At 39.4% G+C, this 270,369-nt stretch overlaps 8 protein-coding genes across 9 annotated transcripts; 6 read left to right on the top strand and 2 right to left on the bottom strand.

The window, feature by feature from the left end:
• Positions 1-31,666: 31,666 nt before the first annotated feature.
• On the bottom strand, positions 31,667-38,602 carry noc4l (nucleolar complex associated 4 homolog). Its single transcript, XM_012871154.3, has 15 exons — positions 38,393-38,602; positions 38,160-38,280; positions 37,257-37,363; positions 36,213-36,320; positions 35,924-36,073; positions 35,720-35,822; positions 35,580-35,614; positions 35,451-35,501; positions 35,248-35,359; positions 34,324-34,384; positions 34,068-34,178; positions 33,790-33,953; positions 33,559-33,641; positions 32,166-32,279; positions 31,667-32,032 (listed from the first exon to the last, which is right to left on the bottom strand). Exons 1-15 carry the CDS (start codon positions 38,531-38,533, stop codon positions 31,913-31,915), a joined length of 1,581 nt encoding a protein of 526 aa, XP_012726608.2. The 5' UTR covers positions 38,534-38,602; the 3' UTR covers positions 31,667-31,912.
• A 1,784-nt stretch (positions 38,603-40,386) lies between these two features.
• Positions 40,387-45,727, bottom strand: pus1 (pseudouridine synthase 1). The gene is made up of 6 exons (XM_012871100.3): positions 45,426-45,727; positions 45,103-45,320; positions 43,836-43,973; positions 43,474-43,576; positions 40,643-41,343; positions 40,387-40,541 (listed from the first exon to the last, which is right to left on the bottom strand). The coding sequence occupies exons 1-6, from the start codon at positions 45,487-45,489 to the stop codon at positions 40,509-40,511; spliced, it is 1,257 nt and encodes a 418-aa protein (XP_012726554.2). The 5' UTR covers positions 45,490-45,727; the 3' UTR covers positions 40,387-40,508.
• Positions 45,728-45,755: 28 nt separating this feature from the next.
• LOC105932108 lies at positions 45,756-50,177 on the top strand. Its single transcript, XM_036139820.1, has 3 exons — positions 45,756-45,858; positions 47,663-47,831; positions 49,571-50,177. The coding sequence occupies exons 2-3, from the start codon at positions 47,663-47,665 to the stop codon at positions 50,074-50,076; spliced, it is 675 nt and encodes a 224-aa protein (XP_035995713.1). The 5' UTR covers positions 45,756-45,858; the 3' UTR covers positions 50,077-50,177.
• Positions 50,178-59,474: 9,297 nt separating this feature from the next.
• On the top strand, positions 59,475-91,361 carry atp2a2b (ATPase sarcoplasmic/endoplasmic reticulum Ca2+ transporting 2b). Of its 2 annotated transcripts, none has more exons than XR_002428649.2 (24): positions 59,475-60,181; positions 60,504-60,521; positions 60,636-60,718; positions 66,439-66,543; positions 67,825-67,963; positions 75,835-75,915; positions 76,561-76,646; positions 78,469-78,624; positions 78,718-78,859; positions 79,046-79,212; positions 81,416-81,504; positions 81,624-81,726; positions 81,809-81,940; positions 82,074-82,193; positions 82,757-82,975; positions 83,088-83,211; positions 83,317-83,528; positions 83,618-83,838; positions 83,924-84,126; positions 84,922-85,007; positions 85,098-85,231; positions 86,649-86,766; positions 86,859-88,823; positions 90,245-91,361. XR_002428649.2 is itself a non-coding variant. In XM_012871099.3 (24 exons), the coding sequence occupies exons 1-24, from the start codon at positions 60,064-60,066 to the stop codon at positions 90,256-90,258; spliced, it is 3,042 nt and encodes a 1,013-aa protein (XP_012726553.2). In that variant the 5' UTR covers positions 59,475-60,063; the 3' UTR covers positions 90,259-91,361. The 2 variants fall into 2 exon arrangements, 1 of the variants encoding a protein (XP_012726553.2); XM_012871099.3 differs by having other exon boundaries at positions 86,859-87,030.
• A 3,994-nt stretch (positions 91,362-95,355) lies between these two features.
• bcr (BCR activator of RhoGEF and GTPase) lies at positions 95,356-212,553 on the top strand. The gene is made up of 23 exons (XM_012871131.3): positions 95,356-96,949; positions 153,227-153,411; positions 163,504-163,608; positions 165,422-165,607; positions 175,027-175,134; positions 176,683-176,740; positions 176,839-176,891; positions 177,009-177,149; positions 194,178-194,299; positions 195,208-195,373; positions 195,478-195,597; positions 197,613-197,688; positions 197,856-197,960; positions 198,197-198,271; positions 198,477-198,574; positions 199,435-199,566; positions 201,447-201,506; positions 201,700-201,809; positions 203,314-203,453; positions 203,722-203,856; positions 204,032-204,137; positions 205,623-205,785; positions 206,954-212,553. Exons 1-23 carry the CDS (start codon positions 95,356-95,358, stop codon positions 207,041-207,043), a joined length of 4,128 nt encoding a protein of 1,375 aa, XP_012726585.2. The 3' UTR covers positions 207,044-212,553.
• A 10,681-nt stretch (positions 212,554-223,234) lies between these two features.
• On the top strand, positions 223,235-229,873 carry LOC118563870 (adenosine receptor A2a-like). Its single transcript, XM_036139819.1, has 4 exons — positions 223,235-223,806; positions 223,963-224,094; positions 225,614-225,717; positions 228,532-229,873. The coding sequence occupies exons 1-4, from the start codon at positions 223,547-223,549 to the stop codon at positions 229,503-229,505; spliced, it is 1,470 nt and encodes a 489-aa protein (XP_035995712.1). The 5' UTR covers positions 223,235-223,546; the 3' UTR covers positions 229,506-229,873.
• Positions 229,874-235,261: 5,388 nt separating this feature from the next.
• On the top strand, positions 235,262-239,592 carry snrpd3l (small nuclear ribonucleoprotein D3 polypeptide, like). Its single transcript, XM_021320768.2, has 4 exons — positions 235,262-235,403; positions 236,743-236,879; positions 239,051-239,243; positions 239,390-239,592. Exons 2-4 carry the CDS (start codon positions 236,754-236,756, stop codon positions 239,452-239,454), a joined length of 384 nt encoding a protein of 127 aa, XP_021176443.1. The 5' UTR covers positions 235,262-235,403; positions 236,743-236,753; the 3' UTR covers positions 239,455-239,592.
• Positions 239,593-240,826: 1,234 nt separating this feature from the next.
• Positions 240,827-268,276, top strand: LOC105932116 (calcium/calmodulin-dependent protein kinase kinase 2). The gene is made up of 17 exons (XM_012871112.3): positions 240,827-241,164; positions 249,760-250,049; positions 250,144-250,485; positions 251,973-252,020; positions 253,388-253,441; positions 255,896-255,947; positions 256,071-256,204; positions 259,081-259,117; positions 259,294-259,315; positions 259,421-259,509; positions 260,457-260,656; positions 260,800-260,853; positions 260,965-261,038; positions 261,168-261,255; positions 263,567-263,695; positions 263,887-263,990; positions 266,466-268,276. Exons 2-17 carry the CDS (start codon positions 249,825-249,827, stop codon positions 266,536-266,538), a joined length of 1,725 nt encoding a protein of 574 aa, XP_012726566.2. The 5' UTR covers positions 240,827-241,164; positions 249,760-249,824; the 3' UTR covers positions 266,539-268,276.
• The last annotated feature ends 2,093 nt before the right edge of the window (positions 268,277-270,369 follow it).

Below are 270,369 nucleotides of genomic sequence, written 5' to 3'. Positions count from 1 at the left end.
AATCCATCGGGGGTGTGGGAGGGGGTCATCTTATCTATTGGCTTTCCCACATGGCAATCATTGTGATGTACTCACATAACGCCAATGTGTGTGCACGTCCCTTGCTAGTTTCCTTTTGCTGCACATGCGCACTTCTAATGTTTGCATCCAGTGAGCTTCGGAGCTTCGGTTCCATTGTAGCTCCGCTGCTCTCACCTTATACTTTGCAAATGGCTGAGAGTCAGAAGAAGCAAACTGTCTTTATGAGGTTATGAGGAAAAGAAGAAGAAGAGGGAGGCCTCAGAAGAACAAAATAATACCAGAGTGTATTTTAGCGATTCTTTCACCCGATGCCCCTGAGGAGCAGAAGAGCAGGTAAGTTATTTAAAAAACAACCTCTTACCTACATTTCCAGTAAAATCGTCCACTCTACCTTTAAGTAAATGCTAAACCAGCATCGCCTTTCTGAGCCTCCGATACAGCAATATGATCGATGTGATCTCAGCCTAAGCTAGGCAACCAAATAAATTAATTTATTCAATGACAAGAATGTTGCAACAATATTTACCAGGTATCGGAGATCCTGCCACAAAATGTCCTTAAATGGCTACAGAACTGTTGTAGCCATGACACAGTAAGAACATTATTGATCTCAAGCTGAGTTACGCAGATTCGACTGCACTAATTAGATCTAATCACTTTGGCATGACAAATAGTTGGAGAGGCTAACATAGCAAGGGTCTCAGACTTGTCTTTTGTGCAATTCCGCTAATGGTTATTTGCCTAACATCTTAAAACCACAGAATGCATTGTGAGTACTCGCATTTCACACTGCTCTATTATACCATACCATCTTTATTATTATTAAAGTGCTTAAAAACAGCCAACAGCTGAAACAAAGTGCTGTACATTGCTACAAGCTAAAACACACCCATTAAAAAAAAATAATAAATAAAAAGATGATGCATGAAAACGCTTAAATGAAACAATAAAGGTCTTGCTAGTGGTAGAAGCCAAAGAATAGAAGTGAGTTTTAAGGCGAGTTTTAAAAGTGGCCAGTGAAGGAGCCTCTCTTTTGTGCAGGGGCAGGTTATTCCACAATTGAGGACCAACAATGGAAAAGGCCCCGCCCCCTCTGAGCCTCCTCTTAGACCTCGGTACCTCCAGGAGATGCAGTTCAGCTGACCTGAGTGGCCGAGAGGGCGAGTAGGAATGAAGAACTCAGTGAGGTACAGCGGGGCAAGTTCATTCAAACGCTTAAAAACGAAGATAAGAATTTTAAAATTAACTCTACAATTTACCTGTTAAAAGACGCGCAGCAGCGTTTTGAACCAGCTGTAGACGCGAAAGCAAAGACCGATTCACTCCAACATAGAGTCCATTACAGTAATTCAGGCGGGATTATGACCAAGTTGTGTGTGGAACTTAAAAAAGAAGAAACAAGTGAGAATAAGTGAGAAATAAATGAGCATACAAAATATTGAAAATGCTCCTTTAATCTGAAACAGGCTGTTTATCACCTGATCAGACGTTGCGAAATTTCAAATTTGCTGATAAACCTGGATTTCATGTTATTTTCTGACAGGGATTCACATTATCATGATCCCTTGAAGGCAAATGCAAAAAGGCTTTCTGTTGCTGAACATGCACGGCTTGTAGAGATGCACAACCACAGCAATATAGTTGTTTGGAAAACATCTTGAAGGGTTGTGGTCAAATAAATCAAGGGGTAGATCTAATATTATTTAACCTGCGCTGAGCTGGAGGATCCAACCAGGTGTTCAAGAAGAGAGTGGTAGATCCTTGACTAAAATTAAAACCCTTATTGATGCTGATCTCAGCCCAAAAACCCATAAGGAGCCATGCAAGAGAAGGCTCGAAAAAAGCAGAAAAGGTCATCTCTCCTTCCGCACAACAAAGGGGCCCTTTTTGACCCCTTTCCAAGGGAGCATCAAACATCGAATGTTAATAAGTGGAAGAAAGCTTTTCGTGCTCACGCGAAAATTGTTTTTTTTATTTGGATGGTCCTGATGGTTGTCAGTGTTATTGGCATGAAAAGTAGATCCCACTGGAGATGTTTTCAGCTCAGCACAGAGCAAGAGACTTCATCCTGGTCTGGGGTGCTTTTTCTTCAATGAACCAATGGAACCTTTGATGGCGTAGGCCCAATCGTAGTTGGCAAGATGGAAATGTTGCAGTCGAGGCCTAAACCCCAAGACACACCGCTTGCATCCGGTCCATCACACCCCGATCCGATTTCTTTTTTCCCAGACATACTGGCTGCGTAGAGGGTCCCTCTATGGACAGCCGGACTCATGAGATCAGGTATTAACGCAAGAGTATGTACTGGAAATTTCACCAGCATAAACAAGCCAGGCAGTAGACTTAACCCTAACCCAAAGAAAATCACTATTTCCCCAAAGCGAATGTGTCTATCTTCCGGTCTGACTCATGACGTTCTGGTCAAATTGCTCCATAGTTCCGGCCAAGACAGACCAGGGCTCTACCTTGGTCGTAACTATGCAGACACAGTTACAGAGGACCACAAGTAGCCACATTGGCTTTAGATCTAATTGCTACAACTACTTGTTGAATTCAAGTAAATAATTGGTTATTCACAATTAATTCACAATATTAAATCAGTGGGATTATTCCTTCAAACAAGGCTAGGTAGGTTTGCCTACCTTTTGTTTCCATTAATACATGAAATCATCATTTGAAAACTCCCTCCTGTATTTATTTCATTTCAGGTTGTGTTTGATACTGATGTCAATCAAATTTGCGCATTCGGTAGGTGGATGTGTTGCAGGTGATCTACAAAGATTACGTTTGCAATGGATAAGACGTACAAAACTAATTCAGTCCGTCCCTTTAATGAATGAGTAAATGGAGTGTGCTACTGGCAGGTTGGGAGTGGGCGTAAAAGAAAGATGAAGTTTCAATTTCTGAATGCAATGCTAGTCAGAAACAGCTGTCATGTAATCTCTCCAGACACCTAGGAAACCATCATGAAACCGTCTTTTTAGAGAATGGAAAAGTTCTGCTATTTAATTTTTTCTTTTAATAAAGACAACATGTGTTGTTATTATTATATACATTTTACATTTTATTATTTTGATATATTATTATATAAAAATCAAGGTAAAAAATGTTGTTTTGTCAGCAGTAGTATTATAGTAATGCTTTACAAGTTGTGACTGAAAAAGTTATAAATTAAAAAAAAATCTAATGGAGTGGAGTATTTTTCATTACTATAAATACAATGGAATTGTGAACTTTAGCATAGGCATGTAATACTGCACAGCAGTATCATACAGATTTCATTGAATGTGACTCTGTAAGGTATCTTGAGATGACGTGTTGTGAACTGGCGCTATATAAATAAAATGTAATTGAATCTTTCCATCTGTACATTCTCATATTTTATCTTATGGCCGCTTCATATGGCAAAAGGTAGAATTTAATTTTAGCTTTTGTTTTCAGTCTAAAATAACATCTTATACCACAAGCTGAATTTGTAGAGCAGAATGGTTGAATCTTTATTCTCCTCTAAGTGTAACTTTCACCATTTCACAGATTTTAGTCATTAACTACAACATGGCACACACTTGCTATCACACTGCCTACACTGCTTTGTCAGAGTGAGTAATTATATCATACTGACATCAGCTTATGTGCGGTGACTCATGCATATTTTTTCACGTGTGCGCGAGTGTGGTTAAATCACAGTTACACCCCCCCCCCCCCCCCCCCCCCCCCCACCCCCAAAATGATTTAATCCGGTTAAAGGGATTTCAAATTAATCCAAGAGGGGCCTACATTTTGACACTGCTATATTTTAGCACATCTGTCTTGTAATACAGTATGTTTTGTTTTAACGGTACAGAAAGCAGCCTCTTTAAAAGATGCATGTGCATGTGCACATTTTGAAACCAAACTGCCGTAAGAATTTTTCCTTGTACTGCCAAAATATGTGCAATTCAGATAATTTTCAGCAATATTTTTTTAATTTTCAATCCTTTTAGCCAAAGAGACGCTAAGCAAGGCATTGTGAAGTTTATTGACTGGTGGTCACATACATAAGAACATAAATCAGGAAGTGAAGCAGTCCTGCGAATGATTATGTAGACTTTAAAAACACATTTCCTCCGTTTACTTATCATGAAAGCACAAGCTTTTATAGCTCAGTCTGTACAGAGATTTTCTTGTTCATTTATTTCTGCCATAAAAGGAGCCAGGTCCTGCTTTTTAACAAGTTCCTAGAGCTCTTTTGAGATCGAAGAAAGTTTCTCCCTCTGAGAATATAACTTAAACTCATTTGATGGTGAAATTTGTTTGTGTGGAAATTTGAGAATCCAGTAATCCTAGTAAAACATATTGTTTTTGTTGGGTAACTTGTATTTTATTTAGCCTTAAAATGAGGAATATCAGATCGAGGATTTAACCGACCTAGTAGAAATAATAATTACTGTTACTAAATATTACATTTGCGTTTGAGCACTGTACAAAAGTATCCAGATCCTTTCAGCATTTTAACTTTTTGACAAAGGGCAAGCTACAAAATCCATTGTGCATTACTGGGATTTGATATGATAGGCCAACAAAAAGTAGCACACAATTGTGAAGAGGGAGAAATATTATATATGATTTTTCAACTTTTTAGAACCAAAAATCTTTACATTGTGATTCGTGAATGCCCCATTTACAGTTATAAAACTAAATAGACTTAGTCATTATAGACCAACTGTGTGTAACTCAATGTTGATATGATTATAGCTGCTCATGAAGGGCTCAGAGGTTTGTTTGAGAACAATACACAGCAAAGCACCTCATGAAGACCAAAGAGGACTCCACAAAGCCCTGGGAGCGCCAGCCACATAAGCTCATGTGGGAGTCAAGGAGCGCATTAACCAGTGAAGTAGCCAAAAGGCCCAGGATAACTCTGGAGGAGCTGTAGAGATCCACAACTCAGGTGAAAAAATGTTTTGACTCTACAGCTTTAGTCAGACACTTGGCCTTTATGGAAGAGAGGCAAAGATGAAGCTTGTGCTGAAAGAAGGCCACATTAACAGACTTCCACAAGCCATGTAGGAGACACCATAGATATGTTGAAGAAGTTGCTCTTGTCAAATAAGAACAAAATTAAAATTTTGGAGGGTTTTCTTGTTGTTTTTTTGCTCTACATGCAAAATACTATATGTGGTGGAAAACAAACACTGCACATGACCTTGAACACGTCGTCCCCATGGTGAAAGATGCTGGTTGCATCATTATGCTTTGGTGATAATTTTGTTAAGCAGTGACACGGAGGCTGGTCAGATTTGATTGGTAGCTGGATAGAGCTCAGCAGCGCGTAACTGATTAAGAAAATCAGTTCTATTCTTCTATTAGAATTGCCCAGTCAAATTTCAAACCTAAATCCAAAAGAGAATTGGTGTCAAAACTTAAAAAAAAATACAATGTGTGGATGCAGTGCCTCCAACTTGACTGAGCTTTAACTACACTGCTAAAAGAATAAAGGGAACACATAAACAACGCAATCTAAGTCCATGTCAATCACACTTCTGCGAAATCAAAGTGTCCACTTAGGAAGCAACACTGATTGACAATCAATTTCAGCTGTTGTTGTGCAGATGGAATAGACAACAGGTGGAAACTAGAGGCAATTAGCAAGACCGCCCCAATAAAGGAGTGGTTCTGCAGGTGGTGACCACAGACCACTTCTCGGTTCCTCTGCTCTCTGGCTGATGTTTTGGTCACCTTTGAATGTTGTGATGATCTATCACATGGCATTCTAATAAAAATTAATCAACGTTGTTGGTGATGAAATAGCCACATTTTGGGAATGTAAGTTAATGAATGCTTTTACTTCACTCTATGAAAACAACCCATTTATGTGCGATCGGAGGTCTAAACAGAATCATATTAATTTTACAACCAAGTCCCTCTCTGATATCCATCATGTCTGTTTTGATTTTTAAAAACATGAGGCTACACAGGCCAGGCCAGTGTCCCCAGTCAACCACTGACAAGGAAAACAGGAAGGTGGCAGACCTCCACTGGATCATAGGCATAATATACGTACATCAAGCTAGTAAAATATAACTGACAATTTCACAGCAGTGGAAACAAGAAGTGTAGATCCAATATTTAACTTCTTTTAATGCATCTGTGTCATGGGTTTTTTAAAAAGGCCTTGCAACTTATTTATCCTTCTCTTTTTTTCTATCTTATTCTTAAGCCAAAAGCTTGTGTGCTCTGGTTTTGCTTTAGCAACAAGACAACAGATGGAGTGGGCAATGGACTGAGGATAATTTAGTTAGAAAAGAACATCTAAAAAAAAACATTATCAGGGATAAATTTAATCATGAAGGGAACACAAAGAAAATTCTAAATTAATTCCTTTTAAAATAGGTGGGAAAAAAACTGGCTAGTTAGTAAAAGCTAACCGAAAATCCTGTAGGTGGTGTTAGGATCCAGCTGAGATCTAAATAGACTTATTAACATTTTTCTGTGCTATTATTAACCCTGGTCTGGTGGCGCCTTTTTGATTAGAAGACCTTAAATGGAGGTTGCCGGGTCAAATAAGACAACACTATTAGGGATTATTTATTGGATGCGGGACTCCTCTTTTCACCGGGACAGCCCATTTCATCATGAGGGTTATCATCTGAGCGAACGAGCCAGCTGCCGGCAGTGCATAATTGTTGCCATAGAAATGGTGTCCAGGGAGACAGCTGTGGCCTTTTAGCAGGAGCCACACAACACACAGAAGGTCATTCCTCACCTGAGGTACGTTGGCTGTCCATTTCACATTGTTCCTGTGCAACCAGTTTAAAGGTTTAAACCACCTATGTACCGTTTAGCTGACAATCAAATGAACTGGGCCACATTAAACAAACACATTTGTGTAATAGTCTTTACTTTCAGAAGAAAGCTTTTTTTTTTTGCCCTGATAGAAAGACATGCAAAGCCACACAGCACTAAAACCCACAAATATATCATTCATCTAAACGTGTGATATTTTAGTCATAAATAAAACTGATGACACACTTCAGATAGTGCTAAATTAATTTCAAAGAAATGACATTGAATGATACGATTGCCTTTGTTGAAAAGTAATTTGGAGACTGTATTTTAAGATGTTAAAACAAGCAAGAACATTTATAGTGGGGTTCCTCAAGGTGTAAAACTGGGACCAATGTTGTTTCAATTATGCATTATCAGTGGCTCAAAGGGAAGAGTAGCTGTCTTGTTTGATTCCAGCCTTCTCCCCTACACCCATGTCCATGGGCTCCTAGGCAAGGCACTTAATCCTAAAGAAACCTGCAGATCTGGGAATATGTTTGGGAATATGTGCCTTTGTGCATACAACTGGGTTTGCATGACCCTTGAATGGTCAATATAATTGGAAATAGTCAGCACAAATTAAGTTCACTTACAAAAATATGTTGCTCTGTAAATATTTTTTTTGTATGATGTGAAAAGATACATTATTTGCAAAATAATATAACCCTGAATTTCCAATAAAGAAATTAAAAGTATATCTTTGATACATGATAGCAGAAAAAAAAATTCTGAAGTTGCCGTTCATGAAGTAATTACAAACTGCAAACTATGTTGGAAGTCAAACCTGAATCTTAAATTCAATTCAAAAATTCACCCTGATTGGTCATTTTTTGGAGTATTCCTAGGAACGGTGTAATGAACAACCAAACATTTTTACTTATCCACATCCTTGAGTTTGGACTACAACATTGCTTAGAGAAGTAAAGATGGTGGATTCACAAGAAAGTAAATTGGAAGTCAATTACTTTGTTGAGTAGTTCTGTAACAAATACTGTGATGTAATAATAAAAACAATGAGAAAACTGAACAGCTTGAAGAATATGATCCAAAAAGAATATAAAGATGTCTACGCAGCACCTGGAAAAACTACATTCACATTTTCTGCACTACTGGAGACTCCAAGTACACATCAAAATGTATTTAAGACAAGTTTATTTATAAAGCACTTTTCAGTAATAGGAGGATTCAAAGTGCTGTATATGAACAAAACAAAAAACAACCAGAGGAAATAGAGCACTGGAGAAACAGAGGGCTAAAAAAATGGCTTTTGCACGACATGTCCCCTTTAAAATGCAAAGCAAGCTTTCTCTGTTTTGATGTGTGGCTTATCTTTTGCTGAGATTCTTTTGTTCTTTTGCTAAAATGCGGTTTGTAGAATGGTTTATGCTGAAACGCTTTACACAGAGAAATAATAATAAAGGGTAAATTAAAGTTAAATATTTCTAATCTGTTTTGCCAGCCTTTGTCATATATATGAAATATGTGTGTGACAAATCTATTGTTTTCACTAACAAATAATTTTGTCATACTATATATTTTCCCTAAAAATTATCGTTTTTAGCTATAGGGCTTTTTGGTGGTGTAGTGGGTAGCAAAGTTGCCTTGCAGTAAGCTGGTCCTGCGTTCAAACCCTCCTGGTCTTGGGTTTTTCTGTGTGTGTGTGTGTGTGTGTGTGTGTGTGTGTGTGTGTGTGTGTGTGTGTGTGTGTGTGTGTGTGTGTGTGTGTGTGTGTGGTTCTGTTTTTCTGAGTTGCTCTTTCGTGACCTGTCCAGGTACAACAGCTGTTGCTCAATGACCGCTGGAGATATGCACCAGCTCCTTTATCACCCTGCAAGCATATGCGAATGTAAACGATGAATGGATGGATGATGGTTAAATAAAAATTTTATAATAATAATAAATAGCTACATATTTGCCCTTTTCTTTTAAGGCATTCTAAAACTCAACCCCCAAAGAACAAATCTTCTTAGGCAAATATGTTAGAATAAACTTGCTCCTACATCTGAGTTTCTCTCAGCCTAACTGATCCATAGCTGAGTTTGGCTTTGCATAAATGAGAATGATGCAGTTTGTGGATAAAGCTGCCCTAAAGACAGAGCAAAACTACAGTGCCTTGAGAAATATTTCATTCCCTCAGAAATTGTTCCTATTTTGTCAGATAACAACCAAAAACTTGAACGCATTTAGGAAGGATTTATGTGATAAACAAATGCATATTTGTGAGGTATGGGGGGAAAAAGACACTATCTTCATTTTTTTTCTTTGCTTTTTTTCTTTTTTAATGTGTGCTGTCTGGCAGTGTAGCGTTACAGTAAGAATTGCTTTCTTAATGCCAAAGAGAGCCCAACAGACTTACTTTCACAAGTGGAGCATTGCTTCTTTTGCTATAGTGCTCCGCTTGATATATATATATATATATATATATATATATATATATATATATATATATATATATATATATATATATATATATATATATATGCAAAAAACTTTATTAGATTTTATTTTGGGATTATTTAAAATCCAATGGACACAGAAACGAAAAGGTAAAATAGAAAGAAAGAAAGAAAAAAAGATGAGACAAATGCTAAAAGGGAGAAAAGATGACAAAAATAGGGTAGAGTACAAGGTAAAATCCTCAGAGTCTGCTTCTACACCTGTAGAGAGATATATAAAAATAACAGCAAAACCAACCAATAAAGTATTACAGGTACAAACACCCAACGCATTGATAACATGACTGAAAAATATGTAGTATTATTTAATACAAGATGTGCAAAGTGACAGCCAAAGCCCCCAGAGCAACACGGGGATAGGTACCTCCCCTATCCCAGGAAATAGCTTTCTAGAACTTTCTGGTCTAAATATAAAACATTATGTAAGCAGGATGTTCTAGGAGAAAACTTGTTAGAAGCTGCAAAAGACTGAGGCGGAGGTCACCTTCCAACGGGACAACAATACCGAATATAAAGCCAATAACCACAATAGAAAAATTTGAATCAAAGCATATTCATGTGTGAGGATGAGTGCCAGTCAAAGTCCAAACCTAAATCCAATTTTGAATCTGGATGAGGAATTGTAAACTGAGATTCACAAACACTATCAGTTTAATCCAAATTAGCTATAACTACTTCCCAAAAGAGAAAAGATTTCAGTCTCGATGTGTGACTCAGATACTAATGCACACAACACTTTTTAGGTTTTTTTATTTGTGAAAAAATATTTTGAAACCATTTGTCATTTTCCTTCACCTTTAAAATGTATGCAGTACTTTGGGTTGGTTGACAACGATATGTCATAATAAAATACTTTAAAGTATTTCTAGGGTGTGGATATTTTGGAAGGTGCTACATATCAGGAACTGGTTTAAAAACGTTGTCTTGAGTAAAAATGGATGTATCTATAAAGTTGTCGATTTGTGATGTCATCTTTAACGTAAGATTGAAATGTTTTAAAACAGAAGAAACATTTAGGTTCTGTCAGTTTGTGTCTGATAATGTGTTCACGCTCCTGTAAACGGGCATGTTGCCAAGACAACGGCTAACACACCTTGCCATTTGGGACCACTTGGGGGACGTATCTGCTAAATACACAAATACATGCGTATTCATGTCATGGAAACGAAAACATACATAGTGCTATAAAAAGAATCTACATTATGAGGCCCTGTTGGTTCTTTATCTATAAACAACACTGTAGTCGCCCACATGTTTGCTTTGGTAGAACAGGCTGAGGGAAACATGTGATTCTGTACCTTGAAGAATAAAACTTTAATCATGGAATATTATCCCAGACATTTTAGCCATTTTAAATAGAAACTAAACATGCGCATAATTAACTTTAACTGACACGACACCCTAATTAACACGAATGGTGTACATATTGGTATTAAAAAGCTGAACTTGAATGGATTTTTTAAAAAAACATACCAGTTTCTTATAATGTTGCTTCTCTTGGCGGAGAGCGACTACTTCATGCTTCAGTGCCCTGTTTTTCTCTTCCAACACTCGAAGGCGGTTCACGTTGTAGACTCCTGCAGCTTGCTGAGATGAGACCTCATTTTTAGTCTGGAAGAACAAAGACAAGCGAGAAAATTACTGAGTTATTTTATAAAGTTGTTGTTGTCGAGCAGAAGAGTAGCAATAGATGACAATAGGACCAGCTCTGATCTCCAGCCGAGACGTTTCCGAGATGCTCTCTACAAATTAAAATACATTTAGCAATGACAGTCAATTGCACATTTTCCCTGTGTTTTTTAAGTATATAAAACACAAGAGAACACATGTAAATATAGTATACTGTATCTGTTTGATAGGACCTTTACATCTTGTGTATTTTTGATCATCTTTGTGAAGGAAACTGAGGTTCTGCTTTCTCCTCACACCACATGCTGCCCACAAGAGCCAGGAATGATCATGGCAAACAGTCAGACACTCTATAGCTGTTTATACAATGGGACTTTCAAAATAAGACTCACAGATACTCTTTCAAAAATGACTAATGAGGCTTTATTGCATAGATAATAGCAAAATTAAGATTCAAAAATGAGGCTGAACCTGTGATGGAAAAAGTATGTATTTAGTTTCAAAATAAAGCTAATATATATACTTCAAAAACTATTTATACAGTCATAGGACTGAATTTCTAACAGGGCTAAACAACTGATCAACAATGACTTTTTAAATAATTTCGACTTAAAATAATTTTGAAAAATAGCTAACAAGGGACTCAGTCTTGCATATGTTCGATTATCATTAGAGTAGACTTTAAATTTCTAATGGGCCTGAAATCAACAGATTTAGTAACTTGAACTCTCAACAATTAAAGTTGGCAGATACTCTTCAAATTGAAAGCTTCAGTTCTTCATAGGCTAGATTATTGTAAAAGTAGATTTGTTTTTTGTTGTGTGTGTGTGTTTTTTTAAGGTTTTCATGGCACCTAGCAGCACTCAAGACAGAAAACGAGCAGAGAGAGAGAAGGAGGAAACCCATGTCCCAGGGTCGGGAATCAAACCCTAGATGGCTGCGTCAGTGACTAACAATAAGTAAATCCATGCATGGGGCTCTACGTCTACACCCCACAAAGCCCCAAGAAAAGCAGGTTCATAAGACTAAAAAGTTAGTGATGGAAAAGGTAATGTGCAGGGTTTCCAAAGTTAGATCCAGAGAAGCTCTTCAAAAATAATAGTCAGGATTTCTGTTGTTATTAAATTATTATTGTTATTATTAAATAATTCGCCTGGTGCATTGCAAAATTAGTGGCTGTTGTGATTTGCTTTTTCACTCTGACAAATCCATTTTCTGCAACCCATTCATTGTGTTTGTGTCATGGAGGGTGCTGGTGCATATTTTATGTGGTCAGCGTGTGAGAAGAGAGGCACCCCAGTTCATCACATTCCTTTAATTTTTGGAAACATTGCTGATCTGTATTATTTAAAGTTTCTATTTAAATGTTTGAATAAACTCGTGTCATTGCCAAGCTGTGATTCTTATCTTAGGAAATTACAGAGAGGCAGTGGCTCAACCAAAGCTGTTTCAAGTTTCTTGTGTGTATTTTATAATGCTTCACTCAGAAAAGTTGATTTTGTTAAATCTTTTGATACTAAATAGTTTTGGAATTTTTCGAGAGTTTATTATTCTATTAACATTTCAGAAATGTGGATTATTGCTATTTTTAACAGCAGTAACAGCAAAAAGCCCAAACAGTGACTAGGTCTGCAAATTAGCCGACAACTAGAAGTCTTACATACAAAGCTAAACTCACTTTGTAACACTGTCATGAATAAACTGAAATAATCTGTGAAATCCAGGAGCAAAGTTCATCTCTTGCTGTCAGGCAACAGTGTTCCCCTCCAACCCCCTACATCAGAATCAGAATCAGCTTTATTGTCCGTGATTGTGCGCGCAATCAAGGAGTTTGACTTCGGTTACAAGCGCTCACGGCATGCAGACGTTAGGTATAAATATGTAAATGTTCCAGGAAGTGAAAGAAAAAAAAAGGGATAAAGGGAGCAGTTTGTTCTTTTTATCCCTAATTTTACTTCCTCGGTCACAGTGGTCTCAAACTCTAATCCTTGAGTGCTGGTGTCCAGCAACTTTTAGATGTGACAGCTAAATCAAATGGCTAAATTGCATTCACTGACGAATAGAGTCAAGCTCAAGAGCGCTCTGCTAATTAGCTAATATTTGAATAAAATGTTTTGAAGCCGAGACACATCTGAGAACTGCAGGACACCGGCCCTCGAGGACTGGAGTTTGAGACGACTGCTCTGACGCCTTTATATACACTATACGACGCTTTTGCATATTTATATCGTTTTATAGCAATGAATCACACAGTTTGATAGATCTGACAGCGTGAACCTTTCTGTGGACAGAATAGTCCCAGTTTCGGTCTAAACGGGTCGACCAACGCACACACCTACACAGATCTGATAAGAGGCAGAGAGGGGCAGGTCTTTGAAAGGGAACCCACTGTCTGATCAAAAATTAAAAAAGTAAAAGTGCTCATTTGTACAATCCAATGATGAACTGTTCAAAAAAAGAAAGAAATCTGAGCATCAGCTGCTACGGAAATAGGCAGTTTAATCCAAACATTTAGGGAAAGGGGCAGTTTTGCTCCTAAAAAAGCAGTTCTATCATTTGGAGCTATTAGCAGGAACAAAATTACCAAACAGAAAAAAAAATCTGCTGTTGCTTCTCAAGTTTTGAACCTCAGTTGGATTTACATGCATCTTTTTTCTGCTTTGAAACTTTATTGAAAGCAAAGATTTTTATTTTAAGCTAAATTTTAACTCACTTGAAACCTGCGTGGACATATAAATCATATCTCTGACAAGCAGGTTGCAAGCTGGAAACTGTGGACGCTCATCTGGCATCTTAAAGAAAAAGAAAAATCTGAACAACTCGGTTGAACGTAGCTCGACATATTTGAAATCAAATTAAGCTGTCAATCTTCTGACTTCCCCAATTTCTCAATCCCTTTGAGGCCAGCAGAACTACTCATGGCAGAGCGATTTGAATAAGGTATGAGCAGGTCCAGCTCAAGATCACTGGTAGAAAACCTATAATAGAGCACTCTGTGTGATTGAGTTTATGAAGAAATAGCCATAACCTTTGTGCTAATCTTAAGTATTGATTTGAAGCTTTGCTGCAGCCAAGTTGCTTTTGCTGGCATTCAGTGGCTTAATAAAGTGTACACGCCACTGTTACAATTCCAGAATGTTGAGGCAAAAAGGAGCAATAAATAATCATTAGATTTCCCCCCCCCCCCCCAATATCAGTACACGCATGCTCAGTATGAGGGATTGCTACACCAGATTGCTGCATTCAATCTTACACTTTGTGTTTGCATTAGCTGTAAGCAGAAAACCATCACAATTAGAAGAAATACTTGAAAACATCAGTCTGTGTGTAATTAACAATGTGTTTGATTTAGTGAATTGAATTACTGAAATAAATGAACTTTTAAATAATATTTTAATTCATTGAATATGGCAGTATGTAACAAACTTTAAATAAATTGTTACGATTGGATTAAATGGACTGAAAATTTCTGAATATACACTGGACTTTTTCGTAGGGTGTCTTGAGATTGCATTTGTTATATAAATAAACCGGATTGAATTAAACTTTTCTGATTTATTACATACTGTTTGCAGAACGGGCCTGATGTATATGTTTGGTTGTGTGTTTGGCCACACAGGGAGGGGCTGCAAGGTGCCATTCATGCAAGAATCTCCTCTGGTTTGGCTTTAAGTTTATGAAGGATTAATGTCACATGAAAGATGAAAAAAAAAACAACAACTCAGAAACAGTTTCTCAAGATGACCATGTTCCCAGACGTCTGTCACATAAGTCTGTCAAGTCCCAGAAGTCATGGGTTTTAAAGGGGACGAGGAAAATCTTTTATTTTAGCCCTTAAATACATGTGGATGTGAACTTAGACTCTCTAGGAGTGCAGAAAATTTGTAATGAAAATTTGAGAAATGTAATCTCTCTAGCTGCAGTGTAGATATCTATATATTCTATTTGGGTCATATTTTCAAGCCGTTCAGTTTTTTCTGTTCTGTGTTACGTTTTGTGAAACAGTATTTGCAGCGGAGGTGCTAAACAAGATCATGGACTTCCAGCTTACCAATTTCCACCACGATTATGTCGTCCAAGCTCAAAGATGCGGAAGCTGATAAGTGAAACTGTTCAGTTGTTGGGTGTATTCACTACACCATCCCCCAGCGTACTACAAACTATGACAACTATCATAGCTAATACATATATATATACACATATATATATATATATATATATATATATATATATATATATATATATATATATATATATATATATTAGGGCTGGGCAAGTTAACGTTTTAATTTTGCGTTAACTCATTAGACTATTAACGGCGATATTTTCTTTAAATCGCATTAACGCATGTTGCTCACATGCTTTTATTTTGTGAAGGTCTGTTGCTACGGTGTAGGGGTTTGAATCAGAACAGTAGGTGGCGATAATGCGCCAATAACCTCGCTGTCAACCAAACTTCGGATTCAAAGAGGAAGAAAGGTGCTGGCCGGAAAAAAACAAAGCCGACATGCGGAAGGCGGTGTTTCCCGCAGGAATTTGCTTAGGCGAGGCGGTGAGTTGGCAAACGGAACAAGTTTTGTGCGGAGCAGAGCGAGGTCTGCATCGACGCCGTTGGTGAAGTCGCTTCGCGTTTCAAAGTATCCATGTGTTTTTGCCTGTTTTTCCCTGCCATTCACTATATGCGCGCGAGAAAGCAACAACAAAAAACCGCGTGTCAACGTCAAATAAACGCAAGCAACGCAAGCATATCGAGTTAGCAAGCATTTCAGTTTAAAGTTCTTCCAGCATCGAATATGACAGAAACAAGTTAGTTGTAACCACTGCCAAGTTAAACTTTGGTATTGAACATAAAATGGTAATGCTGCTCCCTGCTGTTACCTTTTGGTAGATTATTTCCCCATAAAGAGAATTCCCTGTCAGTGGCAATAAGCTTTAATTTATTATTATTGCTATTTTTTGTTTTACATGTTTAAGTTGAGCTTTACACTAAATATGTGTTACTGATAAGTGCTACAAATGTTACAACACTTTTGTTCATATGGCAGCAGAACATTAAAATAAAAGTGCTCTTTACACTACTTTTGAATTCATTCTTGGAGTTTGTAAATACAATGCGATTAATCGCGATTAATCAGGCAAATTATGCGATTAATCGCGATTAAATATTTTAATCGTTGCCCAGCCCTAATATATATATATATATATATATATATATATATATATATATATATATATATATATATATATATATATATCTAGACTGGCGACCAATGCAGGGTGTACCCTGCCTCTCACCCATTGAAATGCTGGAGATAGGCACCAGCACCTCTTGTGACTCCATGAGGGATAAAGCGAGTAAGAAAATGAATCAATGGATGTGTATATATATATATATATATATATATATATATATATATATATATATATATATATATATATATATATAGATAGATAGATAGATAGATAGATAGATAGATAGATAGATAGATATAGGATGAAGACTATCATCTTTCCAATTAATTTTAAATTACCATTTACATTTAGATGACAATCAGGGTAATAGTGAAAATATTAATTTGCTGCTCTTTTTGAATTGCTTTAACTGGCTAGAAATACTGTATATGAAACACCAAGCAACAGAAAGCTCAAACATCACTCTAATGAATCGGTTAACATATTGCCATAATTGCTGGGACACTGCTGAGCTCATAATATCCATTATTGACCATTAGCCAGACCTGCTTCTTTGAAAATCATCATCCAAAAAGGATGTTTTATCCTGACAGCAAGATCCTAGCTCCTGGACGACGGACCTCTGAAGCAGATAGAAAGAAAGCGATGTCCACCTGCTTGTGCTGCAGACTTGCCAAGCAGACAGGCCAACAGATCCTACGCCTTGCAAAATAAAAGGCTCTAATCAAATGGATTTTAGCATCTGGCTGCCTGGACTATGAGGCAAACACATCATCTCTAATCAGTGGCAGCCACTACATCTAAGACAGGCATGATTCAGTGCAATGGCTCAGGGCCTGTGGATGCAGACGGCAGACGCTGTGACAGAAACCACTCCTCTGTGTCGGGGAGGACACAGTTGTGCCATCCTGTTCAGGACGCATCATCTGAGTTGGGAGCAAGCTGAATCACTGACAGGAGTTGCATCACAGAAGAGGACAATGACACAAATGTGGACCATGGCATCATAAAAAAAAAAGCATAAACAGCATTTGTTTCGTCAGAAACGTAAGCCGAAAAGGGGGGATACAAATTATTTGGGTAAGCTCAACAATTCTAAACAGATACGTTTTAGTACAGCTTTTCTCGCCACTGTGTTGTTGTTTTTTACAAATTTGTCCATAAGTTTGTTATATATACATATCTAAAAAAAACACACAGATGATAGCTGGGCCAAGATTTAATTCTCTGTTTTTAAGACATTGTTTAAGAGCTCCAATATCTTAAAGCTTTATATGAAATACATTATTACTGTACTGGGGTTTTGTTTCATCTGCATATCGGCCGGTGTGTTTTCAGGTTTATTTGGGTGGGGGTTTTGCACTACATAACTTGTTTTGTTGACCAAGAGATTCAAATATAATATAAACAATACTGCAACGGCTGCAAGAACGGATCCCTAAAAAGAAACGAAAGGCATTAATCATTTTAAAAAAACATGCTTGTTAACACAAAAAGCAAACCAACCAACCACACTCCAGAAACTCTGTGTGTCTGGGCATCTATACACGTTGAAGGCGCCTCACTGAAGTTAAAGTTGAGTATCTGAATGGGGAGATTTGAGAAGTTTCTAAGCATTCCATAGTCCATCAGAGAATTTCAGAAAATGCTGACCTGCCAGGATTTTCCCACACAACTATCTGTCGGGTCAACAGAGAACTGTCCTACAAAGAAGAAATATTGAGCTAGTGACAGATAACCACCCAGTACCACCAAGTTGTAGAATGCCGTCTCTGAATGATTAATGCGTCCAACCTTGAAGCAGATGGACTGAAGCGTCCGAAGACCAGACTGTGTGCCTCCGCTGTCTGCTAACAGCAGGAAACTGAGATTGTAGGCTAAGAGTTTTGGTGTAAAAAGCATTAAAGCGTGGATCCCTCTTGCGTTTTATCAGTCGTTCACACTGGTGGTGGTTTAGTGTGGGGGATGATTTCCTGGCACGTTTCAGATCCCTAAGTAGCAACTGTGCATCGTTTACAGACCCCAGCTTACCTGAGTATAGACAGTCAGACATTTATGATGTTTTCAGGCGTCGCATCAAACAAATACATGTGAAAACAAGACAAAAAATAGGTCTTATTCTAACAGTAAATCATAGGATTTTTGTATTACACTGTCCATTGTTGCATTTTATTCATTACTTTGTTTCTGAATTTAATCCCACTTAAAATCTTTGTTAATTTTCCTCCTTGATAGGTAAACCAGAGGTAGCTTGTGTTGAAGCATGTGCACCTATGTTGATGCAAAATGAATTCAATGTTTTTTTCAAGATTTTAATTTCTCCTCTTACTTATTGCAACTGTTTTCCAAACATAAATATTGAGAAGCTATATTGGAAATAAAGAGAAACACTGACAAATCCTGTATTATTGGTCATTGCCACTTGGGGGCACCCCACAGCATTTCTGCTCAGGGCCTCCAAAATGCTCCTGGTCTGGCCAGAAAAACCCAGGCTAGCCCTGAAAAAAAAGACTGTTGCTAAAATGATGCAAGCAGGCAATCACAAGTAGATCCTGGCTATACCAAGCTGGTGGAAAAGGGGCTCTTGAGGAAAATTTGAGGTCACTCAGACCAAAAAGAAAGTGGTTAACGCCTGCAGGAATTATTTCACCAAGGAGGCAACAATGTCTATTAGGGATGAGTGTGTCCTGACTTTTTCCTCAGCTAGAAAATGCATTTCTGTTAGTATTTTTGTTTAAACAAGATTATTTTTGTTATTGGAGTACAATTAAATCACCCTTTTCTCCAGAGACTAAAATGTTGGGACATATTTCAAGCGTGTGCATGACACTGAATTCACCTGGGACACATATTTGTGTTCCTTCATCATTGGATAAACCAACAGCGTATGGATAAAGAGGGCAGTTCTACTTCCCTGTGAGTGGACAGAATGGGGCATGCTTTGGAAGAATGAGAAAGGGAATTATGTGTGCAAAAAACATTTTAAAAATTAGGTAATGAATGTAGAAAACTGTTCATATCTCCAAATTTAATTAGTAAAACCTTCTAGAATGATACCAGCACAAGTTTTTTTTTTTTTACTTGGGTTCTTCGTTGTTGTTTTGTATTGTGTCAATCTATGTGAAGTTCATTGTACATAGTAGGATACTATATATTTCAATTATCATGTGTTTCTGACTGGATATTGTTGTTGTTTTTTTTTACCAATTCTAAATGTCAAAGCTGTGCAGAAGAGGCACAAACCTAGAGGAGTTGCAGTGTGTGCACTGCTCTCAGGAAAGTCAGCAGCCAGAACAGCTGATGCTAGGACATGATTACTGCTTTACTTAACTTCAATGGCATTTCAGAGAGCCCTCTAAGGTGCTCATCCTTCCACTGCGGTGGGAGGGAGTGCAAGACCAAGACCAGGCATCATGCCGGGACTCACTTCAAGTCCGTAGGCAGCGCAGCAAACAATGCAAAACAACAGGAACACCAATAATGGCTTCCCCGGGAATACATTATTTATTCAAAACAGATTGAATAATGTGCAAAATGTTGTAAGAAACCTATGTCACAAAATAATATTTTGCAAATTGTTTTTTTTTTTTAAATTACTTTTTTGCCCTCTGGTGTTTCCTAACATTAAAAGGAAATTAAGTTTGATTAGTCATAACGCAGAATTTTTTTTTTTTTTGATTATTCAAAATAACACCTTCAAAAACAGCTTTCCTAGAAGTACATATAGAATATGTGAAATGTTAAGGATTTTACAACTATAAAACCGGGATCAACACAATTTATCTTGTTTTTAACTGTAATATCTCCCTCTGGTGTCTCAGTCATGCAATTGCATGAGGACTGCAGAGTTTACAACTTGGGATGTGCCACTCTGACTCTCTAGTGAAGGTTCAAAGCTGTAGATTATTTGAGATTTCTATCGTGTCGGCTACAGTCTGCTTCCTAAGTTTTCTATAAAGATATAAATGTAATAATATTTCTATTCCCCGGGCATACAGGAGTCACATAATGTGCCCGGTAAAACAAGTTAAAACTGCAAGACAAGAAAAACAGAAATAAAAAAAAATTGTAGATATATCTATTTGCATTTATAATAACAACAACATCCCTACCTCAAAAGCAGTCACCCGTCTGTCCCACAGGACTCATCCCTGTTCTTGTGGCGTGGCCAAAACCAGGCATCAGGGCAGAAGCAACACGTCTGCGTGTGCACTGAGTCTTTCAGCGGTTTTTAATGGTTTGCCTTGGCTGCATTCAGCTAGAGCCGGCTGGATGTGTCAGTCAAACACAAATCCCCCCAAAACTGTTACCTGGCTGATCCTTCCACACACGGCCTCATCTGTGAATGTATTAGCAGTGGAGGCTTCATCCCTCAGCCGTGCTGTAAACCCTGAGTTTTCTCCCTCTATCTCTCTCGGCCGCGTGTGTACTCGCTGTTCAGCTGACCAAAAAAAAAACAGCATCACACATGGCTGCTTTCATTTAAACAGGATGTGTAAATCTGCTGAGCAGCGATGTTTGAATCATTACATCACAGACAGCCTCCCCCCTCTTAATTCACTGCCCAAACACGCAGCGGCTGGCAAACGTATTCCTACCTCTTGTGCTGGTTTTATGTGACAGAGCAACGGAAAAGTAGAGCGTAGCTGTGTAGTGAAGAAAAAAGACGCAAAGGTTTTCGAAAAATTGTTTTTTGTGCGTGTAGAATACATTTGTTTTCAGTCCCCTTGAGTCAAAACCACTCTTTACTGCAATCACTACTGCGCATCATCGGAGTTACGTCTTAAACAGCTTCACGCATTTAGAGACTACATTTTGTCCCAACTCATGAGCAAACAAGCTCATGCTCCGTGCGACTGGACGGAGAGCATCGGTGAACATCACCTTTCAAGTCTGATTTCAGTCTAAAGCATTTCATTGTCACCCTGGCTGTATGTTTAGGGCTACTTTCCTGCTGGAAGGTGAACCTCCGCCACAGTCTCAGGCCTTTTGCAGCCTCTACCAGGTTTTTACTGCAATTTACAAGCTGTATGCAACGAAATTTCGTTCTGTACGCACTCTGTGCAAAACAAAATGACAAATAAAGTTGTCTAAGTCTAAGTTTTGGGGAGAACTGAACAGCGTTTTGGCTCCATCTATCTTCCCAACAACTCTAACCAGTTCCACCATACCTGCTGAAAATATCACCCCCACAGCTGCATTTGTAGTCCGGTACACACAGCTAGGCACCACTTTCTAATTAGGTGGCTCCTGAAGACAGGTTGTCACACTGCATTTTATTTGGGGGTATCAGAATAGGAGGGACTAAATGTATATCAATGCCGTTTCCGATTGTTATTTGTAAAAGATTTTGAAAACAAGGTGTCTTTTTCTTTCCGCTTCACAGTTATACACTATTTTTGAGTTGTTCTATCCAATAAATCCCTAATAACGTACATTAAAGGTTATGGTTGTTAGGTGAAAAAAAGTTTTGCATGGTGCTTTAATTGGGTCTGCCAAAACCGTCCCCCAATGTATTTTGCACTTTTTAAAGAAAGAAAAGCAGAGAAAAATGTTGTATTTTATTGTTGGATGGACATGTTATATAAAATGAAGTTCAAGGCACAGTTAAAGTCAAATTGAAGTTCACATAATCTGCAGCAACCTTCTAATCAGTCGGTAGACAAAAAACAGAAGCTTCTGTACCTAATGTATATAAACGTCTGCCGCCTAATCTCATTCCCTCTTTTAACGTCAGTGCACCGCATAAATACAGTCTCCATGCTCGTGCTCCAGAACGTAGCCCACAAACAAGCTTTACTTTGCTTTCCTCACTTCCTCTAAATCCCTAATAGTGCTCAATTAAAGCCTGAGTGCTGGTTTTAGTGAGGTTACATCAGCAGCAGGCTTTCAGCGTGTCCGTGGCCGCTCCCTGGCCAACACCGGGACAGAGCACAGCACAGCACAGCGCAGGACAGAGGACAGGTCGGAGAGGAAACGACACCATAAGCGCGTGAGGACGGAGAGGAGGCAGAACGTATGCTCCGTTCTACTCTGTTGCCTAGCAACACTTGCTTGCTGTCTGCGCCCATCTTTATGGTGGACACATTACTTGCTGTAAATTGGTTTCCAGGCCTGACATGAGGCCCTGTGAGACAGGGGCTCGGGAGCAGATGGGAACTGGATTGGGCAGAAATAGGCAATGACCCCTTTAAATATGCAAACCGCTGACGGCGACGTGTCGTTTAACGACGTCAACAAACTGCTGCCTTTAGAGCACATCACAGCCTGAGCTTTTTATCCCCTCCTTTCTCTCGGCCTGGATTTTAAATACTAAAGTGAGCTTTTAAGGATGCGCTGCCCTCTTCCTGGCATGTCTGCCCGGCGGTTTGTAATTGGGTCATGTCTGTTTAAAGGAGGGATGGGGTCAGTACAGGGTTAAAAACAACCAAAAGGTGCATGTTTTTGAAGAATCGGACGAGAACACTGCAGTTGTAATCAAACGCTTTAGTGTGACATCAATTTTTTCTGCAAACTTTTTGGTTTCGATGTTTGATGTTCTGCTCACTTGCTGCCGTGTTTGGCATTGCTGTCTTTTAGAAACACAGATTTCAATAGGCCTTTCCTCTTTGGCATGAGGCAACATGACCTATTCGAGAACTGTTGATGTATTCAAACTGATCCATGATCCCTTGTAAGTGATAAAGTGGCCTAGTGCTGAGAAAACATCCCCAAAGCATCATGCCTTATTGCTGTGCTTCGCAGTGTGCTGTGACAAACTGTCTGGACCAGAAACCAACAGGCTTCTTTTTATTAGGTCATAAATTCTTGCACCATTTCTCTTTAGGTCAGGTAATGTGTTCTTTGACAAATTGTAGCCTCCTGAGGGCATATCTTTTTTTTTTCAACACTAGGACTTTGAAGAGACCTTCCTCCCACAGCTCTGTTTCAATTAGGGATCTTCTAATTGCAATGGTACTCACCGGCAACCATTCTTCCCTGATCTACCTGAATCTGATCATTGGCTACGTCTATGCCATTATGGCTATTCTTTAATCCATATTAAAGGTAATTTTATGTTTCCTCGCGTCTTTCTGGATTTGGTTTCTATTTTAAACCCTTTGGGGATGTTTGAAATGACAGTGCATGTCATTTCTGCACTTCTTTGGACGTTTTCCTCTCTTCAATCAGCTTTTTAATCAAATAAGATGGGGTTTTTTCCTACCAATGGCAGAATTTGCCCTTTTTACTATGGTTTTAGAGATTCATGCACTCTAAGTAGCATGTACAAAATGTCTTGCCCTTATACACAGGGGATTGAACTCAGCACTGCTATTAATTTGAACACACCCCGCTTAATTAATGATTCAGTGAAAACGAATAAGCACCAGTCATATCATTACTGTTGGTTTCAGTTGGGTTTTTTTTAACCACGCTCCTACACCTGCTGGTAAATTATTTTACATGTTGAAGCATAATGTCCCGAAAACAATAGCTGATCTGTTTCCTGATGCTAGACTGCATTTATTTTGAACTTTCACTTACATTAATGTTCACCCTTTGCGCCTTTATCTTTGCCGTAATGGCAATGGAGGCTGTAAAGGTATGCAGAGAGCAGCACATTGTTACCTTGCCCTTGATGTGGGGGAGGTGCTGGTGGTGCACGTTTCTGGCCCCGATCATAGCGAGCCGTCTTTGGATCCACTGCAACTCCATCTGAGACTGCCTCAGCAGATCTTCCTTCTTAGTACTGGTTGTCTGACCCCTCATTCTCTCCTGAAAAAAAAAAACATTCTAAAATTCAACATTATTTACACCCTGAACTCTGGCGTGTCAGCAAATAACTTGCCAGGGATTACTTAAATGGCATTAAAAATATTGTGTTTAAAATTTGTTTCAAATCAGTTCTTTTAATTTTCATCAATTCACAATTATACAATACCATACAGTCAAATTCAGCTTGGTATTTAATGCCAATTAGTAAAAAGTAAAAAGATTAGCCAATGGCATCAAGCAATTGACTTTGCGGCTCATTCTGAGCAAGTATATGAAGAGAGTGGAGGGCAACTAATATTTTTTAACAGAAGGAAAACAGCAGAACCAGGCTAAACCAGGGTTGAGCACTCAGAGAAGTATCACAAAAGCAAAAGTCCAGGATTATTTATTATAGGAAAGAAAATTAAGGAGTAGACAGAGTTATTCACATCAACATCCAGGAAAGAAAAAACAGCTAAACACCGAGCTACTGAGCCAGGAGTACTTTCTATTAAAAGGAGAAAAATGAGAGAGAAAAAAGTAAACTGCAACAAAAATTTATACAACAATGCTCATTCCCATGTATGCATAAATAGAAATGAGAAAATAAAAACAGCGAGGAAAGAAGGTCAGTACCTGCAGAGACGATTTTAAATGAGTCTCGCTATAAGCTTTCTCAAAAGGAATTTATATCTTAATTAATCAACACGTGATTTTAAATTCAATGCAATTTTCAATTCAATTTTATTTATATAGCACCAATTCACAACACATGTCATCTCAGGACACTTTATAAAGTCTAATTCAATCAAATCATACAGATAGATTGGTCAAAGTTTCCTATCTAAGGAAACCCAGCAGATTGCATCTAGTCTTGTCAAGCAGCATTCACTCCTCCTGAAAGAGCGTAGAGCCACAGAGTCGTCTGCATTGTTGATGGCTTTGCAGCAATCCCTCATACTGAGCATGCATGAAGCGACAGTGGAGAGGAAAACTCCCCTTTAACAGGAAGGAAAAACCTCCAGCAGAACCAGAACCATGCTCAGTGTGAACGGTCATCTGCCTTGACTGACTGGGGGTTAGAGAAGACAGAGCAGAGACACAAAAAGCACAGAAGCACACATTGATCTAGGAATCCTTTCTATGTTTAGCGAGGGTAATGGCGGATGATCTGCCTCCCTGGATGGTGTCACAGCTAACAGAACGCCAGACCAGAAGTACCTACTATGAAGAAACAAAATGACAAAGAGAACATAAAGTTAAAAGTTGAAATAACAACTAGCTCCAAAAATAAAATAAAATAAAATCTGCATTGAAAAATGCACCACATACCAAACTCACTAAGGGTTTAAAAGCACCTTTTTACAGTAACTGTGCACAATCATCATCTTCCATTACCTTAATCAACCCCTCTTCTATAACTTTTGGATAAACCATGCTTAGATCCAAAAATCAGTCCCGAGAGTAAAATCCTCCATAGACTCAATGCGGAATCACCCCTGCAGTTTAACATTATTCCCCTAAATTCTGAGCTTGTCAGCATGTACTTATATGTGAATTGGGAGTGGAAAGTGTGTGGATGCGATCAGTGAGAAAGAGAGCTCTACTGAGTTATGTAAGGGCGGATTACTCATCACAGCGTGATGACAGGAGAAGCATCAACCTTTGTCAGCAGGCGGTAAATCCCCATCTAACTTGACCTGGATGTACTTTTGTGCCAGCGAACACTCTCTTGCACTCATGAACTCTGGGCCTAAAGCAATTACACAGCTGAACATTGACACATGAAGGGTTGAGAAACCTAAAATGCTAGTAAATTGAATTTAAAATTCAATAATGACATAAACTGTTGCATAATGCGACATTTTAAAGAGTTAAATTTGTTTACAATTGACGAACTATAACATCTCTCTTTTGATAGTAGGATCACCAACACAGAAGCATGTTGTAGATTTGTAAAATAACTCTCTCTCTCTCTCTCTTGCTTAATGCCTCAACCACATGCTTGAACAGATTTTCTAATCTGACTCACCTTGAGGATGGGAGACACAGGAGCAAGGGTACACAACGCTCATGGGTCCTACAGTTTATGCAAAAAATAAAAATATAAAAATAAAAATGTTCTATTTTTTATGTGAATTATTTTTTACAAAGTAAATTGCAACACTCACAGTTTCCAACTAAATATACCCTGCATAAATACTGAACTGGTTGCCCATGGACATCTTTATATCACTATATTTAATATCAGCTGTACTCATTAAGCCAAAAAATATACAAAGAAAAATGTACATTTTTGCCAGTAGTTCTCGCTCATTTTCAGCGTAAACATGGATGCAGAAAGTCACACTTTGTTGAGATTGTTTGAGGTGTCCAACACCTTAAACCAGAGGTGTCCAAACTATACCAAACTTTCGCTATATGGGCCAAAATTCTCAAGTCAAAGGAACTCGAAGGTCAAGAAATAAAAAAAATATGATCATTTTAAATTTAAACAGTAGTCAGATTTTGGGTAGCAAATTAATGTGTAAATTATTGTAGATCCAAAATTTAAAAAAGGATTTTGTTCATTTGTCATATTAAAAATTATTTTGAATAATTTAGTTTGACTCTGACAATAAAAAACTTTGCTCTTTTTGGTTTATACAATAACAGTATTTGGGTCAGATGTTCTTTGAAAACACTTGCAGTAATTAGCCAATTTTGTTAATTGAATTCAAACCAGATTTAATGCACCAAAGTAATGAGTAATCAAATATCATTGGATAGATGTCACTATGAAATGAAAGAGAATGTCAAAGGGGTGTTTTTAAAACGATCAATACTTTGTGTTGTGCTAAACATTTTCAACTGTAGGATTTTGACCTTTCTGTAATAAATTTGCCCCTAATCTATAAAACTAAAAGCTTGCATCTGCATCAGTGCTGGTGGACCAAATCTTTCTTGAAATGCAGTTGGGGGGCCACCCAAAATCAGCGCAGGGGCCACAAATGGCCCCCGGGCCGCACTTTGGACATGTCTGCCTTAAACAATATTGAACATTGGGGCTAAGTTAGCTACTGACGTACTGAAAAGTTAGGCTTTATTTAGATCCGTTGATGCACTACAAACTTTACCAATCTAATTTGTTAAAATCTACCGTGAAATAAAAAGAAAATTGTGCTTTGTTTACATGAGGAAATGTGGGTTTCATTTTAGTCCACAAAAAGGGCAAAGCCTCTTTTTGTTTAACAAATAACATGATGCAAATTTGCCTTTGTTTAGTGGTTGAGTTGTTTCTCAACAGTTAGATGGGTTAAAACCCTTTTTAAATTGTTTCCTTGGGTACTTTATTACCTACCATCCTTTAGCAAGCAAAGTAATTTCTACCATTTGTTTTGTAGCATAAAGAAATTTGCCAAAGATATGATAGAGTACTATTGTGTTGCTTTAAAGAGAAAACTCTGGGAGGACACAGATCTCATTTAGGTCAAACATTGGAGTCAATATGCCTATCTTGTTGCAATTTCATGCAATAAACATTGAAAAAACTATTTGAAACTGGCTAAAAAATAACGTCAAAACAGTACAAATAAAATTAGCAAACAGGGCATAGTAAATGTATATATTGAGAATAAACTAAACATTTCAAAACAGTAGCAGAACATGACAAACTATATAAAGTATATACGTTTGCTGACATAAGTATATAAACAGATAATTAAAGGTGACTGTGCCAACTACGTCTATTCAAACAGAAGAACCACAAAATAGACTTTTTAGAGGTTTTTTTACATTAGGATTGTCCAAATGCAAATTGAGCAAAACACAGTTTGTTGGACTTAAAATAACAGTTTAGCACCATCAAGGTGATTCCCAAAGAGCTGAAAACATACAAGAATTTATAAACTTAAGCATTAATCATCTTTTAAGTGCTGTGTCGGGTGTTTGCTGGATTTTTTTTTTTTCACATAAAAATGTGACCCAGAGATGTGATCTGCTGTAGGAAGTAGCAAGCCTGACTCTTGTTTAATTATCTTTCTGTTCTCGGCTCATCAAAGTGACATGCTACACATCCTGGCAAAATGTAGTTGTGTACATATGAGAATCAGCTTTTTGGTGCAAAGTTGCTCTTTTATTTCAGTCAGACTTTAATTTTGATACTTTTCACACACGCACAGCTAAAACACAGCTGACAAACTGCTGGTAAGAAACTCAAATTGGTTTACAGTAGTTCAGCTTACATGGCTTCCTTTGAGGTGTACAAACACAAAACAGATCCATCTCTTCCTGGAGCTGAACAAACAAAACTTGTTTTAATGATGGTCAGCTAGAAGAACTGGACGATAAATAAGTGGAAAGGGAGGATAAAATCAGAAGTCCTGACAGAAGGTCAAAAATACTATACCTTAAACATTAGAAACACTTACCTGTTCAAAATACAGTCCTCAATTTCTGTTCTTGTCAAGGGGATGTTGCACTTTAACAGTTTCTTGTCTTGGTTCTCAGCTTTGTCTATCCTCCTTCTTGAAAAGAAAAATTGAAATGCCTACATGCACAAGATTCACAACATACTTTGTTGCCTCCCTGACTATAGTTGTGCTACTGTGTGTTAGGCGTGGCTATCTGTGGATTATTTTAGTGTGACTACCTCTTCTGAAGAACAATTGAAGTATGATTCAGGATTTTCCCTTGCTATGTCCTTTTACTCTGGACTGCCCACTGTGTGACCATATGCTCCACTTAGCAAGAGAAGGAAGACTGAAGAGGACTTATAATGACCAGCTCATAAAAGCCAACCTTTTGCCTGTACATTTAAGACAAAGCATCACAAAATGCTCCATCTTTATGCCGTTCTAAATAAACTTAACCTTTTAAGTAAAAGTAGCCTATCCCTGATAATATAACAGGTATTTTACCAATCAGTGAATGGCAACTCTTTTTTATATTTTTGCTGCAACAAAATAAAATCTGAACCTCATAAACTGATAGTACTGAAAAAATACCAATGTACTACTGTGTCCTTAGCATGGCATCAAAACATAATTTTTTCTGTCCAGCACATAAATAAATAATAAATAATTATCTGAATTCAGATTTCTGGACTTAGATTGTGGCAACTACATATTTTTTTTTTTTGTTTATTACAACTTAAATCTGTCACTGGTAAAGATGAAGTACACTTTTTAATACCAGAAAAAATGTATATAGTCCAAAGTGTAACCTATAAGCTATTTATTGCTGAACGACAAGTTTCTGCTGAAAACTGTCAGAGTTATTCAACAAGGCGGGAAGTAGATAGAGACATTATTCCCTCGATCCAGGGGGACAACAAACCATCTGAAGTCCACGGTACATTATAGAGCTATATCTCATTGGAAACAACTGCCAGTAACCATAAGTATAATTCAAAACATTTAAGAAGATATTTTCCTCAGAGCTACTGCAGATGACTTAACGAACTATACCATATTTTATTTTTGATACTACTGTTTTGCACATAGATAGGCACCAGCACCCCTCGTGACCCCACAAGGCATAGACGTGTTAGATAATGGATGGATGTTTTGCATATTTTTACCTTCAAGGCTTTACTGGCTTTACTTTATTGTTCAAAGTGCATTGCACAAGTTTAAAGGTTAAATAGAATTTTTCTTATTCCCATACACGCCCTTACAATTGCCCGAAGTGTAAAATGAGTTTTCCTCTATTTAGTGCAGTTGCCTTCATAGGCTCCATGAGAGAGTGATTCGAGTCGAATTCTCTGGGCGTGGGCGTGACGTGCTGCGCACTCTCGATAACCTGGCCACTTCCGCCACCGTTGATACATTAGCAAGAGAGCCGGCTAATTTCAATATTTATTTTTTAATAAATGAATTAACTTTCTTACCTCAGAAAACATTACACCTCTAAACAAAAGACTTGTGCAGTCACAGCGACAGGTGCTTTTCCTCTCCTCCCATGCACACGCACAACACTGGTGTCATTTCAACTTGTCGCCACAGGGGGAAAACGTGTGCATTACACCTTTAATGTAACTTTAAATGGTTGCATTTGATTTCTGATTTTTATGTGTGGACCGCAGGAAGACTAATATGAACATTTTATTTGTATCCTTTTTATTGCTGTTTCTGTTCTTCTAATGTAGATGACATTTTCTTGTGAAGCACTTTTTATGTTTAAAAGGCATTATATGACCGTTGATCACAAGTGAAAGCAGTTAACAGAAATATAGTTTTATTAGATAAAAGAAGTTTTATCAAATTAAACAAACTAAGCTTGACTGCTTTGTTTTATAACTAGGATCAAAGTTATTTTGAATACTGTTTCTATACGTCTAATTGGATTGAATTGATGATAGAGAATTTACAGAGGTGCATTAATACTAACTAGATACACTGTATGAGTCTGTAACCCAACAGAAATTTTTAAATATGTAAGCTTTTGAGTATATTAAAAAATTAATAAACATGTATGAGTTTATGCAGAGGCAGATGGGTAAATCCCAAAAAGAATGTCATATATATTGATCTTATGACAAAACAATAATCATTAAAATAAGAGCCTATAATTATTTTTCAGCCAACAATTACACCAAAACCAGTTATTTGAGCTGCTATTAATTACTTTTGCCTGGTTTTCAGACTGAACATTAATAGAACAAGAGAAAAGTTTCATTGCTTTTTTTGGTTCCAATAATAACATTAGTCTTACACTTCCAGCTCCTGGTAAAAAATGAAAAAAACAAATTTCTTTTTAAAATCACTAAGTAAACAAAGCATAACTCCCGCTGTAGGAGATAAAGCTTTATTAATGAAAAAGAATAACTGACCACAGATGATTTATTTATTTTTTAGCTTTCTAAGTTCTTTTTACTAATTCTCAGCTTTTTAGAGAAATAAAAATACAGAATGCTTGAATAATAAAAAAAAAAAAAAAGTCATCCTTTTACGTCTGTTCTACAAGAAGGTTGTTTGCTGTGTCTAAAATTTTGGAGCAAGTCCACAAAAAATGGGATTGCTGTCAACTCTGGAAACATATTTATCTCAATGAACATCTGCATGGGTGGAAAACAAGGTTAGAGTGCGATAAAGGCAATGAGCCCAGGACTGAGAAGGCTCAGGTGAATTTATTGGTCAACGATTTATTACCCAACTGCAGATGCAATGTCTGACCTTTTGTTTGGATCAGGTCCAGTGTAACATAAAGACTATGTGAGGAAACCAAATTTACTGAAATACTACTGATATTGAGCAGTTATTCACCAGTTAAATCACCGGAGAAGGTTGTTATAATCCCAATGGGTAAAAATGTATTTTCTATTTTACATTGGAGTAATACTATCATAATAAAATTTATGGTTGAAGGTTTTAAGTTGAAATAAATACATTTCATTTCTCTTTCCTTCAGGCAGCCGTCGTTGGTGGTCAGAATGAGAAACCGTTGGACCATTGAGCTACTGGTTCTCGATGGACTCTTTTGAGAGTGGATGTTTAAACACAACCCTTGAACTTTAGGGATTTGGTAACCCCTAAACCAGCTAAGTGTTTGAAGAAGCGTATTTATTGTTAAAGTGGTGTGCACACCAGCCTATTCTACTCTATCTGCACCTCAGGGGCTTTAAATACAAGCTTAGTTTAAACATCTACAAAACACAAAATGTATGCAAAATTTGCACAAAAAAAGCTTCTTTTTTTTCATTTTTTCAGAGCTTATTTTATGCTTTCATCCCAGATTTTACCTTCAAATTGGGTTGACTTTAGGCATTTCATATGTTAAATCAATATACTCTGCCAATAATTTCACATCATTGTTCCAACAACCAGTCAAACAGGAGAAAACTCTGATGCAGAGGTACTGCAGCTTAATATTTATTGAGCACATAAGCTGTTGATGGGTAGGTAGAAAGGCAGCAATACAAGTCAAGTTCAAAGAAGAACAATAACATTTCTGGTTCTCTAATCATAAAAGGAAAACTAGATTCATATGGCAGTTTTGTACATGACGTTTGCCTATTCTTCAGGCATTCATCAAAGAAACATTAACAGCTTAAAAACAGTTATAAACAGTGGCTGAAGATTATTTTTTATCTTTTAAACTAGACAAAAGTGTTGTCCCAACACTTCTCCTCCTCCTTTTAGTAAATGTGTAGCAGCTTCAAACTCCAGCGGGACACTCTTGCTCTGTGACGGCTTCAGGTCTCGCTCCATCAGCTGAAAACAAGAAGATTGGACATATTGCGGATCATGCTAGAGAGATATCTGTAAAACATGCAGCAGTTTCATTCTGATTTATATGCAAAAAACTATTTAGGCTGTATTGTAGAAACAGAGAATGCTTCTTTACCTCATAAGCAGTCATCTCCAGCACCTCATTGAGGTCATCTTCCTGCTCTGGTAGAGGTTTGTTGATCAGCATAGCAGCTTTGGCCACATCTGGATGATAATGCTTCTGCAGTGTCTGTGAAACAAGAAACAAGAGACTGTAGAAAGTCCTACATGCTGCATAACATAGATGCTATTTTCCAAAAAATGAACTTCCAGAGCTGACCAGTTACTTTCCTGAACTTTCCAGGAACTTTTAAAAAAGATTTAAGGGTCACTGTCCTTAAAATTTACTAGGTACTTTTACAGAGTTGAGAAGTTACTTTAGTAGTTTAGCAACTACTTTCCAGAGATCATTATAAATCTGCCTGGAATTTACTAGATTCTTCACCAGATCAAAAGTTGCTTTTCAGAACTTTCATGCAACTTACAAGTCACTGTCCTGGAACTTAGAGGTTACTTATCTTTGCAAGTACTTTCAGGACCTTATCAAATACTTTCTAGAAACATACTTAGTACTTTCCCTAAATATCCCAAATTAATTCCTGGAACTTACCAACTACCTTTTGAGAACGCCGTGGTATTAACTGGCATGTTCCAGGAACGCACATTGTAAGTTCCATGAACGGCAAAAATAAAGTTCAGCAAAAGCTAAAACTCAAGTTCCAGGAAGGGTAACCTCCGAGCTCCAGGAAGTAATGTTTAAGCTCTGGGATGTACCAAGTTTTTATGTGAGGACTAACTACAAATCTTTTTTTTTATTTCTTTCCCCAACTAAAACATTGTCTAAATAACAGTTTGTTTTTTTTCCCGTTAAAGGGAAGATTTGCTTTCCACTGTCGCTACATGCATGCTCAGTATGAGGGATTGCTGCAACGCCATTGACACAATGCAAAGCAATTCCAGTGCTACCCCTCAGGTAAAGCTGAAAGATTGTTTGACGCGTCATTGTATCGCTTAAAACGTCCATTTGTGAATGTTTGATCCTCTGCAACATTTTCAGCTTCAGTGTCACCAGTCCGATTTATAAATGTAACTTTAAACGACATTTTGCTGTCTCAAGACTACTTGCACCACAGTCAAACGTTTCAGGGTTCACTGAACTATTTCTAAGCAAGGCTGCAAAAAAAAGAAGCAACAAAATCTGTCAACCCAGATTTATAAACACCCCTAGATGCTGTTAAATCCTCATTGAATTTATAAACTGAGTCGCAAACGTTGCTTTTGACAATTAAAGAAACAGTGTGGCCTAAATTTACTAAATGCGATTATTTTGAAAAACAAAAGGATGAGAAAAGCCTATCAGTTTGTGGAGTTATACTGCTAATCCTTTCTTTCAGCTTTAAAGTTCAGTTTTCTACCCTTTTTCTGAGATCTGGTGCTTACAGAAAGAACCGTTTAGCTAAACTGCCTACCTTAATTTCCCACAAGCTGCTTTCTAAGGCACGACAAAGCGCTGGATCTTCTTCTTCCATCAAATATGGGTCTTCAAGGAGCTCTGTGAACAAAAACAACTGTAGTTCATAACTATATCCGTGTTCTGTTTCAGATGCGAGATGAACATAAAAACAAGATTCTTATTTACCACTTTAGACTTAAATGTCAAAGCTGCAACAAACCCAGCCATATAGAGAAATGTGACTCACCGTCTTCTGCGCTAGGCTTGTGAATCAGAACTCTGCAGGACGGATGGCGTCGGATCAGGTTGTAGATGAAGGGCAGCACGATGAGCAGAGCTGTGGGGGGAGCGGTAAGAGCCAGACGAGCCAGGCGTTTGGCGAACGCGGCCACCAGGTAGACCGGCAGGTGACTGGAGACGAGCACCAACAAAGCATACACGTAAGAAAGTGTGTGCGTTAATATGCTGTGTTATGTGGGAGCTAAAACACGCTAGTGCAAACGAACAGAGGAGGAACGGTGTTACCTGGAGCTAAGGAAAAGATTGGCCAGATGGAAGAAGCGAGCTCTGTACTTCACATGGAAAACTGACGGCTCAAGAAGGTTATACAACTTTTTATAGAAATCAGGATATTCTCTGTCAAGAAAAACAACAAACAGGATTTGAGTCAATTTAAATAGTTTACATTGACTGATTTAAAGATGGGACTTAACTTTCATTTATTTGTTATTTTTACTGCTACTAAGTGAAAGTAATTGATGTGATTTTACATGATACTCACAGGTTGTGTTGATGAATGAGCACAAATAGGCCATTTAGGGCCAGCAGACTGATAGCTCCACCTATTAAAACAGAACCATGATATATTTTTCCCATAAACACAGGTATATTCACTTCCATCTCTAACAAAGATGTCACAAAACCTGCATAATAATTTCATCTTTTATTGCATTAGCATAATATGACTTTTTTTAATTCTAACATTAATTTATAGTCTTATAATAGAGCCCAAATAAGCGACTGTACATTCAGAGACTAGCAAAAAAAAAAAAAATGCGACGTTTGGAATTTACAAGCGACTTTATAAAAAAAAAAAACAAGCGGACTTGCCAACAGTGCCAAAAACCATTTCACAAAATGACCTTAGCTATTAGCTGTAGCTAATACATGGAGGACATGTTGACTTTGTCACATTTATGACACTCCACGGCTTCTGTAGGAGTTATTGTGCGCTTACCGGCGAGGTTGATTTTAATTCATTTAGCGCAGCTCTAGATGGTGCACCAGTGTATAAATCATCCACACTGGGCCTTATAATTATGCTAGTATAACAAAAGATTCATTTGTTTTTGTTTTTTTCTTATCTCTACCAAGGAGGCAAGTGTTGATAATGTTAGAAATTTTAAAATGTTCCAAACTTTAAAAAAAAATTTTTTTTAAAGAATCCTGCTGACTTCAAAATTTTAATTTTAGAAGCTCAAAAACCATGAGATGCTTAAAGGTTTTACAGACGTCTACATTCATTATAACAACTGTCTAAAAAAAATGTGGCTTTGCAAAGTTTTAGGCTTTGCAAATAAATTCAGTGAAAATACTTTTAGTATTAAAATCAGAAAAGAAATAAGAAAAGTATCAAAATCAGAAAAAAAAGAAGGAAAACTGCTACAGAACTGACAGCAATCAATTTTTTTGTAAAAATACTTACCAACATCATAGGCAGCTGTCAAAAAGTCAATCATCAGTGTGGGTTTGCTCATGTGTGGCAAGATGGAGTCATGAAGGATCACCAACACCTTTTTATACATGCTGTTAGGCAACTACAACACAAAGGGAGCGGTCAAAAAAAAAACGAGACTAAGGAAGTAAGCAAGGAAGACAAACTGTTAACTGTGTACTCTAAATATTTACCTTATACTTCAAAAATCCAAGCCACATTCTCTCAAAGGCCCGTTTGTGGTCCTGAAGGGGAGACAGAGCGTTACGTGGCTAACTCGGAACAAAGTTAAGACAAGTAAAGAGTTTAAATGTTTCACTTACAAGCAGCTTTGCTGCCTTCCAATCCTCATGCTTGGCTGAAAAGAACATTTCAGGTTAGCGATATTCACTCTGTTTAAAAATGGAGACTATTCAGCAAAAACAAACAGACCTATGCAGTTGTTTTCTGCAAAACCACTTACCTTCCTGTTTGACCATGAAGTTGGTAAGCTCAGAGTCCTGGCTTGGCATATTAATGTTGGACATGAGAGTGAACACATTGGACTGATATACAGGCAAGACAGCCTAAAAATAAAAAAACAAACTCTAAATCAGGTGTCGTTTTCAGATAAAAACACAACAGCAGCAACACTGAAAGGTACAACTGGAAGGCGACGGTTTCCTACCCCTTTGTTTTTGTCCATGACCGTGGCAACGTTTTCACGGATGGCGCTCATCACGTAATAACGTACATCTTCCATCTCAAGGAACTCCTGGAACCTGGAGATCAGCAGGGAGTTGTCCGAGGTCTGAGACAGAAGGGTTTGCACCACTGCCTGTACGCGAAAGGAATCCGAAATGTCAAACGTTTCCTTCAACTGTGAGTTTCAGCTTTGTGGAATAAGATGAGAATTCAAAACAAATAAAGGAGCGTGTGAAATATGGTTGGTAAAAACAAAACTAATAAACTCCTACGTGGATCAGTTCTCGTGGGAAACTGAAGTGTTCACTCCAGTCCAGATCTTCCAGAGGATGCTGTCCTTGTTCTGCAGCAAATTTCATCAGGCAGCACAGGGCGCTCTCCTATATTAGGACATAAGATAGAAGTGTCAAAAATAACCAAATAAATGCAAAATGCAGTTTTATTTCTTTTTTTCACTAGCCACTCCAAGGTCCAAGACAGAAGTAGAAATTATACTAACAGAGCCTGTCGGACAACATCAAGTTGGCCAAAATATCACAAAAAGTAACACTTTATCTAAAGAAATACAAGAAAATATGAGAATCAAAGTCCTTTCTAAGACATGAAGACTCCACCAAGGAGTAAGCTTAACCTTACAGAGTGGGCCTTGCCCACCAAAATTACTTTAAGAGTGCATCAACGACTCATTCGGGGTCCCAGAAGAACAACTTTATCTACCACGGTTAGGATCCGTGTTAGTGACTCAACGAGAAGAAAAGACTCAGACACAAAAGTCATCTATGGGAGAGTCCAAAGGTTAAGATCGACTGAGCTGATCACAAAAACCTGTCTGATAACTGCCAAAAAACATCTTAATGATCTGTGGACTGATGACACAGAGGGCCAGGCTGGTTTAAATAGATCTTCCTTTAATAAATTAAATCAAAATGAAGAAAAAAGCGTTTTGTATTTACTGGGATTATTGCTGTATTACATTTAAATTACTCTTTATTATTTACAATATTCAAGTGTGGAAAAAAAAAAAGCTAACGCCTGTCGGGGGAAATTCTTTTTTTTTTACAGTATGAAGATCTTACAAAGCCATACATACACAAAGTACTTATTAAAATTGCATGGAAAATATTGAGCCTCTTTTTAAACACCACAAGCTGATTAAATTGACTCAGCTAGGGAATAAAACACACAGTTTTACATTTGAGGTAAGATCAGTATATATGCTGCCGCTTCAGCATGCACTAATTTAACCATTCAAAAAGATTTCTGTATTGTAAAAATAAAAATAAAAATAAAATAGCTACATTTCAAAGAGAGCTTACCTTAACTTCATGTATTTCATGGTTGAGATGCTCCAGCATTATCTCCACACAGCTGTTGTAACGGTGTCGCATGAAAATCTTGTACTTCTCCTCAGCGCTGCGTCCACCTGGAGCAAAAATAATAATAAAAATAATCACTTACAGCTTCAGGGCCCATAAACATGAAGACCAATAGTCACAATAGGGTTTGTAGAACGAGACATTGTTACACCCCACAGCCCATTTTTGAAGAATATGACTCAAAATGAAAATGCTGGACAAATACAATCTAAAATGTATTTTGTCACATGTGGTAAAAAAATTATTCTAGCCAGCAAATTACATTTTCTATAATATAATAAAATATCACCATATGTAAAACAATTTTGCTTAATTCTAAACTTTGAGTCTTTATCTTGAAAATGTGCTTGATCTTGATAGCTTGACATTCTTTTTAAATCCCTGTCATAGTCCCACAGAGAGGAAATTTGTATCTTCGTTTAACCCACCCCTTGTCCATGTTTTATTTTGTTTCAGTTTTTCTACATTATATTCCAACTCACTTTTCCTACGTTTCAAGCACTTTGCGTTATCCTTGTGCTGAAATGTATAATTTGCACTACCTTTGCATTAGTCGGTTGAGATTAAGATTGATCTTTTCGGTAATAAACATGCAGGTGGACCTGGCATGAAAAAATTAAATTAAAAAACATGAATATATGTGGTAAAGCAACTCGTGGCCACTAAAGTATGGTGGAGATCTGTTTCATCCAGGAAACTTCCCCAATGATCTTCAGAAGGTCATTATTGCCACATGATCATGATAATTTAAAACATCACATCTGTTGATCTCCCAGGTCAAATGCACTGTAGCTTCCACCAGCTCCACTGGTTAACTTTATAATGTTAGATCAGAAAACGTACCGTTCAACGCCTCGTCCTCCTCGGGGAGCTTTCCAATAAATAAATCCTTTCTCTCCAATAGGGTGCAGAACAGCTTGCAGCAGGCGTTAACAGCGCAGGTAACATTCTTCTCTTTTTCTGACTGCGTGCATTTAGAAGACAAATGTGGATCAGCAGCATGCCGACATTAGCTGAATGACACGAAGTGTAATCGGCTGGTGTTGAAATGTTTTGGGTATTTTACGTTTTCTCACCTGAAGGAACTCGAGAATGTCAAAAACGTCGTTGGCATGTTTTCTGCTTTCAAGTAAACGTTCAACAATGCCTTCCAAGTCGATTTTGCTCCTTTTTGCATTAGGTTGCGAACTCACGTTGCGCTTCTTGGCCGGCGCCATGTTTGTTGACGGTCTGGTGCGTTCGCGTGTTCGCTGGAGAATGGGAAAAAAGGGCTTAGGCGGAAAAACCAGTGGATCGTTGTTTGGGTCGGACATGAGGGTCTTGGCAACATATGTTAGCTATAATTGCTCCAAGAAATATTGCAAGCCACCATAAAGAGAAAAAAAATAGTTATAAAGAATTTTAATGTCATAATTAGGTTTTTATATTATAATGGTGCGACGTTCGCATACTCTCTGTGTATTCCAACTGTTGCCGGGTCAAAACCGGAATGCCTTTGTTTTTAGTTTATTTGAAGGGAGAGGTTTGTCTTGATTATTTTCATATATATATATATATATATATATATATATATATATATATATATATATATATATATACTTAATTACAACTTCTCGTTGAGACAATTACAAACAAGGCAGGGCACTTATGCAAGATAAACAAAAGGTCAGATACAACTAAATAAAACATTGCGAGTACAATAATTGTAATAATTTACAGGTTCAAACTTTTTTTAAGCTTTACATATTTTCTTATAATTTTGAGAGCATTTATACTAAACTTACACCTGAATTCGTAGAGCTGTAAAATCTCACTGTTTGTATTTATAATATTATGTACCAAAAAAAAAAAAAAAGAAAACGCCATGATGGAACCAAAGCTGGTTGAACAATGTCTTTTTGTTGATTAGTTGCTCTATTATTCCACAAGGTGGCACCACAAGGGGTGAAATATCGTCTTTCAGTAACTCAAAACCTGTTTATGGAACTCTGTTATGTTAAAGGCAGTTTCGGTATTTCAAAATCACATTTCAATAGAAAGTTCAATCCACCAAACATTTTGAGGTAATTTTTAATCTGGCTTCAACATTAATTATTTCGACCATTGCTTCAATGTCCACTGTTTTATTGCCTAGAGAAATAACTAAATTGATAGAACTTGTGATTTACAAAAATTTGACAAATAGCCACAACAGTAATCATCAAAATAGTAATAAATACATTGATAGAAATGTATCTAATTGTGTAAACGGAGCAACAATGTATTCAAATACACAATATTTTAAAGTTTAAATAATTCCTTTTTAAAAGAATTGTATATTTAATTTCCCATTTCCTGTTGTAAAGTCTCCCAAGACGCAATTTGTGTTATGGCTCTTCAAATAAACCACAACATCTGATTGGTTAATCAGCACAACCTAAATGCGGATTAACGTTTGTCCATAGAAGAGTTTGACAGGAGTGGCCGAATAAAACTTATAAATGAATATGCTGTGCCTTGGATCTTTGAAATTAAAATTCATTTTATATGCTTTTAAAACCAATTTGTTTTGTATTATCTATACATATAATATATAACTGAACATTATAATTATCAATGAATGTCATAAAATGTATAAATTGATTACTTTTGAACTATTGTAGTTACATATGTAATTATTATTTAAGTTACCTAAAGACAATTGTGTGAGTTATACTTTGCTGAAGTCCAAAAGTTAAGGGAACTTTTGTCCTAAACATCTAAGGCAGTTGATGCCCAGCAGATGTTGGTCTTGTAGCTTTATCAAGTTTTATTTCCATATACAAAAAAATATATCATTTCGGAAATAATTTTACTTTTTTTTTAAATTATTTTTAAAAGTGCAGAAATAAGAAATATTGTAAATAAGGATTTTAATTTTAGGACAAATTTTCTCAACTTGATATCCTATCAGAATAAAAATGTCATGGAATGTTTTACAACAGTAAACCGGCTATTGTTTTGGTTAAAGAAAAAGCCCCATTAACTTAACTAAGCATCTTTCAGTCATTCCAAAGCAAAAGAACCACCAAGAACTGAAAACATGACATCAGAGAACTCAAATTGTTTTATTATGCCAGCTGTTGAAGGCAATTATTTTTAAGATCTAAAACATGAAAAAAAAAAAAAATACCCATAATAAAATAAAAAAAAAGGCATCTCTCCACAGGCGGTCTAATCAGAGTTGTTTCCTTCATCTGCATTCTCCTGTAGGGAAAAATGGGGAAAACAGTTAACTCCAATACAACAATCTTTTTCTCTCTCCAAATACAGCACATCAGCTCATCAAATTAATAATTCAGACGTACCTGTTTTTGGTCCTTACTGTCTTGTGTTTCGCTAACTGTTGCTTCAAAATCATGGATGGGAAGCGTGGCCATCCAGCTGACCATGGAGCCCTCCTCACACTCCGTCTCGATGATGGTGGGATATATGTGGGCCTCTTTGAAGGCCTTGATCGCCTCCTCCTCGCGATCCCACTCCAGCCGCTCGTGAAGCCCGTCCCCTCCGAAGCGCTTGTTGTAGCGGTCGAAGTGGACCCTCTCGAGTACCAGCCCGAGTCCCGGAGCTTTGGGGACGTCCACCTTCTCCTGGCCCCAGCTCCGCTCCATCACCTGCTCCTTGGCGTAGCCCTTAATCACAGCGATCACCAGGCCGATCATCTTGCGAATCTGGTGCAGCATGAAGCTCTGGCCTCGCACGGTGATCACGGCGAACTCGTAGCTGTTGCGGACAAAGGGCTCGCCGCAGGACATCTCTGTGATGTAGCGGCGGGCGCTGGGGTCGGTCGGAGCCTTCTGGGAGGTGAAGTTGTGGAAGTTGTGGGTGCCTTTATAGAGGGCGAAAAGCCGGTTCGCCTTCTGAAGGGTCTCTGGTTCCAAGCGAAACGCTGCCGCCTTCTCCGTGTCATAGTCTTTGGGGGAAAAGGCCACCGTAGGGAGCATGTAGCAGTACGTACGGGCGTCGCAGTTGTTTTTGGAATTGAATCCCTGGGTCACTCGCTTTAGTCCTGTGGGAGCAAAAGATTCACCATGAACACATCCTGGGCTTCAGTTTAAAATATTAGACGCATCCATTTTCAATTTCTGTAAAGGTTTGCCTTGTCGATACAGATTTTAGCATTTCAAATTTTACTTTAAGAACAATAAATAATAGTATTTGCTTTTTTATTCATCTTGGAACGTATTTTAGGGATCAGCAAGGAACTTGGCATTACTAAGGCTACGTTCAGACTGCAGGTCTTAATGCTCAATTCAGATTTTTTTGTGAAATCTGATTTTTTTGCGTGGTCATTCACATTTCCAAATATATGCGACTTGTATGTGATCTCCTGTGTGAACTTAATGCGTTCAACCGAAGTGTCCCGCATGCGCACTCAAGGACCCAATGACGTCACACGTAGCAAGCGTCCTCAGTGTTTGCGGAAGTAAACGTGGATTATAATGCTGGCGCACATTAATTTATTTTCTAACCGGAGCTTTCTCTCCATTGACTGCTCTCCTCATTGTTGTCCACCATGAGTGTCGTCTTTTTTCCGCTTCTGCATAGCAGGACGCAGAATAGTGACGTTTGTCGAGTATCGTGACGTACAGGTCGGATAAATGCGACCCGGCAGTACAGACACAGGTCGCATTTGAAAAGATCAGATACGTATCGGATTCAGGACCACATATCCAAGTGGCCTGGGTCGCATTTGAAAAATCTGATCTGTGTTTTCAAACTGTCATAAAAAGATCAGATACAGGTCGCATATGGGCAAAACAATCGGAATTGGGTCACTTCAGGCTGCAGTGTGAACATAGCCTAAGTGTCAACAACAGTCTCCCTATGTTTTCTCTAGAGAAACTTTAACCCAAGTTTTGAGATTTCCAAAATGGCCGCTAACGTTTCCAAATCCAGAACGGTTCATGACAGTTACCCTACGTGCGCTGATATTGCAGAACCCCTAGGGGCGTGGTTTAGAACATGCAGCCTTCACCTAAGCAATGCGTACGGGCAGAGGCTGCATCCGAAATGTCACAGCTCCTAGCTTCTTTTCCTAGCTCCTGTGTCTTGACCTTTCATGGGGATAACAGTAAGACCTCTATCGTGGGGAGGAAAGGAGCTTCGGACTGCGGTGCCGATTTCGGACAGCCTTTAACTCTGACGTCATTAAGCGACGGAAACGCACATGAATGATTCTAGTCAAATCCAGGCCTACAGCCTTCCGAAAAAGAATTTCTCTCCGGACATTTCCGTTCATTTCTGCGACGTGGGCTGTGCTTATACGCCATGTCGTGCAAAGGATTGTGGGATTCCTTATAGCTCATTAGCGCCGGTACACTGCAAAAACAGAACTAAAAAAAAAATTAAATCAGTTACATTTTCTTGAAATTACTGTATTTGTCCTTGGTTTGAGCAGGATAATAACATGATCTGCCAATGGAATGAGTATATAGACCCCTAAAATAAAAAATAATTACATACACTGCACTTGAAATAAGATAATGGAGATTAATTGTTCTTATTTTAAGTGCAAAAATCTTATTCTATTGACAGATAATCTGATTTACCTGCTCAAATCAAGGATAAATACACTAATTCCAAGAATTTTTTTACCTACTTTAAGTTCCCATTTGCAGTGTAAGGGACATCATGATGTTTCTCTGCTAAAGGAACTATGATAGGAAGCATACAGGCCCCTTTTCCTACCTCCTTCTTTACTAACTGCACTATTCGGACAGCACTTATCATGGCGAACGCTGACGCCCCTCCGCTTCGGCTAAAGAGTCCTTACCAATTAGACATTTTAGGATGCAGCCAGAGTTTAGGCTCCAAGGCTCGTGCCGGCTTTTCAGGGCTTAAGACACCAGCCTCAACACATCGCCTGTTTAAGATTCTACCGAGCAACGTGTTGTTTTTAGCTCAGACGGACGTCTGCTATAAAGTCCTGCTTTTTCATCAGCCGCCGCCTTCACTCATCACCCTCAGTTCATTGTGGTTGCAAGTGTGTGGCTATCTCCCAAGGGAGCCTAATATTGGTGGGGCAACTACAAACCCCCCAATTCCATGTGAGGAGCTTTCAGTTGATTGCAAGGCAAAAACAAAACAGCAAAATGTCCTTTTTAAAGCCAGTATTTACACAAAACAAGAACCTTACCAAGCACCTTGATCTGTGGTGGCAAATGCTCGTTGATTTTCTCTATTATGTCCTCAATCAAACGCAGCTTCAGTGACACCACTTGGCCAGCAGCAGAGACACCCTAGAGAAACATAAAAAAAAGAAAAGAAAAAGGAAGCAAAACAGTTGCTGATTTAAAGAGCCTTTAATCCGGTATTAGTAATAACCTGCAAATTAAACAAACCAGCCAGTTATCATCAAGCAGGAGCAAATATACATAGGATGGTTTCCCATTTATATTGTTATCACTAATAATATAGCAAATGCAAACAGTAAACTTTTTATTTGTATATTTTGCTCCTCAAACTCGCAATACGCTGTTGAGGTGTATGAACACATGCCTTATCCGTCCTGGCACATCTTTGGAAGGACATCTTCTTCATGTCATCGCCGTGGTTTTCAGGAATGCAACCAGACTTAACGAGCGCAGTCACCAGATCGTCTTCAATGGTTCGAAACTGGGAGTTTTTGGGATTCCTCTGACAACAGGTGAGAAGGGGCATAATTAATAAAAGCAGATATCTATTAAAATACAAGAACATAAAATAAGAATCACAAACACACACACACACTGAAAGCAAGGTTTCTCTTGTATCAGAGGATTTTAAGTGTGATTCGACCAGTTCACAAAATGCAGGCTTATTCTTGTACCTGCAAGGTTTTACTAAAAAGTTTGTTGTTAAGATGTAAATGAAAGGTCTTCTATTTCAACCCTTATAAGTGGTTTCATTTTGATTATTTTTTTTTTCTTATACAAGAACTCTAACTTGTTGCAATAAAAGTATGTCAATATCAGCAGGTATGAAGCTGCTTCAGTTGTTAGATTGCTGGTTGCTAAAGTTATTTGCCTTATCTTGAGTTTTTGCCATGACTGAGCTGCAGAAAATTCTTCACCAGCCATGAATAAATATCTATAATACAAAAAAAAAAAAAAAAACGAGATCAATTGTGGGTCCGTTAGCACTATGGCTGAAAGATGCAAGTCATAAGCAAAGTCATGAATTGGTCTTTCCTAGTAGCATCATGTTTACATAAATTAGTATAGGGGCTAAAACTGACCCTTGAATGACTCCATATCTCATTTTGTTATGTTTAGATACCAATGCTTACAAACATTTCTTTGTATAATTGGATTTCTAAAGGCCAGTGCTAGGGATTTTCACTATTGTCAATTTATCAAACGAAATGTTTCAAACATTTTTCACCATGTGCAGACACCTGAAGTAATACTTTGTTTGATTTTTCCCTCCATGAACATTTTCCCTAAATCTTTTCCTGTGTGCACTTCAAAAACTCTCCTCCTCTGCTGTACACTGCCAGACAGATGGCTGAAAGCAGCCTCTCCAACACCTTTGCGTTGCTTACAAGAGGCACAGTTTGGCTGTCGCAAAGGGGAGAAAAAAAATCTAATCAAACGAAAAACGCACATTAATGTTTTAGAAGCCTTCTGGATAATTGTTGCTTTCTGTAACTTCTTAATCATTTGTGCTGACGAGATGATGCAGGTTACACCGGGAAGGTCCTTCATTTCACCGTTTCTGCTAAACCACTCCTTTAGATGCAGGTCAGGGTTTTTGCAACATTGCTGCACTCAGCAAGTAAGCATACCTGCATGCCATAGTATCCCTTCCCAGAGTACGCCAAAAGGAGGACCACTTTCTTCTTAGGGTACTTCTTGTCGTCTTCGGTGTGCTCCCCTTCTGCTTTCACTCTTTTAGCGGCTCTCTCGGCCGACTCCTCATTCTCCTCATTTGGCCTTTTTAACAGCTTGGCTGCCTGTTGATCTGGGGATTCTTCACTCATCATTGTGCACAGGAACTTACAACCTGCAAAATGGAGCATTGCATATTTGTGAAACCAGGACAAGATCCCACACCGGGGATAACTTACACGTTTTTACCTTTTTTATTTATTTATTTATCTTGACCTACCGTTTCTGTCTATCAACTGTCTGTGGTTAACCAAGGCACTTAACAATGGTCGGATTTTAAACATGTCAAGCTAAAAAAACAAAAAAATGAAAGCATCCAGCAGCAGCGTCAACGTTCCAACGTGCTCCATCGGCTGAGGAAAGTATCGCGGGATTCGTTCATTAAACTCCCGTTAATTGTAACTCTACAGAAACTTCGACAAACAGCTTTGTCTGCTGAAAAGGAAAATTAAAACGTCCCGTGGAAGATGCTGTATCTAATCATGAAAGCTGCTTCCCTCAGCCACACATGGTGCTGCCGCTAACTTTGACCTCCGGCAATATCGCGAGAATAGATTGCAGGGTTGCAACGTGAAGAGGAAACACGTGATCTCCACAGAAGGCGGAAATAGGTCTGCTCTACCTCCGTATGCAGACGCGAGCTCCATGACAAAGTAAGTCATTTTTCTTTTGACATTGTGGCTTTATGGTTGTATCATGTTTAGATTGTGTGAAGGATAGCACACAATTTATGTTAATTTTGCTGTGTTTCCGGCTGTTCCCCATATAAATGTCGTTTTGTTTTTGCCATGTTTTATATCAATTAAAAGCGCCACTTTACAAAAGAAACTTTAATTTAATATTTTTGTTTGAAATATCCGGCTAATCCTTTGCATTGAAACAATTTCACTGTAGCCCGTTGCTACGTTTAATCAATGCTCCCCCCAGTGGCGACTGTCCCCCATATTTGTTCATATTTTACTTATTACATTTTATTGTAATAAGTATCAATGCAGGAATCTTGTATTACAGAAATTACACAAAAAAAGCAAAACATAAAATTTGATGTTCTGCTTTTTTGTGTAATTGCTGTAATACAAAGTTCCTGCAAAGTCTTAAAAAGTCATATAAAGTCATACATCTAACAATAGTCTTGGACATAAAAAATTTCCACATTAGTTCTTATTCAATATTCTGTTTTTAATTGGCTTTGTTTTCAGACAGAACTACAAATACCATAATGCGGAGAAGTAATAAACCATGTCCAAAGACATTCATCCCCAGCATTCTCCACATACCTGCAAAAGAAAGGGAAAAAAAATGGCTTCTGGCTTATTTTAGGTTTAAGTAAGATTTACACTTTCTTGTTAACCAGTACTAGCTACTTCATAATGGGAAAATGTATATTTAATCAGATTGGGCTTAAAAACACATATTTCAATAATTGGATAATACCTACCATCAATAGTTGGTGTATATAAGTTGTTTAATCCATCAAATTAATTAAAGGTAAGTTGTTAAATCAAGTTATTCTTTAAATATAATTTACTTAAATCATATTAATCCTGAAAGGGTCTTAGAATGTCTTAAATATAACTTAATGAACCTAGCAGAAGCCCTGAAATAAATGTCATTTAATTCAGAGCCCTTTTTTCAGCATGTCTTTGTGCACATTAGGTACTGTAGAGTATGTTATTTTCACTTTTATAACATTCCTGCTTAAACAGCAAGTGACTAACTTGCTGATGGCCATTTAAGAAAGAATTTCCTTTTTTCTCAAAGCAATTTTTTTTCTCAAACCACAAGCTATATTTTCTTGAAAAGAATCTGCAATCAGTGGAGTATATTCTTGTCCACGTTAGACCACATATTTATGTGTATATGTTTTCCATTTCTAAAAGTCATTGTTTTAAAGAAATACAAACAAATATTCGTGTTTGAAAGAATCACAGTTCAGTGTAAAATTATGCAGTTCAGCATAAGCATTTTAACCTTTGAGCTAAAGATTGTAAAATGTAGTCCAGAAGCCTTAAAATCAGGAAATTAGCCCTTTAGCTTAGCTTAATGGGCCTAATTGCACCATTCTTATCGACTATGCATCAGTAAGAATGTTGTTTTCTGAGCTATTAAATCATGGGAGGATTGGCGGGCGTACTTCATTTTTCACCTGGGCGTTACTACTTTAACTTAGTCTTTGTTAAGTAATGAAAGTCTGAGTTTTTGAACATTATAGGTAAAAAAAATATGTGAATATCATAATAATGATGTTGTCATCTTCTAATTTAGGGCAGCCCTAATGTGAGGTTAGATTGAAACATTTCAACAAAGCATGTCCTTTTTGTTATGTCCTGATATGCAAAACCGTGCTTTCTTTAGAACTTGACTGCATTTGAGTTTAGATCAAAATGAATGTGAGTGAAGCTGTAGCAGTAGTCCCGTTATCTAACTAGTGTTTCTTGGCTTTACTTTCTGTTTCAGATGCATGTCTCAATCTTTAACCTTAACTCAAAGATTGCATTGGAAGAATGCAACACGTGCTGTAATAAACTGTTCCACTGCCCTATTTGCCCCAACTTTGACCCCACTGTGAAGGAAAGGATTGAGAAACACATGAACCACCACATTAGTCACGGTTTGCCCTACAAAGGTAAGTATTCATCCAGCTTGGGCATTTTAACCTTTTGCGATGTCACAACTTTAACAATACTTTGTTGGTATTTCATGTGATTAACCATGAAACACTAACTTTGCTGTGGTGTTTTTTTTTGGGTTTTTTTTTTTTTCGTTTTTCTGTGGGGTTTGTTCGTCACTTTGGTTGTTCTCCACCTTTTTTTGTCAAAGTAATAGGATAGCAATGCGATCAAATCTTGTCTCCAATGATTACTTACCCTAATGGTGTGTTCACTCTGATGAAGATGCAGATTATATCGTTCCTGTCCTTTATCCTCTTGTTTCATATTTGGTCAACATTTGAAAGTTATTTTATTTGGCTTTTAGCATATATGTACTATTTTTTTATATCATAAATCACTTGTCAATAAACAGTATATTACTCAAACTATGAGGTCACCACTACAAATCAATGAATCTCAGTGTTTCGTCCACTTTAATGGCCAGGGATAGCTCGTCCAACTGGGTGACTAAATGGTCCAAAGTGAACTGTTGTATTATTAGAAAAATGTCAAAGTAATGGGGAAATTATACGAGTGAAGTTTCACATATTGTTCTCTGTTACCTGCATTTAAACACAGAAAATGCGGAACAAGTGCTTAGTTAAACAATTATCTAAGCTGGGATGGAACTGTTGACCTTTATTTGATTAAAAACACCTTATTGATTTAATATTGATTTAATCGATTAATTCAGATTTTTAATTTATCAAGATTTAATTTTTGGAAAATCTGGATTTTATTTTGCCAAAGCACTCGCTGGGCTTCCATGAAGCGAATAGCATGCAATGCTGAATAACTATTTAGGAAAATATGCTGTGACAAATATTGTAGAGGAAACATTTTACCATAATGCGAGACGCTTTAATTTATTTACCTATTTTTTTTTTTTAAAGTTGGCTTGAAGTTACACCAGTTAAGTGAAGCCTGTTCTTCGCTCATTGTGTAAAACCACTACCAGTAAACATTTTGTTATATTTTCATTGTCATTCATTGCACTTTGAATTCATGTCAACTCCCAGACAAAATGCTTGAAATAAAAGCAAGTTTTTTAAAAATAATTTCTGTAATTACTTTTTGTAAACAGAAAAGGAGGGGAGAACATCGATTGATCGGATTTGGTATAATAAAATCTGACATTTTATTTTAAAGTTATATCGGCCAGCCCTAGTATGTAGTGATCTTCATGTGATTGGTGCAGCTCCACCTTAGCCTTGCATCGCCATGTGTTATACAAAGTGTCTGTGTAAAGCATGCAGATCAGACGCTTCAGGCTATTGAAAGAAACTGTTCATGCTGCAGTATACAAACACATTTGGGACCATTTCACTCATTGCTCATCACTTCACAAGGCGAGGTCCATAAAGTCCAGAACTCAACCAGATAGGGCACCTTGCCAGTAAATTAAAGCAAAAGCTGAGGTCAAGACAATATCTTCCAACATCAGTGTCAGATATGATAAATTCTCTCACAGAAGAATAGTCAGATATTCTCATAAACACAATTTAAACCATGTGAAAAGCCTTCCCTGCATTAAAGCTGCAATGGTTCAACACCATATTAAAATCTTAGTAAGAACTGGATGTCAGAAAATGTTATATGCGTGTGTGTAACGGCAAGTGACACAATAGCTTTGGCAATTTCTTTTGTGTAAATAATGTCATTGCATATGCGCATGTAATATACATCTTTGTTGTTTTTTTTCCCCCCTCTGCAGACAAAATCTTACTCCGATGCAGCCTTCAGTGTAGGCCACATGGACATTTCCACTGCCCTCTCTGCTCTAGGACAGTCATGCGCCGCTTGGATATGAAGAGGCATTTACTGATATGTCAGGGAGTCATCGAAAACGATCCAAGCCCTGAGACATGTCTGCCACCCCCCTCACCCCCTAAGGACCCACTGATCAGGCTACTTTCTTCACCCTCTGTGAAGCCTCTCCTACAAGTCGCCCCTCCCTCCAAGAAGCCTATCCTGCAAGATGCTCCACCCTCCGTGAAGCCTCTCCTGCCAGACGCTCCACCCTCCCCTCTACCAGACATGGTACCTGGTCCAGTGTCCGATCCGCAGCCCTCCACGTCTTCGGACGAACATTCTTATTCTCAATCATCTGGGTCTGATGTAACCATGGCTTATGGAAACGCAGTGAAATGCCCTCATTGTAACAATAATATTTACTTGCTTATGTTCAACAAACCTCCCACTTTTAACGTGAGCAACTGAAAATTGCTCAATGGAAGTTCAACAGTTCAGTGAAAGTCTCCCCCGGTGCAAAATTCTTTTCAGGCTGAAAACGGACTAAGTAAACACTAACAGGATGAACACTTGCTGTATATTGTTTTATTTGATCATGAATATATGGGGTTTTGTGTTTTCTTTTTATAGTGGAATTACGTGATTCGGCCCCTTTAACTAGGCTTTTTTATTGTATATACAGTTAAAGGCTAAACACTGTTTGTTTGTTTGTTTGTTTGTTTTTTTGACAGATTTCTTAAATTGTTTTCCGGTTTACCTGTGACCCGGATTAAATGCTCAAAGTACAAATAAAATGAAAGGGAAAAATATCAGCATTAATGTTTCTACATGTTTGAAATGAATAAAATAAAAAGGTTTAGAAGGGTTAAAAATCTGAGAATCCGTTATTGCATGAATATATTTGATGTGAAACAAAACAAATGTGGAGTGCAGAGATGTTTTACAGTAACGTGTTGACAGGTCAGGGTCTAATTGGAGAAACTCCACATGAAATCCAGACTTTAGTGCTCAATTTTAGACCCAGAAATGATTGAATTTGTGTCTTTTTAAATGCTAAAAAATAATGAACTTGTCGGAAACATGCTTTCGATGTCATGAGGACAGGCCTTTCGGAGTTGTATCGGGAGTCTTTTTCTTTAACCTGTGTATTTCAAACTGATAAAATAGCAACGTTCCAAAAAAATAAAAACATTACTTTCACCAGCTAGTAGTTTGATGTGACGGTGACGCCACAATATTGGGCAGGGAGACTGATCAGGAGGGTTAAATGATTACATTAGAGTAATGTGAAAAGTCTGCAGTGATTGAACCGGGTACTTGCAACCCCCTCAAAGTGCCAGCACACTTGCTTAAAAACAAAAAAAAACATTTTTTTTAGGAGGGGGGGGGGCTATTGAGGTGAGTCAGATACTTTCATTAATTTAAAAAAAAATAATTCTAGTTAATGTTTTGGAGTTTTAATTGCAAAGTCCTGAACTTGACCCTATATATAAAATCTAGAGGTAGACCTAAAAACGTGTGAGTGAGGAAGGTGACAAATTGCTTAAGGGGCCTTCCAGGAACCTTTTCAGGAACCAGTGTAGTTTTCTGGGATAGTTATTCTACCCCCTGTGTTTCCATAGCAGGAAATGGAGCCAAATCACTCTGAAATCAGTTAGAAATTTACCCTAAGAACAGCCCTGGTAGAGGTTAGGACTATTTGAAACAAAGGGGGAGCTTTATATTAGGTGGATGCCGGACACTTTTTGTCGGATGAAGATCCTAAGCATCTTATTTCAGTAATCTCACATTTCATACTACTATTTAAATAAAGAAAGCACAGACTTAAGCTTTTAGAATCTCACCAGAGATGGAGACAGAAATGGACACACCAAATCAAAAATCTAGTCAGTTTATTTAAATAGCGCCAATTTACAACGTGTCAGATGTCATGGGGCGGACAGTTGCCTGCATTGTCACTGATTTTGCGGCAATCCCTCATACAGAGCATGCATGTAGCGACAGTGGAGAGGAAAACTCTCCTTTAACAAGAAGAAACCTCCAGCAGAACCAGGCTCAGTGTAAATGGTCTAATGTGGCTTCATCTAGGAGAAAGACACAGCCAGTGGAGAGAATCTCCCCCGGCGGACCGGGTCGTACACTCTGCCCCCTTTCTGGTTCCTCAGGGTTAACCGAGAGAAAGGAGGTGAGTCAAATACTTCTACTATTAACAATTTGAGGATAATAATACTATATCTGAGATAAAACTGGTTTTAATTTGGGTTTAAGTAAGTATTATGAAACTTTTTATCATTATTTCTTTTGAAAGCCAGTTGCAATCTCTACAGGAGCTCTGGTTTTCCCTTTTACCTGCAGTCAGGAGTCCATTCATGTAAATCTCTTCGATCTATACATTTTCCTGCAGTTTGGAGTAACCACCCAATGGTCTTAAACCATTACCCCATGTGAAAAATGTTTATATTGATGCTGTGACTGTTTGATTGTACTGTTCTGACTCAACTACGCTAAAAAAACAGCCTGTAAGGTAAAAATGTTAAGTTGTGGAGAAAAAATGTTGAGTAACCTATGGTCCAAACACATCTTAAGTGACACTAGTTCCTCTTGGAGTAATGGGCCAAAATTCCAGCAAACTATTGTAAGAAGCTTGTGGGGGGGTATCCTAAACTGTTTAATCCTGGTCAACAGACAATGCTACCAAATACTTTGGAAATATATGAAAATGTATGAATTTGAAAAAGAACAGAGAAAAAAAAATATCCAAAACATTCTCTCTCCCACTTTGTAGTGGCGTGTAGAAAATGGTAATGATTTTAGTAATGGTCATTTTGATGGCCTATAACAGGAAACATTTAGTCTGAATTAATGTCAGACAGCAAGAAAAAATAGATTGTGTATATTTTATTACAGTGCATGTAAATATCTAGTTTCATGTATCGTACTAAATTGTTTTCTAGTTTGTTTGGACATATTCAAGGCCTTTATAACTTCGTCACATTTTATTTGGGTTTCCTGTGAACAGAGTATTGCCTTATTCTGCAGTTGAAGCTTACTGATGCAATGTTTTTTTCAAAACCTTTTATAGATAAAAGCTTGAAAAGGGTGGTTTGCATTTTTCAGCCATCTTTGTTTGGATACCCCTGATCAAAGTCCAGCTCAACAAATTATCTTCAGAAGTCACCTAATTAGTAAATCAAATCAACCTGTGGGTTGTTGAAACCCAAGGAACACAACAGACAGGGCAGGAAGAAAGCGATTGATGTTTAAAGGTAGCTTGGGTTTGGGAAACAATATCCTGTTCAATCCTTCATCCCAAAATGGAAAGAGTATGGTAAAACTGTATATCAACAGCAAACTGATGCTGTATCCTGAAAATACCATTCCCATTTTAATCTTTTCAGATTATTTGTTAGACATTTTGAAAACTGTCTATCCATTTGTTCTGGAGGGGTTTTTTCTACTCATCACAACAATTTGGTCCTTTATGTTGAGCTGCTGGATACAATTTCAATAACATGGATCAATGTTTGTGGCTTTAACAACAGAAAATGTTCAAAGGAAAAGGATGCTTTAATTGATCGTGAGTTATCCTCATAGCGCTCAGTCACGCAGACTGGTAAACACAGCTCATTCTCCATCACTGCCAGTGCCCATGATCTTCCCTTGGTAATCAGAGTCACTGATCCCTGGTTTAACCAGTTATCTGCAAACGTGCTAAACAACAGAAAACAGCAGCTTGGTTGCACTGGTCCACATAGTCTTTCTGCAGCTAATTATTAAAAAAAATGTTAAATCCTAAATTCTAAAATAGGATTGAAAAAGAAGAAAATAGACCCGCTAGGCAAAACAATTTTCCACATGTGAACTATAAAAGCACAGGCTGTAGTATCATTCTTAACCACTTGAGGGCAGTAAAATCGCTTTTATTTGAACTTTGTTGAACGTCACTGAAGGACTTTTTTTCATGCATATTCAATCGTCCTTGAAAAAGTCATACAACATTATTTTAAGAAAAATTATCTTATTGCAGTAAAAATTGTTCAGCTTACAGACCTCAAGAGATAAGGGAAAAAACAAACATCAAATGCTCGGATACATCTAATTGGGCATGTAATTATGAACTAGAAGATTATACAGCACAAACTAAAACATCATGCATACATACATACATGCATTTATATAGATATATATGCACACACACACTTCATGTAGCTTGTCTTACGCTAGCCCTTCGTTATATTATGCTGTGACTCATGTGACTGTCGCACATTTGGACACCTACTTGAGACAGATTTTGTTGCCAGGAGAATTAAGCACTTCCATTCATTGCTGGGAGCTGTTTATGTCTTTCTCAAGGACACACCAACAAAATCTGTTTCTGAATAGCAAGAAGTCAAAGTATTTTATGTAAACCTTCTCAATCTGGGATGCCCTTTGATAAATTTTATTTTTTCCACCACCTTATAAGGTGATTGTGGATAGTTGTCAGCTGGAATCACAAACAGATTTATTCTAGGGGGAACAGAGGATGTGCTGTGCAAGATCTCCTGAGAAGCGTTTTATGTGATGCCGAGGAGGCTCCTATTAAACAACAAATCTTTCATGCTTGATGATACAGCTATCATGTCTGCTAAGTATCATGGTCTGGTGTTTCTTTTCAATATAGTCTCCTTAACCTTGCAAATACAAAGTTGAACGTTTGGAAGAAACTGAATGTATCTGAGGAGGAGAAACGGTTTACGTAGCTATCATTCCCATGGGGGAGCCAAGGTGGAACCACTATGATCTGACAAACTTTACCAAGATAATTTTTTATTTATTATTAGAAATTTTAGAAGAGTATTTTTTTGCACTAATTATAGTCATGATAAAAATGAAGTACACCCCTGTTTTTTTTTTCATATGATTTAAGAGGGAAAGCATTGGCTAAGTGCAGGAACTTAGAGTATTTGATTAAATGATATTCAGCATGTAAATTTAAAAAAAACAACAACACATAAATAAAAGCAGGCGTTTTGGCTATTTGCTAACCTTCAGCATACGGGTGGTAAGGCACGGAGCAGTGGCGGTTCTGGAATGACTGGTGGCCTGGGCGAGCCCCTCTCCCACCATCTCAGCCCCTACTACTGATCGGTTTCTGAAAATGTGAGGTCTTAAAATCTCCCTGTTGGGTTTAGCTGAAGGTAGTACTCAGATACTCAAGCTAAACATAGTCACAGAATAATTTGCCCCTCACCCCAAAAGAGCTGAATGTGATGGACAGCAAGTGGAATCTGGTCTCTTTTCTCACCACGTAGGTGCCTTCTCAACTACTCCATACACAGGGGTGCCCACTCTTTATTGAAAGAACATAATATTTTATTATTTTGTGCTTTTGTGCCACTCACCTTTACCTTCTTTCTAATGCCCCCCAGGGCAACTGCCCACATGGTCTATACATGTAAAATATCGTCACTAGTCGTCGATGACCATCACCCTTGCAGTGGTTTAAGAGCCATTTTCAAACAGTTTGGAGTCTATCACTTTGCAGTTACAAAGATTATACACAAGTGGAAAACATTTAATACACTCACCAAGCTTCAAAAGAGTGGACATTGAAAAATGTATGACCATAACAGACCATAAGATCCTCAGAGAAATTAAAAAAAAGGAAACTAGACCTGGATCTCAGACTATAAAAGCTTCAGTTAGGATGGTAAATATTAACATTGGTGATAGTACAATAAGAAAAAGACTAACTAACTATGACTTGTTTCAAAAGAAAATGATAAAACCTCTTCTCTCCAGAACATTGGGCCACAACTTGGATCGCAAAATTGCCTCTGAATGAACCCCAAGGAATGTTCTACAGACAGATGAGACCATGGAGGACATGTTCCTTCGTTCATAACCCAAAGCACCATGTCTGTTAAAAACTAACATGGCATATCAGCACAAACACCTAATGCAACCTTTCAAGCATAGTGGTGGAGGGCAGGTTTTGAACCCACATGATCCTGGCATTTCACTTTCTTCAAGTCATTCCCTCTGTTTACCAAAATGTTCGGGGTGACAGTGGCGCAATTGCATGAACGAAGGGATCTGGGTTGCTGGTTCGATCCCCCGCTCCGACAGTCTCAGTTGTTGTGGCAAGACACTTCACCTGAATTGCCCCCTGGTGGTAATGAGGGCCCGATGGTGACGATGTATGGCAGCCTCGCCTCTGTCAGTCTGCTCCAGCTGTGGGTACTAACATAGCTCACCACCGTTAAGGTGTGAATGAATGGGTGAATGACTGACTGCAGTATAGACTAGTTAAGTACAAGTACAAGCCATTTACCATTCTAGAGTCAGATGTGAGTCCCAAATAGAGTCAGTACGACAACGTTCACAAGATCTAGGTTTTGGTTGATTGGTGTTGTTTACTGATCCAATAGAGTGCGGCAGAAACTAGCTGATCCCCAGTCTCCTCCTGACATGTGATCGGTTTGATTTGACTAAAATCAGGTTTGAAAAAACAGGTTGTTCAGTCAACATAGAGAGTCAAGTGAACATTTGCAATGCTAAAGCAAGCAGATCTATCACTTAATTGCAGGGTTGACAATTTTACATTTCATTTTGATAACTCCTTTTCGTCCAGTCTTGTTTTTCACAACACAAGAGCCCTCAGAAATAAAAACAGTTAGGATGAATCAGACTTTAAGAAACATACATGTCACCTCTTCCGAGCTATTTATAAAGTATTGCTATACACTGACCCCTTTATTAGGTACACCTATTCATAATAAATCAAGCTGTCACATGGCAACAGCACAATGTATGTAGTCCTCTGAATCATACCGAGCATCCGGAAAGTGAAGACAGGGGATGCGACACTTTGAAGTATTCACTCCCATCAGGAGAACACAGTTATTAGGCTACAGTTCACACAATTCCCCTAAATATGACAGTAATGGTTTGGAAAGACCCTGCATGGTTGAAGGAGTCTCAACTGAGCTGTGACAGTTAGCAGCTGGTTTCTTAAACATGACGACGGGTTCACTGACTCCTATGCCCTCCAACAGTCACCACATCCAAATCCCACAGATCACCTTTGGGATGTGGAACGGAATATCTGCACCGTGGATGTGCAGCCTAGAAATCAACCACAACTGCATTATGCTGGGCAATATGGACGAAAATCTCTAGGGAAGGTTTGTGATACCTTGAAAAGGAAGGCTAAAACTCAGCAGTAGTAATGTACAAGAGAGGAATCTGTGGTCAGATTCACTTGGAATAACTGGCCACATGAAATTTAAAGGCCTTACATAATTATGGCACAACATTTTTAGAGATTCATGACAGCAAAACGATGATTCAGTCTGTCTTGTGTCTTTCTTTGTACGAGAATGTTTGCTAAACTTTAGTTTAAGTAAAACAACACCAATTTGGACTGATGCACCCAATTTATGTTTATTCATAAAATGTCATCCTGCTGTGGCAAACGTTGGAATGACCAGCACTTTGAAGATTGCAGTGCTATATCATGGACCAGTTCACATTTAAAGCCATCCTATGAAGAACAATCTTTGTTTTTTATTGTTTCTGTGCTTTGGGGGCTTAGAGAAAAGGAACACTGATAATTTGGTTTTATTTCAGTCTTTTTTTATGTGGGATTTATTCTTTACTTAACATATTATTCACTATTATTTTAGATGTATGTTTTTAATCTTCATTGTTTTTGAGGATTTGTTATTCTAGATTGTTTTAAACCTAGTTTATTGCAGAACTGTGAAGCACCTTGAGAAGTTGCAAGATTTTGAAGTGTGCCATTCAAATCAAATGTATTATTATTATTATTATTATTATTATTATTATTATTATTATTATTATTATTATTATCAGGCATAAAAACACAATTTTAGTTCAGTCAAACAGGTATTTTGTGTGTTGGTCGAATAGCGCACAGAAATATAGGCCTTGCTAAATTGTAAAGGTAAATAAGGCATAAGGACTACCAGACAGACTGGATCTTATATCCCACGCTACATTCTATATTTTCCTCAAAGCTGTTTTTCATCCAAACAGTTTATTGATTAATTCTACTGTTTTGTTGTTGTTGTTGTTTTATCTGTAAAACTAAGCTGCGGAGACTTGTTTTTCCTTATCAACATAGACAAGTCTGACTGTGGCAGCGCACATTAATCTAAGTGTCTGAAGATAAACTCGTCTTAACTTGACAACAGATGAAGCAGGCTGCAAGCTTGATACCAACAGAGCTTCTGGGACTCTTTTTGGAAAGTCTGATGGGAACCGATAAAGAAACTGTTCTCTCCCAAGCTTCCCAAGATAGTAGATTTGTTTCATTTCAGAGACAACTCACAGGACTCATTTGATAGATAAAGGCTTTTCGACGCCACGATAAGAAGACAGAGAGTGAATGATAGGGACCACTTTGTCATATCACTAATTTGACTCTCCAGTCCTACAGAGGCTGGGGTTTTTCACAAGCAGATCTGAGAAGAGTGAAAAGTAGATAATAAACTCTGCTATCTTATCCTGCTCTGTGAGGATTGGTGAATTTCATTTTTAGAAGCTCAAGAGCTGCTGTGCGTTACAATCTTGGTTTATGTAGCAAGTGCATTTATTCAAAGGGATTTATTAACTAGCAATAGTTCAGGGGTAATCAGGTCCTTGTCCTTTTTTGAAATGGTGAATTTGAAAATCAAATCAGACACCTTCAAACTGACAAGGGGCATCCTGCCTTGAGAACTACAGCTGATTGTTGGGGCAAGATGTCTGGTTATTTATGAAATTTGTGATCTTGACATAAATTTCCCAAAACCTCCAGAAAGCCACGGTATGTACAGAGCATTGTTATTATTTAAAGATCACCTGTAAAATCGCAAACCTATCAGATTAAAGTACAAAAATAAAAAGAAGAAAAAAACAAAACAAACAAAAGAATCATTTTGGAGTTATTTTATAACAATATTGCAATATTTTCAGAAACATTTGATGAGTACACAAACAGAAGCAAATATGCATTTCTTGATATTGCTGCCCACTGCAATGAGGATGTGTCATTGTCATCAAACTGAACTTGTCTTGGTTTTAAAAAAAAGACAAATGTTAATCATTCAGTGAAAGAATATAGAATATATACTGTGGGCTGAACTTTTTTTTCTTTTTCCAACTCAAAATGTACTAAAGATATGAGTGTGAGCATACATTGTTGTCTGTTCCGGTGTGTTGGCCCTGTGAGGCCCTAGCAAATTGTCCAGGGTGTAATCTGACTCTCGCCTTATAAAAGTGGGTAAAGTCCATGTCCCTCAACAGCAAAAGCTGGCTCAGAAAAGAAAAGGAATCGCATGGAATAATTACCTAATCTAAACCTTATCTAAACATATTGTCTAATATTAAGTCATACACTGATCATTTCACACAAACACTATTGAGTGAATCCATTTTATGCCTGTCTTACATTAAATGGGTGGATATTATTGCTCTAACAGCAAAGCTAATTTACCATACTAAACGGTAGATGCATATTTTTGAAGAACCCCCCATTCATAATTTACCTTTACTAATTTGTGGTGGTAATATTTAAATATTTGATTCTAAGTAATCAATCATACACATTAATAATAAAAATAAATAAATAAACGAATCAGTTATCTAAGATTATATTTCAATGCATTCATTTTCTAATGGATAACGGTAAACTAGTCCCTATTTTAGATATTATTATCATTAACAGTGTTTTGGCCTACAACAACAACAAAAAAACCGATCACGAACGCTGTCTGGACTGTATGTAAGGCTATGACGCAAGATGCGTCCCCCAACGAACAGCGGTCGCGTCGCTGACAGAGAAAGTAGGACGTCCGGTCTGTCCAACCAATGAGCAGATTCCACATGCGGACACCGAACTCCGCATTCGACGAAGAAACGCGATTGGTGTCGATCGCAGCCCTGGTGATTCCGCAGCACGCAGCCGGAGCGGACGAGACGAACCGAGCCGCAAACTAAAACACATGTTTTGACTGATCTATTCGGGAAGACTGGACGAGGATTTGACCGACTTGAAAAAAAACACAGAGCGTGGGCGAGAGCGATGGTCTTCAACTGATCCGGTGTTAATACGAGCTTGTCGCTAAAAGGTCTGACGGGGAGAGAGAGCTAGCGGCACGCAGCCGGCGAATTCAAGCAGAGCCCAACGTAGCGTTAGCCTGTTAGCTTCTGGCTAGCAAGGAGAGGCGCTAATTCGTCCGTTCTCGGCGTACACCTGCGTCCCACGCTGCCCCCGCGTGCAACTACCTGTCAGCTCGCCCGTGGACTTTTCCTCCGGCATCTTTCTCCCGTGGTCATTTTTTATTTTTATTTTATTTGAATAAACGCGTGGGAGAACGACGGGGTGGAGGGAGGAACGGGACTGTGCCCAGGTTTAAAGGTTAGGAGCAGCGGTATCGAGCCGTGTCCTCGAGTGGACCGTTCGCCATGGATAACGCGCACACGAAGACGGTGGAGGAAGTTTTGAGCTTTTTCAACGTGAACGAGAGCACGGGTCTGAGCTTGGAGGAGGTGAAGAAACAGCGGGAGCGGTTCGGACCCAACGGTAAGGAAGGAGCTAGCCGAAGCGCGGTCCGTTAGAAAACAAGACAAACAAAAATGGCTAATTGCCTGGTGCTTGGTTTTGGCCCACGGTGTTAACGGCGACCCAAAGAAAAGGGAAGATGGTTAAACGTCACAGTGTGGTGTGGAAATGTCGTAAAGCGTCTTGTACGCGAATGTATTGTCAATACGTGGATTTCTGAGTATTAATTTGGAGCAGTAGCGAATCACAACTCATTTCCTCCGCAACAAGTAATCACGTTCAACTAAATTGCCTTTTCATCTCTCTCTCTCTCCTTTGCGGCTTTGGATGGGACGTTCTGCAGAATTACCGGCAGAGGAGGGTAAGCAGATCTTCGCTGAAAATGTTAACAAATCCTCATTTAAGCCCCCCCCCCCCCCCTTTTTAATACATATATAAAAATTGAGTCATCATTCACGAATTTCATCCTTTGTAGGCAAATCCCTTTGGGAACTGGTGGTCGAACAATTTGAAGATCTACTTGTGAGGATCCTTTTGCTGGCTGCCTGTATATCTTTTGTAAGTATACCACTATATGATGTCCGGTTATCTTCTGTTGTGTTCTGGGAACTGTAATGGATCAGCTTATCTAATAACAAGCAGTTTATCGGACATTTATTGTATGGAATCTAAGCTCAGGGTCAATTTGCTCTTTTTAAAATTCCTAACCACATTTGTATTTCGTGCACAAACCATTTTGTACTCCCTGTACTTAAACGTATCAATTTATTTCTTTTAGTAGTGAAGTATTTGAATGATTGGGAAAATAGATGATTGCCATATCAGTGTTTTTTTTTTTTTTCTAAAGAGACGTTACATCAGATGTTTTTTTTTTATTGATAGTGATTTTTTTTTTTTTTTTATCATTCAGATCCTGCCTAGTTGTTAACGTTTATGAAATCTGAGAGATTACAACACTGAATGGGATCAAATAACTCTCAGCAACTTCCTGCTTGAAGATTTTTATTGGAGTCACATAAGCTCATTTCCTTACAGCAGCTTTTGACTAGATAATGGTACTTTGAAGTTGCTGGTTGACGAAGCGAATGAAATGTCCCCTTGTTGGATGAAAATTTATAGAAATCTGTATAAGACGTCCTTTCGCAAATGGTGCAGTTTTTTTATTTTTATGTTTTTATTTTTACCCTATTAAATCTGGTATAAAAATGACCCAAACTGTAGGGGTACAAAATGACAGGATGACAATAGGGCATAATATTGCCCACAGTGAACTTATTTACTTGAAAGCAGATACTGAAATAAGAAATTTGGGGAAAAAAGGATAACGTAATTGTTGCTCCTTTTTTGACAAGTGATATCATTTTATATTTATATTAAATCCATGAGATTGAATCTTCCACCCCCCACCCCCCCCAAATTGGCTCATGGGAATTTCACACTAGCTCAGCCCTGGGTTGACTCCTATGATGTATGGCAGATTATGACCCTTCCAATCGAAAATAAACTACGTTTTGCTGGAAGGTAGTGTTTACTGAACTCGTATAAACACATTCTTGCTGTAGACCACAGTAGCTGACTTTGAAGCATTGGTGTTAACGCAGGTACACAATGTCCCCAAGTAAAAATATGAGATTACAAATATCATTGGAAAATATCTTGCATGACGTAACACATTTAGATGTTGATAGAGGTTGCCTCTGTTGCGACAACAGTTAATAACTAGAAAACAGCTAATTGTATTATTATCCACACCTGCTGACTGTTTACATTTGGAACAATAGGATCATTTGAACATTGTGTGCAGCTTTAAAGGTACTGTTTTGGTCAAATTGAGAACAGCAGAAGATTCAGTCATAAATATCTAATGCCCATTAAATGTCCATTTGTACAAAAACAAAAACAAAAAACACAAGTTGCCTCTTAGTCAGGTCTGAAACATGTTTGAGGCTCTATTTTACAAAATTTAAGATTAAATTAGATGGGATGTGCTTTCAGGGTTTCCACCAGAAAATGGGCTAATTCTGGCAGTAGGTGCACACGGAACAGGCCGGGGGGGCTTGAAGGAGTGGCGCAGCATGGATGTGTGCGTCGAAGGAGGGGCGCAGCATGGACGTGTGCGTCAAGCTAATAGCAGCTAGCGCGTTAGCTTATTTAGACCGGGATGTTGTCTCCCAGACGGGAACTTTACTGACCGTTATATGTCGCTCTAAAATATCGAGGCATTTAAAATAGACAATGCTCAGCTGAGGGGGGGCGAGGGGGTGTAAAGTCTGCCGTCCAGGCTTATAATGCGATGGGGGAAACCCTGTCTTTTTTTTTTTGTTGAGCTAGCCCATCCTTCCACATCTTCTTAGCACAGCTTTGCTTTTTATTTTTATTATTCCATGTTGTTACTATACATGTTTGTTTCAAGACATTGCCAACGTTTTAAGTTGCTTTGAAACATCAACCAGAGTTTACTTTTTTTCAACTAAACATAGTTTTTCCCCCATATTAAATGATATATAAAAAATCCACGTGAATATGGTCTGAAACATTAATGAAGATGTGGAAGGGCATCGTAGCTGCCAGAAGTTTCCAGGGGTTTCTTTGCGATTGGGATGTAAGAATTTGGATTAAATACATTTGAGTAAAGTAGTTCCAGTGATTTAAAACCGGATGGTTGTTTAATTTGTTTTGAAATGCAGATGATGGTGAACAATTTGAATTGCACAAGGCAGAGTGTTAAAAGCAACAAGATGGTTGATAAACTATACTTCTTGGAAATAATCCTTTGTGATGGCGTTTGAGAACCCCACCACCACCGTTATAAACACCCAGCTTCCCCTTTTTCCACTGTAGTCTCGTAGTTTCTCAATTTGAAAAAGTAAAGTCTTTGGAGAAGAGGACTTTTAGGCCCCAGCTTCCTGTTTTTTACACTCGTAGTCTAATCCCAGCCACTCCATTCTACTATATTTGGACATTAGCCAACACCGAACTGGGCCGAGGACCAGGGTTTGGCTCAGCTGATTTTCTCTAGCTCTTATCCAGACCTTTGTTTTCTGGACTGTTTCTTATCTTGTCATGGTGTTTGGTTGGATGAATTGGGACGCACAGTGGCTTCTGCTCTGCTTTATTTAATGACTGTGCTCTGAATTTAATGTGTTCTTGTAAGTCCGATAGTTCCCAGTACTTTGGTTATTAATAAGCCACATGTATTAGCTTTATATGGCTACTAGCTACTGCAAATAAATGGTAGTGATAAAACTGAGACGAGCCGGTTTCTAATTGACTACATATTTTTGTCCTTATCACAGTGAACTATGCAGGTCTTGGTTTCAGTACACGAGCTCCAGCCCGCACATCAAAAGCCAAAAAACAGCTTGCTGAGCTGATAACAGATGTAGAGGGGGGGGAAAAAAACCCAGACTCATCATTTTTCTTGGGGAGTTTAACAGCACAAACCTCTCCATTGAACTTGCAAGATACAGACCGCATATTGAGTGTCCCATCAGGGGTGCTTTGGGAGTTTTCAATCACTTTCTGCTTCATCTGATTCCAACCTATAGGCATAAATTAAAAACTAGCCTGTGGTTCAGACTGCTAGGAAGTGGACTGAGCAGTCAACGCAGATCTGACAGGCCTGCTTCGGTTGCGCAGTGTCATCCTTCCTAAAACTCTGACAGAACGGTTTTTGTGGGGACAAGGGTGCAGACCAAGACATTTAGCACATACAACGGTAAACTGTTTTATTTCACATCTGAGGAGGCTGCACAGGACTATAGGATAGGCTTACAGCAGAAGGACCGGGCCCTGTGTGAGGAGCCCCTCCTCCCTTACCTGACTCCGCCAGATAGATTTGCTCCGCATATCCATCTGGAAACCTTCCGTTGAAGTAATTTTGGGAAGGGGCGAAAATACTGGTTAGCTGATTGGCCTATGTTGGTGATAGACGGGCCAAATAAACCAATCAGATTCGTCGTGTCTGTTACGAGCGACGACGAAAACACAACCACAAGCCAAGCTACTCTTGCTGCTGCAGGTAAAGGCTCGTTAGCTCAGCAGAGAAATACTCTGTAATTCTGATAAAACTTGCTCGATAGCCACGCTAACGCTAGTTTCATCGGCTGAAGCCGCCATGTTCTTTAGACTGAACTGCCGCACTTCTCGTTGCGTCGCACCTCAACCCGCCTCAAAGCCAACGCTGATTGGACGTTCGTTTGGTGAACGGCTCCAAATTTTCTTTAACGGAGAGTAGCCAGACTGATCTGCGAGTGAAACCTTGAAAGCTCGCGAGATCAGGATGGTCTCACAAGGCTACCTCCTCCCCACCCTGAACAGAATCTTCAACAGGCTTAATGAATTAATGAAATCCTCGGGGCCACCGGTGATAAAGCATCGGCAAAAACTCCATTATATTTTTAATGTGAATACATTTTTTTTCAAACCTTGATATACCTCAGTACTGGTACCCGGCCCAAGCCTGTTTTCAGGGTTAGTTGAATTTAATACAACACGACAGCATTAACAAATGCAATGGATAGTGTTTGTTTTTTGTTTTTTTGTCTGCGTAACTTACAGATCCCTGTGTGTCGCACGTATAACAAAGTGGTAGATTAATTTCCCTTTGGCCATTACGCTACTCTACGACTGGCTGTTGGCCCGTTGGCTCAAAACCTCATCACTCATTAAAGCGTAGAACAAGCTTTGATTTGAAAGCCTCTAAGTGATGAAGTGTATTATATTGTGATTGCTGTCCCTGCCGTCACATCTGCAGAGTGAAAGGTATTTAAACATGACTGCTTGTAACAATAGTTACAAGGAAAACATGTTTAAACTTTTAAAATTTAAATGTCAAGTCAAGTAACTGGCAAAACAAATTGAATAAAACAATAGAAAATGAAATCTGTCTTTGATCAGGAATGCTTAACTGGGTTTTTAGTAGGAAAAGAGTCGGGAACTTGGCGTCTCATTTGAAACATTCTGCTCCTGGCACCGATTCTAAAAGAGGAGATAGTGGTTCCTGCTCCCTTTCTCACTCACTTGGCCCAGTTTGTAATATTGGCAAGAGAAGAAGCTCAATCTTCGTTTACACGTCCCTCTCCCCTAATATCTTGCAGATATAAAATGGAAGTTGAAAGACAAGGTTCGGCTTGTGTTGCGGAGAGAGATGATCAAAGTCCACGCTAAAGGCTCCACTGGGGGGGGGGGGGGACGCAGTGGCTTGAATCTCCCTGCTTCTGGTCCTCTAACATTTGGCCTCAACTTTCCCCTAAATTATGCTTATCATTATTGATAAAAAATTATCTAGAGTCAATGAGATGTGTCATTTTGTCAGCGTAGGGTTCTGGTCCGACAAATAAAATATGTATGCATTTATTAGCGGTGAAAGAAACCTGATTGATATTTTTGATAATTTCTGACAGCCATACGCAGACATTTTGGGGGGTTCTAGTTCCGAGTGGTACCTCCTTGCTACTTGTATGTTTTTCAGTTGAAAAAGTTAGACTTAGACTTTCTTTATTGTCATTTTGTATGCACAGAGTGCATACAGAACAAAATTTCGTTTCTATACAGCTCAGAAAAATTGCAGTAACTCTACAGGATACCTTGTAGTGAATTACAGTACAGGATAAAAATGCAGAAATAAATTGCAGTCAGTTACAGGATAAGTTTCAATTGACTTCCGGATATAGTGCAGCAGTGAACAGGAGGCAGTTGAAATGTAAACAAATGTAAACAACGTAAACATTACAACAGATTTGTAACTATTGTAATTTTTTTTCTTTTTTGTTTTTCTTTGTTTTGTTTTTTTCCGTCTTTAAATTAGCCGAAAGCAAAATTTAGTTTCATGTTTAACGTGGAGCCATAGTTTGTTCTCCAACAATGTAACCATTCATTTATGTTCGAAGCAATTTGTTTTGTTCTTACACAAAGTTTTCAATTAGTAATAGTTTGGGTAGGAAACAAAAAGCTCTTGAACGCACCACAAGGTAAACTTCCAGCTGCTGACCCAGTGACCATCTCTGCTGGATTATGACACTGCTGTGTTGGACAAGGTCTATACATTCTTCAGTGATGTCAGATGGTGAACGACGCCATATTTCTAGAAGCCTTGGTCATTATTATTCAGTGGTACATCTTAATGTGCAGCTTGTCTTTGTTGTTGGAGTAATTGTACAAATTGTACTTATTTTGTCTCAGGCCACAGTCTTCAGGGCCCCCGGCCTCTGGCGTTTAAACACTGTTTTAACCGTGCGTTTCATTTTTTTGATCGATCCTTTCTGTTTTCCACGCAGGTGCTGGCCTGGTTTGAGGAGGGAGAAGAAACCGTCACAGCCTTTGTGGAGCCTTTTGTCATCTTGCTTATTCTCATAGCAAACGCCATCGTAGGAGTGTGGCAGGTAAACAGGCGTCGCGTTTTTAATCCTCCCTCTCAGATCTGTAATTTTCCTTTTGCATTTATTACATTTGGTTATGAATAGTCAAACGGTTGGCTTCAAAACGGATGAGTCATTTTGAAGTGGTCACCATTGGAAAAGCGGTTGTGAGCTTTGATCTGGATGGGCTGCATCCCTGTCATAAATTGACAAACATTTATAATCGCTGTAGATTTTATATCGTTTAGTAATGTTTTATTAGAAGAAACAAAAAAGTAGAAGACGGCGATAGAAATAAAATACTGACAATGGTTATTTTCTAGTACAGTACATAGGAATATAAGACAATGTTTAAGACAACAGTTATTTATATGAATACCTAAAGATTAAATATTTATAATAACACAACCCACGCTTTTAAGCGTATGCTATACATATTTTTTGCTAACAAGATAACTAGTTAAAGATCAGCCTTTGTGTCTCTGCTGCTTTAATAAAGACCCCTATGAGGGAAAAAAAAAAATCAAAGAGTGAGCAGAATAGTCCAAACGATCACAGATAAAACCATGAACTGGATCAAAGAGGCTTGGCATAACGGTGGATATCTCCTGCATCGTCTTGTCAAGTTAATTCTTATTAACATTAGCAGAGCAGTTAGGTGGCAGTTTGTATTTGCGTATATGAAAATCCTACAGTGACTAATGTAGAGGAAGTAAGCTGTATTTACCTATTTAAAATACCATGATGTGAATCCTTAAAAAAAAAAAAAAAATAATGTTTTCCTGAGACTTTCTAATCCAACATTATTTGCAAAGCGCCCTAAACAACCAGACCAGGACCAAAATCCTGTGCACTTAATTAAGCTAAAAATAAAAACGCATTAAAAAATAAGCTTCACAAGTAAACAGCCCTATATTAAAACAATCTAAAACTGCGTATGCTCAGGTTTGTATCGTCCCCTAACTGAACTGCCCCCCTGTTACGCAACCTGAGACCTGCCACTGAAACTATATGCCTTTAAGCTGGCAGCCAGTGACATTGATACTAGAAAGGTTAAACAAGTAGCACTTTGATACGGCTATGTGATAAACCATAATGACAACAATAATAGCCTGCCCTTAAAATGTCACCATTGAACCCCTGACATTGTTCCATAAAAACATATCGTCTGTGTTCCACCTTAGTTTACAGCTTTTCTGATGCGAATGTTTGAACAGTGCCATGCTGAATAATTACATTAGCATGTCATTTCTCTCTAATGTTCAGGCTTGTGTGACGTCTTTCTACCTTTTTTTTTTTTTTTAGGAGCGAAATGCTGAAAATGCCATTGAAGCTCTGAAGGAATATGAGCCAGAGATGGGGAAGGTGTATCGGCAGGACAGGAAAACCGTCCAGAGAATCAAAGCCAGGGACATTGTCCCCGGTGACATCGTAGAAGTGGCAGGTAAGGTTTAAACGTCAGCTACAGCATAGATTAGTTAGTAAAGCAACTTTAGCCGTTTGAAAACCCCTACAAGTTTTCACCACATTGTTCATGTGGTTTTAAGTGTTTTTTAGCGAGAGTTCAGAAATGTCAGTGACTGGATTTTTTTTTTTTTTTTTTTGTTGCCGTTGTATAAAGCATAAAGTCACAAAATGTTGCCCCTCCCCCGCTTATCGTTCTCCACTGCTGGTCAGCTGGCTGAAATAAGGGTACTAAGGTGTTCTCCGGCTTAAAAGAAAAACAAATTTGGCTGTTTGGAAATATGTCCTGTCATGAATAATCATAGTGTGGAAACTAAAGAAGTGCCTCCCACCACTCTTAGCTAACCACAGTTGGCATATCTGCTTTGTACACAACTGTAGGCTTGTTGTCTTAGCAGATAGCTCGACTAATGGATAGTGGCCTAGTGGTTAGAGCAGGGTGCTTGCATCCTAGAAAGGCTGCGAGTGCCCAACAGACTGCCCCTGTGGATCCCGAGCAACACCCTTAGCACCAGAGTGCGCTTCCCTGAAAGGGATGGGTTAAGTGTAGGGGAGAAATTTAATTCAAATGTACAGAAGTTGCGGTGATTAATGTCAGATTGTTAAACTTGTTAGCAGCTGAGGAGCAAAAATTATCTTCTGCATAATTTCTATGTGAAAAGTCTTTATTATATGTTTAGGTCTATGGATCACAATTAACATAAAAACTGTGTTTGTTGTACTCATCATTCATTTGGTTTTCATTTTTAGAATTTACAACTTTCCAAAAAGAGGAAACATGATGAAACGGATTCAATAAACCAATCATTTACCAAATAAGGAATAGGCTGAAGCCAAGGCTTACATTGGCCTGCCTGTTCTGTACCATCACAGTCTCATTGTGGCTCATAATAACAATGGAGGCTGTAATTCAGCACACTGATACAGACGGTGGTCTTACTGCATCACGGTTCTCTCCAACGTTTTAGCTTAGACACACAGCTGTTGGCTCGTCTTACTCAATCCCCTTGATGCCTTTAAGATAATGATTGTTCAGTACATGTAAAGAGCTGAAGAAATACAAGAGCAAAAAGCTCAGCCTGTTCCTGAACATTTCTTGGCTAACCTCGGCTTGGACGGGGGTCACTGATGTTTACGCCTTTTGCGTCTCTGCTTCGGTTTTCTCTGGTTCTCTCCTTGTTGTTTAGGTTTTCTTTTACCAGGAAGCTTTTTATCCTCCTTTTTGGTATATTTTTTTTAATTATCTTAATTGTTTTTCTTTCCATTAAAAATAGATGTTTCCTCACTTGAAAGCAAAGTTTAATTGGCTTTGCTTATAAAAATGTTTGCTGTTGACCTGACGTTGAACGGGTTGGGCTCGTTCGTTAGGACCGTCTAAACAACAGATGATTTTCTAGGACCCTTCCCCAGATTTGTGACTTGAGACAATCTCGTCTCAGGGGTCTGAAGACTATTCCTTTGACCTCATCCTTCGTTTGTTCTCTGATGTGCACGGTAAACCTTATAGAGACGAGCGCGCCTTTCCACACCTCGTCCAATCAACTCTTAACAATACCTTAAAAACATTTCAAAGACGATGGTGGAAGCAGGATGCACCATTTAAACTTTGGAGGAAAGGCTGAGAATAAGTATATACGAGTTAGTTCTTTATTTGTATATACATTTGCAGGAGCATTGTTTTTAAATTGTCATTATGAGGTGGTGTGTGTAGATTTTTGAGGATGTTTAGTGAATGTTTTCCGGCTGTGTTTAGAAACGCCACTGCAAAATGGTGGTTGACATTTGTGAGTCTCTCTCTGTGTGGTGTGTGGTCATAAATTTAGCACAAAGTTTTAGATTTCTGCAGCATTTAAAGAGGCTGTAATGTTCTTCAATATTGCCTTGTTTGGAAGAGAACCAGAGAGGAACTGGTGTGTTTTACTGGGTGATGCCTGTTCATAGATTTATTTATTTATTTCTGGTTTGTTTTTTTCTCTAAGGCCTAAAGTTCACAGAGATTACTTTGTGTAAATGTGGGTTTAAGTTAAAGATTGAAATAGTTGCCATTAAATAACTCTAAGCTGCTTGTCCTTTCAATAGAGGTAGCAGAAAATGAAGGGTTTTCTACGGGATTTTTTTATAACAAGTTCAGTAAATATCATCCTTTATATATATATGATCTGTTTAAAGACAAAAACAGTTTTTTTTTTCTTAGTTTGGTGGCGCTCGTAGCGACAAAGGTCACCAGTGTTCTGGTCATAACCAGAAGATTTAAACAAATGTTCCAGGTGTTTAGAAAGGTGTTTGAAAATGGTGCATTTCCCATTATTTGAAATGTGGTAATGCCTAATCAACAAAAAATAAAATAAAAACACAAAATTTACACAGATTTTAATGACTTACTGGATGCTTTGCACTGAAACAGGCACTGCTGACTGTTTGACAGTCGGTTTGCGCTGTAACGTCACAGTTCAATTTTATTTATATAGCGCCAATTCATGAAACATGTCATCTCGAGGCACTTTACAAAGTTAAATCAATCATATTACACAGATTGGTCAAACCGGTGACAAACAGTAATTTGTCTTTGAAAATATACATTGCCTATCACTTTGTACATTGACAGACTTTAAGGCATGGTTATCGGCAGATTTATTAGATATAATCATGTACGCTGTAGTCGTGTTACATTGTAATTTTCTAGTTTGCAGTTGGCGTACACAAGGTGTAAATGTATCGGCGGCGTAACAAATTAACGAGGCCACCAAACGTGAGGCGTCACAGCCAAAGACTTTGTCTGAAGAGCATCTCCCTAGATGCCTCCTAGCTTATTACTTTCCCACCAGCGGTTGTTTACTTTGTATCCTCGAGGAAATAGTTGTTTGCACAGTCACAGTCCAAACAAGGGAGAGAGGACAACTTGGAATTAAAGCTGAATTTCCCGGATTAACAAGATCAGCACCCAAGTTTCCAGCCTTTTCTCCGACGCCCATCTTTTTCTGGCTCGGCTCTTATCTGCACAATCGCAACAATTTCCTCATTTCTCTGTCTATCTGACACGATATCTCTACATGATCTGCAGCCTTTAATATGCTCGGAGGCACTTTAAACTTGGTTTCCCATTTTGTGATCAAAGTTGAATCACTGTTATTCCACTCAGCCGAATATTTTATTGCAGCAGAAATATAAAATGAAATGAAATTTATCCAGCTGTCAAAAACTTAATTGCACAATTTAGGGGAAGAATCAGTCGGTCCACAGAACCTTTCAGTTCCACTGTGTAGACGGCACCAATCATCCACAATACATGCCCCGAATTTTGTTGCTGCAGCTACTCAACTTGTGCTTTGCTTACTGGGGTGCTTCCTGTTTAGCTTTTTAATTTGTCTGAGGGGTTAGCTATGTCTTTCGTTTAATTTGCAATCTAGATGGTCTGTAAGCAAGGTTTTTAAATTAATAGAACCATAAGGTCTCTGAATGGATATAGCAATAACTAAAGAGAGGGAAATGCTCTAATTGTGGAGTATTTTAAGCAACCTGGACTTTAGCATGTTAGTTTTTTTTTGTTTTTTGAAGAGTAGATGAGTAAAGAAAACTGTCTGAAAGCCATGTTTTTATTATTTACATCCATCCATGATGTGAGTGTTAAACAAGAAGGTCTAATACAAAAATGGCAGAAGAAGACAGATGAAGTCAACAGTAGTAATGATGCTGATTACTGGCCTACACTAATTAACCTCCTCTAATGGTGAAAAGTGAAGCATGGCCAAGTTTGACTAATGGACCTGGTGAAATGTAAATTAATTCCTCTGTTCATACATTAAAATGTATTTGCCTAAGATAATTGTAAATCCTTGACAGAGATAACGTTATGGTTTACTGAATTCTGCCACAGTGAAATACTAAGAGACTTCGCAAACGGCAACCCGTTCAATCTCGTACAAATGGGACTGATTGCCTCTGGTCTTTCTTTTTATAGCCTTAACCACACTTTTGTGCACAAGACAGGATGTAATGTGTAGGACGGACGCAGGCAGAGTGTTCTTTTAGGTTTTTTTTTTTTTTGTTTTGTTTTTTTTACAGATTGGGCTCCATAAGGCAGATTTCACCTCATTTTGAAAATATAGTCCAGGTTTCTTCTCTGCCTGTTTTGCTGTTGCATGTTATCTGTTATATAAAAAAAGGTTAACAATTAATAAAAATTTAGTTTTACTTGGCTTTTGCGAATGGTCCAGAGAATTACATCATTAAGGGCTGTTGCTGTAGCGCATGGTAGGTTTGTAGTCTAGAAAATATAAGGTGCAATTTTCACAGCTGAACTGTATTTAAACTGAAATAGGAAAAAAACGTCTAGTTTTAAGGTGATGACCACATTTCTTTGTACACTTTTTATAAAGAGGGAATTTAAGGATTTTCCAGATGTGGATAAGTAATATAAGAAATTAGTAAAATAATGGTATTTTCAGGCTTTCCTGTTTTCTAAAAGTTGTGTCCATTTGTTCCTCCACCTTTTCCTGTGACTCTTCCAAAAAAAAAGTAAAAAACAAAGCAACTGGACTTGTTTTCCATAGTTGAATTCAGTTGAATTTCAACTACGGAAAACAAGTCCAGTTGCTTTATTTTTTACTTTTTTTTTGATTGACCATGACCTGGATGACTGAGAATCTTCACCAGCATCCTGTGACTCTGTTTTTGTTCGTCTATATGTTCACTATTTCTCCATCTGTGCGTCCTTCTATCATCCCTCCATTTATCTCTTTTTGCATAAATGTAGCAATCTCTCTGTCCAATTTCTGCATCCATGTTACCCTTTGTGCTTCTTTCCATCCTGTGTCCATCCACTCCTTTGTGCTTCCTTTGTCTGTCTGTCCCTTTTGACATTTTTCTTTTTTAAGCTGGCATTAAAGGACGGATTACTGAGCTGAACAGTGGGCCAGTTGGTAGCACAAAGGTCCTGGGTTCAAAACCCGGCCTGGGGTCTTTCTCTATGGAGTTTGCTTGTTCTCTCTGTGCATGCGTGGGTTCACTGACCTTAAGCTAAAAATAGATTTAAGCTAAAAACATACGCCTAGAGCAATGGCTTAAGTCTGGGCAGACCTGTCGTCTGTCCTGCGCGGATAAGTACTCGGCAAATACGAGTCGCGAAAATAATTTATTTTGTGACCCCAAAAAAATGCGTAGGAGCTGTGAGCATCAGGCCTGGAAGCCACGTCAGCCATTTGTGATCTGCTTTTTCTTTGACCACCCTGAGTGGTACATGACGGCTGCTTCAGTGTTTACAAGCCAGTGAAAGGGTTTTTTTTTTTTCTTTAAGTGCAAGTAGCCTGACATTTATCCCTCACTCAGGGGAGCAGATATCGCTGATAAAATCCTTTGTTCACCAGGGAGAAGGAAAGGTCCGTGCTCTAGAGGTCATTCACACTCGTCTATAAAAAAAAACAAGAGCTAAAAAGAGCACGTCTTCAAGACTAAGGGCAAAACATCTCCCATGTGGAGTTGAAAATTAGGTCACTGCAGAACATTTCTGTGCACGATTGCAAAAATGATTTCATTAACATTAACCTACTAGGCGAAGCATATTTTTCTCTTCTCTTTTAGCTTATTTTTACATGAAAAGTTAAATCTGTGATCTATTTGAGCGATGTTTATTTTGCCTTTGCTATCACGTCTGGCTTCGGGACCATCCTGATTGCCGGTGTAAGTGGGTTACTCCACTTACTATGACCCTATTCCCAGTATACCCCAGTGCATGGAAAATTAGCAGGGTGTCCTTTATTTCTCTACTGGTGAGAGGATTTCTAATTAGTGACTTTTTTGTGAGAAGCCTCCCACGGGCTTTGAGTGTTTAATTTTTCCAGCCGTCGCGGTGCCTTCGTTTCATCTCCCCTCGCCGTCCAGTCTTTGTCGTGGGACGGAACCACGATGGAGAGGTTTTGACAGTACGTAGTAAACCACTGTTGCCAAATAAGGTAATTGTTACAGAGGCAACACATATTACACTAATGCCAGGTAAAAATTAGTTTGTTCGCTTTAGTTTGCTGCTTATCAAGCGTTTTTCCTGCTTAGATCCGTGTCTTTGTGGGGAAAATGGGCTCCAACTCTTCTGAGGATGGTGCGATTTTAACGAACTGACTGAACATGGTCACACGTCACGGTTTCTATTTCAGCTCATCACACGGAGTGGGATATCCTTGCTTAAAACAGATGTTCCTAGCATCCCCTCCTCCCCTAATTCCAGCTGCATGTCTTCAGATGATCAAAATAGTTTTCCCATTTTTGGGCGTCCAGTTTGAGGGACTCATCTAAACCCCTTTTTCCCTCCTGCAGCCCGTTCTCTCTTCCTCGCCTGTCAGATGGGCACAGCAGAGGCCTACGGCTTGGTTTACATGTCTGTCATCTGTACTGTCCGCCGAGTGATCTCTAAAGAGCCTCTGAGTCATCGCTTTTATCTTCACCCTTTCAAGCCGTGTGAAGTCTAACTGAATGGAAAATATCTCTGGTGAAACAGAGACGGTTTCCGTTCTGGTTTCCTGTGAAATTGGCTAAAAATATAAGCCATTAGTGATCAAATGATGGCCTCTGGCTGTATATTTTTCTTGAACTTTATTCATTGTAATTTTTTTTTAAGGGAAAACACTTTTTTTTTTTAATATATAACTAGTGTGATTTATTTTGAACTCCACTTGTCAGCGTTTGTGTTTATACTAACCTGCAAGTGAAGTTGCAAAACGGCTTAATCTTTATAGGTCTGATAAAAGTCTGCTGCTTTATTGGATATTTGTTTTAGATTTAAACAGACAGGCCTCATTTGAAATATGTTATTTACCTTTCACGTTTGTTTTATTGGGACTCGCTGGAGCCTTTTGTTCAGGAAACCAAAAAAAAAAAAAAGAACATCCTGAAGTCTGTTAGTGTCTTGTGGGGGAGATTAGTGGATCATTATTAATGCTGAAAGCGTAACTTTCCCCCGGTCACGCCAACAAATAACTGTCGACTATTTTATTTAAAACAAGGTTGTCCAAAGTGTGTCCTTCGACTGCAGTTCAAGAAGGATTTGGTTTGGATTAATGCAGATGGAGATTTATTTTTATTTTTGATCAGGGCAACATTATTGCACACATTAAAATCTTTTCTGCAACACTTTTTACATTCTGCTCAATTTCTTAGTAAGTAGGATCTGTTCTATCCTCTGACCTTTATTCAGCTACAGACATTGGTGAATTAAAATCTACTTTTAATTCATTGATTTAACGTAAATTGTTTCTATACAGTTAGTCTTTTCAAAGTCTGATCCAAATCCTGTTTATATAGCACTTTTCTAGCCAGGCTGACCTTTTAAAGCTCCAGGACCACATTCACCCAACACTTTACCCGCTGGGCAACAGGTTCAAAATTGGACGAAGCCCTGAAAGTTTTGGATCTACACTGATTTACATCCAGTTCCCACAGAAACTCTGACTAAATTATTAAATTAAAATATTGCACGCTCACAGGAAAAAAAGTAATTATTCATATTCCATCCATCCACCAGTCGGCACATCTATAAATCTGTTTTCCCATTACCTATCTGTCCATCCTTCCATCTTCACATTTCTTCCCTCCTTCCATTCTTACTATCTCTGGACTTGGCAGGATTTACGCTTAGTGTGATCGCAGTGAAAGCCACGGTGAACTTTTTGTCTTTTAAGCCCATTTAGCCCAAGCATAATGATCAGAGAACTCTGGGACATAAAGCCAGGAAAAAAAATATGCAATTGTGTCACTAAAGTGTGTAGGAACTCTGTTTTACATTGTATATTTCTTTGCTTTTTTTTACTTATGCATATAGATAACAAAAGTTAATGAAACCTGACGTGCCTTTTCTGTCCGCAGTTGGTGACAAAGTGCCTGCAGACATCAGGCTGACTTCTATAAAATCCACCACACTGAGGGTAGACCAGTCAATTCTTACAGGTAAAGTTGCTGATGTCATTAATAAAATGTCTTTGTCTAGTGTGAGCATGTAGGTGAACCAATAAATGTGATTGTCCTTGCCCACGGTAGTCAATTCTTCTGAGTCTATGTAAAGAAAAGTAGAAAGATTGTACTTTAAACAAATGAAGTACTGAATCTGTGAGAGCGTAATTAGCCAAATGAAGAGGATTGGGAGGCTAATAGTGAAGGACGGCTGATGTTCGAGAGAAGAAGGGAATCAACTCCTTAAATCTCTCGTCTTGCTCTGCTGCCTTAATTGGTAGCAAATTCCAAGGGATATTTTAGTGTTTGAGCTATTTTTCGCCTCTCTATCCTTCCCCATTCATGGCCATGCCGCCTTTCAAACGCTCCCCGTCTTGTTCTTTTGGAGCTTTACAATTCACGCACAGTTGATTATGTCCAAACGCGCGCACACACAGGCAGTGTGTAAGCAGATAAGGCCTTTGAAAAGCAGCACCGGGGCAGTATCTGATACTTGTCAGGTTCACTCAGTCAGCTGCTAAGTCTTTTTCCACACATCTGCCTAAAATGTCAGCCAGCCGCCACTATTTTACCTCTTCATGCTCTGCCGCGTAGAAACTCACCGTTTCCTCTTCTCATGTCTCCTGTTTCGCCCTCGCGCAGGAGAGTCTGTGTCTGTGATCAAGCACACAGATCCGGTGCCAGACCCACGAGCCGTCAACCAGGACAAAAAGAACATGCTCTTTTCTGTGAGTCACTCACAAAATTGCCTTGTTTTTTTTTTTTTTTTTTTTAATATATTTCTATATTTAGTTCTTCTATGGCTTTAAATCAGTTTTCTTTTGGTTCTGTTGAGCCTTATTCCCATCAGTTTTTATTTTACGTTGTTTTCCTGTTCTGTGATCCTGAAGAGACAAACAGGGAAGTGAGACAGGATTCCCAATGATTGAGCTCTTCCAGATGTTGTCACACCTAACTGCATGTTTTATTGAGGTTTTATGTAAATTGTGGCATAAAAGTTGCATGTGGGCTAAAACTATACCTCAAATGATTGGAGGACCTGGATTCATACAATTCCTCAAAGCAAATTATCTGCCTCGAGGCTTTGTTGTGCCATTTCGCATGTTTTTAAGTTGTTTAATGTTTAAAATATAACTCTGGGCTGATATTCACCGGACAACACCTAACAGACAATCAGCTGATATCAGGACAATAGTTGAAAGGGATGATTCGAGCACTGGCTCAATCTCTGCACACATATGGAATAAATGAGTGATAACTTCTCTTCAAGTTCAAGAATTTATTATCAGAAACAAATTAACATCCAGAGAGCATATTATAGAATGCTGTTTATCTGAATTAACACTATATTTCAATCCAAATCCTCCAAAACCTCTACTAGGCTAGTGAAACTTAACTAAATTACTAAGCAAAAAAGTAAAGAATCCTAAAAAGAACTATGTACAAACAAAAGCACAAATAAAATAGTTGAAAACTTCAGAATGGTTCAGTGAATCCTGTTTCACTACAGATCCATGTTGGAGCTAACACGCTAGCTGTTATTAGCTTGACGCATTGTATGAATCAGAATCAGACATACTTTAATAATCCCAGAGGGAAATTGTCCACATGGCGCAACGCCCCCTCCACCCTCATACCGCTGTACCGCTGCACACTACCACACCTAACACCAGGATTAGCCCATTTTCCCTGTACCCCCGTGACCAAAAACCAGCCCACAGTGTGATGCTGCCACCATCGTGTTTCTCACTGAGGATGGTCTGTTCAGGGTGATTTGCAGTGTTGGTGTTCTACAAAATTTTTCAGACAGTCTTGAAAACCTCATCTTTTCTACGGCTGGATGATATAGGGAAAAAAAGCATATCGATAAAATAGAAATAACAATGATCAATATCGATAATTATCAACAAATCCAAAACATATATTTTAAGTGCAGCCCTGGCCATTTTATGCTGTTGCTTAGCAACCTGTTTTTATATTCAGAACTCACAAACACTGAATTCAAACTCAAATCCTTTATTCAACCAACTTTTTACCAAAACTGCAAGTTTTTAAAAAAGTAAAAAGAAAGCGTGCTCTCTGAACTCTTTGAAGTGGGCGGAGCTTGGTTCATGGGTCTGCGTTTGTGATTAGTTGGATGTAATAACTGTAATATTAATCTACAAGGCTAGAATGCAAAAGGAATGAAAACTGTTATTCCATTGAAGTTTTTATTTACCTTTTTTTTTTCTTTTTTCCTATTGTCGATATGTCTATCAATCGATATATATTATTGAATTATTGTCCAGCCCTGATCTTTCCACTAAACAACTATGCAAATGTCAAAAAGTCCCAATAGAATGAATACCTTGAAGTTGGTGGCTTTAATGTGATAAAAGGTGAGAATATTTGCAAGGCATTGTATGTAAATACTTTATATTTTTTTTTTTAAGCTCAAGTTTTAGTCGTGTGACATGTTTTTAACTATTTCTAGAAGTTGTTTCCTTAGTAGTTGAGTTAATGAAACGTTTCGGTCTGCTAAGCCATGTGTTCCCTGCTCAACCCCAACAGGGTACAAACATCGCAGCCGGCAAAGCCGTAGGCGTGGTGGTGGCCACAGGCGTCAACACGGAGATCGGCAAAATCCGCGACGAGATGGCGTCCACGGAGCAGGAGCGCACGCCCTTACAGCAGAAGCTGGACGAGTTCGGCCAGCAGCTGTCCAAGGTTAACAGGCGTCTGTTTTCTGTCAGGAATTCTACTTTAAATCCACTTCCAGCAGAAACCTGTCTTTAAACGTGAACTGCTGTGTCATCACAGGTCATCACACTGATCTGCATCGCCGTTTGGCTCATCAATATTGGACATTTTAACGACCCCGTCCACGGAGGGTCCTGGATCCGAGGCGCGGTCTATTACTTCAAGATCGCTGTGGCTCTGGCAGTCGCTGCGATTCCTGAGGGTACGATTGAATATGCCTGTAATTCTTTTTGTTCTTTAGGTATTAAACCGGAATGTTGTTGTTTATTGCATGTTAGGATATTGGAAAATAAAGGGACACTATCTTTTCATGACTAGAGGGAGAGGTTTTATCACTTTAAGCTAAAGCTGGCGCTTTCCTTCTGTGGATGTGATGTAACCTCTCTAGGTCTGCCTGCTGTCATTACCACCTGCCTGGCTTTGGGGACACGCCGCATGGCCAAGAAGAATGCCATTGTCCGCAGTTTGCCCTCAGTGGAGACCCTCGGCTGTACTTCTGTCATCTGCTCTGACAAAACCGGCACGCTGACCACCAATCAGATGTCTGTCTGCCGGGTAAGAGAGCCAGAGGGAAGGTGACACAAAACTTGGACAGATACTGGACCGTGTCAGTGGGTCCGGTCGTTAAAACGGGTTCCCGTTATGGGTGGGAATTTTTAGTCAGTTCCTGATTCCACGATGATGCAGAAGCCAATAACACCGTAGTAATTATTGACCTTAAGCCAATTTGGAAGCGCTGTGAAGTTAATGTTCCTCACCTATGAAATATTTACCCCGTTTCAGAACATCAACACACAAAAATTTCACCTGTTATTTGTAACAGTTCATGCCTGCAGGGCTTGACGATTAATTGCATTTGCAATATAATCCTAATTTAAAAAAAAAAAACGCAATTTCCAGCTGGCAGAGGTCATAATTTTTAGCTATGTAACAATTAATGGATAAGACAAGCCATTTAGGTGTCTGTAACGTGTTTAAAGTGGGTTTGCCTCAAAAGAGATTTGCAGCAGTGAGATAATCAAATTTTAATTGTTTTGAAGTTTATATAATCAGACTGTTTTTACCAGAAACTTTCAGGAATCTCACCATAGCATTAAGTATCGGTCAAATTGTTTAATATAGACTTGTTTGTTGGTGATTATTCAAGCTATTCTCTTGAATAATATTCTGACTAATAAAAACCGTTACCTTTCTTGTTATTAAATTATTCTCATCTACAAACATCTTTATCTACGGGACATTTTGCTGCTTGTGGTTAATGCAGAGAAAAGCCAAAGTTAATTTGCAATCATAGTCATGTTTGAAATTTATCGCAATTTTGATTTTTGGCAAAATCGTACAGCCCTACTTACCTGTACAATGTTTAGAGAGAAAAGTGGGTTCATTTCTCTGCTCGTTAAAGCTGGAGTTGAAATCTCATCTGCCCCCAGCCCTTGAGCAAGAACGACAAAACCGGGCCGCAAAAGATTTAGGTTTGATAAACGAAATGTGAGCGTTTAGTTGAAAACGTTTAAGGTGAAAGGGGAGGTGTTATAGCTTAAAGAGGAGCGGGATTTATTGTTAACGTGTCTCCACAGAGACAGGTGTGCGTACAAACCTGAACCGTTTGTAAAAAGTGACAAACTTCTTACCTGTGTGAAGAAACGCTGCAGCTGTTTTCTGCACCAAGTAACTACATTTTGTCGTAAAAATAATCAGTTTACAGCTTTTGTTTGATTAGCTGCACTCAGCTGAAGTTCGTCCCGTGAAAGAATAACGTTGCAAAGTCCTTGAACGTCAGGCGGCTCACGGAGACACTTGTGCGCTGCAGCGACGTGTTGCAGGAGGTCTTTACGCCTGTAAGCATCCTCCTGGGATCAGCAGCACAGCAGGAAGGGCGCGTTGCTCAGGGTGGATGGTTCACGCATTAAAGGGTTTGAGTGGAACCGTGTAGGAAATGTTGCCGCCGTCCTGTGGTATCAGCATAAATATCATGTTTTTGTTTTATCTCGTCGGCAGTGTACTGCTCTCCTCTTCCATCCCTCCGTGTTTCTGGATGCGTATTTTCTGCCGCCACCCCTCCACTCAAGCTGAATCCTGATCAGTATGCAGTAGTTAGTCAGCAGCAAAAACCAGTGGAGTTGCATAACTGACCTTGTGTCTCTTTTTGCTTTGCTTCCATATCTACATCTTTTTCAACTCTGAGTGCTCGTCCTTTTAAATCAACATTTTGGTTTTCGTCTTTTTTTCCATTTTTTTTGCGAGTAGGGAAATCACGGTGTGTTGCCTTGGCTGTAGGAACGTGGACTCTGACCTACCATCATTTTCACTAAAGTTATTAAAAATCATTAATTAAGATGCTGCAGCTGGAAGGCAGCACACACAAATGGCTGCGGAAGCTGCTAAGGTGATAAAACTGGTGAAAAACGATGATCAGTAATGTAAGGGTTCTGTAAAAAGGCTCTCTACACTCAGCTGTAGTTTGTCTGGATCCGAACATGACCTCCGTAAGGACCGAATTGAATTGTTTCCTACTAGGGGATTATACTCTGTTCCTGTGGTTAAACTCACTAGAGAAGATTGTGCCTATGTTGCTTTAGGATGACATTTATAGGCCTGACCCACCACTGGGTTCTGGGTATGCTTTGGATCAGGATTTTACTGTCGCACACCGTTCAGTGTTGGAACAGGCTGCCACCTGCTGGACTAAGCTTAGAATATTTTTTATTTTATTTTTTAAACCAAAGCGGTTTTTAAAGGGTTTCTTTCTTGTTTCCAGATGTTTATTATCGATAAAGCGGAGCGGGATCACTGCTCATTGAAGGAGTTCACCGTTACCGGCTCCACATACGCCCCAGATGGAGACGTGTGAGTATCAGTGCTTTTAAACGTCTCCAGATAATGTATTAAGTGGATAAATGCTGACTTTTTTATGTTTATAGCACCATAGGGAGAATTTTTGCTTATTCTTGCCACTTTTATTTTAGCTTTCATAATGGCAAGCCGGTCAGATGCTCCCAGTACGATGGCTTGGTTGAGCTGGCCTCCATCTGTGCTCTCTGTAATGACTCGTCTCTGGACTATAATGAGGTTTGTAGCGTTAAGTGATCCCCTTGGAGGTTTTTCTGCTCATTTTCTGTCCAACTCATCCGTTTTGTTTTCGTCTGTTTAGTCAAAAGGTGTCTATGAGAAGGTGGGAGAGGCCACAGAGACGGCTCTGACATGCCTGGTGGAGAAGATGAACGTGTTTGATACAGACATTAAAAGCTTGTCCAAGGTTGAGCGAGCGAATGCCTGCAACTCCGTATGTAACATTTTTAACCCTTTAAGGCGAACAGTTTGTAAAATGAAGCCTGCATCTTTTTTTTTTTTTTTTTTTCTGTTATGGTTTCAAATTACCGGCAGAACTTCTCATGTTTCTGTTGTTTTCATTTCAGGTGATCAAGCAGCTCATGAAGAAAGAGTTTACGCTGGAGTTCTCCAGAGACAGGAAATCTATGTCTGTGTACTGCACTCCAAATAAAGCACGCTCCTCCGTTGGCAAGATGTTTGTAAAGGTAAAAACGCCTTGAAAGGCTGTAGACTTCATATGTTTTTTTTTTTTTTTATTCTGGAAATAGTTGGAGTTTAAAGTATTTTCCAAGGCTGGATTTGTATGAGAAAATAAAACGCTGTGTAAAAGAGTTTTCTATTCAAAATGAATTCCCCTGGCATAAAAGATGCATCAACGCATCCATTGATTTGTCTCTCCCTCTGTCCATCCGTCCATCTATATGCTTTCTCATGATCTTTCATCCATGCATTTCTGTTATGTCCATCTGAGCATCCATCCACCAGGCGTCCAAAATCCATCCTTCAATCTGTCCTTCAGTTTTCCACACACCCATTTAAATGTGAGAAGTATTAAAAAGCATGATATGTTCCCTTTAAACTGAATAAACTTCTTTTTTTTTTTATTTATACTCGAAGCTTTTTAAACGGGGCTCATTCCTGGAAATATGAGTCCTGAAATGTACAGAATAATTAGAACAGGCGCAGAAACATGGATGCAGTCATTTTTTACCGTATTGGTATCTCCTGTTAATTTCATTATGTTTTTCCCCCCCATCTTTGCTCATAGGGTGCCCCAGAGGGAGTCATTGACAGGTGCACACACATCCGTGTTGGCAGCAACAAGGTGCCCATGACTCCTGGTATAAAGGAGAAGATCATGTCTGTGATCCGGGAGTACGGGACCGGCAGAGACACGCTGCGCTGTCTGGCTCTGGCAACGCGAGATAACCCTGGAAGCAAAGACAGCCTTGTGCTGCAGGACTCCGCTCGCTTTGTGGAGTATGAGGTGAGAGCCCGCTGGAGAGGTTTGACTGTGGGGTTTTGTTGTTGCTCAATTAGTTTTTTTTTGTTTTTTTTTTGGTAAATAATCCGTATTTTTCGTTCCTCTTTGTCCTCAGACTGACCTGACGTTTGTTGGCTGTGTTGGCATGCTGGATCCTCCCAGGGCGGAGGTGGCGGCTTCCATTAGGCTTTGTCGCCTCGCAGGCATCAGAGTAATTATGATCACTGGAGACAACAAGGGTGCGTTCCTCGAATCGCAAAAAAAAAAAAAAAAAAAAAAAAGTACTAAAATGTTAGAATTTTGGTAGGTCTGGGGGAGTAACGTTGTGCCCGTGAATGTTTCAGGTACGGCAGTGGCCATCTGCAGACGCATCGGTATCTTTGGAGAAGACGACGACGTCTCCAGCATGGCGTTCACCGGCAGAGAGTTCGACGACCTCTCGCCCGTTGCTCAAAGAGAAGCCGTGATCAAGGCGCGCTGCTTTGCTCGCGTGGAGCCGGCTCACAAGTCTAAGATTGTTGAGTATCTGCAGTCCTACGATGAGATTACAGCTATGGTAAGAAAAGGGGCTGCTCCCCATAGTCACCGCAGTAGAGATAAAGAATTATTTTATTATCGGCGTGACTGGTTTTCTCCTGGGCTCAGACCGGCGACGGCGTAAACGACGCTCCCGCTCTGAAGAAGGCCGAGATCGGCATCGCCATGGGCTCAGGGACAGCCGTGGCCAAAACTGCCTCCGAGATGGTGCTGGCCGACGACAACTTTTCCACCATCGTAGCTGCGGTGGAGGAAGGCCGAGCCATTTACAACAACATGAAGCAGTTCATCAGATACCTCATCTCCTCAAATGTTGGCGAGGTCGTCTGGTAAGAGGACCGCTTAATGCTCTCCACCAAACATTCCCAGTTCTCCTCATGAGAAACTCATCTGTTCTTCTCCGTGTGGTTGCAGTATCTTCCTGACCGCAGCTCTGGGTTTCCCCGAGGCTCTCATCCCCGTTCAGCTGCTCTGGGTCAACCTGGTTACTGACGGGTTGCCTGCCACCGCTTTAGGGTTCAACCCGCCCGACTTGGACATCATGACCAAACCTCCACGAAATGCTCGGGAGCCCCTCATCTCAGGATGGCTGTTCTTCAGATACCTCGCAATCGGCTGTAAGTGGGACCGGGCGATACGGACCGGAAACAATGATGCTCGATGTTAACAGGCCGATGCTCGATGTTTCTCCTGATCTGTTTTTCTTTTCATAAAGTAATTCTAAAACGGATAAGCTTTATCCCAAATGTCTCACAGGCACATTGGTAGGTAAATGTGAGAAACGGCTGAAAAAATAACCTTAGACTTAGACAAACCTTATTGTCATTTTGTATGCACAGAGTGCGTACAGAACAAAATTTCATTTGCATACAGCTTGAGAATTTCAGTGAATTGCAGTGGAATTCAGAATAAAGTAACTTTGCTGGACAATAAAGTAACTTTGCTGGACAATAAAGTAACTTTGCTGGACAATAAAGTAACTTTGCTGGACAATGAAGTAACTTTGCAGTATAATGAAGTACCTTTGCAGTATAATGAAGTACCTTTGCAGGGTAATGAAGAAACTTTGCAGGGTAATGAAGTAACTTTGCAGGGTAATGAAGTAACTTTGCAGGATAATGAAGTAACTTTACAGGATAAATGACCTACTGGAATACCTAAAAGTAGAAAATATAAGGCAACATAGACCATCTGGATATAAACGATAGTGTATTTAAAAAAAAAAAAAAAAAAAAAAAAAAACTAATTTTAAAATCTCCATATATTGCCCAGTCCTAGCTGTAAACTGGAGCCGTGTGGAAAGTCGTGCCTTGTGATCCACTTCCTGCTCTGTGTTTTATTAAAACTCCTGGATGTTTTTGCGGTTTGCGTTTCAGTTTGTTTTAAGAGCTCTTTTTGTGTCCTGTGAACAGGTTACGTTGGAGCTGGTACCGTCGGTGCCGCTGCGTGGTGGTTCGTTGCTGCTGAGGACGGACCGAGGATCACCTTTTACCAGCTGGTCGGTGTTGACCACCAGCATTCCTGTTCGTCTCACATTTAGCTGCGAGCGCTAAACTCTGATCAATTTGTCATCTGTCGCCTCTTCCAGAGCCATTTCCTGCAATGTGGCCCAGAAAACCCAGACTACCAGGGTCTGGACTGCAAGGTGTTTGAGTCCCCTTACCCCATGACTATGGCCCTGTCAGTGCTGGTCACCATTGAGATGTGCAATGCCCTCAACAGGTGGGTTTGAGGATTTCATCGTGACGTGATTGTATTGTTTGAAGCTTTCTGAACATTTTTGTCTTGTTTAGCGTAGATGAGTCAAATTCCGAAATCAAAGTGTCCTCAAGAAGTATTCACTTCCTTAAACCTTTCCTAATTGTTGCTTTAAAACGACTGACATTAGCGCGTCGTTATGTGGGTAACCAAAACAAAGCCGCACATAATTGTGAAGTGGAAGTACAAGGGCTAAAGATTTTCGGCTCTCTTTACAAAATTGTGATCTGAAATGTAGCATTTCCATTTGTTTGCTAGTAGAAGCACATTTCCATGCAGTTACAGCTGATGGTCTCCTGGGATGCGTCTCAACCAGCTTTTGATATCCAGAGAATCTTTGCCAATGCTTTGCATCCAGGCTCAAACTCTAGTTGGATCGAAAATTTCTGGACATCAATTTCCAAGTCTTATAATAAGGCTTGGTCCGTTGTAGCTAGTCTCCGGCTTTATTTTTTTTTCAATTTCTTTGCGGCTTTTAAAACCTCTTGGGTCCCCAGATAGTAACTTCTCAGCAATTTCAAATGCAAATTTGATTCATCATTATATTAGTAATATTTTTCAAACAGCTTGACATTTCTGTGGATTCCATACATTTAAGTGTTTGGATGGAGCTTGTAGTTTCCGAATTAAACGTAAAACGTAAATTTGTGTTATTTTGAGCACAAATGCAGAAAAATGCCCTGAGCTCCAGCCCCCCAGTACCGAGGGTGGAGCAGGTTTTCTTTTAAGGATTGCCTTTTTTGAAGCTTACATCTTCACATGAACTCTGATCACCTTCTCTTATCAGTTAAAGATAAGCATCCCCACAGCATGATGCTGCCACCACCATGTCTGAGCATGGGATGGTTTGCCCATTGTGACGTAAAGGAGAGTTTTCAGCCACACGCTGCTTTGGATTTTGGTCAAAAAGTTACATTTTGGTCTCATCTGACGAGTAAATGTTCTCTAACAAGTTAGAATAGATTAAATGCAGGTGGACACTATTTACAAACTCTGTGTTATCTAGATGCATTGATTTCTTGCACTAGATTTTATTTAGGTGTATCAAAGTAAAGTGGGAGAAAACTGTGCACCTCACATTTAGATGTTTATTTGTAATAGGTTATTTTTTGTAAACCTTTAACTATCTTCCTTCCAGTTTACTATTATGCACTACTTTGTGTTCACCGTATATCATCTTAATAGGTACGTTGATGTTTGCTGTTGTGAGGTGGTAAAATGTAGAAAAGCTAAAGGGAATAAATGCTTTAGCAAGCCAAGGTTTTGCTGCACAAGAGCAGAACATCTTCTAAGGCGAATGAAGCCTTTATTACCCGCAGGCCTGTTCAGCACATTAAAGTGACCGTTGCATGAAGACCTCCTTTTTGTTGTTCTCTCCCAGTGTGTCAGAGAACCAGTCGCTGCTCCGGATGCCTCCCTGGGAGAACGTGTGGCTGCTGGGGGCCATCTGCCTCTCCATGTCCCTTCACTTCCTCATCCTTTATGTGGAGCCGCTTCCAGTAGGACATGGTTTATTACTCAGTTGGTAGCGTTGCTGTTTTTTTTTAAACCCTGGCAATAAGACCTGAAATTCTTCTTTCCCGCATCGCAGATCATCTTCCAGATCACCCCGCTCAACTTGACCCAGTGGCTCATGGTGCTGAAGATCTCCCTGCCCGTCATCCTGCTCGACGAGCTGCTCAAGTTCGCTTCCAGGAACTACCTGGAGCGGACCAGAGAGCTGGAGAAGCCCGCCAGCTCCAAAGGCTGCTCCCTGTTTGCATGTATGGAGGGCATCTCCTGGCCCTTCGTGGCCATTTCCCTCCCTCTGGTCCTCTGGATCTACAGCTCTGACACTAACCTGGCTGACATGTTCATGTCTTGACTGACTTAGCACAACCTCAACAGTTTCCATCCCTCTCTCCTCTCCCCTCCCCCCACCCCTCACCCACTGCCATCACCACCTCCTCTCCTTCTCTCTTTGCCTTCCTAATTGTTCATAACTAGCGTGCGCGCGCCGGTGTGTGTGTACGTTTGTAGAGTTAGGGTTGTGTATGAGAGCGTGTGCGTGCGTGAAGCTGTGTGCACGAGGAGGACCGACTGTAACCCATGAAACGCAACAAATAATATAACTAGTTAACATTTAAGTCGCCTGTTTGAGTTGGGTCAGTACTTGTGAACGGCTGAGGCTTTGAAGTGACTCCTGCAGCTTTGGACTTTGTTGCTGGTTTAAAAAGCAAGTAGTGTTGCCAGTTTTTTTTTTTTATTATTAATATTATTTTGGTTATTGTCAATATTGCCTTTAAGGTATGTTTTTAAATGTTAGGATTATCTGCATTCTGTCCTACGTCACTACTGTTATAGAGAATTTTGTTTAGGTTCCCGTTCTCCTGAACACAAAATTTGAAGATATCAAATTATTTGATCTGTACAGAGATTGAACACTATTTTATGCAAAAAAAAAAACACAACTTTTTTTTTTTTAATGGCTTTGTAAATTGTTTAACCAGTGTGGCTTAGAAGGTACCCGCCTTGATTTATTTTCTGTTTACCATTGTGTCTTCAGTATAAATTCAAAACTCTCTGAGAGGACAAGCTCCATTTGGCAGACGAGAAACGGGGGAAAGGTTTGGGATGCTCGGCTTAAACAAAAAGGCGAAAAAAGAAAAGAATCCAGAGAAACAAACAAACATAAAAAAAGCTGCATGTCCTGTGACCAAGCATGAACTGTATGTGGTTTCTCATGTCTAATTTAAATGTGTACGCCCCCTCGTTAAAGCGTAAAGAGCTTTGTGGATTTTTTTTTTTATGATATTGATTAAAAAAAAAATTTTTTTTTTCTGCACTGGGCAGAGCACAGCTACCTCAATATGATGAAAAATGCTCTTTTTTTTTTTTTTTAATTGTTTTGCTCATCTCGAGATGCTTTCCCTCAACACGTCTTGCTAAAAAGATAACATCTGAGGTGTGCCCCCCCTTTTTGCTTGTGCAGAAAATGAAGAACATCTTTCTTCCCCTTTAACATTTTTTTTTTAAGGATTTGTCTTGTTTGTATTGATTGTGACATTCTTTAACTTAATTTGCTGTGGAGACGGAGCTGGCTGGGGATGCTGTTTGTTGTGACCATCTCCATAGCCTTTGATTCAAAGGACAGTAAAAAAAAAAAATCCTCAAATACTAATATAAGTGCTCCAAATGAACATTAATTGCAGATTAAAACCATGTTTTTTTTCTTTTTACAAAAAAATACACTCGTAATGAACCCTTTGAATCAAGTGTTTTTTGTCTTTATTTATGTTTGGTTTTCATTACAATTCCTAATCGGTGTTTTTGTATTTGCTTATTACTATAATAATTTAAGCGACATGAATGCTTTAGCTTTCGTGACTCAAGAGTGCAGATGTTTGGATCGGATCCTTTAAATAATCTGGATTTGTGGCTATCTTCCATGTGTGAAAAAACCCAACTAAAGCATGCTTTTAGGTAGAAACCTGGTTGTTCTCACTGCCTGTGTTTGTCTTAACAAACGTGTGCTTTTTCTCCTAAAATGCCTTCCATTGGCTCCCCTATCATTAGAGTGAGTATCCATTTCTTACATCGACTACACATCCAGCCTTGGAAAAGTACTCACACCATTTGACCTCTTCCACGTTTGGCCTGTTAGGACTACAAACTTCACCGTAGCTTATTAGGATTTTATGTGAAACAGCAACACAAGGTGCATAAATGTCGGGTTGAAGAAACTCTTGAGTTCAGGGACATTGATTCAATATCTTATACAACCATCTTTTGTTATAATTTGAGTAAATCTTCTGCAAAGTTCCTCTTTGAAAAACAGTTTAAAAGCAGTTTCCATAGACTGTGTTGCTAAATATCAGTTTTCCACTCTTAAATGGTTCTCTTGTAGCTTTTATGTAGACGGTTGTTGTCCTGCATAGAGGATAATCTATCAACCCTGATTTAAAGTTTGTTTTCAGCCACAAATGGCAAAATGCTTGACTAAAAACATTCGTTTTTGGTCTCGTCTGACCAGATCACCTTCTCGTGTTCGCTGTGGTGCCGTACATTGTAGCAGAGCCCTAAATGGAGCTTTTCAATTGAGCTTCCCTCTTTTTGACATAAAAGCTGGATTTGTGGAGTGCATTGCTAAAACTTGTTTAGTCAACAGATTCTCCCACCTGAGTGAGCTGTGGATCCCTGCTTTCCATCTAAAGCAGCCCTGGGCCTATTGGATGCCTTTGGTTGCATTTGTACCAAATACAAGTATTTTTCACTTGTAGATGATGGTCTTCCTTGAGATATCCAACCCTCCACGATGGCATCCCTCACCGGTCAGGGGATCGCCTTGGTCTTTAGGATACTGTCAGATAACATGAGGGATCAGACCCCCTGAAGTTCCTTTTTTTTTTTTTTTTTTTTTTTTTTTTTTTTTATTTGGTCTTGTCTGGTCGGACACATGTTGCGCAAGATCTGTGGCCTACACAGAACGACTATTTCTTAGCTTGAATCGCTGGGAGTTGGAGTTTATTTGATATTTGAAGGGTATCAGTTGCACTGGATGATAATTAGAAGCATCAGAATAAGGAGCGCTGGGTTCCCTTCCACTTTTTGTAGTTGTATCACATAAAATCCCAATAAAAGTACATTGTAGTTTGATTGGAACGTGATAAAACGTGTGAAGAGTTAAAGCTGTGTATGAACTTCCAAGGCCCTGTACATCATTACAGAGACATTGCTCTACTTGATGATTTTCTCTCATTTAGCTGTAATAATTAATTAGGCAGACATATCTTCATATGTAAGCGTGCATATGCAAGGAAGTGATCATGTCATTCCACCACATTTCACTTTTTGAGAACGTCACCGTGTGCTGTAACTTTTCCACCTCTGACACCGGCTTATGTACCACAGTGTGCCTACAAGGGAAAGTTAAATATGCATCTGTGTTGTTGGGCTTCACTCTCTAACCGTGTTTCTCTTCTTTGTTTTCTTTTCTAGGTTGGTTTTCATGAAAGCTTTTGGCAATCAGAGCAGAACCAGTAGTTGGGAATCATCTTACCACCAAGTGTGTGTGTGAGCTCACGCATGATATCACTCACTGCAGACAGCGTGACGACCAGAAGCACACACGCACACGTGGGTAAAATTAAAAAAAAAAAGAAAAAGGAAAAAAAAAAATCATGTTTTCAGAGTGTGTAAAATTATCCTGCTAGTTGTCCCTTCCCCCCCTGCTTCACCTCATGACACAAAACAATCACATTCCCGCAGTGAGCCACACATGCCTCTGCGTGCTAACGCTAAATTAGGACATTAATCCAGCTTTATGTGCAGGGGTGTCCTGAAATATCCTCTCCTGAACCCTCCTTGCATGAAGAACTTCTTCCATCGGTAGCTCGTCAGTCGCATAGATCATTTTGCAGAAGAAAATGTGGGTTGAAAGGTCTTTGCTTTGTACATCAGTGTACAAAAAAAAAAAAAAAAAATACATTCATGCATGCGTTTCAGCTGTATGTAGGCTTTACAAATTTGTATTTATAGATTCTAATGTATAATACTCTAATTACTTTTAAAGAGGGGTTTTAAGAAAGCTGAACAAGAAAAGCTGTAAAATCACTTTCTATTGTAACGGCTTGGGTCATTTGCACAATGTTGGACATGGATAAAAGATTCATGCTAAACTTGACTGTGCTTAACTTTAGCTTTTTGTTGTTGTTTTTTGATAGTATTTTGGGTTGTTTTTTTTGTTGTTTTTTTTACTTATTTTCATCCCATCACTTAATGTGAGAATATCTATCACTCTGCCAGTTAATTTCATGAATTAGCCAGTAGCGTTTAGGTTAACAGACTGTCGCTCATTTCCCAATGAACCTGCAATACAGCTTGTTTGATTTTTCTTATTGCCTTGACATTCCTATAATTATTATGTATCTTTATCAACTGCTGTAAAACTGTGATTTAGTGTGAGGGATCCGGTATGGTCTCCTCCTGACACCCGGTTGAAGAACAATATTAACCATATTATGTAAACGTCAATCATTACTGAAGGCTGATGATTGTACAGTACATACATTACTGAGGTTGTGGTTTCAGGTAAATAAAATAATCTAGTATTTGATTTGTCTCTGTTATTTATTTTAATGCAGCAAAAAGTCATATTTTAACGGGAATACATACTTGTGGCTGTGCCAAGAGCTTAAAATCTGCTTTTATTGCAGTAGCATAATTCATTTATATATATATATATATATATATATATATATATATATATATATAAAAAAAACTTTTTAATTTGCTTACATTTGTGATTTAGTCAGGAATAAATGTTATGAGGTTGACATTTGGTTGCTATTTTCTGTCCTACCATCACAAACACATTCTAAGGGAGTCGGACTTTAACTTGGATTTACTTTTGGTCGGTTAAGACTTGAGTGAAATAGTTTTTTTTTTTTTTTTCTCCACTACTTAGATGTGGTGTGAATGTGTGGAAAATAACCATGCCCATTGCTACGTACGGAGTTGTTATGCTGTGGGTTTGATTTTTGCACAAAGTCTCCGTCTCCATTAATCCAGCAAGGGTGCCTGGCATGGACTCGGGGGGGGGGGGGGGGAAACAATGCTTTGAAAAAGATTTCTTCTAAACATCAAGCTGCATTTGACAGAGTTGAAAACCAGTAATCATTTGGCTGTTGAGCACAAAAAGCATCCAAATATGGCTAAAGTAGCACAAATGATTCATTAGACAACATTCTTTCATGGTGATTTTAGTCTTAAACAGAAAATATGTGGGTTAAGTGACCCTGAAAAAGATGATATATATATATATATATATATATATATATATATATATATATATATATATATATATATATATATATATATATATATATATATATATATATATATATATATATATATATATATATTAGAGAGAGAGATTTTTAAAAGTAAAGTGTTTAAAGAGCTGTTTCTTTGTGCTGCAACCCTTTAATCATAGGTGGACGTTGTCCCACCTGCAATTATCAATGTGGGGATTTTCTCCACAACTGAATAAATATAAACAAGTAAATGGATTTCTCTTATTTGTGGAGTGTCTGATGGTCCTACTGCGATAAAAGACTAAGTCATTTATTTATTTATTTCCCCTTTTAAACACTATTACCAAGGGGGTAAGTTAATGTGGCCGGGGCTGTCTCATTGGGCTGTAATGGTTTGACTGAATTAGGTCCTTTACTCCCACATTGGTGAAACTTGTACGGGACAAAAACAAAGTCCTTTAAAACGCAAGACGTATTGTGCAAAAGGACTTAAAACCAAACATGACAAAAACATTAGCGCAAAATTCCAGTGTGCCCTGCTGTTGAAGTCTGGAAAAGTCTCATCAAGCTGTTGAAAGTGGAACTGCTATTAAGATTATACATTTTTTTTTTAGTGCTCCACCTACTGCTTTGTTTTTATATATTCAGTTATCAGTATGTAATACATCCCATAAACATACCGTTTAGTTTACATTGAAATTACAATAAATTAATTTTATTTAATTAGATCTTTATCATTGAACCAAACTAGAAAAATGTAGGTGTTTCATGATTTTTTTTTAAACATACAGATGACAAAACCCAACTGGTAAATGTTTCGTAATAAGTCGAGGATTTTCATAAAAGGTGTTTAAAAATGTTCAACTTACAAGACTAAAAAAGTGTAATTCTGAATAATTGAATATGTTGACCAAAATGCAGAAGCCCCTTTCTTCCACATAATAAAATTAAATGTTTTAAAAACCCAACTGATTAAGAAATCAGTTTGGTTTTTAAAACTTAAAATTGAATTAAATATGAATTCAAGTTACCATAAAATCAGTAGTAAAATGCATTGATATATATAATATCAGTATATTGCACGTAGTTTTATCTACTGGGTGAGTAAAGGGATCTAACTTCAGGGGCATCCTAGTAAATTAAACAAACTGCCATTTGCTAGTTCAAATCTTTAATACAAAGCCATTTCTGCTAATAAAGTATTAAAATCATAATTATTAGTATAAATGCAATTTAAAGTTATCATTTGGTTTGCTGTCATATTTTCAACCTAGGTTATAAGTATGAGGTCTAAAATAATTTTCATTTTCAAGATTATATGTCCGAGATCCAAAGTCATAACTTTGATTTACCAAGTCATAATGTCAGATGAAGGGAGTCTGAAATGGCTTTTCTTAATGGAGTAGTATAACAATGAATATTTGCATATATATCAAATTAGAACCAGGGGTCTTGATTTGTGTCTGTATGTTATGTGTGAATTCTGACCCGGTGTCTCACCAAAATTTCATTATGGTTTCATAATGACAAAAAGTCTGGAATTGCTCTGGTCACAATGGCATGATCTATAGGTTTTAAAGTCAGAAATCATTCCGAGATCATATATATATATCCATATCTATCATATACATACTGTATATATCTATATATCTATCTATATATAGATATATATAAAGCATAATTCTAAGATTGAAAGTCAATTTTAACTTTTAGTCATAATTTAGAATTTCAATTTTATTTTTTACAACCATATGTTTAGAAAATGCTGTCAAAAATGTGACTTCTTTTTTTTATTAACATTGACAATTTCAGAATTATATATCCTAATCTAATAATTATGATTTTGAAAGTGAAGCTAATCGGTTTTAAACTCTTAATCCGAACATACTAAGTGCCTATTTTGTTTCTCACAACAGAAAAAAATGTTGAGATAAATATTCCACCCACCACCACCAGGGGGCACTGTTGCGCTATCTTTCCAGCAGCGTCGCTGCAGTTAATCGAGTTCACTTACTCAGCAGGTATAAACTACAGTCCTTAAAACCAAACAAGAGCTAGTAAAGTAAAACGTATCACTGCAAATTATTCAAAAGCAACCTAAAAATAGAGATTAAAAGTAGCCACGTCTTTAATAGCAGATTTACAGATTGATGACTGGAGTGTCATTGAGAAAAGAAAAAAAAAAAAGCATCCTACTGGTATAATCTCAGACTTCTTCTGAGTTCTGTCTCGGATATTACGGCACACATTTTAGCAGTCAGTTGATGGGAGCCAGCTTCCCTGCTCTGTCTCTTTAAGCAGTACACTCATGGTCCTCCTGGTCCCTCCCATTCAGCAAGCCCCTCTGTTTTACTGGTCGGAGACGGGAGCGCACACAGCAGCAGCACCACCACCATCACGTCGGAAGACACACACGGGATGAATCTAAGGAAGGGGGCATGAAAACCAACAATACCAAGCAGGTGCGCTGGGAAAGCGATGGAATATGGAGATCAAGTTTTTTTTTTTTTTTTTTAGTGACGCCGTATCCAGTCGCTTGAATCCGTAATTAAGCCTCTGGTGTTGTGGCCTCTCGTCTTTTTTTTTTTTTGCGCTTTTTCCTGTCCAATCTCCCCCTACACTGCTGGCACAAAGGCGCTTATTCTAAGAAGAAGCTGCACCTGGGATTACAGTCAGTGCGCAAGAGTGAAAGGATCGGTTACATCTAAAACGATGGATTAAGAAACAGTGGCAGTAAGTGAAAGGAGGAGGATTAAACCACTTTCTAATTCTTCTTTTTTTTTTCACCCCACTGCATATCTTTTTCCGATACCCCCCATCCGTCACCCTGCGAAGACATGCTGTCATTGTCTGGAAGCGAAATCTGTTAAATCTTATTTTGAAACGTTTTTTTTTTTTTTTGCCGGAATAGAAATGCACGAGAAAAACTATTCTGCAGATGCGTATCCCCTTTTTATACACTGCGCATTCCCAGTTTTTGATTTGAACGAGCAGCCGGTTTCTCTTGTTCATGATGCGACTGCGCAACCTTCACCAAGTACCAGCAATTAGGCTGTGTGTTTGTGCACGGGTATCCTAAAAGCCCACAACATTTGTGCGTTTTTTATTTTATTTATTTATTTTTTTCATTATTATTGGACGTGGCCATTGTCTGTATAAAGAAGGGGGAGAAAAAAAAAAGCAACTGTGGCGTACTGGACCTCAGAGGGGTCAAACGGGGCGCCCTTGGCATCACACCAACCCCCTCTTGTGTCTGAACCGGGGGTCGGTCACAGAAAATAATTTAAGCACAATATGGTGGAGCCCGTTGGATTCATAGAGGCTTGGAAGGCGCAGTTCCCCGATTCAGAACCCCCCAAGATGGAGCTGCGGTCCATCGGAGGTATTGAGCAGGAGCTGGAGAAGTGCAAAGCGTCCATCAGACGCCTGGAGCAGGAGGTAAACAAGGAGCGCTTCCGAATGATTTACCTGCAAACCCTCCTGGCCAAAGAGAGGAAGAGCTACGACAAACAGCGGTGGGGGTTTAGGAAGACGCCGCTGAACGAGGGGGTCGACCCCGCGGCCACTCAGGGTGCAGAGTCACCGTCTCAGCAGCCCCACATGCAGGAGACTGGTGGAGTCGGGGGTGCTGGAGGATACGCTGTAGTGGATCGGAGTCGTTTTCAGCCTCTCGGAGATGGTACGGGCAGGACCAAACCTAGGCCCCCGCCAGCCAGGAAGTCGGCTTCCCACGGAGACGGCTTGGAGACGGCATTCGACTCACCCCAGCAAGCCGAGTCCACGTCCTGCGACAACCTCGATGGCCTCTCCCCGTCGAAGCAGAGGGGCGGCATGGCCCTGTCCCCGCGCAGGCCCACTCTTCCTCCCCCGGACAAGGAGCTGCCTTCTGACCCCAAAGACAAGCTGGGGATGGGACTCGGCGTGGCGGCTCTCAGGTCCAACTTTGAGCGGATCAAACGGGCCAACTCCCACTCGGCTGGGGATGTAAGTAAGGGTCAGGAAAAACAGCTGCCGCCGCCTCCGCCGCCGTTCTACACCAACATGGAATTCCATCACGAGAGGGGTCTGGTCCGGGTCAACGACCGGGACGTGTCGGATAAAATCAGCTCCCTGGGTACTCAGGCCATGCAGATAGAGCGAAAGAGGTCTCTCCACTCCCTCCCAGGCAATCTGGCAACGGTAGCAGGTGAGCTCCGTGCCAGGCCGGTGTACAGAGGACGGTCTACAGAGAGCACGTGTGGCTACGACGCAGAATATGAAGACGGAGAGCCCAACCAGCGGCATTCAGGGAGGGCCAACGGGGGCAAACCCCCACCTCCTCCTTGGCAGCCGTCTGAGTTCCAAGCCTACTCCAGCGTCTATGTCGGTGGGGTAATGATGGGTGAAGGTGGCAGCGGAGATGGACGTGGGGGCGGCGGCGGTGGTGTCACAATGAGAGACCACGGCGGAGCCGACGATCACCTCCTGACCTGGCCGCGCCGCTCCTACTCCCCGGGAAGCTTCGAGGACGCCGGGGGAGGTGGCGGCTACACGCCGGACTGCAGCTCCAACGAGAACCTGACGTCCAGCGAGGAGGACTTCTCCTCGGGCCAGTCCAGCCACGTCTCGCCGAGCCCCACCACAGCCTTCCGTCGGCCCTTCAGAGAGAAGAGCCGCTCGCCCTCCCAGAATTCCCAGAACTCCCAGCACTCCTACGACAGCAGCAGCCCTCCTACGCCGCAGTCTCAGAAGCGTCACCACAGGCAGCAGGGAGGCCATGTGGTCATGTCTGAGGCAACCATTGTGAGCGTTCGCAAGACGGGTCAAATCTGGCCGCCCGCTGCCCACCATGACCTCATGTCCCACGGTCGAACGTCCCATGACAACAGTTTTCATGGAGACCACCTAGGTGAGTGAAGACGGCTGTCTCTAATCTTTATACTGAAGTTCGTCATGCTTGAGCAATCATGGTATCTGTTGTTCTTCGTTTTTAAAACCACGTGTTAGATGAATGCCTGTGTGATTGATAACATAAGTTGGACTGATGGTCTGAGCAGTCAAATATGCCAAAATGTCTGTCCTTTTGGAAGGCCTTGCGTGGGAGCCAGAGGAAAGATCCACCTCTGCTCATTCTCGGAATGTCAGTCGGGTGGGTGAACAATGAAGGCGGACAGCCTAGGCCGAAACAAAAAAGTCAAGCCTTTGCCGGGCAGCTCCTCTGGCTCTTGTACATAATTGAAATCACAGGTGTCTGCCGGCACACCTGACTTTTCCCTCCTTTTCTTTTTTTTTTTGTCTTTCAAATAAAGAGGTGACAATGTCCTGAACCACAAAATGAATGTCTTCAGCCACATTTACAGTTGAAACCAATGTTTGAGTACACCATAAAAAGAGACGTTTTTCACCTTTTTTTTCACTGCCTGGCATTTTATCAGGCTTAAATTGGCTCTAGATGTTAAATGACAGAAAATTTTGAGAATTTTTTATTTATTTATTTATTTTTATTTTTTTTGACGTTCAGAAGTTTACATGCACCAAGATGTCCACTCCTGTGGATGTATTCTAAGCCACCTCACACACATCCGGCTTCCTTGCAGGATATCATGGGTACGTCAAAAGAGATCAGCCACATTATCAGGAGAACTGCAACTTCCACAAGTCAGGGTTGTTTTTGGGGAAACAGCATGGGACTGTCCAACCTTCTTGTGGTCCAGGAAGGACATGGGTTCTGTGTGCCAGTTGGTGTGAACTGAGCGTATCAACCCCAGATCAAAAGCAAACGTCCTTGTGATGATGCCAGCTGAAGCTGGTAAAAGTGTCAATGGTTGTGCACCGTGAAACACGTCCTGTCGCGACATGAGACAGAAGACTAATCAGAGAGGAAGAAGCCATTATTGAAAAGAAATGCAATATCCCAGATTGCAGTTTGCAGATGCGCTGATATTTAGAGACATGTCCAGTCGTCTGATGAAACTAACCTTAGGCATACAGCCACATTAGTTATGAATAGGACTAAGGTTAAGACCAACAAACTTGACTTAAAATTTTCAGCAAACTATTGAGAAAACTTGTAAAAAGACACTAAAAATGTTTGACCTAAGTCATACAGCTTAAAAGGCAATTCCACCAAATACTAAGGAAACACATGTAAACTTCAGAATTTTATAGAAAGTAATGATGAAAACATTGAGAAAGGTCTCACTCTCTATTCAGGTGTTTCGCGAAAAATTAATTGTAAAAATCCAATCTGGCCTAAAACAGCAAATGTTTATTATGATTTAAATTCAGATAGTGAGAGGATAAAAAGGCTCAGTGTCTTTTCATCCAGCGCATGTAGATATCTGTTTATTTCTCCAAATAATAGTCGACCTGCACAGTTACTAATCCACGGCTTTTTGAACAGCACAGCTAGAAGGATGTGCCGCCTGGGGACAAAGTCCCGGGCCATTGGGGTAACTGGGCTACCAGGACTTAGCTTACGGTAAATTTTGCTGAGAAAGTTTCCATCGTACGAGCTGTGCCAGGTCATAAGAGCTGAAAGCAAACACTGCTCGGGTGGCTCAAATATTTGGTATAATTTTAAAACGTGGAATGTTGTTTACTAAGGTGCGGTTAGTGGAAGCCTCGCACATTTTGGTGAGCTGCCTGTCAGTGGGATTCGACTGTGGAAGCGAGTAGTATTTTGAGTGGCTGACGTATTGTAGGAGTATTGGACTGGTGCCCTGTTTGACCAGACAGGCATCGCACGCCCGCAACCGGGGTGAGCTGCAAAAAAAAAACAAAAAAAAAGGAAAGCATTGAAAGTGGAGATTTTGCGAAACTGCTGTTTCACAAAATTATTGCAAGCACCAAGCGCGCCTTTTAGGCTGTTGCAACCCAGGAAACATGTTGCTGTCACCCTTAATGGCATTAGCGTCTGCAGGCCGCTTTCGCTCACACGTCTCACCGCATCTATAATTCACTTATCTGAAAAGAATCAGGAACCCTGGTGGAATTAGCTAAAATGCCTTTCCAAACAGGATGCGATGATCAAAGTGCCGCCGTTGCGTTGAAAGCGAAAAAAAAAACCATCTTGCATCATGTCAATTAAAAGGCAAATCGCATCAATATTTCAGCGCGATCGCAAAAGGCATTACGCTCTAAACAGCAAGGTATCTGCAAAACCCAGAAGGTCCCGTCTCCCAGCAAATGGCTGGCTAATTCTCCAGCTGCTGTGTTTTAGGATTATCACAGCGCCGTCGGCCCTCTTTGTTTTAACATATTTTCCACGTCGACGAGCCCGGTGGGACGTTTGACGAGCTGGAAGGCAAAGGATGGAGATGAAGGCTGGGAGGGAGGAGGGGACGCGTCGCAGACCGGACAGTGATGAATTTTGTGGGACAATCCGGAATTTGAGCTCAAGAAGTGAAAAGTATTTAGACACCCTGCAGGGATGTTGTGTGTTCTGCTCGCCTTAAGCTGACACGAGACAGAGCAAAGTGGAGGAGCACAGCGAGCGCTGCCTCATTTGACGCCATGGCGATGTGTATATTTATATCCTCTGATCGTTGACAGCGCAGGAAGACGGGGCGAGGAGGGTGTATGTTTTGTGGGGCGGCAGATGATGCTGAGGAAGAGTTGGGCCAGTTCTGGAAGGAAAGACTGAGGGAGGCAGAGTGAAAGGCAAAGCTGTCGTTTCCTCGCTTCAGCGGTCCAGGATGCTGCAGAGAGAGGCGCAGATGGGTAGCACCCTCCCGTTGTGTAACAGATACACACAGACTCGGGCTGATGCGCGCACAAAGTTAAACATCCTTAATTTTTACTGTCACACCGTGCCTCTCAGACTACTACTCCGCTGGTGCATGAGATCACTTTTGGACTGTCCGTCTTCTGGTTTCCTAATCACAGCAGCAATTTTGTTTCATGCAGGGTTTTGTTTTATCACAAACATAAAATGCGCTTTTAGGGACGAAGAGACAAACTTTCTGAGTAGATCAGTTGCATTGAAACAAAGATGTTTTGAAAAGAATTCCAACAGAGCTGCTGTAAGGTCACTTGGAGGTAAAAAAAAAAAAAAAAAAAGATTTGTTACGTTCCTGTTTTAAGATTTAAGTCGAAATAAGGACAATACTCCAAATGATTAGGAAAAGAATAGATGAAGTGGAAAAGGTATATCAGTAATAAAGTTTAAATGACACTGGCACAAAGACTTGATGACAATATTTCCTTTTGTAAATGAGCTAGTGCATTAGAATGGGACTTAATACTTTTTTATTTACTTTGACCATATATATACATGTAGTTGCTTCCACTGTATTCCCAATATTTTGACATTATTCACAAAACAAATTTTCAATTTTCTTCTAAAAATTTCCATATTATTCTTGAAATATAAGTTCACATCCAAACAAACTACACCATTTTTCTTTCTCCAAGGGATGCTAATACTACTTTGTAAACACAATTGTTTTACAGTTAAGTGTTTGGGGGGCATGGCATTTTAATTTTCAACTTAATTCAGAACCCATGAGCTCAGCAGTCCCTAGCCATAATGCATTAGTGTTTCTGGTCAGTTTTTAGATTAAGTTTAGAGTAGAAAATGAACCTTAAAATGGCACAAGATGAAAATCTTAAAACAGGATCACTCCACAAATAAAGCCTCATCAGTTAAAGGTTTAGCCAGTTTTCCTACTATGTATCACTCAGCGTTGCTAAGGGCACTAAAATGTTGGACGGGCATAACAGGTGCAACTCTGGATAAATAGTTTTTTTAATGAAACTCAACATCTTCTTTGTTTACTCAGTATGGAGTTCCACAAGGTTCTGTTTTTGGCCCCATTGCATCGTGTGTGTGTGTATATGTATGTATGTATATATATATATATATATATATATATATATATATATATATATATATATATATATATATATATATATCTTGATCGATAAACGTATATCGATGATAGAACAATCACAACGCAGACCCAGGAACCAAGCTCCGCCCCCTTCAGAGTTCAAAGAGCACGCTTTGTTTTTTTTCTTTTTTTAAAAACTTGCAGCGTTGGTAAAAAAGTTGGTTGAATAAAGTTTAAATTCAGTGTTTGTGTGTTCTGTGTCTAAAAATCAACTGCTAAGCAACAGCGTAAAATGGTCAGGGCTGCACTTAAAATATACGTTTTAGACAGAGGCTGGCACATCCTAAGGACAAAACCCCCAAATGTAAGATGAGTGGAGTTGTGTATACAGGTCAGTGCAGTGAGGAATGTTCTGATCTTTATATCGGAGAAACCAAAACAACCTCTTCACAGACACAGGGCTCAACACAGGAGAGCTACCCACTCAGGACAAGACACAGAAATCAGTTTGATTCCTCCCAATTCTCACCCCATCCTCACCTCCATGCAGGTGATCACAACATCTCCCCTGTAAGCCAGGCCAATAGCGACCCTAACGACTCCCCATTGCTAAGGGCTGGACCAGTTCAGTTTAATTTATATGTTATCTAAGCCATAACAAGGCCTTTGTTGGGCAATGATATAAAGCTTGGAACTCCACACTACTCCAGACATTTGAATTGAGAAAGCTTTCTGGATGGGAAGCGAAACGTCTTCAAACTTGGGAAAAAAGTCCAGTTGTTTTGTTTTTTAACTTTATTTGGAATGATCATGACCTGGATGACTGAGAATCTTCACCAGCATATTGCTGTTTTCATATTGTTAGATATAAAATATATGTCCCAAATTATATGACATTATATACTGTAAAAATGCATGAGAAATTATATGAGACAGCATGCCTCAATGTTCAGGACAAAAATTTTTTTATTTATATGGGAATATATGACAAAAAATTATTATTTGTTGCTGTTAATAATCTAATTTATAATGCTGTCATTTAAATTTTACAAAATATGAATCAATACATAGCCACCCATTTAAAGTAGAATAAATGTCATGCAAAATGTTATTTGGAGCTTAACTCATACAAATATTTAGTTGTTATGCAACAATGTAATCCAGCTTTGGTTGCACATTAATGTATTTTAAGATATAAAGAATCAATACTATACATTTGCAAATATGACATAAATTCTCATATATTCAAATATATTTCCAACAATATTGCAACATACATTTTAGTATATTGTGATATATTCTGAAAATGGCCAAAGACGCAGCAGTCTGTAGGATATTTATGCCCACTAGTGTAGGACCAAAACACATATAAAAGAACCAGTACTAAATTTAGTAATGGATCCAAAGATAACGTCTTTATTGAGGTGAATATTGTGTCTGTTCTGCTACCTGCCTCTTGGTAAAGTAACGTCGATCCTTACAAAGTTATGTTTGCTGATTAATTAGCAATTTTATCTTCAGTTGGCTGTTGTTTGCTGATTCACGATATAACTCTGGTTACCAAGCAATAGGAGTAGCTGCTTTTATGAGGCTGCATTTGGTTAGCCGACAGATGTTCAAACACCCACTTTCATCTTTTTTCCCCAAGCAGTAAAGTTTAAGACCTTTTTCTCTTTATCTTTCCTATACAGCTGACAGACTACTTACCCCTTCAAGACGGTGGGCTATCTGCACCCCGGTATCTGTACCACTTCATGAAAGTTAACTTTAAATCCCAGATTTGTGTGACTGGATGCAGTGTTGAAGTATGAGCTGAAGAAAAGGCCTTGGTTATTTGCAAGGGCCCCTGATGCAGATTAAATCTGAAACACCATCAGTGTCATGCACTCCAAATTAGATTTTACGTATTTTAAAGACACTATCAATTTGTGAGGTAAATTTATTTATTTATTGATTTTTTTTTATCAGATAACTGACCTACGGAAGATGATTAGGGCCACTAAAAAAAAAAAGGAAAAAAAGTCTACTTAATTCTGACTTTTTTTCTCAGAATTCTGAGACTTTTTTTCTCAGAATTCTGAGACTTTTTTTCTCAGAATTCTGAGACTTTTTTCTCAGAAATCTGACTTTGTTCTCAGAATTCTGAGATTAAAGTCAGAATTCTGACTTTTTTCTCAGAATTCTGACTTTGTTCTCAGAATTCTGAGATTAAAGTCAGAATTCTGACTTTGTTCTCAGAATTCTGACTTTGTTCTCAGAATTCTGAGATTAAAGTCAGAATTCTGACTTTTTCCTCAGAATTCGGACTTTTTTTCTCAGAATTCGGACTTTTTTCTCAGAATTCTCAGTAGATTTTGTTTTTTTTGAGTGGCCCTAATCCTCTTCTGTACTGACCGGTCTATGTATTAAAAAAAATGTTCTCCACTAAATGCAATTCAACATTTTCATCTGTGTCAGAGCTCTTGGACGAGGCAAAAGAGGAAAAGGAGAGGTTTACAGTCAGTCTGGCGTGGCACAATGACCCCTTTTCACACGGCTGGGGGAGTGACCGCAGCTCTTAAAAAGACTCGTTCAGCGCTGGCAGTTGAGCGAGCTTGACAGTAGGAGTAGACACACAGCTTGTCAGTTCAAAGTTAGGCTCGGAGAAGGAAGGGTAGGATGGGAAGACACGATTAGATGGAGTTAGAGGCCGAACTTTCTTTGCCAGGTGCTGTTGAGTTCAGCCTACTGGGGCTGGTGCAACTTGCTCTGACAGACTGTCAGTTCTTCCAAATTCAAATAGTTCTTTTCACGTTATACCAGGAGGCACGTGAGGAAAAAGTGGAACTACTGATGAGCTTTGGGCTCGCATGAAAACGCATTTCATTTTAAATTGACCCACATTGACCGTGTTAGAGTGCTGCTCTCCGTGGTCTGAAGTCTGTCTTCGATAGTATTTAAATTTTAAGATGTTCAATTTTGACATCTTTCATGTCTTGAAACACAAAACAATCATAAAGAAAATATACATAGAGCCAAACTTTACTTCATTTCAATATATAAAAGATAAAAAAGTGAAATTCTGATTAATTTCTATGTAAAATCTCATTTTTCAGTTTCGCCTCACCCCACCTTGATATTTTACGTAATGAGTTACTAACAGAACCCACTGATAAATGCGCACTCATTAAAAACATGCTTTCAAATGTTATTTCCATCTCATAATGGCGAGTAGTGTGGTTGGCTCGATTACAAAAACAGCGACCTTTGTGTGTGTTCTGTACAGAATGTAGACTTTTACTGTACCGTCCTGTAGATTTCCAAACCCCTGACAAAATTTGAAAGCTCAAAGGAAACAGAGCGACAACGCTAACCACTATTCAGCATTCCTGTTGTCTGCTTCAGGTCTTTCTCGCTCTCACTCTCTTCGATAAATGAACCATATTCAAGCTGCATTGATGAATACAGTTTCATTGTATGAAGCGTCTTTGGATTTCTGATTTCATCATTTTTAAACCCCTCAGTGACACGAATAATGGTCAACTTTAAATGTTGTTTTTTTTGTTTTTTGTTTTTTTACTCTGTAACAACTTCCACATTGAAGAATGTTGGCCAGGGCCGATCAGGTTGAAAATCATCGGATTCCTGTCAACAGCTGATTTCTTTGTACATCTCTAGTATTCAGCTTGGGATAATCCATCTAGTTGAAATTCATCAGGTCTTTTTCTTTTTTATGATTTTTGTAGTGTGCCTGGCCTTTTTTCACAGTGGGCGGAGAAAGAAACTGGGAGGGACATGAAGCAAACATATGAAAAAAAAACAGCCTTTCTGGAAATTAGACCCATGAGGACTGCGTCATGTACAGCATAATGTTGTTTCCTGATTTGGGAAAAATATGGATAATAAATAAGAACTAGGGGAATGATTGGATAATATAACTGGGATCTTATCAAAACTTCCAGCTAATTGAATAGATTAACCTATTCAGTTGCACATTTCTTTGAATGTGAGTGTGTTATTTTTAATAACTGTGCAGTATATTTTTTCATAAGATGTAAATGTCCCCTTATTGTACAGTTTCTATTTTAATAGTTTGACCTTAGTGCGAAGCTGCTTGATTTAACTTGCCAGTCACTTTGCTGCCGGTACACCTGAATTTCCCCACTCAGGGACAAAAAAAGGATATTTCTGTTCTTTTCTAATTAGATTAATTATGACAGTAGCTTACTAGACATTATTTTATTGCGAACACGCTTAAAAATGCTAAACAAAGGCACGTGGGTGTCTACAGTAAGAAACCGCTGTTCTACATAGCAATAAAAATCTCAAAATATATTTACTGGAAGCTTAAATCTCTCCATGTCAAGTTGACCCATCAATAAAATAAATTCAGTAAATTTAGAATAAAATTTCCCGGGTTGGGTTAGAAAACACTTGAGCTCCTTTGGATACAGACAAACCACATAAAGGAAGAACACTGCAAGATTTTTGCTTTTGTTTTTTGTTTTTTTTCTGTTTGTTTCTACAATGTAGCCTGAAGTCTGTCTGTCAGCGCTGGTTCCAAGTTTTAGCAGCAGAAGCTCAGCCTGGCACCACGTTTGGTGTGGAGTTGCCCGGCTTGGCGCTGGAAAGCTCCGCTGAGCGACTCTCCAGTGGGTGTCAAACTTCCTGGCTTGGTTTTTTTAAGTCTGGAGCAATTTTAAACTGGCTCTTTACCGCTAATTCCTGTTTAAATAAATGTCATATAGGGATTTGGGGATACTTTTTGAGTGATAAGAAGCTGATCTGATGATAATAGGGTGATCCTAGACACACACACACACAACCTCCAAACGGTAATCAATCCTCTCTTGTCGTGTTCATTTCTTCTTCCTTTTATGTGTGTTTGTACATTTCCTTTGCCAAGCAGCCAGCCACAATCTTTCCTCTGTAACCAATGAGGCTTGTAAAAAGAGGGTATGGGGAGGGGGGGGGGGGGGGGGGACCCTTGGAAAATCCCTAACATAAATTCTAGTGACTCCTTTCTCCCTTTTTTGTAATGACCGCTGCTCTTTAACAGTGGCCATCTTGGCCCTTTAACGTGCCTTGTGTTGTTTCTTTCACCTTGTTTGGCCGCACAACTGGGGAATTTGTGCTATTTGGCGCGTTGCGCTCGCAGCACACTGAAGGCTTTCAGTCTTGTTTGGCCGGTTTTGTGTTTTCTGGATTTAAAACGGATCTACGTTGTTGACACCAATCGGTTGTACCATCGACAAGTTTACTGTTCAGGCTGACAACCACAAACCCAAAAGCAGTTGTTGGGTGTCTTTTGGCTTAAGACCCATTCTGCTTCTAAACATATTTATATGCCAGTCTTAAATGAATCATCACAATCAGGGCTTTGTTGCATTTCTGCACTTCTGAAAGAAGATTGGGTCTAAAGGATTCAAATATTTTAGGCCTGGGCTGCTTTCTAGTTCCGAGGTATACCCGTTTTGAAAATAGTCATATTTAATAATATAGAATATGTGATTTAATAAGGCTCATTTAGTCAGATTAGAAGTACTTTTAAAAATAACAGCCTTTAAACAAATATTAAACATATTTTTCATCAATCATAATCTTTATTATTTGTCTAAAGGTCTTGCTTAGAGAACCTTACCTGGCAGTCTCTTGGATTCAAACCCTGGAATTTATTGAATGGGTGTAAAAGGTGGTTTCAAAAAACGTTCATTTTAATATCATAATATTAAATTTTAAATTTTTATTTTTCTGAAATGCCAGAGAACATCAATTAGTGACCTGAGATTTATCTTGCTGTATAAAACAGATTAATGCAGGATCCCTCTCTAATCTTGTGCTGCATGCTGCTGATGTGGTGCTTTTACCAGGCTTGCAACAAAAACATGTCCTGCATTTTGGAAATATTTCTAGTCACCTCTGATGGGCATTAATGCCATTTAACGATAGTTAGTAAGCAGGTGACTGCAGCCTAGTTATCTGAGCAAATAGCCTGGTCGATATTTCCAACCAGTATAAAGAGCAGACGACAAAGATCATCAGACTTCAGCTGTACACTAGATAGTTTCATTAGAAGCCTTCAAAATAAAACATTGCCATATATAATTAATGATCTGGCAGTGGTTGGATGTCAGTGTGGGTTCATTTATTTAAATTAGAGAGAGAGGTTTTTTAGCGTAATTTAAGCTGTATTTTAGCCAACTTTGTAAAAGGCAAAAAAGGAGAGGTTTACTGGGTGATGTTTTGGCATTGTTCATCCAGCAATCACCGAATGTTTGGAAAACAATTATTTAAAGTAGTTATCTAAAATTAATTCATATTGTACTGTTTACGGAAATCTGGTTGTTCGATTCTGATAGATATTACCAGCAGTATGTTGCTTAGTTATTTTAATTTCACCAGAGGTTATATTGTCTTACATTTTATAAGTCAATTGGCCAACCCAGGATCAGAATCACAATAAATGGCAATGGAGTGTAATACAAAGTCTCCACAAGTTAAATAATTAAAATCTCAACTACTAGAAAAATAAACTGATATGCATTTAGCAAGGCATGTTTTTAGTGGGTACAAAAAGTATGAAAGAAAGGACGAATGGGTCATCGAAGATAAGAAACAGTGTGGGGGTTTATTGTCCCCTACGCCGGGGTTTGGACCTCATTAAATCAGGCACACGTGTGTTGTCTGCAACCGTTTGTCTGTAAAAGCGTTGCTGCAGTGCTGGAATGCATTAAATGCAACATAATGCATTTTCACGGCGTGCTGCTAATAATAGGTCTCATGATCACCGAGCACAACAGAAGCAATTCGTACTGGTTTTCTGACCTAAAACTGGAACGCGGTTTATCTTGGAGTGACGCCTCTCCTGGATCTGAGCTCTGATTTTCGGGTGCAAACTGTCACAGCATTATTATCCCCCTTCGTTGGACGTTCATTAAGGCCGTCTTCTTACGCTGACAGCTATATGATCACTGAGTACCTTCTAACAGTCTTTATTACAGCATCCGTCACTGTCAACTGTAGATAGTCTGTGTATCCAAGAGAAGAAAAAAATAATCCCCTAAATGCTGTGCTTCAGTAATGAATATCTGGTACAGACACAGATGCACTGTGTGAACATGTATTTTAAACATCGCCTACCCCTGGTAAGCTCTTAGTCTGGTCATGTGCACATTAACTGATGCTCTTTCCTGGATTATGGGCCAAAAGGAACTAATTAATAATCAGATTATGTCAATTTCCCCATCCCATGTAGCTCAGACCAGACCCTTAGCTCCACTAATGCATCATGTCCTATTTACAGTGTTATAGTACAGATTATCAACACTCATAAACCAGCTCTAGGAAGTGTTAAAGTTTGATCCGCTATAAGGTTTTATGCTTATGATGGTCACGCCTATGCTATGTTCCTAGATGTTAAAGTCAGAGAGTTGTTTGCACGACCAATCCATACTAAAGCAAATCAATGCCAGCAGCCAGCATCTTTCCCGTAGAGCTGTCCCGTCTATTCCCGTGTTCCTGCTCAGCTGATTCTATTAGGATTGCAGTCTTTGTTTACTGTCTGTTCCTTAAACTATTTATAGCATGTCTTCTTTCTGTTAGTCAGACACTTCTGGCATATACGCCTTCAATGTGCAGCTGCTGCACCAACAGACTGTCAATTCATAAAAGAAGAGTAATTAACTCTGTGTTCAGTGGAGTTACCCACAGCTTACTGCTGGGAATACACAGGGTTGAAGGTCAGGGTGTTGGTGTAGAAATCCCCAACTTTAACTTTGCTTATTCCACAAATCAGGAGAAATATGTTCCTTTATCTTTTATTTTCATCGACAGATTGATCGCAAGACACCTGTTGGAGGTCACAAGATTAATTGATGCTGATTTGCTGAAAATATTTAGTATTTCCTGCACTTTTTTTGCAAGAGTTCTTATAAAAATATGATGTTATTTTCATAATTTTCCAACTCTGTTCTCACAATTTCCCAAAAAAAAAGGGCCCCAGTATCTGTCGGGGTGACATTGGGGTTAACAGGCTGGAAACTTTGGGAACCCCTGGCCTGGATTACTCCTGAGCCTTATCTTCTAGTCACAACTTACTGTAGAAGTATTAAATGGGAGAGGAGAAAAGTAAAGGATGTACAAAATATCAACATTTACATCTGTGACGGCCAATTTTGGTTATTTTCTAACATATTGGCATCGGCCTGATAAGTAAAACTGGGCCGATGTTAACGATGGAAATGTATTTACATCTCGTTATTTGTTTATGTGTTTCAGGAGGGGGAGGGGGAGTGGTACTTGTTGGGGTGTGTGATGGGGACAGAGATGACGTGGCAGTTATAACAGCAATATTGATATTGTATATAATATATATATATATATATATATATATATATATATATATATATATATATATATTTTAGAACGGTGTGGCCCTTGAAAAAAGTAAAAAGCCCGATGTTTTTAAGCATCTTTTGTTTTAATTCAGCCTTCAGTCTTCTTTGTACACGTTTATTCATTTTCATCAAAGGGTCGAACCAATCTCGAGGTTAAAAAATCGGCAAAAGGGTACGAAAAAAAAAAAAAAAACAACCACAACCTACCCATCTCTATCAGTTTTTATGCTGAGAAGTGACAAACTGCAGGACAGCCTCAACACTGGTCCACCACCGGTTCAATGCTAGTCTTTTACCATGTTCACCCTCTGCTTTGATATTGCTATTCGATAGTAGAGCTTAGAATGCATATCCCTGCGGCTCTAGTTAGGTATGTGCAAATAAAACATAAAGAAAATTTGTTTGGTTGCTTCAGAGACATAGCATTTCTTTAAAAAAAAAAAAATAGTCGTTTGAGATGCTTGCACTTATTGTGTAAATCTTTTACCACTGACATGTTGCATAGACCATTGTTTGTCTTCAAAATGCATAAAAGACATTTCCAGCCATGTTATTGCTCACATTAAGCAATAAACACCTTAGTTTAAGCAGACATTGCACTCACTAGTGATTGGTACCGAAACCCGGAATCAAAACGGCCCTGGGGGGCCACGTCGGACGGTCCTCGCAGACCGTCAAGCTTCAGCCTTGTCGTACGTCTTAACAGTGTTTTTAAGATCACACTCATTTTTTCAGGGAGACTCCAACCCAAATAACATTGTTTTGCCGATCATCTCCTCCTTAAGAAACACACACGGCGAGGGGACGGATGGAAGGGGCTAAAGTTCTGCTCTCACATGTTTGCCTCGCTTACTTTCAATACCGTTTCAACTATTTAGCAACTTTTCAGACCACTCTAGTGACTTTTTTTCTGTTCAAAAGAGACAAACAATTGATCTAGCAATTTTTTTCTCTTGTTTGAGACTTTGGCAACTAGTAAAAGCACCGATCGCTCTGAGTTTACTCTCTCTTTAGCCCCACCCACTTCGAAAGCTCTTACAGGCGGTCAGTCAGTCAGTCAGCCTCGCCTGAAGTCAGAGAGACGAGGCCGACTCGTCTGTTTCCCATTGAAAACGAATCACGCATAAGCAAAGCTTCCACTAGATTACAAAGCGGGATGTAAATATATTATAAATCTTTAACGGGTAATGGTGTTTTTTCCCCCCTCATGATACTGCTGCACTTGAATAGATTATTCCTAGTAACTGATTCACATGCAGCCTCATCCACTATGGGTGCCTCTGCTATCTTTTGGTTAAAATTGATAATATAGAAAGATGTAAAAATGTAGTTTGGATTCCAGTAAAATATTATATATTACTTAAAATTGTTTTATGGCATTCTTTTTTGTTTTGAACATATTTAGTGTTTTTTTTTTTTTTGTAGATATTTCATTCTCCTACAATACACTTTTCATATATATATATATATATATATATATATATAGTGTTTTAGCCTTTTGTTTATACATAGCCATTTCTATGATGTTTTTATAGCTCTATTCCTATAAAAAATATTTTGTACTTTTAGTGATCATTTTTTTGTTGTTTTTTTATCCTTGTTTGAATAAACAAGTATATTCAGTATTGATAATGGTACCACAACAAAATCAGATTGATAAGGAGTATTGTTAAGAGTAGTCATGTCAATAAATCCTTAACGATACCCATCCTTAGCACTCACATAGTATTTTTACCTGCATCGCTTCTAGCATTATTGAACCGGTCGACTCACAAAATCATCATTTCTTTCTGCATGTGTTTATTTTTCAGTTCCCTCTGGCTCTGTTGGACATTGCTTGTATTGAGAAGCTGGGTGGGTTTTCTCAATAAATGGCCTTTGTTGAGGAAATCCCAGGCCATTAGAGATGGCTTTAGGAGGAGGAGGAGGAGGAGGAGGAGGAGGAGGAGGAGGAGGAGGAGGAGGAGGAGGAGGAGGAGGAGGAGGAGGAGGAGGAGGAGGAGGAGGAGGAGGAGGAGGAGGAGGAGGAGGAGGAGGAGGAGGAGGAGGAGGAGGAGGAGGAGGAGGAGGAGGAGGAGGAGGAGGAGGAGGAGGAGGAGAGAGAGAGAGAGAGAGAGAGAGAGAGAGAGAGAGAGAGAGAGAGAGAGAGACTTGTTTAAAACAACTCAAAAGTCAATTCCTTTCCCATAAGGTATGGTAAAATAAATAAATGGGGAAAATTGTCATGTTTGTGTTTATCATAAGCACACAATAAGACTCTCAGTATGCTCATAAATTAGGAAAAATCTAAGACTTGTTCTGTGTTGCTTTTCAGTTTTCTTCGAGATCTGACCTGCCGATTATCGGAATTTGGTCAAGTTTGATTTTCTCTCTAAGGATTATAAATTGTTAAAATTATTTTTTCCTACACTTTGTTTATGTTCCATGGTTAAACATAACAAACATTGACCATAAAAAGGCCTTTTTTGGATCCATGATCGTGATAGATGAAGTCTCTTTGAATCCCCACAAAAGGAATTGCAACATCATTTTAATTTATACACTGAAGAATGTCACTAAACTTTACCTAATACTTACTGAATTCTAAATCAAGTGCATCAAAAATATTCTGTTTATTGAATTCAGTGACAAGTTAGGTTTTGATGGATTTAACTAAAATAATATTTTACAGTGTTTGTTTTGCTGATGAAGGGTCGGAGCAAATGGAGGCAAGATTTGTTGATGCTGGCTGATGGACAGATTGGTGCACCATTTGATTTTAGTTCTTACATAAAATTACATGCAGTCAAATTTGGCTACAACATATAAGAGCTTTATTAAGATAGGATATGTGATATGTCCACAAAAAATTATCTCTTTGTATAGGTGGGATTTCTTACAGTAGGTTTATAGATGGAGGACACACACACAGGAAGGGAATCTCCTAAACAGATTTATGAAGCACAGAATCAATTCTAGTGCGAGCACACACTTACTAAATGCCTAACAACGTTATCAGACAGGAAAGAAAAATATTTTACCAGACTGTAGAAGTAGTTAAATTTCCATTATGCTCTCTCAGACTTTAACTCCCTTTTGTTGTGTGTTATTTGCTGAGCTGCAGAGGGAATGGATTACTCCAGCCTCCGAACCGGGAGGAAGGGGGGGGGGGTCAGATTTCATGTTGCAATCTCCACCCCGCCCGTTCCACCATCTCCTTTGCGAATGCCCTTTGGTAACATCTCTTCTTCTGTGGAATCTCTTTTATGTCATTTAATATCGCTTTTGTATCCCCCTGACCATTTCTCCCTCCCTGCCCACCTCCCTGACTCTGTGTTATCCAACCTGGAGCATGCTAAACACAATAAAGGCTGATTTTAAGGCCAATTTCTGAACACAGAAGTGTTCAGAAATTGCCCTTGCCTCACCTTGCCTCACCTGTTGCTGCACACTGCTGATCAGCTGACTGAAACTCTTCTTCAAAAAAAGACAAATTCAGCTGTAAAGCATGATAAGTATATATGGTTGTAACAAACGTGGCGTGGTAATGTTAAGTAGCTGCAGTCTTGCTACCTGAGCAGATAATTTGTTTACATTTTTTGCTTTTTCTGTTTTAAATAATGGCAATTTGACCAGAATTATACATTTTTGTCACGGTTTGTGGTGAAGGACCAAAGCGGCAGCAAGACACATAATGTTGACAATAATATTTAAATGGAACCAACACTGAATCACACCAAACTTAGAAACCGGGATGTTAAACAGCCGACGTGACCAGCAATGAACCAAAACCCGTAACTTAAATACAGGGAATAAACAGAAATTGCCTACAACACAGGTGAGTGGAATTTACTGATTAATGTCGGCTCTGGCTGAAGGCGAATAATTAAAGATGGCAGGATCCTGGAACATAAAATTAACACAAACACCCAAGGATCATGGCAATTTGTGGTTGCATTTTTCTGTGTAAATACTGCAGAAATGTATAATATCACAACAACACGTTTTCCTTATTGAACACGTAGATTTGGACTAATTTCTTCATCTGTAAGTTTAAAACTCAAGCATTTAAACTCATCTACTAAACTACTAAAAATGTCCCTCTGATGCATAACTGCAGTGAAATGACTGAGTCTGCGTTGAGTTGTGAAACTTATTGAGACAGTTTTGGTGCAATTCAACGACATAAAGTTATCCTTAAATCAGTTGGGGATTTACCTATGGAAATGTATCATCTGCACACATTTGGTGCAGAAAACCTTCACACATTTTTTTATTATAAGCAGAAGAGCAGTTGTCCTAAGTCGTAACCTTGTGGTGCACCAAATTTTACGACTTTAGAAGATTGATCTTCTACTGCTAGCTATATTAGCCCTGTGTGTGTAAATCTAATTCGTGATGTTTTCCATCCAAGTTAGAGTTGCGGTTGTGGTTAATTCGTGTGTCTTTGAATGTCACTTCTATGCCACAGATTAGTTTATGCAAAAGCAGATTTTCCTGTTTAAAGTCACTTCTTATCGGGTCGACTGAGTTAGACAAAAAGGGCTTGTTCACTCCAATGCCCTGCACGACTCTTCCTCTCCATCCTGTTTTCAGTCATGCATTATTGATACTGGAGCCCACTTGTTGCAAAACTGTCATGACACATGGTGTCGCGTTACCCACCTCACTCCCGATACCTTGACTGCTACGTCTTTGTCTACAGTAATCCAAAAGTCCTCAGAAACGCATGTTATGTACAGTGCTTACACCCAGTCTAATCTAATATTGACACGTGAGGACATGGTAGAAAAGCTGGCTTCCTGCAGTACTGCTCAGAGCTGCACAGCATGATTACACAGTAGGTCTCCAAATACACTGCCTGAGCAAATAAAAGTTTCCACCTGGATTTAAATAAGCAAATAGAGAGGAGGCTCCCTTTGGAAAAGAACTGTGGTGACAGATGTGTGCGTTTTTAGCAGGCCAAAGATATTTAACCCTGACTGATTCTGAAAGTTGCATTTCATTTGTTTAACAACTGCATAATTCTGTGGTTGTTGGCAACGTTTCAGATAGACTCAAATAATTTGCTTTCATCATGCAAATAATACCTCTGAGGTAGCGGCTTTGCGGATAAAGCGCTGGACTGCCTAGCAAAAGTATTCCCACCCCCTCCAATCATAAAGCGAGAGGCAGGGTACACCCTGGACAGGTCACCAGCCCTTCACAAAGCAACTATAGAGACATACAGAACAAACAATCGTGCACATACACACACACTCACACCTAAGGGCAATTTAGAGAGACCCGTTAAACAAAAACTTGCGTTTTTGGTCCGTGGAAGAAACCAGAGTACCTGATGAACGCCATGCAGAAAGACCCCTGGGTCTTCTTGCTGCAAGGCAACAGTGCTGCCGACTGCGCCCCTGTGCAAACCCCATCAGCTTTAAGAAAGCTTTAAGAAAAAACAAAGCATATAATCTTTTAATGTACGTCATGTCGCTGCATAACAGTGACATTAAGTCCATTAAGTTTTCATTTTAATAGTATGTTGTATTACCCTTGATTCCACACATTATCCTCCTGAGAAGAGTGGCAAAATCTTTCAGAAACTAAACAAAAGAGCTTCAGTGTCACTGATAAAGGTGGGCTGTGAATATGACCCCGGGTTGATAATAGTTCTGCTGGTTCAGTAAAAGGTGCATCCATGTAATGTCTTTGTAGATGGTGAAAAGATTGCATTGCATGTGCACCCTCCTTGAAGGTCTTTGTTGAGGTTGCAACTAATGACCAGTTTGACCAGTATGAAGGATGTCTGACAGCCTGAAGCTTATCTAAGAGCACATCTCCAGTTCAACCAGTTAAAGCAAATAACCCTCCACACATACAGACTATCCCCGCTTACAGCCAGCAAGACCAGCTAGCAAAATCTGAAGCATACTTTAGCTGAAATGTATACATTTAGGTTTAAATTTACTGTACTTTAATAGTATTTTCAGTTTTTGGGTGCTTTGTTGATAAATCCTCTCACTGAACAAATTACATATATTAAATTGATATCTGTTTAAAATTTAAAATTCAGTTTTTCATAAATATTCTAAAACGTGCATCATTTTCTTCTTGGATTTCGCATACACAAATGAGAAATAGTATATTTTTTAAACTGCGGAGGCTCACTGAATTTAGTTTGGTCCCTTTTCACATTTTAGCCTAAAAGTAAAAAAAAAAAAAAATCTGCGCAGAAATTTGTGAAAATAAAATAACAATGATGCATTTATCAACCATTTTTGTCCACACACAGCGGAGGAACGATTTCGTGCTGGACTCTATTTCAGTAACTCGCAACGGATGACGAGCAGTCCCACTGACATGCTGTTATCTCCGCCCCCTCCTCAGAAGGGCTGGACAATAGCCAGAGGACAAAACGTGCGGAGACATTCCTGCGTCGCTAAAGATGCCTTGAATAAACCCGGCTCCATTTGCTCTAGACACACACTGCCTTATGCTTTCAGGCTTTGTGTGAGATGTTTACAAAAGACAGAACTACTCCTGCGACTGAGATTGCAAGTATACTTTTGGCTCTTATCTCTGACTCTGAGTGGGTTGATTCACATGTTGTTGGCCTCGCATGAATGTGTCTCAGTCCATTTTAGCGTGTGGGTAGGACTATGTTGAATTTAATGTGTGCATGTGGAGCTTAAATTTCAAATAACTAGGGGTGTAAGAATAGTTCGATCCACATCACTATATTGATTAAATGATTAACGATCCAACTGATGCAAAAATGAAAATATCGATCCATATTGTCATTTTAAAGATGCACCTTTATTTTGAAATTCACAAGCCATGAGACTAAGTGAAAAGGTAACCTATTATTTATTTATTTATTTATTTAGAAGGATGTTGTTTTTGATTTAAATAACAGACTTTGTTATATCGGCAAATATCATCATCATATCATGATTCAAACAAATCGATATACCATCGTATAGTGGTAAAGCTGGCCAATTACACCCCTACAAATAACCATGTAATAAATACATAAACTGAGCTATACTCTCACCATTAAGTTTATATTGCACACCTCACTCGTAATTGTCTTGTCTTAATTTTTGATCGTTTACATTCAGCAAGATGTCGGATATATTCCTCAGAAAATTTTAATCCGTAATAACAAGGGTAAATCGCGCAGTTGCTACAAATGTGGCAACTGCAGATTCTGAATTTGCAATTATTGTACAGCTTAGTCATCTTTTTACCAACATTTCACTCTCAGGGTAGGTTTATGATGACAAATGGATAGGGCTGTTTATTTCTAACATACAACACATACAAACTTGGCATTGTAGCTTAGCTTTTCTGCTGAAAGATGGCTTTGAGAACACAAAACCCCACTGCTCAATGAGTAGAAAATGCCCTTTACTATGATAGTATTAGCTGGAATTGATTTAATTAGACTGCCAGGTTAGCAATTGATTTTGGAAAATAATGCAAAACTGCCAGACGGATATTTACCTCTAGCATCAGTAAAATACCACCGCTGTGGTATTTTTTTCGCAGTGGTGAAGTGTTACTCCTGTAGAAAACGTGTTTATTGAAGAAAACATCATGCCTTATGTGTCTCCTGTGCACGTGGGTGTGTTTGAAAAAGCGCTATTCCCCCTGCTGTGGACGCGCGGCTGAATCCATAAATGTCACTCCCTGTCTTTTTCAATCTGTGAAAGCAGGAGACTTCAGAGGGATCGCGTTACCTTGGTTACGTAGTGTAAAATACAGGAACACTGTTCTCCAGCTGACTTTGTCGACCTTAAAGCCATAGTGGAGCAGCTGTTTGTAACTCTTCTGATATTTCCTTTTCTCTTAAATGCACCACCAGAATGAATTCCAAAGATTTAGATTTAAGTTTAAGGGATTTCTTTCTGTAAATGTTCCTGTTCGCTTTGATTTAGTTGGCCGATATTGTCGGCTATCCTGTCACTTCTTTGACAGAAGGGACTGAAATGTTGGTGAAAGGCTCAGTTCTTGACAGACAAGTAAGAAAGGAAAAAAAAAAACTAACTGTAAAAGCTTGAAAAAGCTGCTCATGAAAGGAGGAAGTGTTTTTCAACTTGACTCAAGAATGAAATTATAGAGCTTCCATAAATACAGCATGAAAATTACATCCCTTTTTATACTCGGGTGTTACTAACTCTCCACCAGTGTGTGAGTGCCTCAGCACCAAGGAAATTATTTGTGGTAAAATCTTCACAGGACTTAGAAAAGATCCGACACAAAGCACGGTGTGCCGTATATATTTTAGGAATAATTGCAGCGCACAACGGGTGAATAATTATGCAAAGTCCTGTGAAAAGCAAACAGTGGTCATTCTTTGTGCTTTTTTCGCCGTCCACCTTGATGCTTCCTTTGAGTTTATTCCCTGTGCATCAGTTGTGATCGTGATGCAGCCGAATTAGCTGGCAGTGTGGCCTTTCATTTTTTTATGTGCTGTGGTCAGAAACAAGCTGGATTTGGTTGCTTTAGAGGTGGAAGGAGAATACATTTTAGAATGTCCTGTTTATCATTCTTCTTACGAAGGTTGATTTCTAAGAAACCAGACTAGTTGCAAGGAATTTTGCTGACAAACATTTGGAAATGTGGTGTTTGGAATTGCTAATTCGCAAAGGATTAAAACATAGATTTGGTGTTGTACGTTTTTGAAAGGTGAAACCTGAGGCCTCCTCCGCAGCGATAGGCTTGATTCCTGAACGAAGTCCAGTTATTTTATTTTTTTTAACCTATTTTTTTGTTTGGGATTCACCAGTTAATACTTTTTATTATCGCTTTTGTTCTTCCTCGTCGTCCATGTTTATTTGATCTTGAGAAGTTTTGTAAGATTTACCGTCTGACATTTGAACGATCCTGAGTGAGATTTGTTCATGTGTTGTGTCGTGCTTGCCGTCTGACCGGACATCACACACTGGATGAGCAAACTTGTTATATCTATGATTTTTTTTTTTTATCGTTGCGTGTGGCGTCTCTCAGGCTTTGAAAATCAGTTGACTATTTTAAAATCTCGCCGCGTGAACCGCCCTTCATGAGTAGCTGTTTTTGGCCTTTTTCACAGCTTGGTGGGCATCTGTAGTTCCTGCGGCTTTTAGCGTCAGCAGAGTAGTTGAAGAGCCCGTCACCTCAACCACCTCACTCTCAACTTATCACGCAACTTGAGAGCTCTGCATATTTCGAATTTCAAAGAATGTGGCACCGCTAGTGGCGCGGGCATGGGTTTTTTCCCCATTTTTAAGTTTCTACTGCTGCCTTGTAAATAAACATGTTAACTAACCTGGCCAGCCAGATTGATAAAGTGTAGCACTCTACTTTCTACTTTCTAAAGCCGGAGCGGTACAAGACGGATTCTCGTGTGTTTGTGAACTCACAAAATACCGCTAGAATTTATCTTGCAGACAAGTTTACATGCTTAAAGAAACTGAACAAAAGTCTTGTTTTCAGCGGATCATTGTCAGGTAAAGTGGGCCTCAGTAATGACTATTGGTGTTCCTGAAATCTTGTATTTATCTGTTGGAGCTAATTCAGTGAGATAGGATTTTGTTTTCCTTTGGACTTCAAGGATTTTAGTCAAATTTTACTATCTAATATATTTGTCTTCCTCAAAGCTCTAAGCCAGGGGTGTCAAACTCATTTTGGTTGAGGGGCCGCATACAGCTTAATCTGATCTCAAGAGGGCCACACAAGATTAAATAGAACTAATAAATGTGGACTTGTTGTTGATTTTTATATAAAGTTAATTTCACTTTTACACAATATATTATGAATAACCTCAGCGTTTTTAAGAAAAGTATGTGCAATTTCAACAATACTTTTACTCAGTTAAACATTTACTTGTGCATTATGCATAAGAACTGATCACAGTGAATAAACAATGTTGAAAAACATTTATTCACATTTTTTGGAACTTAAAAACACTGTTCTGCATGACAAAATACATCAAACAGATAAAAATTAAGAAATGATTTGAATTTTTCCACACCTGAAGCTTAATCTGCTAATTAAAACACAGCGCCCCTTGTGGACAATATAGGAACTGCATATTTTCAATTAAACGGAGTACATGTTTTCTTCAATAATTGTTTTATCATTCTCTTCCTTTTATCTTGTCCACTTGTGAAATTGCTGTGGCTTTCCAGGGTAAAAGTTTATTGAAATTATGTTAATATCTCTAATAATTTGTCTTCTGTGTGTTCTGCTCTAAGCAGTTGTTCCCTTTTGAGGAAATTGTGAATCTTTAAATAACCCAAAGTAATAAAACAAGCTACAATTGTGTTTCACTAAATAAAATAAGAAAAAAACTATTTAACATTTAAGGCATTTGAAAAACAATCTTGTATGTCACGACTATCTCCTAATGCTTTTGAAATAAACACTGAGGCTGATTCAGGATTCTTAAACGAGAACAGTAGACTCCGGGGACAGACTGGGCGGGACTTTGCGTTTCTGTGTTTACAGACATGTCTTCATCTTTCCTGGTTTGACAGAATAAATCTATTTTCAGAATGGCATCATTTTGAGGCGGGGAACATCAGCTAGCAAAGAGACGGGGAACAAAAAGGGCAAAAACGGCATTTAAAATAAACTCATGTGATGAGTAATAAAGAGAGGGCCATAAAAAGCCTGCAGCCATGAGGATATTTTCAGTGCGGGACACAACAAAACCGCAATTAATTTAGCTCTGGAGGCGAAGCCTTTTAAAACATATTTTAGACGTGGCATTTGGTGACTCAAACAGAACAATTTGCTTCTGCGTCCCATATGGTTGTTCCGGACACAGTGTGGATAATGCAGGTGCTTATTTAGAGGTCACATCTGTTAAAGTGCACTGGTGGGACATTATTGTTTTGAACCAATTATAACCAAGCCTTTTTATATTTCAGTGTAAGTGTTGCAAGTTTCGGTTTGCTATGGATTTAGAAGATGTTGATTAAATAAATATCCTGGGCGTGAATAAGGCATAACACGATCTGGTTGCTTTTATTTAAAACAGAAAAGCAACAAATACATGCTAAAATAACACATTGGTTATTACAGGTGTTATACCATGACATTTACTTTTATATTGCTTTAATAAATCATTCTAAACAAAGACAGAAGCAACACCATTGAGCATTACCTCGATAACTGAGTGGTGATCCTTTAGCTTCCACACCTATTTGCCTGTGTTTTATGCTGCCATAATTTATTTTTTTAGCTGCCGTGTTTGTTTTTCTTGTAAACTGGACCTTGCATGGACCATGTAAACAAAAAATAATACCCACAAAAATAAACCTATCATTGCTTTTCGAAAATATTGTCCTGCTTCTGCTGACAACAGCTGACAGGGTCCTTCAAGGTTATCAGACATCTGACACAGTTGTGCTCTCTGGAGGCGTCTGAGTGTGTGTGTGTGTGTGTGTGTGTGTGTGTGTGTGTGTGTGTGTGTGTGTGTGTGTGTGTGTGTGTGTGTGTGTGTGTGTGTGTGTGTGTGTGTGTGTGAGTGTGTATATTCACACATGGCCAGCCTCAGTCTCCACGATATGGCTGACAGACCTGTGTGGTAGGTTATTGATGGCTTCAATTAGAGCCCACAGCTCCTTCCTTTAAGAGGACACCCTCACCTTGCATTACCTGTTTGTTTATTTACCTAAAGCCACTTTTTTTTTTTTTTTGTACTGTGGTTGCTGTGGCTTTCTTATGTCCCACTAAAAACACGAGGCGTTGCTGAGATGGCAGAAAGCCAAGCAACATTTTGGCGACGGCAGTGTGAACGCTGATGCGATAGTCGCAGCGCTATGTTTCTGTAAACTAACCTGCAGTGATCAGAGAGATAAAAATAAAGTTGCAGCCGATTAGATGCACTCGCTGTTTTTCCCACGCCTCCTTTTTCCCCGCTCAAACACACCTTCCAGCCTCCCACTGTTATGGATTACGTGCTGATTGTTTTGGAGTATTGCTGCTCTACTAATAGTACAAAGTGGGTCACCAGAGGCTACACTCTCGTCTTCTAGCCTATTATTTATTCTCACTCAAGTGTGGCAAAAAAAAAAAACCTCTGCCTTTTGTGTCTTTTCATCAATAGATAGAGGTTTCACTCTTTGTCTTTGCGTCCTTTCCTTCTTCCTACCAGTTGACTCAGGCTCAGGCCTGAGGCTCGCTGCCAAGAGCACACGACTCCTCGTAGTTAAAGGCTGTTTACTTTAGCTAGTTCAGCTTATTCAGACCTTCAGCTTAAGAGGGTGTTAGATCATTTTGAGTGCTCTGACAGAATAGCTTCGATTGATGTGTGTCTCTTGTCTTCGTTTTCCAATTTTGCTATTGTAAAAGGTAATGGGAACAATCAACCTGACAAAAAATATTTTGCTACCAGATATGTTTTCCTTCATTTTTCTCCAGTAAACCTATTGGATGGATTCCCATGTAAATGGAAATGTAGCTCCAATGAAGAACCTTGAGTTAATACCAGCTAAAAGTGTAAGTCACGGTCTCAGAAAATTTACGTCACAGCCACTGAAAGCAATGTTGACTTCGAAATTCAGTGCAAAATAATGACCAGCATATGTAGACTACTATAAGAACACAATGATAACAGTTTATTGGAGAAAAAAAGTTGATTTGGGGGTGAGTTACTCTTTAACATATGGCACTGTTTTATGCAGCTATAGTAGCAGCATCTGATGCACTGGGTTAGTCTACGCTCCATGCAGCGGAAGAAAAATTATATTCAGCCGCTCTCTGGGGATTCCCTTTAAAAGCTTAAAACTGTGGGAAAGTTATAAGAGAAAAGTATCAGTGATTTTGAAACCTAAATTTGTAAAACCTTTATATAGAGAGATATTGCACTAATAAGAAGAATCTGACGGATTTCCTAATCTCTGTTTGTAAACCTTGGACTTGCCTGTATACAATGTAGGGGAATACAGTTGTTCTGTACGAAATAAATTATGCAAAGATATAAGAACAATAAAATAGCTCAATTATTATAAATGTTCTTAAAAAAATAAGGATATTTTAATCTAGCTTTAGCATCATATATTAACAAATTTCATTGTTGGTATGGTTAATATTAGAACAAAAGCGGTCTCTTTGTGTTCAAGAGATCTAATATTTTCAAGTGTTGAAATATTCAGATTTAAAATTTTGCATGGTAGACAGATCATAAAAGCTGAAAGTAATAAAAAAGAGCAACTTTACTGGATTTTACACGCTGTCTGCTGAAAGTGATGCTCTCTCTCGCTCGTTAGACCAAAGAACTGCAGACATGTATTAAAATGTTTAATTTTCCTATTAAAAATCTTATTCCGACTGAATATTTAAATACCCCACATTAACAAAGTTAGTTAACTCTGAGTCTTCTTTGCTCAGTAACATTATCTACTTCAAAGAGTGTCGTCACACTTTTTAAAAGGTTTTGAAGGTAGGCTAAATATTAAAATTCAGGACCTACATGAATCAAGCGGTAATAACTTGTATGTTACTGATTTAATAACTTAGTTCAGTCAGACAATTCACATGTAATGGTTAAATGCTTGTTAATTAGCCAGTTGTTTGCATCTGCCTTCCAGGCTGCCACCTCCTCACTCCACGGTCATACTGCTCAACATGTCGTGGAGTGATGAGCAGATTCCCACCCCCTGAACATGTCTTCCACATGTCACAAAGTGAGAAGTGGGTCTCTGATCTTGGAGCCCAAGGTTGGGTGCAGGGGTGGTGGAAGGGCGGAAGAGAACCAAGCAGAAACTGGCAGCAGCTGCCAGGGAGGCACGTGAAATGCAGAGCGCTTGGTGTTTTCCAGCTTAAACAGACGTCCCAGATTGTTGGTGGATGCTTGATAGATTCTGCTGAGTGTGCTGACGGCATGCAGTTTACTGCCTCAACTGGCTTCTAGCAGGTGTCGCCTCATTTGAAAAAGTTGTATTTTACTAACTAAACAGATTACTTTTTTTCTCTGCTTTGGAAGGTGATTTATTTATTTTTTACACATCCAGGTTATTTCAACACACATTACACTAGTTACAGACGCATGCTGTTTTCACTGAACTGCAGAGAGGGTATGAGTATTTATTTTTTCCAGGGAAGATGAATTACCTAAATTCTGAGATTTACAAAAGACTGCCAACCAATCCAAATCTAACATGTTGCATAACAGAGGTTGAAGGGTAAATTAAACAAACTTAAAAAAACCTTTGCTGCTTCTTGTTCAGCCTTCCTGCTCTCTGCTGAAACTCTTGCCCTCTCCTGCTCTCTCACAGCTTGAATTAACTGCAGATACATCGTAGACATATCTCTTCCTTTAAATGTGCTTTTACCATCTCTGCTTCCACTGATTTGATTTAAATTGTGCAGCTGACATTAAAATATAACTTTTACTGAGTAAAAGCCTCCAATTTATAACCTGGCTCTCGCCAGATGGATGTAGTTCCGCTGTGCTCCACATGGCTCCACACAACCATCTGAGATTGCTCCACTGGAGATGTATTTCAGAAAGAGGTCCATTATTAAAAATCCTTGCATATGATTGGATAAACCATTTGTCTTTACTGACGTGCTACTTCAGTCACTCATATCGAAACCAACCCGTGACACTGATGAGAGCAGGGAAAACCAAAACAGAACAGCCGCTATTTTGGATATAGCGCGATGTCGGTAAATGATGGTGTTCTTTTAAAGAATTACCCGTATTTTCGGAGCATAAGGTGCACTGTATTATAAGACACACTCTTAATGAATGTGTCTATGTTCACACAGAAGGCGCACCGGATTATAAGACACATTAAATATTCTTTCTAAGTGTGTAATATCACTCAGCCCCGCCACATACACACATACTACTCTGTCAGGAGGACAGAGTAGTTGGACTGTTTCTAACATTAGACCAAAATAAACTTATCTGGTATATTGAATTAACTAACTTATTGTTCCTAGCTCGTACTCCAGGAGCGGGATGCACTTCTAGTTTAGACATTACAGTCAGGCAGTCTTGTAGACTGCTCAGGGGTCCAGTTACAGGGCCGATCAGGTAGTGACACAGCGTACCGTAATGCTCCGAATATCCATTGAGCAGAGCAGCTTTGTTGCTTACCAAAGTCGTGCTTACACATTTTAACAATTTTTGAGCGCATTCTACTACTTAAAATCGGTCGGTAAGCACAATTACGGTAATCATACATAAAGCGCACCGAATTATAAGTGGCACTGTCAATCTTTGAAAAATTGACGAATTTTAAGTGCGCCTTATATTCAGGAAAATAAGGTAAAAATACGCATCGGTTCTCTGATACGTCACATCTACGAAAAATCCCACCCGGCAATTCTGATTGGCTCGTCCATTTTATGTGATGTTGAAATCCCTCCCAATGGCAGCAGTTCCAGATGGATGTGCGGAGCCGTGTGGGGCTCGGTGAAACTACATCCATCTGGCGAGAGTCAGGTTATTCACTTTACAGACAGCAACCTAAATGTGCCTGATGTGTTGCATTTTTTTAAATTGAAAAGATCATATTTTTGAGTTTCCAGCCTGTCATCCACCGATTTATCCTTGACTTTTACTTTGAATACTTTGATATCAGAAAGCGACCAATGTCAATTTAACATACATAATTACTTTTGTATGAATACATGTATTGTCAACCTTGTTGGTTTAGTGTTGGAATAAAGGCATAGTTTGATTTGATTGAGACTAAAAGCCCCCAGTGACCAGCAAATAACATTTTCTTTTTTAAGCTTTCAGGTGTCAGTGATACCTTATACTAGTCTGGCCTAGTCTGCTTCAGTGAAATGAAGCCTGTCATGGTGGTGTAATTTGGTATATTTTGAGTGTTTCTCTCCCAATGTTGACTGCGGAAGATGTGTTGAAGCTACCCTGTGCCGTAAAATTGAACAAGTCCCCATCAGTGCTCGGCCCAGCATGTGCCTGCGTTTGTGTCACTAATTTGGGTTGATTGCTTCCATACCCACAGCTGAACCACTGCTTCTCCATGTGTTTTCTCGCAGAGCCTGTCTGACACGTCTAATGACACACACGCCCACAACTCCCATTCAACACCCCCCCCCCCAAGTCAGAAGCTCTTTGCTCAGAATTTGGGTCAAACACCTCCATTCTTACGACGTCTCTTGTATATCCGCGTGTGCGGGCCTGTCAGTCAAAAGGGTCCTGGCCTCTGGATCCACCAGATATGCTGACATTAGGTTGGTGTTATCAGTCTCTGCTTACTGTCACAGAAACAGGCCTCTTTTGGGGCTGAAGAAATGTGGCTTCTGATGGCACACAGAGGATAGCGAAAAATGTGAAGGTTAAGCCAGCAGATTTTTCCCACAGAAAATGTACGACATCCTCAATGCCTCTTATTACTCATAATAAAGATAAAGATGATAAAGAAAAGTATTCAAATATTTGATCTTTTATTGCAATAGTGTAACCTCAAGCTAGGACATGCAGACAAATGTAACCTTAAATTTGAGCACATTTATTAAAGGAGATAGCTACAAGTTTAACTCCTCCTGGCCAGTAGATGGCACACTCGTGTTCGCCTGCTCTTGTTTCCTACCAGTTGCCAGGTTTGTTAGGTTAGCAAACATTACACTTACCTGTCCAGAAGGAAAGCTGCAACCTCGGTGTGGCTTCTGAACCCCCTTGCTTACTTAAGTTGGCACCTATGCCCAAAAGCTTGACCGATGTTCACCCTCGTTTTGCTTCTTTTTTGGTCCACTTGATTCTGAGAAAGACCAGAGAAGAAGCCATTTCTCAGCACTATCACAGAGCTACTACAATCTGGCAACGCCTGAGCTCCGTCTCTTGTGACTTCAACCTACTGTTCCAATTGGTGCAGAATCCTTTGTCGATGTTGACATCATAGCCAGAAGTAAATATCTATATATTTTAGACCCGTCAAAATTTTTGAAGTTTTATTTATATACCATATAATAATTTTTCAGTATCTTTACTATTTACAAAAATTTGTAATTTTGATGAAAAAGTTGTTGCTATGACCTCTAAGTGGTGAATTAAGAAATACCTTTTCACAAAATTAGCAGTTAAATTGGGACCAATCCCCAATTATTAATGTAAAATACATGCAGCTGAAGTGGTTCTAATTCATATTTTTAAATTTTAGGTACATAAAAAGTGTCATGTAACTTTTAAATAATAATCCATGGCTTGTGTATTAATATCACAACACAGAGTCCCATTTTACTTTGCCTCTAGTCAATAGGCTTGAGGGGAACCCCAGTTTGTCATGCCTCCTTGTGCAGTGAGGAGGATTGTTAAGGTGGTCAAAGCTCACTGCTGCAAAAAGTCACATCTTGTGGCCGCCAAGTCTCCGTACCAAGCGTTAGACACGTCTAACTTGCCAAAGAGTTGATTTGTTGGCATGCAAGGTAAAGGTAAACACATGGTGATTCCTAAACACTGCTGAGACCATGAATCAAGTGAGATTTGGTTCGATTTTTGAGCAATAAATACTCCAGTCGTGACTAATCACTGTGGAGAAATTTTGGCAACTCTATTGTTTTATCTCTGTCACTTGGAGGGTTTTTAGCATCATACAGTTGGAAGCACTGTTGCCTTGTAGCTATCGCGGCCTGGGGTCTTACCGCACGGGGTTTGCACGTTCTCTTGGCCACGCGTTGTTCTCTCTGAGTTCTCTGGCTTCCTCTTACAGTCCAAAATCCTAACTGTAAGGTCTAGTGGTGTCTGTAAACTGCCTTTGGGCTTGAGTATGTGGGTGGATGGTAATTCTTTCTCTGTGTCTTTGCGCTGCCCTCTGATGGCTACCTGTAACCCCGCTTCTCGCCCAATGACTGCTGTAGGTATCAGGTCTCACCCGCGACCCCACAAGCAAGGACAACCAGGTATTGACAGTGATTGGATAGAAGATAGCCTGTTTAAGGTCATGCCAAATGATCTCCATCAGATTTAAGTCTCAACTTGGACAAGGCCACTCCATCTCTGTTGTTCTTTCTGCCTTTCAGAGCCACACTTGCTGGTGAGCTTCAGATCATTGTCCCTGCTAATCGACATATGCTTCCCTTTAGAGGACACGAAGAGATGCTCAGACATTCTCCTTTCAGGCTTTTCTGGTAAAGAGCAGAAGTCATTGTTGTCTGAGTCACATCTAAACCACCACACTACCACCTCCACGCTCGGCTGTCGGTATAATGTTCTTTTTCTGCAACACTGTGTCAGATTTACTAGGAGCGGTACAACATGGATTGTCTCAAAGATTTAGTAGGACGCACCTTCAAAAAAAAGTTCCGCCTTTGTCTCGTCAATCCCCAGAATGTTGTTGTTGTTGTTGTTCGCAATCATTTGTAGGGACACAACAAATCTAACAATAAATCTACTCTTGATGCTCAACTCAGATTTTACTGCCGAAGTTGTAGAGTTGCGATTATTTTCTGCCTTGTGTGTGTGTGTGTGTGTGTGTGTGTGTGTGTGTGTGTGTGTGGGGGGGGGGGGGGGGTCCTATTTACTCAGAGAGCGTACATCAGATGACTCACCATATCTGTCTGTCTGGTGGTTTAGCCTTTTTTTTTTTTTTTTTTAGAAGATCGTGCTCATGACTTGTACGTACAGGATGAATTCTCCCTTTTAAACCACACAAACACACATATATATTATTGTCATGCATATTTGATGTGATATAAATTGGAATGGTGGTTCTTCTGAAAAGCAGACATGACGATAAATGTTAGATCTCATATTTGCTCGAAAGAAATCTTAATCCAAGACAACTGTCATTACAGAGGAATGTAGAAATTGCAGCATCTCTGATGAATTATTCGGAGCCTTTGCGATGACTGTACTGAGAGTGTGCTGCTCTGCCCATCACCCACTGAGCCTCATCTGTGTTCTCCCGTGTGCTCGTGCTGACTCTGTCTGTTTGAGCAGTGTGACGTGAACTCCCGCTAGAACAGCGAAACCAACTTGGGTTCATCTCATCCGAGCTGCGCATTCACACGAACAGAAAACAACCAAATGCTCCAGCTCAACAGACATGCACGGCTACACGTGCGCAGCGCGCCGACACAAGTTGCTCACAAACACGCGTGCACTCCTGCCATGCGTCCCCTTCTCATTTCGTCTTTGTCTTCGCTCTATCGTCCAGACGGGCAGATTAGTGGAGCGCACAGCGACCACAGGGGAATGGATGCATTTGCGGCTCTTTAGCACAGAGCTTGGAAACCTTGGGGAGTTTCATATTTATTTGGTTTTTTTTTACTGGTGAGTTGGGGTGCACTGTTTTAAGTCAATGTCCAGCCTATTTGAATTTTCTCCATACTCTGTTTATAATTCGTTAGGATTATTACCCAGTTTGATTACTAAATGTGGATGTTGTGTTGCAGTCAGACGAGGTGTGATTTTGCTGAAAGGTTGTGCTTGTTTTTACATAGAAATAACCAGGTAACTAATAACAGCAAATACATGCAAGCAGCAGTTTTTATGGCTAAACAGTCCTCCTGGTTTTCAAGCACTTTTCTTCAAGATTTGCTATATTTGGCTCCAACCATATTTCAGTGAAATCTAATTGGCTTCCCCGTCCGTGTCCCATATCATGATGCTACCACCACCATGTTTCCCCACAGGCATGGTGTTGTCAGGATGATTTGCAGCTTTTGTCTTCTGCCACATAAAGTGCTTTTCATGGCAGCCAAAAGGTTCCATTTTGCTCTCATCTCTCAACAAAGGCTTATTCTTACCACTCTGCATCAAGGTCAAATGTGTGGATTTCATGGCTAGCAGTTGCCCTGAGCTGCAGATCCCTGCAGTGCCTCTCGATTAGGACAGTCAGTCATGTTTTAGCAGGTTTGCAGTTGTATTTCCACTTTCAGGTGATGGGTGGTTATGTTAGTTTACTGATGTTCTCAGACAAACATCTGAGGCCATAAGAGAAGAGTAATTCTCGTCTTAAATTAGACACAAGCTGGGTTTTTCTTCTGAGGGCATTTCTAGTTACTCAAGGAGTTCTGAAGGCAGTTCATTGTATTTAAGGGTATCACAAATATAAAATTCCACCCTTACATTTCAGATTTTAATTTATGAAATATTGAAAAAAAGCTTCTTTTTTTTTTTGGTCCAATCTTATGAACTACTACATTATTGTCTATCACAGGGGTCGCCAACCTTTGATGTTCTCTTCTACCAAATACAATTTATTTAAAGCCAAACAAACTCCATTTGACCCTTAGAAAAAAATATATCTCATTTGGTTTCATTATTATACTGCATATATAAAATATTTGCTGTCTTTTTAGCTCCCAGCACAACGACGAAATGTCAATGCTGACCGTAAAAGATGTTTTTGGAGAGAACGAGGTCAATATTACTGAATGCCAAAAATATTATTCACCTTAAAGATATAAAGCACATAGTTGGTTGTGTAATTACATGAATTGATGGCACAAAGAAATATATTTCCCACGCACCTCCAGTGTCCTTCTGTGGTGGAACGTGATGCAGAAATTGCATTAAAAAAATTAAGGAATTGCCAAAACCAGCATATGCCGTTGTTTTTGAAGTTTAAAGACATTGCAGAGTGTGTGTTTGTGTGTGTGTACTTTAGCAAGGCCCTGGATGTTAAATGCATGATTGACTTTTTTCAATTTGAGAAGATTGGATTTAAGAAGCACTTAAAGTTTGTTTTTGAAGTGCATGCAGCCACACTTATTAGCATGTTGAAACATATTGTCTTTGCCCGACTGCCACGAGACGCCTTAGAATTCCTCTGGTTTTGTCAGAAAGGTCAAGATTACAAAGTTGAGCTGAAGTCCGAAAAGTGAACAGTGTAATTCTGTTGTTAAAATGTGGGGGTCTGGTTTGAAGAATCAAAGATGCTTCAGGCGAAATGCATCAGGGAGGAATCTCAGACAAAACTGGTGAATGCACCAAACGAGTCCTCATGCTGCATTCGGCGCTGCTTTTCTCTGTGGAACTTGTTTGTTTACCCCTTGCTATCGGCCTGCAGCAACGCGCGACTGTTTGCTTCTGTTTTGTGCTAAAGTTTATCATGGGAGCTTGTTACACATTAAATGCTTTGAAATTCAGCATCTGGGGGACTGTAGAAATAATTCATTGTTGAATATACATGAAGATTGCTTACAAACTATGACAAATGGCATGAGGCAATGCAGTCGAAGGAAATTCATTTACCTCCTGCGTTTAGCCGTGTAATTTCCATTTGGAATAAGATACAAATGGAAATTATGAGAGAGGTAAACAAACATTTAGGAACCAATTTTGTTCCTTTTGTACATCTTAGTAGAGTAGCCTAATGGAGTAAATACACCTTAATGCAATGCAAAATCTTGCATGATCTAAAAAGACCTAGTAATGTCTGTTGTTTTTCATTTGGACTCCTTTATGTTTGAAGGTAAACTTGTCAGCCTGAAGGACAACAGCATTGTTTTAGTTTCTGGAGAGCCTGCCATTCTTCACAGACCGCTTGTTTGTGCTTCTCCTGGCTGGAGGGGATGTGTTGCTCTCCCTCTGTCTTAAAAATACCTGAAAGCTGCTCTGGTGGATTCGTGTCGGGTAAGATACTGGGTCAGGTCATCACCTCCCTGTTTTAGGAAATCTTTTTCTATGATTTGGGAGTTTGGTTCTTCTGGCCTCTCTAGTTTTAAAATTCCAATGACCGGAGTTGTGTGTGTGTGTGTGTATATATATATATATATATATATATATATATATATATATATATATATATATATATATATATATATATATATATATATATATATATATATATATATAGCCCTGACTCATTTTATTCAATTCTATTTCTGGCCTTATCTATCATCTTCAAAATGTTGAGGCATTGGGGTAAGACAACCAGAATGTTTTTAGTTTAAAGTAAAAATTGCAAAATGCTAGATTGTCATATACACGTAGTGAAAATACATTTTCTCAATTTGTTGAATATAAAATCTTCTGTATGTTTTGTAGGAAAGCACATAATAACAGTGTTAATAGTTAGGTTTTGTACCAATTTTAAAACTCTATTTTGACAGCCTTGAATAAAAATACCGGTTTCATGCCATTATGGTACGGACATGAGCATTCAAAATCTAAATGTAGAAATAACACGGTCTAATTTATCTGATTTAAAAACAGAAAAGCTACAAATAGCCCTACAGCTGCTAAATTAATTTGAAACCGATTTTTACAGTTGTAATAATAGTGTTTACTACATTTATTTGTTATTCTGATTTTGATACATGGGCTGATGCTCAATTAAAGCTTAAGTAGTAGGTGTAAAGTACCTATCGCTCTAAAATGTTATTTGTTTTTCCTTTATGCTCTTTATATTTGTACAAGTGTAAAAAAATCATATTAAGTTGTCAGTCAGTCTGCTTAGTTTCAATCCCCATCTTTCTAGTAAGTTGTAAAACTTTAAATTTAACACAGCCCAAGCTTAATAAGACCAGCTTTAGTTTTCTCACCACTTTTAAAAATATACATTATTTACAGCTACAAAAAGGTGAAGCTGTTTTTCGTGTAACCAAGAAAGAAGTGATTGTTTTTTTCCTTTCAGTTGGTTGAACAACAGTGTGCAGCAACATGTGGGGGAGGGGGAACAGGGTATTACTCTATACACCCCAAGAAAACTTTTAATTTTGCCACATTCTCTGCCGTCTCATCGAAAGGACTTAAAACTCTAGGAACACTGAAGGAAGATTTTATCCATTTTAAAAACCTTAACATTTTGAGTGTACTCTTAATTTATCTTGATATGGTTAACACAAATTTTATGTGAATGATGCCAGATTCGTGACAGACAAAATGTATTTTGTGAAAGATTGGAGAGAACTTAAGGTTTAGTTCCTGTTTATTAATGTGCATGTTTACAATTGCATCCATATACTGATTGATCTTGTAAATAATTTAAATATAAAGGAAGGAACACATTTTTTGCAATTAGTTTAATGTATGATTAGTGGAAAATACCCGCCAACCTTACCTCACCTAGCTGGTTTCTTACCTTGTTTGTTCTGTATTTAGCACAAGAAAACATTTTAACTGCTTCTAAATGAAAAATACTTTTATCTTATCTGCTATAAGGGTGAAATAAAAAAATAAACATTAAATAGCTACAATATACAACCTTAATTTTGCCAGATCTACTTGCGGCACTAATAATTGGTTCGGTTGTTTATCCCTCCACATGGTCGGTGGTCTTTTGCTTCCAACATTCCTCCCTGCTTTAGTCGCAGCGGCTGTTTTTCTTTTTATCCAACTCCAGAAATTCTCGTATTAATTCTGGCAAACATTTTTGCCTGATCAACTGTCCGACTGCAGGTGTTTATTCAGCCCCAATTTCATACGTTTTACATCAGTTTGTAACAGGATTGATTAACCAAACTGAAAGTTGTTGTTTTTATTTTAGCTTGGCTAATAAACAACACGCCCGAGACATTCTCAGCCTGCTCGGTGGTATCGACCTGGGTCAGGGTTCAGCAACCTTTACAATCCAAAGAACAATTTTTGTCCCTATTCTTAGTAAATAAAAATATTTGATTTACTTGAGCCATAAAACCTACCGGATCACGACAAAGATTCCTGGATAGGTGTCAAAACGTTTTCAGAAAGAACCAAGCCATAGTCCTGTTGTCCGATTTAAGCCTGTTTGCTGTTACAATGACCCAGGTAACTGAGAATTTTCACACGCATGTCTACAGGATCATATTTTTGTGTTTATTTTTCACAAACAGTATAAATTATTTGTTTTTATAGTTAAATAAAAAAAAAAGCTAAAAATGCGGATCTAATTTTATGGTTTAAAACAGTAAAATATAACTTTTACAAGATAATAAAAAAACATCTGTTTTATAAAGAAATGTTCGATTTATTGAAAATTAAGAAAGAACATGTCATTTGTAGCCTCATCACAAAATTAAAGAAAACAAAAACCTTGTATCGTAAGTACCATTCTATTGTGGGAATTGTATGGATGATAAAACAGAGAAAATGCTAGAACTACTCTATTTTTTTTTACCTTTAATATTATTTCTCAGGTCTGTAACACCTCTTGCCAAAGTCATGGAGAGCCATTATGGATGGCCTAATGAACCATTTATATGTCCGGAGCCCAATCTTGGCCAAAATCAGAGAGAATAAATGGCTTTAAATGAGTAATTAAATAATCTAAGCACATACCTGCTTTACACATCTGCATACCTGAAATGCCCCCCCCCCCCCTCCCCCAACAGTCTCCGACACTGCATTCTGGTCCTAAATAAACCCGGAGCACATGGCTACACATGACACACTCAACAGGATGAAACAAGCTTGATTCATTTTAAAAATGATATCATCAGAACAGCTTACTGTTCATCCATCACAAATGTCCATTTTCCCATTTTAAAGCCTCGGTTCATGGGAAGTTTAATGTTACCGCTGCCTTTACGCTGGAGTGCCAGTAAGGATAAAACTGGCTGCGTGAACACCGGGTCTGTGTGTGTGTGTGTGTGTTGGGTACAGCTGCACATAAACGCACCTATCCGGCATTCACGTGTCCTTGTGGTTCATTCTGCTATATATGATGTCATGGCAACTCTTTCGTGTGTGTGTTTAGGTGTGCATGTGACTCCCTTGACTTGCCCTTGGTATGTAATAAGCGTGTGGGACTGCGGCACATCTGTCTGGTGGTCAGGAAACCGTGGCAATGCTGCTGTGCACCATTTTCAGCCGCCGCAGCCCCACCCCCCCCACCTGCTGTGCTCCACCAGTCGTTTTGTACATACGCATGCTCCAGCAGACACACCAAAGGACGCGGTTCCCACAGAGGCTGAGGAGAGCACGCGTCGTGTGGGGAAGGCTGCCTTTGTTTCAGCGCAAGAACCTGCTGGGCTTCCCAGTCGCTGCGATACACCCGCATCCCAAGGGGGCGGGAGGAGTTAGAGATTTGTTCATTGAAAGGAACGCAGCTCTGAACCTCACACATTTTTATTTGTTTATTAGTATCATGAAACAGAGAAAAAGGCATAAATCAAATGTTCAAGGTGGTTGGTGGGTGAGTTGTATAGTATATACAACTCAATATATATACAGTACAGTATATACTGTATATATACTATACAACTCATATATATATATATATATATATATATATATATATATATATATATATATATATATATATATATATATATATTATCTTGTCATTCCAGAGTAATCTGATACGTCGCAGTATCTCCTGAAAATGTGTAATGTTGTCGTATTTTGGGTTTTCTTGGTAGTTATCATACCGTCAGCTTATTAAAGAACCCTGTGATGTAATAATGGGGGTTTATTGCAGCTTCCGTTTTAGCCAAAATTGAAAATCAAAAATACTTTATTTGTCCCAAGGGGAAATGAAATGTTGATGCAACTCATTTTGTCAAGGAGTTGTTATAGATGGTGATGGCTGTGGGCAGGAAAGATCTCCTGTAGCGGTCCGTTTTACAACCAATCTCAAAAAGCCTTTGACTAAGGAGACTCTGTTTTCCAAGACAATGTCATGAAGTGGTTGTTCAGGATTGTCCATCATTTTCTTGATTTTTATGCTAAATCCTTCTCTGCATCGTCATCTCCAGAGGTTCTGCAGCCGTCCCCAGAAACAGAACCAGCCTTCCTTATCAGGTTGTTGAGCCTTTTCACGTCCCTGGCTCTGATGCTGCTGCTCCAGCAGACGTGGAAACCCCCTTTTTTTTAATCACGGATGAGCTAACTCCTCCTGCAAACTTCTTCTGATATGGGAAATGTAGTTGTATAAAATCTTCATGTGCTTCATGTTTGTCTGTGTATGAGTCACCGGTCTGAAATAGGTTATGCGCTCCTGCTACCTCACAATGTGCTGAAGGTAAATGACACCTGTGGGCGTACAACCATGCATACACATGAGGCTGTTTAACCTGCAGGGGCACAACCCCCCCTCCCCTCCCCCCCCTCACCCACCCACCCACTCACCCACCCAATTGTAGTGTCCTATTACATAAGCAGGCTAATGTTACCCAGGCAGCCCATGTAACTGGTACCTCACTATCTATCACTGCTCCAGAGGAGAGGAAGAAGAGGACAAAGTGGTTCTAGAAAGCGTATGATGGGATAGACGGTTGAGAAACAGAGAGATGTCCCTGGAACGCTAAGCAAATACATTTAATTAGTTACATTGGGAAAGTTTTAGCAGCTGTTGGGCATGTTTTTAGGTTGTCTGAGACGTGGCTCAGTCAAAGCGAAACTCTCAGTTCTCTCCTTAAGTCCTACATAGCACACATTGCCCTGTTTTCGTTTTTCATGGCTGTCTAAAAATAAAAAAATCATGTTATTTTACCTTATTTCCATCACTTATTTTTGACTAAACTAAACTAGGTTGCATTTCCAACCCCAGTTACTAACCAATAAGTACATGCTTCATCCCCAGTAAGACATTCCCATGTGTAACTCTGAAAATGTTCTTTGGGCTATTTTGGAGGTCTGTTGTGTCATTTAGAAACTCGATTGTGGCTGGAAAGATAATCTCCTGAGTTTGTAGTATGTGGAGTCAGAGTAATTTTATCTCTGTTAGAAATCCTAATGAAAGGTGGAATGTAGTGGATTGGGGGAAAGCTTTTGGTTTAGTCTTGTTTTTTTTAGTGTCTAAACAGGTTTTCTCCTGTTAAGCTAGGGCCCTTTTTCATCCAATGAGTTACATCCCCATGGCCGTTGGGCCCTTTGCCAGTTTGTCACCCCTGTTTGTTCCCAGGTTTCGGTGCGAAGGGCAGGGATTGGTCAGTTTCTACTGGCCTGCAGCTCCCACAGAGATTTTTTAAACCTCCTTTTTGTGAATACATGATGTATTAACTACTTTACGGGATGGAAGGACCGTTTTACCCAGTATAACAAAAAGTGTTTCTGAACAGGATTACCAACTGTAGCTTTGCTATGAAACCAGGTTGTTGCTTGTAGAAATGTCTTTGTCTTACAATTGAATTGTACATTATTAATGACACAATACATGCAGAAACATTTTTGCAATGATTTATAATGATATTGTTTTTTTTTTTTTTACATCAATAAACCCTGGTATTTTAACAGGGTTGTGTGGAATTTGAGGAGGCAATCTAGATGTTTATTCCTGGTTTTCTGAATACAAGAGGTGTGGTAGCCTGTAGCCGTCTCCAAAGACTGACTTGTAAGTTTGAAACTAAAAACCTGAAAAGTTGCTCGCTGTACTTTAACTTTCATTTGGGGTTTGGACTTAATCACGTCCTCATGGTTTCTGAAAACGGTGTTTTGTAGATGTCCCAATTTTCTAAAACGGAACCGAATCACCATTTTTTTCCATTAAAGCCATATTTGAAATTAGGGCTGAACGATAAAGAAAACCTATTTTTAGATACAGAACACACAATTACTGAATTCCAACTCCAACCTTTATTCAACCAACTTTTTACCAAAACTGCAAATGTTTTAAAAAGAAAAAAAGAACACGGGCTCTCTGAACTCTTTGGAGGGGGCGGAGCTTGGTGACGGAGCGTCCCTGGGTCTGCATTTCTGATTGGTTGGGAGGATGTAATGACTGTAAATTACCCTACATGGCTAGAATGCAAAAGGAAGGAAAACTGTTATTCTATTGAACTTTTTATTGACCCTTCTTTTCTATCATCGATGTACAATATCGATATTTCTTTTTGTTCGAATTATTGTCCAGCCCTATTTGAGATACATTCTTAGTTACGTAATTTACAGCAGGACCTCTGTTTGAATGCATTAGCTGATAGGTGCAGAGTTGCTGAAAGAACCCAGACTTCCCTGTTTTGTTCTTAACTTGCACAGATGAGTCGGCGTTAACTCCTGAAATGACATTGAGTTGTTATGAGAAGAATCTGCCTGCTTTCATCACCAGAGGGAGGCAGAAAAAAGAGCAGGTGATGTTTTTGCCGTGTTTTCTCTGCCCGGTCTTGCTTTCAGCCTCGGGTTGAGCCAGTAAACACCTTTAATGAGGATCAGTCGGTTGCTTTAGTCAAACTTTCACTGATGCTTGGCTTGGCCCCCCCTGCCGTTGGTCATCCTAACAGCTCAAGTATTTGTTGGAATCCCTCCAAAATGTTTGAGTTGGGTTTTTTTTAAGTTTAAGGAAGTGGTAATAATCATCTTGCCTGGTTGACCTATCTGTGGCGAGCTGAGCCCGTAGCCCTCAGAGACGGCAGCTCCCAGACTGCCAATGGAGCCGAGATAATTGAAATGACTGTCTGTGTAAACTCTGCCTTTCATCTCCCTAATTATTCACTGTCCTCATTTGGCCAAAAAAAAATATGCCTGTGCATTCACATTAACGTTTAAAGTCTGAGGCGCTGCTGTACGTTCCTGATTAGCACGTGTGTGTGTGTGTGTGTGTGTGTGTGTGTGTGTGTGTGTGTGTGTGTGTGTGTGTGTGTGTGCGTGCTCTTCAGTTTCTTTACTGTTCGCCAGGGGGACAACATGTATGTCAATTGATTGTGCAGATTTTAGGTTTAGATTGTGCAGAACGGGTGGGACACGCTCTGAAAGGATGTTGACTGCTAACTGTATTCAGCTCATATTATCCTATTGTCTTTCGTAAAGGCAGCCTTTCAGACGCAGGCTCTGCTGACATCAGCCAGGAAACTGCGATGTCATAAAGAGGTGTTTACCGTTTACAGATTTCTTCTGTTTCTGCTTCTTTTCTTTTTTTTTTTTTTTTACAGTTAGAGGTTTTAAATCATAAAACAATAATTGATCAAAGATAACTTGAAAATACAAAAATATCAGTTTCTCCATGTTGATTTCCTGTTTGTAAAGGGAAAAGCTTTCCAAAGCAACCTGACCCCATGTGGAAAAGTTATTGCTCCCAAACCCTAATCACTTGTTCTGTCTTCCTTGGTGTCATTCGCTGCCATCAGTTATGGTCATGAATCACTGTGGAGGAACTTTGCCCTGCTCCTCTTTGCAGAATTGTTTCAATTCAGCCACATATGAGGGATGCTGAGCATAAACGGCCTGTTTAAAGTTGTTCTACTCCATTTGTGGATGAAGGCTCTCGCTTTGGTTTTCTGGCTGTTTAATAACTAGACTGCTAGTGACCTTGTTTCTCACATGTTCTTCCAGGTTTTTTTAGGTTAAGGCATGATATATTGATATATATTATATATTGATATAGAGTCTGGCAGTATTCAGGAACGCACGTAATTAATAACTGTTTATTCATAATTTAACAGTTAGAACAATACTTTTTTTTCACAAAGGGCCAGGTTCAGTTTTTTCCCCCCTAATGAATAAAATCATTAGAATATATATTTTTGTATTTACCCAGGTTATCTATATCTGATGAGATTTATTTATAAAAAACAAAAGCAAAAACAGAAGAAATGTATGTGTTTTTTTTTTCTTCTTCTTTTTTTTCACAGTACTGAATGAAACCTATTAAGGTAGGCGGAAGAAATCCATGTTTGATAGGTTTTAACCTCAAATGCATTGGGGAAATATTTTCAAGTCGCATCACTAAAGGCCTCCTCAGCATCCCTACAGGTAACCTAACCACTAACGAAATTCCCTTCCTGTTAGCCAAGGTAACCCTGGCAACAGTTCCCCTGGAGACAGGCTTTTGGTGCATTTCTATGGTCCATTTAGCAAAGTCCTAATGCGTGTCCCCCTGAACAGCTACGGCTTGGGCATAAAGCAGCAGTTTACTGCCGTAAGCAGCATTGACGCTGCGGTTTGTGTTTGACCAGAGATTAGGCAGACCGAAGCCTTTATGCTCGTTCTGCTGCTCAACGATGATAAGCGCCGCTGCAGGCCATTGTGTCTGAGCCAGCAGCCCAGGGACATGAGAGTGCAAAGTTAAACTGACAGAAAGCATGTTTGTTTTTGTGCTGTTGTGTTTTTATTTTATTTTTTACAATTATTCATTAAGGTTGTACACACAAGGATGACATAAACATGAAGTGTACATCTCTGCTCAGGGCTTTTGTTTTTTTGTTTTTGTTCAAAGAAACCCTACAAAGTCTGAAATTACATCGGAAATGCTGTAAAAATTTTTGCTTTTATTGCATTATGAGATTTTTTTTTTATCTGTGTAAACAAAAGACGCTGGATCTTGTATTCCTGCTGCAGAACGCTGCATGTAGGAACAGCATGGTATAAGATTTCAGATTGGATTGTCGAGTTACTAAGCTAGAGTTTTGGTGATAGACCAACTTTATGTGATGTGTAATAAAGAAGTGGAATAAAAATGTGTATAAATCTGTCATCATCATTATTATTCCCCGTAAAAGCAATTGGCTGCACTGGATTTTATTCAAGGGGTATCAGATTGGGGCTAAATACATTTGCAAACCACATTGCTCAGATGTTTATTAATAAACCGAAAAGCATGCATAATTTTCCCTCCATTTAACAGATGCTACATATCCTAATTTGGTCTATCACATCAACACATAAAAACAATAACATTTGTAGTTGTCGAAAACTTAAACATTTCAAGGAGAATCAGGATTTATGTCATTGATTTTCATTTTCCAATAAAAAGAGAGAGAAAAAAAGAATCCACAGAACTAACAGTAAAGCATTTGCATGTAAGCATTAGTGAAAACAATAACTAGCCAGGACAAAAAGGTCATGACAAAAGCAGGATAGATGTGAGTAAAAAAGCGAGAAAAAAGAAAAATAACAGTAATAATTGAAGAAAAACCCAAAGCAATCCCTCCTAAATCACTGCCATAAACCATGAAAAACTGATTCTTAAAGATAAAACAAAAGCAAAAAGAACTGCGTTAATTCAGGTAGATTGTGTTGTCAAAGAAATTGGAATAGTTTCAAGAAAGGTCCCCCAAATCCTACTAAATTGACCCTCTTTCTGTTGAAGTGAAAATCTGATCTTCTCCAGTTTTAGACGGCACACGATGTCAGCCTGCCACTGGGTGTGAGTAGGTGGAGAGGCCTCCCTCCAACCTGAGCAGAACAGCTCGTCTGGCCAGGAGGGAGGTGAAAGACAGAATATGCTGTTGGTTTTTATTTAAATTTACCACTTCCTCTAAAACACCAAGCAGAGAAATCAGGGTCAGGACTCAGACATACGTGACAGTCTGAAAACATTCTCTCTAATATTGGTTCAGACATGAGCAGAACCAGAACATGTGGATAAGGGACGCCTCAGCATATTTGCACCTCACACAGTACGGGCTGAGATGATGATACATAGAACTTAGAGATGTGAGCTCTATGTACCACTTTGAATTGGATTAGACAATGTCTAGTGCATAAAGAAGTAGAAATTTACACGTCTAAGTATGGAGGTCCAGCAATCTTCTGAAATAGAGGAGCCCAAGTCCTCTTTCCAAGCAGATAGATTAGTCTGCTATAGATAAACCATATAAGATGTTTTTCTTAAGATTCAAAGAGAGAAATGGCATCAATAATATTGATGTCTGTTAAAACAGAAGAACTAGAGAAATGAGTGGTGACAAAATGGCGTGTTTGAAGATACCTAAAAATGTTACACTGCAAAAAGGGAACTAAAAGTAAGTAAAATCTTCTTAAAATTTGTATATTTTTCCTTGATTTGAGCAGCTAAATAAGACTATTTGCCAATGGAATGAGAAATAAGATGATGGAGATGAATTGTTCTTATTTTAAGCACAAAAATCTTATTCCATTGGCAAATAGACTGATTTACCAGCTCAAATCAATGAAAAATACATTTATTTTAAGATGATTTTACCTACTTTCAGTTCCCTTTTTTGCAGTGTAGTGTTTGAAAATTTTTCACTGCGTTGCTGAAATGAAGCTAACAGAGTGGACCCTTTCCCACCTCCACCCAGTCCAGGCAGTCTGATTTGTTGAAATAAAATGAAAAGAATGCTAGACAACGCAAGTTTGCTGCCCAAAAATAAAAAATGTGGAAGGGCAAGGCCGCTTTCTTTATACTTAGACATAAATTGAAAGAAAACTACAGTCATTTCAAATCTTCCAGTCAAAAATGCACCTGGGGTGCTGTGAAGCTCAGTGGTACGGAGGCAAAGGACGGCACTTTGAATCGTCTTGTTACTGAAAAGTGCTTTATAAATAAACTTGCCTTGTCTATAGATGTAGCTGTTCTGCTTTCAGTTGCTGTCCCAGAGCTTTCTTCTTGCAAGCTACTAATGAATAAAGACTACTAGTGCAAAAACAATATTTAAAAGCAACAACAGCATAACTCAGAAATATCTCTCGCCACTAATGAACACGTTTTTATTTTTCTGTTTATTAATGCACAACACTGCTCATAGTGTAGCGGGGAGAATCTGCAAGCTTCGATTTTTTTATATTCTTTTAAAATAAACGTTACTTTCTATTAAAAAAGTGGCAACATTTCCACTATGAAGTCATACGTGTGGCAGAAGTGCAGTTGTTTGTCATTCGATTTGCTCCTTGGAGACAATCTGAGCAGCACTACCAGCAGCAGGGTAATATTATCTGCGGGACTCTGGGGGTCGTAGCCAGGGTGATGTGATCGGAGATAACATCATGCCTGGAGCATACACTCGCTGATTGTTGACCATTATACTGTACAGAATAAATGATCACACTGAAATTGGGCCTTGCGTCTAGGGCACAATTTCATCCATCCTGCCATTTTGCCTGTGACTTTATAGCCGACTGATTCATGTTTTGGTCGAGCTACTTGGCTCCCAGTGGAAAAATCCGCCTGCATTATGCCGATGTTGTAGTTTTCTCACTATGCATTTATCTGAAAAGTTTCTGTGTTTTACCTTTTACCTTTATATAATCAGCCAGTTTCCCACAGACAGTTTTCACAGCCGACTGCTGTCTGAAAATATTCCCATCACACGAGAGTGTCTCTTTCACCTCTCTTGTCTCATAAACAGTACGTGCCATAATCACATCCTAATTAAAACCTCAGCAGGTTCCCAGTATGGAAAACTCTTATCGAAGCGTTATGGTGTTGTCTGTTTATGAGTTGTTTGTTTAAGCACAGGTAATGGACTACGACATCAAATCCAATTTCCTTTACCGCTCTTTAAATGTGTTTGTGTTACAGTTCATTTCTTATTTACGATTAGTTTTAGCTGAAACCAACAGGTGTCAGATTAGAGTAGACAGTTTAAAAGAAAATGCTAAATTTTCCCTCAAATTATTTTCATGGTGGCTAGTATTAAACATGACACTTTTTACCTGTTTTGGTTTTTTTTTTGCTAATAAAAGTTGATGGTAGAGCTTACAGTTAATCAATTTTAATTTGTAATCCAATATGAAACTACATCAGAGCGATGGCCATCGAATTTAAAGACACAAACCTATGAAGTGTGATTTGTAAGTAAGCCTGACCGCAGTATGATAACCTGTATCTGAAAGTTGAACACCTACTAAATTCAGTGAGCATTTCATGTGCTGATTGCACACAGTGTTATATTGCTTGTGTCCCTTTACAGAACAAATATTTTTAAAGGGTCAAGTTTATGAGACTGCTTTCAGCCAGCTGATCGGAAGTGTGAAGCAACAGGCGGGGGGAAGGAGAGTGTTGGGTTACTCTGCTCCATTAACATCACTTTGGCATTTTTATCTGACATCTCATAAGATGTGGAAGTAACGTGACGCAAAATCTATGCATTTTTTCTAGTTTTAAAACTAACTTTTAAAAGTGTCGTTGCCGGAGACCGGCTTATCCCTAGATTGGACGTACAAAAACCGTTTAAAACTAATTAGCAATCTACCCCTTTCGGTCGACCTAAAGTAAACTGGATTAGCTCCTCAGCCTCATGGCGACGTGATTTGTCTGCATTTCAGGGCTCCATCATGTCTCTCAGTGAAAGGCCCTTATTCAGTGCTTCATATAGAATGTTCTTTTTATTTACTGTAGCATGTATTAAATCAAATTATGTGCTGCAGTGGCATGTTCACGCTTGATTTTATTGACTGAAGGCGTAAAAAGCGTCATAAATTACAGGATGTGCTTTTCCCCCTCCCCTTCCCTAAGCAATGGGACACTGCGCACACTGATTTCTCCTCAACTCTTTAACCTTTGCTCACTTTGAAGTGCTGAATGCCTCCGTACAGCGGCAGACACATTAACGTGATCAAACGGCTGCCATTGTTGGATAACATTCCACAAAACTGAATGCTTCGCCTGTTAGCTGGTGAAGCTAGTAAGCAGCTTCTGTACATCTTTCAGAGCGACTTAGGATTACTTTGATGCTAGTTAGCAGGTAAGGAGGTTAATAATTATAGACATCCACTGAGTGGAATTATCCAGCATTAAAACTTTTTGTTTGATTGTGGAAGTCTCCACAATGAGTTTATGTTTGTCTGTTTGGCCCTTCTGATGGTACTCAAAGCTAGTTACTGTCAAACCTATAGCTACTTGTGTGCTGTTGTCATAGGCTTGGGTATATAACACTGGATTGTTGTTGTTTTTTATTCAACACTTGATTGTTTTACACAATTATGTTTAGTTCCTCATGTTTTGTATATTTTTCCCTCCTGTGAGGCAGATAGCTTTGCAATCTTTTAACAAGTGATAATTCTTTAGGATTTCTTAGGGCTTAAAGTTTTTATCTCCATTTAGCCATTTTTGATCCAGTACTTGGTTATTTTCAGCGGACGTGTGGTTTTAGGTTGTGTTGTTGTTATTTTTAGCTCCTTAATTCGAAACATATGATTCATTTGACCCTTTCAAAGTTTTGTACTTTTGTAGTTTTGGTCTTTTGTACGTACCTCAGTTTTACTGATTTAAGAAAAGAAGCTATGGGATGTTTCATACCAACTTTCGGTCAGTGTGTACCCGCCTATGATAAACAATGATTTAATTTTTTTTTTGATACAGTAATGCAGTACTGAATCGATATTGACCCAAAGCCAAATCATTTTAGCTAAAAATGTTAATAGTGTAAGGAGTGTTGTGTCTTACTGTAGCACAAGGTACGTTTTAAATTGGATCTTCAGCCACTTTTTTTTAGCATGTCAAAATGAAAACCTTGTACCAATACCAAAGAGGTCACCATGTTGATGGTAAAAAAAAAGAAGACATATTTTAGTTACAACAAGGTGATTCCTAAAAAGATACTAACTGAAAACTTGGTATTTCTCAGGCTCTGTTAGGTCTGGATTTTCCCTCATTTTTTTTAAAGACAAAATCTGTTGATACCATTTATCTGCTATAGATAAACGTCCAAGTATCATGGCCAATCACAAGGACTTGGACAAAAATGTGTCATAAAATGGCTATGTTTAAAGATAAGACTAAATGTTTTCATATTTTAAATTTAAATTTACTGATGTCTTTCATCCAAAGTTTATTTATTTTTATTTGTCTGGTGACTTCATCCATTAAAAACCTACATATTAGTGATGACGAGCTACCGAGTGTTTTCCAGAAAGCCATGGAGATTTCAGTGGCAGCTTCGTCGTAGATAAATTAATGAGTATGTTCTCCGCCCACACTGAAACACAGGCGATCATCACGGTGCTCATAGGGCATTACTTAGTGTGTCAGAGGACTGAGGTCAGCCCTCAAGATTTATTGCTGTGGTGAGATTGCAGATTGGCTCTGGCTCCTGCTCAGGCAAATGAAAGGGAAATGGAGAGATCAAGAGAAATCGAGAAGAAACGGGATAAAACGGAAAAAAAATAAAATAACTTTTTTTTTTTTAAGAATGAATAGTTATTACCATCAGAAAGTATCTCCTTGTAGAATTCCCTTTAGTCTACTTCTAAGGCATTTCAATATTTCATTATCTTTGCTTGTAAAAACTGCTTGCTAATGAGCGGCATCCATATTCGTGAGTGAGGCTGATGATTTAGCATGCTGTATTATTCATCAGAATGTCTGTATGATTTTTCAGCAATTTGAACACTTATTTCCCAGATAGTGCTTCAGGGGCTGGGATAATGAGTCTCTTCCCTAATGACTGTAGCACCTGATGGGGAAGAAGCGCCAGATGCTTACAGAATCAAAGGTTTGTCTGGTAGGATAAGAGCAGTGGGTGCAGCTACCGAGCATCTGCCTGAGCTGAGAAGAAAGGAAGGCTCTCCACTCAGAAACTGTCGTCTGTGATGAAAGAAACGCAGAGCGGAGGGATACTGACGAGACGAGCTTTAGGAAACTTACAGGCAGTTTGATTGGTTGTGTAACTGTAACACTTATTAGGCGCCTACAGTAACCTGAATAAACTGGAGACGTTCTGGACCAGTGCTAGGTTCGGCTGCAGGAGCAGAAATGACCGTGAGGGGTATTTTATTTTATCAATACCTTTTCATCTTTAAATCCATGCTTAGACAGATAAAGGATTTTTGTTTTTCAAACTAGGTTTGTTTTCTATTTTCTTTCTGTTTTTTTTTTTATCACTGTTAGGTTTAACTCATTGCTGTTTTGAATAACTGTTTTAACTTTAACTCCTAACTTGAGTCCTATTTTATCTGTTTAAGTTCCATTGTGAGTTTTTATTTGAATCTTTCCTAAATCAAATTTTCTGTTGTTTTTTTTTTTTAATTCACAGTTGTTTCAAGAGTTGGGTTTCTCAAAATTTCAACCATCTCTCTTTCTGGTAGATCCAGTAAAATATCCCACGTTTCTAACGACACATTAATATTGAATGCAGTTACAAGATAAAAACAATCTGTGAAAATACAAAACACAAAATAATTCAGCAAAAGACTGAATAAACTCTTTTCAAATTAAATATTTATAGCCGCAATTCTCACAGTATCATGGCCTTGAGTGGAATTACCACTATTTCACAACAGTCTACAACATGATCTACTTTGCTTTATTTAAAACAGAAAAGCAACAGATATGCCGGCTAGTATATTGATATTACTTGTAATATCATCTGCAACATCTTTTTTTGCACACATTGGCTTAAGCACAACTATATATATATATATATATATATATATATATATATATATATATATATATATATATATATATATATATATATATATATATATATATATATAAAACCAGCTAGATTTTGTAGTTTTTAATTGCCTATTGTGCAGATTCAATACCTTTGTTTGCCACTGTTCCTTTAATTAACAATCTACATTGACAGGTTTTACAATTTGAGGTAAACCTTGCTGCAAGCTGCTTTACAGACATGCTAGCTATAGTTTAGAAACGGTGTTACTTTAACAAGAGTGATTCACTCTCTTCCTTTAGTTTCCAAGCATTGACTGTCGATGTTCTTTAATTCAGGAAACATTTTCAGGCAGCTAAATTTGAGATTCTTTTAAAGGAAAGAACAAAGGAACATCATAGTTGCCTTCGTTTAGCTAGCTGAAAATCAATGCGTAGCAACAGGTACTGGAGGGGCCACATTGATATTGTTGATGTTTCTTACGTCTGGAGATCGGTATATATTTCTATATTTATGTGCTTTAGATTATTTAGTTTTTTATGACAGATTATCTCACTTGTGACTTTAATACATGTTTTGGTGAACAAAGGAAGTGATGGCGACTCTAAAGGATCCAGGTCCTACAGAGGCAAAACCAGCCTGATTTATTGCCCTCCCACCACCATGCTTGACAGTTTGTGCAGATATGCTGTGTGGTTTTCATCAAAGCCGATGACACTGCAGTCACAGTTACCACACACAAAATGATTACCTTTGCAAAAGACAGAATATGTCTGTGGTACGAGTTCAAAACTATTAGAATGTAGTTTAAATAGGGGAATCGTTCAGTTTTCTCATCTTTCCTCCCTCTATTTGAATGAATGCTCACTGTATTCCGGGGGGTACTTTCAAAGGAGCGCCATCTTTATAAAATTAGCTTATATATAAATCTACCTTTATACCTAAAATCAGCAGGTTTTGCTTCTAGGTCGTTTTAGCAAAGATTTTCAGATCTCATCCAAATAGATTGCCCATAATCGTTTCGCATCCCCAGTATGCTAATAAAACTTGCATGGAAACCTCAAACATCAAGTGCTTATCCAGTTAGTTGAAAAAGAGCATTGGTAAAGTAACTTACTTTGATGGGGGGAAAAAAAAGACACAAGGATTTAAGGGTCTTCATGCATGGATGTGTGGTATCCTGCTGAAGGACAAACTGGTGTATAAATATTTACAAGGTACTCTTCCACACTCTGTCCCCACAGAGATGGATCCGTGCAAACAAAAAGACACTTTGCATTTTTATATCTTACAATAAACCTTGAAATCTGCATGTCATGGGAGACATTTGGCCTGGGAGTCAATCCCTTCCACACATTCAGATTTTTTCTCTCCAGAGGCCACCTATTTGTCAATGTAGGTGTAGTGCAGTTTATGACTTTTTTTGTCTGCCGTTTGTTGACAGCATCGCGACATTTATCAAATTAACTGCTGTCACATTGCACTGCAATCACAGGAGGTTTACAGGAGGAATAAAAAAAAAATGGAAGTTCGCTTGGGCGGTAGATCCGTTCCCTCCAGCAAAGCTGAAGCTGTTCTTTCATTTCGCCAGCTTTCTTCTCTCCTTTGTGTCCCAACCCCCTTTCTTTTGTGCTAAATTATCTCTAAATTGGAAATTTAAAGGATAAGGGGGGGGGAACACATGGGAACACAACCTGCTCCATAACCTCCTCCAAACGCTGATTTTAAAAGAACACATTTATACAAAATGTATAAGCAGTAATGAGAATTACAGTTTGTTTAGTCAGCAGGGATCCATGTTATTTATCTCCAGCATCCAGACTAGTCCACTGTACCCTTTAAGCATGATGAATGTGAATCAGATTTTTGGGTGGGGGTTGTTAAAACACGTCTCGTGATTATGTTCTCCTCCCTCATCAAAGGGCTGGATTAGGAAAGAGGGGCTCTGAGTGTTGTAGAGTAAAACCAGCTTCTTATGGGGCTGCGTGGAGCTCTGAGGTAAGTGTGCGTACGTATTTGTGTGTTTGAGGAAGAGCTTATAATGGTAATGTTAGGATGACGGGCCTCTTCTGCAGGTTCAATAAAGGCGTTGGCAGCAGGAGCAGATTTATGACTGGCACGCTGATGGGGGGGGGGGGATGGAAAAGGAGCTCGCTATCGAGGATATCTTATCCCTCCTGTGAGAATCACCTCCCCTCTCTCTTTAATATCGAGGCTCTGCATTGTCTCTCGGCTCTCTTCTGATCATTTTTCCTTTACACATTCAACTTTTTTTTTTTTCTCTCCCATCAACGTAATGCATTCGGTTTGGCTGCTGGTCACGGACGTTCTTAAACTCAGGCAAAGCTTTTAAAATCTTTGTATATGTGAAAATGGATAATGCAAATCAATGCTTGCTTCCTCTGCCACTGTAGCAGTAAGTCGATATGCAGCAAATGTGGCTGAGACAAAAAAAAAAACAGGTTGCAGAGTAAAAGCTGAGAGTAAAGCAGGTTGTGATCTGAGGAGGGCGATGCATAAAGATAATAAAATAACAAGAAAAACAAGCAAAGTGGCTTCTCAGAACCATTTGTTTTTACTACTGCTCACTTATTGTTTTTTTTTCCATAGGCCTTTCTTAGAGAACCATAGGAAATAAACTTATATTTGATATCGTTGTTTGGCTATAAATTGCTTTTTCCATTTTAAAATCTATCCTTGTTATGCCTACTAATGACCAAATACTTACAGTTTACACCTTTTCCCCATTCACGGCCTAATTTCGTCTTTAGTTCAAGGTAAGTACATACATCTGCAACGAGACTGTAGCTAAGGGAACGCCTAATGTAAGTCAGGAAGACTTAACCCAAATCAGTGGTTCTCAATCCTGGCCCTTCAAGCATCTCTGGATCAGCCCGCCTGATTCAGATGATTATGCTGCTATACCAGCAATGAGCTGTGGCAACAGGGTAACACCTCAAATATTCAGAACAGTGGGCCCTGAGGATTGAGAACCGCTGACCTACATAAAGCGAAACAAGTGTCTGAATGAGAATATCACCACGGGTGCATTTCCCCCCCTGGGTATACCTTTCTTTCAAAGTCTGATTTGATGACTATGCCTCCATCAGTGTATCTTTTGGTTACATTTTAAATAATTACCTAGCTTGTTATTCATACTAAAATAGTGAAAACTCTGTGTTTTTGAGACTGATCCCAAATTTCCCCTTTTTGGGACAATAAAGTTATTTCTTATCTTTTCTACATACCAGTTTACATATTTTATGATGATGATTCTGGGGACCAGAACTAGGACCCTGACCATTAGATTATAGTCATGTATGATTATTCAAAATGATACTATGTATGTAAAAAGACTCAATATTTGAGTTAATAAAACCTTTATATCCAAATTTCTATTGACGTAGTATGTCTTATGTTTATATTGGCAACCCCAACACAAATGGTATTTCCATTAAGACTTAAGGTCTTGACTGCAACTTGTTTTAAAGTTCATTTAGCTGCTCAAGTAAAATATCAGAATGCCAGGTTTTCAGAGGTCTGGTGCTCAGGAATGAAAATATAATAAGAGGATATGAAAGCAAAACCTTGAGTGATTTTATGAGTTGATAAAAAAAAATATCTGAGGATGAGACTGGAACAAGTGTAGCAGGATGGGAATCACAGGAGAATGATCCCAATTCAGAGCCAGGTAGCAAGCAATGCAGCTAATGTTAATCAGTGCAACTTGACACAAAGTGACCAGATCTCTGAAAAGAAAAACGGGGACACCTCCTGCCAGTGTTGTCGTGTGTGTGTGTGTGTGTGTGTGTATGTGTGTGTGAGTGTTTTTGTGTGTTTGGGGAGATGGAGGGTCTCTTTTCTATTTACTTATAGGTGGATTTGTTGAAACATTTGTTGTAATTCTTCCCTACCAAATTGTAAAGCACCATGTAAATAAATACACCTGGAAAATGTTGCAATTTTTGTATGTCATAAAATGCAGTCTACAAATGTAACATATTTTGTACTGAATTAGGAAAAATTATGACAAGCGAGCCTTTTTACTAATTGTCGGACTGACGTGAAATAGAAAGGTTTCGGTGTAAATACAAAGTAAACGGGAAAGTTAAGTAAATGACGGTAAAAAGAGTACAATGTATTTTTTTAATACAGGAACATTAAATTACAGTGAAAACTTTTACAAAACGAAATGATTCAACAGCTTTGGCAAAGCTGTCAGATGACCTGATTGTCAGTGTGACCGTAGTTCTCCACCTACTGCACCAAAGTCTCCTTCCTGTTCCCCTCCCAAACACTGTTTCCATGCAAGCGTTTTACAGGAAAGTGTGTGTGTGTGTGTGTGTGTGTGTGTGTGTGTGTGTGTGTGTGTGTGTGTAGGGACACTTTTGTTTTCAGTTGCTCTCTGCAGAAATCAATAAGTTACCTGCTTTCATCTGTATCCGGTTCCCCTGCGTCCAAGAAGCAGGTGTTTAGTCATATTTTGTGTTTAATTTCTTCTTAGGTGACATATAATTCGTAGAACATGAGAGGAGGAGAGAGGGTTACTTAGAGATCACCCAAAGAAAGAGGTCAATAAAAGAGGCATTCAAAAAAGTGGCAAAAGTGATCATTTATCAAGTCTTTAAGGCCAGTCTTGACCTAAACACAGTCTGAACATAGTAATGGATAAACTATTTCCATCTTGTTTGTTCACTTTTGTGTAGGATAAATGCACCCATTTTAACTTGTGGGTACTTGTGGGCTGTCTTCTTCAACATTTAAGGCCTTAGTGCTTTATATGAACGTTATAATACACTTAAAAGGCATACTCTATTTCCAGACATGGCATTTTCCCCCAATCAAGGTATGATTTAAACAGCAAAACGTCCTAAATATGTTCAGCGTTCTGAAGAAACAGCTGGAAGAGTGATTTCTCGTTGGGCTCCAGTTTTTTTATGCCCCCTGCTATTAATGCGCCGAGGCAGAGCTAGAAAAGCCCCGAAAGAAAAACATGGCAGGGAGGGCACTCACTCATTCCCAACTGGGTATTTTTAAAAAAAACCACACCCGGCATTTTTACACCACCAATGAATCTGCAAGCGTCACACTGGTAACTCTGGTTTGCTGAAAGGTTCGGCGTTGTGGGAAGTGGCTGCGAGCCCCACACGGAGCTTCTGTGTTGGTCCTCCCCTCTGGCAGTAAGTCTCCGGTCAAAGAAGGAGCAGCGATCAACAAACAGCGGGGTGTGAGCTGTGTGCAGATCGTGGGTGGGCGTAACGTCCCGGCACGGGAGACACAAAACGCCATCCTTATGTGTTGTTTACTTCAGTTCTTTAATTGTAAACCGCTAAGAGAGTGTCGTTGCGACAAAAGAAAAATTGTTGAAATTATTTAGTGTGACAACAGATGTTATTTCATTACGTTACCCAGAAGCGTTATGCCCTGAAACTTATTTACCCTAAAACCCTCTTTATCTCTTGTGAGCTTTTTTATTGGTTTGGTTTCAGCTTCTGGTGCTGTTTTTTTTATAAATTGTCCTCTGACACGGACTTTAGCTCAACTCGCCGCTCTAATAAAATGGCCTTTAGTTTGGCAGGAGTGCAATGGAGGGTGTGTAAGAGAAAAGGAAAATAGGGTCCCCTTGCAAAAATAACAAGCCATGACCATTTTGGCAATAAAACTATAACCAATGATTCTTTCACTGTTGCTTTACTCTTTAGGTTTATAAAAAGTTAGTCCAAACTCCATGCAAAATGGCGCTTGTACCTCCACAGAGACTGTGACAGAGGACTTCTGAAAGGGCGGTCTAATCAGGATCGTAACGCCAGACTTCAGCAGCCATAGCCTCTACATCTTTTACAGCGGTTACACTCTGAAATAAAAATAAAATCCTTTCAAACTCAGGGGAAACAGTAGTAATTTAAAATGCTAAGCACGGCCCTGTCATGAAGCCCCACACTGGGCATTATTAAAAGTGCTACCCTCCAAATCAGGGCTGTTTTCCTGTGTGTTGCTGTTTAATCTGTTCTTACACTGGAAAGATCAGTGAAACTTAACTGCTGTCAACTGCTGACTGTACTTTCTTGTCCTGGAAAAACAGTTTTTAGAAACCACAACTTTAGCCTCATCAAAACTCTTAGCTTCATTAAACCTAACACCAGGTTTTTATTTTATTCTAGCTCACTGATCTTTTGCTTCTTGCTCTGTCTCTCCAATCGCTCCATGTAATCGTTTATTGTTATAGATATTAATGACGACCATCATTAAGGTTAAAGATACAGTACATTTGCCGATTCGTAACTCTTTAAATGCTGCGCCCGGTATTCTAATTATTTAACCCTTAAAGTGTTTTTTTCTTTCTTAGGTGTTTCTTTTCAGAGGTTCAGGGTGTATGAACAAAGATGCAGAAGAAATTAATTTTATGTGCCCCAGTTTCCTGAGCTGCTCTAATTAGAGTTGGAAATTAACTCTACCAGATTTGGCAACCTTCTGAGAGCATGAAGCCAATCAGTAAATGTATTGCTCGACTCCCCGTCTTTGTCTCAACGCACCGCCACGCAGAAAACCTCCTATGATGAGCATACATTTTGATTAGTAGGTCAAGGATGTTTTGATGTCTGGAATAAAAGTGAGGGATTTTTACTCGTTTTGGTGCTGCGTTGCCTTTTTGTTAACGGCGTTGAAGTGACTGTTCTTAAGTCTTAGTAAGCAATTTTTTTCTTGGTTCCATTGGGAAAGTCTGCAATTTGAATTTAGTTCCCTTCCGTTTGTTTATCCGACTATAAATCCATCCACTAATCCATTCATCTGTTTGCTTACAGGGTTTCTAATTTGAAGTCCAGTTACTGTGGAAATATCTACTCTAGATTGAAGTGAACTTAAGTATTTATACTTGAAGAATGAGCTTAAAATGAACCGAGAACTCTGGAAGTTTGAATCAGGGAAGATAACACATTTTGAAATTAAAGATAGGAATCCTGTCTAGCTGAAAACCACATGGCTATGCAAGCAACAGCTCAGCAACTATAACATACGAGTATCTTTTGAACTGCAGACAAACCACGCCTGACTTGTTTAAGAGCTCCATATGTCTGCGTTTGCATTTCAAAAGTAGTAATGCATTAATTTCAAAAACCTTTAACAGATCCTAAATTGCTGGTTGGCTTTCGTCCTTCACAGATGGTCATTTCACCGGAACTCCTCCAACATATGGTTACGATGCAGACCGAGCAGAAGAGCAGCGGCGGCACCATGACATCCTGCCGTACATCGACGACTCGCCGTCATCCTCGCCGCATCTCAGCTCCAAGAGCCGCAGCAGCCGGGACACGCTCTCCTCAGGATCGCTGGAGTCCTCCAAGTCGGTCAGTGCGCCATCTTGTCTTCTCATCGGTTACAGCTGCCGCCACCACTCATTCGACTTTCCTGGTGAAAGCAAACCAAAGCTTTGAGATAAGAATACACAAATATGGCTGGAAAGGGCTACTCTTCTCCTACGACAATCTTCCAATCTTTTCATTAACTGGAGCTTTTCTAAGATTACCCGTTTTTAAATTAAAATGTATTCATAACGCACATTTTCCCCACCCTATAACCCCAGACGCTGGGACCCACGGAAGAAACAAATTAACCTTTAGAGATTGGCTGCTTCTGGAGAGTGTTTGGCAGAATTATCCCTCATTCCCATCACTTTATAACTATCGTCCGTCTCCCATCTCTCTTTTTTCTGCCTTTCTACATCCGTGGAAATAAATCCATTGATGTAAAACATCTGGCACGCTGTACAGATTACAGTTAAGAGGATACACTTGTTCAAAAACACCAAACAACTGCCTTTCCTAGTATGATAAAACCCCAAGCTGAAGCACAACATTTTCTGTGTGCAATACTCTGTAAATACACATATTGGATCGTTTCAAATGGAAGGATGCTCCCGTTATAACTAATAGACTAAAATGGTTTCTATGCACAATTCTATGCACCATGCCCTTAGAAGAAATACATGAAGCTGTATTAGTTCAATGACCTTTCAGTTTTTACTGGGAAGCGTGCATCTTTCCCTGTGATATATGGCTACATCTGGCAATAAATGGTGTGCCCATAGACTTATTACAATGTCTGACCTGCAAACTTAGGAGTCGGACTAATTTAAAGGGGACATATCATGCTTTTCAGTTACACCATTTCACATTTTAATTCTGCAGTTGTGGTCTATATTAAGTGGAACTGCAATGCTTTGGTCTGAATTCCTCGTTTATTTACCCCTGTTCTGAGGTGCGACTGAGAGCAGCTCGTTTTGTCAATGAGCTGGAGGTCGCATCCAGGTTCTACTTCTGAGCATGCTCAACATTTCCTTAAAGGTATAGTGGACAATGTTTTTTTCCCCCCAGCTTTGACTTCCAGGTGGATCATCTTATCTACTGGTTGTCCCATTGTGACGCGTTCACGTAACGCCAATGTGCGTGCAAGTTTCTTGCTAGTTTGCTCCTGTTAGAGTTTGTGTATCCAGTTAGCTTTGGTGTTAGCTGATCATTGTAGCTCCACTGCTCTCACCGTATACTTTGAAAGTGGCTGACAGTGGCAAGACGCAAACTGTTTTACACATTTATGAGGTGAAGAGGAAGGCCTCAGAAGAAAGGAATAAGACCAGAGTGTAATTGGGAGGTTTCTCTACCCCCGAGAAGGGGAAGAGCAGGTAAGATGGTCTTGTGCATGTGCAGTTTTTCAAAAAGTGACTTGGCCGTTTCTTACCTACATTTTCGGAAGAATTGTCCCCTCTACCTAAAAATGTTGTGATGGTTAATTTTTGCAGTAGCTGAATATCAGGGTCCAAGATGATAGCAATAGCTGGTGCTTATCCATGACTTTTAGCACGAACCCACCTGCATGAATTTGTAATCTGTCAATTTAAAGCAGAACTGGTCCTGCTGGCCCTGTGCAAAAGCTACAACCACAGGAATCCCAAGTAATATAGTCTAAACCAGGGGTCACCAACTTGGTGCCTAGGGGCACCCAGTGGCCCCTGAGGACTCTGACTCTTTGAGTTCAAAGGTCAGTACTGGTAGCCCTTTGTATGACACAAAAATGGTTGGGGACCCCTGGTCTAAAACTACTGAAAGTTAGGCTGCTATGCACATCCCTTCTGCCATTGCTTTGGCCACAGCCTATCTCACTAAGCAGCTGCATCAGCAATAGATACAGATATACAGCTAAGCTCTGTATGTCTGTATGCCCTTGGCTCCCTGTGAAATACACATCTCCAAACTGCACATATACAATGGGTTCTGAGAAGGAAAGTGAAGTTGTGTTTTTTTTTTTTTTTTTACTGGTATTCAAAGGACAAATGTATTTGTCTCACCATCAAAGAAAAGCCCTGAGATTCTATTTAGTGAGGAAGAGGACAGGGGAGCTTTTTAGGGTTATAACGTATTTTTACAATAGTTGCAGTGTGACTCATAAAATCAACTTCAGACTTCCAAGCCTTGGTGTAAACAGCTCAGTGATCCGTAAACGATGGCTATAAATTTTGTGATTTTAATTTTGTATGATTGTTGCAGAGGTGTGTACACAGAGAGCTTCATAAAGGTAAAACTATTGCACCACATGGCATGTTTCTAGGTGTGCTGTTCCCTTCACGGAAAACTCCTTCACCTTCACCTTCTCATATAATAAAAAAAACACTGACGTCGTTTCCTCCTCCACAGTTATACTGAAACTGAGTTAGGAGATACAGAAAACTCCCATTTTTACAGGGAATATCTACAGACTGTGAAGTCAAGAAAACATCCTAGTTTAGATGTGATACCCGGGGCAGTAGCATTGTGCTACGATAGCAGCTGAAAACAAAACAGTTGGCAAATACTGTGACAGCAATGGCATACTAATTACCTTTACACTAAAATTAGGTTTTTAAAATTTTTTGAAGGTTCTGGAGACCCTAGGATCATCTTAATCTATTGTAGAGGACGCCTTACAGAAGTAATACTATTTCTAATAATACATTGCTGCTGCACAAGGAGTTTGTCTTTGGTAAAAGCCTTTCATTTAATGGATTTCTGTCTTATCTAATCTCATATATTATTTGCCGGTGATTCAGGGCAATGTTTCCCTGTTTCTTTCACAGCAGTTTTAGAGCTGTAGCAGTTACTCTGAAAGTCAGTTAAATATATGATGTAACACTAAAACAACTCTCCCATAACAAATTCCCAGCACAGTCAAACAGACTTTCATTAGCTGCCAGAGTATCTATCGTCCTTTATTTGCCCTTTGAAAACTCCTCCACAGACATCATCCCTGTCTCTTCCTGTAATTTATGTATCAGAGCCCAGACAGGCTGCGGTTGGCTCAGCGTGAGTCGGTGGATTTATGATGTCACTGCGATGAGTCACCATCAGGAATGATTGGATTTTCATCAATGGCTCCTTTTTCAGTCCTACTGTGACTCTTTTCCCACATTAAAAAGTACAAGGAAAAGGAGAATAGTGGATAACTGTTCCTGAGGACAGCTAAATTGCTACTATTGCTGCAGAAGTGTAAATCAAAGATGGCTGTCTTCCTCAACCTATAAAGCTGACTTTTCCTTTAGCTTTTAGGTTTGACTATCAGAGCTGCAACACCATAAAGCACCTGAAACTTCACTGTTGTTGCTACTCATATAATAATATTGGTGAGGTCATTCTCATTTTTGCTTAGCTGACATGAAATCCACCCTTTCTACAGAATCTGGAAGTGCAATACTGAGTTACTGGGACACAGCCAAGCCGAGCTGAAGATTGGAGGGATATCACGTTGGGAATTTTGGAAGATTAAGGATGACAGAAATTGTTTTTAAACAAATTCTAAAATTAAAGAATTAGTGAGATTGCCATTTGCTGTTTTCTTCTTAAGCAGTTTTTTTTATTATTATTATTACGGGCAGAATTCAGCAGAAAGCCTCCTGCAAAGAATGACAAATCAGTGAAATTTCAGCAAACTTGATGTTCAGATGCTTTTATTTTATTTTTTTGTCTATCCAAATTTTTCCTCTGCCACCCTCAATCATCCGGAAACAAGCAAGAATCGAATATAGATATTATCAAGGAGCCTTGTTTAGGTGTGTTGCTTCAATCACACAGCCAGGTCCCTTTAAGGTGTACCCAAAGATGGGCACATTAGTTGTCAAGGAAAAAAAATAAGGCGTTGAATATCTGGGCACCTTCTCAAGAAATCTTCAGTGGTCTGAAAGGATGAATAAATGCTTAACTTCTCCTTTTTTCAGGCACTGAAGCTGTGTAACCCTGTTCTCCATGTTTAATATGGACCCTAATGTTACTTTACAAGCAAGGAGGCTTGTCACAGCTACTTATTTTTTTCTTTTCTTAGGGCATAGCTGGTAGTGTAATAATAAGTGTAGAGTGATTTTGTGTTGTTGTTAAAACACTTAAAATAAAACTCAGAGAACTCAGAATATAATCACTATTTTTTCTTGATTTACATGAGCAATGGAAACACAGCTCAGAACTATAACCAGTGTTATACATAATGCAGTACACATCACAACCCTTCCCCAGGCTGCCATCATAAACAGAGAAAAGAAGGTATAACAGAAACATAGAAATAAATAAGACAGAAAGAGATCACACTGTACCCTTGAAGCATGAACTTTTAAAGATGAGGCGCTGTTACGTAAAGAGGACGAGACTGTGGATATGTGGATAAGACTGCAGTGTGTGCTATATATAGCTTCATTGCAATTTAATACAAGCTTATTGTTAGAAGAACAATATTAATCTTTTGATTTTTGAATAAATATTTGAATCAGTTATTAGCTTCTTAAAAATACATTCCTTTTGTATATTCTGAAGACATTGTGATATGTTAATGTTTTTCCAAATTTATGATTGTTGTTGAGGAAATTATGATTATTAATGAACAGAGTCAGTAATGAGCTGCAGCCATGTTAAGATTTCTGTTAAAACATCTTCTTGACGATATACCTGGCCTAGTGGTTCGAAGAGCAAGGCACTTGTGTCCTGGGAAGGGTACAAGTTCCCCGGTTTAAATCCCAAAGACTGCTACTCTGGTACCTTGACCAAGACCTTGACCAAGAACATTACTAGGATTAAAGGACTAATGTCTCAGCAGGATCTGGAAAAACTAATCCATGCGTTTATATTTAGTCGAATTGACATCAAACACTGCAACGGTGTTTTTACAGGTCTGCCTAAAAAGTGGATCAGACAGCTGCAGCTGATCCATAACGCTGCTTCCCGCGTCCTCACTAAGACTAAGAAAGTAGAGCACATCACCCCAGTTCTAAAGTCCTTACACTGGCTCCCTGTATCTCAGAGAATAGACTTTAACATCCTTCTGTTAGTCTATAAATCCCTGAATGGCTTTGCACCTAAATACATCACAGACTTGTTATCGGTGTATCAACCATCCAGACCATTAAGGTCTTCTGGCTCCAGCCTGCTCTGCATACCTAGAACCAGAACTAAACAAGGAGAAGCAGCATTTAGTTCCTATGTTCCACTTATCTGGAACAAACTTCCAGAAAATTGTAAAGGTGCGGAATGCCTGAGTTCCTTTAAATCAAGATTAAAAACACATTTGTTTAAGATTGCCTTCAACTGTTCTAGTTAACTGAATCACCACTTTTTTGTTCTTTTTTTCTATCTACATTTTATTCCTACTTGCTTTTATTCTGTTTTATTTTGCTATATTTTAATCATGTAAAGCACTTTGCATTGTCTTTGTACTGAATTGTGCTATATACATAAATTTGCCTTGCCTTGCCTTGCCTTGCCTTGAATGTTTCCAGAGCACCGCACTGTGGCAGCCCACTGCTCCCTAAGGTCTGGGTTAAATGCAGAGGACAAATTTCATTCAAATGTACAAAAGTTGCAATGACAAAGATGGCAATTAACAACAGAAACTACTTCCTGTAATTATTTCCCAAAGACCGCAAAGCAAAAGGAAGGAGGCATTTCTAACAGCTTTCAGACCAAAAACAGCATGAGCTGTCCCATGGGTTACACTGTTGAAAAGAGCAAAACAGAGGCAATCTCTTCAAAATAAATATGTGTAAGTGGAAAGTCATACACTTGTGTCTCAACCAGGCAACATTGCTGGTCTCAGTGTACATCTTCTACACCTTTGTTTTCAGTTTCACTGGAACTCTTCTCCACCCTTTCCAACCTGCCTGGAGATGTTTCTTCACCTCTTTTCCTCACTCGACATTGCTCTGGATTGCTGATCCTATGTACTTAAAATCCTCCAACTTCTTTATTTCTGCTCCATGTGACCTCGTGGCTCTGCTTGAGTCCCTCTCATTCACACACATGTATTCTGTCTTGCTACAGTTAACCTTTATTCCCGTCCTTTCCAGGGGAAACCTCCATCTCTCGAGGTTTTTCTCCATCTTCTCCCTGCTCTCAGATCACAGTGTCATCTGCAAACATCATAGTCCATGGAGATTCCTGTCACATATCATTCACATATCCAATCCTTGATGCATTCCCACTTCCATTTTGAACTCCCACAGCACACTTACAGTGTTATGAACTACTGTCCCCTGTCGGTGGTTGGACACCTCTGTATTTTGTTCAGTCCTTTTACACAATGGATACTTCTTTTGTAGGAAATGACTCTTGAAACAGAAACTATACCTTAACGCTTTTAATCTATACAAGCCAGAGAAAGGGTTTACAGATATTCAACTGAGGCTCTTATAATATTGACAGGGGAAAAGGGAATGTGATAGAGCCCCAAATGATGGTTACATCAGCTTCTTATAGATCACCAGGGACTCGCCGCTGCAAGAGTGGCACACCCCTTGCATGTCGGTAGGAAATGTGTCACCACTGGGAATTATCTGTCAGACTGTGGAATAGCATGCAGTCAGGGTTATCCAATTTTATGGGCTGCCCAGATAACTGATTGTTTGTTTATCCGTCCATTGTCCATATGTATCTACAATGCTTATGAATTATCTGTTATTTTCCCAATAACTGCTTTCAATAGCACCAGCAACCTGTAGCTTCATCTAATATCTAACAACACTTCACCACTGTCTTACAGCTCTCCTACATGTCCTGTACCACTTTAACGTACTTCTCCGCTACTTCAGACTTCCTCATACAGCTCTTCTCTCAACACCTTGTCATATGCTTTCTCTGGATCTACAAAAAACACAATGCAGCTAACCTCTGACCTTCTCTGTATTTCTCTTTCAACATCCTCTAAGCAAATAGTGGCTCTGTAGTACTTTTTCTTGGCATAAAACCATTCTGCTGCCCACAGATGCCCACTTCTGACCTCAGCCTAGCTTCCACTACTGTTTCCCGTAACTTCATCGTGTGACTCATCACATTTATTCCTCTGTGGTTGCCACAACTCAGCACATCCCCGTTGTTCTTGAAAACTGATACCGGTAAATATCTCCTCCATTCCTCACAAATCGTCTCACTCTCTAAGATCCTACTGAGCAGCCTAGTCAAACTCTGCTGCTGTCTCTCCTAGACACTTCCACGCCCCAATAGGTATGTCTCATCAGACTGCATTTCCACTGTTGATCCTTTTCAAACCCTTCCTTGTTATCTTTATGCTACATGCTGACCGACAACGGACACTTCTTCTACACTTCGCTCTCTCATTCTACTCATTCATCTGCCCTTCAAAGCACTCCTTCTATCTTCCTGTCACACCTATTGCATCTGTCATTACATTTACATCTCCATCCTTAATTACCCTGACCTGCTGAACATCCTTCCCAGCTCTGTCTCTCTATGTTGCCAACCTGAATAAATCTTTCTCTCCCATCTTACTGTCCAACCTATTGTCCAAGTCACTATATTCCCTTTGCTTAGTTTTTAGATCAGACATAGTGGAAGATCTTATTGTTGATGTAATTTGCAATTAGGAAAAATCTGCTGATAGCTGATGAGAAGAAAAGAAAATTTGATTATTGGCCAATTGATCAGTGCATCTGTAGCATGACAAGCCAAGTTAAAATTGATGTTACCCTGCTGGTGAAACAGAGGTGGCCATCATTGTGTGGAAAAGTGCTATGTAAATCCAGAGAAGAATATGACGGTTGTGACAGAGCTCTGTTTCTATATGGACCGAACTCAATGTTCATTGAATATATGTTTTCTTTAAATGTTTTTCTAACTTGCCGAAATGCAATACAACCAGAACAACTTTGTATTCAGCAACACCTAAATAGATGTAATTTAAAACCCTTCACTGGAAAATAAAGGAATGTATAGCCAAATAAACAATTGCGTTTCTTAACTAATTTAAAAATTTTTTTTTTTATTTTTCTACAAGATGGAAGTATACATAGTGTGTTATCAGGCCTGGCAATTCAACAAAGGGAAAGTAAAAGTAAAATAAGTTTCCGAGTTAGTCCAATGGAGTAACAAATTTACTAGCTGATACCACAAACCTCCTAAAACTATTGAGTCTCTACTGATCTCTCTGCCGCACATAACACAGCTGTTGTTGCTGGAGAGGCAACCACTCAAAGTCAAATCTCATGTAATACATTGACCCGAGAAGGTTAGAAACCCACCTGTATTATCCAAAATCAGTTATTATAGAGATGCATCTTCAGACATTTTGCAGTCAAAAAGTATATTCAGCCTTGCATTTTCACTGCTGGTTAACACACACCTATGCAATGCAGTCTATTATAACCCTGGGGGGTTTTGTAATTTTCTGGGCCCCATCCGTTCTCTGAAATCTGCATCAGCATCTACTTATGCAGTGGCCATGGAAACTGGTTTGAAACCCATTTGCCCCATCGTTGTAATAAATGCATATACGCCCACAGACATTGACACTCTCCCGGTATGTGTGCGCAAAAGCAGTGTAGCAAACATGATGCAACATATTGTTACCCTTCTTTGTAAAACAATAATGACTAGTGCTATTGTATGATATTCCAATTGAAAGTAATAGACAGATTAACTTATTTTTTAAGTTATTACTGCTATAAGGATGAGAAATGCTGTCATCCCTCGTTTGGCCCCTGCCTCCAGCAGCCTGAAAATGCTTTATAGCATTAGAGCTTTATAGAATGGGTTTATGTGGTCGAGCAGCTGCATTTTGGCCCTAATATCACCAGGAGCAATGCAAAGCATTGGATGCAATAGTGTAAAGCACATCATCACTTGACTCAAGCAGTTGTTCTCAGTCTTGCTATCTAATATATATATATATATATATATATTTTAGGTAGATTGACTCAACCTGTTAATTTCTGTTAAAGCACCTCTCAACGCTTTAGCATAAAAAGACATTTAAAAATAAAAAGGCTTGTGCTTCCAACTGTTTGAGAACAGTTTGGGGGGATCCATTCCAATATGAAGGTGCACCCATGCACGAAACAAGGGCCATAAAGACGTAAATGAATGTGTTTTATGTGGAAGAACTTGAATGACCTGCACACAGCCCGATTGTAACCCGACTGAAAACCTTTGGGGTCAATTAGACTGGAGGCGCCTTCTCATCCAACATCGATGTCTGACCTTGCAAATGTGCTTCTGGAATAATGGTCATAAATACCCCCAAATATATTCTTACACCCTTTGGAAACTCTTCCCAGACAGAAGATTTGAAGCTATTTATAGCCTCAAAGAGTGGGCTGACTCTAAACTTTATGAATTAAGAATGGGATGTCGCTCAAGATCAGATACAATATATGCAAAGACAAATGTGCAAATACATTTGATAATATGCATTTGGCAGTTTTGATATGTACTTGGTTAAATGCATAAACTAATTTCATCTTTGTCATGCTGGATAAATTCCTTCTGCTCCTTGTTTAGATGCATGGTTTGGTTTGTCTTTTTAAAGTTTTGTTATCACTACTTTTGTTATTTTCTGCCAACTGTTTTTATTGTTTCCCCAATTTTCTAATTTCTGCTTTTCTTCATAGCTTCCAGAGATAAAATCCGTGGACCTCCAGACTGGAGCCAGTGTTTGTGTTTCTCCTGCATGCACATATTTAAACCACAACCTTTTTTTTTTCCTGCCATGGGAGACCCTGTCTGTTTGAGTTATTTCAGAGTTTGTGGTTAAACAAGACAGCCCGAGGAGTTTCTCTGTTGTTCTGTTTTCTCTCATGTCTGTGTTCCTCGGTGAGCTTTGACTCAGCTGAGGGGAATGGTGAAGCAGCCAGGGATGTTTCTTTTTTTTTTTTTTTTTTTTTAGCAGGATGTCTTTGTTTCATTGAGCATTCCTGCAACTCTTTTATGGTCAGCCTGTAACTATAAACCCTTAATGTCTTATTCACCATCTTTTAATCATCTTATAGGAATAAACAAGATTTTGTCAGGCGAAATTAATTTGCCTGTTCTTCTTAGAAAAAAGTACAAAAGAACGCAAACATTGACACAATTGTTTATTTTGCATGACATAGAGTTGTTAGACAATTTTTTAAACTTCAGATATGTTTGTGTTCTTCACAGACGGAGTGTGACCTTGAAAAGGGTTTGGAGATGAGGAAGTGGGTCCTGTCCGGGATCTTGGCCACAGAAGAAGCATACCTCAGCCACCTAGAGGCACTGCTCCTGGTGAGACAAGCAGCATTGCGCAATACCGTCCTGTCATTAAGTAAACGTCAGGTAACGCTGTCTGAAACCAGAGATGGAAGTCAGTTTTCGCTTTCCTTTTGTTAGCACCTTTTAACTCGACGGTTTCAGTTTCAGCGCTTTGTCTTCCAACATTTCTGCTTTGACCCACTCATCAGCATCCATTGTAGGAGGAAGAGAGAGCAGGTTTCTGCAAACTACGGATAGGACGTCTTTACTCATGAGTTTTGGCCAGCTGATGTGGCTGAAGAGATACTTTTTTCAAGGTTTTATAAATAAAACGAAATGGCGCTATGAGAAGAAAATTTATTTTATTATTTGGACCTTTTAAATATCTTTTCTCCTTACAATCACAAACTTTAATGTGATTCATTGGGAGTATAAGTGAACGACCAGCACAAAGCAGCGTGTAATTCTGAAGTGGAAGGAAATGATACAGGCTTTATTTGTTTCAACCTGTTTGTCCGTTAGTCTGGCAAAATAGCTCAATCGATGAGATCTGAACTTTAATTAGGTCTTTCTAATACATGGATATGCTTTGATCTAAAGTAGTCTTCTGGCTTTATGTCTTGCCTCGTTGTCTTGCTCTACCTAAAACCTCTGCCTCAGTCTCAAGTCTTTTGCAACAGGTTTTCATCCAAAATTATACTGGTTTTAGCTTCCATTTAACTGAAGAAAAGCCTCCACACAGCAGGATGTTTTCTGCCACACAAAATGTTCTACATGTTGTTACATAAAGTTAATTTATGTTCATCACCATAGATTGGCTAGCAGCAAACTGCAAATTGACCTTTTTATGTCTTTCTTTCAACAAGAGTGGTCTTCAAGCCAGTCTTCTATAAAGGTCAGATTTGTGAAGTGCACAACTAATAGTTTTCATGTCATCAAGTACTCCCACTAGAGTTGTGGAACTCTGCAGCTCCTCCAGAGGTACCACGGGCCTCTTGGCTGCTTCTCTGATAAATAGAACTAAATAGTTATCGTTCTAGATTTGAAGTTTTGTTATGCTCTTTCCATTTTGAATTGATGGATTGAGCAGTGGTTTGTGTATTTTGAGCTCTTCAAAGCATGGGAGATTGTTTTCTAACCTGTCCTGATCTCTGACCTGTCTGCTATGTTCCATGATCTTGATTATATTTGCTCACTAATGTTCTCTAACCAACCTCAGCACTTAACACTTGCATTTATCCTGAGCTTAGATTACATGGGAGCACTGGTATTTTCTAACTGGGTGACTTCTGAAGTTGGTTTTGTGCTCTGAATTTTTTTTTAGGGTTATGAGAGGGAATGGAGCTTAACAAAAATGCACACGACACTTTCCTCATTGTTATTAACAAATAAAATAATAAATTAAAACAATGTGTTTTTTTTCTTTCTAGTTTCCACCTATCCACAACTTTGTGTAGATCTATTGGAAAAAAATAAATCAAACAAACAAAAACAATTAAATCTGTTGAGGTTTGGGACTACAACATGGAAAAAAAAGTTCATACTCAAAAGGTATGAACTTCTGTCAGGCATGTGCATATTTACCTCACATGTACTGTAAGAGTTTTAATAATTCTGCAGTGCAGAAACTAAATATGTTTAATTGAGAAAGGTGCTCTTCACTGAGGGTCCCCCTCCCCCCCCCAGTATGTTTCTGAAACCTGCTGACTATTGTGTGTTTAAGGGGAATATTTTGCAGCCGTCCAGGGACAGCAGATAGAAAATGGCCTTTTGACTTAACTGGTTTATTAATCTGTGCTTTCCTTTCTTAAACCAGCTAAACTAAAAATCCGTTTGTTCCTCTCAGCCAATGAAACCATTAAAGGCTGCTGCCACAACGTCGCAGCCCGTTCTCACAGTGGCCCAGATAGAAACCATCTTCTTCAAAGTGCCTGAGCTCTACGAGATCCACAAGGAGTTCTACGATGGACTTTTGCCCCGCGTCCAGCAGTGGAGCCACCACCAGAGAGTTGGGGACCTCTTCCAGAAACTAGTGAGTTTTTTTTTTCTTTTCTTGGCTCAGTACAGTCTAACCTCCTATCAAAGGAAAAAATCAAAGGCTTGGTCTGTTTGTGGTTGTAGTCTGTGTGCAGCCATGACAGCAGCTGGGTCCCTGGGTTTAGCTGCGTGACGTTACCCCTAATCAAAGTGACAACATTGGGCAGCCCGAAAGGTTGACAGCAGTGGAAAAGGACATTTGGGGTTCTGCAGTGACATTTATGTTCTCTGGAGGCCCTCCAAAAACAAACCAGTAGAGCCGCAATATTCCTTATAACGGATTATCAAACAGAAGCAGAACCTGTCAGTTAGATTTCATGAACCGACAACAATGGCAGATTGGATTTTTCTAGCGATCTGCCACGTTTTCATCACGAATTTGCACAAATTGAATCTGGACGGCCTTTCCTTCCCCTTATTCCACCCAAAACAGCTGCTCGCTCTCTTTCTGTCCCACAGCAGTTTCTTCCAAAGATGTCGCGGGCCAAATGTACAGTACACTGGTTCTACTTAATCATTTTCACAGCGGGTCAATTAACTCACAATGAATCATTTGTTAATACTCTGAGAAATACAGCTCCTCTCCCACTGATCTCTCCCTCATGCGCCTTGTCTGTCTCTCCCCCTTTTCGACCGGTTTATGGTCTGACGTGCACATGCACACAGAGGGGAGCGCAGGCCTGCCTCACAATGCCCCCTTTCTGCCTCAGGCAGCTGAGGCCATCACAACGCTGTGTGCTTTGTGTCTTCAAGAAGCTGCTATAAATAGGAGCTGCGTTTACCACACACACACACACACACACACACACACAAACACACACGAACGCACACTCTCTTGCTCACAATCTTATTAATGTGTCTCTGAAGGCTGCCTTTGGGCTTTAGATCAGAAAGTAGAATTGAATTTGTATTGTTATCTGATAAAGATGCATGAAAAAAAACAATAAAAATGATCAAATAAATACATTTTATTTTGCATATTTATTTGGTCTTTTTGGTTATGTGGATGAATGTAACTTCTATTTCTAACCTGTAAGCAACAAATGTCGGCAGAAATAAATGTAATAATAAAAATTTGAATAATTTTCAAACATGAAATAAAACCTTCATTTGTAGTTTGAAAGGGAGACAGAAAAAGCCAGCGCTTTTTAATGTGTTTCAGTCTAGAATATGTAAATCTAAATTTATTTTTAATATAGGCGCATATTGATTCTTATGTTGATTGTAAAGAATTACGCTATCAGCACAGTTGCTGTTGGCTGTGAGAAATGGTTGGGAATGGTGCACATTTTATCTGTGAACAGTCTAAGAAACACAGGGAACATGGAGTCAGTTCTCCATGAGTAATGGTCCAATAAGATAAGTTAATACCAGTCTTTGGGGCAGTATGATATTATGTTATAATAAAGGGTGCCTAGTTTCAAAAGGTTAAAAGTTTACATTCATCATTCAGGTTTTAGTAAGTATGGAAAATGGAAAACTGATAATGGAAAAATGTTTCTGTTTCCAGACTCTCCTATTTTCTAAAGTGTAACATTTTAAATTCCTCAAAACACTGTGTTTTAGAGCAGTAGATACTTTAATGAGATCAAACACTTAAATTTGCCACCTCATAAATAAAGGTTAACATTTTATCCATCGATGTTTTGGTTTTTCCAGATGCGTATTGAGAACCCAGAGCTAAATACACACCCAAGAATAAAAAATAAATGGTAATTTCACTTCCTATATGGGTTCCAGAAACTTAGTTTTGAATCTATAGGTCTGGTTTAGATGCAGTACACTGAAACCACTGTTTTTTTTTTTCATTTTTTTTTTTTTTTTTTTCATTTTTGGAAGCCAAAAAAAGAGTAATGATCACAGATTTAATTGGGGCCTGCCATAGCATAGGAATGACTGGAGCTTCACAAAGCAGTTCACTCCCCCGTGCAATGCATTGGAGGCAGCTATTATTCTCCACCTCTAAACTGGACTCTTTATAATTATCCTGTCGACATTAATGCAACCCAAACCATAGGGTGCACCCATACAATGTGTAGAGTATATCAAAATGGCATCAACTCGAGATGTGTGCTATTGCTTCAATTGGCGTTTTGAACTGACATGGCATCGTAATTAGCCAAAGACCACGTCCAAAAGGCCCATAGGAGAAATCAATCATCAAAATGCACAATTTTTGAGACGTTTCTATGGAAGGAACTTTCTGAAACTGTTTTTGTAACTTTTTTTTTCATTTTCACTGTCATGGCCACAAATTTCCCACTGTAGTTATCATTGTATGATTTATGTCTGCCTTTACAAAATGCCTGGTGTGATGTTTTTCTTTCACAATCACACAGAAGTCAAAGAATATCGAATCTCTGATTGTTTTTGTGGCACAGGGGCAGAGCACACGATCAGGAATAACTCTCCAAACTCCCTGCAGAAAGACTCTAGGTCGAACTCAAGGTTTGAACAAAAGCCATCATATTTCAAATAGCAGATCCTTGCACCATCGGGCTATACTGTGCTTTCAAAATAAGACCTAAACATACAAAAGCTTTATATTTCCCACTGTACAAAATTACAGCATTGGGCTTAACACAAATGCTTGGATCAGTGTTGGAAATGGAACTATGTTGGCCTTTTGAATAAGACTTACCGAAATTTTCAAAATGAAAACTAACTTGTTAGCTGATGAAATAGTACACAGTGTTTTTGGAGGAAAAAAAGGCTCCACATGGTTTATGGACCTAATGAATATTGAAAAGACAAATATGTAGAACTTTCAAACTAAGACATAAACATACTCTTCAAAATAAAAGCCTTCATATTCAACAAAGCAATTTATTGCAGAATTAGGAGATACAGTAATGCTAGAAATCAACCAGTGATGGAAGTGGGTCTACATAATCCTTTCAAAATAAAAGGATCAACATTCTGTAGTTACTATTTGCATTTTAAACCAACAGTGGAAAATTAAATAATTTTGGCATAGTCATTACAGTTAAATCAATGATTTTTTTTTGTTAAACAAATTGTTCTTCCTACCACCCAAGGCAGCCCTCTCTTTAGGGTTCCCCAGAAAAACAGCAGTTGTCAGGAATCCAGAGGGATGGTGGCTTTCCATTGACATCTGTCTATTATTTATAAACAGCTGATCAGATTAGCACAGACATTCATATAGAGATGACCTTTGACCCACACAAGATGTCACGAAAGACAGAAGGGCTTCCATCAATAGCCTGCCTGACACAATAGTACCTATTTGTTCATTTTCATCAACTGACACAGAGAAACACAAAATCTGTTCTCTGTGTTATTTTAAGCTTTTCAAACATTTAAGGTCAAACCTTGTGCACGTCGTGACTCACTCAGCCACAGTACCACTGGCTCTAGTCTGAGAAGCATGCATCAAGCAGCAGGGCTAATTGAAATATCTTCAAGAAAGTTCTAGTTTAAGTTAGTCGAGATGCTGCAATAAAACAGTACATTTGTCCTTTACCACACTGCCAAATTAGAAGCCATCTTCAGCTTTGTGCTGGTCCTTGACTTGTGATTTTTGGCATCCAGATAAGAAAATCTGACAGGCGTGAAAAGAAAACATCAAGGTAAATATTTTCTACTGAAATGTCCCTGATGTTTGGAAAACTGCCAGGAAATGTATGTAGTTTTGAAATGGAATATGTTTCAAAAGTCGGGTGATCCATGAGCAAAAATGGAACAGTGTTTAAACAAACATGAATACCATGATCTAACTGCTTTCATTTAAAAACAATGAAGCATCAATGATACTTATAACATAATGGCCATAATAGGTATAAATGTGTATCAAGATAATCTTTTTTTTGACAATCAACAATTCCATAATTGCTCTTCTCTACTGAAAAGAAATCAAGTAAATAAGTATATAAAACAGTAAATAGTAACAGTGTAACAGTAGTTGGAGCTCTGCTGCTCTGAGGACAAGGGAAAAGAAATTAAAAGGGAGTAAAGGAGGTGATGCATGAATTTTAGTGGGGGGTAGCGACATCTGTGAAAGGATGGAAGCTGACAAGCCAAGTAGATTTTTAGGCGGCTGGAACTCTGATAGAGCTGTCTCACCATGACTCTGAAATCTGCAAAGGCTTAGTAAAGCCTTTGCAGATTGTCATGAGACATCAGAACGAGGAAGATGAGAGAGGGAGTGAAAAGAGAAAAAGGAAAAGCATCGCTGACAGGCTACGAGAGCGAAGTGTCAGAGAGAAGCATTTGAAGACTGAAAATGGGGCAAATTCACAGTTGTGATCCTGATCCTCCTAAACACAAGCCTCAGAAATAGGAACTAACTTTGAATTTGTTTCTTTAAAGATGGCTGAAAGAACATGAAAATTTGCTTTTTTCAACTGGGGCTGTGACTAGCTTTCAGTGTCAAATTAGTTGGTTATTAGCTTGACAGTATCATGAAGTTGATCAATACCGGTAATTCCAAAATTTCTAATGCACAGCTCTTGCCATGAACATTAAGACATGTCTCAGAAGTCAAAACTGAAACTAATCATTGTTTAGTTCTGCTAACTTTTTCAAAAAGGCCTAGAGACAATGAAGAAATTGCTTAATGTGAGATAACATCCCCAAATGTTGGATTTTGGTTTCAGAAATACCCGTTGATCTCTGGATCTCTGTCTCAGCTGTTACTAAACTGGCACTAGTCACTTTACTAAATAACCAATCCGTAACTTTTGAATTTTGCTTGTTTAATACCATAAGAAACAAAGCTGTCTGCCCTGAGACGTTTAGTGCCAAGCATCAGTTTACATGGGGATTCCCTGCATAAACTGGGGAATCATGGTTTGGCACTGAGAATAAGAGGTAAGCATTATTGTAAGAACAATGAGTCAGAGAATAATGAATCCTTACTCTTAATAGAGTTGAGGAAAGTCTAGGAAGAGGTGGGCATATCCACAGTTTGTTAGGTTGTGGTGGGCGGAGGGTGTGGCAATGTTATCTCTTTGTTTAATTTTTTTTAGGAATTGAATTGAGTGATAGGGGATGGACAGGTAGGTGAGCATAAGGTAGGTACCGAGGAATCCAGTCAGCTGATATCAGGAAGATGGCCAGAGGAGCAATGAGGTCATTTTGCAAGGGATCTTGAGATAATTTGTCCTGAATCCAAAAGAACTACGAAGCAGAGTCCAGGAACACAGGAACCAAAACATGCGGCTAGTTCCGGCAAAAAGGAGGACAAACTCAGATTAGTGAAGGATCGATGAGAACAAGAGCAAAGTAATGGTAGGTTGACCTGATGACCTACCTGGGTGCAAAAACAATCTGTCATCTGCCTCGGGAGATCTGCTCCTCATTAAGCTCCTCCTGATTGGTCCTGATCTGCTGCCGCTGCAGAGCCGCGCCTGCCAGTCACACCCTGCAAGGAAGAGGTTGAAGAGATGCACACACCTACCTAATTACAGCATACAGCAACATCAAGTTCACCAGAGAGGATGCTAAGAACAACAAGTTGCCCTTTCTGGACTCTGCTGTGCTCATTGAAGAGGAAGGGAGTCTCAACACCGAGGTTTACCAGAAACCTACACACAGATCAATAGCTGGATTTTGATTCATATAACCCAGTGGAATTTAAAGTGTCTGCTTTCAAAACCTTGAGTTGTCGGGTGGACAATATTCCAACCAGTGGCGGCTGGTGAAAAAAAATCTTGGTGGGGCTGGCCAATAGATTTCCCTGCCTAACCCAGTACATGCATTTAAATTAAAAGTCGGAAAATTACTACGATTCCACAATAAGCATTTAATTAATAAAAAAAAACATTGTTTACAAAGGATTATTTTGGTGTTTTTGTCTTATTAATCCTTTTCACAGACTCATGCCAGAGGGTTTGCATACATTGTACATGTACGTATATTATTACAAAACAAACGTTTACGTCTTGACTTTAATATGTATCCTAATTTTTTATTTATATAATGATTTAAGTAGAACAATGACTAGTGCAAAATTAAGTTGTATTTACCGGAGATGAAGTGTAGACTGCAAATTCTGTCTTAGTATGATGGCTCCCACAGTCGATTGGCATCCTGCATCCTTTTCATCGAAATGATCCATTTCTTTCTTATTTCTTTGTCCTTCGGTAAACGAAACAAACGTACATCCGACGATTTGGAATGCTTCTGTGTGCAACCGGGAGCACAACAAGTCGTAGGCATTGTTTAGATTCCAAAAATAAACTAAAAGTACGCTCTAATTCACCCGTTTTGTCACGCTGGTAAGCGAAAACAGTGCTGTGTTTGCCGACCAACGTTACCCGGATGTAGCGCGGATGTAGCTCGTGATGTCACGCGTGAAGTGCACCTATCACTGTGCAGCTAGGGCTACTACTCCAGGAGCCCCAAAGCCATTCATTTTGGCGATGCTGATTGGCCAAATATTTATAAATCTTCCCTAGCAACAGTATACGATTGGTTATTTCGCTACACTTGTAGGGCTACTTCAGTCACAGCCCCAAAAGTGTAGAAGAAGAGAAATGATACGTTCTGTTGGTGGAAATGCACTGTTAAATGATAGAGTAAATCAGTAGAAGTGTTTTAATAATTCTTATTACATGTAGCCACGTACTATTAAGTAAAAACTGACATTAATAATACTTTTAAAATCTATATATATTTTGACTTCTCCCCTCCACATCTAGCGAGGGCAGCGCCCGAGCGCCCCCTATGGGCCAGCCGCCACTGATTCCAACCAAGGCAGAGGACAAGCAGAAAGAACACAAGCACATCAGGAAATCCCTTCAATCATGTGGTTATCCAAACTGGGCCTTTGTAGAGTAGATAAACAAAAGTGGCAGAGAAAACGGCACAGCTACAAACACAGGGGAGAAGATGTAGAGACAGGAACAGTGTCATTCCAAATGTGTCAGGAGTTTCTGAGACACTCAGGAGAATCGTATCAAAATAGACTATACCAGTGATTTTCAAACCTAACAAAACTCTCAGACAAAGACTGGTTCATCCCAAGGACAGAACACCCGAACCAAAGCTGAGCGGCATGGTATCTTCGGTCCAGTACAACAAGGATTACTCTACCTTCCACATAAGAGAAACCAAACAACTGCATAAACGCATAGCCAAGCACAGGACAGGAGAGCCAGCCACTCTGGGCCTGATCCAAAGAGCAAATGATATCCTTTCGGTGACAGATTTGATGTTCAGATTTTAAACAGCGAAGGCAGATGGTTTGAAAGAGGGGTGAAGGAAGCCATCTTTGTCAAAAGAAAGAATCCCATACTGAGTCGAGGGGGATGGGTTGCAATTTCAGCTTTTCAGCATCCACAACCCTGCATTTCAATTCAATTCAATTCAATTTTATTTATATAGCGCCAAATCATGAAACATGTCATCTCAAGGAACTTTACATCTAAACTCACTTCATAGAAATTACAGTTTTCAATGTAAAGAATGGTGGAAAAGCTAAATAATTTAATATCTCACATTGCTTTAGTGTCAGAGTTGCAGGCATTTAACCACTGCAGTTGTTAAATTGAATGTAATTGTCTTTATTCCACTGAGAAACGGAGAACAGCTTTATTTCAACTTTGGCCCACAGCTACATCTATTAGCGTAAGATACATCCTCTAACACCAGGCAGTGGTAAACGGAACATATTTGTCTGTAGCTTGTCATTTGCCAGTTTGTTTTATGTTGTCTGCTGTGGATTACACACATACTCTAACAAATTGTAAATCCTGGTCTGAGAAATCCAAACACCTAAACCTTTTTTCCCCATCTCTCAAAACCATTTTCTGCCCCCAACGCTATATGGCTGCATTCCATAACGCTTCACGCTGTCAAATGGCGATGTGGTTGCGGGATTTTTCGGGCTCCCCGTTCGCTCTGCAGCCTAACTGTCACGCTCTGAATTGCCCCTGCTGCAGAGCATATTGTGTTGCCTGGGGAAGGATTAGGAAAGCAGCACCTTCCTGCTTCTTGCTGCTTTATGGTATGGCAACATTTTCGCTGAACGGCGTTTTAAATGTTTTGGGAATGATTAATTTAACTTGGGTATGAAATACAGCTTCCAGTTTTGTTTTCTCTGTGTGGCCTATAGCCTGAAAGTTGTACAGTCGCAGTTCAAGTTTACATGTACTCCTTATGGGCATGAATTTTGGGCCATTGTTTATTTATTTCAACTGTTGTTGTTGTTTTTTTACATGATTAATAATATTAGGATTTTAAAAACAACAATTTGGTGCATAACTTTACATTTATTCTTAGTAATTGCATGTGAACGTTTAACTTGAACTGTGCACAGCCTTTGCTTAGAGATCACAAACTATTTCTATACAGTAAAAATGCTTGTGCACTCAGAGTAACTGAACTCAGTGTTTTACAAACTTTTAGAAGCCGTTTTCATTCAGTAGCTGGACATAAAGATTATTTTAGATAGAAGAAAGTAATTACAGCTTTTAAATCTGGTCTCTTTAAGACAAAAGCATGGATTAGCATCACTTCCTCACAATGCAATACATTTAGTTGACAATGGGAAATGCTAGCTCATACTGTGAGGCATTTTTAGATTCTCTGTCTTTTATTCTCTGTCTATTTTAGTAAACCTACTTTTGGATTTATGTTTTGACAAAAGCTTGTGAAAAATACTTCTTGCTGCAATCTGTTTAAGAACCTGAGCTCCTATTTCATTATAATTAGGCAAAACATGAATAAGGCTTTAAATGACATTCCCAGAAAGAGCCTTTAAGGTCACAAATGTTTCCACATGAGAGGAGTTTAACATTTAAAAATACCTGTTTAGCATACTCACATAAGAGATACGTATGTAATAGCATTTTAAAGGTGGTGGTGGTGGTGGTGGGGGGGGGGGGGGGGGGGGGGGTCGCACACTGGGCCCACCTCAGCTCCGCTATACATTCTCCTCTCTCAGCCTTTGTTCAGATAAAGTGATCTGCCTTTTTTTTTTCTCCGCTGAGATGAATCTCGGCACTGGCGGGCAGCGTTTGCCAGAATTTAATTCCATCATCCAGCTTCCTAAATGTGCTATCATAGCCTCTGTTACAGCAGTCATTAATTATTCCACTCAGCACAGAACAGGTCTCGCTAGTTGCTATAGCAGCCAGCGTCAAGGACCACCATAGTTAAATGGGGTTGTTTTGATCCGTCTGTCTTCTTTGCTGGTTGTTTTGTTCGATTATCTTCCCCCCCCCCCCCCCCCCCCCCATGTCTTGAATAGTCTTTTAGACTCTACTGACTTGACTAAACCGTGCATCTCAGACATGAAATTACACTGATTATGTCTGTTGCTATTGCAGTTTGGCCCTCTAGGACTGAAATATGTTTTTAAAATGTACCATACCTTTTCTTTCCTGTTTTTTTTCCTCCTTTATTTTTAAAATGTTCTTTGAAAATGCAAACATTTTGTCTCTTCTTCAGGCCAGCCAGCTGGGAGTGTATCGGGCATTCTTGGACAACTATGAGCTTGCTGTAGAGACAGCGGAAAAGTGCTGCCAGGCCAACTCACAGTTTGCTGAAATCTCTGAGGTATGACTGTGAGGGAAGAGCCTCGTTGTCTCCATACGACCAGATAAGAAAGGAAGAGTTTAGTTAAGGAGTCATCCAAGGTGTAACAGAAATGATTCTTTTTTTTTGTCTCTTGAAAACAACTTCTCTGAGGCTTTCCTTGATGAACTGTGCGTTTAAAACTCACTGCCATCATTCAATCATTCACTTATGCAGCTTTAGGAAATTCCACCCATTTAAATTGTCGTGTTATTATGGTGGGTGTTTTTAATCGAATACAATCAGAAGCTCTTTAGCATGTGTTTCAATATACATCCTATTGTTTGTCAATATTAGGGCTTTTCATTTTAGACCCTGACACCACTACCAGTTGTTTAGGGTTAGATATTTATTGGGGAATCCCAAACGGATGCCATGTTAATATTTATAAAACGAATGCTGGAAAACTCATTAGGTTTCAAGTGCCGTAAATCAGTATTGCATGGTTTATATCTGTCTTATTAATATGTCCAACTTAACTTACTTAGCAATGACGTCATGGACACCCCTGTGTTTCCTATCTGATATATTTCCCCCCAACTAAAGTTTCTCAGGTCAGCCTTATTATGCTGGTCCACCAACAGCCTACCTAACTTAAGAAAGCTAAAGTAATACTCTGACAATACATCATCTAAAATGTCCATAGATCTATAGTTGTTATAATGGTTGGTAGCATCATCAAAACATAATTTCATTGAGGGACCACAATCATTTTGATAATATTAATCTACCCCCAGCGTGTAAATTGTATTTTTTTCCCACTTTAACTGTATGCACGTATGGATTTCTTGTAAGGCTAGTTTAAAGTTCAGCTTGAGCCAGTCCTCCAGAGGTTGAATTCCTTAAAACGTCACAGCTTGAGGAACCCTACTAAATTTAAACTTCCCTACCATGTAAGCATGACACATTGCTGTCATTGGCATGGCTTCAGATTCATTCTTATTAATTTGTGGCCTGATATTTAAGAATATGACCAAATAGTAAATATTTTTTAATCCAATCTTGGAGGCTTCTATGACATGATATGAGCTAGAAATCATATACCAACATGGAAACATGGGGTGAACTATAGACCATATATGTATATATATATATATATATATATATATATATATATATATATATATATATATATATATATATATGAGCAGTCTGGTGACCTATCTTTGGTGCTCTTGATTCATTACTTTCCCTTTTTTTTCAACCCATCTGGATCTTTCCAATATGTAAGTCTTCATCTATGTTTTATGAGGCCCTGCCAGTCATCTCTGAAACGGGCATCTATATACTGGACAGGAAATTCATCATGGATGAGTTGTTAATGGTCTAAGTAATGATGCATAACTCTGAGCCATTTGAGGATCATGGTGGGGTAAAAAAGCTGCTGAGGATGGCATAATTAATCAGGAAGTGAATGACCTTCAGTGCTCGAGGCATTCTAACTGTATGATATAACCTCACCATAATTTTACTGCTCAGTGTTTTTTAGTGCCAACTTCATTTTGGATTGGTGCTTTTCTCTCCAAACAGAACCTGAAGGTGAGGAGCCCTAAAGACTGTAAGGATACAGCCAAGAACTCACTGGAGGGTCAGTCGTGTTGTGTTTTATTAATGTTACCTAAATTATAAATCCGTCTCTTTATATAGACTTTATATAGTCTGGCTTCTGTTTCACTTTGCTTGCAGCTTTGCTGTATAAACCAGTGGACCGAGTGACGCGCAGCACATTGGTGTTACATGTAAGTAAAAGGCCCTGAAACGTGCCTCGATGAAGTCACAGCTCTCTGTGCATTTAAATAATTTTCTCTGATATATTTTTGGTTTTCTGATGCAACACCTACTTCGTTTACTGCAAGGACTTGCTCAAACACACACCCACCAGCCACCCGGACCACCCGCTCCTGCAGGACGCCCTGCGGATCTCCCAGAACTTTCTGTCCAGCATCAACGAGGAGACGACGCCGAGGCGCCAGTCTCTAGCTGGGAAGAAGGGAGAGGTGAGTGCTCAGAATTTAAAGCAGTAAACTAGTACTGCTTTTTAAAAAAAATAAAAATAAATCCAAAGCAACAAGCCTGGAGGGCATTATGACGCTGACCGTCTTGCCAAGGGACACTTTGTGTCATGTTCTGAGGAAGTTGGGGCACAAATCAAGACCCTGCCGATTAAACCGAGGCTGCTCTACCTTCTTTGCTGCTCCAAATTCTCCGAATACTTTTGGTAGATGAGGAGTCAGGACTACAGGACTCTTACTCATCCTCTTTGACTTCACATGTACAATTTGTGGCTATTGAAGGACCTTTTCCCTCAAAGTCTGTGTATATTGTTTAAGATTTATGGTGCCTCCGCAAAGAACTAAACCGCTTTGATGTTTTCTGCTCGTCCTCAGTAGAAATTAGTCACACTAACAGTTGTTTCCCCTTGTACTGCAGAGGTTTCACTTGAACTTATGGAGGGGGGGGGGGGGATTCAGACGTTTTTCTGGGCCGACACAGGATTGTGTCTGTTTCAGTCTGGTAGTGCCTGCAGACATGATGCTCCCAGCCACTCAGGATAGGATGTACAGATTTCTGGGCCTTCTCTAAATCGATTCATATGTCTTACTGTAATATATGAAATCTCCAAATTCATTAACCTTTAGCCTTCATAATTCTGCGATGCTATTTGCTGCTTTGTCAATTAGCTCAATTGTTACATTCTGCAGGTACTCTTGATAGGTTTGTATGAGATTTACAGTGATTTATATTCCCTGTAAGCAATTGTGTCTTAAAAAAAAACACATTACGTTGAATATTTTTAAGCCTCTCCTTACAAAAGTCATCATACCCCTTAAAGGTATTTTTTTAACATTTTGTCGTGTTACAACCACAAACTTCAGTGTGTTTCATTAGGATTGTTTTGTGACAGAAAGTAGCACGTCGTTGTAAAGTGGAAGAAAAAGATACATGTGTTTTTGAAATTTTCTGCAAATGAAAATCTGAAAACAGGTGGCGAGCATTCTTCTTCACCAAGCTTTTACCTCTGACACCCCTAAATGAAACTGAGAGGTGATCCTGAGATAAAAACCTGTTAGAAGCTGCAAAAGACTTTGCACTGGGGTGAATATTCATCTTCCAGCAGGACAAAAACCCCAAACGTACATGCAGAGCTAAAATGGAATAGTTTAAAGTATTTTCATGTCTTAGAATGGCCCAGTCAAACTCCAGACCTAAACCCAACTGGGAATCTTAGGTAAGACTTGAACATTGATTTCACAAATGCTCTTCATCCAGTTTGAATGAACAGGAGCCACTTTGCAAAGAAGAAGGAAAAAAAAAAGAAGAAAAAAAAGCTGGACGTACTACGGAAGATTGCTCCAAAATTGGTGTTGAGCAAAGTATTAACTCAAGGGAAGCAAACATAAATGCGCGTCTCACTACTCAGATTTTTATTTATGAAGAAATCTGAAAATCCTGTATATTGTTCACGTAAGTTATGCACTTCCTTAAATTTTAGACTGCCTTATGTCTGTTACATAAAAAGCATTAAACTTTGTGGTTGTAACGCAAAAAAGTTTTTTTTTTTTTTTTTTGTAAAAACACTGTTGATATGGCAACATATAACCACTTAATACAATTTTCCCCGACATATATATATATATATATATATATATATATATATATATATATATATATATATATATATATATATATATATATATATATATATATTCCTTTGCACTTTTACCTGGAGATTTTCTTTCTTCGATTTAAGTAATAATTTTTTTGCCTCTATCCTATTGGTGAAAGATTTCTTGATATTTTCTTCCACATCCCATTATTTCCCCCACCCCCCAAAAAAAAAAAAAAAAAAAAAAAAAAAAAGCCTACGTCAGCTTAACTCGCACCTGCCTATCTTGGGAAGGGTGACGTCACAAACTCAGCCTCCAAATGACTTTGAAGTCACTGCCAGATGAAGCGCACAGGAGCCACCAATCTGCAGCCTAAAGCAGAGCCCATGTCCTTATATGGTCATGGCAGGGTTGCCTCCAAGAGACTGATTCTGTCTGTTTGCTCTGGATCCATCACGCCTCCCTCCCCGACCCCCCCTTTCGGACCAGCGCACACAGACCCCTGCAACCACCCACTCCCCCCACCAGTTTCTCCCATCCCTGGAGATGAGTTGATGCACATGAATGGATGCCCTTGATTGATAGCCTTTGCCATACACAGCGCCTTATAATATGCCACCAGTCCGCTCTGACTGGCAGATTTCTGATTAATTATTTATTAATGGTGTATGGGAGGAGGTGAGACGAGGGGGCTCCTCCCACCGCTCGCAGGGGGGTCATTACTGCACCGTTTCCATTCACACACACACACACACACTTCCCTTCTCTCTGTTCCATATGTTATAGGAGCACACATGCACACATTTCTTTTATTATCCCTGCAGGCCTCAGTTTCCATATCAGTCAGTTCGAGCCCCAACAGCAGTCATCAAAAATTTATCATGGCTACATGAAAGGAGCTCTCTGAAATCAATGGGGTTCATTATATTAAACCTCACAATTGACAAAGTAAACAGTAAGCTGGAGTTGTTGCCTTTTTTTTCCCTCATTAATTTACTAAGTAGAAGCTACTGGTCATGCAAAAAAACAAAAACAAAAAAAACTGTTGATTTGAAATTAGACCTAGATTTTGTTTTTGAATAATTACTCAATATATTAATTTCCATTTAATTTAGGGCTTAGGTTTAGTTTACAGTTCTGTTGTGAGATCGAGCCTTTATTTATAGCAGTTTCAAGACGAATTTGTCTGATTTGTTGCCGGTAAACGAGCCAGACAGCAAGGCAGAAAGCGCAGAGCTTTATTCGTAATGTGGGCTGAAATCCAAACAATTGGAGGAGCACTAAAGGGTCATTGTTGCCCTCCGATGCGCAGACACTGAGTCATTTCCAGTCGGGTCAGTGAAGGTATGCTGGATCCGATCGGTACAGGTGGGCCCCAGAGGCCCTGGCCCTTCGCCATGGATAGGGGGGGGTTTGTGGTAACAAACAGGAAGCACTTAATTAGAATGCAAATGACGCCACTCATGTCCTCGCTCTGCTTTGTTTGCCTTTCAGATGAAAAAAAAAACAAAAAAAAAAACGTTTGAGTGTTGAACTAGAAATGCACACTCTCATTTACACAATTCCACGGCTTTCTCCCAAAGAACATGTCCCCAATCTGGCACGCACACATTCACACAAGTGTAAAAGTGTCCTTTAAAGCACATGTTCTAAAAATAAACCGTCCCTTTACTTGAGCATCATGCTCTTGGTGAGGCTCCTCCAAGGGTTGGTCAATATTTAATCTGCGCCTGAGTGTTATTTTTTTTTTTTCATGTGATGGTCAGATGCTGGTAAAAGACAGGTGAGGATGTATTTCCCTGGGTGTTTAATCTTAGAGATTCTTTTTCTCTGTAGCTGAGGAAAGCAGCCACAGTACCTTGCTTAAAGTCTTCGTGCACCTTAAAGCTTTTGCTGTTTAGTCATGTCACAACCACAGCATTCAGATTATTTGATTGAGATGTTAAAGATCAACAGAAAGTCGCACGTGACTGCGAAGCGGAAAGAAAATAATGCACGGCCTTCAATTCTTTTGCACATTAAAATCTGAAAGGTTAAGATGTATCCTGGCCCTTTTTACTGTGATGACCCAGAGTAAAGCTCAAGACAGGATTTTTCTGTTTTAGCCATAACCGCCATATGTGTAGAGTCGGTGACTAGTTAATTCTTTCCTTGCTTGGCCTGTCAGTCTATCGCAAAAAAATCTGCCCCAAAAATGCATTAAAGCAGGGGTGTCAAACTCATTTTGGTTTTCATACAGCTTAATCTGATCTCAAGAAGGGCCACGCGAAACTCATCGCAAGATTAAATAGAACTAATAAAAGTGGACTTGTTGTTGATTTTTATATTAAATTAATTTTACTTTTACACAATATATTATGAATAACCTCAGCGTTTTTAAGAAAAGTATATGCAATTTCAACAGTACTTTTACTCCATTCTACATTTACTTAAGTGCATTGTGCATAAGAACTGATCACAGTGATTGTACAATGTTGAAAAACATTTATTCACATTTTTTGGAACTTTAAAACACTGCCCTGCATGACAAAATACATCAAACAGATAAAAATTAAGAAATGATTTAAAATTAATTTTCCACATCTGAAGCTCAGTGCTACCATCTGCTGATTAAAACACAGCGCCCCTCGTGGACAATATAGGAACTGCAGATTTTCAATTAAACAAAGTACATGTTTTTTTCAATAATTTTTTTATCATTCTCTTTCTTTTATCTCCTCTTTCTTTCACCTTTTCTTTTTTCGTCTTGTTCTTCCTTTCCTCTCCTACTTTACCATTGTAGTGTCCATATAATTTGAGATATTCCCCGCATGAATCATAATAAAACTATTCACATTCATAAATCAAGCGGAGCACTATGGCAAAAGCAGTACTGCTCCACTTGTGAAAGTCAGATATGATGAGCTCTTTTTGGCATTAAGAAAACAATTCTTATTGCCACATTGCCAGACAGGACACTGGGGAAAAAAAAATCATTGTTGAATAATGATAATGCATTTAGCCACCGGGCCGGACTAAATTGTTCGGCGGGCCGGAAGCGGCCCGCGGGCCGTATGTTTGACACCCCTGCATTAAAGTATTTGTTTGTGACGTGACAAAATGTGGAAATGTTTACAGGGTGTGAAAACTTTTAAATGACACTGCGTTTAAAGAAAGCTGCTACATTCAGGGGTCCTAACTCTAATTTATACTCATCCAAATGCTTCTTTTATCATTTATAAACCCAACATTTTTTAGTATTGCAGGCTTCAGAGCCAGTGCAGTTTTTCCACTTTTATTTTTCCCATCACTGCTCACAGTAATGATAGTTGTTGTGTCCTAGCGACTATTTATAGTTCGACTGCCAACCTGTTCTCTGGATATGATTCCAGCCTGATGCTTTGCTGTAATTTCAGTTGTTTAAGAATTAGCTCCTGGCTCGTCATAACCACACACTAATCTATGTAACATGGCTCATATCACTTGTGAAGGGACTGATGTCAAAGCCCTTAGATGCTGACACAAACCTTTTTTATCTTTCATCTTTTTTATCTTTTGCACGCTCTAATGTGGGGGAAAAAAAGCTGTACGCGTTTATTGTCTGTTGTTTGTTGTGTGTACTCTCAGCCATAGTGTGTCGTGAAAGGAATTTCACCACAGTAACACGCGGTGACCATAAAAAATCTTGAACTGGAATAAGTCAATATGCCAATGCCTTTTACTCCAGGAGTTTAAGCTTTCCAAATATTTTTTTCATTGTAGTTTTTTTTTTTTTTTTTAAACAGTCAGGGTTTCAATGTAGTCTGGAAAAGTTTGGAGCTTAATTTCAATGTTTTCCAGGTCTGGACAAGTATGGAAAAAGCTTTTGTTGTCAGACTTTGTTCTCTATTCTTATATGATCACTACCTAATCCTGTCCTTCCTTCGTTTCTTCCCAGAGTTTTTTCATTCTTTGTGTCCTTCCTTCTATCATCCATCCTTCGTTGTGTCATTCATTCCATCTTTTCTCCTTTCTGTATTAATAACTCATATCTTTTTACTTGTTTCATTTATTTCATGCATCCTGTTTCTGGAATTATTTGTCTAATTATTTACTCCATCCGCCCATCCCTCTCTTCATCTTTCATGCTCTTACTCTCAATCCATTTTTGTGTCCTATCTACATTGTTTCCGGCCTTCCTTTTGTCTTTTTCTTTTCTTTCCTTTCTTGTGTCCTTTCTTCCTCCTTTTCTTCTCATCATTGTGTCCCTCTGTCCCTATTTCATTCCTGCCTTCCTTCCTCGCCTCCTCCCTCTCGCTGGGGTTCTGACTTTCAGTAAGAGGGCTTTAAGTTACAATTTTAAATCATTTATTGTTATACCGAAAACCGCAGCCTTGAGTTGAAACAACAAACAGTCTAAATATATTTGGTACATTTACATTTTAGTTTTTAATGAAAGCACCATGCTGTAGATTCATAAGTAAACAAACAATATAGCGATGGTGCAGTAATGACGACTTTGCATATTGGAAGACCTAGTGGTGACTAAGTTTCAGTTTACTGGCAGAAGTCGTCCACAGTCTGGCAGAGTAAGGAATTTGATCTCAAGAGTTTTCCCGGACTGAATAATAATCTTTAAGAATAAGTAAGATTATGGGAAAATATTATTACTTTCAAATTTTATTTTAAACCCTATGTCTAAATATTCTTTCTTATTTTTTTCTTCATTTCTTGTGCCCTTAATTTTTTCCTTGATTTTTTTTTTTTATTCTTTTTGTCCTCCCATTCTTCTTCGTCCTTTATTTCTTTCCATAAGTCATTCCTTCTTTTCTTTCTTTACTTCCTTCTCCCCTTCATTGTATCCTTCTTCCTTCCGTTCCTTCCGTTCCTTCCGTTCCTTCCTTCCTTCCTTCCTTCCTTCCTTCCTTCCTTCCTTCCTTCCTTCCTTCCTTCCTTCCTTCCTTCCTTCCTTCCTTCCTTCCTTTATTGTGTTGTGCCTCCCTTTCATGCTTGTGCCGTCCTTCCTCGAGTCCATTCTTTCCTTCCTTCGTTGTAAAATTTTTCAAGTGTTTTTCAGGCTTTCCTTTGTGACGTACCCTCCTTACTCTCCTTACTGCTTTTTGTCGTTCCTTCACTGCTTATGTCTTTCTCTAGTCCTTTCTTTCCTTCCTTATGGCTTTTCTTACTTCACTGTATACTCCTTCCTTACATACTTCCCTCCTTCCTTATGTCCATTCTTCTTTGTTTTGTACTGTCCTTCCTTCCTTGTGCCCTGCCTTTCTTTCCTTCCTTGTTTCCTTCATTCTTTCCCTCCTTGTGTCATTTTTCCTTCCTTGTGTCGCCCCTTTCATTCTCAGTACTTTGTGGTCTTTCCTACCTGCATTGTGTCCTTCTCCTTCCCTTCTAGCTCTCCTTTATGGTGTCCATCCTTCTCTTCTTTCATTTTTCCTTTGTTTTCTCCTCCTTTATTGCCATCCTTAAGCCTCCCTCCTTGCCATATGTTTTCATTGATTTCATATTTAAAGTGTGCCCACTGTAGTAATGTTTACCATAAACACATAGAGAACTATAGTGTTTTGTATCTTATAGTGAACACAAAGTCCTGGAAGTGCTGGAAAAGTATGGAACTTCTACTTGAAATATGTGTAGGAACTCTTATTTTTAGTACAAATCTCAAGGTGCGTCGATTAGTTTGTGATGCTGTGCTCTCTAATAACATCCCCTTGGTAGTAAAAATGTTGGCTGCAACTAGACACAGTATGAAGGCAGGTAATGCATCACATTTTATTGCTGTCTTTAATATATAACTGTGTCTTGTGGCGTCCAAGAGGTGGAATTAGATTCCCTAGTTTGTGGTCAAGATTGCGATAAGTTCTGTGGAGATGGAGAAGTGTCGCTGCCATGTTACATGGGATATTATTTAAGTACAGTAGGAAGCATCTGTGATATTTGTTCCTCTGGGGTCTCCTCTGCTGCCTCCTCCTCCTCCCTGTTCTTTCTGACATCGTTACAGGGCCTCTCTGAGTCATAACTTCTCTTTGTGCTCCAAATATGTTGCTCCCTATCTTCTTCCTCAGCCCCCTCCTTCTAGATCATTCACAAGCTCCTCAGATCTGACTCACAACTGAATGAACCCTCGAACGCGCAATCCGAACGCCTTTTGCAAGCACGTAAACTTTCTCTTTCTTTCATTAGCCTCAGCCATACTCCAGTGTTCTCTGTCGGTGAGTGATACGGCGGAGGTGGGAGGAGGGACAAAGAAAAACAAAGGGAAAAAGAGAGGGGAGGTCACAAACACGATGACAAGGATGTGGTTGGTTCTGAACTAACATGATGTCATGCTTCATGGCTTTGCTGCGGGGGAAGTTTGCTACGGGTCTGATGCGAGCGGGAACAGGTTAAGCAGTAATTAAATAAAATAAAAAAGCTTGAGCTATTCAAACTAGTATCCACATTTTTTGGTTAAATGTTTTCTGCTTTTCTTGGAACCTAAAAGTTTTTAAAGTTTCCTTCTGTCTCAGAAAATCCACCACCATGGCTCCTGTCTTGCTTTTTGCTAAAAAGGAAATCCATTTGCTGTGTTCATGTCATTTTTTATTTTTATTTTCTTTCATATCTTAGAAAAAGCACAAAGTATTTTCTTATTAATAAAGAGCCACCGGCAAGATAAGTTCTCAGATTCAAATGAGAGAAACGTGAAGCCCCTAAAAGGACTGAAGTCCTGCAGGGAAGAGAACAAACCGTCTCCACTAACTGTTTTTACTCTCCATCCCACAAGTACAACTGAGGTTAAGAACAAATAAAATTGAGCCATTTAGAACCAAACTGCGGTTTTATATTTGCCTGCCTTCCTTGTCTTTTTTTGTTTTATTTCTTAGAAAATGACTTTACTGCCCCCCTTTGGTAAACGGCACTATTGCACTTCTCATTATGTAGTCTGACGTCAGTGACAAATATCAGTCTTTCTCTTTGTAAGAAACTTCTCAGCATTTCCCGCCGGTCTGAGAATAGATGCTTGAGATGAGGAATTCACCAGATCAAGATTGTTTTTATGAACACGTTCATGCAAATTCATCCTAAATCCTTTCCAGGTGAAAGGCTCTAGTTTATAGCTGAGACCTTCCTCAGTTGTTTCCTCTCCTCTCTGTAACTGTTCTTGTTTCTCTGTCCCTGCTGGTTTGATCGGAGAGTGTTTTTTTTATTTATTTCCACATTGTGTCACATTCCGACCAAACGTCAGTGGTTTGTACTGGGATCTTAGGTGACGGAAGAACATACAGCAGAAATGACAAAGCAGAAGATATTATACATATTTTTTTATCAAGAAATCTGAAATGTGTGGCGTGTCCCCTTTCTGTGCATATCCTTAAAAGATCCAGTATAATCGACTGCCTTCAGAAGCCACTTAACTAGTAAATACCAGTGCACTTGTGTGTAGATCACAAAAGGCGTTGTAACATTAATATAGGGTGACCATATTTTCATTTGGGAAAAGCAGGACACCTTTGAGCGGGGGGGGGTTGGGAATCTGTGTTCCCATGCATAGAGATGTATGTGGCATAGGGCTGGGCGATATAGAAAAAAAGCTTATCGATCAAAAAAGAAAAGGCATATTGATCGATATCAATAATTATTGAAAATATTTAAAAACCATATTTTATGTGCAGCTCTGCCTGGACATTTTATGATATTGCTAAATGATTTGATTTAAAGAACACAAACACAGAATTCCAATTAAATCTTTATTCAACCACCTTTTTTAACCATAACAGATTTTTTTTTTTTAGAAAAATAACTTAACTTTATATCGCGGATCAAGAGTGGCAGGTTATTGAAGCCAGGTTTTTCAGCTGCAGAGAACAGCAGACATATCCATCACTATGAAGCAGGTTACTGCATGCGTTATGTCCTTATGCCGCTTGGACGCTTTGTCATTTTATCACAAAGAAGGGAGCCCAGTTTAGCTGCTATACCTGCTTTGTTTTGGAAGAAGTTAAGCGACGACGACGAGGCGCACAGCTCGCGGGGCCGCGCAGCTCGCGCTGCTGCGGGTGTGAGCGGCTGAGCGGCTTACGTGATGAATACTGGTGGGTTGCGTTACCAGACTCTGCTTTTACCGGTTCCTTGCTGTCAGGATGCAGTTTATTGGCTGCATGCTGAGCCTCTCTCCCTCTCTCTTGTTCCTGCGCAGCCTGATCAGTTTCACCTGGCAGGCTGCAATTAACCCACAACTGCTTCCACCTGTTCCCACCTCTTTATCAGACTCACCTCTTTCTGTTCCCGTCGCCGGTCCATAGCGTTCACTCCCGCTCAGTCCCTGCCAGTTTTTCTTGTCAGCTCCGTTCGTACCCGTCAGCCTGAAGACTCCGTTCACCTGGTCATGTTACAGTCAGCCCATAGACTTTCCGACAGTTTTGTTTCCTCCAGTATTCAGCTCAGACGTTCAGACCTCCACCGCTCGGCTCAGACGTTCAGACCTCCACCGCTCGGCTCGGACGTTCAGCCCTCCACTGCACGGCTCGGACGTCCTGTGCTCCACTACTCGGCTCTGAGGTTCTGCTCGCCTCTGCTCAGCTCTGATGCTCTGCTCGCCACTGCTCGGCTCTGACGTTCTGCTCGCCTCTACTCGGCTCTGATGATCTGCTCGGCTCTGCTCGGCTCTGATGCTCTGCTCAGGCTCCGATGCTCTGCTCGCCTCTGCTCGGCTCTGATGATCTGCTCGCCACTGCTCGACTCTGACGTTCTGCTCGCCACTGCTCTGCTCGGCTCTGATGCTCTGCGCTCCACGGCTCTGCTCAAATGTCCTGCTCTCCAGTGCTCGGCTCCAGAGTTCCTCCCGGTCAGTCTCTCCACACTCCTCGTGCCAGCCAGCTTCTACACCCTTCACCTCCGTCCGTTGAAAGACTCTGGTCTCATCCTCCATCTTCCAAACTATTCAATAAAACTCACTCATAAGAACTGACTCTGTGTGTGCGTGCTGTGTCCGGGTTCATCCCAGAAAAATATATCATAACATTATGGACCGGCCAAGGGATGAACCCGAGCACGCACAGAGCCTGGTGTAGAAGCTGGTAGGATCTGCCTCGCCTCCGGTTCGTCTCGCCTGGGTCGCAAAGTTGCGACGCCACGCTTCCGTCTCGCCTCGCCTGGGTCGCCGTGCGGCGACGCCTTGCCTCTGTTTCGCCATGGTCGCTGGATTGCGACGTTACGCTTCTGGTTCGTCTGCCGAGGTCGCATCCGCGACGCCCCGCTTCTGACTCTGTTTCCTGGTTCGTTTTTTGCAAGTTCCGCCTCCTACGCTGCGCAGCCGTTAAAGACGGCGCTCCTCGTCGTCGCTGCCCAGCGTTAACTTTTGCTGCTGCCCAGCAGATTCAGACTTTGCTGCCCAGCGCCTTCTGGTTTTTGTTTGGAGTTATTTTTTGGTGTTGTGTTCTAGATCTGCTTTAGTTTCTAGTCTTTTTGTATATTTTTTATTGTTTTAGAAGATTTATTTCCGCCTTCTGTTCTTTGTTTTGGCTCAACCTTAGTTTTTGCTTTACTTAGGATTTTTTGAGATTTATGTTGCTTTTGAGTATTGTGTTTTATTTTGTTGGTTTTGTCCGGGTTTTTGTGTCCCAGGTTTACTCTAGTCGTTCGGGTTTTTTTTAGTAGTCTAGTTTTTGGTTTTCTTAGTCAGCTAGTTCGGGTTTTGTTCTCCGTCTTCTTGTTTTAGCCATAGCCCTGATTTAGTGTTCTAGGTTCGCCTTAGTCTTCTGAGTTTTGTTTTTGAGTTCCAGTTTTTTATTTTAGACTTCTTGCTTGCTTCTGTACAGATTTCTAGCTTTAGTTATCTAGTTTTTCATTAATTTAGTCGTACTTGCCCTCATCTCCCTGTTCTGTTTCGTTTCATAGTTTTGCTTTAGCTTTTGGTTCCTTTCCTAGTTTACCAGTCTTGTTTTGATTTTTCAGTTTGAGACCCTGTAGTTTCGTCAGCCCTGTAGTTTCGTTAGCTCTGTAGTCCCTGTCTTGACCCTGTAGTCCCTGTCTAGCCCCCGTAATTCCAGTCTAGCCTCTGTAGTTTCTGTCCTAGCCCTGTAGTTCTAGTCTTGTTCTGTATTTGTTTTTTGTTTTTTTGTTTTTTTCTTATTTTTAGTTTTGTTTTGTCCTTATTTTTCCCCCCTTTAGTATTTAGGTGTCAGGGTTCCTGCGCCATCTGGGTTCCTGCGCTGTATGGGTTCCTGCGTTGGATGGAGTCCAGCGCTCTTAAAGGTCCCTGCGTTCTCTAGGTCCCTGCGCTTTCTAGGTCCCTACACCCTTCTCCTGTTTTCGTTGTATGTTTTGCCCTGTTTAGGTTAGTTTAGTTCCCTTCCGTAGTTGTTTTGTTCTGTCTTGCCCTAGTGTATCTGTGTTGTTCCCCTGTTTAGGCGCGTGCAGGTCGCTGCCAGAGCCCTCGGGCGCACCCATGTCGCCGGCTGAGCCCTCTGGTGGGCCAGACTGTCGCTGCCCTGCGCATGCAGGTTGCCGCCAGAGCCCTCCGGCGCTCCGATGTCGCCGGCTGAGCCCTCTGGTGCGCCAGCCTGTCGCTACACAGTGCACGCAGGTCGCCGCCAGAGCCCTCCGGTGCTTAAGTCGCTGTCTGTGCCCTCTGGCGCGCCTGGCCTGTTACTGCCTAGCTCACCCTCTTGTTGTTGTTCCCTTGTTTAGGCGCTGCCAGAGCCCTCCGGCGCCCCTATGTCGCCGGCTGAGCCCTCTGGTGCGCCAACCTGTCGCTGCCCAGCGCACGCAGGTCGCTGCCAGAGCCCTCCGGTGCTTAAGTCGCTGTCTGTGCCCTCTGGCGCGCTTGGCCTGTTGCTGCCTAGCTCACCCTCTAGTTCCCTGGTGTTTAGGTCCTGTTTTCCTGGCGTTTAGATTTAGTGTTCCCCGGCGTGTTAGGACGCCTTCTGATTCTCGGTTCCCCAGCGTGCTAGGACGCCCTCTGATTCTCGGTTTCCCGGCGTGTTAGGACGCCCTCTAATTCGTGGTTCCCCGGCGTGTTAGGACGCCCTCTTTTCTCGGTTCCTCGGCGTGTTAGTACGCCCTCCGTTCTTGTTCCCTGGTGTTTTAGATATTCCTGTTTCCCTTGTGCCCCGGCGTTCCCTTTGCGCCCCGGCATTCTTCTTCCTCGCGCCCCGGCGTTCTCCCCACGCCCCGGCGTTCTCTTCCCCAAGCCCCGGTGTTTCCCTCACGCCCCGGCGGGTTTTCCCCTGGCGTTTCTGTACACCAGTCGTGTTCCAGCAGGAGTTGTTGAGCCTTGGTGTTTTCGTACGCCTGTTCTTCCCTCTGGCGTTGTCGTACGCTTGTTCTTCCCTCTGGCGTTGTCGTACGCTTGCTCTTCCCTCTGGCGTTGTCGTACGCCTGTTCTTCCCTCTGGCGTTGTCGTACGCCTGTTCTTCCCTTAGGCGTTAAGTACGCCCGTTCTTCCCTCTGGCGTTGTCGTACGCTTGCTCTTCCCTCTGGCGTTGTCGTACGCCTGTTCTTCCCTCTGGCGTTGTCGTACGCCTGTTCTTCCCTCTGGCGTTGTCGTACGCCTGTTCTTCCCTCTGGCGTTGTCGTACGCCTGTTCTTCCCTCTGGCGATGTCGTACGCTTGTTCTTCCCTCTGGCGATGTCGTACGCTTGTTCTTCCCTCTGGCGTTGTCGTACGCTTATTCTTCCCTCTGGCGTTGTCGTACGCCTATCCTTCCCTTTGGCGTTAAGTACGCCTATCCTTCCCTTTGGCGTTAAGTACGCCTGTTCCTTCCCTTTGGCGTTAAGTACGCCCGTTCCTTCCCTTTGGCGTTAAGTACGCCCGTTCCTTCCCCTTGGCGTTAAGTACGCCCGTTCCTTCCCTTTGGCGTTAAGTACGCCCGTTCCTTCCCTTTGGCGTTGAGTACGCCCGTTCCTTCCCTTTGGCGTTAAGTACGCCCGTTCCTTCCCTTTGGCGTTAAGTACGCCCGTTCCTTCCCTTAGGCGTTAAGTACGCCCGTTCCTTCCCTTAGGCGTTAAGTACGCCCGTTCCTTCCCTTTGGCGTTAAGTACGCCCGTTCCTTCCCTTTGGCGTTAAGTACGCCCGTTCCTTCCCTTTGGCGTTAAGTACGCCCGTTCCTTCCCTTTGGCGTTAAGTACGCCCGTTCCTTTCCTTTGGCGTTAAGTACGCCCGTTCCTTCCCTTTGGCGTTAAGTACGCCCGTTCCTTCCCTTTGGCGTTAAGTACGCCCGTTCCTTCCCTTTGGCGTTAAGTACGCCCGTTCCTTCCCTTTGGCGTTAAGTACGCCCGTTCTTTCCCCTTGGCGTTCTGTACGCCCGTTCTTTTCCTTTGGCGTTAAGTACGTCCGTTCTTCCCTCTTGGCGTTTTCGTACGCCTATATTTTCCCCTTGACGCTGTCATGCGTCCGTTTCGCCTCGGCGTTTCCCTCACGCCCCGGCGATCTCGCTCCTTGGGCCCCAGCGCTCCTCTCACGCTTCGGCGTTGTTTCTCCTTGGCGTTTCCACACGCCCGTTCCTTGCCCTTGGCGTTTCCATACGCCCGTTCCTTCCCTTTTGGCGTTTCCATACGCCCGATCCTTCCCTTTTTGGCGTTTCCATACGCCCGATCCTTCCCTTTTTGGCGTTTCCATACGCCCGATCCTTTCCTTTTGGCGTTGTGTACGCCCGTTCTTTCCCTTTTGGCGCTGTGTTGCGCCCGTTCCTTCCCTTTGGCGCTGTGTTGCGCCCGTTCCTTCCCTTTGGCGCTGTGTTGCGCTCGCTCTTTCCCCAGCGCTGCCAAGCACTCGCTTTTTCCCCCGGCGCAGTCAAGCGTTCGTGCCTTTCCCTGATGTGCCGCCCCCTGATTGTGCTTTGGCACATCAGTGTTCTCTTGCTCCTTGGTTCCCCGTGTTCTCTGGCCCCTTTGGTTCCCCGTATTCTCTGGCCCCTTTTGTGTTTGCAGGCTCTTTGGTCCCTCAGAGTTCGGTTTCGACTCTTGCCCGCCTTCCTGGGCCCCCTCCACCCGCCCGGCGTGGGGATTCTGGGCCGTCCGGTGTCCGGCCTTGGGGGGGGGTACTGTCAGGATGCAGCTTATTGGCTGCATGCTGAGCCTCTCTCCCTCTCTCTTGTTCCTGCGCAGCCTGATCAGTTTCACCTGGCAGGCTGCAATTAACCCACAACTGCTTCCACCTGTTCCCACCGCTTTATCAGACTCACCTCTTTCTGTTCCCGTCGCCGGTCCATAGCGTTCACTCCCGCTCAGTCCCTGCCAGTTTTTCTTGTCAGCTCCGTTCGTACCCGTCAGCCTGAAGACTCCGTTCACCTGGTCATGTTACAGTCAGCCCATAGACTTTCCGACAGTTTTGTTTCCTCCAGTATTCAGCTCAGACGTTCAGACCTCCACCGCTCGGCTCAGACGTTCAGACCTCCACCGCTCGGCTCGGACGTTCAGCCCTCCACTGCACGGCTCGGACGTCCTGTGCTCCACTACTCGGCTCTGAGGTTCTGCTCGCCTCTGCTCAGCTCTGATGCTCTGCTCGCCACTGCTCGGCTCTGACGTTCTGCTCGCCTCTACTCGGCTCTGATGATCTGCTCGGCTCTGCTCGGCTCTGATGCTCTGCTCAGGCTCCGATGCTCTGCTCGCCTCTGCTCGGCTCTGATGATCTGCTCGCCACTGCTCGACTCTGACGTTCTGCTCGCCACTGCTCTGCTCGGCTCTGATGCTCTGCGCTCCACGGCTCTGCTCAAATGTCCTGCTCTCCAGTGCTCGGCTCCAGAGTTCCTCCCGGTCAGTCTCTCCACACTCCTCGTGCCAGCCAGCTTCTACACCCTTCACCTCCGTCCGTTGAAAGACTCTGGTCTCATCCTCCATCTTCCAAACTATTCAATAAAACTCACTCATAAGAACTGACTCTGTGTGTGCGTGCTGTGTCCGGGTTCATCCCAGAAAAATATATCATAACACTTGCAAGTTTTACAAATCACTGTTGTTTATTTCTATCAGGCTGGCGAACTAGTAAAACCCCGTTTTGGGACCGTTTCCTCCGCCGCTACTTGCTGCTACATATTCACGTGCTCTGTGTTGTGCTTTGAGAGGGCGGCGCTCAGTGACGGCGTGCCGACTGTAGCAAGGAAGTAAAACTGTCTATCGAACTTTTTATCAACCCTATTTTTTCCTATCACGCCCCACGTCTATCGATCGATAGATATTGTTATCCACACTATCTATCTTCTGATTAAGAACAGGGCTGCCCGCACTGGGATTACGTCACACGCAGCGCTGTGCGCAGTGCCCTAGTGCCTGTCAATTCAATGGTCCAATGAAGGTAATTTAAAAAGCAGGACATTTCCTCACTTTCTAAAAAAAACCCCGGGACGCCCGGGACAGGACGTGAAATACGGACATGTCCCGGGAAATACGGACGTTTGGTCACCCTAATTAATATTCAAAAGTAAAAAGAATATGGCGCAGCTGGAAACGGGACAAAACAAAGCATTAACCAAAGATGCAGCCAAGTGGTCCAGATGTGAGAATCTGTCTCACGGTTAGTCTTCAACTCCACAAATTAAGTCTCAATGAAAAAAAAAAAAAGAGATTGAATCTATTGTTGAGAGAAACTCTGAGTCCTGATTGCAGTTTTGCCTGAAGCCATATTGGGAACACAGCTAGCACATGGCAGAAGGTGCTCTGCTCAGATGAGACCAAACCTTTTTGGCCTCCATGAAAAAGAATGTTTGGCAGAAAACTAACACAGCAGATCACCCCGAGCACAACGTACCCATGTTGAAAGAAAAAAAAGATGCTGGAATGCGTTTCTTCAACAGAGACATACAAGCTGGTCAAAGTTAATATAAAGATGGAAGGAACTAAATATTGTACACGGCAGTCAAAAGGAAACGCTGTTGGTGGCTACAAAAAGACTTAAAACCTGGGAGGAGGACCACAGTCCAGCGGGACAACAACCCCAAACATGCAGACAGATCCACAATGGTTTATTCATGTCTTAGAGTTGCCGAGTCAAAGTTCAGACCTAAATCCAATTGCGAGTCAGTGACAAGACTTGAAAATTGAGGTTTAGAGACACTCTCCATCCGATTTGACTGAGCTTAACTATTGTGCAAAGACAAAATATCCAGTCTTTAGATTTGCAAACCAGGCCAAGAAGCGCTTTCAGCGGCAATGACAACAAAAGAGTATTCTACAAACTATTAACTTGAAGGGATGAATATAAATGCTTATTTTTATTTGTAATAAAATGTATAACCATGTTTTATGTGACTCTGATGGCTTATCACTTAAAAGCCCAATAATACACATTGACGTTTTTTGGTTAGGACTTAAAACATTTAGAGGTGTATAAATACTTTTTTGAGGCTCTACTTGACTTTTTTCCCCCATAAATCCCTTAGAAAATGTCTCGGTCTCCTTTGCCGCCATAGTAGTGGATAGTGTTGTTTCCCTGCTGACCTAAACGCTGCTCTCTCTCTCGTTGCCGTAGAACCGGCAGCTGCTGAAGGACAGTTTCATGGTGGAGCTGGTGGAGGGAACCAGGAAGCTGCGGCACGTCTTCCTCTTTACTGACCTGCTGCTCTGCGCCAAGCTGAAGAAACAGATTGGAGGGTAAAAAAAAAAAAAAAAAAGTATTTTTCTTTGCAAAGATTAGAAAGATTTTACAACTATACGCCATCATATTGACACAGATGATATAGAATAACTGCTGGAGTTGGAAAGCTGACTCAGGAGGGGTTTTTTATGGACCGATACAGGTTACTCTTTCACATTTAAACATTTCAAGAGTCTGGATTTGAAGCATAGTATTTGCATTTGGAAGTTGCTGCTGGGAAACCATCTCAAATTAGCTTTCGTTGCAGCTGAAAAAAGGATCAGAAAGGATGAGTCTAGCGCAACAGTTTAGTATATTTACAGAAGAGAAAGAGCAAAGTGGCAGATGACAGCAATGCCTGCTCGCTGGATTCTCTCTGTTACAAGATGCAGCTAAGTAGAAAACACTCAGCTGGATGTTTGTCACTGTCAAAGGCTACAAAAGGGGGGAAAAACACATAAAAACTTGTCACAAGTCAGAGGAAAGTCTGTTTACAAGCAAGGGCTATCTCATGGGGTTCAGAGATAGAAAGAACTATTTAAACTGCCAAAAAAAAAACATACTTTCCAAAATTAAAAAATGTTTTAAGACTCAAACATCAAGCAGGGTAATGAGAAGAAAACAGTGCAAACTAATGAGTAAAAGCAGCATATTCCGTAGAGAATGTATAGGATACGTTAAACAGGCATTAGCATCCAATGGCAGTTATTTTGTAGACGATGTTGCAAAAAATCCATCTGCAGCACATGAAGACGGAGCCAAGTGGGGATTCATATACAGATGGCCAATAAGTGCAATTTGGACTCCAAAACACAACCAAAGCATTTCCCTAGTAGTTATCTGAATTAATGATCCTGCTTTATTTGTCCCTTTTGTCTGTGTTTACTGGCACTATCTCATCTTTCCCTCTCTGTTCCCAATGCAGTAAAAACCAGCAGTACGACTGCAAGTGGTACATCCCCCTGACGGAGCTGACCTTCCAAGGCCCAGAAGAGACGGAGCCCCTCACCATTCCCCAAGTCCCAGATGAAGAACTGGACGCCGTCAAGGTCAAGATCTCACACCTCCGCAGTGAGATTCAGAGGGAGAAGGTACGACGGATGGCAACATTCCCAGATGATAGAAAGTTGTTTTTTTTCCCACTAAAACCTGATTTTCTATTAAGGAATTTTTCTCTCTCTTTTTACCTTTTTAGAGAGCCAACAAGGGTTCCAAAGTCATCGACCGACTTCGGAAGAAACTGTCTGAACAGGAGTCTTTGCTGCTGCTAACGTCTCCCAGCATGCCCCTCAGATTATTCAACAAGAACGGAAAGGTGATAAAATTATAATAATATTTAGTTTTTTTCTTTCTCTCCTACATTGTTCTCTGCATGCTTCATCTCTCAATATTTCTTATTTAACCGTTTTCTGCCTGAGTCACTCAGGCCATTCACTAATTTAAACTATTGTCAATAGTTTGACTGTTTTTTTTTAATAAAGAACAAAGCTATACAATATTTGAAGGAATAATGATTTCTGAACCTCATAGCTAGTTGTAACAAACACCCTTGGTCATGCCACAGGATCTCAATTGGATCTTAGTCTGGACTCTGACTAGGCCACTCAAAAACCTTCATTTTGTTGAGCCATTCAGAGGTGGACTTACTGCTTTGCTTTGAATCGTTGCCCTGCCACATATCCCAAGTGTGCTTGAGCTTTAGGTCTCAAACTGAGTCTCGGAGATTCTCCTTCCAAGATTTCCTGGTAGAGAGAGAATTTTTGGTTCCCTTAATTGTGGCCACTTCAATAATAGCACATCTAACTGGCAGCGTTATGAGCCTTTTCTTAAATGTTACTAGTTTTACATCAGATGAAAGGGAGAATTCTTAAAAGTTTTCAGTTTTTTTTTTTTGTTTGTTTTGTCAGGACTGTTTTTTTCCTGAGAAGTCTCCCTTGGGGGCCATTTTTGCCTTGCCTCTTTTTCATGGTTGAATCGTGAACACTGACGTTAACTGAGGCGAGCGAGGTCTGCAGTTCTTTAGATGGGTTTCTGTTATTCTTTTATGACCTCCTGGATGAGTCGAGCCCATGTGCTCTGGTAGTTCAGCCTGTACTGAAAAGGTTCTCCACTGGTGTTTTCTACATTTGTAGATACTGGCCTGTAGATGTCTGTGTTTTTTAAAGTCTTCGGGCCGAGGCTTGACATATTCATTTTTGAGATCTTTGAACCTACTTCATGTTGTCAGACAGGTCCTAATATAGCGATTTCATGGCTCTACAGTTATAAAACCTGGGTGTGGCAAATGACGTTTTATTCAGCTGTAGATAATCAGTTAAGACAGTCCCGCAGAGCAAGGTTGGTTTGAATAGGATTTTTTTTAAATTTAATGAATGTGGCCATTATGTTAATTTTGTAGGGCTAGGTACAATAAACACAGCTCATTATTAAAAAAAATAATCTGATACCTGTGTAGTCTTGCTTATAGCCATTGTTAATTTGCAACACCTGACCCTTAAATGGCTTTTAAAGCAGTTAAAGCTAGGGTCGGCGATTTTTCCGGAAGTTTCTACAATTGCTACAAAAGTTGCTACAATAAACGGCTAATGCCGAAGCTAGCCGCTAAATGGCTAACAACAAAGCTAGCCGCTAACCGGATACCTAAACACCAGAAATGTGCATGCGCAGCCAGTAAGCGGAAACTAACAAGGAATGTGCACTGCCGTTAAGTGAGCGCGTCACAATGATTAGCATCTGGGACAACCGATAGATAAAGTGATACCCCGTAACTTGAGGGACAGAGGAGGGTGAGAGCAGGAACAAAACTTTGACCAAGGGCAGTGATCGGTCAGAGTTTGTACAGCCCTGCAGCTCCCACAGTGATTGATTTCTTTATGTTTTTTTAACCTCCACTTTCTGAATACATAATGTATGGACTACTTTCAGGATGGAAGGACGATTTTACCCAGTATAATAAAAAGATTTTCTGAACTGAATTACCAACTATAGCTTTAAATGAAAATTACAATAAATGCAATCAGAAATGTACAGAAACCACTCAGCACTAATAAAAGCATTGTAATAAAACAAACGCATCCACTCAAGATCTTACAAATGCATGCCTCACATACACATGCACTGTTATGCATTCATATGACATGGCCACATGTGAAAACTGCTTCTTTACTACAGCTATTCTTTGTTGCTGTTAGCGTTTTATTTGATCTGAACCATTTAAGTGAGACAAAAGGGGCAAAAAAAGTCGGCGCACGCTTTTTTCCAGCCCTCTTTGTCGTCTTTTGTATTCCGACACTGTAAACATTAAGCATTTATCGGTGTGTTTGTTTTCAGAGCTACAGCTTCCTGATTTCCTCTGACTACGAACGTTCAGAGTGGAGGGAGATAATCAGGGAGCAGCAGCAGAAATGTGAGTGTTGGAGAGATGTCCTTCCAGGCATCTCCTGTCTGATCCAATTAAAAGAAAGCATTCCTGCTTCCCACACCACAATGAGCAATGAACGTTTGATTAAACGCTTTTAGTGAATGCTGACTTTTCAGCCAAGGCCGGCTAAAAATGTGCTCTGGTTCCTCAAGGTGTTAAAACGCCCTCCCTGACGTCCATGGAGCTGCAAATTTTGACCAGCTCCTGTCTCAAACTCCAAACCGTCCACAACATTCCACTTAGTCTGAATAAAGAAGGTAGGCAAATCTCCCGTTTGTACCTGAAAGTTGTCGTTTATGCATCAAGGATGAAAGTATTACAAAGACAGCTTTAAACGTCATGTTCTCCACAATCCAGTGTTGCATTTTCCCCTTCACTTCCGCCTGAATCAGCTCCAGAACAAACAGAGACGTTAATGCTTTTCTAATCTGCCCCCGCTGATGTCCTTTTTCATTCTCTCTGCCGTTTTTTTGTTGTTTTTTTTTTCCGCCAGAGGACGACTCCTCCGGTCTCTACGGGTTTCTGAATGTAATCGTCCACTCTGCCTCTGGCCTCAAACAGAGTTTAAGTGAGTCACTCAACCTTACGCAGTTAACAGGATATAAGACAACACTAATGACTCAGAAATCACAGCTTTAATGTCACCATACAAAAGATAACAAATAGTCCAATTATTTTTGCTGTATTTTGTGGTCGCAACAAAGTCACCTTGTTTACCGAACTTGCAGAGTTCCCCTGTTGTCGTTTTCATATGCAATTTCTTTCTCTGTCAGATCTCTATTGCACATTGGAGGTGGACTCATTCGGCTTCTTTCTAAATAAAGCAAAGACGAGAGTCTACCGGTACACCACCGAACCCAAATGGAACGAGGTAAAAGACTCCAGCACAAATGAGCCCCACAAAATAGCCGTACTATTCTCATTTTTCTACAGTAGAATTTAATGGAAAAAAAAATAACCAACACTGAAATACCATCTGTTTTTCTTTTATGCAGCAATATCCACTTAAAATGTATTTTTTCCCCTTCCTTGAGTGATTTATACTGCTTGCCAAATGTGTGACATCTGCTTTTTTAATCAGTTAGCTGTCTGTTTCTGAGTAGTTAAAATGTGTCCATTGAAACCTAAAGAGAGGGAGCATCTGCAGTCCTCAAACACATAATAAAATACACAAAGGCAAATTAATCAGTGTTTTGTATCTATTCGAGTGCAGTTATTCAATGAGTGAAAAAAAAATCCCACAATATAAATGTTATCAAAATCACTCCTCTCTCTATTATTTTTACAGTAGCAGTTACTTTTTAATGTTAATCAAAATGTCCCCATTTTAATTAGCGATGAATACGTTCCTGAATTGATTAAAACAGGACCTTGGAGTGAGAGATTGTGCAGAGCATGTGTGTGCACCGTAATGAGTGCACTCATAATGCCGCAGTTGAATGAGGGAAGAAAGTGTGTAGAGAAAAAAAAAACATACTCTCAGAGAATTCAGCTGAACAAAGTGGAAATAATACGAACTAATGAGGATCTGCAGCACGCAATGACTAACATCTGTCCAAAAGCGAAATGAACCGACAAAGTGTGTATCTCACAGCAACGTGTGTGTGTAGAGCGTTCCCTTACATAACGGCAATGAATGTAGATCAGCCGTGTGAAGCCGTAGAATCATCTTTGTAAATGTCGTCTCATTGTCTCCGCTATCTATTTTTGTTCCGTCCTTTGGCCCCAAAGGAGTTTGAGATCGAGCTGGAGGGCTCTCAGACCCTGAGGTTGCTCTGCTACGAGAAGAGCTACAACAGGACCAAGCTGAACAAAGAAGACGGAGACGGCACAGACCGCATCATTGGGAAAGGACAGATCCTGGTATGACATGACATCACCCCCCCCCTTTACTATCAGCAGACGCACCATGACTCAGTATCGATTGCCAGTTATGTCATCTCTACTGTCGCGAAGCATGAAATGCACATTGATTTGACAGCATTGCATGAAGAAATATGATTATTAGTTGTTTTTTTAGTGCGATTGGTAGCCCAACCTGAATAGCAAACAATAGATTTCTGTCAGTTCAGCAAACGTTTGCTCTTGGGTGAATCTCTTTTTGACAGACGGACGTTTTCTACCTCTTATCTACTGTTGTGCTGGCAGGTTTAGTTGTCAGAAATCCTGACGGCTGACGTTATCCTGAACATTGAAGACAGATTTGAAGTGTCTGTGTTGAGGTTGCAAAAAACAAACACCAGCCTGGAGCCATCACTGTAAATTAGCAAATGGAAAGAAAAAAAAATACAAATATTATTCTCTTTTCGTGCTGCCAGCAAATTGAATAAATAATCAACGGCTCACCCAGAGCAGAGCAGGGTTGTTTCTGTTCGTTAGGAAACAGGCAGTTTCAATCTGAGCTGTCTGAATCCTGTTTGATTTGGTCAAACTGCAGCAGAAAAGTCTGCTTCCTTGTCGACTTACAAGCTTGGTCAAATGCTCCCCCTAGTGGTGTCTTTCAGCAATTCCCAGACCTGATCCCCTCTTGATGGGATGATGTCATTGAAAACCAGCAGCCGGAGAGATGGAAAGGATGCTTAGCAGGATTTTAACAAATCCGACAAAGGAGTCAATGATGTGCCTTTCATTTGACCGAAACAGATTGAGCTTTGTTTGTCGCTGTCATCTTTTTTGTGGTTCAAATTGTTTACCTGTTAAAACTGCAGTTATTTGATTGCATAGCATGCCCAGTTTTCTTTGTCTGCCACTAAAAAAAATCTGAAAAAAAATTAAAACCCGTCACTTTGTTCACTACAGTGCAAATAAATATGCAACACGTTGTTTCTATCCATCTGTTCATTATCCATCCATCCCAGCCATACGCTATTATGTGTCTTTCTTTACAGTTTATAGGTTATAAATTTAAAGATTTCTTGTTTTGCAAGCCAAAAATGTGTGGGGAAATTGTAGTCATTAAAAAGCACAGGCCTGCTTAAATGCTACAGAACAAAATGTTGTGCATTTTGACTGGATGAAATGGAAACCCAAACCTTTTCGAACAGAAAACGCAGCACTCTTTTAATATGAAATGTAATTCTTTGTAATTAAATTGCTCAACCAAAAGACACTCTCAGCCATACCAGATTCATTTATGAGAAACATGATGCGACTTTGCGTGCTACCAGAAGGGGTTTAGGCTACATCAACAAGCGGTATTCTGTGTCTCTCTTCGTCCGCTTTCATCCTGTCTGTTGCACCAGTTTGTGCTGTCCCCAGATGGCTGCTCAGATCTGTTTGTATCTGGTTGCGAGTTTAGTCCCTGCAAATAAATCTTATTTGGCAATCTTTTTTTTTTCCTGGATAATACGATAAAAGGAGCATATTAGCGTCAGCTTTGAAACTAGTCTTCTGGAGAGGGTAGATTTTTGTAATTGATGTGCAACCATTGCCTTATGCACTGATGGTTTCCTCACTGTTCTGGACAGAAGAACAAGAGTGTGTGAACCTATAGAAATTATTAGTACTGTTCTTATATAAAGACAATAAGGATATAAGCATAGTATTTGGATTATTCTTACCAATCGAGGGCACAATTTAAGTGGAATTTTATAATAAATGATCTTAAAAGGATCAACTGCATTTTGACTTTTAATATTTGTCCCATACCAAACGTATTCTAGTGTATATGTTATGTATTTATTACAAAAGAAAGATAACTGTTAATGTTATTAAATGTTGCCTGTTTTAATTATTCCTCTCAGCTCGACCCTCAGACTCTTCAGGGCAAAGACTGGCAGAGAACAGTTATTCCTATGAACGGGGTGAGTGTGTCCGGTTGTTTACTTTGATTTACTTTAATTTGATTATGTTTGGGCTTTTCTTTTAAATCTAACTTATTCAAACTGTGCCATACTTTCTTGAGATCCTGGAAATTTCTCACAAATAAATTTTTTTACGACCTTCATGGCAGCCTCTCACTTGTTTGAACTCTTTACCTTTTTTCCCTCATGTCAGATTGAAGTTAAGCTGTCTATGAAGTTCACCAGCAGAGAGTTCAGCCTGAAGAGGATGCCCTCGGAGAAACCCATGGGCGTGTTTGGCGTTAAAATCTCCACAGTAACCAAGTGAGTTTACATTAGAAAACAAGAATAAAGAAAAATGCAGTTAAGACATTGAGCTGTTATTGTTCTGTGAAGCGACAAGAATTTGTACTACACTATAGCATTCTTCCTGGTATACCACAGGGCTGTGTTTTTGGCCTCCTCTTTTTCTGTGCAAGCCAATTGCTAGTGTTGTTTTTAACTATCAATTTCTCACTGTGTAACCCTACTGGTTAACCGTTTCTCCTTTTATTTGACTGCACACTGATTGGGTTACGGTTTTCTGGCTAACACCTTCGTTTGGACTGTTATTTCTCCACAAATTGATGCCAGTTTGTCCTTGTATAGGACACTATATGTCAACCACTAACACGTAGTAAAAAAGCCACATTAAATCTAGCATAACTGAATTAGTGTCAGTTATATTTTTATTTCAACAGTGTTCAGCAAGAAATCTACATTTTAAAGATATTAAAAAGTAAAAGGTGGTGTATTAGTATATCACAAATGGCGCTCTCTAGGTGAATTCAAAAGGAAGGTAAAATGCTTAACATTGTAGAATGTATTCAGGGAATAACAGATGCCTGTTTTTGAATATTGCAAGTTAATATCCATATTCAGTCAGTTGACTGATGCATATAACAAAATAAATGAGAGATTGTCCAATGTCACTTCACAGTCTGGAAAAGTATGAAAATCTTTTTTTTTTTCCACTCTTATATACTTGTTCAGTAGGAGGAATAGCTTCAAAGTTAAGGACACCATGCAATTGACGATCCACTGTATATGCTAGATTGGACGGAATGATTGCTGCAAAGTCAGTCACAATGGCTGTAATTGGCTGGATTTCCCGAAATAGAAAACATTTTACCAATTGGAATAATAAACGGAGTTTGACAGCATTGTTTTATAACTACGGTCAAATTAGAATTAAGTGTGGATAAATGTTATTATTTCTGGACTTTATTTCCTATCCTATTCCATAGTCTTTCATCTGTCAATTCAACGATCTATCCAGTAATCCATTGTCCATCCAAACATCCATCACAAATATTGATAGTAAACATTTCTATACATTAAAACACTCTATAAATAGAGATATTTGGATCGGGAAAAAGTACAGCATTTTGAAATTAAAAATATATGTATAGAAGCCTTAACCTTATTTAATACAAACTAAATATATGGTTCAAGCATAAAGAGTTACTGTATAGTATTATAAAAACAATACCAAGCCAGTAAACTAGTACACATATTTTTCTTAATCAAGAATGTTTATTTTTTTATCACAATACTAGTTATCTATATATTATACTCATAGGACAAATCTATCAGTAAAATTCTGTTTATAATAGTATCCATCTCTACATTTATTCAGTAATAACCCATGTCCTGTACTTATGGAACCATTTTTTATCCTGCACTTGCTGCTATTGCACTTCTGGTTAGACCTAAATGGCATTTCGTTGCCTTGTACCTGTGTAATGACAATAAAGTTGAATCTAATCTAATTTTTGTCCTGATCCAGACGGGAACGCTCCAAGGTGCCCTACATTGTCCGTCAGTGCCTAGAAGAGATAGAGAGGAGAGGCATGGAGGAGGTGGGAATATACCGCGTATCAGGCGTGGCCACAGATATTCAGGCCCTGAAGACCGCCTTCGACACCAGTAAGTCCTGCATTAATCCATGTTTTATGTAGATTAGCAAAAGTTTAAATGCCCTTGCATTTTTCTACTATAGTATTGGCCTTAGCACGAATGGGTGCCATTAGTTTGCTTTAAATCTGTACTCAAAACCTATACAATATGATAAAGCTAAAGCTAAATCAAATATTGTATTCACATTTACTTGTCACCGTTTTAGTCCTGAGTTATATTCTAGGCTGGGTACTGAAATGCCTTTCCTCCAGCCTATACTCATTTCTTCCTCTTGCAGATAACAAAGATGTGTCGGTGATGATGAGCGAGATGGACGTAAATGCCATCGCTGGAACCCTGAAGCTGTATTTCAGAGAGCTGCCCGAGCCTCTCTTCACTGATGAGCTCTACCCTAATTTCGCAGGCGGCATCAGTAAGCCACATAACAAAGCTTCTCAATCATTTCATGATCGCTATCTAAAGCGGAGCTGTTGTTTCAAGGCAGTTGCCACACACTGCTCGTCTTAAAATTGCGCTTCGGAAGACTTTGCGCAATATGTGAAACAATCGAATGAGTTGTTGTACTGTCTGGCTTTGCTTCTGTGCAGCCCTCACTGATAGTGTTGCCAAAGAGAGCTGTATGCTGAACCTGCTGCTGTCACTGCCAGAACCCAACCTGGTCACGTTCCTTTTCCTTTTGGATCACCTCAAGAGGTATAAAAGACATAAAACGGCACATAACTTGATCATATTTCGACGTTAAACTGCATAGAGAAAAATAAAACTAATAAAAATCAAGTTATGTCCATAGATTTCTAATAGTATTAAATTATTTTCTGCTGTGATTATGTTTAAAACCTTATTTTGTATTAACTTTAAGGAGGCTTTTTCGGCATTTTAGATGGATGTGTTTCAGTAAAACACAATATTGCATTTGAAAACACTGGTTTATTAGTCTCAGTTCACTTCATAAGAGTGAAACAATTGATTTTGTTTTAATTTACTGATATTTAAAGTGGATATATCATGCAAAGTTCACTTTTTTAGCCCTTAAATGCATTTTGCTGTGTACTTGTGTCTAGGAGTGCAGAAAAACCTAATGCAGTCTGTCCAGGAGCTACTTTATATTCATTTTTGGTTATATTTTTCAAGCTGTTTAGTTTTCTCTGTTTTCTATAAAGTTTTTTTCAACAATTATGTCACTGTTTTTGCTGTGGACTGCTACACAAAGTCATGGACTTCCAGCTTACCAGTCTCGCTAATCTGCCAATTTTATTTCTCTGAGCAATTTTGCAGTTCTGTAGCTGAAGGATGCCAAAGCTAATTGAACGTTAAAGCACTGAGTTGGCAACCAAAAAGGAAAAGAATACTTTACAAAAAAATATTCCATACACTATTAGTGTAATAAACTGGTAAGGCTAGGACTTTTTTATTACCTTTAAACGTTTAAAGATTGCTCCGTTCTGCATAATTGTTGGCCAAAGTTATTATGAGCCACAGTGGAGGGTCTAAAGAGGCACTTGCATTTCCAGTGCTGCAGGTAGCAGACCCCTTTACAAGACTAAAGTTGTAAACTCAGTTTTGAGGGCCACATTTGTCACGCTGTGTTATTATATTGGGCCCAGAAGATAATCACAAATGTCTCCTAGAGCTAGTTCACCAGGAGATTCTGCATGTACGGCTAATACTAAAAATCCAAAAATCCCCTTCTTGTGCCCCAGATGTCTTTTATTTGACAAGTGATTTCGCGTATGTGTATAGTGTTAAGCTTAGCTTGTTCCAGATTTAATGTTTAATTAAGCAAAACGTAAGTTTATTTCCAATAACTGTAAAGAAGAAAACTTTTTTTTTTCAATTAGTATTAAGGCTTGCCAACAAACTTGTGCAAGTTTTTGTTTTAATTTTGACAGTCTGTGTATTTTAGTTTGACACCCCTACAATTGACCTGGTTTAAAGATTTCTGCTTCAGTTAAAACCTTGAGTTCTCAAAACTATGCTGGTGTTCTCCTTTGAGTAATTTCTGTTTGAAGCAAACATCAATGTACTTGAACAAGTCTTCTTTTTGGCAATCGCAGTTTTGTGTTTACCTTGTAAAGGGTGGGCACAACACATTCATTTCTGAGTACCACCATAGGCAAGAATGTATTGCGGTTTCAGATGCTTGGCACCAATGGCACTTGTTTGTTGTCTTCTCCACAGGGTGGCAGATAAGGAAAGTGTCAACAAGATGTCTCTGCACAATCTAGCGACCGTGTTTGGCCCTACTCTGCTCAGGCCGGCGGAGAAGGACAGCAAGATCCCCGCCAACCCCACTCAGCCCATCAGCATGGGGGACAGCTGGTCTCTGGAAGTTATGGCACAAGTGAGCTAAACCCAGCAACCACTCTGTCTGCTCTCTCTGCCTATTTGAATTTATTTTAGAAACAAGCAGCCATTGCCGAGTTTGAACAACAGGGCTGTGAAAAATAATTTGCCCCTCTACAGATTTCTGCCGTTTTTTTTTACGTTTCTTGTGCCATGCTGACAGATTTCAGTTCTGAAGCAAATAAAATATCAGACACAGATAACTTGAGAAAATATAAAGGGCAGCTTTTTTTATTATGATTTTGTAAAAAATAGTTAACCAACCAGCTAGGTCCTGTGGGGGAAAATATAAAAGTCTCCCTTGTTAAATGATGAATTTTGTTCAGCTTCCCTAGCCACACCTAGGCCTGATTACTGCCAGGTTGTTAGAATAAACAATTGCCTACGTAGAATCTGTGGAACAAACATGAAGTAGGCTAAACGATCTCAAACAGCAGCAAATCGTGTCCCGATCTGAACATCTTGATGATCACCAAGTAAAAGCATTCTGTGGACTGACGAGACAATAGCGAAACTTTTTGAAAGGTGTGCTTCCCATTACATCTGCTGTTAAACTAACAATTCAATATAGGAAAAAAAGACAGCCAAACTCTACCGCCATGGAAGAGTGATCATCCAGGACTGCTTCTTTCCTCGGGGCTTAGACTACTTGCTGTAAATACTTCCCTCTACCAGAAAATCTTGAGGGAGAATGTCAGTGTCCTTAAGCTCAGATCTGCTTTAGTTTTGCAGCATGATACTAATCCTAAACACACCAGTATGTCTACTGCTGAGTGGTTTAAAAAAACAAAAAACTTTGTTATGGCTGAAATAAAACCATTCTGCAAACGAGAGGTGGCCAAAATTCCCCCACAGTGACTGAATGCCAGTTATCATGAATGCACGATGGCCGTTCTTGTCGCCAAAGGATGGAACAGCCAGTTATTACGTCTAGAGGGCGATTAATTTTTTTTTTTACAAGTTGCTTTGGATCGTTTTTTTTCCCCCCTCATAAATGAATACATTTCTTTTTTTTTTGAATGCTTCTTGTTTTTGCTCAGGTTTTCTTTGATACATCTTGTTTGGTGATCATAATCTTTGGTGGGAAAAAAAAAAAAAGCAAAGGCAGGAGAAAACTGGAAGGGGCAATACTTTTTCACAATCCTAATTATCTGCTGTGCTTTCAGGTCCAGGTTTTGCTGTATTTCCTGCAGCTGGAAACCATCCCCACCCCGGACAGTAAACGACAGAGCATCCTCTTCTCCACCGAAGTGTAGAGCGTACACTGACTTGCTCTGCTCCGTACTCTGAACAGGCAGAGGTGTATAAAAAAAAAGAAAAAAAAAAAAAAAGGGGGATGAACACTGGCTCAAAGTGAGCCCATTGTAGTGTGTTTTTAAATTGACTCGGAAGGATTGTCTCTACGGTACACAAGAGGGCGCCACTAAGCTCAAATGCTCAGAGGACTTATACCCATCATTCCCCAGTAGTTAGTATGATTCTTCGTACCTGTAGTCATTCACCAAGCGATCTACTTTTGTCACACTTTTCTTTTTTTTTTTTTCTTGTCTCATGAATGAAGACGTGCTAAAATGAAGTATGTCTTTCTGGACTTTCATGCACCCTTTACATTGTACTCAAGTTTGCATTTATTTTCGACAATCATTAGGTCTTGCAAAACACATTCTTCTACCCAACATGTTTTCCCACATCCAGTCTACAACCATGTTCTACATATTTTCTGTGCATTATTTCAGGACAGATTTATTTTTTTGGCCTTTTTATCACTTTTTTTTTTTTTTTTTAAAGGCAGAGGAAGTCAGCACCTGATCGCGCTTACAACATATATAGTCCCAGCTGGAGTTGAAAGCTATGACTTGAAAATGTCTTATTTTTAAAAGGTATTTAGTTACCCAATGTTTTTCTTGTTTTTTTTTTTTGTAGCTGAAAAAAAAAACAAATTTATTTGGCTCATTTGTTTCTTGAGGTGGTTTGAATCCAGATTAAATGCACAGGACGCAATATATTTTCTAATGTAGGAATTGTCGAAATGTTTGTTTTGTTGTAACATAGCACATCTTGCCAAACGGTTTTGGTTGTTTTTAGGGGAGACAATGTGGCATGTAGATGTTTGTAATCTTAAAGTTGTACTTTTGTTTTCAACTTGTCACTATAATTTATTTCTGGGTGGCCTGGGGCGGGGGGGAAATAGTCTCTTTTTTTTAATGAAAGTGGTAGGTTTTAGCAGTGACTTCAAAACCTTGCTGTAAAGGAGCAGGATTTAAGCCTTGTTTCTAACAATACTCGCCAGTGAACTCTCCATTTAAATATCATTGTTGTTATTATGAAGGTAATGCAAGCATCGTAGTCCAATCCTTCATGCTGCTGTAGAAAAGGCACAAGCGTCTTCAACCGCAGGGTGTCCCCTCGGCAGACTCGTCTCGCCTCTGGAGATGTCTGTCCCCCATCTAGCGTATGCAACAGTCAGAATTCAGAAAACTCATGCGAATCATGTTGGACATTGTGTCTTTTTGTACCATTTTAATCTGTGGCGACAGAAGTGCACTCATTCAATATTAAAACTACTGTATAAGAATTTAAGTGGCCTGAAAATTCTGTGTTTATGTCCAGTGAAGAGCACATCTGTTTTTTTAATACTACTCCTTTTAGCCTTCTTGTTGATTTCTGCCAAAAAAAAAAATTCCCAATTGCTGGCAAAGCTTTTGACATTCTTTATTACAGATTTAACATGCAGGCATGTTTTATTGTTGTTGTTTTTTTTTGTTTTTTTTTATTTCAGTTCTTGTTATGGACGACTTTGTTTTCAGACTTGATCTGGGATGTTGTCAGTTGTTGTTTTTCTACTAAAACATATCTTTGTCTAGCCAAAGGAAATATAAAACATAGGATCAGATTTCTGTAAATGTCAGTCAGCCACAATATTTAAACCATAAACTAATTACTGCCCCTATTTTAGGCTAATATTAGACATTGGGAAAATGTTTGCCATTAATGGCTTTTTCCTAAGGCTTTAATAGACCTGTGCTGGGCCATAATGGCCTCCTAAGGGAAGTCATTTGTATGTGCTGTGAGTGACATGGTTCTAGCAGTGCCGAAGTTTTACGGGGTCTGGAAAAGCATTGCAAAAAGAAAACAGGAATCTGAAAATGCATCTGTGTTTCCACACTCTTCTTTCGATACAATCTTCTCAAAAGAAAAGTGTTATTTTTAATTCTGGAAAAAGCTAAAATAACTGGTTTTATCTGTTAAATTTCCACAAATAATATAGATAGTATTAAGTCCCATTGGTGTAATCTTTTTGGTGATCAGTCTCCTGGTTTCTAAAATGCTAAAAACCATGCAAGGGCTGGTGACTGGTATCCAGTTTTTAAAGTTGCAAATTCAAAGCTGCTAGAAAAAAATTGTAGGCTGTGTTGTACCCTTAATGAAAATACCAGATAAATAGCTGCAGTTTCAAGAGTTTTATTCAACTGTATGAAGCCTTTAGCATTGCAGCACTACACCTCTATTTGTCTCCTTTTCACTTCAGCTTGCTGAAAGGAGCTTACTACACCTCACTCTTGCTTGGAAGAGTGAAGTATTCTTGCCCATCATTGTTTTTAGAGTAATGCAGTTTTAAAAGTACAGTTCGCCAAGCTGTACAAAATTTTTTAAATCTTTCAAAACAAAAGTATGTTGTAGATAACATATTAGCATGAGTGTACTAATTGAAAATGTTACACTATTTTAACAGCAGTTGGACCACTTGTTTCCTTTGTGTTTTGAATAAAATAAATAAGATCAGACTACAGATTTTGGTTTTACGTTTTTTGTATGAAAACCAGGATACTGTATAATTGTAGTATGTTTTACTCAAGGTTATCATACCAGCTCCTCCCTGCTGAGATCCCACAAAAACAAGCATTTTACAAATGCAGTAGCTTGGGCAATATTGCCTCAGGTTTGTTACGGCAGCACTCAAATAAAGCACAAATTAGCTTAAAACGGGACAAAAAGAAATGTGAGAAAATGTCATTTTACAATGGGAAAGCTTGAAGAGCCCTGCAATTAATTATTAAGATTGAAATCTAAAAGTCCACCCAAATTTGTCACAGAGCTCCATAATCTCCCATCAGAATCTATTTCAGGAAAAAGATATACGATTTGTAAATCTAAGGTGTAGTTTTCATGTTGTGGTTGACTGATGTTAAGGACACTTGATGCTAAAAGAGTTTAATTAAAGGGTTTGTTTCATCCATGATAATCCATAGCTACAGTATATGAGCAACTACATGAAATGAAAGCAAGAAATCGACTCATTTGAATACGTAAAACCACTGTTGTTTTGCTTATTTTTTTTCTGTCTGTTTTTCTTGCAGTTTTATTTTAGTTTTTGTTTCTAAGTTTCACTCTCTGTAGCATGCTCTTTGGATCATTTAGGACGTGATCAGTCAGTCATGTTTCTCCTTCATACAGAGTCCCAGCTGCCTGTACCTATCCAACCTTTTTGTGCCTCAACTCTTGCTTTTGTTTACCACCAAAATTTACTTTAACTCTACAACCTAAGCTAAAACGCTGGTTGTAAAAAAAAAAGTTTCATCCTCCTGTTGCCTTTGCTGAGGACAGCCCACATCTTTCATCTTCTACTTATAGGCTAAGACAGGACCTTAAAATACAAGCACGGTCTTAGCTCATTCGTTACATGAGCATCCCTTCATCCAACCACTGATGCTATCAGAGAATGAAACTCTGTGCTAAAGTTGGTCTCCTAAGGGTGACAGTTTTATCTCTTATAATGCCTTCTGTGCTTATTTATTTATGATTCCTTCTAGTTTGATATAAGATGGTCTGCTTGAGCCATTGATTTATGGTAAAATGTCAAATTAATGTTAGAGAAATGTCTTAAAATACTGTGGGTTCTCCATGAAATCAATCTGCATCTTCTGCTGCGTTTAAAGCATTTTGTTTGTTTTTTCTCGCTGCAACAACCGCTAAGTAGCCCCGTAGACACCATTTCTGACAAAAGTAGTCAAACCCCTTAAATATTTTAATTTTACCATGTCTTAATCACAAAATTAAACGTATTTTATTGCGATTTGATGTGGTTCGCCAACACAAAGTAGTGCATATTTATGAAGAAGGAGGATGAGGAATCGTGGTTTTCAAAAAACTTTAATAAAATGTACAAATGGAATTCTGAAAAAAGTGATGTGCATTTGTATTTACAGTATTTACAGGACGAAATGTTTATATGGTATGTCTACCAGAGCTGTACATCAAGAGACTAAAATCATTGTGCATTGTTAGTGGAATAGCTTAAGCTCAGACAGCAACTCCAGTCCTCGAGTGCAAATGTCACTAACCATTCATTTTATTCAGGTTTGTTGGAGCAGGGATGCATCCAGAAGTTGCAGGACAGTGGCACTTGAGGAATGGAGTTGCAGACCAAGCGCAATTTCCAAGTCTTGCCACAGATTCACAATTGGATTTAGGTTTAGACTTTGACTGGGACAGTCTAGCACATGGATGTTGATTTAAGCTGTTCCATTGTGCTGTATTTAGAGTTGTTGTTCTGATCGAGCCCCCACCCCATTCTCAAGTATTTAACAGCGTCTCACATGTTTTTCCAGTATTTCCCTTTTACCAAGTCCCTGGTCCCTGCTAAAAAAAAAAGTATGACATGATAAAAATTCTTGGTCTCATCTGAGAACAACACATTCTTCCACTTGTTTGCAGTGTTTGAAGAACAGCCATGTCTTGGTTGGTTTCAAGCTGTGCTCTTGCGATTTTGATGATAAATTTAAGATTATTGGATTATAGGAGTCTAAGCACAAATACACGCTTTCCACAGATTTTTATACATAAATAAATAAAAACCATGTATCATTTTCCTTCTGTTTGACAAGTAAGCGTTTCTCTGTGTTGGTCTGTCACATAGAATCCCAGTAACATACATTTAGGTATGTCGTTGTGAAAAGGGTACAAATATTTTTCCAAGGTATTGCATATTTTAATAACTCTCGGTTCCCGTACTGTCAGCTAAGTGTATTTATTTGTTTTAAACAGCAGACTGGACACTGTGATTGTTTAGCTATCAGATGTGGACAACCGAATAGAAAGTGCAGGTTTGGGTAACTCAGACTCCTCCTTTTTTCATGGACAGTATAATATGCATTATACTGGAGAACACATAATTTAGTTTCCCTTTTATTTATTCCTCTGTTCACAGGATCATTAAGGATCAAGTTGCTACACCTTAAACCTCTTTGCATATCCAACCTGTCAGTTTGTGGTAGAGTCTTATAATACTCTAAATCTGTATTGTTTTGGTCCGTTTGTCACTGTAACTGCATGTTTTCACCACAGTCTAAGTCCCAGTCAGAAATGTCAAGTTTGTCTGTGGGCTTACCTGAAGTTGGTGCATATTGCTTAAATTGTGCATTATTGGTACATGACCCTGGTATTTATTGCCATATTATAGGTGATTTACACGACCTTCTGCTGCCACTTTTCAGAAGTCATGCCACCAACAAATTTGCCTACTTTAAGCAATGTTCTAGATTTTTTTTTTTTTTTAATTGAGGACATAATGTTAAACTCTAGGATGAGACTTGTTGACCAATTATGTCACTTTCTACTTTTGAGTCTTTTTTTTCCTGTTAACTATTCATTGTTCTGCTTGTAGAACTGTAAAAAAAACTGTATTCTGAGGGTAAAAACATGTTTGAGAGGCATTTGCAGCCTATGTTTGTACACAAAAATAGTAAATAAAATCTCCTGTATCTAAGTAGAGCCTGTTGGGACTCGTCTTGTGACTCACATTCAAGTTGAATGAGCAGATTAAAGCTAAATGTATCTGCTTATCGTTATTTAACTACAAATTGTACTTCCAGCCCATGTGTAAATGCTTTTGGATAGAAGGAGGGTAAGGGAACGTTTTTTAAAAAGTTACATAAAAAATACATTCATTTAAAAATCTAAATGGTGAGTAACAGGGTCATTGCAATTGTGATTACTTTGTGGATATATTGCAACATTTTACCACATATGATATTCCCGTTTCAAACAAAAAGTTAAAAGAAAGATGATTCAGGGAAAAACGAAAAAGATGACAATTGACAAAGTCTCTAGATAGAGGTCAACAAACAAGACTTGTGCATCAATGTCGTTTAAAGAAATCAGGACCACTTTGAAGAGGTTTTGGCTAAAACCGAGCGTAATCTCTAAAAAAAAAATTCCAAACCAACTCCAGAGCATGGTAGTGGAGGGCTGGTGTAATGTCATAAACTCAAATCTCCAGATATCTAATGTTTAATTGAACATATGAAAGAATCATACAAAAGGGTGATTATTCCCAACACAGGAGCACATCCACAATAAAATTACTGGCAAAAAAATTAATCAAGATGAAGCAATATCCCGGTCATAGTTCAGACCTTGACCCAAACGAAAGGCTGGGATGGAAGCATAAGCCAATACTTGGAAAGTTTCACACATAAAATATTATGATTCTGGTCCACCTGTCTTTCTGCTCCCTCACTTTCCTCCTGCACCTTGAAATTAATGTGATCTGCTGCACCTGTGATCCATCCTCCTGCAGCAGCGGCAGTCAAGCAGCTTCCATTCACCTAGTTACCTGCCTTTATGTACTGGGCATCCACAGCCTTAGGGTGCCAGATTATTGAATACCTTTGAGTGAGTAGATGTCCAGCATTCTTTGCCTGTCCTGGCTCGTTTTTGACCAAGTTCTGGATTTTTTGGATTCCCTTGTCTCACCTTGCCCTCCTTTGGACACCATTGGTTTCTTCTTTCCTGGACACTGACCTGGACTGTTATAATGACCACAATCCTTGTCAGGCCCTTTGGATCTATCAGCAAGCACCCCATAGATCCTGCCCAGAGTTGCCAGTGAGTGCTTACCCAGAATTGTTTGTGTCTGTCTGCACCAGGACATCATTGGTTATTGTTAATAAACCTTTTAAGCGAAACACCCTGTGTGGCTCAAGTATGTTTTTTTTACCTATCTATCTCTACGCGTTACATAAAGTATTCCTCGATGTTATTTCATTTCATAAGTTGGTATCTAAGATGCAAGGCCAATAATGGATCCTGTGGTTTTTGTTATATAGAACGCCAACAAGGTGTACATATATGTGCATTGTTTAGTTTTACAACCTTTTAGTTTAGTTAAAGGTTAAGACTTCAGTTGATTTGCTCATCAGTGTGTTACACTGAATTAAAGGAAGTATCAATGGCTTTGAGAAATACATGGCTTAAAATTTCTTGATGCATATTTTAAAGTCTGTAGGATGGGAGGGATCCAGGATCAAAAGAGACCCCTGTTAAATGATCCTTAATGCTGCAGATAGTCATTGACCAGACTGGAGTTTTGAAGAACACCTCCATGTTAGAAATGTTTAGAAGTTGCTTCTGAGGGGGCTGTATTGGAGATTACTTGAGTGCCTGACACAGAGAGTTTAACAATGAGGCCAGCTTGAGAAGTGTGTAAGTCACATGCTTTAAGTTGGGAATTGTCAAACCACCTGGGTGGCAGGATGGAGTCAAGAGCCTCTTTTCCATTAAAAGCCCCAGGATTCAAAGCCCCAGTCTTGATTTCCTGGGGTATTCGTGGGGTATCCCATTTGCTGGGGACCATTGCTCTAAAACAGCCCCAATGACGTATGGGACGTTGTGAGGAAAACTGCAGTACCTCTCTCTGGTCTATGGGGGGCGGCAAGAAGGCCATCTCCTTAGGCCTCTTTAAGACTAGCTCTAACCCTACTTCTCACCGCCAGGCTCCACTCTATTCTACTCCTGTTGGTATAAATAAATAAAAATAAAGCACAGCTTCTTTCTGCCTGCCCAGCGCAGGGACCACAGTTGTGTGGGGTGTGAGACAGAAGTGGAGCATAGACGAGACTGATCTTTAGAGTTTTATGAGTATAATTTTAATGTAGCCACGGCGAGAACGACGAGGACGTTTTTTAGGTACAGAATTGTGAACTTTTGATCACAGCAAAATTATTTTTATGTAGGTTAAAGGCTATATGTGGCGAGAAGGTCTCCTCCTGTTTCTCTGCTGTGGAAAGAGACCCTGCTCCACGTGTGCGCACACACACACACAGGCAGAGTGGCGAAACAGTTCATATTTAACGCCAAAAACATCCAGCCAAGATTTTCACATTTGATATCTGTTATGTGCAGATGTCCCCCACTAACTTACGCTGTATAGGAACTTTTCAATCGCAATGAACAGATCCATTCTGGGGGAAATCACAGACGGTCTGGCCAACTACATGCAGCTGCAGTGGGGCTGATCGCTACAGCGAGGCCAACCTGTCAGCGGGTCTCTGCCATTCCTGTCAAGTCTGAGCAAAATTAAAATTGGCTCCTAATCCTGATTAACAGACTGTACAGAAGTTTGATGGTATACTCTTTTACCACAAAAAATAACTTTTTGTGATAAATTAAAATTATAAAATCAATGTTTGTGAACTCCTCGTCTCCTTACCGTTCCTTACTCCCCCCTTGTGGCGGAACATACCCACTACTATCGGTGGATCATCTGCCATTACCCTTTCTAACATAGAAAGTATTCCTGGATCAGTTCTTCTGTGTTCTTTTGTGTCTCTGCTCTCTCTTCCCAAACTCCCAGTCATTTGTGGCAGACGGCAGTTCACACTGAGCCTGCTTATGCTGGAGGTTTCTTCCTGTTAAAGTGGGGTTTTCCTCTCCACTGTCGCTTCATGCATGCTCAGTATCAGGGATTGCTGCAAAGCAAACGACAATGCAGACGACTGCCCACAGTGGCTCTACGCTCTTTCAGGAGGAGTAAATGCTGCTGGTCATACCCTCTATGCAATCTACTGGAATTCCTTGGAAACTTTTTGGTCAATCGGTCTGTAAGATTTGATTGAATTGAATTTGTAAAGTGCCTTGTGAATTGGCGCTATATAAATAAAATTGAACTGAATTTAGTTAAAAAAAAGCAACATTTAAGGGTTCAGATTGTGTGTTTTTACTGTATCTGTTAAAACTCACTTTCAAGAACTGTTCTGTTTCACATCCATTCTATGTCGGGTGCTGACGTCCAACCATGGCTACCTAATCCCACTTCAGCAGTTGCCAGACTAAAATCACTGGAACTCAGTAATTAAAGATCCAAATTTTGGCATCTTAACGTGGGGAGTAAACAGAGGAAGAGAAAAAAACAGTAAAGACATGTATAACTAAAACATGATCTTGCACAAATTTTCAAAGATTGACCAAAAATAGCCTACTACTTCTACTGCATCTACTGCAAGGAAGGAACCTTTGCTCTTGAAGATAAACACAAAGGCCAGACTAAAACAGAGACAACATTGGCACAGACTGCTGAAATTATTTTCTTCGGACAGACTGGCCTAAACTGAATTGTTTGGAAGGGTTAGAAATGCGGACGTTTTTGGTCCAAGCCAAATACAGCTTTCCAGGAAAATACCCTCACACCAACTGCCAAGCATGGAGGTGGAGGTGTCATGGTTTGGAGAAGCTTTGCTACTGGGGGGGCCTGACCAGCTCAGAATTGTTATATCCATCATTAATTCTATCATGCATCAGAGAACGATTCAAAGAAATTGTGAGACCATCTGTGAAACACTAAAGCTGAGGCAGAACTGGACCTTGTGACATGACATGCAAGAAGAAGTAACTCCACTAGTGACTTTCACTAGTGGAGCCACAGTGTATGGCTGTATAAAGCATCTCAGCCAACGGGAAAGCTCCAGCTAAAGTGGGGTAGGGTGTCCTAGCTTTTTTCCCCCTGCTAGAAAACACATTTATTTTTGATACCCTTCATTTCATTATTAAAGCAAGATTTTTGTTGTGATTAGCTGTAATTAAGCCTGATGAAAATTTAGATCAGACATTCTTATATGAAAACATTTCTAAAAGAACTGAACATTAATGGAGGGATTTTTTTCCTTCCCCTCACATGACTGAATGCTTGCTTTACATTTACTTTTCTTGTGAGAAAAAAAATCATAGCTTCACCCTCTTTCTGTTTCACCGTTCTCACCTTCCGCTGTGGTTTGCGGAGCCCTTTGGTCTCAGTGTGTCGCACTCAGACACCACCACCGCGGGTTTTCCATCACTTTGGAGGACTCTGTGCCGAAGTTACATCTTCTGCTTCTGCGCGTCGCCTTTTTTCTGACTGAAACAAACCAAAGGCAACTCAAAGCATTTGCTTGCGTATTTAACGCGTTATGTGCCGTCTGGGGTGGGCGGGTCTCCACGCTGCAGCTGCAACTTTGCGACCTCACCGTAGCAGCGATTTCGGGGAAAACACACACGCACGCACGCACACGCGCACACGGCCGCTCTTCGTTTTCCTGTTGGGTCGCGTCGGTGCGCAGCATCACGGCCAGCGCCTTCGATGTGATCTCAACAGGTTTTATCATCTCTCCGCTCCTCCTGGATTTCGGTTTTCAGCTCCTTGTTTGATGTTTCAGGTGAATGTGAAAGCCAGCCAACAGAGAGATCAACCCGGCCCTTGAGGTAAGGAAGGGGGGAAACTCAAAACGCGTCGGATAATAGGTCGTATGAGATCCTTAATTGTATAAAACACAAATATTGCACTGTAAAACCAGAACTATACGTGAACTGGATACCTAGTCTACAATGGAAGCGAGATGTTTTCTGGAATGGGTTAAAGATAAATGCTTTATGTCAAATAACGCTGTGATCATAACACGAAACTTTTGGGGTAAAACTAACGTATCAGTGTGCTGAGCTGGTAATGTCTAAGAAGCTTGAAAAAAAAAAGAAAAACAAAGGAGCACTGTAGCCTGATTTATGTTGTTTTCCTTCTCAAAACAGCTTTTGAAATTAATCAAATCAATAAAAAATATATAATTAGTTGTTGAAAATTAGCATTTTGTTTCTAACTCTTGCTTTCCTTGGACTTTGTTGGAGCTCATGCATTGATTGGCAGGGCAGTGACAGATCCTTTCCAGCAGGATGTGCATTTTCTTATCACCCCTTCCTCTATGCAGCATCAAACTGATTAGCCGTGGTTCTTTCTTTCTTTCTTTCTTTCTTTCTTTCTTTCTTTCTTTCTTTCTTTCTTTCTTTCTTTCTTTCTCTTTTTTATTTAAGTAAAACAACTGGAAAATCATATTTTGTTGTACTGGGGGGAAAACCCCCCACTGTAACTCAAACGTGTTTGCTTTCCGCCGTGCTTTAGAGGATTTGCACGCTGCTAATCTGTTGCAATCTTATGAGGTCTTTTACTGCAACTGGATAAATCCCAGTGTCTGGATTCCTCAACAGCCAAAGCAACAGAGGAAAAGTTGGACTTTGCTTGACTAGAACAGAGTGCGTATCAGGATTACTGTTGGTAGAGCTGCATGGTTGCATGTGGCTCAGAGGGGTATGTTTAATGAAGTGTGAACTAAATGTTTAAAAATATCCGAATGAGAACACTTTAAAATGAAAGTCATCTGTGCAGACTTCTGTTTTCAGTGGGTTTTTTTTTTTTTTTTTTTTTTTTTGCACGCCCACATTCTTGTTTTACTTCCTGGTGTTAGATCATTCACCAGTGAGCAAAAACATCAGGAGCTCTCATTTGATGAAAGAAAACATAAAAAAATAAATATTATGTAGTTTATGGGTGGGCTCTTGTTTTCCGCTGTTTGAGGATTAGGCAGGATTCCCCCAGATCCCAAAGATTGGTAACCTGGGTTTGGGAAATTGGATGATCACACCGGTCTCTTCTTTTTAAGTTCTTTCTGATTGATTTTAACAAGGCTTACTTACATACTTACACTGCAGGATTTAGTCCTAGTACCCCTTGAAACATTTCACATTCCAACCATAAATTTGGGGTTTTATGCAATAGACTAAGAAATAACGATATATATGTAATTGTGAAGTGGAGCTAGATTATTTATGGGGTTCTTTCTTCTTCTTTCTTTTTTTTCTTTCTTTCTTTCTTTCTTTTATTTATTTATTTTTTTTTTTTTACAAATGTCAATCTGAATAGCATTGCACATATCCAGCCCTCTTTACTCTGATACCACTTCATAAAATCCAGGGCAACCAGCTGCCTTCAGAAGCCCCCCAAATAGTAAAGAAACCCCAATAGAGCATTATGGTTACTCTGGAGGACTTGCAAAGATCCTCAGCTCAGGTGGAACATTCAGTTAATAGGACAACTATAAGCCATACACTTCTCAAAACTGGCCTTTCTGGAAGAGTAACAAAAACATAAAGTTTTTTTTAAAGAAAACCAAAAATGTATGGCTAAGTTTGCCACAATCCTTATGGGGGGACAGCAAATACGATATTCCACACTACTGTTCTTTTCAGCCAAATTAATATTTAAAGTTGCTCTCCTTAACTCCTTAACAGACTTTTTTGTAGTATCCAACGGTAAGGTCTGCGAAAACCACTTGCAGGTGAATTCTGATAAGACTGAACCCATAATTATTGCCCCCGAGAAACAAATAATTGAAATCAAGCTATATCTTGGTGTGTAGGCCATCTGTCAGACTAAACCTCACAAACCTTGGCATTATTTTTAATTCTGCCATGACATTGAAGTGCCATTTCTCAGGAATAATCCAAAATATTTTTTTTCACTAAGAAGTGTTTCTAAGTTTTATACTCTGATGAGAAATGCTGAAATAGGGATGATTATTAATGCTTTTATATTAATCAATCTTGATCAGCAACAGGTGGGGGTTGAATAGGAAACATCCTGACCAAAATGCTGCTGCAAGGGTTTTGACCAACGCAAAAAAAAAAAAAAAACTTCCTGATTTTCCTGTTGGATTCTCATACATTTTGGAATTAATTTAAAAATGTTAGTATTTACTTTTAGAGCCCTGTGTGGTCAAGCCCCAGGCTGCATCTCTGACCCTCTAGAGCCGAACGCATCTCGCAGTCTGAGAACTTCCAGTCAAAGGCTATTAACGGTTCCACGAACACATGTTAAAACAAGAAGGGATAAATCCTTTAGCGCGGTGGCCCCCTGATTGTTAAATGGGTTGCCTCCATATTTGCACTGACTTGATTCTGTTGAGTCTTTTAAGAGACAGTTAAAAACTCATTTATTCAGACGGGCTTTTAACTACAGTTGATTTATGCTGTGTGATGTTGCATGCATGCTGTTTTTTATATTTTCTGTTATGTCTTTATATTACTGTCGCTTTTTTAACTGCTTTTTTATACAAATCAAATTTACTGCTTTCTTCAGTTCAATTATATTTTTATTTATATTCACAACACATGTCATCTCATGGCACTTTACAAAGTCAAATTCAATCACATCATCCAGACAGATTGGTTGAAAAGTTTCCTATCTAAGGAAACCCAGCGGATTGCGTCGAGTCTTGACAAGCAGCATTCACTCCCCCTGCATTGCTGATGCCTTTGCAGCAATCCCTCATACTGAGCATGCACACTTGGCTTCCCCCATTAAGAAATGCTGTGGAAACAGCACAAATCTAATCATAAAATCCTATTACATCTACTATTTTAAGGGTATATTTGAAGAAGAATGTCTAGAATCAGTCCCTGATAACTCTGTGGTTTTGGTATCACTCACCAGAGATTCCGCACAGCTACATCTAACTGAACTGAAACCTGACTTACATCTTTTAGCTCAAACAGTACATTTATTTGTGTGATTGAATGACTGGTGTTTTCAGTCTACCTTAACACTGCGTATAACTCAATCACCAAAGATGTCATTATAAGTATAACTTTCCCCGGTGCAGCACACATTCACATTTAGTTGTTTGCTCCAAAGAATAGGTGGAACGTTTGAGTGGACTTTTAAACAGACTGGTTTAACACCACAGCAGAAAGACAGAAGTTTCAAACTCAAAATGCCATCATCTTTTAAATGTTTAGATAGATAGATAGATAGATAGATAGATAGATAGATAGATAGATAGATAGATAGATAGATAGATAGATAGATAGATAGATAGATATTATTCCGAACTCATGGTCCAATAAATACATACATAAATGTATTTAATACACTAAAGCATGTTTAGTGCTCATTATTAAATAAGTGAATGAAAACAGGGATATGATACATTAGATAATTTAAAGACTCCCCTCAATATCAAACTGTCAGATGCCACTGAAGGATTAGTTTCTCCTGTTGATGCTGGTGTAGGTCTTCCATGTTTTTCCATGTCTTCCTGCAGCTCTGCTGAGGACAGGGGAACAACTCGGCAAGCTACGAATATTTGTCTGTGGAAAAGTGGAAAAGTCTTTTGCTATAAGTCAAGCACTGTTGTGGAAGTGTGAGAATGCACAATTTGCAGCTTTACACCCTCCGTGCATTTACTCTGTTGCTTGAGCTGCTCAGAAACTATTAATAAACCCCCGTTGTCTTCGGTTCATTGACACCACAATGCAACTAACACCGTGTTAAACAAGGTTTCATTTTGTGAGTTTCCTTTGTTCTGTTTGTTAGCTGTCTTCCCCAGAGCTGCTGTTTGTTTTTTCGGTTTTGAATGTTTTCCAAATGTGAACTTGCAATGTCTTCTTTCTGCTGTGTTAGGAGTTTTCATCTTTTGTTGGGGAATATTCTGATTAAGGGTTAGTTTATTAATTGTTGATATGTGTTTTTCTCCTTGTTTCTTGCCTAATATTTAATGCAAAATTTCTTCTCTATGCAAATAGATGTGAAACTTAGAAAAAAAAAGGGCAATGCAAACACAATTTGTCGAAAGTGAACAAATGACCCACAGATGTACCTGTGACCCTCTGAGCAATCAGGGACCTGTAGAAGTAATGCTTTGTTTTTCCAGATTTTAACCTTTGTTGCATAGGTCACCCCTTTGCTGATCAGAATAACAAAACTTCCCAATCTATCCCGCGACTCCTGATCAATGGCACATTCGCCTGTGCTTCTGTCAATGTTTAAAAGAAATAGAAACTCAATGGCCCAAGAAAAGTGACAAAAGAAAGAAAAACTACTCCAAGCCTTAAACTGGAATTTTGATCTTGTGTGCCTTGATAACTGACATGCTTAAGAATTTCTTTAGTTAATTTTTAAAGATCTTACAGGATGTTTTTTTTTTTTTTGAGTAAAGTGAGTCCTCATTAAATTCAACCCTCTGATCCATGCTGCTAGTCTCCTTACCAGCTCTATGTTGAAATGAGGAAAATTAATTGTTACACCTTGGAATGAACAGAAATTTTAGCCAAACCCTTTAGCTACTCATGGCGGTATTTATTTTTTTACTGCAACAACCACCTTTAGTCTCTAGAATTTTGTTGCCTATAACAGATTGGGTCAGCTCTGGAAAAAAATCCCCGTCCCTGCCTCAAAATAAGCATCCCCACAAGATGGTTTGGCCACCGCCCAGTTTGGCATGCCGTGTTTTGGTGGACGCACAGTGTTAGTTTTCCTGCACATTTATCATGTAGGCCAATAGCCTCTTGATGACATTCTTCCACGTGTTTGCTGTGGCTCCTACATGACCTTTGGCCAGTTTAAAGCTGAACTAAATGCCCTAACGTTCCTTCAACAATGGCTTTATTCTTGCCTCTCTTCCCGATGTAAAGTGCAGAACTAAGCAATTGGGCCGTCAGCAGACTCTTTCACCTGAGCTGTGGAGCTCGGCAGCCCCTCCAGAGAACCATGGGCCTCTTCTCTGATTTATGTCCTTCTCGCCTTTCAGTTCACGTTGGCGACCTTGTCTTGATACGGGTGACATTGTGCCATTTTTAGACGATGGATTGAACAGTCCTCTGTGTTCAAAGGCAAATTTTTTAGAACCTAATCCGGGTTTAAATTTCCTCACAGCTATAGCCCTGATCTGTCTGCTTGCTTTCCTGGTCTTCATGACGATGTTTGAGCCTTTTCACAAAACAGTTGCTACGTTATAGTGAAATTAAGTTATACACAGGGGGACTCTAGGTGACTTCTGAATGTAGTTGGAGTTTGCGAAGGGGTATTAGAGGAAAGGGGGCTCAATGGAAAGGCAAGCCATACTCTTTTGTTTTCTTCACTTCTGCCGTTTAACTGTGTAACTTGCCCCATTTAGCGCAGTTGTCTGGGGTCCATTGTTACAAATGTTTTCCCGACGTCGTTACAGGACTAATCAGCTTGCAGTATGCAGGGATTCCTATATAAAAAAAAAAGAATAGCTCCACAGAGTTTTCATTTGACTATACAGTTCAATTAGTGTTTGAGCTATTTTTGTCATTATCTGGGGGTTTTGGTGGAAAGTATGTCAGTATCTCAAACGATAAGATAAAAGGATTTTGGGAAACCGTTCCCAAATAAAAAGCCCCTTGTTGCCCCGTCTGATTTGACCCTGTTCCCTTGTCGTGCAGTGATGGATGGCCTTTTTGATGCGCGTGCGCATGTACAATGCATGTCCATTTAGAACTGTGCAATCAGTTCATCCAAGCCAAAAACACTGACACTATGTTCTCTCTCTTTTTCCCCCCTCTCCAGACTGCTGCTGTACGTCGGCAGCCCCCTCAGATGCTTCGTCCTCATCGTTTTGCGTCCTTTTCTAAAAGTGTTCAGTGACGACAACTTGAAAAAAGAGGAACACTGACAGCCCCAGGGCCGCCGCCGCCGCCGTGACGGTAAAAGGTGCGAGCGAAATCCGGCGTCGCATGTGCCTTGATGCAAGCCCGTGCTGGGAACTTCCCTCTTTGCCTCACTCTCGATGTGACACAATTCCTTTTGTCCCAAGCCAAACCATGCGGTTCGGCGAGCAAATATTGTGTCTGAAAACAAGACGAGGAGCTGACTGAATGGGATGAAAGTACAAAGGAAGCAAAAAAAAAAGAAAAAAAAAAAAGAGGAAACAAAAACAACCATGCTGAAACACTACCAGGTGGTTTATATTGGCTTGGAGCTGCTGATTGCTATCCTGGCTGTGGCTGGGAACATCCTGGTCTGCTGGTCCGTCTGCCTGAACTCCAACCTGCAGAGCATCACCAACTTCTTTGTTGTCTCTCTAGCGGTTGCTGATATCGCTGTGGGGCTGCTGGCAATTCCCTTCGCTATTACGATTAGGTATCATTTCCTTGTTGTTATCTAATTTTGGGCTAGGGTTAATGTTGTACCACTGAAATATTACATTACAGGATGAGACACAACCCACTGATGATTTCTGCTAATTGTTGTCACAGCTGCCTTTTTTTGTAACGGTTCCCTTTCGTCTGTGTCTAGTGTGGGTTTCTGTGCCGAATTTTACGGCTGCCTGTTCATCGCCTGCTTTCTCCTCGTGCTCACACAGAGCTCAATCTTCAGTCTGCTGGCCATCGCTGTGGACCGCTACATTGCGATCAAGAACCCTCTCAGGTGTGCTTCCAACACATGCCGTTCAAGTGAGGCAATAAACCAGCGCCTAACTGCACAGATGTCTTAAAGAAAAAAAAAAAAAAAAAGCCACATCTGTACAGATCAGCATTTATTCATCCATGCAAGACAAAGTAAATTTGTCTGCTTTGAGGGCATGTTAGGTTGCTGAAAAGTCTCACCTTTAGCACACTTATGGATCAATAGAGATTAAACGATACAAGTTTCCTTGTTTCTAAGACGAGTGTTGCTACAGAACATTGAGTTAGTAGTTGGTTAGTAACCGCCGCTCTTTCCTGTTAAGGAAGTCTCGCCGTGTAAGCCACAACAGGTGATCCATTTGCATAAGCAGTTGCATAATGGTTTCACTGTGTTCTTAGTGCTAATGCTGGTGCCACAAGCCTGCCAACCTACCCACACTGAATCTCCGTCAAAAACCCTGTCACAATTACGAGTATCTGAACTAAGGCCTCAAAGAGTACTGGCTATTCGTGTTTATTTCATTATTCTAGCTACGTTTGCTCATATTTAATATACGTAGTTCCAAGAAAAGGTTTGAAGTTTTAGCAAAAATGTAGTGATTTCCTGAGGAACAAAACTTACCCCCAGAATTTATTGTAAAAGAAAGACTAAAGGGTATAAACATTTTAATTTTCAAAACCCAGCTTGAAATCAAGTGTCTGTGTGGGTATATCTGTTTTTTGATATATGGGTAATATGACTCACCTCCTGATTTGCATTCTCTCTGGGGGCAACAAGATCATCAGCGGGGGATAAAAAGGTCTGTGTCAGTTATGCCTCAAATAACTTTTCTATTAATAATTTTGTTTTCTAAATTTCCAGGCAACAAAACATGGCCGTCCTATCCAGAAGATTCCTACTCTGAGCAATGTTTTTGTGGAGTGTGGATTTAATCATTTATAGATAAAAAAGAAATAAAAAATACTGAAGAGGTCAAAACGGAAATTGATGATTCTACACTAAACAGAAATTCTTTAAAGATTGAGATTCATGAAAGCTTTTTTTTAGTAGACATGCAAATAAGGGCATTTCAAGTAGTTTTTGGCATCGGAACAACCTCAGATTGAGAAAGGCACAAAAACAGCAATAATAGACTTCTAAAACCTTCACTGATTTATGCAACATTTTAATATTTAGGATGTATTACGGTATTCTTATAAAAGGCAGAATATGAAAAGGTAAGTAAGTCATTTGTTCTAAAGAAAATGAAAAACAAACTGGATTTCAACAAAGTTTCATGGCTTATGATTGTGATGTGTTTAATCAGCCAACCCATAAGTAGGAAAGGCAGGCCATAAAAGTAAATGTGTACTGATTACTTTGAGGCTCTTTTAAGAAACCTTCAATTTGTCTTAATAAATAAATGATGTGGTTAGATTTAAGTGCACAGCTAGTAAATATTAGCAAATATTGACTTTTCTTCGGACTGATGTAATCACAAAGAGCTTAAACAAAGCTTCCTGCTCTATAATGTATCTTTGTGCTCTGTTCAACCTTTCAGGTACAACAGTCTGGTAACAGGGCAGAGGGCAAAGTGCATTATAGCCCTATGCTGGACTCTGTCAGCCGGGATCGGCCTGACACCCATGATTGGCTGGAACACGGGTGAGAGATGAAATTTAGCCAATATTTGTGATGTAACTCATATGTTTAAAGCCAAACTCCAGTCTCTTCTGTTATTAAAATAATTTTTTTGAAATGTATGTCATAACGAATACTGAATCCCCCCTTTCCCTTGGGTGGCAACGCATTCAGCATGGCTTCCACCAATACTAACTGGGTATAAAGTCTAAAAAATGTATTTAATCTTATATTGACTTCGGTTACTGGTCCTGACATGGATCCCTGCGACTTTCCAATGAGCATTTGGACAGTGGGTCTTAAAATGTAAAACTCCAAACAGCACCAGGATATGAGAAAGTCAGAGGCCATGGGCGGGACAAGGCCGACACAAAAATGTATATTATAAGTCAGCTTATTATCCGTTTCTCAGAAAATATATGCACATTTATTTCTGAGGTTTACCAGTCAACATCTAAGCTTCATCCAGAATGCAGACAAGATATGTCAGTGGAAATACAAAAGACATTTAGTAGATGGTATTTCAAGTCTACAGTTGCCAAAATTTTGCAAAATAGCCTGTTTTATCCCCACAAGAAAATAACAAAACAGGAAACAGAAACGATGTAACATTAGTTTGAATTTGAATAAAGTGTTTTTTTGTTTTTTAATTCAATGTCAGGAGAGTTTTCTTTAAAAAAGACAAGAACCAAACAAACCCAGTTAATAATTCAATAACTGCTCAAAAAAGAAATAAAAATAAAGGGAACATTTAAACAACACAATGTAACTCCAATGTCCACTCAAGAAGAAACATTGATTGACAATCAGTTTCACCTGCTGTTGTGCAATTGGAATAGACACCAGGCTGAAACTAGAGGCAATTAGCAAGACACCCCCCCCCCCCCCTCCCATAAAGGATAGGTTCTACAGGTGGTGACCACAGACCACTTCTCACTTCCTCTGCTTTCTGGCTGATATTTTGGTCACTTATGAATGCTGGCGGTGCTTTCACTCTAGTGGCAGCATGAGACGGAGTCTACAACCCACACAAGAGGCTCAGGTAGTGCAGCTCATCCAGGATGGCACATCAATGCGAGCTGTGGCAAGAAGGTTAGCTGAGTCTGTCAGTGTCGTGTCCAGAGCATGGAGGCGCTACCAGGAGAAAGAACAGTACATCAGGACACGTAAAGGAGGCTGTAGGAGGGCAACAACCCTGCAGCAGGACTGGTACATCTGCCTTTTTGCGAGGAGGAACAGGAGGAGCACTGCCAGAGCCCTGCAGAATGACCTCCAGCAGGCCACAAATGTGCATATGTCTGCTCAAATGATCAGAAACAGACTCCATGAGGGTGGGATGAGGGTCCAACGTCCACAGGTGGGGGTAATGCTTACAGCCCAACACCGTGCAGGATGTTTGGCAGAGAACACCAAATTCGCCACTGGCGCCCTGTGCTCTTCACAGATGAAAGCAGGTTCACACTGAGCACATGTGACTGACGTGATGTGACATGGAGAACGTTCTGCTGCCTGAAACATCCTCCAGTTTGACCGGTTCTGCAGTGGGTCAGTCATGGTGTGGGGTGGCATTTCTTTGGGGGCCACACAGCCCTCCATGTGCTCGCCAGAGGTAGTCGAACTGCCATTAGGTACAGAGATGAGACCCTCAGACCCATTCTGAGACCATATGCTGGTGCGGCTGGCTCTGGGTTCCTCCTAATGCAAGACAATGCTAGACCTCATGTGGCTGGAGTGTGTCAGCAGTTCCTGCAAGACTGAGGCGTTTATGCAATGGACCGGCCCGCCCGTTCCCCAGACCTAAATCCCACTGAGCACATCTGGCACATCATGTCTCACCACAGACTGTCCAGGAGTTGGAGGATGCGTTAGTCCAGGTCTGGGAGGAGATCCTTCAGGAGACCATTCGCCACCTCATCAGGAGCACGCCCAGGCGTTGTAGGGAGGTCATACAGGCCCTTGCAGGCCACACACGCTACTGAGCCTCATTTTGACTAGTTTTAAGGACATTACATCAAAGTTGGATCCACCTGCAGTGTGTTTTTCCACTTTCATTTTGACTGTGGCTCCAAATCCAGACCTCCAGGGTTGATAAATTTGATTTCATTGATCATTTTGTATGATGTTGTTGTCAGCACATTCAACTATGTAAATAACAAAGTATTTAATAAGAATATTTCATTCATTCAGATCTAGGATGTGTTATTTTAGTGTTCCCTTTATTTTTTGAGCAGTATATTAAAATAACACCAAATCCAATCAATTAAAAACTTTACAAACAAAGCAAAAAAAAAAAAAAAAAAAAAAAAACATTTGAGAATTACTGCTCTTCCTCCAGATTTTGTATTTTCTTTACTTTTGAGACACTGCTTGGCTAATTTTGTGTTTTATGAGCAAAAAGGCTGAATACTGAAATAAAATGTGGGTTAATAGGAACTTGTGGTTTACAGTTATTTCCAGTGACTAAATACTTCAGCAAATTCTTAATTTATTCCTTTATAATAACGTTAACAAGAAGGATAATTTTACTCTGATTTATATTGTTTGTTGGAGTATCGAGGAAAAACTAGATCAAATCAGGAAAAATTGGGGAAGTTAAAAGTATTCATCCTAGTTTTTTTTTTCCTTCAGTTTTTATCTTTTTCAGTTTTGTTGCTAAGTGGTTCAGACAGTTACAGGGGAAATCTGATTCATACTGAAATCCGAACGATGCATTTTTCTTTTCTCCACGTGTTGTTACCTGACACCTGATTTATTTATTTTTTCCTGTTTGAAGAAGTTGTATCTGGTAGATGTGAATGAAAAAAATCATATTAAATCTGTTTTGCCTCTTGTGCACAGGGTGGAACTCCACAATTCACAGCACAAAAAATAACAGCTGCCCTGAAGGCATGACCCAATGCCTTTTTGAGAGCGTAGTTCCCCTGGACTACATGATCTATTTTAACTTCTTCGGCTTCGTGCTGACCCCTCTCTTGGTCATGCTGGTCATCTATATCAACATCTTCATGGTGGCTCGGCGGCAGCTCCGCCGGATGAGCGTCAAGGTCGCGCACGCACCTCTTCCCGGACAAAGAGCGCCGTCTTCGAACTCTTCCCGTTCTTTTCTGCAGAAGGAAGTGCACGCTGCCAAATCCCTGGCCATTATCGTGGGCTTGTTTGCTCTCTGCTGGCTTCCCGTTCACATCATCAACTGCTTCAACCACCTGTGCACGAACTGCGAGCGCCCAACTATCTGGGTGTTGAACATCGCCATCATCCTCTCCCATGCCAACTCTGTGGTCAATCCCTTTATCTACGCCTACCGCATCAGGGAGTTCAGGCAGACTTTCCGCAGGATTTTTCACAAGCACATCCTGAGGCAGAAAGACGGTGATGCTATCGGGGCCGGGAGTGCTGACAGCAGAGACGTCCGCTGCAACAGCATTCGACGGACGTCGGAAACGAGTAAAGAGGGTTCGACGTGTGACACGGTGGTGAATAACTACATCCTGGATCCTGATGCTGATCAATCAAGGTGCAACGCCATGCACCAAGCCTCAAGCCACTGGACTTCAAATTTAGATGCCCTACCAAGCAGCTTCATAACCAATGGACACAAAATGCAAAGTGGCACCGTCTCAGTGATGCCGGAGAAGCCATGCATGGCATGTTGTGCACAGGATGCAGTAGAATCAGTCATATACGGAGAGGAAGCAACAGATGTTTTTGAGCTCAAAGATAGAGGAGGCTGCACTGCCTTTGTAAACGTGCAAGCTCTCTCCATAAAAAAGACAGATGGTTGCTGCTCTACAGATATAGCAGAGGTGTCATGACACATATGTTCAGATATGAAGAAAAAAAAATTCACCACCGCGACACACTTAATCCTGTGCAAACACGACAGTTTGAAGACAATTTCAGCGAAGAACAGAACATGTATTTCTCTGACATAGCAGCTGATTCTAAAGGGGGGAAATCCTTATTTGCTGTTCCTCCGTATATGACCCAAGTGTTAGTTGACGATCAGGCAACATGAAAATAAAGAAGTTGGAAGAAGACTGATGTTTAATATGAGCTGATGCTTGTATTATATCTGCTTGTTGTGCAGTGACCTCTATGGATATGTGTTTGTTTTTTGTCAATCAATGTTTACATTAAGAAAAAAACATTAAACCTCAATAATGATACGTTTAGTTTTTAAGACCCTGTCAAGAATGATTAATTTTCTGTATGTTTTATTTATATATATATATATATATATATATATATATATATATATATATATATATATATATATATATATATATATCCATCCCCATTTCTCAAACCCCCTTTCCTGTCAGCCTACTTTGTAAGAAACCCAGAAAAAGAATATATATATATATATATATATATATATATATATATATATATATATATATATATCTATATCATGCCGCAGGTTATATATATATATATATATATATATATATATATATATATATATATATATATATATATATATATATATATATATATATTCTTTTTCTGGGTTTCTTACAAAGTAGGCTGACAGGAAAGGGGGTTTGAGAAATGGGGATGGACCTCAGGCCAGAATTGAACCTGGGTCAGCCTCATCGAGGACTAAGACCTCCGTATATGGGTTAAGCTCACTGCCTCTGTGCCATCGAACCATGCCTTGTTTGTTTAGAAAATTTCCGCAAGACTGATCAAGAAAGACAAGCCGAAGTTACATTAAATGAGGATAAAGGGATATGGATTTTGCTAAGTGGGTGTGAGTTCAGAAAGTGCTTTTTGAATGGGACCCATGTGGGTGTACTATATGAAAAACTGTATCACTTCTTCTCAAATGGGTCCCGAAGCAATCAGGTTAAATTGTAGATCACATCCAGAACCCATATGGGTCCCACTTTTTGCCCAGAGTTGTCCTGCATCGAACCCATGGGACCCGTGAACAATCTCATAAGTGATCCATTATTCAACCCATTTCCTACTTTTATAGGCCCCATGTGTGATTTTTGGCTGGGAACCTTGCCAAATGTTACAGAAGAAGAGTAGGTTCTTTCGTACGGGCAAAAAAAAGAAATATACAAAGTAATAACAGCAAAGACACCGGGAGGTTTCTGTATGGACGGTATCGACAAAAACATGTCTTTACATGAACAATGGTAAGCATGTTAAAGATTGGATTTCTTTTTACATTTTCTGAAGCAAAATTTAGTTACTTCAGAGTTAATATATTTATGTTTTCACATATTTTATCACAGTTGCTGATGATTGAGGGATGCTTGTACAAATCTACAGTTTTCCACAAACTATATAATGCATTGTATTTAAACTTTCAAAAACTTTAATGGCATTTCTAACAAATCTGCAGTAGGTCATGTATTAACCATCCTCTTTATTTGCCATTGCAAATGGCATGGCATTTGTCCTCAGCATTTAACCCATCATTTAAGGAACAGTGGGCTGCTACTTTGTGTCACCCAGTGGGAAATCTGGGGCTAAGAGTCTTGCTGAAGGACCCAGAGTAGCACTTTGTTGGATTCAAACTGGGGAACTTGCAGCCCTCCCAGGATAAAAGCTCTCTGCTCGAACCACTAGGATATCATGCCGCCTTTTATTGTCAATCTCTTTATATAACCATGATTTCTCTCTGCTGAAAACATGAATCAAACAATTATTGTGTGTTTTGTTGTTAAACACACAAATAATGCCATGGATAAAATGTTTATAGGATGCCTATGTTTCCACATAAATCCTTTTACTCTGTGTTATAATCAACGGTCTTTGTCCCTGTGGCTTGAATAAGACATAAATACATAAATATACTCATTTCCTAAGTAAACCTCCCCCTCAGAGTAATTTCTGAACTGTCTGGATGCTGCTGGCTTGATCAGGGATTAGATAACTGCCAGGCAACAGCCACCCGTCGCCTGTTCAGCATCTAAGTGACATGATTCACAGACAAGCCAGCTACCTTTCACCCAAAGAAGCAGCAGATTTATTAGACCTTTGTGAACTCTTCCTAGACGTGTAAGTCCACTACTTTCTAAATCAGGCTTGCACACATAAAGAGCAGTAGAAACACACACATCAACGCACATATAAACTGCACGCACATTGCCACAGACTACAATCCAAGAGGTGTTTACAGAGTATCCTGGCTGCTGACGCCAGTCAATGAGCCAAATGCAATGAAAATCAAATGAAGCTTCATTTGATGATGTCTTTTATTATCCCATTATGCTTTCTCTTTCCCCATTAAAAACCCCGTCCTCTGTGGCAAAAACCCACATTAGGTAACTTTTATGTGCCTCACAGCAATCCCAGACACACATCTCCCAAAATAAACATCACCGGGGTTGTATAGAACACGTGCTATAGGTGTGCATTCAAATCCTATGCATATCAGTTGTTTGGCAAACCTTGCAGTCATGCACATGAGATATTGAAACACTCTAATTATTAATTATTTGTTTTTATAGGTGAGGGCTAAAAGGTTAATGGAAATTAGGTGGTCATGTCCGATTCAAATGTGAGTCATTCTCGAAGGGAAAAAAGGTCCACGAGGCGCCCTGATGGGATCTCATTCAGCCTTTTTATTTTATGGAATCTCATAAAGTTGTAAACGTCAGTCTGGAGCCATGATGGCAGCAGCTTGAAAAATTGCTTTATGTCCTTTCAGAAAGAAGATGCAAATCAGTGTTACTATATCAGATGGTTGTTTTTTCACGTGTATATTTTGTTTACATTCATACTCAGGGTGAAGTTTTTCTTAGACCCATCCATAATAAATGACTGACTTTGACAAAACTCATTTTGGTGCTGGAAAAAAATATAGTCAATCGCTAATACGCATAAAAAAAGAGAACTTTTTAGCTAATGTCAGTGTATCTCGTTGGTTTCCAGAGAGGGCAAGACAGAAGACTTTAGAAAAACACATACTATATATATATATATATATATATATATATATATATATATATATATATATATATATATATATCTCTATATATATACACTCGTACATATCTATCTATCTATCTATCTATCTATCTATCTATCGATCTATCTCTCTCTCTCTCTCTCTCTCTCTCTCTCTATATATATATATATATATATATATATATATATATATATATATATATGTGTGTGTGTGTAACATGTAAAGAAAATAGAACAGAACTACAAACAATATTTGGGCTAAAAGACATAAGAAAATTTGGCAAACGCTGCAGCTTTTCACATAATATCTTTAGACTTGTCTAAGGTAGAGCTCTCAAAGATTTACTGAGTTCTGGAGTTCACTCCATGCAGAGGGATCTACGTACTGGAATGCTGATTTCCCTAGTTCGTTACAAACTTCAGGAACAGGCCGCAAAGAGACAGATGATAGCTTCTAGTAAGTTTTTGTGTAATGTAGGTCTATATGGTTGAAGAAGACAGAGAATTGCCTTTTATATGAAGGTTTATGGGCGGTGAAAAACTACCTCAGCATATTTTATAAGAAGCAATGGCTGAGTAAGAAACCTTAAAGTTCGACTTAAGTCTCAGTGCTCCACAACAGAGAGTGTCCAAAGTACGTAGGCATTTGGCAGAGGAATGCATTACAGGAGATTGAAATCAAGTACAGACCTGTAGCTTTCAGCAAACTCTTTTGGGCCTCCAAAAAAAATTAAAACTGGATTTCATAATGAAAAAACTCAGGTTCAGTTTAAACCTTTCCATCAGTTGCTCCATGTCAAATTTAAAACGAAGGCGAATACAACGCCAAAGTATTTATAATGAGCAGCAAACAATTCAGCTGGGAAAGGAGGTGGAGCAGGTAGAGATTTTTTAGGTTCTCCTTCAAGCAGGTGAGGAAGTCTTTGCAAAGGCTTTTCTTCCTCAGGATGTTAGCTCCAGCTGCTGAACAAAAACTGCTGTTTCACAACACAGGCCCAGAGGGCAGTCTGTGTACTGTATTATGCAGTGGAGTTCAAGACAAGCTCAATGGCTGCAAGATCATCTTGTCCCATGGTAGTCCACATCATCTCCCTGCATCACCATGCTTGACAGTTGTTATGAAGTATGCCTTTTGATACGGTATATCAGCTGAAATCTGCACTTTGGCCTCGTCGGTCTAAAGGACCCTATTCTGGATGTCTTGTTCATTCAGATGCAACTTTACAGATCTGGCTGTGAAGCACACTTTTTTTTTTTAGTTTTTTTATTGGATAAGAGACTCTTTGCAACTCTTTAAACCATACCTGCTGAGTTGTTTACTAATTGCACCGTCCACATATTGTACAATTGTACTGTAACATGCTAACCGGGGCATCTTAGATGTAGCTCTTGAAATGTTTTACATTTCTTTCATTATTGTCTGATTTTAGGAATAATTTGCTCGGCGTGTCCACTCCTGGGAAGATGCGGTAGCTATCTAATTCTTTTTTTGGTTGTGAATATCTACTTTTAGAATTATGCACTACAAATTGTGGTAGCAGCTAGTTGTGTCCTAGTTCTTTCCATTACTAAATTAGGAATTTTCTAGTTCTCCTTGACTGTAACTGGTAACATAATCTCGATATTTATTGTTTTATTATTTAACAAGAACTGAAAGTTTGTTATTCAAATTATTCATTTAAAAAAATAAAAGAATTTACACAAATGTTCCGCTCTACGTTGTTCCTAACACAGACATATATACGTAGACGCGTCATAGGGCGCAGGTTCGCACGTCAACGTCACCGCCATATTGTATGTGGCAGAAAAAAGTTGAGTTCTGTTATTGTGAACGTGGATCAGAGAAGATGCCTCATTCCTGTGCTGCAATAAATACACACACACACACACACACACACACACATATATATATATATATATATATATATATATATATATATATATATATATATATATATATATATATATATATATATATATATAATATATATATATATATATATATATATATTGTGTGTGTATGTGTTATGAATATAAGGATCAATTTGGTAAATCCAAACATTGTGGTCTTCATTATTTCATAAAAACCGTGTCACATGTGAACCTTTAGGAACAGACTTTTTGGGTGAGTATTAAAGAGGTAAAATTAATAATATTAGGAAAAAAAGTCCTAGGTCAATAAAGTAAAAATAAGCAAACAAACACAAAAGTGATAATGTTATGATAAAAACATCATATTATGAGAATTAAGGGGGAACATTTCCAGAATAATCACAGTTTGCAGAATTATTTCACTCCTGGAGTAATAGGGCCAAGTTAGATTATTTTAAATATTTTTATTCTTTAGGAGAATAAATTCAGGAGAATGAAGCTAAAGGGATACGAAAATAAACTTGTAATATTAAAAACAAAATACTACGAATACAAAGTATATTCAGAGATTAAAGTCCCTCTGATACTGTTTAAGTGACTGAGTAACTTCAGATTTGCCACATTTAAGATGGCGGACGCTCTGACGCATCGCAGCATAGGCAGAACCCGCCCAATGACGCGTCTACTCTTATATTATGTCTATGGTTCCTAACGTACAGAATCAGAAACTAACTCTATATCCCACAGTGCACTGCGTTCAGCGCTACCGGAAACAATCCCTCTGACCCCTCGTTGCTTTGTGGGTAGCAGGAAAAAGGCTCAAAAAGCGGTCTGATAGCGACAAGCGCACGTTGCAGTTGCTTTAGCAGAAACAGCAAGAAAAATAACTTCTTTCCAAGACAACAATCGAGGTAATTGCAAAACTGAATCTTTGTTGTTGGCAGTAAAATAACTTCTCGTCGGCTTGCGTGTAAATACCGGCTGATGATTAGCTGTAATTTTGAAGCTAATCGCTTCAATTGTTATCGCGGCTCCGTTGGGGTTTTCATGAATAGAAAGTCAACATTTAAAGTAGAACATGTAAAACTATTGAATACTTGGTTGTAGTTTATTTATTATCGACTTTAAAGGCACATTTTCTCGGAAGGTTTTCTTTTAATGAGTAGATATATTGTACCGTGGCGTTGTTAGCTATTGGAGCTAACGACGTTAGCATTCGACTTTTCTCTGCAAAATCACCAAGAAATGTTTCTATGGTAGTTGTAATTACTACATGCGGAGGGACAATGTCTACAGAGCAGCAATGATTATTTTGTATGTCTGGTAGTGTTCAAGTTGATCAACAAAATTGTTATCTACTTACTATGAGTTTAAATATTGCTATTACCGCATTTATTTCTAATAAACAGTGATTTATAATATACTACAGGTGTCTGGACTTCTGGTGTGCCAATTAAAACAAAAAAATAATGCTTGAAAATATTCCACATATGACTTGTTGTTATTTTGCCTGTTAATTTTTTCTTCTTTTTCGACAGGCAGTTTGGGGCGTGCTGCTTTTTAAATTACCAAAGTGCTAGATTTCTATGTATCCACCTGCAATCATCCAAGATGGTAGAATCAGTAGCTTGCAATGGCACTTAGTTTAGCTAGAGCAGCATTTAATAGTCCCGCTTAGCTGATCCAACCGATTCCACGAGAGGCTCGAGCTGCTTCTGTTTTTAAAGTTGGAAAATTAAACAGTAAATCCTATCCTCCATGTGCCAAGGATAATCTCTACTTGGTGACATTGGTGGGCTTTTTATACATGCTTGTGGCGTTCGTGCATGTTTAAGAACTTCATGTATGAAACATGCAACTATTAACTGTAGGGAAAAAAAATCATTTAATATAACTTGGCTAAAGAGAGAATTTCTGCGACTGTAATTCATCTTGAACCAAGTTGGTTCTGTTTTTACGAGCCAATGCGCATTAAACCCGTTTCATACCTCTTCCCGCCTTTTTAAATATCAATGTTACAAATCTGATTTTTTTTTTTTTTGTGACATTAAGTGCTAGACAAACATGTGACTTATTTTTCCTGTATTTACTGTACCAGCAATCCTCTCTCACGCCTAAGCTTCCTTCAGAAGTTGGTAAACCTATATTTATTTGATGAACGTCAACTATGATTTGGAGAAGCAAGGTTTGTAGAGTTTATGCTGTGGCTGATGTAGTAAAGTGTTTGCTTTTGTTTTTTGTCCGTGAAAGGCTGTTGAAAGATGTCCATCGGCGTGCCAATCAAGGTCCTGCATGAGGCAGAGGGACACATCGTGACCTGTGAGACCAACACAGGCGAGGTGTACAGAGGCAAGCTGATTGAAGCTGAGGACAACATGAATTGTCAGGTTGGTTCGCCTGTTTTTACGGCTGGCCGTCATATGTTGGAGCAACAAACAACTGATGTCAGGCCACTGAAGGTTTTGAGTTTTGTCCCATTGCCAGTTCAGGCCCCCGTTTTGTACCTGGACGTAGATGTTCTGTCTTTCCCTGCTTCCATTTGGTGCTGCAGTACACAAACCATGCCAAATCGGCTTCTTTTTCTCTGCAGTTTTCATGAATGAGGGGAAATTGGCCCATGTCGTAGATGTCATATGCTATTGGAATACTTTGTCTCACACCCATATCTGTTTATTCTGCTTCTTATTAGGGCTGCACAACATATTTTTAATATATTGCCTTTGTGATATTCATATGGCTGAGGACTGTTTGGAGCGCAGTAATTGTTGGCTAATGTTCCAAGGGTTATGAACTTGGATTTTACACGCTAATGTAAGTTGAACGGTTTCACTGCAGCAGATGCTCACACTGGACACACACGGGGGCGGAGAGCAGAGTACTCGGTCACCAAATGTGACATTTAAGAATTACATTTTCCCCATTTTATTTTGCTGTGGGCTGCCAACATCGGCTTAAAAGCATTTTTATGTGCCAGATTAGTGAACCATTACAAGGATGGCAAACAACAAGGTCTGATCTAACCATGCTGATCAGGGCTGCACAATAGTTTTTTTTTTTTTTTTGCTATCATATCTTTGTGCAATACTAATATTGCAAAAGACTGTTTGGGATGCGATATTAGCAAATATATTTATTCACTCTCTGCAGTGTCTGTTGGAGGCTTGGTGCATTACACTTCCACATTTGCCACAGATGACAATTCTCAAAATGCTAAGGGTCACAGAGCTTTGGATGCATGGATATGAAAGAAAAGCGTTTGGAAATTAATCATAGAAAATACTGGCCAAAGTTAAAAATGGCAAAACTTTACAGACCAGTGGAAAACCTTCATTCCACTGAATTTGCTAAACTCTACTTTGTAATCGGCAAGATCAGTTTAGATTTCAAGTTGTTCGTGTCTGTTAGGAAATTTAAACGGGATTGACAAATGGAGTAATATTTTCATGCTTCAAATAACACAATATAACATTTTTTTTTTTTTACTTTTAATAAGACTTTAAATTAGGGATGGGTATCGTTAATGATTTAATGATACTGCTTCTTTTAGCGATACTCCTTATTGGTCTGGTGTTTTATCAATGCCTTTTTTTTTTCAATCAAACAAAAGGGTAAAAAACAACAAGTGATCACTGACTGGTTTATTTTTTTTAAACATTTGGAACAAAAGTACAAAATAAAAAAAAATAAACAAAAGGCTAAGACACTATTTTGAATAAAATGTAATATTGTAGGAGAGAGGGATATCAACATTGACAAGACAGAAAATGATTAAACCACTAAAGTCGTTCAAAATTTACTCTATGAAAAAAATTAACTCTATGAAATTGTTTCATGTATTAAAATATTTTACCTGAATCCAAACTAATTGTTGTTTTTTTTTTTTTTTTTTTTTTTAACCAAGAGATAGCAGAGGCACCCACAGTGGAAGAGATGAATAAACGACAGGCTGTGTATGAATCATTTACAGGGACGATCTAAGTGCAACAGTTTCAGATAAATTACCATTAACTGTTAAAGATTACATTTATAATATATTTACGCCCTGCTTTGTTAATCTAGTGGAAGCTTTGCTCATACGAGACTCGTTTTCAGTGGGAATCAGACGGGTCGTGCCGTCTGTCTGACTTCAGGCAGTTTACGGCTAGACTGACCGCCTTTCAGACCTTTCAAAGTAGGTGGGGCTCACAGCTGCACTTGCTGTTTCCTGAAGAGACTGTAAACTCTAACTTATTGCCAAAAGTTCAAACAGACAAAATTCACTAGATTTGTTGCTTATCGCTTTTGAATATAGTCGCTAGAGGGGTCTGAAAAGCTGCTTAATAGTTGGGAACAGTGTTGATGAAGGTAAGCGAGCCGAACGCCTTAATCCCATGGCTGTGTGCTTTATGGGACCGGAGACGTTTTCAAACCGCAGAATTAGCTTTTTGTTGTGGAAGGAAAAGCTAGAATCCAGCTGACCAGGAAGCTATGAGGGATTTTAGTTGTGATCCTTGCATAATGTTATACCCACTGATGCTGGTCTTACAGTTTTTTTTTTTTTTTTTGTTTTCCCACCCAGATGTCTAACATCACCGTGACCTATCGCGATGGTCGGGTTGCGCAGTTGGAACAGGTCTACATCCGAGGAAGCAAGATCCGCTTTCTGATCTTACCTGATATGTTAAAGAATGCTCCCATGTTAAAGAGTATGAAGAACAAGAACCAGGGTTCTGGAGCGGGAAGAGGAAAGGCGGCTATTCTAAAAGCGCAAGGTGAGTGTGGCAGCTGTTCTTCCAGACACCGATACTTGGAGATCTACAATAGTAAATATAAACACAAGACATGCGTTTCTAAACACACGTCTTTGGAGTCATTTTTATTTTTTTGTTTAAAACTGCTTGTGTTTTTTACTTTATAGTGGCTGCAAGAGGGCGAGGTCGTGGTGGAATTGGAAGGGGCAACATCTTCCAGAAGAGGCGATAATTTTCTTTAATTTTTCTTGCTTCGTTTCTTCTCTGGATTTGAAATAATTTGGTGTTCTTTGGTATTTTGTGCTTTTGCCATTTATCACTTTGGTTTTATTTTGTATGGAAATAAACATCTTAAAGTTTATAAATGATATTCTGTTTCTTGATGTTTTGGTGAGCTGCTTTGATTTTTGTTCTGCACTGAAAGGCCAAAGATAGCATTGACACACAATGCCAATACATTGAGATTTTTAGTTGTAAAGAACATATTGTGGATTACAGACCTCTTGCCAAGTCTAGTGTATATACATTGTCTTTCAAAAGAATTTACAACCCTTCATATTTTTGTATGTTTTAGCACATTACTACTTCAAGAAGCAACAGGGACATGATGCAAGGTTTGCAACTTTTTACAAATGCAAATCTGAAAGTTTTTTTTTTTTTTTTTTTTTTTTTTTTTTTTTTTTTTTTTTTTTTTTTTTTTTTTTTTTTGTCTGCTTCTGTGCAGACCACTCGCACCCAATTTGGACTACTTGCACTGTGTGATTTTGTTTATTTTAACCTAAGCTTGCATTATGCTCTTTTGTGACTTCCCACACATTTCTAGGTTCCTTGGTCTTTAGTGGGCCGTTTTCTTAATATTCTCCAACAAGCCTCTGAAGTCTTCACAGAACTGCTATGTTTAAACCAAAATAAGATCACATAGGGGTTTAATGACTTCTGAAGACCACTGTATTTTATTTAAGGTCATCAAAGTAGGGGCATGCCTGGTGGTGCAGTGGTTAGCGAGCATGACCCATGTATGGAGTCCGTAGTCCTCGATGTGGCCGACCCAGGTTCAAATCCAACCTGTGGTCCTCTGCCGCATGTTTCTCTCCTCTACTCCCTTTCCTGTCAGCCCCTTGTACAAAAAATGAGCCACTAGTGCTGTAAAAAAAACAACCAAAAAAAAGTAATCAAAGTAAAGGAGGCAGAATAAAAATGTAAGTCAGATTATTTGTTAAAAACAAAAGACTGTGCTTTTCTTCCACTGCACAATTATATGCTACTTTGTTAATGACATAAAATCCCAATAATATGAAGTTTGTGATTGCAATAGGACAAAATTTGTAAAGTGCAAAACTATCTGGCAAGGTTGAATATTTCATCTTATGGACACTTTTAAAGTGTTAATTCAGGCAAATTAAATATGAGAAAAACGGCTCTGAAACATTATTTAGGTGATCAAAATTATTAAATTCAAGTAAAAAAATGGCTTATTGGGACAAATCAAAAAAGATGGATTTTTAATTTTTTAAGTTGAGATGGCTGTGTGTTTTGGTTAGAGACTTTCCTCCGACGCGCGTAATTTCCCGGTTCATCACCAGGTGTCGCTGTTGGCCGTGGAGTGCAGCTCAGAAACGAACCATGAAGCGTCTCGCTGTCAAGTGGCGAGGAAAAATGAAAATAACGAGAGGCAGCGCAGACTGCCTCCGCTGCTGTAGCCTCTTTGAGCGTGTTTCTCAGCGTTACGTAGAGCAGAGCGTGCTGCCGGCGGGGGTTTCTTCTTCCGTGTGAAGCACTGGTCCTGCGCTGTCGACGGCTCCATCACAGCGTCGGCTGTCGGTCTGCTCCGTTCTCCCGTCTCTCGGAGCTAGCTAGCTGGCAGGCAGCAGCTCCAGCGACACCTCAGCTGGAACAAGGACCCTGACGTCTCTGGTGTTTACGCCCCCATTAACGCATCGAGGTAAGACTTGATTAATATCAGAATGTGTCCCTTTTTTTACGGCTTCAGTGTCCGTGTCGACGACTATTTATTATATATTTTTTTAGCTTTAGAGTCGTTAGTGTCATCTTTGACGCCCGTTAACTGCAACATCTGTACGCTGGCAGCTGCTAACGTTAGCCGAGCTGCTTGACTCAAGAGAGGAGTTAGCTCGCTGGCACCGCAAACAACGGTGATATTCACTTCAATTTGGGCGAGAAAGATGCCCTTTTTTAGTATTTTGATGGTTAAAATCAATTTAACAAGTCTTTAAAATCGCAAGTTGGCGATTATACTGCCAAAATAAGCCAAGTGTTGCGCTGACAGCGGCTTATAGTTGGTATGTGGTTCCTTTTTTATGTTTACAGTTTGGGGTTTTAATAGTCGCACGTTTTCAATCTAATGTCTTTGAGTTGTTTGGTGCAAATGCGCGAATCTAAACCGAATGTGTGCTATATTATTATGTAACGATAGTTCAAAAGAGGAATGTAAATTTGCATAACATTCTTCCCCAGAAAAACTGTCATCAGCCTACATTCAGCGTTTAGGTTTAATTGGAGTGTTTCTAGATATTAATCTTAGGAGTTCTTTATGGTTTTGACGCTGCAACTTTTTAAGGACTTTTGTACATTTTAGTACCAGTAACTGACTGGTATCATTTAACAAAGTGCCTAAGTTACATGGTTGTGCTTTATTTTATTTCTTACCCTGGACTCCCTGTAGGTCAACAACCAAGTGACAGAAGACTAAAATGCTCTTTTTTTTATGGTCAGATGAGGCAGATGCCACAATCTGAAAAAGCACCTTTTTTGTGTGTGCAATTATAGGATAATGAGAATTCAATTCGAAACCAGTATATTGACTAAATTCAGCAAATGGGTTTTGTCCATGCTCACTTTTTGTATACACGTTTTTCAGACCAGGGAAATGCGAAACATTATCCAAACTTCATGGGAACCTTGATAACTTTTCCCTTGCTCGCAAGAACGCCATATTTGACTATACAGCCAATTTAGCACTTTGCATTGTCTTTGTACTGAAATGTGCTATATAAATTTGCCTTGTCTTGCCATTGGGGAAACAGTCTGCTAGTTGTATCGGCATACATTACTTTTACTGAGGTAAGTTTTATGTAGGATGTCTGGTGAAGAAGCTGACATTGTTTATTTTTCTTGTTTTTTTTTCTTCAATATTCTTTGTGTTAAAAAATGTATATCACATCTAATAAGTGTATTCATGCCATAGATTATTACTTTACTGTTTTAGATTAAAACAATTGTTACATGTTTAATTTCTTTTAGATATTTTTTTGTATAAAAAATGTGAAGCTGCAGTTTATGTACCATGATTACGAGATTTAATCTACCACCCCGCTGTAGGTTTATAAAACTATATGAAACTAAACCACAAGGGATCTACACCAGAACGTGATTATGTAATAACTTTGAAGATGGCTTAAGTTTTCAAACCTGAGGGTGGAGGCTCAGTATAGGCAAATTTGAGAATCTCATGGTATTTATTACCCCAAGTAAAAAAATAAATAAATAAAGATTTGATTGCTTTCATTGGACATAAAAAGCAAGCAAATTCCTACTGTTGATTTAATAATCTAACATTAATTATTACAGTTAAAACTATATTTTTACTTCCTGGTTTTGAGACAATTCTGCTTCTCGCCCATTGACAGCTGGAGAAAGGCACCGGCACCCCTCGTGACCCGAAAGGGGATAGACGTGTTAAAAGATGGATGGATGGATGGATGGATGGGTTTTGAGACAGATTTAAAATAAACTATAAAGTCAGCTAATTTAGTTCAAGTGCTTTTTTTATCACTACCCTTTTATAGAGTAACTCAACTATAAGAAGTTGATGTTAGCTGGCAAATGGGTGGAGCTATTCGATCCGTAGCCAACCTGCAGCTTGTCATCTGTAGCTAGAAGAGAATTAGCTTAATAAAGTTGATGGGACTATGACTTACACTGTGTTTCAGGGCCAGAAGTATTTCTAACAGAAGAAATTGACTTTGCTGTAGGCAAGAAAGAAGTGTAGGAGTCTTCTATCAGCCAGCGGACTGACAAGTGTGAAGTAACACGTGGGGTAGGGGCATCACCGTGCTATTTTATGCCCCAGATAGATGTATAGATAGCCACAGAACTTTCCCCTTGCAGTACTCCATTTAGTTTGGCATCTCATTATTAGTTGTCTTGCTAAAAAAAGCAAATTTAGTTGTTTCACACCAGCACCAGCAGCATGTTTGGCCTCAAACAAAATAGACACTGAGAAGCGTTCCATAACCATCTCTACCTCAGAGGGAACAGCTTCATATTCTGACTGCATAAGCGAATGAAACTCAAAATTGTGAGTAAATTTCACTACATTCTTATTTTTTTCTTTTATTGCACTTAGTCTCACACTGAGACCAGCCTGCCAGCTCTTTTGCAGAGTACTTTAAATCGTCTTTTTTTTTTTTTTTAGGTCATATCTTTGTCAGATGTGTGGCTCTTGTTTTGAGAGCCCCCATATGAAATGTACTGGTAGGTAACCTTGGGAGTCACTCTACCAAGGAAAAGTGAGCGGCTCCTAGTCCGAGCAGAGCTTTTGTCACTCTGAAGTAATTGCTGCTCACGCCATACTTTAGCACAGAGATATTGGGTAGAACTCATAATCCAAATGACTCTCATTCCCCTTAATAGTTGAACCCCAAACTCAACAAGATGGTAAAACCTTCATAACTTAAAATGTAAACTCTCTAGCAGATGAACATCTGAATATCTTGTCATCTCGTAACAGGAAACAAGAAAATCTAACACTGACACATGTGCAATCCACCAGATGATTTCCTGCTGTGTGCCAAGTTTTTAGTTATTAAGTCCTTTTAGCAGTCAACGTGATGCATGATACTAAAATGTGGTTCAAGTCTACAGGAAAGCCTTGAGAGCCTAGACAACTCTTGGGGACAAGAATCTTGTAACAAACTGGCTGCTTAAAAGGAAATAAGAAATGAATGCTGGTGTTTTGGACGAGAAACCATTTACAGCACACTGTAGAGAGCATTTATGGCATCACGGCTAATTCATGTAGAGAAGTTGTCAGGAAAATGTTAGCCTGACCGTAAAACACAAAGAGCTTTTTCCAATTTACTATAAACGGCGATAAAGCTTAAATACGAGTAATTTGTAGCCTGTTACTCAGAGACCATCAGTAGGGAAATGGGTATGAAGTGCTTTTGTTTTTTATACAGATTTTTTTGTAATGAGATAAAATAAAATGATTCCAAATTTGTTGGAGGCTTTTCGGTCCGAGTTGTTTCTTTCAGCACGTTGGGCAGCATTAACCTGCAGAGAGGACCTAGTCCACTGAGTGAGATGCAGGTGTTACCTGGAGACCAGATTGATTCTCACACCCAGTTTTAACCAGTATTTCTCTCCCACTCTCCTTAACAGGAATGCTTTTATACCTTTTTGCTACATAGGAAAACACCAGGAAAAGAATTTAGTTGGAAGCGTTTCTTTTAGTGAAATTTAAAAGGGCGGCATAGAAAAGAGCAAATTTGGACATAGAAGGGGAAAATTAGGGTATATCAAATTTAATTGAAAATGTATTTAAAAAAAAAACTCTCAATTTCACAAGAACAATTAGAATGAATTTTGATCTGTTTGCTTTAAAGTGGACTTCTATTTTTTTTTTACTTCCTGTGGGGAAAAAGCATCCTGTTTCGGAAACAGTATTTCCACACACAAGGATATAGTCAGTCGTTTGCACAATGGTTTCAAAGTCCTGATACTAATACTAGTTTGATGCTTATGTGCTAAAATGAGTTAGAATTTCCTTATTTGTGAAACTGATACCAAAGTATAACTTTACAAGATGCTCAACATTCCTCATTCTAACATGGTGGGGAAGACTTCGCTTTTTTGTAAGCATTCTCATAAAATTACTACTTTATTACTTTATTTCCAAACCCACCAAAAAAAGGCCCAAGCCAAATGGGGGTCGGCAATCACTGGCACTGTTATTTTGGGGGTTGCAGGTTGAAAAATGTGGGGACCCCTGCGCTAGATGAGTATTATTATTGTGTGATCGAATGATTTTGATATTGACAGAAGTATTTAGACATTTGCCACAATTGAGTCGCCTCCAATCAGAAATCAAGAATCCTTCTTGTCATGATGTTACCATGATGACATTTCTGATGAGACGGGGGAAATATGGCAGGAAACGTTGTGTCAAAGCATGTGGAAATAATAGCCGAGATAAACGTCATCTAGTTCCCCATGTTACATTTATTCAGTAACTTACTTTTAAAAAAGGGGATCTTTATTATTTTGTAGGTAAATATATATAAAAACCTGAACTTTGTTCAATGTTACATTCAGAGGTTCTTCAGTATTTTTCCTGTTTTATACAAGATATTACAGATCAAAAGGCCCCTTTTATGTTTTCCATTTAAACATGAGTGCATATAAAAGTCCAACCTTTGGTCCCATTCAGGATATCTATAAGCCACCTGAGGCCTACAGTATAAAGGGTGGCAGTTAAATTGTTCCTAACCCTTTTTCCTACCCTTGTCTGATAACCTAATGATTAATATTCAGATAGTTGAAAGATAAAAATAAAGAAGTAAAAACTCACTCATAAATGCCTTTAAGATACTTTAACATACTTATTTATACTCCTATTATTAATGCTGTGGCTGCCTAGCATATTCCACATTAAACGAAGGTCAGATACTGTTGCTCTGCATAGTTTCCATTTAAGAAAACAAGGCTCTTATTTTTGCTGGAGCCTTGGCCCCCCTTTTGTGTTCCTGCGGCCCGATTTGGAGATAAATGACTGGCTGGCTTCTCGGCCGTGCGATAACAACTGCACTTAAGTTAATCTAGGAGATCCTTTCCAGCATTTACAGCAGCTTATCTCCGGCACGGCCCCACTCACCGCTGACACCGATGCCCCTGGGTGGCGCTTACTTGAAGCCCGGGATGCTCCTCTCTGCTCCAGATGGCCCCGTCTTGTACCGGCGTGTCTACAGGACGTCGTCTCAGTCATAATTAATGCTGTACATAGCCCTGAGTCGGACCCCCACCACCACCACAGGCTGCCATAAGACCTGCTTTCCTCTCCCCTCGTGGCCAGATTGTCCAGGTCAAGTCATGTGACGTCGTGTGTAGGAGACATCTGGAGCTTGACAGCATCTGTTAGTGTTTTACAGGACTTCACTCTGACCTCAGACCTAATGCCACCTGAAAGTGGCATTAGGTCCTCCTCGCCTCATTCTTCAGATAATGAGCGCACGAGAAGCCGACTGGACTTGGAGATGGAAATTCTGGTCTTAACTTATGCACAAACCCCCCCCCCCCCCCGAAGTCCTCATTAAATGCTGTAGAGATAATAATTAATCGTGTTGTGTAACTGACATCAAAAGCTTACTCAAACGTTTGCTCCTTCAGATGCATCACTCTGCATCTGCTTACCAGAGCCGAAACCGGCGCAACTAGACGTGTTCGGATGAATTAATTAGCGCATTAGAGGGCGTGTGTGAAGAAGTCAAGACTCCATTGAGGGTCCAAATGAAAACCGCAATGTCTGCTTATGTTTAATTAGGTGTAAAGCATTATTTTATTTTTTTGAGATTTAAAAGCTTCGGTTTGCGATACTCCAGCTCCGTAGGTGGTCAGGCCTTTGCGATACATGTTATTAGAGACATGCAGGTTTATGAAAGGATATTTTTTAGCGTGTGTAAACCATACTGTCGTCTAATTTACTTGATGCCTCTTACTTTTGAGTTCATATTCCACTTTGCAGCTGCTTTGTCTGGATGGCCACACCTCAAGAAACGAGGAGCTCACAAAAGACGGTGAAAGGAAAGGAATCTGTTACTTCCCACAAGGGCTGCAAAGTTTTAGGAAAACATGCAAAAAATTTGGGGGAATTTTTTGCCATAACGATATGACTTGTGATAAACAAACATGTAATTAAACAGTGTTAATGGCTTTCTGCTTTCAAAAAGCAAACATGGCCCCCAATAATAAGTCCGTCCAGCTACGGCTAGAAAAAAGATTAAAATGTAATATTTGCAACTCAAAAATGTTTTATAGAAAAGGTTGTTTCTGGCTGGCATCTGTTTTGGCATTGAAACAACTTAGTTGTAGTTTCTTAATGTCTTTACCACAATAAAATCAATTTACCTCCTAAAACGTTAAACTCCAAGTGTGAATGGATCCATGGTAACTAAATAATTAACAAACACTTATTGCAGTCTAGGCCAGTTGTTCTCAATTCTGGTCCTCTAACCCTGACTTTATATAATACTTTATATAATAATAGGAAATAAAGGGCCGATTAACAGCTTTCTGCAGCTCTTCAGTGGTATGCTGAGGAAGGTGTTGCAATCGTTTATACTTTAGAATATTTAGCAATGTTTTAATGAGCCTAACCAAAACCGTTATGCCAGTCTGCATCAAACTAAAAGTAATATGTTGAATGCAGCACCTGGGGGGCTGAAAATCCTAATGCACTATAACTTTGCTTAGGATGCAAATCATTATATAACTATGAACTTTATCCATGTTAACAGAAAAAAAAGGACCATTACAAAACTCACAAAACGTGATTAATTCCCACAAATACAACGCCTCCATACTTTCTGACAGCCCAGAGTGTAAAACGCAGAATAAAGATTTTATTGCAGTAACATAGTTCCACACTAGAAAATATGATCCGGCTGTTTTTTGGAGATTTTCTACCGCCCTTTTAAAATATGATCCAACTAATAATAAAATAAACATGGCGGAACATGACATTCATGGACTGGTTGAAGCACAGTTTTTAACCAGCCACTTTGAACCTTTCGCAAGCGGCTATTTGTAGGAAGAAGAATGCCGGCGTTGAGGGAAAGCTGAAATTTTGATAAGAAAGCGAACCTGACCTTTGCTCCAAAATGAGAAAGCGGTGTCTTGTCAGCGTTTGCAGGCAAAAAGCAACCCATAGCTGCTTAAAATTACAAGGCAACTGGCAGCAAGTCAGTGAAGCATGAATTAGCAGCGTGAGTGTAGATTAAATTGTTAATAAGATGGCATAAAGTGGCCTTTTAGAGGAGAGGAGGCAGTTACAGCTTCTCGGCACAGCCTGGATTTTATACAACATCTACCACTATAATTCATTTGTTTTGATTTGCCCTTATTTATAACCATACGCCAGAAAACAAATGGTTCCCCCAACAGTGCTGTGAAAAATGGCCATGTCGCAGAGAACATTTTATTATCAAAGAAAATGTAAATCGAGTAAACACAAAAGGCAGCTTTTAAGATGATTTTGTTTATTAAGGCACAAAGATCTGTCAGGTCTACTTGGTTCTTTTCACCCTGACACATGTTGGTGTACCACCGTGTAAGGGTGGAAAAAGTATTTGCACCCTAAAGCTAACAAGCAGCTGTGCCACTCCCAGCAGGAGCTGTCGACTTTCCTGAAAGGTCCCGTTTGTCTCGTCAGTCCACACAATATCCCCCCCCCCCCCCCTCCCAGTCTTCTGGATCATCTAAATGTTGTTTATGGACGAATGTAAACCGGGCCTTTATGTCCTTTTTAACCAGCCGTGGATCCCAGTTTTGTCCAGTCTCTCTCTTCCTGTTCTGGTCTGCATTAGATGTTATTCTGAGTTCTTGTGCGACCTCCCGGATGTGTAGCGGTATGCTGATGGTGCTTGTTAGAAAATACAGTTTAAGGGGGATGCAGTTTTGACAGATTTAGTTTCATAACAAATACAGTTCATGAAGGGGGAATGCCATGTCGAATTTGACATGTTTAATCTCCGTCAGTTTGTGGGGGAAAGTGCTAAACTTTAATAACTCCATCCAACACTAGAGTGGAGATTGGTTTTCACAGGAGATTAAACGATTTTATGGCTCCTCTAGCTAAAACAGTTATAGAAAGCTTCAGTTTACATTTCTTACAAGGCATGCCATATGTGCAGTATAATACACATGAACAACTCGTAGTTGGAGCTGTGCTGAAAGGATGACTGGAATTTAGTGGATGCGCAATAACCCAGGTGGGTTTTGGTGGGTTTGGTGAACCGTCAGAGCGCTGGCTTGTTGTGGGAAGGTCTTCCGCTGTTCCATCGTTTCTCCATGTGTGCTTAATGTCTCTCACTGCAGTTCGCTGGAGTCCCAAAGCCTTAACAATGGTTTTGTACACTTTTTTTTTATGTTTTATGGGAATGAATCAGTTTCTCAATAATCAGGTCTGGGTGCTGCTAGTAAAGTAGGATCAGGTTGATTTGGAGAGGTTTTTTTCTCTCAATGTGTTCTAATCATCCTTTTGAAAAGTGAGGTTTGTTGTTTTCTAAGATTATCTTTGATTTTAAAAGTCATTTGATTTGGAATATTTAAGCCATTCCTTGTCAGTGTCCTGTCTAGCAATGTGGCAATAAGAATTGATGTCTTAATGCCAAATAGAGCTCGACAGATTTTGCTTTCAGAAATAAATTAATGTGTAATGGAGGAAGGGATCTGTGTAAGTGAAAGTCTAGCTTGTTTTTGATGCGTCCTTTCCTGTTCTGGAAATTCTTTTTTTTCTCAGGCACAATTGGCCTTGAGGCTGCAGTCTGATGGAGGAGCGGTTGTCTAGGTCTGTGAAGAGGCGCCATGTTTCCTTGTCATGTAACTCCCTGGCACTCTGCTGAGTCCTCGGCGGCCTGCGCCAGTCATGCACCGTCAGTGCAACAACCTCTCCCTGATCTGCTGTGCAGCTGTCCCGCTCCACCTTTGAACGCCCACTCCGACACGCCGCCCCCAGACCCCATGGAGTCCCTCATTGTGATCACGGAGTACGAACCCAGTCATCCACCTGGAGAGGCCGGCGAGGAAGAGGTGAGGTGAAGCATCCGGATTTACGTCGGTTAAAAATGATAAAATGTGTAAATATTCCTTTAAAAATAGGAAATGAAAATCAATGTGTCGTCAGGTTGAAGAAATGGACAGCTCTGAGACGCCCGAACCCGCGTCCTCGGCAGCGGCACCTTTCCGGACTCCGTCCTGCGACCTGCTGTCCCACACAGTTGGCCGTTCTGAGGTTCTGCTGCCTGTAAGCCAAGAGCAAAGGGGTAGATTAAGTTTGTCGGACCGGAAGCTCTCTCTCCAGGAGCGTTCGCACAATGCCACCTCGCCCTGCAGCTCCCCTGGACTTAACGGGCGCTACATTTACCCGTCGTTACCTTACTCTCCCATCACGTCGCCCCACTCCTCTCCACGCCTGCCCCGCCGGCCCACCGTGGAGTCCCACAGTGTCTCCATCACAGACCTCCAGGTATGATACCGCCATTAGACTGAAGCCAATTCAAAACAATTTCAGAGTCAAAAAAACAATCTTTATTATCGGCTTGTTATTATGGATTTTTTAATTCACATTGCTTTTGAGCTATAGGGTGCCTAAACATTCGTTAGCATTAAATACCAGTAATATGAAAGAAAAGACTTTGCAAAAACGGGGTGGATGGATGGATTGATGGTTAAATGGTCGGTTGATGGATCCATATCAAGGCTGTTAATGATATCCGATATTAAGAAGTTCATATTTCCAGAATCGCATTTTACTCTGCTGAATAACGTAGGTAATATTTACCCAGGTAAATATCCTCATACTGTTCAATAGTTCCTCTTTAATTATATGGGGAAGAATGAATGGAAAAGCAGTAAATTTGAGATCATAACACCACAATAGTAAATTTTTATATATAATCTGTAGTTTTTCTGCACCCCGACTTACTGTATTCTCTGAGGCATGAGTAAAGCATCCGACATGAATGGGCAAACGGCTGCTGACACAGAGTAATTCTCTGAGGTGCTCTTCTTTAACATCTGCTAGTGTACCACAGTGTTTACCTGAACTCTCGCTGCGTATCTTTAGAATTACTTGTGCATTTCTTCTTAAAGCAGCAGCACCGGTTAAGATCAAGCTTTGGACGCGCAGGTAAGGTTTTTATACCCAGTGAATGTAGCTGTTAGACATAGACGTGGGCAGTACTTTGTTTAGTGCTACGTCCCGCAAAGGTTCTTTCATATTAGAATCAGATTTGGGTTTGAAAGTGTTACGTAGTACAAAGTTATTTTTTTTTTTTATTAAGTAAATACTCAAGTAGACTGCATAGGGGTCTGTTTTACCTTCACTGACCTGTGAAGGTAAAACAAGTGTTTGGTTGCATCTGCTTAGATTTGTAGCTGTGCTATGACCCATACATAAAGCTTATACTCCTCCTATGTCATATCCACCTCGATTTTAATCTCACATTTTTAATTATTTCTCATGCTAAAGGTTAATATTTATGGATATGGACTAAACACATAAACATACGGCACTATCCGAGGTGCTGATATGTCCATATATGGATAATATACAGAACAATCTGATCCAATATGCGGATTTTCCCATATGCTGTCTGTATACGGGACGCACACAGACTTATCACTGCCTCGGATTGTACCGTATCCTTATGCTTTGAGTCCACCTTATTTCCATTTAAATAAGATTTCTTTGAAATCAAATAAAAATTCATGGCTACGGCGTGCTGTCTGAGCGGCTTAAGTTGTCTTGACGGAAATAAAAAGGGAAAATAATACCTCCTTTGTGGCCATCGAACGTACTTGACTTTGTTTGACATTCTGAAGAGAATCAGATTTAGTGCAAATATCCAAGAAGCCCTCTACCTAGAATATATAACCACTGATGTTTCTTCTGAAAAAGGGGGGAAAAAAAACGTCCTTTTCTTGTTCTCTCTCTCTCTCTCTCTCCTTTAGGACTGCGTTCAGCTCAACCAGTACAAACTGAAGGATGAGATCGGAAAGGTAACATCCGAGACCACTCACTGATTGCTCCCTTTTCACCGAACTCTTCCACTTCCCTCTCTCCTCGCCGCCTACTGCGTGTCTGTCAAGTAAACGCACATCAGCGAGGACGTGCAGCAACAGCCTCTGATATGCTCTCTCCCGGCTGTCCTCGTTTCCCAAACTCTGTAAACCACCCGTCCATGAGAGAGTTGGAAGATGGATGAGAGGCTGGTATAAATAGTGCTCTCTAAGGATTGTGCAAGGCTTAGTGGATGATGGAGGAAGGGGAGGGGGGGGGGGGGGTAGATGTGTGCATGGTTTAGATTGTTAGTATTGTTGAGCAGGACGATACTGTGCTGTAGATTTCATCACATGGACTGGATGTCTGTAGTCTACCTCTACTGCTGCATTTAGTTGATGCTCTGGACACTGCAAAAACGGAACTAGAAATAAGTAAAATGTTCTTAAAATTTGTGTATTTGTCCTTGATTTGAGCTGGTAAATAAGATGATTTGCCAATGGAATAAGAATGTTGCACTTAAAATAAGAACAATTCATCTCAATTATCTTATTTCAAGTGAAGGATGTCTAATTATCTTATTTTAAGGGGTCAAAATACTCATTCCATTGGCAGATAATCTTATTTACCTGCTCAAATCAAGGATAAATACACTAACTTTAAGAACATTTTACTTATTTTTAGATCAGTTTTTGCATTGGACTCTTGTTTGAACTTTTCTATTGTCTTATTCTCTATTTTTTTTAAATTTGCACTTCATTTTAGCGGCTGTTTTCTTTGGTTTTCTGGAAAACGCTCCGTGGTGGGGGTTTTTTTCCAGCGAAAGGCGATTAACAAATAAGCTTTACTTACTAAATTGAAGCCATTTAGGATCCTTGGAGAGACTCCTGCAATGGAAGCGTCTGTGGGATGAGCTCTGTGCTACCCCTCCATGCTACAATCTGCTCCCCCAGCAGGAACTGAGTCTGCTCTCTCTCTCTCTCTCTCGCTCTCTCGCTGTTTGTTTTGTTGTGTATGAATTTGTCTGCTCAGACCTCTAATTGGGCCCACTTTCTGCACAGAGTTTCCTGTGTGGGGGCGGTGGGGTTGGAGGCCTGCGCGGGAGGGAGGGGTGGGCGTGATGGCACAAACCAGATCCAGTTTCCTTAATTAGCCTGGAATCAAAAATGAAAGAGCGATGGAGAGATGATTTGAATTTCTCTGTTCTCACGCTGAAGCAGCTGGTGCTTGTTCAGCGCGGGCTCACTCACCGCAGCTTGTGTGTCGATGCGCATGCGTTTGCTCTTGTGAGGTTTTCTACATATTAATAATGTTTTATTTTGTGTGAAAAGTGCTTTTTAGTTCATGTTTCTTTTCTCGTACGCAGGGCTCTTATGGTGTTGTCAAGCTTGCGTACAACGAGGATGACAACACGTACTACGTGAGTATTGTGAATCCCACTCCCACAGCCGAACTTTACAATAACGATCCGCCTGTTGTCTGTATGCGTGATCTACTTCTGTGGCAAAGTTCAGAATGTCGTTTGCTCTTCATAATTATTACTTATTAAGCTGCATGACAGTGACTGAAAATGGTATGGGGATTGTTTTAGTGATTTCACCCATGTGACAAAGCTCACATGCCACAATTGGTGATTATATCGCTGTTATAATAGCTGAGCGGATTGGCAGATGAATTGTCTCTAAGTACAGTGCCTTGCAAAAGTATTCATACCCCTTGAGTTTTTTTTGGGGGGGGGGGGGGCTCTAACATGTTACATCAGGACTGGTTTAGTATTTTATATGTGGATTTTATGTGAGAGATCAACACAAGTCTATAATTGTGAAGCGCAAACTAAAGGAAACATGGTATTCAGTGAGGCAAACTAAAGCCACCCTTTGATCTCTTTGTCAGATCGGATAGATAGTGTCAAGGAATATCAAGTTTTCAAGTCCTGCCACAGATTCTCTGGATTTAGGCATCGATGTCACAAATGAAAAGGCATTGATCATAACGATCCCGTCGTTATGATCAATGCAAGTCTTATGGATACAGATTTTATTGTGTTAAATGCTAAAAAGAAAGAGAAGTCAAAGGGAAAAATTGTGTTACAAAATATGTAAATCTCATGTTTTCCTAATATTATTCAGCCCTAAATTTGGAGTTCTAGTACTGCTGGAAGTGTCCTGTAGCTTTAACCAGGTATTCTCTGAGGATACCCTGCTCCTGATAAGAAAAATCGTCACCACAGCACAGTAGCCACGTTTTCATTGACAAAAGTAATTGGAATAAACGGACGATCGGAATAAAAACGCGTCATGTAAACAAGCCAATCGGAATATTATGATCGGATTAAGCTCAACCAGAACGAAATTGTAATCCAAATGAGAGTGGTGGTGTATGCCGGTTAATAATCCGATCAATCTGCATGTAAACGCTTGTCAGGATCAAATTATTCCAAATGTGGCAAACTGACCTGAGTGCGCAGGTGTGGCCATCGTAAACGTGACGTGTTTCTGCGTTGGTGAGGCTCCTGATAAAACCTCTGTTTGTAAAAAAAAAAAAAAAAAAAAACATTTGGCATTTAGACAACAATTCTTATTGCGACATTGCAAGACAGGACACTGTAAAAATAAAATAAAAATCTAAAAGATAAGAGCTTAAAATTGTTGCTTACTGAGTAACGTTTCAAACATAATTAGAACGTTGTGCTAAACCTGGGCGCTCGGAAGACAAACGAACTTGTATAATACTGCTTTGTTTGCTATTTTTTGTTGTTTAGCAAAGATGGAAGTACTACTTCTGTTTTTTTTTTTTTTTTTTTAGAGGAATTTGATATGTTTGCATGCCAGAGTGGTTCTGTTCTGAATAAAGCCAGGTGCAGATACACGCACATTCTGATCAGATTAATTAATTGTGTGTCCATATAAACAATCTGATTATTTAATCTGAATACATTTTAATCCGATCTTGAATTGTTTGCATGTAAACATGGCTCAATCTGCGACCACCTTGTTTTTACCACGGTGTTGTGTTCATAGTTAATCATGCCCCACACATTGGATTTTTTATCCATCCATCACATGTACCTGCCTGTACCTGCAGAGCCATGGGCTGGATGTTTCCTGTCCAGCAGTCATTAGGAGGTCCACCCTGGACAGGTTGCCAGTCCATCGCAGGGCAACACAGAGACGCACAGGACAGACAATGATGCATGCACACACTAATGCCTAAAGGCCACTTAGACAGAAATATGATCCTAACAGTTTGTAGACTGTGGGATTAACCCAGAGTACCTGGACAGAATCCCTTCTTGCACACAAAGAGCATGCAAACTCTCGCAGAAAGACTTTTAACCTTGGACCTTCTTGCTGCAAGGCAACAGTGCGCTACAAGTCCACCTTGCAGCCCAAGTGGTCAGAAGGTGTCTCAGCTGACAAAACTGCTGTCTTCCATATTGTTGCATGTCTATCGCATAAAACCTACAGACAACCTATAGTTTATTTTATTATGAGAACAAATTTGAAAAATTCAGTGGGTTTGAATACTTGTCCAAAGCTCCCCTTTAGCACACTCTGCTTGCTAAGGACCCCCTTTGAGTCTAGCTTGTGTAGTCATTTGTTCTGGTAGCTACTGAGAAACATTAGTTGCCACAACCACACAAACCATTTTCAAGGTAGGGAAGATTTATTTTATTTCCTGTAGATTCTGCGACTGTCATCTGTACAGTAGGTGTATGAGTGGGCAGCAGCATCTGACTGTGCAGTATCTAACTCTCTTTTTTTTCTGCCTCTTTGTTCATCTTTTCTCTGGATCTCCTGCCCACTGGGTTCTCCCACCCCCTGCCCTCCTTCTTATTCTCCGCTAAATTTAAACCTATTTCCCTCTGGTATAGGCCATGAAGCTGTTGTCCAAGAGGAGGCTGTTGAGGCAGGCAGGCTTCCCACGTAAGTCCGGAGCAGTGTCTTTAACTCTAAAGTGGTAGATAAATGATAAAGCTCACTTGTCTTTTTGTGTCTTTTTTTTCTAATGTCTTGCTGTTCACTGATTACCGCTTTCTCCTACATCAGGGAGACCACCTCCTCGTGGAACTAGAGCAGCCCCTGAGGGTCCCGCTCAGCATAAAGGGCCACTGGAACGAGTTTATCAAGAGATAGCCATTCTCAAAAAACTAGACCATCCCAATGTAGTTAAACTAGTAGAGGTTTGTAATCTTATAACATATAATTGATCTGTTTAAATTATTTTTTTTTTTTTTTGCAGAGTTAAATCTTGTAGATCTAACAAATGTTAATATCAGACATGAATAATATGAGTAAATACAGAAAAATAATGAATAAAAGCCAATTTAATTTAAAAGACAAAAGCAGTCCAAACCAACATGACCCTGTGTGAAAATACAATTGCACCCCTTGTAAAATCATTATTTTACTATGAATAACCACATTTTATTGACAGCAAGACCCGAATACTGCCTGACCTCTGGGTTCAAGAAATCGCTTATACAGGCTACAATTACACAAACAGCAACAAATTATGAATGTCAAGGACTAAACTGAAATAAACTTACTGACATCTGTAGACTGGCTTAATGTACATCTGGAAAAGACTACAAAGCCATCTCTAAGGCTTTGGGACTCCAGTAAATAGTGCTATTTTAATGATTTTTATTTTACAGTTATGTTTATTGGTGAATTGTGGCAATTTCCTTTGAATCTATTTGTGACAAAAATCTCATTTTTAATATTTATAGATTTCCCCCCTCTATATTTGGGCTTGACATTTTGATAATTTCCCACTTAGTAACAAATCAATCTGTTTTTTTTGTATCGTATTCTATTCCTGTTTATTGAACATATCCCAAAGCATAAATGCTGGTTACATTGTAAACTGAGCCGTTCTAAGTTGCAGTCAAATTAGGCTGAAAAGGGGCCTGAATAATTACCAAAACCTGTTATACAGGTCTAGTGGAATACAAATCTAGTTTAAGGGAGGGAGACAGACAGCAAAACAGTTGGATGAAGCTTAAATGCGTTAAATGAATCTTAAATCAAGAAGCTTAAATGCGTTAAATGAAGCTTAAATCAAGAAGCTTAAATGCGTTAAAAGGACCTGTCCATAAAATTAGAATAAACTGTTTTATTGCAGTAGCAAAATCACATGTTTTGACTAATCAAACTCCACATTTAGGTACCGTACGTTTATCATTTGATAAAAAATGATGAATGAAATCACTCGTCCTTATAAAACACTTTTCATCTAGAGTTTCTGAATTTCAGAGTTTAGATGAACTTATTAGCGGTCCCTGGTTAGAAATACGGATAGGAGAAATACCGGTTTCAAAACCTCTTCCTGTTACACTTTTCTCATACATACAACACAGACAAGTTTGGCTGGTTGGAAATACTCCTGGTCACAAAGAATACGGCCAGGGATGGTGCAGAGACTTAAGGAGATTCCCCCATTATTCTTACTTAGGTAATACTGATTTAAAACTACATTTGACAAGCTCCAACTTGTTTGCAAGCTATGTTAATTAAAAGTAATTCGATCAAGCTAAATGTTTTTCTTTCAAAAATTTAATACCTTGATACCAAGAAACACTGATATTTAACACTAGCTTAGCATACTGTGAGTGTGTCATACCGTCTAATGTCTAACACACAGTGACAAGAATTATAAAAGGTAAAAGATCATCTCCAAAGTTAACTGTGGGAGAACCGTGTTTGGGAGTGACACGAGACAAAAAGCACTTTTTGTCCTCATATCACAAACATTAATATGCGGAGCCTGCTGAAATCTATTACAGCTTTAATTGTAGCCTTGCGTTTTGGTCAAATTAGACTAAAATTGAGCTTTTAAGCAACAATCCCTGCAGGTGGGCTTGGCACAAAAAGAATCAATCTAACATAATGACAATCTTTTATTGTCACTATGTTACCATAATGAAAATTTGATGAGACACCAGCTCAGGATTCACACATAGCACACAAATTCAAACAAGACATAATGTTCAAAATAGCTGAATGCACTGACGACACTTCCTGAGAAGCTATCTGATGCGGTTTAAATAGTCGCGTCAAAAAAAGACAGTTGGCAGTCATTTTGCAGAACGGTGTAAATTACTGTGCAACCGCTTGAATGTATCGGACAAACATTCCCGGAGAAGTTAAACGTATGCAAATAGTCCTTAGCATCTGATAAGATTCAAATGTTTGAGTTATTTAAATATCATCAGATGCTACAGATAAGTATGCGGAAAAGCACCTCATGTCCACTGTTAAGTATGGTGGAGGATCTCTGACGCTGTGGGCTTATTTCTCTTCCTAAGACCCAGGTATCATGCCAGAGTACAGGTCACCATGACCTCCTCCAAATAACAGGACATTTTAAACCTACTTGTGGTCTGTTTTATTAGAAAACTAAAATCACGGGGCCTTTTAATAGAATATTGATCCTGGCAAAAATCAACACAGAAATAGTTCGCCAGACAAAAAAGATCAACCATACTCCCTTGAAGTCTCAGTCTTCACACCTAAATAGAAATCCTGTAAGGTGAGTTGAAAGGAAGAAAAAGTAAGAGGGTTTCTGGCTCTAGATGATTTAGAGAGATTATGCAAACAGGAAGTCCAAGGATACTTCTATTTGTGTGCGCCAGTTTTAGGAAATGTAATTGAAAACCACTTGGGGCTGAAGTGTTGGCCAAAAGGGGGCTGTACTTTACAGCTGGAGTGGCAATAAGTGTGGCACCACTGACTTAAAAAAATGTATAAGATTTTGGTTTAAATTTGAATTAAAAGTAAGATTATATAATATTTTCAAGTTTGACCTAATGATGCTACTGCAATAAAAGTATTTTTGCACATCTTTACCAATAACTGTTGAGATCGTAATGTCGCACCTTTAAACAGAAGTGTTTCGTCAACACTGCTGTTCAGTTTTAACTTCCCAGGCAGCACTTTACGTGAAATTGCTCGAGATTCCAGTGCATGTAACTGAAAAAAAGATGAGGCTTTGTGTGCTTGATGTGTGTGTTTGCATTTAACACTCATTTCCTGTTCCCCCACGCTGTGGTGCCAGGTTTTGGATGACCCCAGCGAGGACCATCTGTACATGGGTATGTTCTGGCCAATCCGTCAGTGTTCAGACTACAAGCAGACATAACAGTTGGTTTTTACTAAAATAAAGCATATTCAAGCATCATTATTTATTTTTTTTAATCAACGTTTGCAGTATGATAGCCTTTTAGGTGTTTGTTTACTTAACAATTTTCATCTCTTTTATTTGCCACAGTGTTTGAGCTGGTGAAGCAAGGGTAAGATAAGCCTCTTTTATGGCAATGATTGTATGACTGGAATGGACTCAATCTCATTAGTTCTGACTGCTAATAGTGTGTGTGTGCCTGTTATTGTGTGTTCAGGGCTGTGATGGAGGTGCCAACTGATAAACCCTTCAGTGAGGACCAGGCCCGTTTTTACTTCAGGGATCTGCTGAGAGGAATCGAGTACTGTGAGTCCCTCAGACCTCTCATAAATCATTTTTTTCACACTGCAAAAAGGGTTCAAAAAGTAAGTAAAATTTTCTTGAAATTAGTGTATATGTCCTTGATTTGAGCAGGTAAATCAAAGGATCTGCCAATGGAGTGAGTATTTCTACCCTTAAAATAACATAATTAGATGATGGAGATGATTTGTACCTAGTGCCAAAAATCTTATTCCATTTGCAGATAATCTTATTCACCTGCTCAAATCAAGGGCAAATACATTAATTTCAAGACATCTTTACTTACATTTAGTTCCTTTTTAAAGTGCATGTAATGCAGACAATCATGAATCCCCTTTCTGTCAAAATGAATCTGTCACAGGGATGTATTATCCTTCTTTACATATGTCTTCTTATTTGTAGGTAAAATAAAAGGTGTGAAGACTTGTCCATGTCTCGGTTTAGACTATTGCTCTTACTGTATCATTTGGATGTTTTTACTTCCTATGCTACCCTGGCTTTACAAAGTTCTTCACAGGAGCTGTTCTTGACTCCAGCCACCCACGAAGCTCATTTCACATGATTTTTCTGGCTACTAATGCATTCCAGCTCAAGAGAAGAGCTTTTACACACGTGTTGTCTAGGAGACTGTTACCGGGAAGAAAGGAGAGGGAGGGCATTACGTCTAGAATAAAAAAAAAAAAGAAAAAGAAAAAACTCTGGACTTATCAGAACAATCATACCCAAAGGAAAAAAAATGTTTTCCAGTATATATTTTGCTGAAATTTAAACATATGACAACAAATATCATTATTTTTTTTCACACAATGAGCAGGAACAATGGCTGTTAGTCTTTCAGACGACGATGATGATAATTATCCAGAGATTCTTCAGGGTCTCCAGATCTCTTTTCTCGTGACTCGCAACTACTATCCTATGCCGCTAATAGTCTTACCGTCTTGTGGTTTCAACAGTGCATTACCAGAGGATCATCCACAGAGACATCAAACCCTCTAACCTGTTGGTGGGAGAAGATGGACACATCAAGATTGCAGACTTTGGTGTTAGTAACCAGTTTGAAGGGGCTGACGCCCTGCTAACCAGCACGGTGGGAACACCTGCCTTCCTGGCTCCTGAAACACTTTCTGAGACCAGAAAAAATTTCTCTGGGAAGGTGAGGCAGTCTTAGTGGGTAGCTAGTGCCATCTGGAGGCAGAGTTCAATAACGCAATACAATAGTGTTGATTTTTCATAGATTTTTTTTTCTATTCACTGGTTGACCTGGCTTTAAAGCATTTGTTATTTTTCTTTTCAAAGGCGTTGGATGTCTGGGCTATGGGAGTGACGCTTTACTGCTTCGTCTTTGGCGTGGTGAGTGTGTGTACTGAAAAAAAAAACATGGAGACTCCTTTTCCCTTTAATAGTTAGTCGAGAATGCAAGACTGACAGTTCAATTAATTTGCATATTAATTGTCTCCACAGTGTCCTTTTATGGATGAGCGCATCCTTAGTCTACATCAAAAGATCAAAACCCAACCTGTGGTTATACCAGAACGGTACGTTTCAGTGGCGGTTTATGTACCTCAGAACATTTCCTCCTGAACTTAGGCTGTTATGTTATTCACTCAACCACCGCTGTTTATTCTGAAGCTCTGTGTTGCTGTTTTTCCTCCTTGTGCCAACAGTGCCGAGATATCAGATGACCTCAAAGATTTGCTGTTGAAAATGCTGGACAAGAATCCAGAGACCAGGATATCAGTGACACAGATAAAGGTGAAGACTTTCTAAAGTCACCAAACCTGAGAAGACCTCCTTTAGTTATGATTCCCAAATCATTTAGTTATGATTCCCAAGTTTGTTGTTTTGTTCAGTATTTGTTTTTAATTTTTGTTATAGTTGTATATTAAAATGTATGTTTTCTCTTTTGCAAATTCTCTAAATATGTTTTTGGAAACACAGAAATGTTCAAAGTTTTTATATGTAACAAGCATTTTCAGAAATATGTTGTTTTGTGATGGAGGGTATTTTAATTTGTCAGGATTGAGGGACGCTACACTTTTAATGCTATGCTTTTAATAAAGTTTTCATCTTCTGACCAGACAACATGACTTGTTATAAAGGCAGGACATTTGGCCTAAGTCTTTAGTCACATCCTTCCTCTCTGCTCATGGCTAAAACTCCATAAGCAAAAATATTTCTTGTCAAAAATCTGTTTTTCTGTTCAACATGAAGCAGATCCTTTTAGTAAGGGATGTCTCATTTGTCTTGTATGTTATATGATACTTTTCCTTTTAATATGGATGATCTTCCCTGTAACTTTTCACCGTCTTACTGCGTCGCCATTATCTGAAGTAGAAAGAGTTACCATATTGCCTAAATTACTCATTTAAATAATTGACTTCATCTGTTTTAATCACGTTCACGTCCACAGATGTGTAACATCAAACAGCTTTGAGACCTAGTCTCAAAGATTTACAACCTCTCTGCGGGGGAGCCCAGTCTTCAGCACAGCGGCAAATAACCACTTGTGGAAATGAAAGCAAATAAAATATAAATGCACTCGCCGTGCATTAGCACCCACATTTTTACCAACAACTGTGCTACATACTTTATAGTGAGCCATGCATTGGTTGTCTTAAGCATAGCCGCAGTGAATGGAAGCAGCTGAAAGTCTAAGTTTTCTACACGTAATGTTTTTAAGATTTGACTGCAGTACAAGTGTCAAAACGTTCTGAGGGCAACATCTGTCTCTTACCTCAAACTCAATAAGTCTGTCCACATGTTTTTTTTTTTAATCTAAAGTCTTTGTAAACTGATGTACAATCACATGTCAGTTTGTTTAAAGTTTAACTCACCCCATTGTAAAGGCATAACCCCACCTCCAGACACATTTTGCAAAAATGCCACCAAAGTGGGCGGTTCCAAGACACGGATGAGCGGGGGAAGGTTTAAGCGGAGCTTGTTGCTGCAGTGGTCAGGATGAGGGAAAGTGACCTGTTGAAACATGGAGTGACTACGGCAACATCCGGTGGTTTAGCCACAGAACTGTCTTTTAAGGTGGAGGATTTTTCACTCCCAAACCGTTTGAACCAATAGGAAAATTCAACAGTAATAGCCACCGTTCAACCCTAAGAGTGCAGGACAAAGGTGGTTTTAAAATAAATGTTGCAGAACTAAAGAAGTTCACATTAAAATGTACATAAAAATGCACAGTAACATTGAAGTAACACCCTTAGGCCTGGGTTATACAGTTTGCAAAATCAATTTTTTATTTGGGTTGAGTTATCGTGGGCAAAACCATGCTGTTGGAAAGTTTGGGGAAGGCAGTTATTGATTTCATATATAGATCTGCAGACATCAGCAGAGGAGGTCTAAAAAGCGTGTTACTTTTATCGCTCATAGCCATAGCATGAACAGTGTTGTGTTCTTGTTCCTTAGCCTTGTGTTTGTTCTCTTGAAGCCAGGAATCTGCTCAAGACTGACGTCTAAAGCAGAAATAATTATTTAATAATACTGGCAAGAGGTGTTGCATACAGAGCTATTGTTTTATTGTTTTTGGGTGGTTGAGGAGATCCCTCTTCTCCTATTAATCAAATCGCAACCAATTTTCCTGAAATGATGGATCTTTAAGAAAAAGACAGCTTCCTCCTTACCAGTTTTGTTTAGCTAAGAAGCCACTATACAACCACCTCCGCTGGAAGGCGTTTGTCGTGCTTTTCCATTTCAGACTACATATCGTTAGCCTCGTAGCATAATTGACTAAGTCAATTAAGTCAATTATGCTATGAGGCTAAAAATATGACTTCATATATGGAAGTGCAGTTCCTGTTTTATGAAGGCCGGCATGTTTATACAGGCTCTCAGAGAGTCATAAAAGTGTAAATTAAAAAATACTTAAGCGCTTTGAGCAACAGCACAAACGGCAGTTGTGCAATATTTACACAGTCCAAATTTGTAGCTTGTTTCGGTACTAAAAACAGTTTCCTCTAAAAATATTCTTACATGTTCAAAGTGTTTACTTATATCTTTGTTCTTGTACGATACATTAACTTAGGTCTAACACTAGTCCCTTTGTTGTGTCCAGGCACATCCGTGGGTGACGAAGCACGGTGCTGAGCCTCTTCCTCCTGAGGATGACAGCTGTTCACTGATTGAGGTCACGGAGGAGGAAGTGGAGAACTCTGTTAAACACATCCCAAGCCTGACAACAGTGGTGAGCTTCTCTGTTCATTATCATTAGCAAAAGGCAATAGCCCCTAGCATATATAACTGGCGGTTTTTAAAGAATCAGGTAAAAATTATGTTGATTTATGTAAAAAACATTGTTAAAGCTGTTTAATATTAATCTCACCTTTCGCATAATCTCTGGACTTCTGCATTGTTTATTTTTACTACTTTTTACAGATCCTGGTCAGAACCATGTTGAGGAAGCGCTCCTTTGGGAATCCCTTTGACTTGAGCCGGAAGGAGGATCGCAGCAGTTTGTGCGCTTCAGCGCAGACGTTTACGTGAGTATTACGTGAGGTGGGGAGTGGTGGCCTAGTGGTTAGAGCATAGAGCTTTGGTCCCAGAGGTTCTGAGTTCAACTCCCCCAATTGCTCCCCAGGCGCCGCACAGTGGCAGCCCACTGCTCCCCAAGGGGATGGGTTAAGATGCAGAAGTGAATTTCTCAATTGTGAGATCAATAAAGTTCAATTAGTAGTAGTAGTAGTATTTAAAGTGTAACTCATCCCCGTACCTGAATCTTACTCTGCCCAATCTTATACTTGGAAAAATGTGGCAGCATCCAGTGAACCAGGAAACGTGCAGGGGGGCTGGGCATGGTCTGGGCTTCCAGTAAAAGTTTATTTAGCTAACAGAATGCTAAGCTAATAAATCTGAAAAATCGATTGAGAAACCGCAAAACTCAACATTCAAACTCCAACTTGCTACAGAGGCACAAGATGAAGCAGATTTTAAACCCCACAGCGGCAGAGCTGCTGATACGTCAATTTCTCCAAATGACGCCACAAAAACTTTTGAACCAATAGCAGTAATGATTCAAAATTCAATGCAAGGCCATCGTTTAACCCTGGGAGAGCGCCACTCTGACGGTTTTAAACAAAAAAGCAGGATTTAAACAAATATGCAGTAAATTGTCAAAATAATCACCAGGATATGTAGACAGTGCAATAGAACAACAATGTTAACAGTTTATTAGCAAAATAAAGTTGATTTGGGGGTAAGATGCCCTTGAAAGGCCACCCTAAAGATACTATGACAACATCTGGGCTTGTTGTGCAATTTGGTTTTACCATAACATTCTTTCAAAATGCTGCTGTTCTGTTCTATCTCATAGTATCAGTAGTTAATTTCAGGAATCGTTGGTCGGCCGTCATTGTTATCCTCAAGCGAGTTCAGATAATTCTGTTTTTCATTGGAGGCAGAAGATGTCAGGAGTTTTAGGATGAATCTTACAGGGTTACTGTAATGTACTGTCTCTAGATCGATGGGTAGCTTTTTCCAGTGTTGCTGTGATGACTACAAAATATTTCAGGATAGTTTCTAAAACCATCATTGGGAATCATCTGCTTCACCTCTTTTCCCATAGTAGGCAAAAAGGTAGTGCGTTTCATGTTTTAGGCAGATTTTGATTTGTTCAACTTTGTCCTTAAATTGAATAAGAAATTAATAAGTAACATTTAAGTTAATCTTCTTGTATGAAAATGAAAACAAAATGAACTAGTTCTTGGTGTAATTTACTTTATTGTGTTATACAGAGTAGACAACCACACCTTAATGTAATCCAGTATTACTGAAGCCTGTTTTGCTGCAATACTTAATTTTGGTGTAAATGTGTAAACTGTTACCATGTGATTTAAATAAACAAGGCACTTTTCATCAAAGTAAACAGAGTTTTTGTAAATGTATATTTTTCTCCATTATATAGTTCTTTTTTTTTTGTCCTGTTTTTTTTTTTCCTTATTCACAAGCTTCATTTTTTTTGCTTGAGCTTTAATAAAAAGAGGCAGAGTAGCACTGAAAAAGCATCAGCTCCCTGTCTCTCTCCCAAAGTTTATTTCAACCAGAGTTCAAGCAGGTCACAGCGTCACCTAGAGCTGCCAACATTTTTTACTAAATCCTTGAAGCATCATTTCTGACTCGGCTCTTAGGCACTGTCAGTCTTTTAATGTTGTCAGATAGTGGTGTTATAAGCACTGTGCTTAACTCCTGGGTTTTGCCACTGCTGGTACTGATCCGTTACACTGAGGCATTTGGGCAGGAGCACTTTCTATGAAGAAAACAAAACAAGGAGAGCAGCGTTTAAACACTGCAGCATATAACCAGGAGTCTTAAAACTTGCACCTGTGAGCAGCTAAACCCTCTGATGGAGAAATTCAACCAGAACAAAAGTAATACATATTCTATATACAGTTTGTTGAAAGGGCGAAAACTTGATCTGTAGTTAGTTTCAACCCTTTCTTCTCTGGAAACTAAATTTGCACTGCGGTTTCCCCCGTGTGCTTTAGTCACAATCAAGTCTGTATTTAGTTTAATGTTGATGGCTTTGCAGCAATCCCTCATACTGAGCATGCTTGAAGCGACAGTGGAGAGGAAAACTCCCCTTTAACAGGAAGGAAAACCTCCAGCAGAACCAGGCTCAGTGTGAACGGTCATCTGCCTCGACTGACTGGGGGTTAGAGAAGACAGAGACACAAAAGCAGAGAAGCACACATTGATGCAGGAATCCTTTCTATATTACATGGTAATAGCAGATGACCTGCCCTCTTGGATGATGTCACAGCTAACAGAACGCCTGAACAGTAGAAGAATTCAGCAGAGTGAGAAAAATAGACCCTGATGTCCTCCAGCAGCTTATAGCAGCATAACTACAGCGTTAGCTCAGGATTGCATTAAGTAGCCTTAAATTTCCTGAACAGGGCTTTAAAATCATTTCCTTTCTTACTTGGTTGAGTTGCTGATTCTCTGTTGTTGTCACTCAGGAAACAAGAGGGCACTGATGGTGTGAGAAGCATGGACCTGCCCTACGTGGGAGAAGATGAGACTCTTTCCTGATACGAACAGCGTTTTATGCACACCGATCTCTTCCTGCCTGTAACTGCACAACACGACACCCCTTTACTCTTTTAAACCGACCGTCAACTCTTATGGACGTCACCTTTTACGTTGGATGTGAAGAACTTTAAAAAGAAGGGACTAACTCATGAACTGAAGCACTTTGGTGGCGATCTCGTGACGATGATCATCTCTTCTTGTACAGCATACTTTTGGGGTTTGTGACGGTCCTCTGTGAACCTTCCAGGGGATTAACCCCCGTAAAACATTGAAATGACTCCTTTATTCCCCCCCACTCAACCTACACTTCCCGCCCTCCTGTCCCGCATGCATTTATAGTCTCAGCATGCCTCGTCTCAGGCTTCAATGGTCCAGTTTCAGGTTTTCAATGTAGTTTCATCTCTAGTTTCCCCTCCTTGTTTTTACTTGACAAAGCGTTCAGGTCTACTGAGCTGAGGAAAAAAAAAAATGGGAAGGTTATCTTCACCATCACAGCTGACCTTCTCTTTGGCAGGAGTACACCTCCTGTTTGCGTGGCAGTGTCCAGTTTTGTTACATATATTTAAGTATGTACAGTTTACCAAAAAAAAAAAGGAAAAAGGGAAGTGAAAACATGTTTACTTCATTGAATGCATGCATTTATTTTACAAGCTATTTATCTTACTCAATTCCCACACTTTGAGTTTCACGTGTACTGCTCATAGACAGCTTTAAATGATTTAAAGTGGTTAATATAGTGCTGTGTGAACAACCACATTTGTATTTACTGCAAACGGAGGGGCATAGGGGGAGAAAAAAAAAGGACCTTTATATCTGGTAAAGCTCTTAATTTCAGTGAAGAGTTTCTGTTTTTAGGTGTTTACACTCAATTTTAAAGCTCAGTGAGCTGCAGCAAGCTGAAAATTAAAAGTCTGCCTGTAATGCACGCGCGAACAGCAGAATGTGTTGGTGCAAAGTCGTTGTTTCCTTAAATACTTTAAACGGTGTTTCATTGTGCTGCAGAGGCAGAGTTTCACACGTTCCTGAAGCATGTTTTATGATTTACTTGATGACAACAGAACCTCAAGTCAAAACCCACACCTTGTTTTAGCTTCGTTTCATTTAGCTAGATTCATGTTATTTAAAGACAAGAGGCCGCGTAAATCAGTCGCGTAAGTTTGCAAAAAAATTTGACAGACGTCGTCAAACTTATTGTTGAGCTAGAAAAGCCGGCTGATGAGGCAAAGTTGGGAGGGAAGCATAGTGCCAACGCAGACTTTCTTCAAATCTATGCAGGTCCCAGTCACTCTGCAACATAATTTATATTTATTATCTGTTTTATTTCAGATACTAACGTAATCTAATCAAGATGTTCACCTTCTTTTTTCCGGTTTCCCCCCTTTTCATCTGGTCTTTACCTTTTTTTTTTCTCCAAAAACATTAATGTTGTAGATAAAGTGACTGAATGTGTGTCTAGTTGGCATAGATTAACTAGACACAAAACAGTGTTGATGCTAACATTTAATGCTTCCATATGCTTTAGTTCAGCACTCATGTGTTGAATGTATAAGAAAAGGGAAATGACTTTTTTGTACTTGTACCTGCATGTTTCTCTGAACTCTGTTGGTTTTTAAGACTCATACTATGCACATTAAATGTCTTTATGGTGCAACTGTGCACCTCATGGAGCACGCTCAAATAGCTAGAACTTGGATGAGAAATTTCGAAAGACTTGTGATTAAAAAAGGAATGTCATAAATTTGGTCTTTTATGGATGCATTTGAAATGAGCTCTTTTCAGGGTGAAATACTCATACAAACAGGTTTATTAACACTGAATTGTACAAACAGGCTTTTTTGTATAGATGTCCCTCTGGATCTGCACCTCAACCACATGCTTCTTCTGTAGCCGTCAACAACCTTCTGGAGTAATCGCATTCAATATTTGATTCATCTGCCTAACAGAAAAAGTTTATTGCAGTTGGTTGGTTTACTGCCGTTTATTCTGCTTTTAAATATAGTCGACAGATTTTCAGCAGGCTTGAGTTTGAGACCTTTCCAGAAACAAAGTTTCAACTATTTAAATGTAGGGCTGCAGCTATTGAATATTCTAGTGATTTTTATTTTTTTATTTTTTTTGGGATTAATCTAAAAAGAGTTCATCTTAGTAAGAATCAAGAATCTCGTCACCTTTGTGTATGTATATATATATATATATATATATATATATATATATATATATATATATATATATATATATATATATATATATAAAAAACCACTTGAAATAGTGGGCAATATAACTGGGGCTGTGACAAACACATATTTTGCTAATCAGTTCATTGATTTTCGATTAATAGATTAATAATCAGTTAGCAAAAGATACTTAGAAGATTTTTTTAAATTTATTTAAATTAAAAAAAAATTTTAACAGAATTTCAACCAGGGGAAACTGAATTTATGCCACTTGAGGAGTTCTGGATAAAGCAAATTTACAGACAAAGAAGGATTTTTATTTTAAATTTCAATATTTTTGTACAGTTTTGACTGAGTTTTTGCTCTGAGTGGGCCATTCTTTCAGCAAATGGAATGTTTAGGAGTCTGTATACTCCAGGTTTTGATTTTGCAGTTACTAAATTAGTTGACTATTATTTCAATAATCAATTAATACAATTTGTTGTTTCAGCTCTATCTAGGTGTTGATTTGAGACAGATTTTGAGTTACGTCTAATTTAGCTTGCACAATACATCAGCACCACTGGCTGCTCAACAAACCCACAGAATCATGTGGCCTACTACCACGCTGGTCAGTTAAGATCATTTTCTTTAAAAACTTCACCCGGACTTTACCAAGCAGGTTCTTGTCAATGTGCCCAAACATCTCAATCCTGTCTCTACTGGCAGTAAAACGTCTCTCCAGAATCCCGAAAGGTTTGGCTTGTTCACGGGAGCTGCTCCAAACATCCATCTGGCTTTAAGGTGTTGATTTTGGAGCAGGAGGCTCATGGATCTCTTTGTCCGTGGTGATCTTCAAGCTGTCCTCAGTGTGGACAGTGACACCAGTCACCAGTTGTGATGAATTTCCAGCTCTCTCTGAGCTAAAGCTTTGGATGGAGTTGGGTCTTCCAACAGGAAGGTGTTCAAAGCTAGTTTTGAAATGGGCAGAGCAGTCAAACTGAAAGCACATGGAAGAACCTTTCTGGAAAACTTAAATTCAAATTTGGCCTGGAGGAGTGGTCAAATATCCATTCAGAATTATTTTACAAGCTTTGTTCGATGGCAACAACAAGCATGTGGTCATAGTGCAATGTGCTGGGGTAATTTTACCCCAAGCTATGGGTGTGTGTGTGTGTTCATTGACCCTTTTATGTTTATTTTTCTTTTAGTGCTAATGAAAAAAAAAAATCCACAATAAATTTAAACTTGTGCACCCATTTCTTGTTTCTGTTATGCGTTGTGGTTTTGCTGTATCATCACTATATCCTGGTGGGGAAAAAAAAAAAAAGAACAGTTCAAATACATCATTAAAGGCAGGCATTTAATATCTATGCGTAATACGATTGCAAGTCACCTTCTCACCAGAAAAGGATGTTCAGAGTGTTTTTATGTGCTTTGTTGATGACATTTCAGCGATACTTTCGGTATTCTCTCAAAGTTTGGATAACAGTAAAGATAAAGTCTTAATTTAAAAATTTCTAAAAAATAAAAGAAAAATAAACACTTTAGAAATGTTCTAGCAACAACTTCATTGAAGTTGATACTTTCTAAAGATTCCATTATTTGTTTTGTGATGTTAAATTGTGGCAATGTTTTGGTTGTATGATACACCAATGATTGACTGCTGCAGGTTGAT

Source organism: Fundulus heteroclitus, chromosome 8 (assembly GCF_011125445.2).
Source record: "Fundulus heteroclitus isolate FHET01 chromosome 8, MU-UCD_Fhet_4.1, whole genome shotgun sequence".
Classification (NCBI taxonomy): Eukaryota; Metazoa; Chordata; class Actinopteri; order Cyprinodontiformes; family Fundulidae; genus Fundulus; species Fundulus heteroclitus.
The sequence above is the reverse complement of the archived record's forward strand: the minus strand, read 5'-3'. Positions and strand labels throughout refer to the sequence as shown.

Bases quoted from the DNA above. Each gene is read 5' to 3' on its own strand.
- atp2a2b (XM_012871099.3), top strand. From the start codon at position 60,064: ATGGATAACGCGCACACGAAGACGGTGGAGGAAGTTTTGAGCTTTTTC. The intron at 78,860-79,045 runs GTACGATTGAAT...TAACCTCTCTAG, and splicing joins AGTCGCTGCGATTCCTGAGG to GTCTGCCTGCTGTCATTACC. The intron at 86,767-86,858 runs GTAGGACATGGT...CCCGCATCGCAG, and splicing joins TTTATGTGGAGCCGCTTCCA to ATCATCTTCCAGATCACCCC.
- snrpd3l (XM_021320768.2), top strand. From the start codon at position 236,754: ATGTCCATCGGCGTGCCAATCAAGGTCCTGCATGAGGCAGAGGGACAC. The intron at 236,880-239,050 runs GTTGGTTCGCCT...TTTCCCACCCAG, and splicing joins AGGACAACATGAATTGTCAG to ATGTCTAACATCACCGTGAC. The intron at 239,244-239,389 runs GTGAGTGTGGCA...TTTACTTTATAG, and splicing joins GGCTATTCTAAAAGCGCAAG to TGGCTGCAAGAGGGCGAGGT.
- LOC118563870 (XM_036139819.1), top strand. From the start codon at position 223,547: ATGAAAGTACAAAGGAAGCAAAAAAAAAAGAAAAAAAAAAAAGAGGAA. The intron at 223,807-223,962 runs GTATCATTTCCT...GTCTGTGTCTAG, and splicing joins CCCTTCGCTATTACGATTAG to TGTGGGTTTCTGTGCCGAAT. The intron at 224,095-225,613 runs GTGTGCTTCCAA...TCAACCTTTCAG, and splicing joins GCGATCAAGAACCCTCTCAG to GTACAACAGTCTGGTAACAG.
- LOC105932116 (XM_012871112.3), top strand. From the start codon at position 249,825: ATGTTTCCTTGTCATGTAACTCCCTGGCACTCTGCTGAGTCCTCGGCG. The intron at 250,050-250,143 runs GTGAGGTGAAGC...ATGTGTCGTCAG, and splicing joins GAGAGGCCGGCGAGGAAGAG to GTTGAAGAAATGGACAGCTC. The intron at 260,854-260,964 runs GTGAGTGTGTGT...TTGTCTCCACAG, and splicing joins ACTGCTTCGTCTTTGGCGTG to TGTCCTTTTATGGATGAGCG.
- bcr (XM_012871131.3), top strand. From the start codon at position 95,356: ATGGTGGAGCCCGTTGGATTCATAGAGGCTTGGAAGGCGCAGTTCCCC. The intron at 199,567-201,446 runs GTATGACATGAC...TATTCCTCTCAG, and splicing joins TTGGGAAAGGACAGATCCTG to CTCGACCCTCAGACTCTTCA. The intron at 203,857-204,031 runs GTAAGCCACATA...GCTTCTGTGCAG, and splicing joins TAATTTCGCAGGCGGCATCA to CCCTCACTGATAGTGTTGCC.
- pus1 (XM_012871100.3), bottom strand. From the start codon at position 45,489: ATGTTTAAAATCCGACCATTGTTAAGTGCCTTGGTTAACCACAGACAG. The intron at 45,321-45,425 runs GTAGGTCAAGAT...TCCATTTTGCAG, and splicing joins ACAGTTGATAGACAGAAACG to GTTGTAAGTTCCTGTGCACA. The intron at 41,344-43,473 runs GTAAGGTTCTTG...TTGCTCCCACAG, and splicing joins ACCACAGATCAAGGTGCTTG to GACTAAAGCGAGTGACCCAG.
- noc4l (XM_012871154.3), bottom strand. From the start codon at position 38,533: ATGGCGCCGGCCAAGAAGCGCAACGTGAGTTCGCAACCTAATGCAAAA. The intron at 35,823-35,923 runs GTAGGAAACCGT...TTTTATTTTTAG, and splicing joins TCATGGACAAAAACAAAGGG to GCTGTCTTGCCTGTATATCA. The intron at 33,954-34,067 runs GTAACACCGTTC...GCTCGTCTCCAG, and splicing joins AATCTTTTCCTTAGCTCCAG to TCACCTGCCGGTCTACCTGG.
- LOC105932108 (XM_036139820.1), top strand. From the start codon at position 47,663: ATGCATGTCTCAATCTTTAACCTTAACTCAAAGATTGCATTGGAAGAA. The intron at 47,832-49,570 runs GTAAGTATTCAT...CCCCCTCTGCAG, and splicing joins TCACGGTTTGCCCTACAAAG to ACAAAATCTTACTCCGATGC.